Source organism: Pinus tabuliformis, chromosome 1_1, assembly GCF_031772625.1.
Source record: "Pinus tabuliformis cultivar Carrire ecotype Pingquan chromosome 1_1, CPIR1, whole genome shotgun sequence".
Lineage (NCBI taxonomy): Eukaryota > Viridiplantae > Streptophyta > Pinopsida > Pinales > Pinaceae > Pinus > Pinus tabuliformis.
The window spans coordinates 121,358,335-121,646,692 of record NC_142297.1 but is presented as its reverse complement, the minus strand read 5'-3'; the positions used below and the strand labels follow the sequence as shown (position 1 = coordinate 121,646,692).

Genomic DNA, 288,358 nt, shown 5'->3' with positions numbered 1-288,358 from the left:
TCTTTAATCTGTTGGCGAGTATTTTTGTTACAATCTTATAAGAGACATTGCAGAGCGATATGGGGCGAAATCTGTCGAAGGTTTTTGGGTTAGCTTCCTTGGGGATCAAAGCTATGTGAGAGGACTTTGTGTTTTCCCCCATCTTATGATTTCTAAAGACATTCTTTATCATTCTTACAAAATCCTTCTTTATAGTGTCCCAATGTTGCCTGTAGAATGCGACTGTGAAGCCATCCGGCCCCGGAGCCTTATCTTGCTGCATGCTGAAGGTAGCCTCTCTGATTTCTTCTTCCGTGGGGTCTTGTTCCAGCTCCTTATTATGATTCTCTGTTATTTTGCTCTCTATTATACTGAGGAAAGCCTCGCTGGTATGTTGTTGGGGGTCTGCTGTGAGAAGTTCCTTAAAGTGATTAAAGGCTGCGCTTTTTATTTCTTCTTGTCCCTTCAGCTCGCTCCCTTCAACTTCGATTTTGTCTATTTGGTTGCTGGCTCTTCTAATCTTGATATTATTGTGGAAGAAAGAAGTATTTTTGTCCCCAGCCTTCAGCCATAGGCAGCGGGATCTTACTCTTTGATCCTCTTCTTCAATGCGATTTTGCCGATAAAGCTCCTTGTACAGAGTTTTTTCCTTCTCGAGATCCTCAGCTGTGTATTGGGTTTGTTCTTTTTCTTTGTGCCAGCGTTCCATCTCTACTAGCAGATCCGTTTTCTTTTTCCTGTCTGAGATTGCCTGCTCCCTCGCCCACTGCTTTATGGCTGTCCGGAGCTGTTTCAACTTTGTTTCCCAAACGAAGTAAGGCGACCCTATAACTTCTTTAGCCCAATGGGTTTGAATTAGTGTGCGGAAATCTGCATGAAGATCCCAATTTTTGTTGTATTTGAAAGGAAGGGGGCCTAGGTTTATTCCTTTGTCCAAAATGAGGGCCACAGGCTTATGGTCCGAAGCTGTACCATGGATGATATGACTCTTGATTGAGTGGAAATTTCCTGCAACACCTTCCTGAATTAGGAACCTGTCCAGCCTTTCTTTGATATTGTGAGTGCCTGATCTTTTATTGGACCATGTATATTTTCCATTTGACAGAGGAGTGTCAATCAGATTGAAGAGTTGGATAATGGATTCTAACTTATCTCTTGAGGAGTCTGCGTGGTAGCTTCCTCCATATTTTTCTTCCACATTCCTTATAAGATTCATGTCTCCCCCAAGAATTAACCTGCTGCTTTGAAGAACTGTGATGTCCTCTTCTATGGTGTTCCAACAACTGGCTTTGTCCCTGTAATGATTGGGCGCATATATGTTGTATATGTGATAAATTTCCTGTGAGCTTTTACACTTTAGGTCCGTTCTGATCCACCAAGTGCATTGATGAGAATTGTAGATTTCCCACTTGTTTTTGTTCCATAGTGTTCCTATCCCTCCTGATGCCCCATCTGAGCCTTTAGATAAACCTGTAAAATTTTTAAATCTTTGTGTTTGGTGAAGAAAGTCCTGCTCGGTGGTTTTGGTCTCCTGAATTAGAAGAATGTCTGGCTGTTCCTGGTTTAGAAGGTCCTTGATTGCTTTCAGCTTTAAGGAAGAGCCCATCCCCCTACAATTCCAAGAGACCAGATTCATTATTTACCAGCTGTGGGGTGGGATCCGGACTTCTCCTTTGTTTTTTCTCCACTTCCTTTTAGCCTGCCTAAATATGAGTCCATGGGTTGCTGGGTTCCAGTTGCCATCTCCTTTGCTGCTGTTTCGTCCCTGAGTTCTTTGTTCGTTTTCCTGCCAACTTTTCTCGGAGGGTCGGATGGCTGGTTGGCTTCTTTTGCTTTGTTTCTGGTGAGGATTCTTTCAATGGTGGGGGGGGGAGAGGCAGGAGGGTTTGAACAGGGAGAGGCTGGGCGAGGGGAATGCGGGGGGGAGGAAGGGGTTTCAGCTGCTAAGGATTCAAAGGGGTTGGAGGTTGAAGGGAAGGATGAGGGAGGAGGAGGAGGAGGGGGGGGGAGGTTTGAGGCTGGAGGGGCTGTGGTACTGGGGCCCTGGTTAGGAGGGGACTTTTTCCTTTTGACTTGTTCCCATGTTCCTTCTGCGGTTTCCTCATTATTTTCTACTTCTTTTGCTTTTAACTTGCTACATCTATTTGCAAAATGACCATACTCGTGACATACCTTGCATTTGAAGGGTAGCTGTTCATAGTCCAGCTGCTGGATGTGCATCCATTGATCCACCTTGATCTTGATGGCTTCTGGCAGTCCTTTTCCTAGGTCGACTTCAACGCAGATTCTGGCGCATGCGTGCATGTTCTCTCTTGGTTCGGATCTGTCGATGTATTTTCCAACTGCATTGCCGATGGCTTTAACGGATTCGTCCCCCCAGCAGTGGAGCGGCAGATGGGGGAGGCGTACCCAAACAGGGACTGCGTTTGGGATGTCCATTTCCGGGTCGAAGTCCGGAGTCCATCTGTTCAAATAGAGGCCTCTTGTATCCATGAAGTAGGGACCATTGCGGAAGATGAGATTCTTATCTTCTTTTGACTCGAACAGGAATGTATAGTATCCGCGGCCACAGAATCTAATGGCGATCTTTCCCTGAATCATTGAGCTCCAGTTGCGCTCCACCCATTTTTGAACAGTTCTTGGGGATGGCCAAAGCCCCGTAAACTGACCTACAAGACCTCTTTCTGCTAGAGCTATTGCCGATTTCCTTGGCAGGGATGGAGGGAGATTCACTTCAGGTATTTCGTCCAGCTTTTTTATGAACTTTGTTTGGGAAGGGCGAGGTCTGGCATCGGATGGTTCTGACAAGAGGGATGCGAAAATTTCCTCAGGGCTCTCTGAAGCAGGGGGAGGGGAAGCGGATCCTGCCATTGCAGGCCCGCTGAGAACAACAAAGAGACAAACCGTCAGGCAGCAGGGCCCCAGGAGGGTCCACGCTAAACGACAGGCTCCGGGAGGCGAAACGCAGAGGCCCGGCCAGGCAAAGCCTGGGGGCTAGGGCAGAGGCGCGCGGGAAGGTCGATCGGGAGCAGAGCCGTATCCTTTCACTCTCTTTCTATTCCTTTCGCCAAAAAAACCTCGATTTCTTATTTGCTCTTGCAAGATGATAGATATTGCATCATGGTCTTGTTCTATGTTACTCAGGTAAGGACCACTTCAATAATTTGTTCTGGTCGTTATTCTTTTTCCTTTATTATCATAGCTATTATAGCAAATCCCTCACTCAATTTCCCTGCGAACAGGGATGTCTCCATCCTGGATATATGTAACCTATTTTAATATTCATGACTATATATGCAGTCAAATAAGGCTAAATCTATGTATATGGTCACATATAGGAATGTATGTTATATAACTGAATAATAAATAAAATTTCCAGGATATAATGAAACAAACATGGAACTTCAATAGCGGTACTTAGTATTACATGTGATTCACCTACTACCCTAGTCACACCATATATATAACAAAAGTATATTATTACATTAAAAAAATGTATAGATACATGCATAACTGAAATTAATTACAACAACCTCCATTTCATAGTCATTCAAATTCTAGATTTATTGAACGACATAACTTCATAAATATGTATCTAACAACAAAAAAAAATACCATAATGCATTGAAATTTATCCGCAAACATCACTAGCATAAACTATTACAACCAAACAATAATTGAAATTTCTGACCGTAATCCCTGCTTGGAACATACCTCGAATTCGAGCACCTTCCTCCCAACCATGAACTGTCTCTGCTAGTTCCACCTAAGCTAAGATCTACTTGCCTCCCTCATCAACCATCCCCATGTTGATGCCTTCAACAGGTATTTAATACCTTTCTTTCTCGATAAGCTTTCCTTTAGCATCGTCCCTCTTTGTGGACCTTTTTTAATCTACTTGCCTAGGATTTTCCATAAAATCCTGCCTTTTTCTCCTGCGAAGCTTTTATGATTTTCTACATTTAGCATCTTTCTCCAGCTAAACAATTTAATAGATCCTTCTCTCCCATCCATTAATCTTATCTAGAATTTCATCTAGAATTCTTATCATGAATGCATGGAAAGCATCTGAATTCTAGATGTCTCATTCTCAAGTACATACATCTCATTTACTTACTAATAACTATTCATTTACATATTTATTCCAATATTTTTTCCCCCATGGATTTTCCTCCATTTTATCCAATATAGCTTAATCAAATCAAACAGTACTATAAGAGTGGAGGGATATTACATTCTCCTCCATTGGTTTTTATTTTCCCATTTCATTTCTCTGAAACCTTGTTGGATAACTTTTCTTCCATACATTTTCTTTCTCCCACATATCCTTTGTAGAGGTAAAGACTTTCCTCACACTTTATCCTGAGGTATAATTCAATTTCGAAGCCAGATTGCTTTCCATTTAAGATACAAGTGGTTTCGCTATAAGGTCTCCTTCAACTCTATAGTTCCCATCCTGTTTGATCCTATATGGTTTAGCATGTTTCTAATTCTTTCTATTTTCATAGAAGCTCCATATTTTTCTATGAAGGTGCTTCCCATATTTCTCGCTTACAATCAACATTTGTTTGCAATTTTCACTTAAAACTAGCACATTGGTATACATGTTAGATATGTTTTCCATAGTCTTCACCTTCATTCAACATACTATTCACACAGATCCAATATGGCCAACAATATTAAGATATTTCTACAATAGACCTAGTTGCAATGTTTATTAACTTAAATATTGTTTGACAGAATTATACATGACTTATCTCATTGCTGACATAATAGTAACTATTATCAAGGAATATTTATCATATATACCATTTTATGATTAAAATAGTCTTCAGATGGACTTATCTAGGCATATCCTTGACTATTTTTCTTATCAATTTGCCATCACCAGTACTGGTAGTCATATTATTTTCACCATTTTCCAATTTGTTGATCGACCCAACAACGTATGCTTCTCAATGTTTTAGAATTTCCATCGTTTGAATTTTTTTATTTCTTTTCCAAATTCCAACCTTTATGAGGTAATTTCCTTCTAATCATTGGTACTAATTGTTGAGCCCTGAACTTGCATCTCTCCTACACACTTTCCTAGACTTTTTCCCCTCACCTGGACCTCCTAAGCTATCAAAATCATTGCATATTGATTCTAAAAGAGAATTTAAAGTGGTTTTCTAACTATGTTTTGTGTTTTCTGTTTGAACTAGATTTTGCTCATTAGCTACGGAATCCAGTCACTTTCCACAGCTGATTCAACTCCGCAGCTGTTTTTGTTAAACTCTAGGTTGCAAGTGTCATTAGGAAAAACAAGCCACGTGGGCAAGTTGGAAATGACCTGGACATGGATCAGGTCCTATTGGTTCAACCGGATTCATCAAGGAAAGCCATGGTCAACAGTGGTCAAATGGTGGTCCAACATAAGAGTCTTACAGCAACAGGACTCCGTTTTCAAACACGTGAAGCATTGTGGCCGTTCCTAGATCCCTGGGGACACATCGACAGCTGTAGACTGCCCCATGAGGCGAATCCAACAGCCACCTTTGATAGATTTAATAATATTGGCAACCATCATGCTAAATCCATGGACGTTGTATTTTACGTGTCTTCTGTTGACGTAGATTCACAGAAAAACAATTATGAAGTTTTTGTTATAAATAACGTGCTTCAATACGCATAGAGTTAGTCTTTAGTTAATGCAATTTTGTTGTTCAAAGTTCACTGTGCCGTGACACTAGTCTTGTTGTTGTAACTGTGTTTTGAATTATAAAAGAAGACTTTGTTTCTACATGATTGTGTGAACATAATTTTGGATTGATAGCCTGTTGATCGAGGCTGTGCAGAGGGCCCCTACACATTGAGGTTTCATTTCCTTGATTGATGTACAGTTTTTATGTATTGTTTCCTTACTTCCATTGCACATGTTTTATAGCTATCCACCTGTGTATATATTTCATCTGTTATGGTATTAACACGTCATTCCTATTCATGATTTTACAAGATTTTTATATTGCGTTAACGTTGATCAGTGTGTGTATGTTTCAGGATAAAGTAGGCCCAGGCATTTTTCATGCAATTTTCACAACAACTAGTGACATGGAATTAGCCTTTCTGCTGACTTTGCTTTTCGTAGTATTTTAATTCCAGTTCTGTTTTGTTGAGTTCAGTTTTGTTCACTTGCTTTGTTAATTAGTTTAGAAATCAGCTTGCTCATATCATTGACGATTATCTCCAAAAGCCATAGCCTAGACTACCTGGCGAGGAATTGAACTATGAATGATGTAATTTGATTTTAGTTTTACTTTCCCACAATTAGATATCAGCTTTCTCATATCATTGATGATTATCTCTGAAAGCCATAGCTTAGACTACCTGGCGAGGAATCGAGCTATGAATGATGTAATTTGATTTTGGTTTTGCTTTCCTGCAATTAGATATAAGCTTTCTCATATCATTGGCGATTATCTCCGAAAGCCATAGCTTAGACTACCTGGAGAGGAATCTAACTATGAATGATGTAATTTGATTTTAGTTTTACTTTCCTACAATTAGATATCAGCTTGCTCATATCATTGACGATTATCTCCAAAAGCCATAGCCTAGACTACCTGGTGAGGAATTGAACTATGAATGGTGTAATTTGATTTTAGTTTTACTTTCCTACAATTAGATATCAGCTTGCTCATATCATTGACGATTATCTCCGAAAGCCATAGCTTAGACTACCTGGCGAGGAATCGAGCTATGAATGATGTAATTTGATTTTAGTTTTGCTTTCCTGCAATTAGATATCATCTTGCTCATATCATTGGCAATTATCTCCGAAAGCCATAGCTTAGACTACCTGGAGAGGAATCTAACTATGAATGATGTAATTTGACTTTAGTTTTACTTTTCTGCAATTAGATATCAGCTTGCTCATATCATTGACGATTATCTCCAAAAGCCATAGCTTAGACTACCTGGCGAGGAATCGAACTATGAATGATGTGAATTGATTTTACTTTTATTAGATTGCAATTTTTTATTTGTTTAACTTGTACAATAGCTTAATTCATTTTTCTGTATTTAGATAGCAGCAGAGATAATGGTTTCATGATCATTATTTTATTATTTAATTGTTTTAAATAGCAGCACATTTTCATTCTCATTCAATTATTACTTTTATCACTAGTATGTTCTAAGACCTTCTGAAGTGTTAAGTTCTGGAAATCATTATAGAGGACATAATTGCCTAAAATCTATATCCATACTTGCCTTCTACAGACTTAGGAATAGGATTTTCATTCACATTAGGAGATAAACAAAGATAAAAACCCCCAAAACAAAATAAAAATCGAAAACGACAAAAAGTAAGAAAGAGGTTATCTTGAACATATAGTGCGCCACACTTCATCATTTTATGACTCCTGTATTGATAATTAATGTAACAATTTAGGATACACTAAATTTACTAAACATTTTGGTGCCATTGCCGGGGAAGTGTAACTAGGTAGCCAATCTCTTAAAAAAAAACAACAATAAAAAGAAAGAAGGGAAGAACTGACAACTTCTTGAAGTATGCTCTCCTCTTGCACCTAGCGTGATCTGGAGGATCAGAAAAGAGAGTTATTAGTTCAATAATTTCTTGATTATGCTCTCTTCTTGCACCTAGTGTGATCTGGAAGCTCAGAAAGAGAATTATTAGCCCGACTTAAAAAATATAAAATATAAAATATGACATGCATAGAGCAAGAGATTCTAGGGGAATGTTTATAACAAGGGAAAAAAGTTCGATTTTTACAACTCCAGCTACTTCAAGGCATATACAAGATACACCTCCATCATCACCAACTCATACTCCCAGCCTTAGGATTCCTGGAATTCAAGGGGTAGCAGCCGAATTAGGAGATTCTCCCACACTATCTACTAAATCTGATCTAGGAGAAGAACCTTTCTTCACTTCTACAGGGGGACATATTGTAATTAAAGAATTAGAATCACCTGAAGAAGAGGAGGGAGAAACTCTTCCTCATTCACCATTAATAGAAGAACCAGAGGACTCTGAGGACTCTGAGGAAACTATCATGACAGAGGAAGTAGTAGATGGATTTGGAGGAGGGGGTAGGGGTAGAGGTAGAGGTAGAGGAAACAATAGAGGAGGTAGAGGTAACAACGGGGGAAATAGGGATGGAGATAACTCATTTCAATTCCCTATAGCCGATGAGGAAACTCATACAACAATGAAAAATATTTCACCATCTGTCCTCCCAAACTTTCATGGGTTGAGAAGTGAGGATCCCGAAACATTTCTATTTGAGTTTGAAGTCTTGTGCCGAACCTATGACTATATGGAAGACTCTCAAAAACTCAAACTGTTTCCTTCAACATTGAAAGGAGCTGCTTTGAAATGGTTCATGGGATTAGTCACTCAGTCTATTAGGACTTGGAATGATATGAAACAAACATTTTTGGATAGATACCTGGATTATTGTATGCCCACCAATCATAAGGATGAGGTATTCAAGATGATGCAAAAAGAAGATGAAAACTTGGAGGACTTACTTGAAAGATTTCAATACAACTTAAAGAGATCAAAAATGAGTAATTTAGATGAGGAAACCTTGAAAGCCCTTCTATTGAAAGCCATTAGAGGTGAATGGATAGATATTTTAAACATGATGGGGAAGGGAGATATTTCTCAACTTCCACTTCGTGACATAGCAGAACTATGTGTCCATCTCTCAAGGGGAAAATCTAAAACTGCAAAAGGGCCTAGAGATCCTTCTCCGATTAGAGCAAACAAATCTGCAACTAGTTCAGTAAGTAGGGCAGAAATTAGCAATATTCTTGATGAGTTCAAAACTAATATTCTAGGGAGCCTTAGTGAACAACAAGACACCCTTAAAATACAAAACAAGCAGAAAACAGAAGCTGATGCCTTGGCCATCTTTTGCCCAAAATGTAGAAAGAAACATGCTCTAAGGGAATGTCCCTTGGATGCAAAAGTTGTAGAAAAATGTGTGATTTGCTCAAAAAATCATGAGACCAAGGATTGTCCTTCAATTCTTGGGCTTAAAGTTCTCTTTCAAGAAGATCCAAATTCAGTAGAGTCCCTTTGCTTTGTTTCAAGAAGACCATGGTAGGGGCAACAAAATCAAGGATTTAACAATCCTATGAACTTTCAGCTCCCGCCAAATTGGAATTCTTGGCAACAACCTTGGCCCCAATCTCAAAATCCATATCAATCATGGGCACAAGGGCTGCAAAATCCTTATGGGAGATTCGCTCAATTTTATCAATATCCTCCATCTTTTCCAAATCAACAAAATCCACCAATTCCAAATCAAAACCCACAACTTTCATTACCATTTCCACAACAACCTTCTCAACAAAATCCAAATTCTCAACTCTTGCTTCCATTTCAACAAAAGACAAATAAACTACCAGCCCAGCCATTGCCAAATCCCAACAACAAAAATCCTCAAAATTCTTACATGGTAGAAGGACAACAATTTCCTACCTATATGATTGTTCCTCACAATGATGTACAACTCAGGTCTGTAGAGTTTTAGAAAAACCTTCTATAGATGTTCAAGAGCAAGATACCTTAAACACCATTTAAATTAATTTATATATTTTTATTGGTCACCTAAGATAACTAATTTTGACTCTGGTCCTTTGGTCAAAAGTAGCCGTTAGTCGTGATAGTCGTTGGAGGCTCTGCTCAAACTATTTAACATGCTAAGCTGGATCTGTCTCTTCAACTTGTCCTGACGATGAACCACACTAGCTGGTTCGAAACGCGTCGACAAATGTTTTATCTTGTGATTTACGTCGAAGAATTTCTCTTAAACTTGATATGGATCATAGAAGCCTCAATTCAACAGCAAGATACCTCTTAGGAGGATTCTCTTAAAGCCAATAAGGGTTCTGAGGAAGCATCTCTTCAAAACCCAATCATTCAAAAAGAAAAAGGAAAAGAGTCAACCCCCACAACTCCTATAGTTGAGCAACTTGCATCTTCATCCATGCATCCTTTCCCTCAAAGATTACAAATTGAGAAAGGGGTGGAAAAACAAATCTTGTTGCCTGACTATGACTTCCTAGACGAATTAAAGAATGTCTGTATCAAGATTCCCTTGCTACAAGCCATTAGAGAGATTCCTATTCTAGCAAAAACAATAAAGGAGTTGAGTCTTAAAAGACTAGGAAGGAAACCAAGAGACACAAGAAGAATCCACCTGGTAGGAAAAATTGCAGATATCATGATGGGAAATATTACCATGCAGAAATATGTGGATCCAGGTAGTCCAATTGTCAAGACAAATATAAATGGGATATAAATTCCAAATACTTTGATTGACTTAGGGGCTACTATCAACATTATGAGTAGACAGACTATGGAACAACTTAAACTTCCTAATCTTCTCTTTACACCCACCTTACTGCAACTTGCTGATAGATCAATAATCAAACTAGATGGTATATTAGAATATATTTCAGTCTCCTTATATTCTTGGGAATATCCAGTAGATTTCATGATTTTGACTCCCAAGAGTAATTTAGGAGGACATCCACTCATCTTAGGAATACCTTGGCTAGCCACAACTAATGCTTTCATTAGTTGTAGATCTGGGGATATGTACATTTCTGATGGTAGTTCGACAAAGAAATTCAATTTGTATCCTCCAGAAAAAGAAATTACAGAAGTAGGAGACAATGAATGGGTCGATGATGAGGACACTATACAACCTGTCTTTACTATTTCTGAAATTAGTGAAGATAGTCAAATTTTGAACACATTAAAAAACTTTGAAACATCTTCAGAATATGACCACACACAATTTCAGTTAGATTCTGATATTGAGTACTTATCATCAAGACAAATGTCTCTTTACTCTATGGAAGAGTTTGGTAGTTCTACCATTGAGATTTTTCCAGGTAAAACATTGAATATCAACAAAAAATTGGAAAAGTCACAACAGGAAGAGCTAACCAAAATCTTGCAAAAACATTCTACTGCATTTGCATGGGAGTATACTGATATGAAAGGTATTGACCCTAAGACTTGCATCCATCACATCTATATCGAGGAAAACAGTAGACCAATCAGACAACCTCATAGAAGGATGAATCCAAATCTTAGGGAGATAGTGAAAGAAGAGCTCCAAAAACTACTCAATGTAAATTTCATTTACCCAATTTCAGATAGCCGATGGGTTTCTCCTTTGGTTATAGTACCCAAAAAGAATGGTAAATGGAGAGTATGCGTTGATTACATGGAATTGAACAAAGCAACCTTGAAGGATCAATTTACCTTGCCCTTTATCGATCAAGTATTAGATACATTAGCAGGCAAAAAGTACTTTTCATTTCTAGATGGTTTTAGTGGTTATAATCAAATTTAGGTAGCACCTGAAGATCAAGATAAAACCACATTTACCTATCCATGGGGAACTTTTTCTTACCGAGTGCTTCCTTTTGGATTATGTAATGCACCCGCAACATTCCAAAGAGCAGTACTAGGAATTTTTTCTGATCTACTCCATGATTGTGTAGAGGTTTATATGGATGATTTTACAGTTTATGGTGACTCGTATGAAGAAGCATTAGAAAATTTGGAAAAAGTACTTATAAGATGTAAAGAAACAAAACTTTCATTAAGCCATGAAAAATTCTTTATGATGTTTACTGAAGGTATTGTTTTAGGACATCATATTTCAGGGGATGGAATTAAAGTCGATAGATCAAAATTTGAAGTCATCTCCGAGTTTCCTATTCCAAATTGTCAAAAAGATGTTAGAAATTTTCTGGGATTTACTGTATATTATAGAAGATTTATAGAAAACTTTACCAAAATAGCATCTCCCCTCTTCAAACTGGTTACAAAAGTCTATGAATTCAAATGGGATCCTGATTGCCAATCAACATTTGAAACTTTGAAAACAAGAATATCTGAAGCACCTATCTTGAGAGGACCAAATTTGAAACTTCCTTTCCATATTTCTACATATGCTTCAGATACAGCTCCAGGGGTTGTCTTGGGGCAGAAAGATTTAGTTCCTTATACCATTTACTATACCAGTAAAAATTTAACTCCTACTGAGTTGAACTATACTGTGACTGAAAAAGAGTTCTTAGTTGTTGTTCATGCAATCAATAAGTTCAGACATTATATAACAGACTATGAAACTTTTATTCATATTGATCATTCTGCAATTAGATATCTAATGAACAAACCTATTACTAATGGCAGAGTTACAAGGTGGCTCCTACTTTTGTAGGAATTCAACATTACTGTGTTAGATAGACCAGGGAAACAAAATACAGTAGTTGATTTATTGTCTAGGATTCAGAATACTAAAGAAGATTCTCTTGTAGAGGATAAGTTTCCTGATGAATATTTATTTGCAGTAACTACTAAGACCCCTTGGTATGCAGATATAGCTAACTATTTGGTTACAGGGAAACTACCTCCACATTTATTTCCTAGTGAATGAAGAAAGATTATTCAGGAGAGTTCAAAATATTCATGGATTTCTAACGAATTGTTTAAAATAGGGCCAGATCTTGTGATCATAAGATGTGTTAGGGAAGATGTAATGCCTGATATCCTCAAGGCATTTCATGATGAACCATGTGGTGGACACTTTGCTGACAAAAAGACAACCTATAAAATCCTCTCTTTAGGATATTATTGGTCGTCCCTCTTCAAAGATGCAAAACAATATTTCGAAAGGTATGATAGTTGCCAAAGAGTAGGGAAACCTACCCTTTCAAATGAAATTCCATTGTAGCCACAGGTACTCATCGAACCCTTAGAAAAACGGGCTTTAGACTTCATTGGACCTATTAACCCACCATCTAAACAAAAGAAGTATATATTGGTATGTACTGATTATGTCACTAAATGGGTAGAAGCCAAAGCATTATTTTCTGCTACTAAGCATTCAGTTATTAGTTTTATTTATGAGGATATTTTAACTCACTTTGGTGTTCCAAGAGAAATTGTGACAGATCAGGGAAGTCAATTCACATCCAACCTGGTGGAGAAGTTGATGGAAGAATACAAAATCAAGCACATAAAATCTACTCCTTACCATCCGCAAGAAAATGGTCAAGTGGAGTCTACAAAAAAAGTTATTGAAGGCATCATCACCAAGACTGTTCATCTACACGGAAGAGATTGGGCAGAAAGGCTTCCAGAAGCCTTATGGGCCTACAGAACTACATGGAGAAATAAAATAGGACATTCTCCCTATGAACTTGTTTATGGGAAAGAAGTCTTGCTCCCCATTGAGTTCCAAGTCAAAACTTTCAAGATGGCAGTTCAGTTGGGAATGGATCTATCAGAAGCCCAAAAGCATAGAATGGAGCAGTTGAATGAGCTAGATGAGATCAGACAAGAGGCAATCCTAAGAACTGATCTAGTTGAATATCAAAGAGCTAAGTGGCATCACAAATACATCAAGGAGAAAAAGTTTCAAGAAGGAGATTGGGCATTGCTATTTGATTCCAAGTTTAAAGATTTTAAAGGAAAATTTTAGACTTATTGGCTTGGGCCATATGAGATTGACAAAATCTTTAGCAATGGAGCGGTAAGAATCAAAACCATTGATGAATATCAAACTTCTCTTATTGTGAATGGTCACCGGTTAAAGATCTATCATAAGCCACTCTCAAAGGGGGAATTTTTCAAAGCCTTTCAGGATAATTTTGCAATAAGGCTGGTGAAGAAGAATCCTTTTTCTCCACCAGCCTAGTCCTTGTTCTTTCTGTTGAAATATATATATATATATATATATATATATATATATATATATATATATATATATATATATATATATATATATATATATATATATATATATATATGCCGTAAAACCAATCACTGATTTGCAGTCTTATACAGAAAATACAGGGTGAAAATCAGGAGCTCCTGACGCCTTTTCCAAAAAAAAAAATTTCTCTCATTGTATTCATAGTTTCATGACATATCACTTCACTTCATTTGACCTCATTTCACTTCACTTCATTTCATTTTCATTTCATCATCTCATTACGCCAATAAAATTCCTTTTATGACCATTTTCATTCATTCAATCATCATTTATCCATCTCCATTCAGTCATATGATCATTGTGTCAGTTTCCGCAGCTAGAAGTTAATTTTGTAGCCATCACTCTGTTTTTCAACACTGACAGTCAGATGTTAGTTAAATGATCATGAAAACCAAATGCAGGTGTGACCAAGGATATATTTTGAAGACATGAGGCACCAAAGAGCATCAATAGGGAGCGGCTGATCAAAGGTTAATGGACGAAAAGTGGCAAAAATTCCAAGGTATGAGTAAGATTTATTTCAAATAGCATTTAGAGCACATTTTATATAGTTATGAAACCACGGCTCCATTATATGTAATGGTTAACCTTTGATAGCCTCCATAACCGCTCCACGATCTTTTCACAATTCCTCCACGAACCTTGCATTAATTTTTAGACGGCCTCATGATCAGCCTCCGGACTTAACTCATGTTTGGCCGTACTTTGACACTCCACCTGTAATTATGGGGACGTGGTTGATTTGATCACGGCTCTTTTCCACCGCACAAATTCCGCAACCATTTCATAAGTATGTTAACATCTACTCCATAGCCATCCAGTTCAAAACTCTTCCGGGCTCACTTTACTCCCCTACTATTATATTGAAGTCACGTTTGCATTTCTACCCTGTTCACATAAGCCTCTGCTCTGCTCTATGAACTCACTTCCGCTACCTGTTCTCTGTTTTCCATTTACAGTCACTGGTTTTTCTCCATAAACCTTGTCCATTCGTCAATTCTCTGCTAACCTAGCCATCTCACCTCCGTTCATCCAATACCCACACAGACATGTTAAAGACAGGAGGAAGGAATGGGTCTTTTGTTGAGGGCAGAGCCGGAAGGGCCCGAGTTTATGGAAGGGTATCCGCAATTGAAAAGCATGCTAAGGAAGGCACGGTGGCTACAATTCCTTTAGAAATTCAGAGGCTACAACAAGGAAGTTACGAAGACTTTTGCGAGGTCTTTCAATGGTGTGGAAGCTGAGGTTGGAGACCTTAAATTCTCAGTCACAGAAGCATCCATAGCTGCTGCAATGGAACTCCCACAGGAGGGAGAACGTTGGTTCAAAAATAAAAGCTTTGATGAGAGAGCATGGAGGGTTATCCTACGAAATCCAGGTATGGATGCAACTATTTTCAAAAGAGGAATCCCCGTCTCTACTTTAGAAGAAAAATGGGCTAGTCTATTATTAATAATCCAGAAATTCATCACATGTGAGGGACGATTCAGCTCAATGTATATGTACCACACCCAGTTGCTGATGAATTTTCTAGAAAACCAAACTATTAATTTGCCCTACTTCTTGTTAAATAGCATGAAGAAAATTTCCATCACCATCCAAAAGAATCTGGGGGACGTAGAACCCCACTTGTATCATCACGGCCTTGTGAAAATTTTGATAGAAAAACAATTGAAGGAAAAGAAGGACACCTGGGAGTAGTTTTTGGTTAGAAATTTCTTTAAAGATCCACCTGAAACCCCTGGAAGCATCTCATCAAGGAGAAGCAGAAGAAAGAAAACAAGTGTTAGAATTCAAGACACTCCTACTAACATAGTTAAAGAAACTAGCAGGAAAGAAAAACTGTCTGAAAGTAGGAAGGAAAGAACTGAGCGTAAGAAGTCAAGAAAATCAAAAGGGAAAAGAAATATTGAGGTTGTCTATCAAACCCCAGAACCTTCCTCAGAAGAGGATCACCAAATACTGTCTGAAAGACTAGTTTATCTTCAGGAACAGTCAGCTGCAGCAAAGAAGAAAGGGAAAGAAAAACAGAGTTGGGAGAAAGAAGACACTAGCCCACAAAATTTGAGGAGCAGTTCCAGACTTAAATGGAAATTGAGGAAAATACAAATTAAAGGGCCCCACTTTATTGATTTAGGAGGGGAAACACCAGAGCATCCTCCAACAATTTCTCTTGACCGTAGCCCACACCATACTCCTATTTCTCAGCTAGATTTTGACATGAGTCCCTCTCGGCCAGATTTTGAGATGAGTCCTTCTCAACAAGATTTTGGGGTCAGCCGAAGAAAGACTACACCTGAGATAGACCCGAAGCAGCAAGAAATGTATGATTATATAGAATCCTTGGAGAAAATAGCCATATATCTAGGCACTTCATCTACCCAGTCTCACACAACATAAGAAGCTTTAATCCAATCACTGAAGCAGGAAGTTTTTGAACTGGAGGTCTTAAATAGACACATTAAAAATGAAAATGAAACATTGAAGGAACAAAGCAGATTGGATAAGATCATTCACGACAACACAATGTTGCATCTGGGGCTGTGGCAGAAGAAGAATAGGAAATTGAAGAAAAAGAGCAGGAGGTTGAGTAGAGCTCTTATCAACCTCAAATTCAGGTGCTTAATGAGGAAGCCTAGGATGTTAGCAGTACCAAGGAAGAAGAAAAGAAGGTTGGATGTATTAGCAGAGGTCTCAGAACACATGAACTGAAAGGAGGATGAACAAAGCTTTGGTTGCGAGGGACATGCAACACCTTCACAGTGGGGGTATGTTGAGCCTTGAACTTGCATCTCTCCTACACACTTTCCTAGACTTTTTCCCCTCGCTTGGACCTCCTAAGCTATCAAAATCATTGCATATTGATTCTAAACGAGCATTTAAAGTGGTTTTCTAACTATGTTTTTTGTTTGCTGTTTGAACTAGATTTTTCTCATTAGCTGCGGAATCCAGTCACTTTCTGCAACTGATTCAACTTTCCACAACTGTTTTTGTTAAACTCTAGGTTGTAGGTGTCATCAGGCAAAACAAGCCACGTGGGCAAGTTGGAAATGACTTGGACATGGATCAGGTCCTATTGGTTCAGTCGGATTCATCAAGGAAAGCCGTGGTCAATGGTGGTCAAACGGTGGTCCGACGTAAGAGTCTTATAGCAACAGGACTCCGTTTTCAAACACGTGAAGGATTGTGGCCGTTCCTATATCTCTAGGGACACATCGACAACTGTAGACTGCCCCATGAGGTGAATCCAACAACCACCTTTGATACATTTAATAATCTTGGAAACCATAATGCTAAATCCATGGACGTTGTCTTTTACATGTCTTCTGTTGACGTAGTTTCACAGAAAAACAGTTATGAAGTTTTTGTTATAAATAACGTGTTTCTATACGCATAGAGTTAGTCTTTGGTTAATGTAATTTTGCTATTCAAAGTTCACTGTGTCGTGACACTAGTCTTGTTGTTGTAACTGTGTTTTGAATTATAAAATAAGACTCTGTTTCTACATGATTACGTGAACATAATTTTGGATTGATAGCCTGTTGACCAAGGCTGTGCAGAGGGCCCCTGCACGTTGAGGTTTCGTTTCCTTGATTGCTGTACAGTTTTTATGTATTGTTTCCTTACTTCCATTGCACATGTTTTATAGCTATCGGCCTGTGTATATATTTCATCTGTTATCGTATTAACACGTCATTCCTGTTCATGATTTTACAAGCTTTGTATATTGCGTTAACGTTGATCAGTGTGTATGTTTCAGGATAAAGTAGGCCCGGGCATTTTTCATGCAATTTTCGCAACAACTAGTGACATGGAATTAGCCTTTCTTCTGACTTTGCTTTTCTTAGTATTTTAATTCCAGATTTGTTTTGTTGATTTCATTTTTTCTCACTTGCTTTGTTAGTTAGTTTAGAAATCAGCTTGCTCATATCATTGACGATTATCTCTGAAAGCCATAGCTTAGACTACCTGGCGAGGAATCGAACTATGAATGATGTAATTTGATTTTAGTTTTACTTTCCTGCAATTAGATATCAGCTTGCTCATATCATTGACGATTATCTTTGAAAGCCATAGCTTAGACTACCTGGAAAGGAATTGAACTATGAATGATGTAATTTGATTTTAGTTTTACTTTCTTGCAATTAGATATCAACTTGCTCATATCATTGACGATTATCTCCGAAAGCCATAGCTTAGACTACCTGGCGAGGAATCGAACTATGAATGATGTAATTTGATTTTAGTTTTACTTTCCTGCAATTAGATATCAGCTTGCTCATATCATTGATGATTATCTCCGAAAGCCATAGCTTAGACTATCTGGCGAGGAATTGAACTATGAATGATGTGAATTGATTTTACTTTTATAAGATTGAAATTTTTGATTTGTTTAAGTGCAGTAGCTTAATTCATTTTTCTGTATTTAGACAGCAGCAGAGATAATGGTTTCATGATCAGTAGTTCATTATTTAATTGTTTTAAATAGCAGTACATTTTCATTCTCAGTCAAGTATTACTTTTATCACTAGTATGTTCTAAGACCTTCTGAAGTGTTAAGTTCTGAAAATCATTATAGAGGACATAATTGCCTAATGTAGAAACAGAGTCTTCTTTTATAATTCAAAACACAGTTACAGCAACAAGACTAGTGTCACGACACAATGAACTTTGAACAACAAAATTACATTAACCAAAGACTACCTCTATGCGTATAGAAACACATTATTTATAACAAAAATTTCATAACTGTTTTTTTGTGAAACTACGTCAGCAGAAGACACATAAAAGACAACGTCCATGGATTTAGCATGATGGTTGTCGAGATTATTAAATCTATCAAAGGTGGCTGTTGGATTCGCCTCATGGGGAAGTCTACAGCTGTCGATGTGTCCCGAGGGATATAGGAATGACCACAATCCTTCACGTGTTTGAAAACGGAGCCCTGTTGTTGTAAGACTCTTACGTCGGACCACCGTTTGACCACTGTTGACCATGGCTTTCCTTGATGAATCTGACTGAACCAATAGGACCTGATCCATGTCCAGATCATTTCCAACTTGCCCACGTGGCTTGTTTTGCCTGATGACACCTACAACCTAGAGTTTAACAAAAATAGCTACAGAAAGTTGAATCAGCTGTGGAAAGTGACTGGATTCCACAACTAATGAGAAAAATCTAGTTCAAACAATAAACACAAAACATAGTTAGAAACCCACTTTAAATGCTCTTTTAGAATCAATATGCAATGATTTTGATAGCTTAGGAGGTCCAGGTGAGGGGAAAAGGTCTAGGAAAGTGTGTAGGAGAGATGCAAGTTCAAGGCTCAACACTAATTCCATGTTTTCTTAGCTTTTATTTGAAGCTAAATGTAATTAGTAGTTGTTATCTTGGTACTCTTATATCAACTACCTACCGATGTCTTTCCCATTTAACTGCAAAACATCTTACTCATGATTCTTAATTTCCTATGGATTTTGTCCAAGGTGATTCAATCTTGTCCACTCTTATCATGTTGCTATATGTTATCTCGTGTAGACTTTATCATTAGTTACCCTCTCCCCTTTTATTATTATAAGGTGCTTAGATGTTGGAACTTTAAACTACAAGAAATCTTTCAGACTTTCTCCTTCGAGGAGGATACCGAATTCAACCATCGACTTCCTTGTAGCAAATTTCATTTTCTCTCTATCATTTTATCAGGTATTTAACCATTTCATTCTAACCATGTTTGGTTTCTTGTTATGGATATGAATGATACCCAAGAAAAATGACTTCGTTTTTCCATACTTGTTGTATGTTAATAGTTTTGAATCCTTATTTTATTTCATTCTCTCTTTGCAATTGTATCTTATGGAGATTCTGCACGCTCCTTTCTTACTAGTGGTAAAACTTGTCTTAGGAAATATGTTCATAACATTCTTGGAATTCTCAACCTCTAATTCATATTTGTATCTTCTTGATTTATTTCATTGTAGGGACTTATAAGAAATTCTATGGGTTTCCTTACTCATTCAAAATTAATTGTACATAATTAATAATTCCTATTTCCACTTGTTATCCTATCTTAAGATATTTTGTAAAGAATACTATATGTTTGTATCTTTCATTTTCCCAATTAATGTTGATTCATACATTTGATGAGTTATTATGCTTTCTAGTGCATCCCCTCTTCCATTTTTCTTGTAGAAGTATGTCTGGCACATTTTTTTTCCTCTTAAAGTTCAGACTTCCCACTACCTTGTTTACTGATTTAAGTGACTCTTCCCACTTTCATTATCATGTATCTTACACCCCTATTCAAAGTTGGTCATCTTAGCACTGCCCGAGATTGTGAGTGTTAACAAATTAAACATGGCGCATACATCTTTGGTCATTATAGACCATAATCCAACAATTTATGGTACATATTTACATAATTTGCAAACAAACCCACACAACTTCCTTAACTAAAATTCCCAACCTTTGTGCCCATATCCAATAGTCTTATTCATATGTTGAATAGATCACACATCCTCAGTTTAATTTGAAGAATACTAGTATCACATTTGGGTTTTATAAAATAAAAAACAAGAAACTGTTGTCCAACATTCCCAAACTGCCTGTATATTTTGGTACATGTGGGAATCATTTTTTATTTTTTATTTTGGTTCAAGTTCAGAATATATCTCTTTTTTTATGATAATCAAATTCTTGTAATTTTGAATTTTTCTGCGAACCTCCTAGAAATTCACTAACAAGTTTCCATGCAGCTTTTAAGCTAATCCTATCTTATTTTCTATAGTAAGTTTAGAATATTAATCATTCTTTCCTTCTAATATTGACACCTACCAATCAATTGGAAATTAAAAGATCAATACTATGTGCAAATATTTGGTTGCCATAGTGAAGGTAACCATGTTAGCTCAAGGACCTCGTAGGGAATTCTACACAAATGAGAAAACAATGTGGAAGTTGACATCATCTAAGTTGACATATCCTTTTTATCATAATTAATGAAACCCTACACCATTAGCTTCATTCTTGCAATAAACTTTAAAGCATTATATGTAGAAGGGTCTGTAATCTTGTAGTTTCATATCCCTATTTATACTGATTTAGCTGTGTTGTAAAAAAATTGACATTATTTATGATATTTTTCTTTTCCTCGAGACACACAATATGTTTACTTTATAATCAATAATCAGATTCCGCAATGGTTATATAAACAATCATTATCTGAGAGACGTAGGGGACTCCTCCACCTACATACCCAAGGGGATATGGGACCCAATCAGAAAAAAATGTCTAATTCTATCACAATAATAGTCGTCCTTATTTCAATTTGAGTAATCAAAACCCCAATTTGCAAAATTAGTAATAAACTTTTTGGGAAGTTATAGCAAGCAGTTTCTCCACCTTACTCTATTTGTTATATCATAGTTAAACGACATGTTTTTGTTTCCCTTTTCCTTCTCCCTCATATATAGAAATATGCTACAAGAGGATTTGTTCATTATGGAAGACCTCGATCATTTTCGTTCTCTAGTTGGATTGACCACAGGCTTCAATATTGCATTTACAACCTTGTTATATTCACTATACCATTAGGATTATAAAACTTAGTATTAAATTTAGCATTTAAATGGCATACATGATGTCAATATGACTTTAGAGTTATATAGCCATTAGTAATGCTCTCAGAAAACCCATCTGGAAGACCTCCTTCCATACACTTGAATTTCAAACCTTACTTTGATTTACAGTTAAGCATGAAATCGTTTTTTTTGTAGTAATAAGTCTATATAGTTGTTAACTTTATAAATTCTACATGTCTTGTTTTCAAGGACATGCATCCATACTTCTTTTTTTTCCATTACTCATTAGGTCCGAGTGTTGAACCTAGGGCTCTGATACCATTTGTAACCTACTTGAATATTTTCACACTATTTTTGTTTTCTAGCTATATAAAAAGGAATATTGAATTTTTCCCCTTTTCCCTTGACTCTAACCTCAATTTAGTTACATCCCCTAAGATTAAGGATTTGAATGCTTAAATATAATTTTCATAATGATCATGAAGTTGTATTTGCCCCCCTAAGTTCCTCTAATGTACATAAACCACTAGCATATATTTTGGGTGTCACGTTTATCCATTTAAAAACCTCCCTTCATATTATATCATGATCTTTCAGGCTTATACCCCTTTTTCCTAATTCCAACACACTTACGATGAAGTGAAGAATTTTTTCGGTAACCATGATCCTATTCACCCTCTTCCCTATTCTATTGATTCTTAGATTCATTTATACGTGCTGGAACTATTGTACAAGGGTATATTTATACTTCTCCCTTGATTGATTTCACATCATAGTTTAGCAACCATATTCCCTTCGTGAGCTTAAAGCACTAACACGACGTCAACAACATAGATGAGGTATTCCCATAACTCCAACCTCCTGGGTTTTGTTTTATGCCTGGAGGTAATGGGGCAATAAAATCTCATGTCCTCTTAAGTTTATAATAGATAATATGCTCTATCTGCTAATACCTTACCCTAAGTCTAAATCGATCTATCGAAAAATAGTTTGGAATACCCATAGTAATGTAGTCTTGAGTTTATCAAAGTATTGATGTAGTAGATTCAACTAGACATTTGGGGGTCTATTTATCTGTACAGGTACCGTCTTAATGTAAATACATATATGATATTGCCTTAATTTCTTACTATCCTTCATAAATGTTTCTAGGCCCGTTTTTCCCATACTGAGGTATAGTATTCAACTTTGTGCATATTGTTTTGGTGAGGCATGTCACCCATAGTTTTTTTTGTTTTTGAAAACGTTCACTCCACCATTGCCACCTACACCTCCATCACATGGGTGCATGTGACTAATTGGGTAATGTGAAACAATGGAGATGCTAGCTAAGAATATCAACGGTGGAGGTTATTTTACCTCAACCCTAATTCTCTTTCGCTGTGGTAGTTGGCATTATGCCGAAATTATTTCTGCCCTCCACGCCTGGTGGCTTCACCATGTCGTTTCAACAGGATTTTGTAGTGTGTGGCCTCTCCAGTCTACCGAGATTCATTGCAAGGATTTGGCTTGGTGTTCCTCACATTCAGATTTACCTCATGCGTCTAGGTAACCCCTCTTGGTTTGCTATAGGTGTATCCTAGTTTTTCCCAAGTCTTCATTATTTTCCTTGAAGGGTTTACACTATCTTGCTAACCCTTCCTGCATTCTAGTGTATTCCTATCCATAGGTGAGGTGTATTATGACTCTTATAAAGTTATTCGGATTTGAGTTTGCTACAAATTACGCCCTTTCCAGGTAACAGGTTACCTCCCTGTTTATCGATTTCATCTGATACAACGGCTCTATCTTTCACTTATCCAACAAGAAGAATATTGTTTAGGTAAAGGGGTGAGTTGTAATTGTATATTCTCCGTATTTGCATACAACAAAGGAGGGAAACAAGGATTTCACTGCAAATCCTAACTTATACAAAGACTTTGGCGTAAGATCGTTCTATTTCATCCACAGGTACAGTGATATCTTCCATGCCCTTAATACGCCTATCTTACAAGGTGAAATGATTTTTTTTCTTACTTTCCCTATGATTGACTTCGCATCTTAGATATATATTTCTTTTTGTGTTATGACAGAGTATGAGGGCGTGGTCTCCTGGATTCTCATTATCTTGAAGAGGTAAGATGGATTCCCTTCCGGGTTACTGGATTTTTTTTAATTTCTTGTTAAATGATTTGGACGGTCAGCTACGTCTAACTCGTCCCCTGTCTCCTAAAATTTTGCAAGTAAATATTGCTTCTTCTATCCTACCTTAGATTAGCACACCTCCTTCGGTTCTTTGCATTCTGTTGTGAGTTCGTTGATGTTACCGGACCACAACCATTCACTATGTTCCTCTAGTTTTCCATTGGGAATTGGTTACTGTGGAAGGCACTCATACCCTTCCTGACTTAATGTCATTACTTCCATAACTATACTTGTCATTAGAGACTTCCAAATATAATTGTGTGTTGGAAAAATCAATGCTCTATTTATCCTTTTCTTTCTCTGGTTATATAAAATATTATTGAGTCTTTGCTTCGGCGGAAAATTCCCCTCAGTGGAGCGCTCCGCTCCAAGGCCAGCGAAAAAGTATCTCTACTCCTAGTTTCGGGAAGTTGTTAATATTCCTTCATTACCATTACCATTTTCCCATTAGGCACCATAGTCCAATGATAAGTTTTTCTTTCTTTTCGTTAATTTCTGAATATGTAAGTCAACAATTTCAATGTTGTTGCCATCAAATTATTTTACTCATTCGCCTCTAAATTCCTTGTATTTCTTTAAAGAAAGAAAATCGCAGAATTTATACTCCTAGCAATTGTTTCGAGAAATGGGAATGCAGGAAAGAAGACGAGGAAATAATATGCCATGAGGAATATATATTTCCTTCCAACCCAACTCATTTTAAAATATGTTTTCCTCATTCTTTAGGTTTGTTGATATTCTAACTTATGTTATGTATGAATCGGCAAGTAAAGGAAACGTCCTGGAATTTCCTTTTGTTATATCTTGACAACGTCCCCTTTTATTTCGTAACTCGAATTCCTTGGTGATAGGTTGGTCTTCGTCATGATTTTACAAATTGATTGGTACCTACTCTGAATCGAGATGTTTCTTTACCATGCTATTTGACAATTTATCTTCAATTTTTATTTATCAATAGTTGTTACCTTTCGAGTTTCTAACTTCACGTATCATAAGTTTTTAATGTTGATTTTTGATTGCCAAATGGATCACATTATATATGATGTAACCTAACTATGGCATACCATTCAGATTTTTTTACTTGAAATACTATTAAGAATTATGAGCTGACCTAAATCCCTTGGATTCCCTTATGGGTTAACATAACAGGTTATTGAGTTGTTTATGGTATATATCGAGTATTACGGGCCTTATTTTTCATTTCTAGTTAATCAAAATGTCGCATGTTCTAAATTGGTACATCGCATTCATATATCACTCAAAGTTTCAATGTATGACACTGAGAAAGGTATAAATATGGTATGGTATTCAATTGGTTTCATGGATTACTGTAGGTATCCAATTTATAAAGGTATTTATTCCTTTCCCATATTTAATATGACATGAATCAACTATGTTTCTCGGTAAGTTTTTGTGCATGTGTAAGAAAGCATTTGGTTTATTGTCTAAATAAAATTTGTTTATTTTGGATCCATGTTATATTCCTATTAGGTCTTAGTTTTCAACTAATTGAAAACAACTAGGTTCCTTATACCAGCGAAAATAGGAAAGAAAACTCATTTCTAGAACTTGGTTTTTTTTGTTTAATATCTTCTTAATAAATTTCATCGAGCGTCAGGTCATGGCCTAAGTAATTAATTAATTATGTTTTCCCTGCTAGTTTACTCATTTGTGTTAAAATTTGGGTATCAGAGGACAAGTGCTTCCCTAAGGCTTTAATCTTTGCCCTAGGGAAAAGTGTCCAAATTTATTTTTTATTTTTCTCCTAAAGTGACTTTATAAGTGGTAAAGTCAATTTAATTTAAAAGTGACTTTATAAGTGGTAAAGTTACATTCTAATTCAAAACTGACTTTATAAGTGGTAAAGTTACATTCTAATTTAAAGGTGACTTTATTAAAGTGAATGAAGAACTAGAAAGTGAAAAAGTGACCATGGAAATAAAAGGCTAAGTGGGTCTTTATTTAAGTGGGTGAGTTAAAAATAGAAAATGAGAATTAAATGCAAATTTATTCTCATCCCTAGATCTAAATGAATCTTAGCCATTGGATCTTAGCGTAACCCAAAAGGTCATTTACAAAATAAAAGGAGAAGAGAAAATAAAAAGATCAATTCATTCTTTCATGAGCATTTGAGAGAAAGAGAAGAGAGAGCAAGGAGAAAACTTTTGAGCAGTGAGGAAATGAAGGAAAGCAGCAAGAATACATTTCAGCAAATCTGGGTAGTAGCATTTATTGGCACACATCCTAAGGAAAAACCATACAGCAGGAGAAAGGCACTGAAATCGAGGAAGAGGGACAACAAGTTCTAGGCACATTTTTCAAGGCTAGTTGTACAACATTTAATATTGTTTTATTGCTGTAAAATTTTATGTTTTGGCTGTTTGTTGATTGGCATGATTTTCGAGGTGGAGTTCAAGCACAGAAATTGAGATAAGTTGTAATTTGTGGTTGCTGGAATTTTTACTGTGTATTTCAATTTCTTTGTAAAAGAATTTTCAGAAATAAAGAAGAGCTCTCAAACAGGTTTTCCCCAAGAGCTGTAGGGGGTTTTTCCAGGGTCACATTGACCAAAAATCACTGTGTTATTTTTTTTGTGTGGCTATCATGATTTTGTTGTGTTTTATTTCTGCAATTTCAGCGGCTGTGAAATCTCTAAATTTGTGTTTTTAGAAAAATATTATCATTTCCAAATTTTAGAATTTTTATCATGCTTGGATTTTAAATGAAATGCATGGAGTGATAAGGGAAATTGATAACCGGAGTGGGGTTGAAATTTCTTCATGGTATTGGAGCTTGGTTGGCTGAAAAGTGCAGTTTGGGACAGTAAAGTGAAAATTACAGCGAGCTGATTTTTACACAGAAAACCGAAACCTTTACCACAGATTTGAAAATTTCAGTTTGATAGGACAGTGAAACATGTCTTTGGGTTTGAGAGTTGAAGACAGGTTGGATGGGCAAAACAACTATAGTTCATGGAAGGAGAGAATCCAGAGCATCTTTGAGGAAGCGGAAGTCTGGGGCATTATGGTAAATACCACACAGAACCCAGTAGCAGTACCTGCTGACCCTGTACAGTTGGCAGAATTTAACAAAAAGAATGCTAAGGAAAAAATATTGATTCTGGAAGGAATCGAAAACCATGGCATTCCTCATGTGAGAGAAAAGACTTACGCACATGAGATGTGGACAACCTTGACTAGTTTTTACCAAAGGTCAAATGAAAATAGAAAAATGGTCCTAAAGGAGAAACTGAAGGCCATTAAAATGGCTAAGACTGATAGTGCTATAACTTAACTCACAAAGATCACTTCAGTGAGAGATGAGTTGGCAACTGTAGGTGAGATCATTTCACCCACTGAGTTGGTGAAAATTGCTTTGAATAGTCTTCTAAAGACTTGGGAGAATTTTGTGGATGTCATTGTTGCACGGGAAAACCTTCCCGATTGGGAGAGGTTGTGGGATGATTGCATTCAGAATGAGATCAGAAAGAACCATCTTGGGGTAGCCAAATAGGTCGAGGAGGATGACAATGTGGCATTGTTAGCAAGAGGCAAGAAGGGCAAAGCAAAGAAGCAAGCTTTGAATAGTGGAGGAAAAAGCAAAGGTAAAGGCAAGCAGAAGAACAAGGAGAAGGACTATTCCAAAGTCAAATGTTGGAATTGTCAAAAGTTGGGACACTATGCTGTTGTGTGTCTGGAGAAGGAGAACAAGAAAGGGAAAGACAAACCCATGGCAGCTTCTACAGAGATAGAGAGCTTCTAAGAGAGATTTGATCAGGAGTTTGGGTTCATAGCTTGTGAGGCCACTAGTGCAGGATCACCTACCATACAGGTTAAGAGGGAGTGTGCCTTTCCCACTACTAGCAAAGCATCTTCTAGCATTTGGTATGTTGATAGTGGCGCTTCCTGCCACATGACAGGAGTTAGAGAGTACTTCTCAGAGCTTTTAGAGGGTGATACTAAAATGGAGGTAGTACTTGGTGATGACTGCATTGTTATAGCAGTCGGTGTGGGGACATTGAAATTTGATAGGGAACCCAAACCTCCCTTCAAAGTGTCAGATGTTCTATATGTGCCTGGAATGAAGAAGAACCAGATATCTGTCTCAGCACTTGAGGATAGAGGGTATGATGTGTTGTTCAGGAGAGGGAAGGTGTTTATATATCCTAGGGGAACTCCAACTTCTTCAGCTAGAGAGATTGGTATGTGCCATGCCAAGGTGTACAAGTTCTCGTTCCATCCCCTGATGGCATTGAGTAGCAGCACCCAAGACAATACCGACAACAGATCTAGCAGTTCAGAGTTGTGTGAGATTTGGCACCACAAGATGGGGCATATGTATCATGGGGCCTTGAGTACATTGCAAGAGATCACCACTAGTGTGCTAGATTTCAGTTCTGATCACCTTGATGTATGCATAGGATGTGCTATGGGGGAGTTTTCCAGATCCCCTTTTCCCAGCAATGACAGCAGAGCGATCGAGATCCTTGACTTGATTCATACCGATGTGAGTGGTCGGATGTCTCATGTATCCTTGAGTGGCTATGAGTACTATGTTTTATTCATTTATGACGACTCCAAGAAGACCTGGATTTATTTCTTGAATACCAAGAGTGAGGTCTTCAAGCGGTTTCAAGAGTTCAAAGCTCTTGTGGAGACCTAGACAGGTAGGAAGATCAAGGTCCTCAAGTCGAACAATGGAGGGGAGTATACCATTGGCGATCTTGTTGATTTTTGTGTTGAGGCAGGTATTAGGAGGGAGTTCATGATTCCATATTACCCCAGCAGAATGGGGTTGCAGAGAGGAAGAACAAATCCATTGCAAAGGCTACCAAAGCCATGCTTCATGATCAGGGGTTACCTTCATTTTTGTCGGGAGAGGCCTGCAACACCGATGTTTACTTGCAGAATAGGAGTCCATATCGTGCCTTGGGGGATATGACTCCGGAGGAGGCGTTTTTCGGGAAGAAGCCTGATGTTGGGCACTTTCGTATCTTTGGGTGCCTTACATATTCCTATGTCCCCAAGGACAACAGGACCAAGCTAGAGTCAACTGCAGATAAGGGCATCTTTTTGGGTTATAGCGAGACCTCAAAAGCTTATCGAATTTATATTCTTGCACCGAGGAAAGTGGTTGTCAGGCGAGATGTGAAGTTCGAGGAGGAGAGAGCTTTCAGGAGGTCACGGGAGTTAGAGTATCCAAAGTCACCAGATCCTCAGGAGCAGTTGAGTCAGTCACAGGAATCCAGTGGTCAGGGATCAGGAGGTACATTGATTATAGTGTCAAGTCCATCAGTGAGAAGTGGCTCTTAGAGTCAGGTGGGTGGTTCTTCGGGCAGCATTAAGGGTAGTCCACAGAGCAGTTCACAGGTTATTCCACTAATGGACAGTTCGCACGGTACTTCAGCATCTAGAGGCACAGATTCAGGCATGAGGTCAGTTGGAAATTCTTAAGGAGTTTAGGCTTCTGATGAGGATGAGGATTCTTTCACTCCGGTCAGAGAAATATGCCGAAGGAAGAGGAAGCCTAAGTGGCTTCAAGATACCTTGCGCGAGGCCACATCAGTTTCTCAGCCAAAGAGATAGGTTAGAGAGAGTAAACCACCTAAGTGGTTTTGTAGTTACATGGCATTGGTAACAAGCATTGTTGACTCTGAGCCTTCTAGTTATGCGGAGGCATCCAGCCAGTAGGTCTGGAGAGAGGCCATGATGGAGGAGTATTCTTCTATTATGAAGAACGATGTTTGGAAGGTAGTACTGATGCGTGAAGGTAAATCAATTGTTAATTCTAGATGGCCCTAAAAGATAAAGCATGTTGCAGATGGTAGCATCGAGAAGTTCAAGGCTTGATCTGTGGCGATAGGGTTGTCACAGGTAGAGAGTTGACTATGAGGAGACCTTCGCTCCGTAGCTTAGTATACATCTATTCACTCCATTATATCGATTGCAGCAGGGATGGGTTGGAAGATCCACCAGATGGATGCGAAGACCGCATTTCTCAATGGCTTCATTTAGGAGGAGGTTTATATTGAGTAGCCGCGGGGCTTTGAGGTGCATGGGAAGGAGTCCGATGTATGAATATTGAAAATGGCACTCTATGGCCTGAAGCAAGCTCCTAGAGCTCGGTACTCAAGGATTGATACATACTTGCAGTAGTTGGGTTTCATAGAGTGAGGTTGATCTGAAACTATACTTCATTGTGGTGGGTGAGGAGCCTCTCATTCTGGTGTTGTATGTTGATGACTTGATCATCACTGCTGTAGAGAGACTCATTGAGGGCTGCAAGAGAGATATTGCTTTAGAGTTTGAGATGAAGGATATCAGCTTGATGCATTATTTTCTAGGATTAGAGGTGTGGCAAGAGGAGGGGCATTTCTTCCTGGGAAAAGGGAAGTACATTGTGGATATTCTTAGTAGATTTCACATGGAGGCATGCAAACCCATGTCTACACCTATGATCACTAACTGGAAGAAGCTTCACGCTTCTGATTCCGAGTTGGTGGATCCTACTCTATATATACAGTTGATTGGTTGTTTGATGTATTTGATCAACACTCGACCATATATATGTTTTGAAGTTAACACTATGAGTCAGTTCATGTGTGAGCCAAGGAGAGTGCATTGGGTGGCTGCAAAACACATTCTTCGTTACTTGTAGGAGACAATGGATTTTGGTTTGGATTATAGACAGGGTGATGGAGTGAGACTAGCAGGGTACACGGACCCAGATTGGGCAAGTTGTGCTTCAGATAGGAAGAGTACTTTCGGGTATTGTTTCAGGTTGGGTTTGGCAGTTGTGTCATCGATTAGCCGGAAACAACAATTAGTTGCATTGAGTTTAGCTGAGGCAAAGTATATGGCTGTTAGTTTGGCTAGTTGTGAGGCCATATGGCTTTGCAAGATGTTGTTTGGTCTATTTGGTCAGGCATTGAGACCTTTAGTAATTTACTATGATAATCAGAGTTGCATAAAACTCACGGAGAATCCAGTTTTTCATGACAGGTCAAAGCATATTGAGATCAAGTATCACTTCATTAGAGACTATGTCCAAAAGGGAGCTGTCAAGCTTAAGTACATTTCCACAAATGAGCAGGTAGCGGAAATTTTCACCAAAGCCTTACCACGGGGCAAGCATGTATACTTCAGAGACAAGATGGGAGTGGTGAGGAACACTTTCCTCGGTAAGAGGGAGTATTAAAATTTGGGTACCAGAGGACAAGTGGTTCCCTAAGGCTTTGATCTTTGGCATAGGGAAAAGTGTCCAAATTTATTTTTTATTTTTCTCTTAAAGTGACTTTATAAGTGGTATAGTCAATTTAATTTAAAATTTACTTTATAAGTGGTAAAGTTACATTCTAATTTAAAAGTGACTTTATAAGTGGTAAAGTTACATTCTAATTTAAAGGTGACTTTATTAAAGTGAATGAATAATTAGAAAGTGAGAAAGTGACTATTAAAAGGTGAAAAAGTGACTATGGAAATAAAAGGCGAAGTGGGTCTTTATTTAAGTGGGTGAGTTAAAAGTGAGAATTAAATGCACATTTATTCTCATCCCTAGATCTAAATGAATCTCAACCATTAAATCTTAGGGTAAACCAAAAGGCAATTTACAGAGTAAAAGGAGAAGAGAAGAGGAAAAGATGAATTCATTCTTTCATGAGCATTTGAGAGAAAGAGAAGAGAGAGAGAGAAAGAGAAGAGAGAGCAAGGAGAAAATTTTTGAGTAGTGAGAAATTGAAGGAGAACAGCAAGAAGACATTTCAGCAAATCTGGGCAGTAGCATTTATTGGCACGCATCCCAAGGAAAAACTGTACAACAAGAGAAAGGCACATAAATCGAGGAAGAGGGACAACAAGTTCTGGGCACATTTTTCGAAGTTGGTTGTACAACATTTAATGTTGTTTTATTGCTGTAAAAATTTATGTTTTGGCTGTTTGCTGATTGGCACGATTTTCGAGGTGGAGTTCAAGCACAGAAATCGAGATAAGTTGTAATTTGTGGTTGCTGGAATTTTTATTGTGTATTTCAGTTTCTCTATAAAAACATTTTCAGAAATAAAGAAGAGCTCTCAAACTGGTTTTCCCCAAGAGTTGTAGGGGGTTTTTCCAGGGTCACATTGACCAAAAATCACTGTGTTATTTTCTGTGTGTGGCTGTCATAATTTTGTTGTGTTTTATTTCTGCAATTTCAGCAGTTGTGAAATCTCTAAATTTGTGTTTTCAGAAAAATATTATCATTTCCAGATTTTAGAATTTTTATCATGCTTGGATTTAAAACTAAATGCATGGAGTGATAAGGAAAATTGATAACCAGAGCCAGGGTTGAAATTTCTTCAATTTGCACAGTTTCAACCCCAAGAGTTGATTGATCATATAAGAATCGATATTAAAGTTTTCAGACATATTCTATGTCCCAACCCCTATAATATTTTAACAGATACAATTCATAATCACACAATATGGCTATCATGTTGTTTTTGTTTTTGTTTTTCTTTTGAAACCACACTTCTCTGTACGTGAATTCCAGTCCAGTTTAACACTTAACTCACAATTCAAATTGCATGCACCAAGTGTTGAAAGAGACAAAAAGCCTCCATACAATTTGACCCCCAACTGCCGAGAAGGATGATCACGCTAGGATGATGTGTAGACACAGTCAAGCTTTCTAAATGGGTGAATATGTTACACCAAGAAGAGGAAGGAAAATGTACAAACCAAATAAATTAGGCATTTCACCAGTTATGTACTATCTCAAGGGATATGAATATGGAAGTAAGAAGTGAATCTCTTTATTCTCTTGGAAGAATGGGTCCCTTATCTAAAATTGTGTTACTTAAAACTTTGAGTAAGAAAATTTTTGGGCAAGAAACAAATAGTGTATCAAATACCTTTTCTAATGGAACTCCTGAAGGTGATAAAGACCTAGCATCCCACGGCAGAGGATTAGATCTTCTTACCCTTAGCGTTGCTATAGATTTTCTTTCATGGATTTGAAAACGAATTATCAGAGGTTCACATACCTATCATTTCCATTTTGATAAGGCTCAGGGTATTCTGTAAGAAATTTGCTAATAATGCACTAGAATTATTGATGGATATGTTAAATGATGAATCTACAAAGATTCGCATACATACCTTGCATGATTTTCTACACATAGCTCATGTTAAACATTCAATAATGTAGGAAAAATATATGAACGTGTTTCTTGGTATGTTCGACGACATCAATTATATGTTCTGTAGTAAGGAAACTTTTTGGTTGAATAAATCTACCCAACATATCTATGTTTAGAATGAAAATTGAAACCCTTATGACTAATTTGGACAAGCATCCCCAGGATGAGCAAGATATTATCTGTGTTATGTATTGAATGGGAAAAACCCATGGCACATATGTCTTGTGCTCTGCAAATAAATTTGTACAGTAGATAATAGTGTATTCAAATGAGGATTTAGATTTGGATCAACCTCAAGTTGTAGCTTTATTGATCATGATGTTGGCAGCATAATTCTTAAATGCTATGTTACCAGAAACGGTACGGGAGCATTCGTTTCCGAAGAAAAACGCAAAGAAAACGGAACGGTACGGAAAACGCCGTTTTGTACGGTCGTTTTCGTTTTTCAATACATGAAACCAGTTTCTCCAGAAACGAATGGTTTTTTGACACGGTTTTCAGAGAAACGTTTGTTCTGGTTCATTTGTAACGCTGGTCTCGTTCCAATTGGACGTTGAGCAGAATAAAAAAAAGGCAAAGGTTGGTTTTCCCAGAAACGTTGCTCTGGTTTGTTTTGTTTGTAATGTTGGTTTCATTGTAATGTTGAGTCCAATTTAAAAAAATGAAAGTTGGTTTTGTGGATAGTTTTTAGAGGTGGTTTCATGCTCTGCTGTATTTAGCGTAAAATTTCTTTAACAACATTGTTTATTTAGGGATTTTGTTTGTTAAAATTATATTATTAGGATGTGTTGCTTTAATGTTTTAATTATTTTTTCTTAATTTTTGTGTTGGTTTTATTTAAAAGTGTATTTAGTGTAGAGTTTCTTATATAATTTTATAGTATTTAATATTTAAAATTTGTCTTTTTATACAATACTATAAATTTAAATGCACACTTTACATTATATATTATTTTCATTATTATGAAGATTAATTACTATTATAATTATAAAGATTAATCACTATTTTAATGGATTAACGATAAAGTTTTGAAAGTTTGATGGTATTTTTTTTTGGGTTTTGTATAGTTGTAGCATTTCTGGTTTTCAACCCTTCCACTTTTTCTATACAAAATGTCAGTGGAGGGAGCAACACTTCTTCCTATAGAAAAATAGTTGAAGGTAGTAGTAGTTCTAAACAACCCTCTACTTTTCGCTCAATTCCCTAATCCCAATGGAGCTCAATTCAATCTTCACTATCCTATTACCCAACTAGGGAAACTACATCCTAGTAGTTGCTTACCAAATACTACAATATAGCCCAAATTTGAGGTCCGCTCAAATAATATGTTAGAATATACACATGATATGCCAGATCATGTACTCATCTAGAAATTTTTAGGGATATGGCCTTCAAAAAAATCCCACTCTCACTAGGTCCAAATCAAGTGGAAATGGAAAGGTCAAATCAAGCTTGAATTCAATGCCAAAGGTTTCTTCACTATTAAAGGATCAAACATGGGTATTTGCAAATGACCTATGTAAGCAACACAAGCTTTGTTTCTCACTATGAATATTCGAGAATGGTCTATGTGAGCACATTATTGGAGAATGTAGATGATGTATGCTTTGTTTTATGTTTTTCACATTTTTCTCGTTTTTTCTCTCTCCTCATTTCTTGAATGTGAAACCTCCAAACTTCGTTTCTCGTCTCGTTGTTGTTTCTCATTTCATTTCTCGTTTCTCGTTTCTGGTAACATAGCTTAAATGTAGGAATCCACTTTAAAATCCCAAAAGAGGTGGTCTCATATGTGTAATATTTCCAAGGAAATTTCATTAGTGCTATGGGATTAACTGTAACTATAAAAATGCAGAGTCTGGACAAGAAAGTTAGAACACACAAGAGTTCAGTAAATTTGTCCAGAGGAAATTTGAGAAGAAGAAATTTATGACACAACTATAATGTTAGTATATGCCAAGGCTTCTGTGTCCCTAACTATTTGACTGCTATCAGTGTAAGATAAGTCTTCTGTGGAGATTGATCAAATTTGTGTTTATGGCCTACCAGCTTCAGCCATTACAGTTGGTACTGAATCTATTAGTTTTAGCAGCTCTAATCTTTAGAGTAGTTTATTTGGGGTTCTTTACTGGAAATGCTTATTCCATATATGATCCAGATATCAAGGGGTGGATTGAGTCAAATACAACATGGCTTATCTTTTAATTCCCACAATTTTGAGAGAGATATGAACAGGATTTAACTTTCCAGATGCCATTGCTTGTAGCTTTTCAGCTGTCCAAAAACTTGTTGTTATATATGAAGATCATAGCCTTTATGTGCGGGATGTACTGAGAAAAATAGAGAAGGAAACTCACTGCGCAAGTTCTGAAGTTCTCAGTTGTGTAGAGAAAATTCATCTCCACTCCGAGAATCTGAAGAAATGCAGCACCTTTGTTGTGCATTTGAATAGTCAGCCTTTTTGACTTGTAGATTCAACTACCAAGCTTCCAAAACTAATTTTGAGGATGGTTACAAGCGTCCTGGAATAATAGGATGTTGAAACCTTATCTTATTGTAAATATTTAATGTTTTTGTTATGAATTTAGTTGAAGATTACATTAGCTAAAATGTTTCCTAGTTTTAAGCAAAGCAGGTCTACATTCGCTGCTACAAACCCATAATCATTTCTATTTTGGGAAATTCGGTTCTACAAGGTGGAAAATTATTTTTTTAATGTATATATTATGTAATTATCAAGGAGAAAGGAATGGGCGAGTCTAAGAGAGAGAGTTGGGTGTATGTTGTGATGGATTATTTTCCATACTCAGTGATTAATGAAGAAGGGCTAGAGTTGTTTCTTTCAAGGATTCTTGTGTCAGCAAGTTTTGGTGATGTGATTTGTCCTGTGTTTATGTGTCCTTTTTCTCTCTAGTTATTCATTAATCTTATATCCTCATTATTAGAATGAATTTTATGTGAATACATAATTCATCCAACATAGGTGCTCTGTTTTCCCCTTTCAAGTAATATAAATGTTTTTCATCTAAATCTAAGTGTAAAATTCATCCCTGATAGATGATTCATGCTTATTGGACTATAATTATTTATTCCACCACGATATACTACAAAATATTTCAAATATCCAAAGCACTGGATATCTTGCCCATGGTGAAGAATTTCTCACCATTCCATTTTGATCAATGAGATTTACTAAAATCAATGACTCCATGCCCAATGGATGTCTCTATCACTCTGCCATCAAACCTTTAAAACCCATTCTTTTGATCTCTATATCTAGCCTAATAAACATATTAGTTGAGAAACCTAAGTGAGAGAGCCCTCTCCAAGGCTAGAAGGGCTAAATTTGGGCCTAAATGTGGTTTGGGATTACCTTTGGAATTTCTCTCCTCGACCTAGGGAAATTTACAGACTGCTAACAACCATCATACAAAATCGTTCAATTCTAGTTTTTTCAGTAGGTATATCATCTACCATGCAGCCTTGCTTTTGAAGTAATGAAATTATTTTATTTTTTCTTTTTTTATTTTTTATTTTTATTTTTTATTATTATTATTTTTTTTCCGAAATCTGGGCTGAACTAGTCATTTACTCTCATTAATGAAACCCTTTGAAATTTCACATTATTATTTGGTGGATTTTGTTTTCTTAAAATTAGTAAAAAAAAATATTTTGAAATTATTCAATTTTTAGCCTAAACCCATTTATACGGAATTTTTTTTTCCAAAATATCAAGTTGTTATACTACGTCATCTTTAGATACTAATCTTTATTATGAAAAGTTTATTATATATTATAATGATGATGATGATGACGATGATGATGATGAATAACGTCCACTAATACCAATGTGGTCTATCAAACACTAAGAAAATAATACTTTAAATGCAATTGTTTAAAATCTTATTTTTATGATAAAAAAGAAGGGAAATAAGCGCTCCAAGATCACTATTGTGAGGCTGACTTAACAAGTCAAGAAGATTGGAAGTGTGACAAATGTTTTGGAAATGAGAACGAATCTGAGTAAGAGACAGGCAATCTAAGAGAAAATGTTTTTCATCTTCCACCCTCATAGTATTGTAAAGGTGGCAGATTCTTTCATTCCACAGTGTTTTGGAAATAGGCCATCATCTGGTTTCACTTCGAAGCTCATGAGAATTAGTTATTATCCTAGCAATGTTCACTTTTTTTTAATTCTATTCAAGACAAAGAGATCATTCTGGTTAGCAAGGGTGGGGTTGATCACCTCCTTATAATACCTTAGCTTCCTTTTTCCCTCCAACTCCTTATCATCCCACAATTTATCCTTAAATTTGGAGGTAATAGTATTTTTGACACTATCCTTATTTCCCAGGATGATCTCCTCCTTTATCCCCAAGTGGTCGAGCCAAGACTAGGCATCCTTATGCCATCCATGCTTGAGGCGGTGGTGGGGGTTTTGACTAGAGTTAGAAGAAATTTTTGAAAGCCTCTCGGATTCCATGTTGTAAAGCTTCTTCTTATACATGAAATACCTAAATATAGCCATGATTTCAATTGGGGAAAGGCCAACTTCGATCAAGAGTATAGGATAGGAATATTTCCCTTGATCTTGACATTGTAAGCTATAAATTTCTTTTCAATCATCTTGATCTTTACGCCGTAAGGTGTTCCCTCTGAGAGGAACTCCCCTCCATGCCGTGCTGTCTCGTTATGGGCCCTTAGATCGATTGTTAGACGATGGAATAAACTCCAGCCATTAGATCGTCTTCCATCCTTAAGACAGTTGTCACTCAATGATAGGCCTTCTCCCACCACATCGCCAAGGGCCTCTTCACCTACGCCGATCTGCAAAAGCTGCCCAACGGAACAAACCTGGAAGCCATTGCCGCCCACTGCAGCCTCGTCGTCACAGGTAATTCTCACGGACGTGGCCGCCAAGATGTCATAACGCCCTTCATGCTGCAAGATGCAGCGCTCAGTCTTAGAGATGGCGGTTACAGCATCCTTGCCTTGGCCATGCGCATCAAGTCCCCTGAGCTTCTGCGCCTGCAAAACCTCACCATCTTTACTCTCAGCGACGATTCTGTTTTCTCAAGCGAAGGCCAAGAATTTTCAAACAATGTGAGGTACCATGTGGTTCCCAACATGAGGCTGCCTTTGGCAGATCTGGTGCAGCTTCCAGCGGGCACAAGACTGAAGACTCTCATCCACGGCCAATCGCTGGTTGTGAGCGACAACAAACCCTTATCTGTCAATTATGTGCGTATAAAGATTGCGGATGTTTTTAGCAACAGATGGATAGTCGTGCATGAGATTCTTCGGCCGCTCATAAGCTCTGTGGATCCGATGGAGTGGGCTTCCAGCGACAGCAGTGAGATTCTTCGGTCCCTCTTGATGAGCTCAGAGGATCAGATGGGGTTTTACAGAAACAGCAGCACTGGTGATCATCATGAGTAGTAGTAGGTCAATAAGGAGCTAAAGATTCTTTCATTTTAGTTGCTGTCTGTGTATTTGTGATGTATTTTGCCTTTGCAAATTGAGTACAGTGGTATCCATGAGAAATCATGTCTAGGAAGCAAGCAATTAAATGTCTATGAATGCAGCATGTTATGTTCCTCTATCAAGAAGCCACATTTTGCTTGAACTGTAATGGAACAATGGAAATTTATATAATGGTTCTGATTCCTTTAATTCTTTTCTTTCATGGTTTCTTAATTTTCTATATGTCAAGTATGACTTCGCGCTTTCATTTCTTTTCTCTGTCATGAGAATCTCCTTAAGCCATGGATTTTCTTTATCGATGGGAAACAACCATAGAGCTGAGATGGTTCAAAGAGAAACTAAAATGGAATGCCAGTAAACGAGTAGAATTCACAGAAGAGGCCAGATCGCCATAGATACTGCATTGCCAGTAATAATAATAAACATGCCATTTCATCCAGATCCTTCAAAGAAATGTGAGGGTGCAATCTTCTGATCGAAACTAGCAAAGTCTGCTGAGCGTTGTTAAGAGCACACGTAATGAAATTCAAGATTGCAGAATATTAAGGAAATTTGATTACTAAAATGTTTTGGAATCTGCAAATCAAATTAAATTGCCTGAAAGTTATATCGTAATTCAATCACCTGAAATTTATCATAATTACAAGGATGCTGAACACCATTTAGCACTGATATTTGCCATGCATGAAGAAGTCTGCAATTTTTTGTGTCGAAGAATAGCATTCAAGTCTAATGGGTTCAGAGAAGTAAATCTAGGATTATGGCACGAATGCTTATGCAACTGCATGAGTGAACTCTCTGAATTCTGGCATGGGGTTTTTATCTTACTCATCCTTTGCATCCAATGACCAAGGAGGGGAGGGGAGGGGCGAAAGTTGTTTCTTTATTGATCCATTCTATACCCACCTTTGAGTTTCCAAAAATGTTTGGAACCAATATGACCAATGTTATAAGGGATGCCTTCATAGATAAAGGCATTTCGCCCCCTCCAAAGGCCCCAGAATAGCAAAAATTGAAGGTATTTGTCCTCCTTCCCCAAATCGAACCAGTATCTGAAACATGCCTCTATAGATGAGTAACACCAGCTTGCATTGATCTGGAGTCTCTGTAAAACATATATCGAGGTAGCAACATAAAAATGAGACCGAATGGATAAATTCATAACATACACATTCGATTTATGGCATACGTTGCACCTCCCAGGGCCCTGAAACCCTCGCGTGCATAAGCTGCTGTTCCAGGTGAGGACCTAGTTCCTCCATACAAACCATCCACAAAGCATAATCTTGTTTGGAATATTAAAAGTTCAAACCCTACAAAACCAACGCTTATCTTGCTGCTCACCAAGAGAGGAAGAAATGAAATCGTATATAACTTTAAGAATGATATGTTCCAGGAGTAAATCACCATAATGATCATCATCACGATTCAATGAAATACATACCTGCTAATGTCAATTGGTAGATATGTCGGAGAAGTCATCATTTATACCAAAGTCTGTCGTGCCCATCCAAATGCGATATAGTTGTAGAGAATCCCACCCCTTCTGTATACGTAAAATATGAATAATACCTTTATCATGAAGTTGTTTTATGATCTCATCTAGAGATTATATTCTCCCGGATCTCTACCAATCTTAGTCATCCTACTGAACCAATGAACTAGTGAATGTTTCCTATTATCCATCATCTAGTCGTCATAAATCCTCTCCAAATATGTGATCCATATTTAAAGCATTTAGCTCCCTATTTGATAAAATTATTGCATTTTTATAAAAAGGGGAATTTCCATGGGAAGGATCTTTATGAAGTGTCCGTCTCACAACTTTCTTTGTTTACTTATTTATTTATTATTTATATATTTTCATAATTTTTTTATTGTAAATTATATTCAAATTTCATAAAAGTAAAAATGATTAATTTAAATATATTATCTTTACGCCGTAAGGCGTTTCCCTCTGAAATCCATCCCCATTTTTGCCTACGTGTCCTCCTTTGACGCCGTACGATTAGATGTTAGACGATTACAAACACTGGAACCGTCGATCAAAACAGTCACCGAGGCGATCCAGGTAATGAAGAGCGCGGGGTGCCAATCGCCATTCCAGAGGTAGGGTTTCTCCAATGGTGTTCTCCAGGCGGGCGTCAGGACTTGCCTCCCCTGGATCCCTCCACGCCGCTCTGGATCCCTCTGAATCATCCATGCAATATCCCTCTGAATCATCCATGCGTTGTATTGCAGAGGTTGGCAACAAACCCTTGCGTAGTGCCTTTGTTTGGAAAACCAGTAGGCTGCCATTAGACAAAGAAAATCAGAGGTATGAGTCCAAGGATCGAATCCATGGTGGAAATTTATTCAAAACCCTAAGACTTGGGATTCCCAGTGCATTCAAATTTGATCCTTTTTAAATTTTAGTCAGCTTAGTGTGAGTTTTGTTGATGATATTTTATGAATTCAGGGTATGCGACTGGAACTCTGCACCAACGACCGTGTTGGGCTTCTGTCGGAGGTGACTCGCATATTTAGAGAAAATGGGATGTCAGTTACAAAAGCAGAGGTGTCAACGTGGGGTGATAAGGTAGCTGATGTGTTCTATGTGACTGATACAGCTGGAAACCCTGTTGATGCCAAGACAGTAGAAGTTGTTCGCCAAGAAATTGGACTAACAATCTTGCAAGTAAAAGACGACTGTATGCATACAAAATCTCCTCCAAGGGAACCTGCCATCCGATTCTCCCTTGGTGATCTCTTCAAATCAAAGTCAGAGCGTTTTCTCTACAGTCTTGGATTGATAAAATCCTATTCTTAGATGTTGTATTTTGGGCCTCTTGCAATGGAATTAAGTAATTGCCTTTGAAGGTTGTATGTATGGGCGATGGTTCTCTAAAAACCATCCTCGTTCATCTGTTTTACACTGTGACAATTACCTTGCTAAAGACAGAAATTGGGTACAGCAATGCCAGGATCTAGAAAGCACAATACCACTGGGATTTTCAAAATATGATTTGTTGATCATCGAACAGAAGACCAGCAATGGAGAACTATTCACCACACTGGCCGAACATGGCCTTGTCATTTGATGACCCAGGAATTGCGAAATTGACCTCATCATAGAGAAGTGTGCAAAATTGGTAGATCTGAAAGAAGACAACACTAATTACAGTGGTGGTAGGAGAAAGGAACTAAATCCACCTAATATAGAATTGCTTATACAAGTTTTACAAATTACAAGCTGATAAATAGTCTTTGTTCTACAAAATGACAACTCTCCAAATTACACAGGTAAAGACCATTGATGAATCACAGTGTTAACATAGATTCTAGTGCTTGACATAGATTCTTAGCACTTCTTGGCCTTGTAGGAAGTAAAATACTCCTTTTAGCCACTGGAGGTTTCCTTTGAAAAGTAGAAGTCACGATCCCAAGTCTATCTGCAAGAATTGGGCAGACTGAAGGAGAAGGCGTTGGATTCTGGACTTCTTGCTGAACATCTGAATTTGAAAGGTGTGTGATTTGGTAGGAGATTGGTACAGCACGAGGTGACAATTTGGGGAAATTGCTAGTATTTTTTGCTTTCCTTCATCGAATAGGAACTGCACCCCACCTTTCTGTTTAGAGATTCCTGGTCAGTGGTATGTTTTCGCTGGATTAGCTAATACAGTGCTTCCCCCTTCTTTCTTAAATCATTTGAATCCACTGGCACTTCTGATCACTTGCACTTCTTATACCGTTGTATTGTTGATTTAAAATATGTAAATAATTGTATAGCAAATTCAATGGAGTTGGCCTCTGGATGATCATAGTTCATTGTTTGTGATCGACTTGACTGGGGGTTGGCCTCTGTATAGCTCTGTATCCTCTGTTTCTTTATCAGCCCATAATAATAAAAGTTTATTACAAATGTGTGTGGTGCTTGTTTGTGCTATTGTTCTTTGTATTATGTTTGGCACTTTTTATGAAGTAACCGCGATGATGATACTTCAGGTATTTCGTGGCAATGTTGATTTGCTCTGTCTGATTTATAAGATTTCTGTTGTTATTTCACGGGAGGTTGCTATGCGCTGTATCATCTCCAAGTGCAGCCGAGGATAGTTAACAACAAATCGTGAACTCCTATGGAAAATGAGCTTTCAAAGGATCTAAAGAAAGTGAATTCTCAAGGAATTTATGTCTTATTTTTAAAACTAGGGTTTTAAGTATATCACAATGTCCTTTAAATGTCCTCAAGTCAATGGTAATGGTGGTTAGAGAGCTGTGGACTTACAGGAACGAAGAATAATGAATTTCAAGAAAATGTTGTGTTCAAAGATATCTTTACAGTGTTGAAGTACAAGTAAGCATTGCCTGACATAAAATGGATAACTAAATAATTTTAATGACAAGACAATCGGTATGATTTATACATGGCTTAAAATTAAAAGTAACTCATCTAAAATAGGAAAACAATCAACGTTAATCATCTTAAATGCATTTGGATCTTCATCTCAGATACTTTGATTTGCAAAGCTTGGGGACCTATCTTAGATACTTTGACTTGCAAAGCTTGGGGACCTATCTTAGATACTTCGACAACGACAACGCCAAGCCTCTTGTGACTGTTGACAACTGTTTGGAGAGGGGGTATTCTGTGGTGACTGTTCAGTGTAAAGACAGACCTAAGCTTCTCTTTGATATTGTTTGCAGCTTGACAGATATGGAGTATGTTGTATCTCGGATGACAGGTTCCCTGTAAAACCACCGACACTTCCCCAACAGTTGTCTCCATTCTGTTTAAAGTTTTCCATGAAATATAATTGCATTGCCAGTTCTTGCTTCTGTGGTGATGAACACAAAGTCCTCCGTGCGCTTGCCTAGCTTTCTAAGCATCACCTTCCTTACAGTTCCAACAATTATCTATTAAAAAAAATTGTATGTTAGCAAGCATGTTGGTAATATGATTTACATACATAATATATGTTAGTAAGTAAAGGAAAAATGCAGTTTATTTTGGAGTGGGAAAAATATACATATTTGAAAGAAAAAAGGATTGACATGAATTTAGTAACCTTACATTCTTCAAGGGGACACACAACAGTGAGATTTAATGCCTACACAAACACTCCATCATACAATTAAACTAACCACTACACCAAATTGATCCACTTAACAAGCAAAACCATCAGGTGCTGTTACTACCGAAGAAAAGAAAGATGTCATTACATCAACCTAGAGAATTTCACCCAAAGCCTGCTGCCAGGTTAGCAAAGGTTTAAATCCATATCGTTCCTCATGAGGCAAAAACAGGGTTACAACACAACTAAAGAAGAATAAAATGAACAATACAAGTTGGCAGAAAATGTAAGCAGATAAGTATAGATAAGTATAATAACACAGGACTATGAACAGAGGAAAAACAAGGGTATTAGAAAGAAAGGACTGGTATAAACTTGTTAGCCGAAACAAATAAGGAATTGCAAATAAATATCAAAAATTAATATATTAGTATAGAGGGTTAGCTCAATTGGTCAAGTTCCTGTAACTAAAGTATCTCTCTAATGGAAAGTCATGAGTCAATTTTCCTCAGGGTTAGGCCCTCCGGGTTAGGCTTTGCTATAAACTCAGAGCGAGATGCGATCTCTTCAGATAGATCTGCCCTGATATTTCCTCTGCAAGAAAAATAAATGAGTATATATGTATCATTGCAAGTGAGCTTGCCAAGCTCACTTGCAGATTGACAAATTTTTAGGCCGATATTCTGTCTTATGGAGGAAAAAATTCACGGTATCTATGGGAAAACCAGCGAAGTAGTATAACAAGATAAGTAGAAAACATATGTTGATTAAGCCAGAAAGAAAACAATGAGCAGAGTTAGGACTATGACCAGAGGGAAGAAACAAATATTAGAATGAAAGAATGTTGAGCAAGCCTGTATCATAAACAAATTAAAAATGGTAGACACACTCACATACAATATTGAGCAAGCTTGTACCTTAAACAAATTAAAAATGGTAGACACACTCACATACAACCACCCGCATGAAAGGATCAATCCCTGTAATTCAGGTATGACAGTGACCTTGCATCAGGACTATCCAAATCCTTCTAGCAAAATTATGTAAAGGTCTTACCTAACCGTGTTGTGCTCAGGTAATGTCATTTACCTTTGTTAGTTCCTGATTTTACCTAAACAAGTTGTGCTCAGGTAATGTCCTTTACCTTGGTTAGAAGGTTCGTTCCTGATTTTACATGAGCGAGGTCAACCCTATAAGTTTATGTGTGTGTCCTGCAATACTGTAAACTAAAAGACACTGGAGCCAAAGAGAACCTTACATCTTCTACATGAGCATGATTTTGGTAGGTATCCAATGCAGCAATCTTACTTAAAAGTCTTTGTCTCAAATTGCCCATATACATCTGTGAGCCCTTCAAAATCCTAGCATTGCTTCCTAAAACCACATTGGCAACCTCATCACATTGTCCTGACTGACTGTCCAATTGCAATCTCCTTGCAGTCTCATTTGTGGGTTTCCAAAGCTTGATTCCATGCAGAACAATATCTGGTCCCAGGATTGGTATCAGGCTCTGCAATGAAAATTTCCCCAAAAACCAAAGCATCTTCAGCCACCCATCATCTCAGAAACTAAAAATACAGGAGAGGAGAAGAAAGCAACGTTACTTACTTTCACAATGACAGGATGTTTTGCGAGATTGTAGCATTCCAGAAGCCATAAAAAGCAGTTTAGCTCCGAGGGGCCCCTTAGTCCTTTCTTGGAGATCTCATTATGCAGTGTCGTATGGTGTATACCCCATTTAATATATAGTTTAGTAAAGTTATAATCGATATTTGTATTTACTGTTACATAGCCCTGTTGGCTGAAAACAGAAATGGCTGTGGGCAATGGTGATGAACTGCCATCTGTTGGAGATGGGTACTCCTGTTTTTCATGTTGATATAGAAATGGGTTGTTATCCATTGACAAAACCAACCAAAGTGCCATCAGTACCACCACCACCATTACTAACAACCCAACAGACATTGCACTGGCTATGCAGCTTCTCCTTCTTCCCTTCATTCTTCCTCCTCCCTTGATGTCTGTTCCCTCCCTCCTGCATTTGGATGCTGTGACTGCAGTTCTCTTCCACCACCACTCCATTCTGAATAAAATAGAATAATTCAACCAAATAAAAAACTACCCATTAGCGTAAACAAAATGTCCACCTGCAAAGTTCATGCATAATCCTCCTCCTAACTTTTTTGTCAGACCTTTCCTTCCTGTGCTTTAGTTGTCGAGGACCCACATATTTCTGAAAGTATTTTATTTGCTAAATGAGGGAACCTGCCATCCGATTCTCCCTTGGTGATCTCTTCAAATCAAAGTCAGAGTGTTTTCTCTACAGTCTTGGATTGATAAAATCCTATTCTTAGATGTTGTATTTTGGGCCTATTGCAATGGAATTAAGTAATTGCCTTTGAAGGTTGTATGTATGGACGATGGTTCTCTAAAAACCATCCTCGTTCATCTATTTTACACTGTGACAATTACCTTGCTAAAGACAGAAATTGGGTACAGCAATGCCAGGATCTAGAAAGCACAATACCACTGGGATTTGCCAAATATGATTTGTTGATCATCGAACAGAAGACTAGCAATGGAGAACTATTCACCATGGCCGAACATGGCCCTATCATTTGATGACCCAGGAATTGCGAAATTGACCTCATCATAGAGAAGTGTGCAAAATTGGTAGATCTGAAAGAAGACAACACTAATTATAGTGGTGGTAGGAGAAAGGAACTAAATCCACCTAATCTAGAATTGCTTATACAAGTTGTACAAATTACAAGCTGATAAATAGTCTTTGTTCTACAAAATGACAACTCTTCAAACTACACAGGTAAAGACCATTGATGAATCACAGTGTTAACATAGATTCTAGTGCTTGACATAGATTCTTAGCACTTCTTGGCCTTGTAGGAAGTAAAATACTCCTTTTAGCCACTGGAGGTTTCCTTTGAAAAGTAGAAGTCACGATCCCAAGTCTATCTGCAAGAATTGGGCAAACTGAAGGAGAAGGCGTTGGATTCTAGACTTCTTGTTGAACATCTGAATTTGAAAGGTGTGTGATTTGGTAGGAGATTGGTACTGACAATTTGGGGCAATTGCTGGTATTTTTTGCTTTCCTTCATCGAATAGGAACTGCACCCCACCTTTCTGTTTAGAGATTCCTGGTCAGTGGTATGTTTTCGCTGGATCAACTAATACAGTGCTTCCCCCTCCTTTCTTAAATCATTTGAATCCACTGGCACTTCTGATCACTTGCACTTCTTATACCGTTGTATTGATGATGTAAAATATGTAAATAATTGTATAGCAAATTCAATGGAGTTGGCCTCTGGATGATCATAGTTCATTGTTTGTGATCGACTTGACTGGGGGTTGGCCTCTGTATAGCTCTGTATCCTCTGTTTCTTTATCAGCCCATAATAATAAAAGTTTATTACAAATGTGTGTGGTGCTTGTGTGTGGTATTGTGGATTCACATTGATTTTGTCAACATTAAATGCACCCTTATATTCAATTTTAGTGGTCAATAGTTCTGCCTGCTTCTTACAAGACCAAAGTAACTGACTAGTTTCATATTCCTAATGCAGTACTTCATACTGTGCTAATATGTATCTTTCATAAACAATCCTTTTTGTGGCCTCTAAGCAGCTCTCTTTCATATCCTACATGGATTTGTAGACCACACTAACATCAAATAATATATCAAATCTGCTATGAATCAAGTAAATGAGGCTCCAGTAGTCTTCTTGTAGAGAGTACCATTAATTTTCAAAGGCACACTCACTCAAGTTCTCTCTTGATTGATATGGTGCCAAAAATGGTTTATATTGTTCCATCCTAAACATGTATAATGAATGGCGATTTATATTTAGGTAAATAAATATATTGTTATCCATTTGCAAAACTTGGCTTCCATAAGGAAAAATACAACACACTCAGGTTTGTAATTCTAAATATCTCTATTTATTGTTTTTTCAAACCCAAAATTAGGTTGACACTACTTCAATTTATGATTAAGTCACCAACATGTAAGTATTATCGCTTGCACATTTATGATTAAGTCACCAACATGTAAGTATCATCATTTGCAAAATATAAACACTACAATCAAATTCATGATGCTTAAAACCAAAACTAATAATCAATCAATCTTCTTATACCACACTATGGAGGCTTGCTTCAAAGTGTAAAAGGATTTCTTTAGTAGGATGTATGTTATAACTCTTATACAGAATGAATAATGTGTGAAAGAATAAGTAGATAAGAGTTCATATTTGCAATAGGTGCAAATATTTCAATGTAGTCAATATGAATATGATCTTGTTGAGAGAAGATTTTTGTCACAAGTAAATTTATGTTTCTCAATAACGCTTGTAGATGGTAAATTTAGTCTTGTAGACCATTAGACATTTCATCACATTCTTTCTTTATGCAGATGGTAAATTTAGTCTTGTAGACCATTAGACATTTCATAACATTCTTTCTTTATGCCTGGGGAACTACGTCAACTTTTATTTTTCATCAAAGGAATTGCACTCTTTAGTCATATCATTCTCCCATTTAGATTAAACTTGTGCATCTGAATGTCTATTGAGATCAATTCCTTTAGGATACATGCAATGAAAGCAACAATAACACACTATTTCTATCAAGTCTTTCTTGAGTCATTTATCGTACCTACATTAACATCGACAACTTCAATTGTCTTAGTCAACCATTGGAGAAGACAAATGTCCCTTATAGATGGAATTTTTGTATTAGATTCACCATGAGAATTCATAGTCAAATGATTAGATAAGCCATTGCTTGTAGTCAATTATATTGGAAAAGATCCACTCGAAGTGAAATCCGTTACACTAGTTGATTGCCTAGTGGAAAAGCTAGTCAATGCATTAGTTAAGGTTGTATAATAATATGTTGATATAGAATTTGTCCTAATCTCAAATGCATCATTGCTTAATAATCCATATGGGGACTTTAGTTTGGCAATCCTTGGAAGTCTACTTGTTAAAAGATAACATCCCACCTGCAAATAACTTTTCATTTTATTAGAATGAACAATTTGTATGCATTTACCAATTTGTAGCAATTTGTAACCTTCATGGCCAACCTTCAAGCAACAAAATTTGTTACAATTAGATGATTTATCAAATAAAGAACAGAGCTTCATACATGTATGATTTTTCTTTTTGCAATCATTACTCCCATCATGACCTGCCAAGTTTCGACATTCCTCCAATTCATTTCCTTGGTGTGATTCAAGAGAGCAATATGTGCACTTTTCATCGCAACAATGGTTACCCATACAAGAGTGATCAGGGGAATGGACCTTCTCTAGAACACACGGCCAAAAACATACAGAACATTTACAAACACATACAGAGAGTCCCTGTTTCAGTTCTGCAAGTGATAAAATTGCCTCCAGTTGCAACTTTTGTACATCAACATTCCCAGAAAATTTTGCAGTGTTGCAGTGAAGCCACTTTTCAACACGATCGCACCGTCTATCAGACAATGCCACTAAGAAATCGAGAAATTTAGAGTGCCAAAAATCACCATTTTTGCCTCTCCTTTCCAAGACACATTCTAGTTTCGATCTAAGACGATACAAAATTTTGCCATTTGACATAGATTCATCCAGAGCTCCAAGCCAGTGTCATGCAAATCTAGAAGGAGATCCCCAATTACCATTGGAGCGTCACTTACCTCTTCCTCTGAGTCAAATTGGCAGCCTTCAAACACTGAATCATGATTAGATAAGCCATTGCTTGTAGTCAATCATGCATGGATTCATTTGACTATGAATTGCCTATGGATAATACAAATGTATTGCTTGCATTCCAAATTGTGGTCAAGGAGATTTACACTAATGTGAGCAAGAAAGTGCTGAATTCAGATTCCTAGAAGTCTCAATTGTCTCTCAACAGAGTTAATATTATGGATGTATATGGAGATGGGGATGGAGTGGAACCACCCAAGACAAAGAATTCTTGCTGCTGAGGATTCAGAGAAAAAGCTCCTTTGTTTCTGGGCCTTCTTCAAACAATTGTCTGTGTCCTTAATTGGAAGAACAAATATGCAGCATAAGCTATCAGCATGATGATGCTGCTGACTCTAGACAGTTGTAATGTTGATACAACTGCTTCACTATATGCCATAGATTGTTGAAGGGCCAAGGGTGCATGAGACACAGTGAAGCCATCATGAGAAGACTGGAGTCGATTCCAGAAATAACCTACGTCATATAGCAATACAACACCCATGGTTAGGCCCTAATGAATGAATATCATGAGCAGGTCGGACTTGTTTTGGTGGCCTAGGTTGTTAAAGAAAAACTAAAAATATATCACATGCCTTGTCAAACCGTTGTTCTTTTTTCATGTTGGCAATTCCTCCACAAAAGAGAGATGTGCCAAGCACAAAAAGTAAGTTGGAAAGCACAGAGCCTAGTAGAGAATACTTGACCACATTGGTCTTGCCATGGTAAAGAGCGAACACTACAATGAGCATCGCTGTTGCATTTCCACATGTGGCGTTGAGCAGCCCGCCAACTATAGGAGAATTAATTAACAATATATTTGCATCAGTTACTTTGAAATGTCAAACACTTCCTCATATATATCAATTAGCTCATATCTTGTATCCACAAATATGAGTACATAGTCCATATACATATAAGAATCTCACTTGTTGGTCCAGTGTAGAATGCAATTTGTCTGCAACAATTTACAACAAAACATCAGATTGTAGAACCAACAAACATAATATTTTATGAAGTCACTGCACTGCAGTGACCATTCCAAGTGTATAAACAATTGCAGTACAAGGTATAGATTACACATAACCTATGTACATATACCATGCAATTTTTCACTTACTCGGTGACAAAGCCTATACGTTCAGCAAGAGGTGCAAGGCCAAGCAAACTTATGATGAACACCCAAACCTGCAAACAAAAGAATGTGGAAAATGATGCCAGAAAAACTTACAGAAAATGTCAGAAATGATAAACTTTCAAGTAGCATGAACCCTCCATCCTTTCTATTGATAAACTTACAGAAATGATGCTACTTTCAATAAAGAGCTTGAAAGACAACTTGTTATTGTTAGATTGCTTACAAAAGATGGGTTGGAGCTTCCATTTCTGGTTTCTCTGTTTCTTCGACTCTAAGAGGATGAGTTCATTTCCATCACGTATTCCTCCAACATGGCTATCTGCAGCTTTCGCATCCATATTCAAATTAATGTTGTTCACAGGGCTCAGACATTGATACCTATTTCCAACATCTACACTTAAGGTCCACAGAACAGACTGCTCTGCCTTGTCATGATTATAATCTGCCAAGTATATCTGTTCAACAGCATTCAACAAAAACTATGGATTAGGGGACCACCATTGTAAACAACTCTGTTGCAGCCCATAATGCCCAAGACCCTGGCATTCCGAAACCCTGAGTTAAGGTGGTTTATAGCATTGCAGTGAATAAGACTTCTCTACATATCCAGAGGAGAGGCTATATTAAACAATGAAACTAAAAGGAAAAGGGAAATAGAAAGTTTTACCTGGTCCCATTCTTTATCCCCGTGTTTCAGAGCATGTCTGGCATTCCGAAACCCTGAGTTAAGGTGGTTTATAGCATTTCAGTGAATAAGACTTCTCTACATATCCAGAGGAGAGGCTATATTAAACAATGAAACTAAATGGAAAAGGGAAATAGAAATTTTTACCTGGTCCCATTCTTTATCCCCGTGTTTCAAAGCATGTCTGGTGGCCTTGTATATCGATATGGATACCTAGTTGTTGTTCACGTGAATTCATTTGTTTAACTTCACCTTCAACTAGGCAATCTTTAAGGTATCTAAACAAGTTCAATGGATATTTATGACTACTTTTATTCTATTTCATAGCCACTTTAACCCCCGAATAGGGTTTTCGGCATGGCTTCCTCAATTCAAACTCATTATCATCGACCCTTGCTTTCAAAAAAGCCCATTCACATTTCAATATTCTTCCACACACTATGCCTTACGGCGTTTCCTTTGCAACATTAGATGCAAATGCTAGTTATCCATGTCTCTCTAGATATACTACAACCCCAAAATTCACATCCATATAAAATAATATGGGTGAAGAGAGTCTCAAAGAGGATCCTTTTTTTACTCCGAATACAAATATCAATCGACTTAAAACTGTTTTCATGCTCATACTAAGCTTTCTAGCCTCCAATAATTATTTTCTCAATTTTATAACTCCAATTGAGTTGACCATGAATGTCAATACCTAAATATTTGTTAGAAGAAATCAGCTCCAAGTAATTGATATCATAGGAAAAATTACCATGGTTGATTTTTTTAGATTTAATTATCATAACTTTAGTCTTCTTGGTGTTAACCATCATAGCCATATTGGAGCAGTAATCATGAAGAGTCTTAAGTTTCTTATTGAGGTCATTATGGATTCTAGTAAGAAGAACAATATTGTCGGCATAAAGGAGAAGAGTGATTAATATACCAACAAGCTCAAGGCCATTGCAACCCACAGTTTCCAAACACTCATTTAACTTATCGATATAAATGTCAAAAAAAGGTAAAGAGTAGGGAACGCCCTTTCCTAACCCCAATATTACATTTAATTATTAATATATGTTAGGTTTATACATTATATTAGTAATAAATATCAATATATTATTAAGGTGTTATGTTATTAACATTTTTTTCCTTTATGACGACCCACAATCATATTTTATATATTATTATATATCAAACTTATTAATAAGTTAGTATTAATATTAAAGCTTAATAATTTTAATATTAATTTTAAAGTTAATATTAAGAAATTTAATAATTTTAATTTTAATATTAAAGTTAAGGTTAATTTTAATAAGTTTAATAATAAGGCTAGTATTATTCTTAAAGTTTAATAAAGCTAGTTTAATATCAAAGTTTAATACTTTTCCTATTAGGATTAATATTAATAAATTTAATGAATTTAATATTAATATTAAGGTTAAGATTAATATTAATAAGTTAATGTTAATATTAATGTTTAATCATTATTATTAAATTTTAATAAGTTTATTAATAATATAAATAATTTTTAATTGTTTAACATTATTGCTGTTTAATATTAATAATCAAACATATTCCACCACATTAGTGAAACAATGTCACTCCCTATGGTTAATGTTTATGAAGATATTGTAAGTTGTGGAATAATCTATTTAATTTGAAATGTAAATATTTAAAAAAAAATAGAAAAATTGCAACTCTACATATTGCTATCATTTTTATTTTACATATATATTTTAAATGGTAATATTGTAGGTAGAAATACATGTATGAGATATTTCATTAATGGTCAAGAATTAAAACTTAGCTATGATTTACATTATATAGTATATTAATGTTTTATAATCTCTAAAGAATGGAGTGTCATCCACCTTGCAATAAGTTAGTTGAAAAAGACAAGTCTTCACATGGAGAATAACTCATGGGTGAAGAACAATGAACCCATTGTAAGTAGTATTGATTCGTCTCTTAAAGACACTTTTGTCCCTTAAAAGACACTTTTGACATAATGAAATAGAACACTAAATCTATAATTTGGCATTGAAATTTGAAGTATATAGATTAAAGACTCATAAACAATTCAAAAAATAAGATCCCTTAGAATAAATTTGTTATTACACATTTACAAATAATAAAAATTGAAATTAAAGTCCTTATATTATAGATACAACAATGAGTATTATACAAAGGCATCGATTCATGAATCTTGTGTTCAAATCGAAATTACTATTTCTATTTACTATATATATCTGAGTATATAATAATACTAATAATAATAGTGATAATGAAGATTTATAATAAATTAAGAATTATAATACTAGGATTTATAACATTAATCTTAAGGTTTATTATTAATCCTATAATTTATAATATTAATCTTAGGATCTATATTATTAATTCTAGAGTGATAATCCCTATGGTTTATAATATTAATCATGGGGTCTTATAATATTAATTCTAGAGTTTAATTTTAATCATAGAGTTCATAATATTAATCTTAGGAATTACAATTTTAATTCTAAGATTTATAATCCCTATGTTTTATAATATTAACACTAGGGTTTATAAACTTAGAGTTTATAATATTAATCATAGGGTTTATAATATTATTATGGGGGTTTATAACTCCAATCTTATGGTTTATAATCAAAAGTTTTATAATATTAATCTTGGTGTTTATAATATTAATATTAGGGTTTATAATTAATGTTAGGATTTAAGATATTAATCGTAGGGTTTATAAGTCTAGGGTTTGTAATATTAATATTAAGGTTTATAATATTAGTCTTATGGTTTGTAATATTAATGTTGAGGTTTATAATATTATTTTTAGGGTTTATAATATTAATCTTAACGTTTAATGTATTAATATTAGGGTTTATAATATTAATCTTAGGGTTTATAACATTGGTTTTTATAATGTTGGGGATTATAAAAATTTGGTTTAATATTAAGGTTTGATATTATGATGTTGAAATGGTTAAAAAGCCTACCCAATGTCGCATTGTTACATTACATTGGAATTTATTCAACATCGCATTATGGCACTACAAAATTAGAGATTAATATTATTTTTATGCAACCAGCTCACAAAAATAGAAGAAAATATATATCAACGACTTCAAAATCATCCTCTTCAAGGGTCAACCTCCTTTACATTACACAAACGAATAATTCTTGGATGATTCAAATGACAAAAACTCCTTTCTATATATAGGAGTCTAAGGGGTCACAATATAATTAAAGCTGACATAAGAATAATAATATAAGGGCACAACAATAACAATAGTGGGCTTCTATGGGGCTCAATAATTACAATATGGGGACCATAGGGGAACAACAATAATAATAAGGGCTACAATGACAATAGTAATGACCTAACATGCCCCTCTCCCTCAAAAAAGTGTTATCCTCAACACTTGAGTAGTTCTGGATGCTTTTGTATAAAATTCTCATCCTCCCTTATGGAATCTTCAGCGGGTAAGTTCTTCCACTTAATGAGATACTCTGAAATTGATCGATTTCGTAGTTGTCGAGTTCTTGTTTTTGTGACTGCTTTAGGTTCCAATATGATTTTTCCTTCCTCGTTAAGTTCTGGCAATATTGTTTGAACTAGGAGCTTGTCACCTATAACCTTCTTTAAGCATGAAACATGGAAAATTGGGTGCACTCAGGAAACTGCAAGAAGCTCCAATTTATATGCCATAGTACCAATCTTTTGCAACACCTTGTACAAACCACAATACTTTAGTGATAATTTATTATTCTTCTTAGCTTGTTTGAGGGACATTTGTTTATATGGTTGTATCCGTAGAATACCCAGTCACCTACGTCAAAACTCATTTCGTTGTGATGTTGAAATTCCTGTTGTTTCATTCTATTCTGCACCAAAGTTGGTTATCCTTTAAGAGTTGGAGAACATGTTTTTGATGCTCGATGTGATCTTCCACTGCTTGAACCTTATAATTTTCTCTTAAATATGATGTGATGGATGGTGGATGATATCCATAAAGTGTCATAAATGGGGTCATTTTTGTTGTAGTATGGAAGGAAGTGTTATACCACCATTCACCTAGAGGCAACCATTTGACCCATTGTGTTTGTTTATTAGATACAAAGCAATGAAGATATCCTTCCAAACATTTTTTTACTATCTTAGTTTTCCCATCAGATTGAGGATGATAAGATGAGCTATGAGCTAACTGAGTACCCAAACAATAAAATAATTATGTCCAAAACTTTCCAGTGAAAATGGGATCTCTGTCGCTTACAATAATCTTTGGGTTTCCATGTAGATTTTGAATTGTTTCCATAGATGCAATAGCAACTGTACTAGATTTAAATGGATGATATAATGCACAAAAGTGTGCATACTTGGTAAGTGAGTCAAATACCACCATGATGACACTCTTTCCTTCGGGCATGGGTAAACCTATGATAAAATCCATTGAAACCTCCTCCCAACATTGAGTTGGAATGGATAAAGGTTGTAATAGACCTGGGGTATTAATTGTTTCAACTTTATTTTGTTGGCAAACCAAACATTCCGCCACAAACTTTTGAATATAAGATTTAAGGCCATCCCAAAAAAATTCCTTCTTAACCCTATGGTAAGTTTTTAAAAATCCTGAGTTTCCTCCTAATCGAGAGGTGTGCAAGTCCATAAGAATATTTTGTTTGAGTTGGGAATTCTTACAGATGTATAAGCAATATTTGTACCATAATGAATCATTTTTCCATCTAAATGTATCATATGTACTGGGATCTTGTTGTAACTTTTGAATGAGTGCCCACACTTCTTCTTCATTCTTACATTCATCCCTTGCTTCATTTTTCCAATCTTGTTGGATAGTAGAAATGGCGCAAAGAAATGCTTCCACGTCCTCATCCTTTCTTGAGAGAGCATCTGCAACAACATTTTGCTTCCCTTTTTTGTATATGATTTCAAATTCATAACCCAAAATCTTTATGACCCAATTTTGTTTCTCTTCTGAATATAATCTTGGTTCTAAGAAGTATTTAAGACTATCATGATCCATTTTTACCTTGAAGTGTCTTCCCATTAGGTAGGGTCACCATTTCTTAAGTGCATGTAGTGTTGCCAACACTTGCTTCTCATAATGACTTTGTGTAAATACTTCCCTTTGATTGGATGAATTTCGAAAACAATGGGTGTTTCTTCTTACATAAAAATAGCACCAATTGTAGAAATTCTGACTGTAGATTAACCTGATAATGCATTATAACTAAATGAAAATACTTTAATCTATTTCTACAATCAAACTTGCGGAAGCTTAATAGATTTGAGCAAGATCAAGCAGAACACATATAACCAGAAGAAGAATCAATGCACATGAAACATAGAAGAATACTCAGGGGAAAGCCTCAGCTAAAAACCCCACTATCTGTATTATCATACAAGGTGGAAATATCTCAGAATTACACAAATCTTTAGCTCTCACAGCTGGACAACTCTTGGTACAATCCTCCTGGATGCTCATAGGAAAACAAGGCTTCTCACAAACCTTCTCCTCAACCCTCCAAGCCTCCTATTTCCTTGTGTTGTTTCTCGTGGGTGATCCTCCTGTTACCAAGTGTAACACTAATCACTCACACTAATCTCACACCCTGTAAAACTGTGCAATCCTCAAGGAACCTTCCCTTAACTACATGGATGAGTTTACTTTATAGGAAAATTCATGCAACTGATAGTACACTGTCCCTGTCTTTAATCTCAATTGGGTCTTTCTCAGAATAGACATGGATGAGTTACTGATGAGAGAATCTTAAGTTATCTGGAGTACACTAGTTGGATGCATGCATGCATTAACTGAGTGAACTCACAATTAGTTCCTCAAATAGTTTGGAACTAATATAACTGGACTTAACTCAGTAAACTGAGCTAACTAATTACAACTCAAATACAACTTAATATTATCTCCTTAATTAAGGGATAATCTCCTTAATTTAAGGGATAAGTGTTGCATGACTTCACAAAGACTTCTAACTTGAATTTCTCCAACTAATTAATCCATAATGAATTAATTAATTATTTTTCAAGCAGCTGGTGAGACTAAATTTGAATTTTAATTTAAGGACAAATTAAAATTAGAATATTATGGATTCTATTTTTATCATTTCTTGTTGCCATTTTCAACACTCCCTCTCAACAAGAAAGGAATTCAACTTGATCCCAATCCTGAACCTTTGGAATTTTATGCATGCAACACTTCTCTCTAGTGTTGTTGCTCTAGCAACTCCAGAAATAAAAAAAAAAATACAAACAAATCCAACCTGAATCAGTGTGATGCATCTGTCATCAAAGTCTATAATTGTTATTGTCTCTATCAACTGAAAACTCTGCGCTTCTGCTGACTCTACCTTTCTGCACTGTTGTGAGTCCTTCTCTGCACTCTTTAGTATCTGACTTCTCTAGCCTCTATCACTTTGATCTCTGACTGCATCAATCCCACAGATTCCTCCCGCTACTATCTACTTTGGGCTCCCGAAGCAAGGTACGATCCATGAGATAAAACCTCTCAACGGACCCTGCCAAATTTCATCCTTCTTGAGACTATCACTTCACATCGCCCCACCTCACATCTGGAGGTATAGTTGCATGTGATCCCTCTGTTGAATTGGCTTGAAATTTCCCCTTACTGGAGATCTCTGCATGAGTGGATGCCTCCACTCGGTCTCCTCTCAGCATCTCCAACTATGGCTCCTCCACAATTATCTGAGACTTCTTCTAGGGCTACATGTTGAGAGGTAATTTACTCTCCCTCTCAACCACCAAGTCTTTAAAATTTACCTTGCTCCTCAAGGCTTTGCATGCATCTTAAACCTTAAGAGCATACAAGTTCTTGACTCGTGAACTGATCTGTTTCACCTATCTCGTGGTGATGTGTCTAAGGAAAACCTTTCCCATACTAAAGACAACATCGTAGCCTTTGTCCTCCAACATCGCAATCAATACCAACTTATTTTTCAGTCCAGGCACCTACTTCACAGCTGTCAAGGTGATAAGAGCTCCATGCTCACTTTGAAAAGTAATTGTGCCCACTCCTGAAACACTATACCTTTCATCGTCACCCAAGTCTATGCGAATCTTGAGGTATTTCTCCTCCAAGGTACTGAATAAACTTTTATCGTTGGTCATGTGGAATGAGGCTCCACTGTCAAGAAACCAGCCACAACCCATCATCGATGACACCATGCATGCAATGAGGGTGAAGTTCATTTCGAACTGAGAGGCCAATGCCTCACCTTCAGATCCTTCCGAGGATCCCTTCTTGGACTTCTTCGATGGGAAATTAGTCGCATAATGACCCATTTCGTGACAATTAAAGCATCTCACTTTAGAATTGTCCACCTTCTTCCCTCCATGAGAAGAATTCGATTGGGAATGGGACGCCTTCCCCTTCCCTTTCCTTTCCTTACTTGCTAAGGCCGGATTTTCTTCATCATCATTCTTTGATGAGGAACCATCTCGTGTGCTCCTCTTGATCTCCTCCTGCATGAGATCTGACCACAATCATTCCCAATTCGAAATTTTCTCGCTTCCATTCATAGAGTCTTGGGAGCTATTCCAGCTCTTTGGAAGGCCGAGGAGAGCGAGGCTCACCATATCATCATCGACAGTAGTTATTCCCACACTACCAAGCTGATCTCTGTAAGTGGTGAGCTTATTCAGATATGTGGAAATAGTATCACCCTTCTCCATCTTGATTTTCTGAAGCTTATCCTTCAGCACCAATTTCCTCTGGTTGCTACTATTCTGGTAGAGGTCCTTCAGTGTTTTCCACATTGAAAACGGAGTATCCTTCCTGTGGAGACTCGAGACAATATGGTCTCGAACTCCCTTAAGGATGATTCCTCTCGCCCTCACCACACACTTCTTCCACTCATCCAAATCTTATGCATTAGTTGAAGCTGGCTTTGGGATTTCTCGATCAATGAAATACTTCAAGCCATTGTCTTCTAATATAGCTTCCATTCTATCTTTCCATGCTATGTAATTCGAGCTGCCATCCAAGTCATACTCAAGTCTCAAGCCATAGAACACCATTGACCAACTTGAAGTATGAGATGAATTCGATTTGTACCTGCAACCCCGAACTTCAAACTTCGAATTCTCTTCTCAGTATATTGTTCGTAGCTCTGATAACCTGGCTCTGATACCATGTAGAAATTCTTATTGCTAACCTGATAATGCAACATAACTAAAGAAAAATACTTTAGTCTACCTCTACAATCAAACTTGTGGAAGCTTAATAGATTTGAGCAAGATCAAGTGGAACACATATAACCAGAATAAGAATCAATGCACATGAAACATATAAGAATAATTAGGGGAAGGCCTCAGCTAAAAACCCCACTATCTGTATTATCATACAAGGTGGAAATATCTCAGAATTATACAAAGCTTTTTCTCTCATAGCCAGGCAACTCTCAATACAATCCTCCTAGATGCTCACACACAAATAGGGCTTCTCACAAACCTTCTCTGTAGCCCTCCAAGCCTCCTATTTCCTTGCACTATTTCTCCTGGGTGATCCTCCTATTACCAAGTGTAACACTAATCACTCACACTGATCTCACACCCTGTAAAACTATGCAATCCTCAAGGAAACCTTCCCTTGACTGCATGGATGAGTTTTATTTATAGGAAAACTCATGCAACTGATAGTACACTATCCCTGTCTTTAATCTCAACTGGGATTTTCTCAGAATAGACATGCATGAGTTACTGAGGAGAGAATATTCAGCTATCTGGAGTACACTAGTTGGATGCATGCATGCATTAACTGACTGAACTCACAATTAGTTCCTCAAACAATTTGGAACTAATATAACTAGACTTAACTTAGTAAACTGAGCTAACTAATTACAACTCAAACACAACTCAATCTTATCTCCTTAATTAAGGGATAATCTCCTTAATTTAAGGGATAATTGTTGCATGACTTCACAAAGACTTCTAAATTGAATTTCTAAGCCTAATTAATCCATAATGAATTAATTAATTATTTTTCAAGCAGCTTGTAAGACTAAATTCGAATTTTAATTCACAATTTTAATTCAAGGACAAATTAAATTTGGAATATTCTGGATTCTATTTTTATCATTTCTTGTTGCTATTTTCAACACCAATTCCATTTCGTGAGGCATAAAATTCCACAATAAAGGTTTTTGTGAAGTCCGTCGTAGCTAAGAACGGTGCTTGACACATTGCCTCTTTAATATGTTCAAAGGCCTTCGTTGCTTCTGGAGTACATGAAAATTCATATTTCTTCAATAATTTTATTAGAGGTGTTTCTATTCTCCCATAATTCATAACAAACTTGTGATAATACCCTGCCAGCTCTAGAAATCCTCGCAGATGCTTTATGGATGTGGGGATTTTCCATTCCTTAATGGCTTTAATTTTTCTAGGGTCTATCTTAACACCTTCATGAGATACAATATGACCAAGATATTCCACCTCTTGTACTTCAAAGAAACATTTATAGCTTTTTGCCTATAATTGTTTCTCCTCGGATAGCTTGAGCACCATTTCAACATGTTGAACATGATCCTTCCAAGACTTTTTGTAGATTAGAATATCATCAAAAAATACTAACACAAATTTTCTAAGGAAGGGTTTGAAAATGGAATTCATCAAACCTTGAAATGTAGAAGGTGCATTGGTAAGGCCAAAAGGCATGACCAAGAAATCATAATGACCCTCATGAGTTTTAAATGTTGTTTTCAGAATGTCTTCAGTCTTCATTCTGATTTGATGATATCCTAAATGAAGATCCAACTTGGTGAAGTAAATTGATCCATGCAATTCATCAATGACAGGAATGGGAAATTTATCTTTAATAGTGAGCTTGTTGAGCTCCTTATAATTCAGAGACATGCGCGATGATCCATCCTTCTTGTGCACCAATACTATTGGACGAGAGAAAAAACATTGACTAGGTTGAATTATGCCAGCCTCTAGCATTTCTACAACCATACATTCAATTTCACTCTTTTGGGCATATGGATATCTGTAAGGCCTGATGTTTGGAGGAAGAATTCCTGGAATCAAATGAATAGAATGATCATGATCACGAATAGGTGGGAGGCCTTCGAGACTCTCAAATACCTTGGAATGATTGTCCAAGACTTTTTGGAGATATGGAGAAATAGATGATTTCGATGTGGGAACCTTTAGTGAACATAAGTTTGCAATTATGCCTCATTTTTGTTTATTTAGAACCTTTGTCATGCTGTTAGAGTTGATTATCTTTCCCGGTTTCCCTGTGATACCCCTTGATTCAACTTCCTTTCCTTTCGAAAAATAATTCAAGAAAAGTTCTTGAAAATTAAAAGTTATCGTACCCAAAGATTGTAGCCATTGGACTCCTAGTACAACATCATCACCACTCATTGGAATGGAAAGCATTGGTATATTCAATACATATTCTCCCATGGATATCTTGATATTAAGGCACTTTCTGGAGAAATTTATGGTTCCTCCATTTGCAAACATCACTTGACACTCTGGTGCTGGATATATGAAGCAATTCAATTCCTTGGCTATCTTACAATGAATAAAATTATGGGTACTACCTGAATAAATCAACACTATTACCTTTTTCTTCTTTATATGTCCTTCGATCTTGAGAGTTTGAGGAGTGGTAATTTCAAAAAATGCATTACAAGATATGGTCAGATTCATTTCTTCTTTATCTAGGGTTTGTTCCTGGTGTATATCCTGTTCTTTTGATGTTTCTTGTTCTTTTTCTTCCTCCTCTTCATAATATATGTAAAATAATTTATTCTCAGTAGACTTATGACCTTTAGTGTATTTTCTATCACAACTGTAAAAAAGCCCTTTTGCTCTTTTTTCTTCCAATTGTTGTGGTGTCAACCTTGTAGGTTGTGGAAGGCTAGGGGCAAACAAACTTCCATATTTATAGTTGTGAGTGGTAGGCTTCCTTGTTGCCATAATTTTGCTTTCACTTTTTCTTTCCAACCTGAGTGCCTTCTGAAATGAATCAGGCTCCCAAAGGCGAACCTTATGTTGGATGTTATCATTTAAAATCCATATGAACACATCAGTCCTATGCTCCTCTGGAATATATTTTACCCTTATATTCAATTTTGAGAAGTCCTTAATGTGCTCCATCATTGAATCCTTTTGTTTGAGATTTATCAATTGGCTAAAAAATGTGTTGCTTTTTGTATCCTCATAATGTGCTATCACTTCTTCCGTAAAAATTTCCCAAGTGTGAATTTGTTTACGAGAGCAAAGCCATCGATACCATACGAATTGATTTGGTCTCAAATATAAAGTTGCAATGCGTACCTTTTGTGTGTTTTTCACATTATGGGGATCAAAATATCGCTCCATCTGTAGTATTCATGTTACAGGATCCTTGCCATCAAACTTCCTCGTATCGATCTTTGGAACATGGTGGGTCTTCAATCCAATGTTAGAGTCTATGAAATCATGATCAACATTTTGTTTGTTTTCATCATGAGTTTCCTTTACTACCCTTTCATCACTAGTAAGCATTTCTTGTACCAACTTTCTCAAATCTTCAAATCTTCCATGTTTCCTTTAAGTTTTGCTTCTCTACCATCCATGTTAGCTTCCACACCATTCATCTTAGATTCCATTCCATTCATCTTAGCTTCCATGTCATCCATATTAGCTTCCATGCCATTCATTTTATCTTTCATTCCTTTCTTTAAACCATCCATCTTAGTTTCTGTTACTTTTTCTAAGAGTGTAAATTGTTGCACTTGGTCTCGTAATTTTGATATATCATGATGCATTTCTTCCTCTTCTTAATGAGTCATGGTAGATATTTCAGGTTTCTTACTAGGTGTTTCCATTTTATTTCTTCAGGGCACCAATTAATGATAATTATGCCTCATTATCCCCTTTGAATCACTTCAAACTATTTTTTCAAACCAAACTTATGCAATTAAAAAAAAAAAAAAAACTATACACCTTTTTTCGCTTTATAGGAGCTCAATATTGAATCTATTGTATCTCTGTAATTTTAGATCTCCAAGGTTGGACATTGCATCTCGTGGTATCCCTCTTAGTCCTCTTTCTAACCCCACCATTCTAATAAATATTGGATTCTTCAAGAATGAGTTATGCCAAATCTCCCATGATGACCTGATTATAGATTGATTTAGTAGAGCATATTTGTATGACCTGCCATGTGTAACTGTTTCAACCTTCAGACCTAAAAAGATACAAAGAAAACTAAAGTTCATTCTCTTTCTATCAATTCTTATGAAATTTCAATGCGATGCTTAGAGAGAAAGTTGTGATGATTTTCCCAAGGTCACCTATTTGGGATGTAATTCGGGAGCTTGAACAAACCCTAAGTTCCATGGATCATATCTCAGAAAATATAGCGAGAAAATACACGAAATTTGGACCCACAGTTCATCACGATTTCAGCTCAAATGTGTTTTAATTTCAACTTCTGAAAAGGCGTAGAGAAAATGTTATAGTGAAAATTACACGATGTCTTGTTTGGAGAAATGAAACCCTAGCATCCCAAGCTCTAATACCAAATGTTATGCAACTAGCTCACAAAATAGACGAAAAGATAGATCAACGACTTCAAAATCAGCCTCTTCGAGGGAAAACCTCCTTTACATTACACAAATGAATTCTTGGATCATTCAAATGAGATAACCTCATTTCTATATATAGGAGTCTAGGGGGTCACAATATAATCAAAGCCAACATAACAATAATAATATAAGGGCACAACAATAACAATAGTGAGCTTCTATGGGGCACAATAATAACAATATGGGGACAATAGGGGCACAACAATAACAACGAGGGCTACAATGAAAATAGTAATGGGGGAATCACTAGTATTATAGGGACCTAACATTTATGGTTTAATATTTAGTTTATACTATTTAGTTTATAATATTAGGATTTGATATGAAGTTTTATAATATTAAAATAATAGGGTTTATTAATGTTAGTCTTTATAATCATAAGGTTTATAATATTAATCATGTTTTTATTATTGTGGCTTATAATATTAATCTTAGGTTTTAAAATATTAATCCTAGGCTTTATAATCCTAGGCTTTATAACATTGATCTTAGGGTTTATAACCGTAGGTTTAATATCAATCCTAGCATTTATAAAATTAATCATAGGGTTTATAATCCTAGGGTTTTATAATACTAATCCTAGCATTTCTAATATCAGTCCTAGGGTTTATAATCCCTAGGTTTCATAATATTAATGCTTGGATTTATAATATTAAACTTAAGGTTTATATTAATAACCTTACGATTTATAATCCTAGTGTTTATAATACTAATCCTATGGTTTATAATATTAATATTAGGGTTTATAATAATAATCCTAAGGTTTATAATCCTAGGGTCTATAATTTTAATCTTAGGGTTTATATGATTAATCTTATGGTTTATAATATTGTTTTTATGGTTTATAATCCTAATACTCAACCCCCATGGTGGGTGCTCACCGTTGACAAATTTCAGCATGCATTCATGGCCAAAAGTGATCAGCAGCCACCTAGACAAAATAGGATCCCTCCAGCACACTTGGATGAACATTGAAATAATGCCCACATTGGTGCAATCTTGGCCATTGTACATTACTATTAATCCACCCTATGAAATCAAAATGGTTGATCATGATAGTTTTCAATGTTTTTGTGCAAAGAAAGACAATGGTGGTGTCAATGAAATTCAATTCCTACCCTTTAGGTTATTCCTATACATCGCCGCCTCAATTAGAAGTCAGTCATTTGAGTGAATGTTGTGTGTAAGTTCAATGTAGAATGAATATGGCTCTAGTGTTACTTCTCTCATCACACTTGGCCACTAGCGCACCCTTGAGGATTATATGGTCTCCTCGGAGATGGAGTTTTGCAATTGCAATTGGGTGGACTAATAGCCCTCCCAAACCTCCATTGTTAGCAGGTTGTTTTTTGCACTTGCAATGGCCTCCTAGGCTCACAATATTTATCTTGTCCTCCCAAAACCTTTTATGTTTCCTCATCTTCGTGCAAGATGTAGTTTTAGAGAACTATGTGTTTGTTTGGTTCATCAATTTCCCTACTTTTAAGTCTATGGAGAAATTATATATGAGGTGATGGAATGGGAGCAGGCTGATAGAGATCCATAGGAACAATTGAGATGAGTTTAGCAACTTGGAGATCTTAAGTAAATTTGTGATTTTTAATTTCCACTCTCTGGCTCATCAAAGCACATGTTATGTAGCATGACACAATTGGTCACAATTCACCTCATCCAACTCTCTCATGGGGTTAGGATGGTGTTGGTTGGAACCACTTGACAGATCCTCTTTGCACACAATCTGGAAGACCTGCTCACATTACAGATAGTGGCAACGAAGTCCCAATTCATGGCTTAATGGGGTTTGGATATGGGAGTAAGGACATTGATCGACACCCATTTCAAGGCATCAACAAGAAGCACTAATAACCACTCTCATGTTTTTGGCATCGACCTCAACTGATCGGGATATCACTGTGGTCTTAGAGCTCCATGAAGTGGTCCATGGCAGTGCTTCAGGCTTCCAACTCGAAAAACAACAACATATGGATGGTTAGAGCCCCAGGTCAGCAACAACCTTGGATAGGTCATCACTGGTCAACACTTTTTTATTTTATAATATTTCTTGTCTCATAAATGCCTCATTCTAGCAACGGAATGGTTTTAAAAATTGTATCTTAGTTCAAGTGGCTCTGAGGAGAAGAGTCATTCTTTTTGTACTGAATTGCATAGTAGATCATGTAAAGGTCATCCTTTTTTATTAGATAAATCAGTCAAGAAGAACATCAGTAATCTAAAAAAGCTCACTTTGTATTATTGGGTCAATTTCCCATTTGGGAAGACAATAATACAAAATAGAACCATATGTATTTTTTGGATCCAGTAATATAAATATGAAAATCACACAGAAAACAAAACATAGGGTTCAACATATTAAACTTAGGGCTTGACATATTAATTGTATGGTTTATAATAATAATCCTAGGGTTTATAATCCCTAGGCTTTATAATATTAATGTTAGGGTTTATAGTATTAATCTGAGGGTTTATATATAATCCTAGGTTTTATAATATTAACAAAAGGATTTATAATATTTATCCTTGTTGATACCTAATCATCAGGATTGGGTAAATAACTGAAATTGATGTAAATAAATAATGGAGAATATGAATAGTCACCAGGAGATGAAATGAACAGCCTCTCCCTCATGCATATAATAAACACCAACCTAAATGAAATCAATGAATTGAATTTTGTGGAGTTACTACCTGACCTGACATGGTATCAGAGCCAACTCCATTTTTGGCATCTCCTTCCAGTCTTGTAACTCCCTTCTACCATTTTCTTCCTTCTGCTAATTTCTTGCAGTCTGCCCACTGCCCCGTGAGGAGTCAGTTCACTGCCCTCTCCACAGTCGCTGCTGCAAATCTTTGACATTATCTGCAGATGGATGGTATCTTATGCGGGAACATTTATGAAACCTTATGTGAGGTCTCTCAGTCGTTGAAGAAAACATAAGGTAACTGCCTCTGAGCACTACTTTTTTTTACGTTTGTAATCGTTACACCAACCGGGAAGGAGAAGAATTTGTCAGCTTGAACAACCAACGCTCAATCCAGTAGCAGAACGATTATGGATATGCAAACCTGGGTTGCGCGCTATAGCATGGACAGCGTAACCCTTGTGGAGTAATTGGTTGACAAGCCAGGAGGCCACGAAACCTGTCCCTCCCTTCACGCAAAAAGTAGATGCTCGATGGGCTTTACCATCGATGGTTTTAGCGGCCATTTTGAGGTGTAATGGGTGGCCCCTTTTTCTTCCAATACTAATTTTGCGATGAAGTTTTTCTGAACCTTTACAATCAAAATCGAAGTGCCTCCACGAGGAACTATCTGGTGGCTATGTGACATGGTTGAATGTTTTTGAAATAAAAAAATTGTATGTGCACTGCTATCCAAGTCTGCAGTTTGTTGAATGTTGCCAATATATTGAAAGTTGTCTTGTTGTTGTACATTGAATGCTACCTATCCAAGTGTTGTACATTGTATTTGTATGTGTGCTACTATCCAAGTCTGAAGTTTGTTGAACGCTGCCAGTATATTGAACAATGTCTTGGTATCACCATATGCTTCCCCGCTTGTGTATGTATTGAAGTTTTCTTTTTGGCATATAAAAATCGTTAAATGCCATGTGTTGAATAAATTTTTTTAAAACAAGGACGTGGGTCAAAGCACTGTGACATGAAGTGTTGAATGCACTGTATAGATTTGTGTATTTATAGTCTTGGGTATTGACATTTCATAAAGAAAATCATCCTACTCAAGATTCTTTAAGAGGAATAGGTGGTCGAAGAGGAAGAGGAAGATATTTCAAAGGCAGGGGGGGCAGACACTCTCAAGGAGGAAAGGCAGATTTGCACTGCATACGCTGCAAAAGAAATGGATCACATGATGCCTCTACATGCAAGCTACCATGGGACAAAATTGAGCAACAAAGAAACCAACAAAAAGGTAAAATTGATGATACAGACAAAGGTAAAGCACCTGAATCTGTTCACTATGTTGTGGCACAATGTAATATTAGAGTAAATGAAGATTTATTTAATGCTTCACTTGCCTCTTGGAAAAGTGATTGGGTTCTTGATTCAGGAGCAACTTGCCACATGACCCATAGAAAAGATTTTTTTGAAGAATTTACTGACAATATTGATGGAGCAGTATACTTTGTAGACCAATCAAAAATCAAGCCATCAGGGCTTGGCACAATCAGGCTTAAATTCCCTGGTCTTCCATACTTTCTTCTGCATCATGTTCTATATCTCCCACAGCTGAAGAGAAACTTGTTATCCTTGCTCCACATCTGCCAGCAAGGTCACTCCATTCATATGTTTGATGGCAAGCTTGAGGTGAGAAAAGCATCTGACCACTCACTTGTCATGAGGGGAATAGAAGAAGAAAGGCTTCTCAAGCTGTAATGTACCTCTACTCGTGCACAAAATTTCTCATACAATTCTCACTATGAAGAAGGTACACTTCCATCAAGTTTAGTATGGCATGCTAGATTTGGACATTTGAACTATGACAACCTCCACTTGTTGAAGAAAAATGGTGTTGCTGGTTTTCCTACAATTCCTAGGAAATTTAAGCAATGTGATGCTTGCATTCCAAGAAAGCATAGCAAACAGTCTTTTCATGATTCACATTCAAGAGAACATAGAAAACTTGAACTCATTCATTCAGATTTATGTGGTCCAATGCCTGTTCCTTTTGCAAATGGAAATAAATATATGATGACATTTATTGATGACTACACCAGAATGTGTTGGGTTTATTTATTAAAGAACAAATCTGATGTTTTTCAAACATTCAAGAACTTTCATAAATGGATTGAAAATGATGCACAATATCATATTGGGTCTATTTGCACTGATAATGGAAAAGAATACACATCAAATGAATTTGAAAACTATCTTCGCCAACATGGGATCAAACATCAAACAATTGTGCCTTATAATCCCGAACAGAATGGTGTAGCTGAAAGAATGAATAGGACAATCTTAAATATGGTATGATCCATGCTCTTCTTCAAAAATGTAAAGATAATGTTTTGGGCTAATTTTGTTTTATGTGCTGCATATATAAAGAATAGATGTCCATCTAATGCTATTAGAAACAAGACTCCATATGAAATGTGGTATGGACATGTTCCTTCGGTAAAGCATCTCAGGGTCTTTGGTTCCACCTGTTATGCCTTGATACCAAAGGTACATAGAAACAAACTTGGTGCTAGAAGTCGTAAGTGTATCTTATTAGGGTATTCAAACACCTCCAAAGCATACCGTCTCTATGATCAAGTCAATAAAAAATTTGTTGTATCTAGAGATGTAACTTTTCTTGAATCATCCAAAACTAACAATGTTTTTGAGCGGCAACATGATCGCTTGGATAGATTCGCAAACGCAAAATCATTTCAAGAATTTGATAATCAAATTCCACATCTTGAAGGGGGGATTCCTATACTAGATCAACATGTGATATCTTCTTCTGAGGAACACTCTCCCTTGCATGAAACTCCAACAACGGATGATGATTTAAGTGATGTGATTGATATAATTGGGAGACTCAACCTTGATTTAGTCTCAACTCAATCAACGGAGTAGCCTGTACCATCTGAGAAAGGTCCCCCAAAGTGGCTGACAAAGACACTTGAAAGTGTTCATCCTGATGAGGTTGGAAAGACAGGAACTAGAAATTCAAACCAACAAAATGGAGGTGATGTAGATGACTCTAATTCACCTATTGATATGGATGTTTCTTATGATTGTGAATTGAACTTTTCTACAGATTTTGAACCAACTTCCTTCAAAGAAGCTGCTTCTTATGATGAATGGAAAGAAGCGATGCAAAAGGAGTATGATGCCATCATAAAGAATGGCACTTGGAAGCTGGTTGATCCTCCATTAGGAACCAAACCAATTGGCTGCATGTGGGCCTACAAGAACAAGTATAAAGCTGATGGCTCACTTGACAAGCATAAGGTCAGGCTTGTGGCAAAAGGTTTTGCACAGAAGGAAGGGGTCGATTATGAGGAGACTTTTTCCCCCACAGCAAAATGGGCTACTATCCAGACACTCTTTGCCTTAGCAGCTTAGAATGGTTGGAAAGTCCATCAAATGGATGTAAAAACTGCTTTCTTGAATGGAGATCTAAAAGAAAATGTTTTTATGTCCCAGCCTGAAGGATTTGCAGTGAAAGGACATGAACATAAAGTATGCAAACTTGTGAAATCCTTGTATGGCATCAAACAAGCACCGCGAGCCTGGTATGAAAAACTAACTGGGCATCTTCTGAAACTCAATTTCAAACATTATGATCTTGATGATGCAAATTTATTTGTCAAGAAAGTTGGAAAAATAGTTGTATATCTTGTGGTATATGTAGATGATCTTTTAATGATAGGGAACAATGAAAGCTACATTGCATCCATAAAGAAGGAATTGGTGAAAAGTTTTGAAATGACTGATTTGGGCTATGTTCATTACTATCTTGGTATTGAAGTAACTCAACATTCGAAATCCATATTTCTTTCTCAAAAGAAGTACATTGGAGATCTGTTGAACAGGTTTGGCATGACAGAATGCAATCCTCTTACTACTCCAATGGAATAAAACTTAAAGCTCACATCTATTGAAGGAAAAGAATTTGAGGATGCAACAAAGTATAGACAGCTTGTAGGAAGTCTCAACTACCTAACTACTACCAGACTAGACATTTCATTTGTTGTTGGAATCCTCTCCAGGTTAATGAAAAAGCCTTGTGAGGGACATTGGTCTGCTGCAAAAAGAGTTCTAAGGTACTTAAAGGGAACTCAAGACTTTGGAATCAAGTATACACAGGTGGATGACCTCAGCTTGATTGGATACTCTAATTCAGACTTCGATGGAGACAAAGAAACTGGAGTATCTACTTCAGGATATGCTATGAGTCTTGGATCAGGAGCTTTCTCCTGGAGATCACGCAAACAATCAGTTCCAACAGATTCCACAACAGAAGTAGAATACGGGGTAGCAGCTGAGGCAACAAAAGAAATTGTGTGGCTCAGGAAAATTCTTGAAGATTTGCAGGTAAAACAAGTACAATCAACTCCACTCATGATTAACAATACCTCTGCAATAAAGTTGGCCAAGAACCCAAAGTTCCATGATCACACGAAGCACATCAATACTAAATATCATCTGATTCGACATCATGTTGAGGCCAAAACAATCCATCTCTCACATTGTTCCACGAACGAGAAAATTGCAGACATCTTCACCAAAGCGCTTAGAAGAGAAAAGCTTGAAAGATTCAAAACGATGCTTGGACTCATGAACATCCCTTCAGATTAAGGGGGGGAATGTTGACACCTAATCATCAGGATTGGGTGAATAACTGAAATTGATGTAAATAAATAATGGAGAATATGAATAGTCACTAGGAGATGAAATGAACAGCCTCTCCCTCTTGTATATAATAAACACCAACCTAAATGAAATCAATGAATTGAATTTTGTGGAGTTACTACCTGGCCTGACAATCCTAAATTCTGTAATGCTAGAGCTTATAATATTTATCCTAGGGTTTGTATTCCCTAGGATTTATAATATTAATATTAGGGTTTATAATATTAAACTTAGGATTTATAATATTAATCTCATGGTTTATAATATTAATATTAGGATTTGACATTAATCTTAGAATTTATATTATTAATCCTAGGATTTGTAATATTAATCCTAAGATTTGTAATATTAATCCTAGGGTTTATAATATTAATGTTGTAATATTAATCCTAGGGTTTAGTATTATGTTTTTTAATATTAATGTTGGAGTTTATAATATTAATCTTAGGGTTTATAATATTGGGTTTTATAATGTTACGGTTTATAATATTTCGTTTAATATTTGGGTTTAATGGTGTATCTTTCGAATGGTACAAAAACCTATCAAACATTGCATTGTGATAAATATTTCCACAATGCAACAATTAATCTAATAATCTTTTTCACAATGTTACATTACATCGCCATGTTACATTAAATTAATTCTTATGGTTTATAATATTAATCCTAGGTTTTATTAATATTAGGGTTTATAATATTAATCTAAGATTTTATAATCCTAAGGCTTAATATTTTAAAATTAGGATTTGATATATTAATATTAGGGTTTATATTATTAATCTTAGTGTTTATAATACTAATCCTAGGGTTTATAAGATTAAACTAAGGGTTTAATATTAATCTTAGGATTTATAATATTAATCATAGGGTTTATAATATTAATCTTATGGTTTATAAAATTAATCTTAGTGTTTATAATATTCGGTTTATAATGTTAGGGTTTATAATATTTGGTTTAATAATGTGGCATTTGAATGGTACATAAATCTATCCAACATCGCATTGTCATAAACATTGTCTCAATGTGACAATCAATCTCACAATCATTGTCGCAATGTTACATTGCATTACAATTTATTTAACGTCACATTGGTTTTATAATTATAAGGTTTATAATATCAGTCTTAAGGTTTATTATCCTAGTGTTTAACATATTAAACTTAGGTTTTAATATATTAAATTTAAGGCTTTATAAATTAATATTAGTCTTTATAATACTAATGGTAAAGTTTATAAAAATAATCTTAGGGTTTAATATTAATCTTAAAGTTTGTAATACTAATCTTAGAATCTAATATTAATCCGAAGGTTTATATTATTAATTTTAAGGTTCAATATTAATCTTAGAGTTTATAATATTAATCCTAGGGTTTAAATATTAATCATATAATTTATAAAAATAATCTTAGGGTTTAATATTAATCTTAAGGTTTGTAATATTAATCTTAGAATCTAATATTAATCCTAAAGTTTATATTATTATTTTAAAAGTTTAATATTAATCTTAGAGTTTATAATCTTAATCCTAGGGTTTATAATATTAATCATTTAATTTATGATTGTAAGGTTTAAAAATAATCCTATATATGATAATTATAATATAATAATATTAATTTTTATAAATATTATATTGTAATTATAACTTAATCATATTAAATTTTTAGGGTTTATATTATTATTATATTAAGATTATACACCCTAATATATAAAATATATTATGGTTTATAATATTAATAATAAAATTTAATACATTAAATTTTAAAATTAATATAATAATATTTTATAAATTAGTATTATAATAATAATAATTATTATAATTATTATTATCTCATATTAATATTAATATTAAATATTTATCATATATGTTTATTAATTTATATCAAACATATTTATGAATGTGATTGGGCTAGTTAATATAAATAATATAAATACAAAATACTTAGATAAAAACATTTTCGTACACTGTCAACGTATTACAATATAATTGAAGAACTGATCGGTCCAGTCAATAGCATCTTTCCAACATCATAATATGGGTTGTCCAAATTCCAATGCCACACATTATTAGTCCACCGATGAAGCACAAATAGCCTCCACAAGTCCTAGATTTTATGAAATATTAAAAATGAGCTAACAACTTGCGCTTCTCATGTAATTTGGAATCGATCGGGCCAGGCTAAATGGGCTTTCTTCTTCTTCTTTTATTATTATTAGTAATAATATCAATTTTGGTTATAATGTTTTGTTTAAATTATTATTTTTAATATAGAAATGGATTCAATATTTTAAATTTGAAAGTATATATATTTTTTTAATTTCTTTTTCTAATAATTTTTTGAGCAAAATTAATCACAATTTATTTTACAAAAATAAAAAAAAATTACTTCCTTATCATAGCATTCTAAAACCCAGTATGAACGTAATATGTGATTGCACTAATATGTTCATTCTATAACTTAGTATGAGTGCGATGTGTCATTTCGTCCATGCTCAATGTGGAGTTGACACATGTCCCCTTTAAAATAAAAATAAAATATAATCTACTTAAAAAACAATGTCGTGTATAAGAAAAATAAAACAAATATACATATTTTGATTTTTTATTTAAAACATTATAAAATATCAATAATCTCACTCTCGTTATCATTAGTAAATTAGTTATAGGAGCCTTAAATAAAATATTTGTCTATTTGATTAATATAATTTTAAATACACTTTAAAGAGATAAAGTGATTTTAAATCTAAATAAATAAAATCTTATATTGTCCCTGTAAATATTGTAATGTAAAACATAAATAAATTTTTAAATCCATATGTATGTGTTTTTATCATACTAAAATATTTTAATTCCTAAAAGAAAGAATTAATTAAAATTAAAATAATTAAGTTACTTTCTCATAAGAGAGAGATGTGTAACTCATTTGATTCTTAATTAAAAAATTGTACATGGAATTCAAAAAATATTAATAATAATAAAAAAATCATTAGCTTCATAAATATAATATTTCACTGTGCAAGATTTAATAATATTGACATATATTTAAAAATATATTAATAACATACAAATGTTTTAATATGGACAACGTGGTTTATAAATAAAATATTTTTACAATATATTAAATAAAATATTTCAATGTCAATTATGCATATATGGATATATTATGATGATGATGGTTAACGTCCACTGAGACCAAACTTTGGTGTATCGTACCTAAATAAACGAATTATTTTTTAGTTTGATTTAAGATTTTATTGCTATGCTCAAAAAGCTTGGAGAGAAGCCTCCGAAGCTCACTATAATTTTGACATCGTAAAAGGCTAGGAAGGTCAGTATTGCAACAAAGATTATGAAACTAAGATCTAATGTGGTTGTACGCGGGGCACTCTAGGAAGAAGTGATTTTCATCCTCGATGTTCATATTCTCACAGAGATGGCAGATCCTTTCCATCCATGGACTTTTAGGAACTACCCAACTACCGTTTCACTATGGAGCTCATGAGAGTTTGTTCTAATCTTGGCTATATTAATTTTCTTCTTTGAGATAGTTAAAACAAAGAGATATTTTTGATCTTCTAAGGTGGGGTTGATGACCTCCTTATAATATCTTAATTTTCTTTTAGTTGCTAAATCTTTCTCACACCACATTTTTTCTTTGAACTTAGAAGTAAGAATATTTTTAATGTTATTAATGTTTTGCAATGCAACATTCTCGTCGATCTCCCAATGTTTTAACCAGGCCCTGGTGTCTTTATACCAACCTCATTTGAGCCTTAAGTGGTTTTGGCTAGAATTTAAAGCTAGCTTAGGAATTCTGTGGTCTCCTATGTTATTGAGTTTGTGCTTGTACAATAGAAGCCTAATCATAGCTAGGCTCTCGATAGGGGAAAGACCCACTTCTATAAGGAGAATAGGATAGGGTGTATTACTTTCAATTTTGAGGTTATACGTTATAAAACGCTTTTGGATTTGCTCAATCTTTCTCCAGGATTATTTAAAGGTGTTGCAACCCAAAACCTCACATCCATATAAGATAACAGGAGTGATTAAAGTTTCAAAGAGGAACTTCTTTCTATCCCACATTACGAGGTTTTATGTTTTACAACTATTTTCAAGACCAAAATAAGCTTTCCACCCCCTATTAATCTTTTTCTCAATGCTATAGTTCCAGTTGAGCTTGTGATGAATATCAATTCCTAGGTACTTGTAAGAAGACACTTCCTCGAAGTTACTATTGTCATATATAAAATTAGTGTAAGTGTCCTTCTTGGATTTGATAATCATAACTTTTTTTTTGTCAGTGTTAACAATCATACCCATGGTAGAGCAGAAAGCCTTAAGAAGTCTAAGTTGCTTATCAAGATCAGATGGGCACCTTGCGAGAAGACCAATGTCATTAGCATAGAGAAGAAGGATGATGACTATCCCAGCTAAGATCATGCCAACACAGCCTTCTTCTTCTAAACAACCTTCTAGCTTGTTGATGTAAATGCCAAATAGGGTAGGGGAGCGGGGTCAACCCTGTTTAACTCTGATATTACACTTAATATCTTTCAACCACCCCTTACTGCTCTTTAACTTGGCAATTACATTCTCATATAAACTTATAGCAAAAACTCTCAACTCGAAAGGAACTTTTAGCTCTTCTAATCTATTCCATAGGTTCTTTCTAGGAACCGTATCAAAAGCCTTTCTAAAGTCCATAAAGCAACAAAAGGGATTGGATTTATCATTGTGGCATTCCTCCACAATGATCCTAAGCGTAACGAGGTGGTCCATTGTTGAGTTATGCCTTCTAAAACCCGCTATAAAGAAACTAAGAAAATAAATTATTATGGTTAAAATATTTTAAAATGTTCAGAGTAGTCTCTGTATTTTGTGCTTTGGCTCGTTTTCAATTTATTTTTAGTCTATTTTTCTAAAATCTAACAAATATTTGTTGAATTGCAAATTTTAAGTTCTTTAGTATACACAATCTAAGTGCCCAAAGGGACTTTCAAAGCATTGTATCCATTTAAACACTAAAAAACACAAATTAACTAATAGAACATTACACATGAAATCTTATCAAACACCTAGAGGGATTAAATCTATTCAAGTGCATACATTTTTCCAAGTTTTATACAATTAACACAGTTTTCATATCAAGATATTTGATCCCTCTAAGCACTTGATAGATATGTGGTTATGATGAATCTATATGGGTATTATTAAATATAACCTATTTTACACATATATCTACCATCTACTATTAATATGAGTGAATAATGAATCTCAAATGTATGCTTAAGATGATTTTATATTGAAGTCAACTCCTTACATTATTATTAATATGATTAAATATGACATGTTTTGCACATATATGGACCGTTAATGGAAATAAATAATGAATTTCAAAAGCTTGTTATTTTAGATTGTCATTTGATTACATTCATCAATTATTAAGGGACATCGAAGGAAAAAGAAAAAAATGAAAGACCATGTAGTTTTTCTTTTCTTTTTTAAGGTGGGTTGGAGTGCGACTGAGGGGACTTGAATTTCACTTCCATGGTAATAAACCCATGAGATGTAGATAAATTGGTTTATGTGGGGTTTATTCTCCATCAAGATAGTTGTTCAAATATCATATGGAGGTGTTGAGGGTTGGAGCCACTTATGGGATAAAAATTGTCTCATAAGTGTCCATGCCCAATATTATAATTATGAAGAATATTACATCCATTTATATGACAGGGTAGCCTCAATATAGCTATGAAGAGTGTTACATCCATTTGTACAACAAGGTAGCATAATTAAAGACAAGTACACATATGCATGTTTCAAGTGCTATTGGAGGCAATCATAAATAGCTAACACATATGTGAGAACGATAGGTGGAAAACATGGTTTCCACGAAAATAGAATTAACCATAAAAAACAACTAAATGAATAAAATTTGAGCCTAAGAAAAACTATACCCTTATCATGATGATGGAAATATTGTGATGTTATAAAAAAAACTTCATATACTTGAAACACAAACAACTTTGTATAATTTCATTTCAACTTGAGTACCTAGTAGTATTTGTTATTTTCTTTTTTTGTTGCATATAAAAACATGTCATTCTAATATAGCAATGTTGTTTTCTATTTCCCTTATTATTATTTTGAATTGCAATGTACAGCCTAACTCACCAATACTTGAGGAAGGGCCCATTCGTCTCTGCCTCAATTAATATTGGATTCCAAAGAGCAACAATTGTGCCAATGCACAATCTATGAAGTACTAATCTAGTGAAAACATATGCAGCCAAAAAATGACACATTGGAACCAATGTTGATTTTACAATAATTTCCTTGCCTCCAATCTTCAAGACATCACTATTTATAAAAGGGCAAAGCATGTTAGCATCCTATCCTAACCTCGCAACTTTAGGTTACTTAGGAGCTAGTCAATTAATGTAAGCCAACCATATTCTTTGAATAAGGTCCATTAGATAGTAATAAATAGTTATTTAATGTAAAAATGGATGTCTTTATTAAGTAAAGTCAAGTAAGAAATTGGTACTAATTAATAATGAGATCATAGATAATTATGGTTCTTCTATTGAGAATCTATTTAAAGAGTTGAGAAGTTATTGAACATTTTTGTTGAATATTATTGTTTTTAAAACTTTGCTTAGTAAAAAATTAGCCCACATTAAAACACAAATGAACATTGTTTTTTTCTTCTTATAATAATTAATATGTAAAAAATATATTTTAATATATCATCGGTTTATCTCATGTTTTACATTTATAATTTTTATTCATCTGATTTATATTTCAAATCTAAAAATTAAAAAACATTATTAATTAAATACTTAGATCACTTCCTCTCTTTTAAAAAAATTCAAACAATTATATATTTTACAAAAAATATTTTTCGGCGAAGATCACATGAGACATCATTTGTCGACGCGTTACCAACCAGTGTGGTTCATCGTCAGGACAAGTTTGTCCTGACGATGAACCACACTGGTTGGTTCGAAACACGTCGACAAATGATGTCTCATATGATATATTTTATTAATTTCAAAATAAAAACAAAAATTACAAACCCATTACATATTCTATCCTATCAAGCTTTCGTATAACTATCCATGCTTCGGTATATTATAAAAGAAAAAACAAAGAAAGAAGAAAGATAATAACTATACGCAACCAATATCTATTAAAAAAAAAATAAGCCAGAACAGCACAATGGTCAATATTGTAAAACTGGCCTGGCCTATCATAATCACATGCAACGTATTTCACTTGTCATCCTCGCCAAAGGTAACTGAACAGAGAAATTTTCAAATGTTGAGGCCCATGGATGGGCTAAGGGGGTGGCTTCCTTGCCTGGCTACAAGGTGGGTGCAATTTAAAAAAAAATATTACACGTTCAATTTTATGCCATTCTAAGCATAACATCGGTGAATGCTTGCGTTTATTCGCTAATTACGGATGCGATTTATTATAAATTCTTTGTTGTCGGCCTAGATTAATAAGATGACTTTATATTTTTACGATTTTTTATGTTTTTTTTAATATTATAATATGATGTTGAGATATTTTTTGCCATCTAGTTGAGCGGCTTGATTTTTTGAGTATACGTTTATTCAACTTCATGATTTAGAATGATTAGATGGAGGGTACAAAGAATACTAAACCTAAAATAAATAAAAAGATAGAAATGGAAATTATTCAATTTGATGAATAAAAGATAGGAACAGAAATTATTCAACCGGATGAGATAAGGGTACAAAGGATACTAATCTTAAATAGAAGATAGGAATAGATTTATTTTTAAAAGAAAAAAACAACTTTCTATTAAGATAAAAAGATGTTACATAAACATGTATGTTAGATATATGCTAGCATATATCTTAAAATATATCTTAAAAATACATATCAACCCTCCATATGTGCTAATATATATCTTAAAGTATATATAAACCCAAAGGGAGAATCTCAACATTGTAAAATAGCTATAACAACATCCCATACAACAGGGAGCTATCCACTAATCCAGTAGACCACGCATGCAGGCTTGCAAAAAGAGGACAAAAAAAAGACCCAAAGAAAAAAGAGAATCCGTCAAAAACCCAAAAGAAACAGACATGAACACATCTATATAGCAAACTAGGCATGTGTGCCTACATAATAGAACCCTTAGTAAAGAGTATATGTCAAATGCCCGAGACTAAACATCGAACCATAACAAAGGAGGTAAACCCTGGCTAATAAGCATAAATCATAGGATCACCAACAAAGTCGTCAAGCTCAGACCTCTGAATCTATTAAGGACCAAATATGTCACGAAACCCCAACCACTACAACCCCGATGTCGAGGGAACCACTTGTAAAAGAAAATGAGTAGGGAGTAGAAATCATTGCAAGGCCCATGGTAGCATGGCGTCCATTCGCCTCCACTGTCATTTATAACGCTTAACCAGACGGACAATCTTCAACACCATTTTCTTCTACGTCTTTGGGCACGTAAACAACTACCACATAGGACCCCTCAGTCTCTAGCAGCACCACCATGACCAAAACAGTTACTCAAACACCCTCGGTAGACGTCGTGATGGATATCTCCACCCCATGGCGCCATTTCGAAATGATAGGTCCATGAGGAGGGTTTCAGCAAGCAACGGAGGAGGGTCAAGGGTTTAGCGAGGAGCAGAGGACGATCATGGGTTTAGCAAGGAGTGGAGTAGGGTTTCCATGAGGAGCAGAGGAGGGTCAGTGAAGGAGCGTTAGGGGTTTTACCAGTAGTGATTTAACTATTAATATTTAACAATTAGGAAAAGATTATTGGAAACAAAAAATTAAGAATATTGGTGATAATTACAAAATTAATAATTATAATTTATTAACTTATTATAAATAATTAACTCATTAATAATTATTAATTATTAAATAATTTAAATAACGGTCGATTCTCAAAATTTTGGGAGAAAGAGAAAGGTTATCGTTGAAATAAAAAACAATAAAATATATTAATACGAATATATATATATATATATATATATAAATTAAAAAGATGAATAACAATGATATAATAAGAATACTTAGATATTTCATTGAGATGATTTAGATACCAAAGGGATGATGGAAAAATATTTATATTAAATTTTATAGTAATAAAATAATATAAATTAGAAATATTAAAATAATAACAAAATAATATAAATTAGAAGAATTAAAATATTGTATTAAAGTGGTATAAAATAGTATTAAAAATGACTATATTAACTTAGTATAAATATAGAATTAGAGAATTGTTAATCTTATAAAAAATTATTTAATTAAAATTAAAGGATAATTAAAATTAAAAATAGATAAAAATTGGTATAAAATAAAAAAAATTATTAATATTATAAAAGAAAGAGGTTAGAAAATATTGATTGTATGGGAATATGTCGAGACATAAAATATGAAAAGAAAAATAGAAAGGATAAACAAAAATAAGAGTTAAAAAAAGGAAAATGAGGGGAGGAGAGAACAAGAAAGGAAAGGAGACTAAAGAAGAGACAATTTTAAGTGAGAATGTGATTTCTGGTTATTTAAAATGTATTTTTTAATATATAAATAAATTCAACACCTTTACCAACTTAAATTCAAAATTACAATATCTACATTATAAAACTCAAATTTACAGTTCTAATACACTCCTACCAAATATCTAACAAAATTGATAAGAAAAAATCTTTAAAAATGGGTAAAAAAATATTTTTAATCAAATTTCAAATAAAAACATATAAATTGTTGTGTCCTTATAACATCCAACACTTGCAATGTTTTATTGTGCATTACAATTTGTGCATTACAATTTATTTTTTATCACGATTGTTATTTTTACTAAAATTCAGTGATACTAAATTTATCATAGCCATAAAGATAGCAAGCTCTTAGAGGAATACTTTGAAAATTCTCTTAGACAGTTGGATTGTATAAACTATATAATTATAACAAATTTACAATTATAACAAACCTTTGCTAACTATAAAATTAATAGAAAAAATACATTTGAAAAAAAACTAAAATGTGAAATAATAAAAATAATTAAAATATTATAAGTATGAGAATTTACTTTTTTTTCCAATTATATATAAATAAAATTGAAAATAAAATATTTTATTTATAAACCACATGTTTCAAATAAATTTTTATTTATTTATAATTAATGTTAAAATAATTTTCAAAATAGTATTTCTCAATACAATACATTCCACACCCGAGTATATTGCAAATCAATAATTTATTATCTCTAGTTGATCATGTTGATTGAGACATCTTATTGGTTTGGAAAATTTGGATGGAGATTAGGATGTCACCAACGGTCTAGATTTAACTGTCCAACTTGATCGACAGTGTACAAGCTCTCGCGGTGTTTGGGAAAATTGGATGGTGGAGGGAGATTAGGATGTCACAAAACAGCCTGGATTTTAAAATACAGTTCATTATGCAGGTTACTTATAGTTCTGTTTCACAAATATTTCTTTTAAAATGAAATAAAAAATATTATCTAAAAATAAATAAATGATGTTAGGGGATATCATTTATTTATTTCAAAATAATGTTTATATTTATTTTAAAATTAATAGTAAAATTCTTAGCCACCTTGTTATTTTCATCTCCAATAAATCTAATTCAAAATCTGAAAAATAATAGCCAGATAAAATAATTGACGATTGACTTTTTTTTTTTTTTTTCAGAAGAAAAATCAAAATATATTGATATTGAAGTATCAAGTTACAAAAGGGCGAGAAGCCATATACAAGATTTGAAGCATGGTCCCAATAACAACCCGAAGGCAAAACGAAGCATGGTCCCAATACGGCCCTGAGGCGATAAGTAGAAACATTGACGATTGACTTTACTTATGCAGTTCCTGAGATTAGAGTCCAGTAAATTCTGAAATAGTCTAAATTTCCAATCAAATTGTGATGAACAATAAAATATCAGTAAAATCATCCCATAAAAATTAAAAACTATGGATGGATCTATTCAGTGGATCGAAGGGCATGCCCAATTCCTTCATATATGTTCTGCGACCTTCTTATAGTGCAAATATTCTCAATTTTTTTATTTTTTTCCAACAAAAACAAATACTCTCATCTAACTACCCATAATTATGAATTGGGTCGTTTTTTTCCCATTTCCTATGCAATTGCGACCGAACTCTGCACCTGACTGTGACACCACAATTTAACTTCCACCCACAATTTTACGATACTTTGTGATACTGCAATCACGTTTAATAAATGTTGTTGTCTTGGCCATCAATATTGTACATTGCACAACCATAAATGAAGTTACTTTTTTTCATATTTTTTTGGGGCCACTGAGAGTTGGAGGATGCCACGAATTCCTAACTTATTCTACAACTGTGTAGATTTGTCCTCTGCAATTCAAAACCCAATAAGTTCCGAAAATCAGATTTATCCACTGGATTTGAAAACCCAATAAATGCAGAAAATTAGATTTGTCCTCTCGATTTCAAAATAAATGCAAAAATTTTAAGACATACAGTCATTCGAGTTGATGATAATTGGAGGACACTCCGATGACGGTGCGTCGGTCTCTACATCAGATGAGAATTATCTCACTGCTCTCTATTACTTCTGTGTTTTCTTCGGTGCAATATATATTATTAATATTAAAATTCTCGAGATACAGACTATTCAGAGACGAGTTTTTCGGAAGACCAGTGGGCAGGGCTCCAGGGTGAGTCTGACATGTCGCCAACCTCATGATGTGGACCGTCAATAATTGACGGTGAGTCTGACTTGTAGCCATCCTCATCATGTGGGCCGTCCAAACTGAAACGACACATCTTATGACAGTCCACCTATGAAGCAATAACGGCATCCATCAATCCAATAGGAAAAGAGCCGTGGGAATTGGAATCAACATTATTATTAAATATGATTTTGGTCTGCACAAATTTGTATTATTAATATTAATGAATCAACCTAATGAATTAACCCAGATTTATTTTAAATTTTGATTTATTAAGGGACAAGAGGGATTAAGTCTTTCAAGGTGCAAATCTCTTTTTTGAGTGCAAAGAAAAGTTTGCATTTTGTTTTGCACAAATTTGTACCATTAATGTTAATGAATCAACCTAGATTCATTTTAATTCTTGATCTATCAAAGGACGAGAGGGATCAAATCTCTCAATGTGCAAATCTCTTTTTTGAGTGCAAAATTTGAAGAAAGGTTTGCATCTCGAGAAATTTGATCCCTTTCATAACTTGATAGATTCAAGAAATTTGATCCCTTTCAGAACTTGATAGATTCTAGTTCAGATGGGTCTATGCTGGATTAATTATTAATTTTATTTTTTTAGTTTTATTTTTATTTTTATATATTAATTTTAGTTTTTTAGTTTAATTTTTATTTTTATATAATTTCAATGAGCCAAAATGTTTTAATTAATAATTCTATTTTTTATTTTTATTTAATTTGACTTGGTCAAAATGTTTAGATAACATAATATAACTGACATTACATCAACTCTTCCATACTGGGATGGAGAGTATCTCTTGGCCCCAAAATGTAATAAAAATAAATTTAAAAACAAATATTTATAAATATTTTGATTTTGAAACGAGAATTGGGTTTTTGGCATGTGGTATTGAGTAGCATAGATACATCCTAACTCCATATCTATAAGTGTCGAGAGGGATCAAATCTCTAGAGGTGCAAACCTCTTCTTTGAGTGCAAAACTTGAGGAAATGCTTACAAGTCGAGAGATTTCATCCATCTCGGAGCTTGATAGATCTGGAGTTAAAATTGATCTAGGTTCACTTCAGTGATGTGCGACAAAGGAAATCTATCGAAGATATGATTAATTTTATCAATAATATGTAAATACATATAGTGTTAATATAATCATTTTAAATATGCTAAATATGTGAAATTAATGTGGTCATTTTAATTTTAAATTTGCTTATATTGTTAATTACTTTAATGATGAAATACAAATTTTGAATGCAAAGTGACAATGTAATAATGTTGAATGATATAAAATGTGAATAATAAGAATGTAGTCAACTACAAATAGTCTTCATTGTGATTAATCTCAAACTATTTTTCTTCTACTATTCTTATTGTCACCCTTGTTACTTTTGTCATCTCTTCATATCAAATTTTTCTTCTAGTATTCTTATTGTCACCCTTGTTACTTTTGTCATCTTTTCATATCGATTCTATGAAAAGGACAATTGAAATCGTAAACCATTTAAATCTTTAGCTCAAATTTTTGTAGTAAACATCATACCTTGTCTCTCTTACTCTCCAATATTAATAGCTTGAATTACAATAACGTAAAAATCAATGTATATTGTCAATAATTTTTTGTGCTTACATTAAAATCAATACACAACGTTAATCCAATCACTTTAAAATTAATGTACCATCATACATCCAATTACGTCAAATCATAAATCGACATCTAAACTCAAATCAATGCATCTAATGCAAGAAATAAAATATGATTAGAAATCATCTACACTCAACTCAATGCATTTAGTGTAAGTAAGCAAATAGGATTAGAAACTAACATCTACACTAAAATCAATGCATCTAGTGAAAACAATCAAATAGGATTAGAAATCACCATATACACTGAAATCAATGCATTTAGTGCAAGAAATCAAATAGGATTAGAAAACATCTACATTGACATCAATGCATCTAGTGCAAGAAATCAAATATTATTAGAAATCAACGTCTACATTGAAATCAATGCATCTAGTGCAAGCAATGAAATATGATTAGAAATCACCATCTACAATTAAATCAATGCATTTAGTGCAAGCAATCAAATAGGATTAGAAAGCATCTACATTTAAATCAATTCATTTAGTGCAAGCAATCAAATATCATTATAAATCAATATCTACACTAAAATAAATGCATCTAGTGCAAGCAATCAAAAATGATTAGAAATCACTATCTACATTGAAATTAATGCATCTAATGCAATAAATATTCTTCCCTCTCTCCCCCCTCCATCTATATATATGTCTCCCTCCATCTCTCCTTCTTTATCTCTCTCTCTCAGCCCCCAAACACACATTCTCTCTCACTTCATACTTATGAAACTCTCTATCCCTCCATCCCTCTCTTCATCTCTCTCTTCTTCCCTCCCTTCACCTTCCATCTAGATATCAATCTCCCTTTGTCTCTCTATATTACCCCCAAAGAAGACACTCTCTTTCTACAATCTATCTATCTATACCTCCCTCCTCTTCTCTCTCTCTCTCTCTCTCTCTCTCTCTCTCTCTCCCTTGCTACTATCTCTCTTCCCTCTTGTTTTCCTCTCTCCATCTTCCTTATCACTCCCTCTCTCTCTCTCTTGGTCTTTCTCTCTCTATTTATTTATTCTTACCTCCCTCTCTCCCCCCCTCCAACTCCATCTCTCTTTCCCTCCCTCTCCATTCTCTCACATACTCTATCTCTTCCTTCCTCTCTCTCTCCTTCTCTCTCTCTCCTTCTATCTCTCCAACTTTGTTACTATATCCATTCCTCTCTCCTTTTGTCTCCTTCTCTCCCCCATTCTCTACATCTCTCTTTCTTTGTCTCTTTGTCTTACCCTCAAACATACACACTCTCTCTCCATCTCTCCCTTGCCACTCCCTCTCTCTCTCTCCACTTCTCACTCTATGTTTTTCTTCTTCCATCCCTCTCTTCCCCTCTAAATCTATCTCTCTATCTCTCCCTCTCTCCTCCTCTCTCTCAAGTCCTATCTCTCATTATTCCTCTCTCCCCCTTTCTCTCATTCCCCATATCTCTCTCTCTCTCTCTCTCACACACACACACTGTCCCCCTCCCTCTCTCCTTCTCTCTCTCCCCCTTTCATCTTTGTGTATCCCTCTCCCACTCTTACCCTTCTCTACCTCTCTCACTCATCTCCCCCCCTCTCTCTCTCTTCATTCCTCCTCTCCTTCAGTTTATCTCAATCTCTCACTTGTCACTACCTCTATCTATCCACCTCTATCACTCTATATATTTGTTCTTCCCTCCCATATATATCTAGAGTTAATATATATCATGATATATTAATATATATTATAATATAACAAATTTAATATTTTATTAATCAAAAGTTATCAAATTAAACAATATTAATATTGCAATATTTTAATATGAGTATTAGATTTAATAACAATATTAATATTAATATGAGGGTTAATAGTATTTTTTTTTGCGTGGTATTAATAATAATTTGGCCTAAGCTATTTAGCCCATAGGCTTCACCTAAATAAAACCTCATTTTTGAGTGTTCGTGAGTATAAAGAGGTCTATAGAGTAAATAAACAAAGAGGGTTTATTTATATTTTTATTTATTTATCATATATCTTTTATTTACCATGGTATTTGACTCATAGACTTTGTATATAATTAGATGTTGTTTTCTAATCACATTTGATATATTTTTACTTATTCACCATACCTCTTTACACCTCTTTTAGATTTATTTATTTACCATACCTCTTTATAAATATGGTATTTAGCCCATGGTAATAATAATAATTTGTCCTATGGTATTTGACCTATAGGATTCACCTAAATAAAACCTCTTTTTTGGTTTTTTTTTTTAATATAAAGAGTTTATGGAGTAAATATAAAAAGAGGTTTTATTTATTTACCATACCTCTAGTTTATTTATATTTTTATTTATTTATCCTTCTCTACCTCTCTCACTCCTCTCCCCCTCTCTCTCTCTATTCATTCCTCCTCTCCACTCAACTTCAATTTATCTCCATCTCTCCCTTGTCACTGCCCTATCTCTTCACCTCTATCATTGTATGTCTTTGTTCTTCCCGCCCATATATATCTAGAGTTAATATATATCATCCTCTCCCTTGTCACTACCCTATCTCTCCACCTCTATCACTTTATGTCTTTGTTCTTCCCTCCCATATATATCTAAAGTTAATATATATCATCCTCTCCACTCAACATCAGTTTATATCAATCTCCCTTGTCACTACCCTATCTCTCCACCTCTATCACTTTATGTCTTTGTTCTTCCCTCCCACATATATCTAGAGTTAATATATATCATCTTCTCCACTCAACTTTGGTTTATCTCAATCTCTCCATTGTCACTACACTATCTCTCCACCTCTATCAATCTATGTCTTTGTTCTTCCCTCCCATATATATCTAGAGTTAATATATATCATGATATATTAATATATATTATAATATAACAAATTTAAAATTTTATTAATCAAAAGTTATTAAATTTAATAATATTAATATTATAATATACTAATAGGAATGTGAATATTAGATTTAATAACAATATTAATATTGATATTAAGGTTAATCATATTTTTTTTGCATAATAATTTGGCCCATAGGCTTGGTATATAAATAGATGCTGATTTCTAATCCTATTTGATATATTTTAAGTTGTTTACCATACATCTTTATACCTTTTTATATTATTTATTTACCATACATCTTATATAAATATGGTATTTGGTCCATGGTATTAATAATAATTGTCCTATAATATTTGGCCTATCGGATTCACCTAAATAAAACCTCCTTTTTGAGTTTTCATAAATATAAAGAGGTATATGGAGTAAATATAAAAAGAGGTTTTACTCATTTACTATATCTCTAGTTTATTTACATTTTTATTTATTTTTTATTTAGTTACCATCATCTGAAACAAGTATAAAAAGAGGTTTTATTTATTTACCATATCTCTCTTTTGAATATTCGTAAACTTCTTTATATTTTAAATTTATATTCTATTTATACATAATAATAATTCGATTTTTAAATAGTGCTTAAATGTTAAATAATAAATGTATGTCCCAAAAATATTCCTTAGAAATAATTTTAAATTACCACTCACAAGAGATATGAAAGGAAAAAACAACAAAAACACCTTAAAAAACAACAAAAACACCTTAATCAGTTTTGTTGTTTAAACGTTTTGATGCCATGGGTTTTTTCATGCTCTCATAATTACAAATTTTGAACCAAGAAAATGATATAATATTTTTAACAAGGATCCCAATAATATTGGAGAAAAATCTCATAAGTTAGTTTTATTTAAAAATAATTTATTTATTAAAAAATAGTAATCAAATTTAAAAAAAAATATAAATTTGTTAAATACAAATTACTTAATTGGATTTGATTGGGATCAGCGAAAGAAATGTTATGATGTTTTTTTTACCTAGATTCAATTTTATTATGTAATATATATTTTATTTTTTTTTATTTTTTTATAATGGCTTTAAGTTTTGTTGTTTAAATAATTTTTAAAAATTAAAAATATATATATTACTAATACAAAATTAAAAGAAAAAATAATAATAAGTAATTTAAGTTAAATTTGTCAAGAAGTTTGGCTCTCGCCACTCTCATTTCAGTAAGTCTTCTCAATATGCCCATAGTTTAAGTAAGGTTTCTCAATATGCCTATCTTTTTCATATAACTAAACATTGTATGCTATGTGGGAAACTTGCTAGATTACTTCATGAAAATAGACACTGAAAGGTTTGTGAAAGGAATTGTCACATTCATCCGTATATGTGTTGAAGTGGATCTCAACAAAGGTCTACCAAATAAAATCTTTCTCAAGTAGAGGGGTAGGGTTTATTAGCAAACACTCGATTATGAAAACACTACCTTCCATTGCAGGAATTGTCAACAACTCGGCCATCTTTAGAATGCCTGTCATTTCTCTCAAGGGCCCTATCCCCACCAAGATAAGAAAAAGAGCCATGGGTCGCAAGATACAAAGGTTACAAAGGGATCCAAAAATACTTTGGCTCCCAAGCAAGATGACATATAGCGACAAAAGACACCTACTACCAAATCAACTCCTTCACATTTGGTTCATCTATAGGTAGATTCATCTCATCTCTTAGATGAGGAGGCCCATCCTTCGACTAAAAGTAAAAGAGACTCATCCATATTTTTTTCTTTTTCAATGAGTGGACACAAATGTGTCCAATAATCAAATCACTTGGATAGTGATAAGGAAACAACAAATCCTGTAAAACCTCCTGTAATGGAATTGTCTCAAAAAAATATTGTCATTGTATCCTCCACATATGTTCTTGACAACTCTTTGGAATTGATTGTCGTCAGAAATATAAAATGAAAATAATAGGAAAAAACTATAATCAATCCTAGGATCTAAGACTATGATAGAAATAAATGTATTTTCTTGTACTGTGTTGATTTATGATGGATAGAATGATCTAATTTTCTATTTTGAGATTATACAAATTAACTTTAACCAAAAAAAACTTGTTAATAGTTTAAAAATAGACTATATATATAGACATGATTGATAAGAAATATTCTTAATTAATATTTATCAATCTAATTAAATATTTTAGTTTTTAATATAAATGATAATTTATTAAATTAGTTAAATTTATATTTGAATATATATATATATATATATATATATATATATATATATATATATATATATATATATATATATATATATATATATATATATATATATATATATATATATATATATATATATATTCTTACTCTATATATTCTTCGCATATATTCTTCGGTGAAAGTGTTCTGAGGCTCGGTGAAAAAGTTAAACATGTACTCTATATATTCTTCGGTGAAAGTGTTATGAGGCTCGGTGAAAGAGTTAAAAACATACTGTATATATTCTTGGCATATATTCTTACTCTATATATTCTTCGGTGAAAGTGTTCTGAGGCTCAGTGAAAGAGTTAAAAACATACTCTATATATTCTTGGCATATATTCTTACTCTATATATTCTTCGCATATATTCTTTGGTGAAAGAGTTCTGAGGCTCGATGAAAAAGTTAAAAACATACTCTATATATTCTTCGGTGAAAGTGTTCTGAGGCTCAGTGAAAGAGTCTGCGGGTTGCGGTGGGCACGGGCGATCTGCAGTCAATTACCAAAGATTACCAAGGGCAGACGGGCGATCTGCAGTCAAGTTTTCTGATATCAGGTGCACACATTCCTTATCTTTTTCTTTTTCTAATACATATTTTCTTATATAATTTCAAGTATGAATATTTCACCATAGTTACCAAAGATTACCAAGGGAAGACCTAGCACAGTTACTCTACAAGGCCTTTATGAGTATATAGAGTCTTTAGAGAAACGTAGAGAAGAAAGAGAATCCAAGCTACAAAAAGAGTTAGAAGCCATGCTGGAAAATAAATTTGCATCTCTTGAAGACACGATCCAAAAACAAATAGAAAATAAAATGGAACTACTAGAGAATAAAATGGAGGCAATGGAGACTAGACTACAGGTTATAGAAAAACATAACCAAGATACTAACCAACCATCCCAGCAAGGAGATGCTGATACTTTAGAGAGTCTTAAAATGAGAGACATGATTAAAGAACTAGAAGAAAAAGTTAATAGCCGCCTCACCCTAAATAATGTGGTAGATAAGTTAGATATCAAACCAATTAAAGATGAAATGAAAAAATTAATAGAATTAGACCATGAACGTAACAAAAGGGCCTTAAACCTTATAATATTCGGTTTAAAAGAGGAAGTAGATGAGGATACTTTAGCCTTAGCCCAGACAAAACTACATAATAGATTAAAAATTGAAACATTGTGTCTCACAGAAGCAAAAAGGTTAGGGAAATTAACCGAGAATAAAGGAGGACTAATCCGCATAAAGGTGAGCTCCACTGATCATAAGCACGACATACTTAGTAAAACCTCAAGTCTAAAAGGAACAGGAATATTCATAAATGAAGATCTCATTCCAGAAGACCAAGCAGAATTAAGAAAGGAGGTTCAAAAGGTAAAAGAAGCTAGAAAGGAAGGAAAATGGGTAATAATCAGAAATAGAAAAGCCTTTATTCGAGATAGAAACCAAAAAGATAGTAATCAATAGCAATTAAACATGCTCCGGATCCTTTCTTGGAATTGTCGAGGCTTCCCATGGAACAAAGGGCCCAAGCTAAGTTGGATTTCAAATGATGTTGATATTATTTTGCTTGTTGAAACTTGGGAGAATGAAGAATCTAAGGTCCCTAACATAGATGGCTTTACGCTATGGTCTACCTAGAACAAGCGATCCTCCCATAGAGGCATTGGGGAATAGCTTGTTACATTAAGAAGAACATCTCCCCCCATGTTAGGATTTATAAAAACGACCCTCACAACCAATATAGTTGGATAGAGATCAAAGACATTAATAATAAAAAGTCCTACATAGCAATATGTTATCTTCCCCCCATTAATTCTAACTTCTATAAGAAGAAGAATCTAGATAAAACTAACCCTTACAATGGTTTAGAGAATGATATTTCTAGCCTAAGGAATGACGGTAATATCCTTTTAATAGGTGACTTTAATGCTCGAACTTCAAACAACCAAGCTATTATTCTAAGCAATCATTCCAACCCTAATCCTCTTTGGTTAGACGAAGACCCTACTCTGGCTAGCAGGTACAAAAGAAACTCTGAAGATCTCGGGGAAAATTTGTTTGGGTCGGAGCTAGTCAAGCTCTGTAGTGCTCAGGATCTCATAATTTGCAACAGTCTAAAGAAGTGGCCCAATTCTAGCAAGATGACTTGCATCCATGGACTTGGTAGCAGCGTGGTAGACTACGTTATTTCCGATCTCCCATTATACAACGAAATAATAAATTTTGACATCTTAAACGACCACGAACCTAACTCTGATCATAGGACTTTACTTATAACTCTCAATTTTGTCATGCATAGAGTTCCCATAGAAAATAATACTTATAGCCAAAAGAACTTAATATTTGATAGAAATAAAAATGATCTCTTTCTAAATGAATTAAAAACTAATTTGCTTCCTTTATCTAATATAGACAACATAGAAGATCTCTATCATAATTTTACTACAACCCTCTCATATTCTATTAACAAGTTCTCAATTGAAGTTTCAAATAATAAAGAAATAGCAAAACCAATCCATGGTATGACAAAGATTGTAAAAGTGCAAGGAGAGCAATTAAGGAAGCTGTTGATGAATCTCTTAAAATGGACCAGATAAAAATATACAAAGCCCTAACTAAAAGGAAAAAGAGGCAGTACATTCGTCAAAGACAGGAGAATCTCTTACACCTCTCCAAGGTAGCTCCAAAGAAATTTTGGAGGAAGATTCTAACTAGGAAGACTAAGGATAATAATAAAATTGCTCTTCGCGATTGGAATTCCTATCTTAAAAAGCTTTATGAATCTCCAAATGTCATGGATAATTTGGAAACCCTTCTCACAACGAAAGAAGTTTTCTCTTTAGAAGACATTAAGTTTGGGGTTAATCGCCTCGCTAATGGGAAAGCTAAGGACATTGAAGGTTACCAAGCGGAAATCTTAAAAATTGGAGGTCCTGTCCTCATCCCCCACATCCACAAGCTTTTCAATCAAGCAGTCAAGCAAGGGTTCCCTAAACCTTGGACTGAGAACCTCATTATCCCTATTTTTAAAAGTGGGGATACAAATAACCCCTCTAATTATCGAACAATTATGATCAGCCCTCTCTTAGCCAAGTTATATGGTAGTATTTTGGAAAAGAAGTTAAGGATATGGCTTGAAAGTGAAGGTAAGTGGGCTAAAGGCCAAGCAGGTTTCAGAAGGCATCACTCAACAACAGACCACCTTGTTACACTTAGGATCATTGTGGAGGAATGTCGTAATGATAAATCCAATTTATTTTGTTGCTTTGTGGACTTTAGAAAGGCTTTCGATATGGTTCCTAGATACAACCTTTGGAATAGATTAGAAGAGCTAAAGGTTCCTCTCGAGTTGAGAGCTGTCGCTATAAGGTTATATGAGAATGTAATTGCCAAGCTAAAGAGCAATGAAGGGTGGTCGAGAGATATTAAGTGTAACATCAGAGTTAAACAAGGTTGCCCCCTCTCCCCTACCCTATTTGGCATTTACATCGATAAGCTCGAAGGTTATTTAGAGGAAGCAGGATGTGATGGCACGATCTTAGCTGGGATAGTCGTCATCCTTCTTCTTTATGCTGACGATATTGTTCTTTTGGCAAGGTGCCCATCTGATCTTAATAAGCAACTCAGGCTTCTTAAGGATTTCTGCTCTACCATGGGTATGACTGTTAACACTGACAAAACAAAAGTTATGATTATCAAATCCAAGAAGGACACTTACGCTAATTTTATGTATGACAATAATAACTTGGAGGAAGTGTATTCTTACAAGTACCTAGGAATTGATATTCATCACAAGCTCAACTGGAACCATAGCATTGAGAAAAGGATTAATGGGGGGTGGAAAGCTTACTTTGGTCTTGAAAATAATTGTAAAATAGCAAACCTTGTAATGTGGGATAAAAACAAGTTCCTCTTTGAAACTTTAGTCACTCCTGTTATCTTATATGGCTGTGAGGTTTGGGGTTGCAGCATCTCCAAAGAATCATGGAGAAAGATTGAGCAAATCCAGAAGCGTTTTATAACTTATAACCTGAAAATTAAAAGTAATACACCCTATCATATTCTCCTTATAGAAGCAGGTCTTTCCCCTATTGAGAGCCTAGCTATGCTTAGGTTTCTGTTGTACAAGCACAAAATCAGTAACATAGACGATCATAGACTTCCTAAGCTACCTTTAAATTCTAGCCAAAACCACCTAAGGCTCAATCGAGGGTGGCATAAGGACACAAGGGCCTGGTTAAACTATTGGGAGATCAACGAAAATGATGCATTGCAAAACATAAATAACATTAAAGATATTGTTACTTCTAAGTTCAAAGAAAAAATGTGGTGTGAGAAAGACTTAGCAGCTAAAAGAAAATTAAGTTATTATAAGAAGTTCATCAACCCCACCCTAGAAGATCAAAAGTATCTCTCTATTTTAACTAGCTCAAAGAAGAAAATTAATATAGCAAAGATTAGAACGAATTCTCATGAGCTCCATAGTGAAATAGGTCGTTGGGAAGTTCCTAAAACGCCATGGACGGAAAGGATCTGCCATATATGTGAGAATAGGAACATCAAGGATGAAAACCACGTCCTCTTAGAGTGCCCCGCGTATAACCACATTAGATCTCAGTTTCACAATCTTTGTTACAATACTGACCTTCCTAGCCTTTTACAATGTCAAAATTATAGTGAGCACGAGAGGCTTCTCTCCAAGCTTTTTGAGCATAGGAATAAAATCTCAAATCAAAATAGATAATTTGTTTATTTAGGTCCAATAGACCATTATTTGGTCTCATCGGACGTTAACCATCATCATCATCATCATCATCATATATATATATATATATATATATATATGAGAATTTATATAAAAAAAAATATAATTTAAATATTGTAAACCAATTTTATATATTTATATGAATATATTTTATAATTAAATATATAAGCCTATGTATCTCTCATGTCCAAAGTTAACAATAAAATGACGGGTGGAGGGAGTGGAAGTATACGGGTTGTTAGGGTTTTTTAGGCGGCCATGGTCATAGTGCAAACATTTATGGGTGTGGTTTAGGCATTTTACCTTTCTTCCTTCTTTATTTTACATCCACTTTCTTTCCTAATGATCCATTTTCTATTTTTTCTTGCCCTTTGCACTCGTTTTATCGGTCTATTTTACTCTTTGTGGGATTTTTTCATGTTCTGACTCTTGTTTCTTTTTCTGGTCTATAGACAGTGATGAGCCCCAATTATTGGTATAATTTGGGCTCATTTGGCCTACTTGCTTTGCTCAAACCATTCACTTTTTATTGCTTATGCATGCATTTCTTAGTTTATTCGTGTTGTTTGTAGGAAGAAGGGTAGACATTTTATCTACGTGACTAATGCATGATGCTTTCAGGTTTTTGGCATTAAAAGGGAGAAAAAGACCACGTGAAAAGGAGACAAGGAGACAATGAGGTGGCACTGCTGGTTTTTAGGAGAGGATGTCCACAGTCTTGGGACCTTCCTCGTGATTCCCACCATAGCTCCGAGCTCCAATCCATCTCCCCACCGAGCTTAGAGGCAGCCAACTGTTCTACAGGAACAACAGTTATAACTGTTCTACAGGAGCAGCAGTTATGACTGTCCTACAGGATCAGCAGTTTAAACTTCAGTTGGACAGCCGAGCTCCTCAAATCAAGGACACCTGTTGGATGATCATTTTGCATAAATACTGAGGCCGTAGCCTTGGATAGGAGCTTTTTGAACTTTTGCATTACTCTTGTAATTTTGAAGTACGAGCTACAACTCTGTGTTTGTTCCTTTTTGTAAGCCAGTTTGGCATGACATCAGATTATGAATAAAGAAGGCAGATTTTGATCTAGTTCTGAGTTTTCTAAAGGAGCTATAGCTCTCAGGTTAGGGCCCAACCTGAGAGCAATAGATCTCCTCAGTGTTGTAATGTTGTTTGCATTTCGTTCCAGCACTTTGAGTTTTTTACTTTTCCATGCAATTCGAATTTACAGTTGTTAATTTAGTCTTTTTCATGAGCTTAGATAGGATTAGTTTATGGTGAATTTGTTTCCAGTTGCTTAGGTTAGACGAGGATAGATATAATCTATTGGAGCTCCAGAAAAGGGTTGTAAAGGCTCACTGCCATCTCTGTTAGGGATTGGGGTGAAGTCTACATCAGCCACCAAAAAGAAACGCAGTTCTTCTCACTTCATTGCAAGCTGCAACATAGACATTTACGTTGAAGATACATCCATGCACTTTTGACACAGAACCATACTTCTACATTTCACTTCCATGCACAAGTTTCATTTCTTGGTTTTCCATTGCTGATTCATAGGTTTCATGGCACAGTTATCATAGGTTAATGAATCCTCGTTTTAGTGTCTAAGTCATTTGTTTCATTTACGCTGCTCCATATCATTCCACTTTCTTCTTCTTCTTCTTGATCTCTCCTCAAGTCACTCATTCGGCCTCTGTCCAGCTCATTTACCCTCCAACTCATCCATTATTCACTTAGCTCCATCTACTTAAACTTTCGTTGATCCCATCCTTCCAACCATCAACCCACTACATGCACTCTTCCTCCCTCTGATTTTTCTGCTCCTGAGCCATCACCAGCTCCATCTCCATCTCACCTATCCTCCCACACCACTCCAACACTTCACCATCTCCCAAAACTTCCACGGCCAAACATCCTGTAGAATTGCACAGCCTTCCTGTAGAAACTCCTGAGTTTCCTGTAGGATCCCCTGCAGACTTCCTGTAGAAGTCTGCAAACTCGGTTGCTGAGCATCCGAACGTGGTAGACTTCTGGGGATCGATGCTAGAGACCCTCTGGGACCTCCCTTAGCCATCCTGACCTTGTCCATGCTTTCCTTCCACTTGAACCGCTCCTGCACAGTCAAACCCTAATCAAAAGCATCATCACAATAAATCCAACCACATAATGAGAAAATACAAAAACATGTCTTTTCAAGTGCAAGTAGCTTAGATTCATGTATTTCAACTCACTGCATGTAATAGCATCATTGGTAGAAGTTTCATTCACGTTTTTGCATTGTAAGGGTCAAGCTAGTTAAATTAGGGTTTATTAGGGTTTCTATGCTTTGTTGGCTTTCCATTTCCTTTTTGCAAAGTAGGTTAGCTTCCTTCAAGATATCTTTCGTCCATCACTCATAAAGCTTCTTCTGTGAGCCTATAGAAGTTGGCTTGAGCCCTAGCGGACTTGTGCCAGCTGACCAAGTGACAGCTGCGACAAGAGCTAGTACTTGTGCATACAGCACCATCGCTTCCAAGTTTGTACGAACTACCGGGTTGATAAAATTAGAGATAGGGAGCTCCAGGAGTTGTAGCATTATTGCTACAATACTGGAGCCCACCATCTTTTTGGCGCCGTTGCCGGGGAAGCGTCAGAGTATTAGTAATTGTTGCTTTTCTTCTACTTTCTTACTCTTACCTTCTGCTAAGTAGTTTATTTCATTTCCATTCTGCAAAAGTAGCATAGACATTTCCTGCTTTCATAGATTAGCATTTCCTGCTTTCATAGATTAGCATTTCCTGCTTTCATAGAATAGCATTTCCTTTCTGCAAGCGTAGACTAGCATTTCCATTCTTGCAATTTCAGTTGAGCAAAGTAGATTAGTTCTTTCCTGCTTTCAGTCTAATTCTGCATCTTTCATAGTTAGTTGTATATCAGTCTGTTTCAGTTTTGCAGGTACCAAAGAAAAAAGCAAAAGCAATCAAAAGAAAAAGAAGGTCTTTTCCATTTCATGCCTCGTAGGAACCGAGATAGATCAGGCAAATTCCTACCAAACACCCCCACCACATCACTGAGTCACCCTTCTCTCTTCTTTGGTGACAGTGACCCAGAAGAACCTATAGGTGAACATCCTGAGATATCCAAAGATCCTATAGTAGAAGAAGAGTTAGAGACCACTCCATTTGAAGCTATGGCTGATAATAGAAGAGAAGATGAGAGAATAGAAGGTGCCTTCCCCATCCGAGAGACCAATGGAGAGATGAAAATGAAGAACATTAGCCCCTCCGCCTTACCTCACTTCCATGGGCTGACCACTGAAGATCCAGATACCTTCCTGTTTGAGTTTGCTGTCCTTTGTAGAACCTATGACTATACTGAAGATGAGCAAAAGTTGAAACTTTTCCCTTCCACTCTTAAGGATGCAGCACTACGCTGGTTCATGGGCTTACCTGGGAATAGTATCACCACTTGGGCTCAGATGCAGCAAGCTTTCAACACCAAGTACCGGGATTACTGTAGGTCCAAGGAAACAAAGGGGGAAATCTTTCGGATGTCCATGGGAAATGATGAGTCCTTAGAGGATTATGAGGAGAGGTTCCAACTAAGCTATAAGCGGGCCAGGTGCACACTTGACCCTGAATCCCTCAAGTTAGTCCTACTCCGAGGAGTCCCTGAAGACCTCTTAGATACCCTTCACATGTTAGCTGGGGGGGACATTTACCAACTGCCTTATGAGGACATCAAGACTGTGTTTAGAAACCACTCCAGGGCAGCTCGGAAACGAGGTAGAGGAAACCACCTCTCAACTAGTGTCCCTTTCTCCAAACATGAGCTTGCAAATCAATTAGAAGATCTTAAGAGTGAGGTGAGACAGACCATTGCCATGCAGCTTGACACATTCAGGATTCAACAAAAGAAAGAAGAAGCTGAGAGAGCCTTGGCGGTCTTCTGCCCTAGGTGCACAAGGAGACACCCTAAGAACGAATGTCCATTGCATTCTGTTGAAGTGTGTTTTGTTTGTGAGGAGGACCATCCCACAAATCAGTGTCCAACCTTACCTGGGTTTAAAGCCATGTACCAAGGGACAGAAGCTCCCACTGAACCTCTCTATTACCTCAACCAAAGGAGGCCACAAGGATCTAGACCTTATCAGCAGGGGATGCAAGGGGCATCTCAAGCTTATTACAACCCCAACCAGTCGACTCCTATGCCTTCCTGGGGTCCCCCTGCTCATCCTTCATGGTCCATGCCTCCTCCATGGTCTTACCCACCTCAGTACCCCACTCAACCTACTTCTCATTCATATCACTCACATGCCCAGCCACAGCCTCAATGGAATGCACCTCAGTCGGGGTGGAGGCCCCAATACAACACTCCTCCTGCCATTTTGCCTCCACCACCAGTTCAACCTCAACCATTACCTCCTGCTCCTCCAAGGCAACCTCAAATGCCTGCTCAACCGAACCCGAACCCCAACAATAGACAGGCCCAGCAGGCATACACTGGGGAAACCTCATGCCCTACCTATGTTGTGGAGATCCAGGAGATCAATCTTCGATCTGGAAAGACTCTACCAGATCGCCAACCTCCTCCCCCAGAGGATGAGGAAGATAAATAGGAAAGTGAACCAAAGGCTATTCCACCCTTTCCTGAGAGACTAACAGCCACCACACAACCTAACCCAGAGGAAGATGAGCTTCTGGGTGAGCTCAAGCAGTTGTGTGTAAAAATACCACTTCTCCAAGCCATTAAGGATGTGCCAATATACAACAAACTGGTTAAGGAGAAGTGTTTCAAACATCCAGGCCGACGGAAGAAAGATGCTTCAACTATCAATGTCATAGGACAACTGTCTGACCTTATGCTAGGACAAGTCATCTGCCCAAAGTACCTAGATCCTGGAAGTCCTGTAGTAGATGTCCACATCAATGGCACCATTATCCCTCACACCTTGATTGATCTGGGGGCTGCCATTAATGTGATGACCAGGGATACCATGCTTAAACTCAATCTTCAGGGTTCCTTGAGGAAGACCTCGACAGTACTGCAATTAGCAGATCGCTCCACCGTGACTCCCGAAGGGATTGTGGAGGATGTCATGGTCTCCATTGACTCTTGGGAATACCCTGCAGACTTCCTGGTTCTGCAACCAAAGGCCAAGCTTACTGGATATCCTCTCATTTTGGGAAGGCCTTGGTTAGCTACTGCAGATGCTTACATAAGTTGTCGTGCAGGAAACATGACCATCAAAAATGGTCCCATGTCCAAGCAGCTAGTCCTATACCCTCCTTAGAGCATGACTTACCACTCTGGTTGGAAGAAGGAGAAGAAGACGAGGTGTACTCAGCACCTCTGTGCACCTTAGATACCACTAGAAGAGACCCCCCAACCGAGGATGACTTGATCGAGACCTTGATCCAGAATCCACCTTCCAGTGCACTACCCTTAGAGAAATTGGTGGAGGATGCCCAAGCTAGCACCCTAGTGGATCTTTGTACAACCAACCCTGTTACTCCCAGAGTCAAGAATGTGGAGTTCGGCCCTGAGAAAGCATTGAAGATCAGCTCCTCCCTATCTCCTTCCCAGGAAACGGAGTTGTGTAGTCTGTTGGCCAACCACCTAGATGCTTTTGCTTGGAGCTATAAGGAAATGAAAGGAGTCCATCCTTCGGTCTGTACCCATCATATATACATCAAAGAGGATTGTAAACCGGTTAGGCAACCTCAGAGGAGAATGAATCCAGCCCTTAAGGACATTGTCAAGGAAGAATTGCAAAAACTGTTGGATGCCGGATTCATCTACCCCATCTCAGATAGTGAATGGGTGTCCCCTCTAGTGTTGGTTCCCAAGAAAAATGGGAAATGGAGAATCTGTGTGGACTACCGAGAACTGAACAAAGCTACCAAGAAGGACCATTTCCCTCTACCTTTCATAGATCAAGTGTTGGATGGACTGGCAGGAAAGAAGTTCTTCTCTTTCCTGGATGGGTTTAGCGGGTACAACCAAATACAAATCAGCCCGGAAGACCAAGATAAGACCACCTTCACTTGTCCTTGGGGTACCTTTGCCTATCGTGTCCTTCCCTTTGGGCTATGCAATGCTCCCGCTACCTTTCAGAGAGCTGTCTTGAGCATCTTCTCGGAGCTGGTCCATGATGCAGTAGAAATCTATATGGATGACTTTACTCCTTATGGGGCCAACTTCCAGGAAGCATTGTCCAACTTGGGAAAAGTCCTAACCAAATGCACCGAGATGAACTTGTCCCTTAGTCCTGAAAAATGTGAATTCCTAATGACTGAAGGGACCGTGCTAGGCCATACCATTTCTTGCCAAGGGTTGCAGGTGGATCCTAACAAAATTGCTCTCATCAAGAGGGTTCCACCTCCTCGAAAGGTAAGGGATGTCCGGAGTTTCTTGGGCTTAGCAGGATACTACCGGAGATTCATTAAGGATTTCAGCAAGCTAGCCTCGCCATTGTTTGGTCTGTTGGCAAAAGATGTGGAGTTTAAATGGACTGACGATTGTTAGAGGGCTTTAAATGAATTGAAGGACAAGTTGGTGTCAGCCCCAATCCTGAGAGGTCCAAACTGGGCCCTACCTTTCCACATCCACACTGATGCCTCGAACAAAGCCATAGGTGCAACTTTAGGACAAGTTGAGCAAAAACTTCCATATGCCATTTACTTTGTTAGCAAAAACTTGTCCAAAGCTGAGCTGAATTACACTGTAACCGAGAAAGAATTCTTGGCTGTGGTCCATGCACTGAACAAGTTCCGACATTATATTACTGGTTACCAAACCTTTGTACATACTGACCATGCTGCTATTAGATATTTAATGAATAAACCAGATGTGAATGCTCGTATTATTAGATGGTTACTTTTATTGCAGCAGTTTGATTTGACCATTGTTGACAAACCAGGTAGAGAAAATGTAGTTGCTGACTTTTTATCTAGATTGGATTTGTCTGCAGATGAGGATGGAACAGTGGACGACCAGATGCCTGATGAACATCTGTTTGCTATTTCAGTACTCTCTCCATGGTTTGCTGATATAGCAAACTATCTTGTTTCAGCACAGTTCCCTCCACACCTATCTTCCAGAGAGAAGAGCAGGATCATCAGAAAGAGTGCCTCATTCACTTGGATCGGGGGCAATCTGTTCAAGCTTGGCCCCGATCAGATCTTAAGGCGTTGTGTAAGGGAGGAGGAAGTCTTTGATATCCTCCTCACTTGTCATGATGGGCCTTGTGGAGGACATTTTGCAGCAAAGAGAACTGCCTTCAAAATCCTGCAGGCAGGCTACTATTGGCCCACACTTCATCAAGATGTCAGAAGATATGTCAGTCAGTGTGACCAATGCCAAAGAATGGGGAAACCGACCCAAAGGGATGAGATGCCTCTCCAACCTCAAGTGACTCTTGAGCCATTTGAGAAGTGGGGCATGGACTTTGTGGGCCCAATCAACCCCTCTTCGAGGCAAAGGACTTACATCATTGTGTGTACTGACTATTTGACAAAGTGGGCAGAGACCAAAGCAATCAAAGCAGCAACAGAAGAAAAGGTGGCCGAGTTCCTAAGAGAGAACATCTTCTATAAGTTTGGCTATCCAAGAGAGCTGGTCACCGATCAAGGGAGCCAGTTCACCTCCAACCTGGTTGAAGATCTACTAGCTCATCACAAGATCAAGCATAGGACTTCCACCCCTTACCACCCTCAAGCAAATGGGCAGGTGGAAGTCACCAATAGAGCATTAGAAGGGATCTTGACTAAGGTGGTGAGCAGCAGCAGAAAGACTGGGCAGATCGCCTGGTTGAAGCCACATGGGCCTACAACACCACTTGGAAGACCACCACCGGTTTCACACCATATGAGCTGGTCTATGGGAAGAAAGCTTTGCTGTCCATTGAGTTTGAATACAATACCTTGAGGATGGCAGCTCAGCTGGACCTAGATCTCAGCCATGCACAACAAGAAAGGCTATTGCAGTTGAATGGCCTGGATGAGCACCGAATGCAGGCCCTCCTTCACTCAGAAGTGGTTCAACTTCAGAGAAAGGTGTGGCATGACCAATATCTCCATGACAAGCAATTTCAGCCGGGAGATTGGGCTTTGTTGTATGATTCCAGATACAAAGACTTCAAGGGGAAGCTGAGAACCAGATGGCTAGGACCATATGCAGTGGAGAAATGCCATGACAATGGATCTGTCCTCATTCGAACCATTGATGAGGAATCCATTCCCATGCTTGTCAATGGGCATCGGTTGAAGATCTACAGGAGACCTCTCTCAAGACAAGAGTTCATCAAGACTATGGAGAAATCTGTATTGGTCATAGAGAAGGGTTCTGCCTCTGCTTTTGGCATACCCTGAAGGACAAAAAAAAAAAAAAAAAAAATTAATAAAGATCCTTGGGTGAAAACCTCTCTGAGGCGCCCAAGGCAGGTAGTAGGGGTGAAAACCTCATTGAGGCGCCCCTATTGTCTTTCAAAAAAAAAAAAAGAAAAAAGGTTTGAAAAAGATCCTTGAGTGAAAACCTTTCTGAGGCGCTCAGGGCAGATGGCATGGGTGAAAACCTCTTTGAGGCGCCCCTGTTATCTTTCAAAAAAAAAAAAGAAAAAACAATAAGAAAAATATGGTAAAATTGCATGCAGGTTGCCGATGTTCTATGGAGGAGAGGAAGCCCTTCAACTCAGAGCCAAGGGTCCTTATCATGCTGTCAAGGAACCTCACCAGCACCTCCTCCAAAGGGTACCCATGTTTTTTCAAGGTATGCGCAATTTTATCATGGTTTGAATCTTCTACAGGAAGATGATGTCTTTCTACAGGAAGATGCAGTCTTTCTACAGGAAGGCGTGGATTTTCTACAGGAAAGTACAACCTTTCTACAGGAAGGCCGAACTTTCTACAGGAAGCTCTTTGTTCTACAGGAAACTTCATGTAGGAGTTTTGGACGGCCAGAATTCATCTTAAAAGGAGATTTAGCGACTATGGATTGGGTTGGATGCATGCAAGCCTCTGTTGGCACCCTTGCACAATGTTGTCACCTTGCTCCACCATCCTTGTCGACATGCGACCAAGTTCCCTGCACCAACAAAGAAGATCGATGAGTTCTCACGGGAAAAGCCATTTTCAAAGTTAAATAAATGCTGGGATCTCATACCACAGGCATCAAGAGCTCCGGGAACATGATTGAAAGGCCAGAACCTCCGTCGTGCAGCATGCACCCAAGGAGAAAGGACTGTTACGAGACACCTCACGGGAATCCTGTAACAGTTCAACCTGCTCGAGTGAATACCAGTCGCAGCACCGCCATCTGAAATGAAACGCGGGCGCATGCAAGCAAAACATCCACTCCAGCGTTGGCAGCCTGTAACCACGAGCCTCCGGGTCTGTGTAAGTCGCATGCAGCAGGTAGATCCACTCACCATCGTCCAAGAACTGAAAAAATCGTGTGCAGCCACGCAGGTAAGTGTCTCAACCCTTCCTTCCATCAAATCGCATGAATTTTACTTTGAAATCGTTTGCATAGCGTAAAATTGAATGGTTGAGCGGCCGTATGGCCAGTCGACTGGCCACGTCGGCTAGTTAAAGTGTAATTGGATGTGTGGGTGGCGGCCATGACAAAGAAGATGAACGGCATGCACGTGAGAACACTCTCGTCAGAAGCATGAGTTTAACAGGAAAAGGCGGCGGCAAATCTGTGGGAATGAATGCGGCAGCAAGTGAATACGCAGGCAGATGATGGATGACGTCGCCCAACGGTCCGGCGGGGACAGCTCATCCCCCGCGCCACGGATTGCGCCGATTCAAAATCTAATCGGCTAGATCATGCGCATGCATTTATCATCCAACACTTCAAACTCGGGTGGCTATTCTGATCTCCTCTGCACTTTGATACGCCGAGCTGTTGGCTACCAGAACGCTGGTCAAGCACACCTCAAGCGCGGGCCAACTACAGTCCTCCCCGAGAATTGCGCACTGCTTCTACAGGAACGCAGTTCTACAGGAGCGCAGTCTACAGGAACACAGTCATCTACAGGGAAGCGGGTGCCTCACGCAAAAAGGTGGCCAATTAAAGAGGTAACCCTGAACTTTGCATGCAACTGGTTAGTAAAAGTGGCAAGACCATCGTCCACAGTCGGGTCATAAAGATATTGGTGGAATTGTTGTTTGCTGTGCCTATGCTATCATTCTACAGGATGTCGTTATAAGTAGACTGTGTTGAATTTTGTGGATTATGTGCATGCTCTGTCTTAATAGACCAAATCTCTATTGCATTTGCCACCTTTAATTAAAACGACCGTGTTCATCATGCCGGGTGGTTTTATAAGACGGGAACCCACTGAGTCCACTAAATTAAGGGAAAACCCGACAGTGGTAGAGCTCTTCACCAGAGCACAATGGATGCCTTTTTGTGATAAGCTGCAGGGCTACGATGATGAAGTAGCCGAAGAATTCTTGCAGGCTCTGAAGCCTAAATCCCAGACACTGGCCACAGTGAACTTCAGAGGTCTGAGCCTCAAGCTCACCCCAGAACATATCAGTCGGATCACAGAACTCCCTATGGGTCTGCCATGGGACAAGGACGAAAGAAAGCTGAGCCAGCAAGCAAAGAAGGAATTCTTTCCACCTGAGGAAGAATTCTTGGAGGATAAAAACGGGGTGAGAAGAACGAGTCTATTGCCACCTTGGAATGAAGTCAGTTTGCAAATCATGAAATATATTACTTGTGAAGGCCGTTTCAGCATCGTGTATGCATATCACTTTCGGCTACTCACTGAGTTGAGGCACCGAATTGACCTTCCTGTAGAACAAAAACTGAGCATCCCGTATTACCTCCTGCAGTCTCTAATGGAGTGTGCTACAAAGCTAAGAGAGGGCATACCTGATCAGATAGCCCACCATGGGTTAATCAAGCTTCTTGTGGAGGATGCATTGCATTCATATAAGGTTCCCCTCTCATGGGAATCCTTCCGGAACTTGACAAAAGATGGGGACATTAAAATGTTGATCGAAGAAACGGGTTCCTCCAGCAGTGAGGAACACGAAGCAGTGGCCGAGGAACAGAGGGAAGAAGGCCAAGAGACCCCGACAACAGTACAGAAGAGAGAACAAAGGAAGAAGCATGAGGGAAAGGAGGACCAAGAAAAAGGTGGCACACCTATCCTGTCAGCAAGGGAAAAGAGGATGAAGAGCAGAATGGACAAAGCTGAGGTAGTCCACGTCAGCCCAAGCACCTCAACAGTACCTGCAACCAAAGCAAAAAGCAAAACTCAGGCAGGCAAGCAAGCAGAGGTGGAGACACTTGTGTCTACAGGAAAGCAAAAACAGGCTTCTACAAGAAGCCCAAAAACAAAAACACAGGCTTCTACAGGAAGCCCGAAGATCATTGAGAAGCAGGCTTCTACAGGAAGCCCAAAAGCAAAGACCAAGGCTTCTACAGGAAGCCCGAAAATTGTTGGGACAAAGGCTTCTACAGGAAGCCCGAAAATCGTTGAGAAACAGGCTTCTACAGGAAGCCCAAAAACGGAGACAAAGGCTTCTACAGGAAGCCCGAAATTGGAAAAAGGGGCTTCTACAAGAAGCCCGAAAGTCGTTGAGAAACAGCCTCCTACAGGAAGCCTGAAGACAGAGAGAGGGCCTTCTACTGGAAGCCCGGGAGTGGCTAAAGCCGGGTCTTCTACAGGAAGCCCAAAAGAGGGAAAGAAAGAATCTTCTACAGGAGGCCCGGAAGTGGGCAAAGCAGGGTCTTCTACAGGAAGCCCGAAATCTGAAAAGGAGGGTCCCTCTACAAGGAGCTCTGAGAGAGCAAAACGCAAGAAAGAGAAGGCTGGTATTCTAGAAAAGGAGGCAGCAACGGCGCTGGCCGCCCTCAGCACACCTCCAAAGCCGAAGGAAAAGAGGGAGAGGGAGACACCTCTACCATCTGAGGCCAGGAGAAGCAAGCGGATAACCACGGGCAAGCCACAGCCTCCACCCGGCAGCCAAACCACTTTAGGGGATGTCCCTACTTCACCCAGTGCAAGAACCCCCTCTAAAACATCAGCCACCCCCGAGAAGGGGAGCCCAAAAATAACTTCCTGGACACGAAAAATAGGCCAATCGCCTTCCGAAGCCCGGCTCAAGGAAATAGGGAAGGGGGCAGAAGCACCACCTTCATCACCACTAGGGGCAGCGAAGGCAGGGCCGCCAAAAATAGGAAAGGAAGCAGCGCCACCCTCGACAGAAAAGGCAGGACCACCAAAAAGAGGGAAGGAAAAGCATGCTCCGGGCTCTAGTTCTTGGCCAAAGACGAGGAGCCAGGGCAAAGTTGCTCAAGGATGAGCAAATAGTTTAGCTGGGGGGTGATGATGAGCCCCAATTTTTGGTATAATTTGGGCTCATTTGGCCTACTTGCTTTGCTCAAACCATTCACTTTTTATTGCTTATGCATGCATTTCTTAGTTTATTCGTGTTGTTTGTATGAAGAAGGGTAGACATTTTATCTACGTGACTAATGCATGATGCTTTCAGGTTTTTGGCATTAAAAGGGAGAAAAAGACCACGTGAAAAGGAGACAAGGAGACAATGAGGTGGCACTGCTGGTTTTTAGGAGAGGATGTCCACAGTCTTGGGACCTTCCTCGTGATTCCCACCATAGCTCCGAGCTCCAATCCATCTCCCCACCGAGCTTAGAGGCAGCCAACTGTTCTACAGGAACAACAGTTATAACTGTTCTACAGGAACAACAGTTATGATTGTCCTACAGGATCAGCAGTTTAAACTTCAGTTGGACAGCTGAGCTCCTCAAATCAAGGACACCTGTTGGATGATCATTTTGCATAAATACTGAGGCCGTAGCCTTGGATAGGAGCTTTTTGAACTTTTGCATTACTCTTGTAATTTTGAAGTACGAGCTACAGCTCTGTGTTTGTTCCTTTTTGTAAGCCAGTTTGGCATGACATCAGATTATGAATAAAGAAGGCAGATTTTGATCTAGTTCTGAGTTTTCTAAAGGAGCTATAGCTCTCAGGTTAGGGCCCAACCTGAGAGCAATAGATCTCCTCGGTGTTGTAATGTTGTTTGCATTTCGTTCCAGCACTTTGAGTTTTTTACTTTACCATGCAATTTGAATTTACAGTTGTTAATTTAGTCTTTTTCATGAGCTTAGATAGGATTAGTTTATGGTGAATTTGTTTCCAGTTGCTTAGGTTAGACGAGGATAGATATAATCTATTGGAGCTCCAGAAAAGGGTTGTAAAGGCTCACTGCCATCTCTGTTAGGGATTGGGGTGAAGTCTACATCAGCCACCAAAAAGAAACGCAGTTCTTCTCACTTCATTGCAAGCTGCAACATAGACATTTACGTTGAAGATCCATCCATGCACTTTTGACACAGAACCATACTTCTACATTTCACTTCCATGCACAAGTTTCATTTCTTGGTTTTCCATTGTTGATTCATAGGTTTCATGGCACAGTTATCATAGGTTAATGAATCCTCGTTTTAGTGTCTAAGTCATTTGTTTCATTTACGCTGCTCCGTATCATTCCACTTTCTTCTTCTTCTTCTTGATCTCTCCTCAAGTCACTCATTCGACCTTTGTCCAGCTCATTTACCCTCCAACTCATCCATTATTCACTTAGCTCCATCTACTTAAACTTTCGTTGATCCCATCCTTCCAACCATCAACCCACTGCATGCACTCTTCCTCCCTCTGATTTTTCTGCTCCTGAGCCATCACCAGCTCCATCTCCATCTCACCTATCCTCCCACACCACTCCAACACTTCACCATCTCCCAAAACTTCCACGGCCAATCATCCTGTAGAATTGCACAGCCTTCCTGTAGAAACCCCTGAGTTTCCTGTAGGATCCCCTGCAGACTTCCTGTAGAAGTCTGCAAACTCGGTTGCTGAGCATCCGAACGTGGTAGACTTCTGGGGATCGATGCTAGAGACCCTCTGGGACCTCCCTTAGCCATCCTGACCTTTTCCATGCTTTCCTTCCACTTGAACCGCTCTTGCACAGTCAAACCCTAATCAAAAGCATCATCACAATAAATCCAACCACATAATGAGAAAATACAAAAACATGTCTTTTCAAGTGCAAGTAGCTTAGATTTATGTATTTCAACTCACTGCATGTAATAGCATCATTGGTAGAAGTTTCATTCACGTTTTTGCATTGTAAGGGTCAAGCTAGTTAAATTAAGGTTTATTAGGGTTTCTATGCTTTGTTGGCTTTCCATTTCCTTTTTGCAAAGTAGGTTAGCTTCCTTCAAGATATCTTTCGTCCATCACTCATAAAGCTTCTTCTGTGAGCCTATAGAAGTTGGCTTGAGCCCTAGCGGACTTGTGCCAGCTGACCAAGTGACAGCTGCGACAAGAGCTAGTACTTGTGCATACAACACCGTCGCTTCCAAGTTTGTACGAACTACCGGGTTGATAAAATTAGAGATAGGGAGCTCCAGGAGTTGTATCATTATTGCTACAATACTGGAGCCCACCAGACAGTTCCATATTGTGGGGCTCTCAGCTGGAAACTCATTAATCTACCCTAATCATATGGGGGACTATTTCCTAGATATTCCCCCTCCTTTTCCAAAATCTAAAGTTTCTAGGGCGCACGGTTCCTCAGTTGTCTCTGTTCCTATCAACATCATTAATATAATTCTAGTGGGTGTGTTGCCACTTGTTTCATATCATCCACAAGTCCCCTCTTGCTTGGGTTCTATCTTTCACAATGGGCTTGGGGTTTTTCCTTTTGTTGGGGCTACAAGCACATGTTTTTTTCCTTTGGCTTCAGATCCTTTGAAGGGTTTTAATGGTTTTTAAGCTAAATCTTGGTATCTTGTCTTCCATTCATCACTAATATCTTCTTCCATTCCTCCTGGCCCTTTGGATCTAGGTGTTTTTCCATTTTTCTTAGATACCTCTGCCACTTTGTCTAAGGGTCAGGCTTATTGTGTGGGTTTTCCTTTCTCAGGGGTTTTTTCACGAGCTCAAAACCCTTCCTTTCATCCATATATCCCCTCTGATAGTAGTGTTCTAAAAGTCCTAGTTTCTCAAGCTCTGGAGGACAAATCTCATTTTCTGGGTAAGGAGGCTAGGGGCTCTAGGAGGGAGGCCTCATCTGGGTCAGAGGAGGGTCCTTCCAAAAAATAAAGTGGTCCTCTTTAGGGAAAAAGGAAGAAGAGTCACTTTTTCAAAAAAATAAACAATGTTCAGATGACCTTAGCCATGGGGTTGGATTTGACTATTTAGCAAGCATAAGATTTTAGGTGCAAGTCTCTAGTGGGAAGGATTAGTGGTTGTCAATTTGGCCTACATTTTCTTAATGAATGGATGGAATGAATGTGACCTTTGACTAAACACCTGGTCACTGTTCAGGCCCTCAAAAAGGGTTGGGTCCATTTGAATTTCCAAGATGAAGTGAATGCTAAGCTAATTCAAGTTAAGGTGATGAAGCTTGACTCCTCCCTAAGAATTTTTAAGCAGTAGACTCATCATTCCTATGTTACGCAAGAGAAGATCGAATCAATGCTGACATGGGTATGGATACTTGGTCTCCCGACCCACTTGTGGCATGAACAATTTTTCATCTTGTCTGTAATCAACTCGATTACTATGTTGAAAATAGCAACAAGAAATGCTAAAAATAGCACTGCTATAAATAGCAGTTCAGGTACTAGCGTTGGACATAACAACAAGGAATGAAAAATGGAAGTGGTAAAAATAGAATTGCTATAAATAGCATTTCGGGATAGATTCTAATTTTAGTTAGTCCCTGAACTAAAATTAAGAAGTAAAATTCGAATTTGATCTTAGCAACTGTTTGTAAAATAATTAATTAATTCATATTGAGTTAATTAGTTGTAGGAAATCAAACATGAAGTCTATGTGAAGACATGCAATAGTTTCTCCATTGATTGAGGAAGTTATCCCTTGATTAAAGGAGATCAGGATGAGTTGTACTTTGAGTTGTAATTAGTTAGCTCAGTTATCTGAGTTAAGTCCAGTTAGATTAGTTCTAATAGTTTGTAGAATTAATTGTTAGTTCAGTTAGTTAATGCATTCATGCATGTAACTGTTGCACTTCAGACAACTGAATATTCTCTCATAAATAACTCATGCATGTCAGTTCAGTCAGAGACCCAGTTGAGATCATAAGAAGGGATAGTGTACTATCAGTTGGAGGATTTTTCCTATATAGGAAACTCATCCATGCAGAAGGAATTATCTCCTTCACGTTTGTGCGGTTATTTCAGAGGTCAGAGCAGTGTGTGAGGGATTATTACACACAGGTGGCAGCTTGAGGATCGAGGAGAAACTGCGCAAGGAAATAGGAGGCTTGGAGGGCAGAGGAGAAGGTTTGTGAGAAGCCTTTGACTGTCTATGAGCAACAGTGAGGGATTGTACTGAGAGCTGGACAGCTTGTGAGCTAAAGCTTTGTGTAATCCTGAGATATTTCCACTTATATGATATTACAGAGATTAGGGTTTTATACTGAGGCTTTCCCCAGGATTATTCTTATGTGTTCATGTGTGATTGAATCTTCTTCTCTGTTATATGTGTTCTATTTGATCTTGCTCAAAATCTATTAAGCTTCTGCAAGTTTGTTTGTAGAAGTAGATCAAGTATTTTGCTTTAGTACATTGCTTAATCAGATTAATCTACGGTGAAATTTCTACATGGTATCAGAGCGAGGTAAGCTTCTACAAAGTTTTTGTAGAAGTAGATCTTCTATTTTCCTTTAGTATATTGCATAATCTGTTGATATACAGTGGGAATTTCTACATGGTATCGGAGCAAAGGTGATCAAAGCGGTGAACAATATACTAGAGGAGATTTCGAAGTTTTGAGTTTTGGGCCACGAGTTTTCAAAGCAGATATGAAACGTTTTGTGCAAAATTTTTAGAAACAAATAGTAGATCTGGATTCCTTGCGGAAAAAGACCCAAATTCAAAAAAAAAATCGGCTGAATCGGAGTTCGGATGAGGGCGATATTGCTGATTTAAAATCAGCTCTTTTTCCTGAAAATTTCATGACGGCGGGACAAATGAAACAAATTGGTGTGCTAGCCAAGAACCTGTATGCACTTGAGGTACAAGATGCATGAAAAGCCTTGAGGTGCAAGGCAAAGTTTATATACTTGGTGGTTGAGAGGGAGAGTAGATTACCTCTCAACATGCAGCACCAGAAGAAGTCTAGGATAATTGTGGAGGAACCACAATTGGTGAAGCAACTTCAAGAGGTTGTGGAGCAGCCACAATTGGAGAAGCCGAGAGGAGACCGAGTGGAGGCATCCACTCATGCAGATACCTCTAGGAGGGAAAAATTTCGATCCAAGTGGGCAAAGGGATCACATGCATCCATACCTCCAGGTGGGAGGTGGGGTGATGTGGAGTGAAAGTCCCAAGAAGGTTGGAATAGCTGTAGGATCCTTGAGGTACCCAGCCTCTTTGATTAGACCTTGCTACAGGAGCCCCGACGAGGAGTAGCAGGACTGGCTGAGTGGGTAGAGTCAAATGCAGATGGAGTGGCAGAGGGAGCTATAGTGCAAGAGTCCTAAGACAACGCAGAGCTAGCAGGCTACAACAATGCAAGAGGCACATGAGTGTTTCACCAGTGTAGGATGGCACAGAGAGGTGTGAAATGATGTGAGATGCAGGGAGTTGTTGCAGCAATGCAGAGATAAGAAAGGGAGCACTTATCAGTGGCAAAGGGAGCCTTAGCATCAGAGGATGTTTCTAGACCAACAGGGAGGTCAGTTGGGAGATCAGTTACTTACTTCTCAGTAACTGAGTTGTAGTGCATCAGTGGGTAGCACGATGCAACATGATGAGAGGAGGTGCAGTGCAGATGCAGTGCTAGGAGATTGGACCAACAACAGTAGGAATCAGTGTGATTGATGTAGTCAGTGATCAAGCTGATAGAGGCTAGAGCAGTCAGATACTGAAGAGCATAGAGGTGCAGAGTTTTTAGTCGACAAAGGCAATAGCAGTCAGAGACTTTGATGACAGAGGCATCATTTTGATTCAGGTTGGATATTTTTTGTTTCTAGAGTTGTTGGAGTAACAACACTTGGGAGAAGTGTTGCATGCAGAACATTCCAAAGGTTTAGGATCGGGTTCGAGTTGAATGCCTTTCTTGTTGAGAGGGAGTGTTGAAAATAGCAACAAGAAATGCTAAAAACAGAAGTGCTAAAAATAGCATTTCAGGATGGATTTCAATTTCAGTTAGTCCCTGAACTAAAATTGAGAAGTAAAATTTGAATTTGATCTTAGCAGCTGTTTGTAAAATAATTAATTAATTCATCTTGAGTTAACTAGTTGTAGGAAATCAAACATGAAGTCTATGTGAAGACATGCAACAGTTTCTCCATTGATTGAGGATGTTATCCCTTGATTAAAGGAGATTAGGATGAGTTGTACTTTGAGTTGTAATTAGTTAGCTTAGTTATCTGAGTTAAGTCCAGTTATATTAGTTCTAACAGTTTGTAGAATTAATTGTGAGTTCAGTTAGTTAATGCATGCATGCATGTAACTGCTGCAATTCAGATAACTGAATATTCTCTCATAAATAACTCATGCATGTCAATTCAGTCAGAGACCCAGTTGAGATCAGAGGAATGGACAGTGTACTATTAGTTGGAGGATTTTTCCTATATAGGAAACTCATCCATGCAGAAGGAATTATCTCCTTCAGGTTCGTGCAGTTATTTCAGAAGTCAGAGCAGTGTGTGAGGGATTATTATACACAGGTGGCAGCTTGGGGACCGAGGAGAAACTGCGCAAGGAAATAGGAGGCTTGAAGTGCAGAGGAGAAGGTTTGTGAGAAGCCTTTGAAAGCCTATGAGCAGGAGTAAGAGATTGTACTGAGAGCTGGATAGCTTGTGAGCTAAAGCTTTGTGTAATCCTGAGATATTTCCACTTGTATGATATTACAAAGATTGGGGTTTTAGGCTGAGGCTTTCCCCAGGATTATTCTTTTGTGTTCCTGTGTGTTTGATTTCTCTTCATCAGTTATATGTGTTCTTATTGATCTTGCTCATATTGCTTAAGCTTCCGCAAAGTTTGTTGTGGAATTATATCTTGTAGTTTTCTTTAGTATATTGCATAACCTGTTGATCTACAGTGGGAATTTCTACATCCTATTTGGAGCATGAAACATCCTAAATAACTTTTGATGACACATCAATGCCCCATATTTTATTTAGTGCAGATATAAGAGGGGGATTCCTAAAGAATTGCATCTTGGTGAAGGGATGGATCCAATCTTGTTGGATTATAAGGACATCCTATTCTGATGTCGCCATTGTCATCGACATGCTCATAGTGTGAAGGAATGTGTCCTTCCTATGAATAAGAAAGTTCAGGTGCTCAAGATGGGGATGAATTTGGATTGGTTTCATATTCATATGCGAGAAGACCAATGTCATTAGCATAGAGAAGAAGGATGATGACTATCCCAGCTAAGATCATGCCAACGCAACCTGCTTCTTCTAAACAACCTTCTAGCTTGTTGATGTAAATGCCAAATAGGGTAGGGGAGAGGGGGCAACCCTGTTTAACTCCGATATTACACTTAATATATTTCGACCACCCCTCACTGCTCTTTAACTTGGCAATTACATTCTCATATAAACTTATAGCGAAAACTCTCAAATCGAAAGGAACTTTTAACTCTTCTAATCTATTCCATAGGTTGTTTCTAGGAACCGTATCGAAAGCCTTTCTAAAGTCCACAAAGCAAAAAAAGAGATTGGATTTATCATTGTGGCATTCCTCCATAATGATCCTAAGCGTAATAAGGTGGTCCATTGTTGAGTGTTGCTTTCTAAAACCTACTATAAAGAAACTAAGAAAATAAATTATTATGGTTAAAATATTTTAAAATTTTTAGAGTAGTCTCTGTATTTTGTGCTTTGGCTTGTTTTCAATTTATTTTTAGTCTATTTTTCTAAACTCTAGCAAAGATTTGTTGAATTGAAAATTTTAAGTTCTTTAGTATACACAATCTGAGTGCCCAAAGGGACTTTCAAAGCATTGTATCCATTTAAACACTAAAAAACACAATTTAACTAATAGAACATTACACATGAAATCTTATCAAACACCTAGAGGGATTAAATCTATTCAAGTGCATACATTTTTCCAAGTTTTATACAATTAACATAGTTTTCATATCAAGATATTTGATCCCTCTGAGCACTTGATAGATATGTGGTTATGATGAATCTATATCGGTATTATTAAATATAACCCATTTTACACATATATCTACCATATACTATTAATGTGATTGAATAATGAATCTCAAACGTATGCTTAAGATGATTTTATATTGAAGTCAACTCCTTACATTATTATTAATATGATTAAATATGACATGTTTTGCACATATATGGACCGTTAATGCCAATGAATAATGAATTTCAAAAGCATGTTATTTTAGATTGTCATTTGATTACATTCATCAATTATTAAGGGACATCGAAGGAAAAAGAAAAACATGAAAGACCATGTAGTTTTTCTTTTCTTTTTTAAGGTGGGTTGGAGTGCGAGTGAGGGGACTTGAATTTCACTTCTTTGGTAGTTAAAGCTTATGGAAGTAAAGAAAGCACACGATAATATTTATTGTTTAATAAACCCATGAGATGTAGATAAATTGGTTTATGTGGGATTTAGTCTCCATCAAGACAGTTGTTCAAATCTCATATGGAGGTGTTGAGGGTTGGAGCCACATATGGGATAAAAAATGTCTCATTAGTGTCCATGCCCAATATTATAATTATGAAGAATATTACATCCATTTATATGACAGGGTAGCCTCAATATAACTATGAAGAGTGTTACATCCATTTGTACAACAAGGTAGCATAATTAAAGACAAGTACACACAAGCATGTTTCAAGTGCTATTGGAGGCAATCATAAATAGCTAACACATATGTGAGAACAATAGGTGGAAAACATGGTTTCCATGAAAATAGAATTAACCGTAAAAAACAACTAAATGAATAAAATTTGAGCCTAACACAAACTATACCCTTATCATGATGATAGAAATATTGTGATGTTATAAAAAAAACTTCATATACTTGAAACACAAACAACTTTGTATAATTTCATTTCAACTTGAGTACCTAGTATTTGTTATTTTCTTTTTTTCTTGCATATAAAAACATGTCATTCTAATATAGCAATGTTGTTTTCTATTTCCCTTATTATTATTTTGAATTGCAATGTACAGGCTAACTCACCAATACTTGAGGAAGGGCACATTCGTCTCTGCCTCAAGTAATATTGGATTCCAAAGAGCAACAATTGTACCAATGCACAATCCATGAAGTACTAATCTAGTGAAAACATATGCAGCCAAAAAATAACACATTGGAACCAACATTGATTTTACAATAATTGCCTTGCCTCCAATCTTCAGGACATCACTATTTATAAAAGGGCAGGGCATGTTAGGATCTTATCCTAACCTCACAACTTTAGGTTACTTAGGAGCTAGTCAAATAATGTAATCCAACCATATTCTTTGAATAAGGTCCATTAGATAGTAATAAATAGTTATTTAATGTAAAAATGGATGTCTTTATTAAATAAAGACAAGTAAGAAATAGGTACTAATTAATAATAAGATCATAAATAATTATGGTTTTTCTATTGAGAATCTATTTAAAGAGTTGAGAAGTTATTGAACATTTTTGTTCAATATTATTGTTTTTAAAGCTTTGCTTAGTAAAAAATTAACTCACATTAAAACACAAATGAACATTGTTTTTTTTTTCTTATATTAATTAATACGTAAAAAAATATCTTTTACATATATCATGGGTTTATCTCAGGTTTTACATTTATAATTTTTATTCATCTGATTTATATTTCAAATCTAAAAATCAAAAAACATTATTAATTAAATACTTAGCTCACTTCCTCTCTTTAAAAAAGAATTCAAACAATTATATATTTTATTAATTTCAAAATGAAAACAAAAATTACAAACCCATTACATATTCTATCCTATCAAGCTTTCGTATAACTATCCATGCTTCGGTATATTATAAAAGAAAAAACAAAGAAAGAAGAAAGATAATAACTATACGCAACCAATATCTATTAAAAAAAAAATAAGCCAGAACAGCACAATGGTCAATATTGTAAAACTGGCCTGGGCTATCATAATCACATGCAACGTATTTCACTTGTCATCCTCGCCAAAGGTAACTGAACAGAGAAATTTTCAAATGTTGAGGCCCACGGATGGGCTAAGGGGGTGGCTTCCTTGCCTGGCTACAAGGTGGGTGCAATTTAAAAAAAAATATTACACGTTCAATTTTATGCCATTCTAAGCATAACATCGGTGAATGCTTGCGTTTATTCGCTAATTATGGATGCGATTTATTATAAATTCTTTGTTGTCGGCCTAGATTAACAAGGGAGCCACTGCCGTGGCTGTAGTCCCTGCCGAGGTCTGCCACAACAACACAATACAAACGCTTTGTGCAACTTGTCTTGTAGCATGCAGAAATACAAAGACAATCAGAAGAGTTGTTCCGAGATGGCTACATCCATCCCTCTTCATCTCCCTGTGGCTCTCCGGTGATTTTGCAACCTTGAAAGGATCGTTCATGGTGCCTGTATTGAGGATTGGGCATGAAATTGAGCCAATACAATTCTCTTACAAGCTTACAGAAAAATTATTTTGACTAGCATATCGGTGTAGGATACAATCTCAAAATTGATGGAAGGTGTTGTCTTGCAACACGATCCGATGGATCATTGAATGAAGGGTTCCGAGTGAGGTTGCTATATGAATGTTTTGTCCTGCCGCCGAAGTTCTGCTATTTCTTGAAAATACACTTCATTTTGGTCACCTTGCTTGATGTCTGCACCATCCTTCTGAAAGGGTACTAAAGTTATCGTTCTTGCTTATCCAAAGGCCTGTGCAGATCCCTTGTCCCTTCTTTTTATAATAACTATCACAAGCCTAATGCAGATCTCTGTTATGGATTGTGATAATTTAAAATATGGAATATCAGATATGCAAGAACAACCAGATATGGGTGATCTATTTTACTAGCATTCGCAGGTCTGCTTCGATAAGCAATAAACCTCAAAGATTGATATTATAAATGGTCCCTTCTGTAATGCAGTTGATAGACACTAATTGTAGATTATACTGTAATCAATGAAACAAAAATTCTATGTCAGGAAATCCTAACTTCATAAGCATAAATTAATATTTCTGCACACCTTTCTCTTTTTAAATCTAATACTTAACCAAAAATTTTAAAAACAAACTCAAAAGCAGTCTTCTTATTACACAGGTGAAAGATTGACTTCCAAAGTAATTTTATATAACTAAATTTAAGACCATACAAAGCAGGATTAACACTGGACACTATTTATCCCACACTGTTATTATTCTCAACACCGATGACTGTTGATGCACGGAGCCCCCTCCAAAGTGACAAATACAACCTCCTCGTCATAGAAGTAAGTTTGTTCGAGCTTATGTTGATGATTTAATGATACTTCAAACTTATTCGGATTCGTTAGACCTTATGTTTAGTTTGTTCATGACTGGTAGTTTTTAAGATTCACTGAAGTATGGCGAAATGGTCAATATTAATAGTTTATATTTATTGACAAAGTTATGTTTTTAAATAAATTTAAAAATGGTTTGGATAATTAAATATTTTTATGTTTTGGTCAATGAAGGATGATAACAATGATGCAGCATTGTAACTAACCCAATTATTAATCATATCTATGATGCAGCGCTGTAACGAACCCAATTCCATAATCCTATCTATGCTGCAGCGCTGTAACGAACCCGATTCAGCTCTCCTTCCCTGAATTTCTCGTAATCATGGTTCATAAAGTCAAGTCTCATGAGTAGACAGGATCATTTGTTGTTGAAACCATGGAAATGGAGTTCGAGCTTAAACCCTTTTAGTTGCGAAGAGTAAGGAACCTGTACTGATTTTTTGAAGAGTCTTAAAATGGATCTTCTCAATTTGGAATCTTGGCATCATGAGGCCTTTCAAATTGCAGCTGGCCCGCTTGTCATTAATTTTATAATTGTCTTCCTGATCTCATCGTTTCTTCTTGTTGCTGACGATTGTAAAAGAGAATATGTATGCATGTTACCATGATAACTCACACTGAAGAAATTAAATGCATCACTGCTTCTTTAGGAGCACTATATTCCAGTCAATCCAAAGATTCAATTCAAGAAAATCCAAATTCAAGTTGCTACTAAAAGCTTTAATATATTTACTTATTTATTTAAATAAAATATTAAATCTTAATAAATTCAAGTCGCTGCAAAAATCTTTAATATATTTACTTATTTATTTAAATAAAATATTAAATCTTAATAATTGAAATAAAATAAAATATTAAATATTAATAATTGAAATAAAATATTAAAAAGGTAAAAGAGTAAAAAACTTTTGGGTAGCATGCCTGGCATGCATGCACCACGTGTGCACTCCACCTGGCGTTTTCTCAATACAACAACTGCTGTGTCGATCCCACAGCTTCTCTAATCCTCTACCTGGCGTTTTTTCAATACAACAACTGCTGTGTTGATCCCACAGCTTCTCTGATCGTAAAATCTCCCCATGATTCCTGAGTTTTATGTTCGGGGACTTTCCTGAGTTTGATATGTTTCTCATGGCCGGCTGTCCTACCTTTTTGTTCTCGGGGCATCGATTAGGAGTGGTGCATCGAGTTCTCTGAGGGTCTCTCCTACAGTTTAGTAATTGAAACCGGTCCAGCTAGAGGATTAGACGACTACCTCCTATAAAACCATAAATGTGACACCATTGAAAGAAAGGGAAAAAAATTAATAAAAAGTAAAAAACCATTCTAAATATATATTATATGAAAATGAAAATAATCAGTGAATATTAATTTTGAGAATAAACTTTTTTTTATATTTCTCTAATAATCCAATTATTTATATCTTTGAAAATAGACCTTATTTTTATATTTCTCTTATAATTCAATTATTTATATCTTGCTTAAAATATATACCATCTTGATGAATCACCTACTACTCTGACAAATTTTTCTTCCCATAACTACGATCAGTGTTTCAATGCCTTACCCATTTAATAGAGTGCTCTTAATCAATTTTACCCCAATAAGAGTACTTCACAAATATCATTTTTTAAAAATAACATCACTTACCATAAAATGTTTTATATAAAACAGAGTTAATAGAAAAAAACTGCACACCGCATCGTATATATCTGATTTGGACATTTCTGCGCAGAGCAGATTCAAGTCGAAGAACGGTGGCTTTGTATGGAGGCTTGTGGTACACCAGTGCTTTGTATGGAGGCTTGTGGTACACCACTGCTTCCGAACGAATTCATCCATGAGCCTGGAAAAGGTGCTCCTTCATTTCTACCTTTTCGCTGGCAGATTGGTCGACTCTCCCGACGGTTTTCTAAATATGGAATGCAATGACAAGGGTGCCCAATTTACAGAGGTCGTTGCAGACGCCACCCTTGACCAGATTCTCCTTCACAAAAGTCCTTGCTATATTCAGGAACCGTTGTTTCCTCTGAACCATTCTATTTGTGCAGACGGCCAGTCTCTTCCTTTGCTTGCAGTTCAGGTATGTGATTGAAAAACCTCCTAATTACAATCTGCATTTAATTAATGATTTGAAAGATGTTTTATTTGTTACAGTTTACTATACACAGATGTAGAAAACAGACTTTTCTACAGTATATATATTTTTTTTCAGTTACAAATTTGATAAGAATTGGGTAGAATCCCAACTATGGTCGAAATATAATCAATTTTTTGAGCACCCAACAGTTTTGTTCCATTTAAATAAACTTAAATTATAATAAAATATGAACAGAATTGTAATTCAATAAAAACTCTACTTTTCCAGTTTTGCAGAATATTTCGGCTCATTCTCTCGAATGCACCAGAACACCTTAAAGATCTTGAGAATACTAAATGAGAATACTAAATTAGGCATTTACCGTTATTTACCGTTGAGTTTTTGAGTAAGTTTTTCAAGTTCAATATCATTAATATCGCCTTCAGTAGATAAAAACAGTTAAAGAAAAAAAAAATGATGCATTTAAAGCAGAGGAAATTAAAAAATAAAATGGATGCATTTCTCGTTGAGTTTTTTATTAAGGTTTTGGTAATTTCACTTTGAAGCCACGGTGCTAAATTTATGCGTTAAATTAATAGGTTCTTCATGATCCTCTGCAGGTAGATCCCTTGCAGCTAGCGGAATAACACAAAATAACAAGTAAGGTACTTCTCCGGAGTTAGCTGCATCTGAAGTTTACCCAAATACATAAAGATAGTCTGATACATACCAGGTCTGTCAGGTCGCAAACTACAATGCCACTGCCTTCCACAATGCCATCTTGCAGACTCAAGCGACTCAATGGCATCTTGCAGACTCAAGCGACTCAAGCGTGTAGATAACAGTCCAAAGACTGTAATTGTAATCTTGCAGACTCTTCTGAGCACGTCCAAAGACTGCAATTGTAATCTTGCAGACTCTTCTGGGCAGGCGGCGACTATCTTTTACCATACCATACCAGAGTTGCATGCTAATAGCCATATGGAAGGGGCCTTGCATGCTAATAGCCATGTGGAAGGAGCCTTGATATACATGTGGAAAGGACCTCGAAAGGGCTACTCTCTCTTTGAACTTTGGATAAAATTGTATTGCCGAAGTTTTCTTGCATCGGGCCACGTGAAGCCTCTAATAAGAGGTAGAATGCTTTCAGTCTTAGAACTTTGGATAAAATAACCACAGCGTACTTTGGATAAGATGAGATTGCCTCAATATTTTTGCATCGGGCAACGTGAAGGCTGCAATAAGACCTCAATCGTTTGCCGAATCAAAAACTTTGGGTAAAATTTTGTTGAATAAAATTGGGAGCATCAAACTTAGGTTAAAATGTGAAAACACCGAAAAAAAACCAGTCAAAGTATCAAGTAATGGTAGGTCAACGATCGATCGATCGCTATTAGTCCCAGGCAGGGACTAATAAGGTGACTTTATATTTTTACGATTTTTGATTTTTTTTTTTTTAAATATTATAATAGGATGTTGAGAGATTTTGTGCCATCTAGTTGAGCGGCCTGATTTTTTGAGGAAACGTTTATTAACTTCATGATTTAGAATGGTTAGATGGAGGGGACAAAGTAGGCTAAACCTAAAATAAATAAAAGAGAAATATAAATTATTCAATTGGATGAATAAAAGATAGGAATAGAAATTATTCAACTCGATGAGATAAGGGTACAAAGAATTATAGAAATAGATTTTTTATTTTTTTTTAATAGAAAAATACAACTTTCTATTAACATAAAAAGATGTTACATAAACATGTATGTTGCATATGTGCTAACATATATCTTAAAATATATCTTAAAAGTACATATCAACCCTCCATATGTGTTAACATATATCTTAAAGTATATATAAACCCAAAGGGAGAATTTCAACATTGTAAAATAGCTATAACAACATCCCATACAATAGGGAGCTATAACAACATCCCATACAACAGGGAGCTATTCACTAATCCAGTAGATCACACATGCAGGCTTGCAAAAAGAGGACAAAAAAAGGACCCAAAGAAAAAAGAGAATCTGTCAAAAACCCAAAAGAAACAGACATGAACACATCTATATAGCAAACTAGGCATGTGTGCCATAATAGAACCCTTAGTAAAGAGTATATGTCAAATGCCCGAGACTAAACATCGAACCATAACAAACGAGGTAAACCCTGGCTAATAAACATAAATCATAGGATCACCAACAAAGTCGTCAAGTTCAGACCTCTGAATCTATTAGGGACCAACTATGTCGCGAAGCCCCAACCACTACAACCCCGATGCCAAGGGAACCACCTGTAAAAGAAAATGAGTAGGGAGTAGAAATCATTGCAGGGCCCATGGTAGCATGGCGTCCATTCGCCTCCACTGTCATTTATAACGCTTAATGAGACGGACAATCTTCAACACCATTTTATTCTACATCTTTGGGCACATCAACGGCTGCACATAGGGCCCCGCAGTCTCTAGCAGCACCACCACGACCAAACAGTTACTCAAACACCCTCTCTAGATGTCGTGATGGATATCTCCACCCCATGGCACCATTTCGAAATGATAGGTCCATGAGGAGGGTTTTGGCAAGGAGCGGAGGAGGGTCAAGGGTTTAGCGAGGAGCAGAGGACGATCATGGGTTTAGCAAGGAGTGAAGTAGGGTTTCCATGAGGAGCGGAGGAGGGTTAGTGAAGGATGGTTAGGGGTTTTACCAGTAGTGGTGAAGTGATTTAACTATTAACATTTAACTATTAGGAAAGGATTATTGTAAACAAAAAATTAAGAATGTGGGTGATAATTACAAAATTGATTAATAATTATAATTTATTAACTTATTATAAATAATTAACTCATTAATAATTATTAATTATTAAATAATTTAAATAATGGTTAATTTTCAAAATTTTGGGAGAAAGAGAAAGGTTATTGTTGAAATAAAAAACAATAAAATATATTAATACGAATATATATAAAAATTAAAAGATTGGGACTGGGAATTAATAGATGAATAACAATGATATAATAAGAATACTGACATATTTCATCGAGATGATTTAAATACCAAAGGGATGATGGAAAAATATTTATATTAAATTTTATAGGAATAAAATAATATAAATTATAAATATTAAAATAATAACAAAATAATATAAATTAGAAGAATTAAAATATTATATTAAAGTGGTATAAAATAGTATTAAAAATGATTATATTAAGTTAGTATAAATATGGAATTAGAGAACTTTTTAATCTTATAAAAAATTATTTAATTAAAATTAAAGGAGAATTAAAATTAAAAATAGACAATTAAATTGGTATAAAATAAAATAATTATTAATATTATAAAAGAAAGAGGTTAGAAAATATTGGATTGTATGAGAATATATCAAAAAATAAAATATGAAGAGAAAAATAGAAAGGATAATAAAAAATAAGAGTTAAAAAAAGGAAAATGAGGGGAGGAAAGAATAAGAAAGGAAAGGGGACTAAAGAAGAGACAATGTGATGGGTGGGCATAGGTTGCCTCAGGATAGTCTCATGGATCAGTGCGACACCTAAGCAGTCAAGGACATGATGGTGTACCACACCAAAACTATGGAAGCTTTGTCCAATAATTTGGTTGAATTATGAGATCTAAGAATTTCCTTTTCTTGGTTTTTCATACGTTGCTCAGAGGTTTCTGCTACCAGAGTAGTGGGTTGGAGGGAAGGGGTAGTATGTCGCTCATGATCTCATACGGTTGCAAAGGAGAAAGTGGTAGCTGCCGGAATTCGGGTTCCAATGGCAACCCGAATATTCCTAATATGTTTTCTAACGTCGCAAATCTACCAGCTGAGTGGTTTCCGATATATCGGGGGCCTCTTGGGTGGGAAGTGGTTTTTAAAATTTCGGAGCGATCACACTCTTTGGGATACACGTGGCCGAGGGGTGGTTTTGTTTTCCGCCCTTATCACACATTAACCAGTAGCTCTTTTGCTCGGTGCAATATGATCCTATGCCGTAGGATCAAGTCCGGCAGATCTACGACTATGATTTATCGAGCTTGTTAGTGGGGCCATAAGGTTAAAAGGCGGACTTCTAGGTGGCGCAATATTCACCTCTACCATTGGATCAAGTTGGGAGGATCGACGGTCAGGAATTTGTGCACTTACTGGTGGGTCCAAACTGTTAATTGGCGGGAGTTTCGGCTTAGTGATGTCCTCCTCTGCGGTTGGTTGGAGCTAGGAGTTCTGATGGTGGAAATTAATGGCTTTTTCCCCCTTTTCGGATTTCATGGGTTGATTTTGTGACCTTGGTACTTTTTGCCATTTAGGGTGGTGCAGTTTTGTGGGTTAGGGTCATATTTTTAACACTTAACTCGTGACCCTTGGTTTTCTAAAAGGTAGCTTTGGATTGAGATCCATGTTTCCATGTGGATGGTTGTATTCTATGTGAATATTTTTCTGATTTAATGATAACGAAGGTACGACGCTTGCTTTATCCAAAAATAAAATAAGGCTCTACCTTGAGATATTGATATTTCCACTACTTATACTAGTTGAACTATTGAAATATCCCGGGGATAACATATAAATAAATAAAGGTGCCCATAAAACCAAGCCTTTAATAGGCATCTCCATTTTTTTCTAGTTTAACTTATTTTATTAAGAAACAGGCTTACTGACTCAATTAGGCTTACTCACACCCCCTTAAGGGCCTATGGTCATTATTGAAATTAATTAGTGGAATGCAATAGAGTTACAACATATGGAAACAAATACCAACAATAAATAGTGTAAGGATGCAAGAAAAACCAAGTTCTAGTGAAGAAGAATGGAGAGAAGCAAACCCTACATCAACATTTCAAATGTCGAGACTATTGCAAGATGAGAAGGATAGCACCCAAATGAACATGGTATTTACTTAGTCCATGAGGAGGAACCCTACATTACTCCTTTTTTTGGCATTATTCTCATTGATTCTCCACCTTTCTCCTTTGATAGTATCATTCTTACACGTTTTCTTGATTGATTCCTTCACTTGGTGTCACTTAAGGGTTCTGGTGGAGAGATGCCCTATTAAAATAGACAATAATACATGTAAATTTTGGAAATAAGTTCCCTCCATGCCATGCATAGACAAAAGAGAAGTGCATTAGTATGTTATCCTCATTGAGCTTTATTCATCGACATCTTAGTTTAGCAAGTATCTAAAGTGCATGACTTACTCATTTGTATCCTTTTTCCATTTGATGTACACATCCCCTTTATTCATCCTTCATTTCCTATATTAATCTCTTTCTCATGAGATGATAGATGTAAAAAATGGAACCCCTAGGTCAAATAGAGTGCTTAAACCTTTTGAGTTGCATTAAGAACTAGTACAAGTGGAAAATTGGGACATACAAGAAAAAGGTTATTGCAATTGCATTTAAATCACATATTTCTACTAGTACTGAACACATTGACCAAGTTATTGGTGCTACTGGTAACAATCATTGAGTTGGAGATATAAGTGGACTTATCTATTTTAGGCTAATAACATCCCCTTATTATGTAGAAAGGTGTACTACTCTCAACCTAACTACATGTTTAATATCCTTTATGAAAATACTCATGTTTCAATACGTGAATTGGGTTGGATGTACTTATCTCTTAACCAAGACATGGGATAGAGTAGCATAAATTAAAGTCCCCCGTCTATTCTCTTAGGTTCAACTAAGAGATTGCATAATTTCTAGAGCTAGCCAAACATCAACTTCCTTTGTTCCATAATTCTTAGTAACTTGGTTGATGCCCATGCATATGCATTTTATTCTTTATATGACGATAAGGAGGATATTAAAAGAACAATAACTATTGGCCTTAGACTTAGCTCTAGGTCTCTTAATATTCAAAATTAAGCTTGACCAATGGCTAAATCATTAACTTGATCAAGTGATCCTATTGGTAATAATGTAGTTGGTTATGCTAGTGATTAGGTGCTCAAGTTTATGCTCAAAAATATAAGTGTCAGAATATTGTTAAACTCATCTTTAGATCAAATAGCTCGTCATTTTGAATCCAACGGTGTGAACGACACTCAAATCTGAGCTCGTATGTGGAAGTTAGAGAAAGTCAAAGATTCAAGTTGGACTTGTCTACATGGCAAGATTGAGATGATGTGGAAAAGTATTCAATGAATGAGGAGGCGCCAAGTGGCAAGCTTACATTGGCCCCCACATTTCACAAATCGCAGTCGCAGGCAGAAAGGTGTTAAGAATCGGCCCCGACACAAATAGGTTGCAATGCAATCTAATTGCAATTGCATATCGCACATGGATGAGTATTACAGAATTGGCACCCAACGAAGCCCGGTTGCGATGTGATTTATCGCATATCACAATCGGAGAAAAGGGTTGTGTTTGCGATGGTTCCAACAGTAATCGTTGAACTGCGATTTGCGATGGACTGCCCGGACGGAATATTTTATATGTTGCAGTTTATACTCCCATCGGGTCCAACATTCAACCATGTTAACAAGACCTTCAACCTACCAAAACTCGCTGATTGCGATGAGCGATAAGTTCCCAGACGCGATACATTTATGAGCCACAGTTTAAGTTCTCGTCGGGTTCGTCGGTATCGCATCAAACAATCGCCACTTTGTTTACAAGATCATCGGCCAGGTTTCTACACCGATTGCGATTTGCGATATGGGCGACAAGTTATGGCCCACGACATGGCTAAATTCTCGCTCAGTTAGTGGATTTTAGAGTGAATTTGGGGGATTATGTCAGTTTTGTAGCAATTTGTGGAACAAATAGTGGGAAAACTGGGAGAAGTCATAAATTATTCAGTTCTTATCCAAATTGGATGCAAAAAGATGCCGTATAGCAATTTTTGAGCATTTTGAACTCATTGAGACAGGTTTCAGAGGCATTTGAGCATTGTAAACACACTTTTGTTGTAATTTTGAGCATAATAGAGAGGCCCAAACATTGGAAGCTGAACCAAGGAGACGTAGCCCAGGAGGGATGAACTCCTCATCAAATCTCTGTGTTGTGTGTTGTATTTTGATATTCTTTGTTGTTATTTTTCTATTATTCAGCGTATATTTTATGTTAAATTATTTATAGCATTTACATAAGAAACTCTCATGGGAATCCTTTAATTAAGAAAACATGGTGAATCCTAAAGCACTTGATAGGAAAATAATAAACATATGGGTTTTATTCTGAATGGGGAATTAGGACAGGATTACTAATTTGCTCCATTTCAGATCAACTAGCTTGGCTTTTTATGTTGCTTCATCTAGATTTGACTCTTAGAATTGATTTATATCACGAGAGTCTTATCTAAAAACTTATAACCTCATGCCTCCAAACACCCAAACCTTTGTGAGAAAACACCATTGCCCTAGTAAAACATGACTAAGAGGTAGTGGCAACCATGGGAGCATGTTATCAAATAGTTGCAACTTCCATTTGAAAAGATTTTAATGAAAATTCAAATAACTAGATGTACAACATGAATTTCAAAAGGTAAATGGTATCTAGATGTGTTACATAAAAATATACACTAAACAAAATTGGTAAAAAACCATACCATATGCCTTGATATATGTGCCAATCTTGGTCTACTCTTTTTTTTTATATAAGATATTATGAAATAAATTATAAAAAGAAAATTAATAAAATTTATATTGTTTATTTCTCAATCAAAATTAATTTTCAAAACAATCCTTATTTATATTTTTATAATGTATATGGTCGTTTTCTTTTGTGTTTCACAAAATATAATATAATATATTATTATGTGAATAATAATTATATTGAAAATCATTACCATTATTATTTTAAAATATATATATATATATATATATATTAAAATATGTATTTTTTCCTGTGAATTATTATCTAATATCATTTAAGTAATCAAATAAAGAAATCTTGAAATATATTGTAGGATAAATTCATAATTAAAGAAATAAAAGCTTTAAATGCATTTTATGATAAAGCCATACAGTAAAGCATTGTGTTTTCCAAATCAATTATATTTAGACGAACCATAAAACTGAACATCATGACCATTAGTGTGCATTCTCCATAAGCGAAACAAACCAGAAAATCATTAGTAATTATTTGTACACATTTTTATTTCATCACTGTACGAAAAAAACATTAGAATGTAACATGATTTGCCAATAAAGAATTGTAATTATAAGAATTTAAGGAGGTTGAATCTTTTTGTACATTCAAAACCATAATTTAAACAACTAAACATTATAATCTCACCAGAAATAATATTACTACATTGCTGCCACTGATATAAACCACGTTGATATAATTATCAGAAATAAAACACAGAAGCCACTGATATAAACCACGTTGATATAATTATTTGGAAGCCACAGATATAGAAACTTTTTTGGCAGAGTTTTTAGTTAGTTTTTTTAAATCCAGAGTAGAAATCTACACAGTCGAAAAATAATTTAGGAATTCGTGGCGCCGTTAAGCTCACAGAGTCACATATTGTGGTGATCCAAAGAAAAGAAAACGTGACCTAATTTATGGTTCTGCAATGTACAGTATTTATGGCCAAGACAATTCCTTGTATTAAACGTTATCTTAGTAGCAAAATGTCTGATTTAAATTATGAAGAAAAACCAGAGATTTGAGTGTTTGGCAGACGAAACCAGAGGGAATGTTCGAGTCTGAATGTACTGTCCAACAGTTCATGGATAACTTTGGTGTTTTTTAAATCAGGTTACGAACGATGCCAAGTTTGTTTAAGTTTTATAAATTTAAAATATTTATTGGAAAATAAGGCAAATTTTCATCGAAAAATAAAATATAATATATTTAATGTTAGTTATGATGAATATATTTGGGAAATTCAGGGTGAGCTATTATTTGAGGTGATTGCAGTTATATGAAGGAAAACTTGAATAGTATAATTTGTAATCGTTATTGTTGTGTTTTAAAATATAGTTGTTTATTTATAATTTTATTTAAGATCAAGGTATTACAATTTGATTCAATTTTAATGGAGATTGAATTCAAAATTAAATCTATTAACATATTAGAAAAGTTGGGAAGAGGTTTTGGCAAATTTATAATAGATTTGGTTTTGAGAAAATGCATATTGACCACAACCATGGAGGAAGTTAATAGCAATTCTTGGGTTATTATAAATAGAGTCTTAGTGATGTGATCACAATTACATGTTCTTGGCATATAGTGTCACTTGTGCTAAGAAACACCCATCCATTGTTTTAGGCTCCTTCATCCAAACCATCCAAACCCTCTTTAGTTGTGTGTGACAAGCATTTAAAACATCTACAACACTTAGCACATAGATTATGTTACATGGACAATGTATCAATGTGCACACTTCAACATTTTGTGTACCTTGTGCATGCATAGTTCAATATGGTGTGTGCATCTTAGCATATTGTGCATACATTTGACTTCCACATACACATGTTCATTCTTCCAACTCCATTAATGCTAGGACTAAGTTTAGCATTACTTTGTAGCATTAAATGTTTGGAAGTCCATGCATGGTCCATAGCCCAAGTTTTTGTTCAAGTTTCTTCATTGTATGTGTAAATGCTAGATGCAAACACCTTACAGCTAGATGAAGGCCATTACCTTCACATCATATATAATATATATAAATGAACAAACATATAATCTTGCAAGTTAACTAAATTATCATAACCTATGCCTCCTAAGAGACTCTTTTTACAAGTAAGAAAGAAGCTCTTACCTATATTAAAGATGAACATGGTTGTCAAGTGCTTCAAAATGATGCCTCGTATGAATTGGTAGAGCTATTGGAGCCGTTCAAAACCTTGAGGAATGATAAATACATGGTAAGGAGAGCTATTGTTATTTTCAATGGCAATTCATCTCAATAAGATGCCAAGGATTCATTATGTGATTTCTAATCTCATTAGAAAAGAAGGAAAATTAGATATTATTTTCCAAATTAGAAAAAGGAAATTAATACTGAAATCTTATAGTTGGTTGTTTTTCCTATGTTCTTTTAGCAAGCCCTAATTAAATTTTTTTTGGTCAAGCCTAGGCTTACTAGATTGAAACAACACTGTAACTCTACCTTTTGCTAACCAAAAAAACAATGTATCTACCACTATATTAATAAGGTTCTACCTTGACCTATTGATATTTCCACTTGATAGTGGGTTGAACTATTGAAATGTAGTGGGGCAAAGATATAAATAAAGAAAGATGCCCTAACCAATCCTTTAATAAGCATCTCCTTTTCAACTAGTTTAACTTATTTTATTACAAACTTATTGGTTGACTTATGATTATTCATTTCCCCTCAAGGGCTTGTGGTCATCATTGAGATGAATTAGTAGGATGCAATATAGGGACAAAAAATGGAAGAAAATACAAAAACAAATAGTGTAAGTATGCAAGAGCAATGATGCTTTCAACCAAGATGAAACCATATAAGCAAGCCCTACACCACCATTCCAAAATGTGGAGACTATTGCAATATGAGAGGGACAGGACCCAAGTAAGGATGGTACTTACCTAGCCATTGATTAGGAACCCTATTTTTCTCCTTTATTGGTATCATTTCAGTGGTTCCCCAACTCCCTCCTTTGATGTTATCATTATCATTTCAAAAATGGGACATGCAAAAAGAAGGTTATTTCAATTTCATTTGAATCATATTTTTGTGCCAGTTCTAAACACATTGACCAAGTTACTAGTGTTACCATAAAACAACAATGGATTTGAAGGTGTAAGTTGAATTATGAATTTAACTATATTACTCTAATGACATCCCCTTATTATGTATAAAGGTGTATTACTCTCAACCAAGGAATTTCTTTGATATCCTTCTTGAAAATACTCATGTTGCATTAGGAGAATCATGTTGCATATAAATGAAGGTCCCCTAGTCATTCGCTTTGGGTCGATTAATGGATTTCATAATTAATGGAGCTTTCCAAGCATTGAATTACTTTGTTCCATACTTCTCACTTTTCTAATGCCCATACCTATGCATTTGCTTCTTTATATGATATGTTAAGAAGGATACTACAAGTGCTATAACTACTAGCCTTAGACTTGGCTCTTGATCTCTAAAGATTGAAAATTGAGCTCCATCAATGGATAAATCATTGGCTTAATCAATTTCTCCTATTGGTGCTAGTGAAACTGGTCGCCCTACCTTGGTTCTAAATGCTACTTCCAATGGATTTGACTCTAAGAATGGATCTATATCATGAGAGTCTTATCCAAGATCATGTAACCTCATGCCTCTAGACACTCAAAACCCTTGTGAGTGGACAAAAATGGGCAAAAAGATGATTTCTACAACCATTTCCCTAGCCAAGTATGAAGAGGAGGTAGTTGCAACCATGGGAGCATGCTATCAAATCGTTGCAATGTCCATTTGAAATCTAGATGGAAATTAAAATAACTAGATATACAAAATGAATTTCAAAAGTTAGGTGGAATCTAAATAGATTTCTTGAGAGTATGCACTAGACATAATTGGCAGAGAAGCATACCATGTGCCTTGATATATATGGCAATCCTAGTCTACTTATTCTTTTTCTTTGTATATGATATTATGGAGGAGGTTATGTTAAAGGGTAATTACATTTATTATGTTTGTTTCTCACTTAAAATTAATTTTCAAAACAATCCTTATCTATAATTACATAATGTATATACTCCTTTTATTTAAGTTTCGCAAAGTATAATGTCTATAACATATCATTTTTTTGAGCAATAAATTTTTAAAATTCATTTACAGATATTATTTTAAAATATAGAAAAGAAATTTTTAAAACAAGTTTTACACTCTTTTAATTATTATCTAATGTTACCTAACTAACCCATAGAGAAATTCCAGCTTGACAAATGTATTTTATAACAAGGTCATAAGGCAATGCATTGTGCATTCAGAATCAATTATATATATATGAAACATGAAACTTGTTGGGTTATCTAATTGTTGTTTAATAACCCTTTACTTGTCAATCTAGATTGTAAGCTTATGATTTGCAAATAACTTATGCGAAAGTAATGGAATGAAGCCTAGCTACCTTATCTTCTTTTAAATAAAAGAAACCATGCTATGGTCTAATCAAACATCAAGAAGCTAATTCAAGAAGAAAACCTCGAAGAATCTCACTTATTCACAGAACTGATACTAAGGGTGTTTAAGATTTAATGGCTCTTCATACCATGTCCATATTACCTATTTATGCAGGGATATGACTATAATTTAACCTTCTCTTCAATTCCAGTTAGTGAATGTTCAAAATACCTATGAATAAAGGAAACTAAGATGCTAATTAAAAACCTAATTTTAAAAGCCAGTTGCTAGTTCCGTATTTTAAATATCCTTATGAGGCTTAGGATGTAATCTTTCACTTAACATATTAAGTGTTCTTACTGTTATCACTCAGGTTGTCCCTTTTGACTCCTAAAGGGATACGACCGAGGTAACCACAAACCAACTTTGGACTGTAGGTCCTAGCCTACCTGCAGTCAGAGAGGGCTCTCTCTTTATGATTTAGCTTTGTTGAAAGGGATGATTTTAGGCTAGATATGGTGCACAGGGGTTTTGATTGAGTTTTGGTGGGAAAACTGACACTTTCAAGTAGAGAGGCAAAGTATAGTCTGAATCTTTCAAGCCATTGGGCGTGGAGTCGAGGAGGGGAACTGCTGGTGCGTTTCCTTAATAACAGTGAAGGAACATGGAGCGAGATAGCTGAGGTTGAAGCAATCTTAAGGTTTAAGGGATGAACTGAATGCTAAAGAAAGAGAGGCAGTTAAGAATCTCTCCAACAGATTAGCAGAGAAAATAACATGGCGCTACCTAGGGGCAGTTAAGAATCCCTGGATAATTGGCCAACACAGGTGAATTGGGGTAAACATGAGCCGGAAGGAATTCAATGTTCATAACCAATTCTTTTAGAGGAAAACATCAAGAAAGAACAGAAATTGAGCATAGAGAGTATTTAAACTAATTCTAGGCTATTCCTTTTTTCTGCTATTTAGATAATGGCAAACACATAAACAGAGATAAGAGGAACTTATTGCTTCAGGCCGCAGCGCAAGAATTCCATCTTCAACTCTTCAAAACATTCATCAACAATAGACAGTTCACTCTCCAAGCTTTAAGCAATCTTTGATTACAGAAAAATTCAGGTATACACAGCGAGTCTCTAGTGAAATTCTCAATTGACTAACCCTTAAAACTATACAGAGGGTGGTATATATAGGGCAAAAACTCTCTGCAGAGTTCCTTTATTACATCTTGACCTAATTAGGTCATAAAAAATGACTACTTAACCTAATCCTATCTAGAAATAAATGCAAAAAATATCTCGGGCCGTGCTCATGGCCGCCGTATCAAAACTGAATAAATGATGATGTCCTTGGTGGCTTGCTGTAGTGTTTTCTGCAATAAATCAGTATGGGTTTCTGCTTTCTTGCTGTCCTGGTGCTTTGAGTGCCTTGATGGTGATTTGAAGGCAAGGATGAGCTGATGCTTATTGATTTGACTTTCTGGGGGCTTCATCAATGTTCAGGTGCCTCGAGCCCCTAAAAAATCTTGACTAATACTATCTGGCGTCTTTTCTCCCACTGCTACTCTCTGACAAAATCTGGATTGCTGATCTGATGTGATGCGGGTCTAATCACCAGTAAATGGCCGCTGTTCGGCCTCTGTATCATCTGGAATTGTCTTCTGCTCCTTTTGGTATGCTCTGTGAAGAAAACAGATCATTTTTGCGCCTTTTCGGGCTTCCTGGGGCCGCATGGTGAGAAGATTCCTTAAAGATTCCCTGAAGATTCTCCATTTCGGCCTAAAAAATCCTGCGATCGCTCATCAAAAACTGCCTCAGAATTGGATTCCAGGGCTCTGAAGTGCGACTTTTCCGCCTCTGCGTCCAAAAAAGTGCTGGTGACATCAGCATGACGTCAACATTGTACGGTGGGTGACGTCAGCATGACGTCAGCAGGGCGACGTGGCGGGATGATGTTAGCATGACATCAGCAGGGCGACGTGGCGGGATGACGTCAGCATGACGTCATCACGTATGGACAATGACGTGGCAGGTACGGTGGCAGGGACACGTGGCAGTGACATGGTAGGAGGCCACACAGGCAGGTGACTCATCGGGTGACTGGAAAAGGGGTGACGTAAGTAGGGACTGTGCAGGGGGTGACGTGGTGTCTGACATCACAAGGTGGTAAGAGGTTTCTGGCGCACCGCTTATGGGCAAAGGTGGTTTCCGAGGAGGGGGCTCTGCCACACCCTAGAGCCTGACGCGTGGCGGGAGTACGGCGGCAAAACCGCCGAACTCCCGGATGCTAAAGCCCGGGCGTGTCGGGGATGGGGATGCCCGCCAGCCGTTGATCTGTGGGGCGGGCGATCCAACGGTTGGCGGCGATCGCGAGGTAACGGCGGGTTAGCGGGTGGGAATATTCGCAGGAATATTCCAAATTTGATACGCGCGGCGGATGGGTTTTAGACTTAGGTTTAGTGGGTTATGGGGTTTAATAAAGGGCGCATTAATGTATTTACAGTCGGACTTAGGGATATGAGTGAAATATGGGTTTTTGAAGGTTTTTAGGGGTTTTTGGTTTAGGGAAGAGGTTATTATTCTGACCAGATGTCAGAGTAATCCCTGGACACGGATGGGCTAAAAACAGTCCCAGATGGACTGTGATTTCCCTGACTTAGTGAATAATATGGCTATATTGCCAGGGAGGGGTATTTACATAGGGGCATTTTATATACATGATTTAAATAGGGGAAAGGGGAAAATTGTTAGGGAGTTATATAATAAAGTTAATAGTTAATATGGAGATGAAAAGAGGGCGCTAAGGTATGAGACCTTAGGCCATTTTGGGGAAAAGAAGACTCACAAACACTGAGTGAGCAATCCTTGAGTGAAGCAGATGTTCACCAAGGCACATGTCATGGAAATGATGAAACTAAGAGGCTCAAGCAGATCTTGACCTCCTAGGGATGTTAGTAAGTGACTTTGGGGTGATGAGAAGAAGGGAGAGGTTAGTGAATTCTAGCCTGAGTACCTCCAACTGAAAAACTACCTCAAACGGAAAAATGGATTGCTTATCAAAATTGGAACACAACAGTGGCACTTAGACTAGCACACTCTTATGGACACTTCTTTGGCCATCTGTAGCAAATATGGAGCATTGCAGCATGCATAGTACGACATATTTGGCATGTAAAAATGTCGATCATGAAAGATGATTAACCTGCTGCAGCAGGAGGCTAACAGTGGCTCCACTTGGGGATGGCTTTTCCTTGTGAAAAGCCAAGAACAGCAGGTCAGACTGCCTTGTATTCAATTGTTGCTGTGTTCTGCAAATTTCCCTTGGCTGGCTGCCTTATTGATCCTACCTACCTACCTACCCTAACCAGTACTTACTTTGCTGTTAGGTGAAGTGAAATAGCCAATGCAGCCACTTAAGCAATAATAACATGAGTGGGCTTTGCTGCTTGTGCTTGCTAGTGAGACCAACTGAGATTTTGCAATTTGTTATGGCTTTGTCAATCTTTGAGAAGATTAGGAAGCTACTGACCTCCTTTGCGGTGTTTAAATACTGTACAAAACTGTCCTGCAACATATATATACAATTTCTAGGCTGAATTAAAGAACTGTACAAAGGTTGAGGATCGCTACCATGCCTTGGAGTCAGGAGATCATCGACAACTCGATACTGAGCCTTGCAGCCTGTTGATGGCGAAGAGCACTGATCTCTTTCATCATTCTGCCTACCAGCGGATAGGTCATTCAGAACTTGCAGAGGTGCTTGTAATTTATTACAATCTGGCTCGAATAGGACTTGACTGATCTGTGTAGGCTGCTGGTCTTCTTCTTCTTTGAACAACTCAGATGGCTGAAAACAAAGAGGCAGGGGATCCACTTGGATCATTTGGTCATATGCTGCTGCTTCTGGGTCCTCCTCAATCTGATATTCAATGGCTCTTTGGGGCTGCAAACTAGAGGTAATACCTTTGGAACAATATCTTGATTAACCTCCTCCAGACGGTCAATAGCAACACGCGGTGACACTTGATCATATACAACATGATAGTTATCCTTGATAAATTGAAAAGATTCAAAACAGAAGGGTAAAGTTCCTTCACTGAAATCAACACACTCTGCGTTTTTTTCCTTTTCTTCATAGCTGAGATGGGTATGCTGATCATTGGGTTCAGGTTGCTGAACCTGAACACTGCTTCCTGCCAAAATAGGATCTGATTCCTCTGCAAGGTTGATTTGGTCGTTAGGCTCATAATCATCATCATACAGATCATATTTGGGCAGACCGTTGAAAGAAGAGAAGCTATTATATTCACACAGTATATCAGGAGACTGCTCTGTCATGTATGGCTGGATGAATATGTCATCTGTTTTGTGGCAGGTTTGTTCGTGAATGTCACTACTTTCCTGTTGCGAAACAGATCTATTCTGGTGCTCTGAACATTCCACTTTTATTGTGATCAGCTGCATCATTTCCTCTATCTTTTTGTAACACACTATGAAATCTTTCTTCTTGCTCTGCTTTGCGCTGTTCTTCCCTCCTTCTTAGATTTGCCTCCACGTCCACAGCTATGTCCTGCATCTGTTTCAAAGTGGATGGGCATCTTTCTCTCAAACAGAATTCCATCTCTGTGTCAAATGCTCTAGGATATTGCAATAGAGCTAGATCAAGGGGAGGTCTTATATTTAAAGGCATGGACTGATAAACTTGATTGAAACTGTCTGAAAACTGCTAAACAGATTCATCTGGATGCCTTTCTAAATGATTGTATTCTTCGATGAGCACGAAGAGATTACCTCTGATCATCCATCTATCAAGGAAAAGCTTGGCACACTGCTGAAACATAGAGATGCTCGCCTCAGGAAACACTTTAAACCAATTCCTAGCTTCGCTTTGCAAAGAAAGGGCAAATAGTCTAAGACTGACATCTTCATCTTCCACTTCAAATGTATTAAGATAATCTTCAAAAGCCTGGATATGTTTCTGGGCAGTAATACCATTCTCTCCATCAAATTTAGGGAGATATTCAGGATGATTTGTCGGCAGGAGACCAAGCACAGGAGGCAAAATGAGCGGCTTATATCATTCAGGAACTTTACGAGGCACGGGAGTATGTACAGGAACTAGAAGGCTGGGCTCTATTTTTGGTTCCTCCTTGGCTGTATGATGATCTTCAACAACATTTGAAAGTTGCTGCTCTGATGTGCAAGGAGGCTTTTCAACAACCTTTTCCAAAGGAAAAACACAAAAATCTAACATAAAATCGTTTTTAAAGTACAATATGCACAACAAAATCTGGTGCAAGAGAAAGAACATGATCTCTTGGATAATAGTCCAAGTCAAGAGCCTGATCTGCTTATATAATTCCTTCGGGTTCATTTCTCCAGCGGAGTCTTTATTATGAGGATCATGTGGAGTCGCCAGGTGGATGAATCAACCTTGAAGTGCCTGATCTCTGTCCACCGTCACAGATCAGAGCCGAACATGAAAAGCCCTGAAGAAAAGGAACACTTTCTCCAGAAAACGAGGCGAACTTGTCAAAATTTGAGGATTTACACTAATAAACACATGATTCAATCCCCAATGGAGTCGCCATTATGTTATCACTCAGGTTGTCCCTTTTGACTCCTAAAGGGATACGGCCGAGGTAACCACAAACCAACTTTGGACTGCAGGTCCTAGGCTACCTGCAGTCAGAGAGGGCTCTCTCTTTATGATTTAGCTTTGTTGAAAGGGATGATTTTAGGCTAGATATGATGCACAAGGGTTTTGATTGAGTTTTGGTGGGAAAACTAACACTTTCAGGTAGAGAGGCAGAGTATAGTCTGAATCTTTCAAGCCATTGGGCGTGGAGTCGAGGAGGGGAACTGCTGGTGCGTTTCCTTAATAATAGTGAGGGAACATGGAGCGAGATAGCTGAGGTTGAAGCAATCTTCAGGTTTAAGGGACGAACTGAATGCTAAAGAAAGAGAGGCAGTTAAGAATCTCTCCAACAGATTAGCAGAGAAAATAACAGGGCGCTACCTAGGGGCAGTTAAGAATCCCTAGATAATTGGCCAACACAGGTGAATTGGGGTAAACATGAGCTGGAAGGAATTCAATGTTCATAACCAATTCTTTTAGAGGAAAACATCAAGAAACAACAGAAATTGAGCATAGAGAGTATTTAAACTAATTCTAGGCTATTCCTTTTTTCTGCTATTTCGATAATGGCAAACACATAAACAGAGATAAGAGGCACTTATTGCTTCAGGCCGCAACGTAGGAATTCCATCTTCAACTCTTCAAAACATTCATCAACAACAGACAGTTCACTCTCCAAGATTTAAGCAATCTTTGATTACAGAAAAATTCAGGTATACACAGCGAGTCTCTAGTGAAATTCTCAATTGACCAACCCTTAAAACTGTACAGAGGGTGGTATATATAGGGCAAAAAATCTCTGCAGAGTTCCTTTATTACATCTTGACCTAATTAGGTCATAAAAATGACTACTTAACCTAATCCTATCCAGAAATAAATGCAAAAAATATCACGGGCCGTGCTCAGGGCCGCCGTATCAAAACTGAATAAATGATGCTGTCCTTGGTGGCTTGTTGTAGTGTTTTCTGCAATAAATGAGTATGGGTTTTTGCTTTCTTGTTGTCCTGGTGCTTTGAGTGCCTTGATGGTGATTTGAAGGCAAGGATGAGATGATGCTTATTGATTTGACTTTCTGGGGGTTTCATCAATGTTCAGGTGCCTCGAGCCCCTAAAAAATCTTGACTGATACTCTCTGGCGTCTTTTCTCCCACTGATACTCTCTGACAAAATCTGGACTGCTGATCTGATGTGTTGCGGGTCTAATCACCAGTAAATGGCCGCTGTTCGGCCTCTGTATCATCTGGAATTGTCTTCTTCTCCTTTTGGTATGCTCTGTGAAGAAAACAGATCATTTTTGCGCCTTTTTGGGCTTCCTGGGGCCGCATGGTGAGAAGATTCCTTAAAGATTCCCTAAAGATTCTCCATTTCGGCCTAAAAATCCTGCGATTGCTCATCAAAAACTGCCTCGGAATTGGATTCCGGGGCTCCGAAGTGTGACTTTTGCGCCTCTGCGTCCAAAAAAGTGTTGGTGACGTGAGCATGACGTCAGCATTGTACGGTGGGTGACGTCATCATGACGTCAGTAGGGTGACGTGGCGGGATGATGTCAGCATGACCTCATCATTTACGGACAATGACGTGGCAGGTACAGTGGCGGGGACACGTGGCAGTGACCTGGCAGGAGGCCACACAGGCAGGTGACTCATCGGGTGACTGGACAAGGGGTGACCTAAGCAGGGACTGTGCAGGGGGTGACGTGGGGTATGACGTCACAAGGTGGTAAGCGGTTTCTGGCGCACTGCTTATGGGCAAAGGTGGTTTCGGGGGAGGGGGCTCCGCCACACCCCAGAGCCTGACGCGTGGCGGGAGTACGACAGCAAAATCGCCGAACTCCCGGACGCTAAAGCCCAAGCGTGTCGGGGATGGGGATGCCCGCCAGCCGTTGATCTTTTGGGCGGGCGATCCAACGGTTGGCGGCGATCGCGAGGTAACGACGGGTTAGCGGGTGGGAATATTCGCAGGAATATTCCAAATTTGATACGTGCAGCGGATGGGTTTTAGACTTAGGTTTAGTGGGTTATGGGGTTTAATAAAGGGCACATTAATGTATTTACAGTTGGACTTAGGGATATGAGTGAAATATGGGTTTTTGAAGGTTTTTTAGGGGTTTTTGGTTTAGGGAAGAGGTTATTATTCTAACCGGATGTCAGAGTAATCCCTGGACACGGATGGGATAAAAACAATCCCAGATGGACTATGATTTCCCTGACTTAGTGAATAATATGGCTATATTGCCAGGGAGGGGTATTTACATAGGGGCGTTTTATATACATGATTTAAATAGGGGAAAGGGGAAAATTGTTAGGGAGTTATATAATAAAGTTAATAGTTAATATGGAGATGAAAAGAGGGCACTAAGGTATGAGACCTTAGGCCATTTTGGGGAAAATAAGACTCACAAACACTGAGTGAGAAATCCTTGAGTGATGCAGATGTTCACCAAGGCACATGTCATGGAAATGATGAAACTGAGAGGCTCAAGCAGATCTTGACCTCCTGGGGATGTTAGTAAGTGACTTTGGGGTGATGAGAAGAAGGGAGAGGTTAGTGAATTCCAGCCTGAGTACCTCCAACTGAAAAACTGCCTCAAACGGAAAAATGGATTGCTTATCAAAATTGGAACACAACAGTGGCACTTAGACTAGCACACTCTTATGGACACTTCTTTGGCCATCTGTAGCAAATATGGAGCATTGCAGCATGCATAGTACGACATGTTTGGCATGTAAAAATGTCGATCATGAAAGATGATTAACCTGCTGCAGCAGGAGGCTAACACTTACTATTAGAGATGAGGTTAGATTTTATCATTAGAGAATTATAGTTACTTTTCATAATTAAGTGAAACATACTAGCTAAAATGTGAAATAGAGGATTGTTTAGGAAAAGTGTCTAAAAAAATCCACAATTAAATCGATTGCGAGACTCTTTGGACCCAACCCCATAAAGGGCTTTAGTACAATATTTCATATTGAGTGTTTTGTACTTGTATAAAGTGATGGATTCATTTGTCAAAATATGGCTATAACAATTCCTATTTACATGAAAATATAGTAGTACAAAAAGAAATGTGAGAGAAAACATATAAAGCAATTTGAAGACTGTTAATAAATGAACAAATATATACCAAAATGAAGGAAAAATATTTTTTTTTAATTAAACTAAACGTACACCAGCAATATCAAACCAAGTGTTATAGTAAGATTATATAAATATTACAATAGAAAACCCAAATCAAGATTGCAAACTAAACTAAGTAAAGAAAATACAAATTAGCTTCATATTTCAGGTTGATGGGCCCTTCCCAACTAGGTTGCGAGCTGATGTTTGGAGGTTCCTGTGGATAAGAATTGAATAATGATATTCCGGAGTTATATTCACAGTTGTCATTTTTAGTTTACGTTGGAGTCAAAAATATGACTCGTCATAGCAAGCTATTTAATTATAGTCACATGATTAAAATTAAATAAATACCATTAATCATAACACCACTCTACATGAGTATCATCAATCCATATATATCTCAATATGACAAAGAATATCAACAAATTGCATAAGCCTCTTGCAATCTAAGTTCAACAATTATCTTCCCTCTTTTCTCCCATTTTACATTATAGTGTGGGTACATATATAGAAAAGACCCATTTCTAGACATGAACTTGATTTTCTTGATTCCTACGAACCAACATATCAAAAATACATAGTGTAATGAATCAAATCGACCTTTGTTGATCTCATATAACCATTTGAAAAGACTTATAAGACATTGGAAAATGACTAGATCTCACATCCAATTTGTTTGACATGGAATTCATATGAATAATAACTTTGTCATTATGGAGGGAGATATTATTGATATTCTTTGCACAAGAAACATTGACCACACTGTTGATTGAAGATCATGCTCACCTAAAGAAGCATGGGTGCAAACAAAGGGGCACACACAATAGTGCTATCCTAGCCTTCAAAACCCACATGATCATTTCTCATTTGAGAGGGTGCACATATGTCAGTTGAAAGCTTTTGGGATTAGAAACATGGAAATTTATTATGATATAGATACGTTCCAAGTAAAAAGGTAGGGTGATAATAGAAAAAGCACTGGTAACTAATTATATCAAAATGGGAGACCAAAATCTCCCCCACACATGTTTACTTACATGTCATAATGCAAAGATAACCCACAAAACTAATCAAGACAAAACTAAAGTAATCCCACAAATTACAATGATAGCCTAGTTGCATTAATCAAAATACCGAGACCCCTTTTTTTTCTAGTCATCCTCTCATTTTTTCTTCTATGTGATGGATGAATGGATTTGATGAGCCTCTCATGCAATTTATTTTTCTCAAAGTGTAGCTCTTTAATGTATTCCCAAAACTTCTAACTTTGTTCTTTTAATTGTTTCTTTTTCTTTTGTATATACCTATTTAATATGAGAAGCTCCATTACTTCTTATTTCAACCTCTTAATTTTCTAACTTTTACTATTCATTTTAACTACTGATTCAATTGGTTGTTTGATTATTGATTCAAATAGTGATGCACCAAGCTTGACCTATCTAGCATATCCACTAGAACATAGTTTGGAGGGTTCAATTTTTTTGTCAACCTATCTAACATCTCCACTGATAGATGATTTAGGAGGTAACTTGCTTGTTGTTTTTGGAGTTTTGGTTTTTTGTTTCTTTGCATGTTTAAAGACATTTATAATTTTTCTAGCGCACTCCTCTAAAGTTAGGATTTTTTTAGTTGCATGTTGTGAGTGGGTAGGGACTATCACCTAAGTGTTTTTTATGGTCCTTTGTATTGTGATATTCTTTTTAATTAATAGAGTTGAAGGCTTGAATGCTTGAATACCTTTTCTTGGGGTTTTAGCCTTCCCTTTTGACAATTCCCTCCAAGGATGGATGAAGGCCTTTTCCCTAAGCAAGTCAAGGTCTTCACTAGGATTGTTATTAATATCATTTCCCCCCTGTTCCACAAGGTCCTTTGCCACTACTTCATCAAGTTGTGGTTTAAACAGATTTTGACTTAAGTTCTCCCATGTATAATTTATACTACATCATTGTTCCATAATCAACATTTACTAAGCCATGATGATATAAAGTATTGTGAGGATTATTTTTATTTTGTTTTACTTGGTTAGACATCTTTTCTAGAATTTTCCATAAATAATATTCGAAAGTTAACTATGCATTATATATGAAACGTAATAAGATTATGATGTGACACTAAAAAGTAAGAGCATATGAACATTCACTAGTCAGATACTTCTAAAAGATTACTAAGGGACTTAACCACTTATCGTTGAGGTAGGCGTGATGTACCCCTTTATCCCCATCGACATTATAATATGATAGCTTAAAAAATTGATTACAGGTGTCACGCTCCAGAAGTGTGTTCTTAAGCCACTTTTCCCTCACTTTATAGAGACGAGTGGAATGAGCCAATTTATCCTTTGATACTTTCATTACTGTTGAAGGTGTTGGAAATCCTTCAACTAAGGGTTTCTCCATGGTATGAAGTCCCAAATAGACCTAACATCATTTGGATTAGGAGGCCCATCTAGAGTATTGACCCAACCACGATAACTCAAAGGTTTTCCTTGGCTAAAATGAGTAACATAAAAGATTATACACATAACCTTTGAAACAAACGAGTAAGTTGACACTATGAAATACCAATTTCAAGGTGTAAAAGTATGCTTTACGAGAGGGGAGTAAAGAGTGAGTCTCTTGGAGGAAAGTAATAGTACTTTCCTAAGAGAGGCACACAAGATCAAGGAAGGATTTGTTAATTATATAGAGAAGTAGTTCACATAGACACACAGATCAATAAAGAAAATACAACACACATTCAACAAGATGCGCACCAAAGCCAATGAAATAGTTTAATTTATGTAGTACATATGAGCTTAACATATACCACAAACATCTTAAGAATAGTCTTACAATATTCATGATACATGCATGAAAATGTGTTGGCTCAATGAGCATATGTTGATCATTAAGTGAAAGATCCAAGTACACAGTTAGAATGGGTGAGACACTAGCTCCAATAGTGTAACAATAATTCACTACTTGATCCTCCAAGGAATGCTCTCTCCTATGCCAAATGAGAGGAGCCAAGGCTAGCTCTCAAAAGTCCTAACCGCCAAAATCCCTTTGCTTGAGTTATGAGAGTTTATTTATAACAAGAGGGATGGCCTTTCATCTCCCCTTATGACTCTTGAGCTACCAAATGACCTTTAAACTTGTATATGAATATTTGACTTTTCCTAGTGACTCTTTGTCCACATGTGACTTTTGGACGTCCGCATATTTACATTTTCTCATTTATTTGAAATACATAATTACATTTCACATCATGTGGCTAAGTACATGGAAAACATAGGACTATGTGATGATTCTCTGAGAGGTCATGAGTTGGCCACTATTTCATAAGACTTATTTGTGATTTCTCTATGCCAAGTCCCTCTCCTTTATGCTATGTCTTGAATTCTTGATGATCGATATGAAATGTATTTCATATTCACCCTCCAAAGGGTCTTGGATTAATTTTGGAACCTTTTGACTCATCAATAAATTTCATTATTATGTCATGGTCCAAGATCTCTTAATGTCTCCATGATGGTTCTTCTTTGTGCTTATTCTGCAAGTGGCTCTTTGTTTATTCTCCTTGTCATATTCCTTGAGCCCCATCTTTCCATGTTGAGGTGGTACACCTGCCAATGAAGTTCACCCATGACAAGGCAATATCAGTCTAGAAATAATCTATTCTACCCTTACTTTTCTTGTGGAAGAGGTTGATTATGATAGGCTTCTGTGAGAGTTGAGAAAAAGAGGCTTGCTGGAAATTGCACAATTGAGCTCAATATTGGGTGAGGTGTGAATTAGATGCTCAATGAAACCATGCAATGCACAATATGAAGAGGCTCTTTATGTTCCAACATAGTTAGAAAATTGAAAAGAGAAGGTTGATGAACTCACTGACTTAAGGGAGAGGAAGGGAGTGATTGCATAGGTTTCACAACGACTAAGAGAAGTTCTCACTATGCACTATAACTACACAATACATAGAGGGAGGTAAGGAATAACAAGACATGGAAGAGTGATGGATTCTAGTGAGAAAAGAAGGAAATACTAGACACTAGAACTATGCAATGTGCAGTGCTTGAGGGGCAGACTCCTATTCTTGTCTAGTTGAGGGATGCAGTGGGCTAGACATGGACTGACTGTCCAATAGAATTGTGCAATGCATAGAAGGAGGCTAATTGGGAGGGAAGATTAAGCAGTTGGCTGAGGAAATAAAAAAAAATTCAAGTCACTTTACATGGGAGATGTTCATTGCACTGTGAAGGAAGGAGGAACTTTGCATTGCACAATTTTCTATTGCAAGAGGGTGAAGCAAGTCCTTGTTCAAGGCTAATTGAAATGAGTCAGTACATGCAACAAGGGTTAGTGTCCATGCCTTGAAGGTTCTCAATATACAATTATAGGAGCTAACCTTGAGAAAGACCATTGCCCAAGTCGAGGAGGTTAAGGTTTGATCAATGACGTTCATGAATAGGTAGTGCTCATAAACTAGAATTGGGTTCATTCCTTCATAACTTACACTAAATAGGAATACCAAGAAGAGCTCTAGAATGGATAAATGTGGGATTATTAGAGTAAGAGAGGAAAGAGACATATGAACAAGTCCAAAAAAAAGATCACACTCATCAATGCCATAAATAAAAGGCAAGGGAATGCATATGACTCATTATCAACAATGACATCATCAAACAACAGTAAAGAGACACTTATTTCAAAGTGCGACAATTACAACGTAGAATTGCGATAGTTATAACACACATTGTGACATATGTGTCGACTACGACTAGAAAGTGCGCTAAGCTATAAGAATCTATCTAGCGCATATTTTTTCTTTTTTTTTTTAACAAGGTCGTTTACTGATATATTATAAAACTTCAAGGAGCGAGTCCTATTACATAATATGGAAAGAACAATGAGGAGAGGATCCAAAATGGGTACACAGACCCTTGATCCATGTCAGAGGACTTGTAGGTTGATATTTGGAAAAGATAACGACTATATTGCCGTACAAACAAGCCTACTAGAAAGCAAAATTTACAAGACATAGAAAGAGTTACAGTTGCTGGTTTACTGCATCATCAAACTGAGGCTCCTTTTTCTCACCGATCTTTGTCGAGGCCTCTCCGTGCATGCTTTGAGTCATTGCTTTTATGTGAGTTATTTCTTCTTCCAGGTGGTTGCATTTTTATTTAAGGCCTTCAATCTCCGCTCTCTGTTTCTCCAGATTTTTCCTTTTTTATTTACTGTCAGCCTGAAATTCTTCCTTGAGGTCATTAAAGTGTTTTACAAAATCATGAAACAATGGGCTTTGCATAGGGTACAACTGCTGTTGGTGATAACTTGCTCCAAAGGATTCTCTACCATATCTCGCTCCAATGGATTCTCTGCCATATCGTTTCCGTTCTTAGAGATAGTTTGAAGAGCTTGGAACAAAGGAAGATACAGAGGTAGCAGAAGGGAGTGGAATAATGAGAGAGGGAAGTAGAAGTGATCTGGCAGATAGCGCGGACCTGAAAGAGTAACGCTGAGGAGAGACAACCTTTGACAGAGAGAAAAAAGAAAGGGAGGGGATAGATAAGGGAAGAGGAAGAGATCAGGGAGGAAGAGAGTGTAGGGGAAAGAGGGAGCTGTTTCAGACAACTAGAGAGATTGTTAGTGAGAAAGCAAAGAAGTGCACAAAAAACACTGCGATTACCACTGAGGATGGAGGGAGAAAGATTTCTTCCAGTGCTGGTCACAAAGCCCAGTCGAGGACTGAGGAACACCTGAGGCTTTCCGAAGAGGACGCTTCTGGGACTCGAGCCTTTACTCTTATGATCTTGAAGAACTGAAGCTCTGAACTGAAGGGTGAGTGAGGTTCCCTGATGTATATATAGAAGGTCGAGAGTCTGGGCATCTGAATCTGAGGCATGCGACTCAGAGATTTTGTTGATCATGGGGTCTTGTCTTAGATCTCTTATGTAGTCAATATAGATTTTGAAGGGAGTGGTGCCTAACCTCTGCTTGGAATTGTTACGAGAACTCTAACTGAGCATATTCCCGTACCTGATTATTTTATCACTGTAGATTTCCTTTGCAGCGTTCATGATGAAGAGGATGTCAATGTCAGAAAGGGAGGAGTCAGCAGACAGCTTATCGATTTTGGGAGGAGAGGCAGACAAGATTATGGGATGAATGGAATGATCGAAGTTCAGAGGAGTTGCTGAAGGAGGGGTCGAGTTAAGGGATTGGCTTGTCATATATGTGATCATTCTCTCGAACCTAACCAGTAATTCTGTTGACTGCCATGTTGGCAAGTGAGTCCGCCTCCGTATTGTTGTTCCTTAGAACATGTTTGAAGATGGTGTCTCCCAAATGGCTTATATTATTCATGACCCTTAGTTTGATGTTACTGAGAGACTTTTTTTTGAATTCTCCCCTTGTAGCCAATGCAGGGATCACAATTGCCGAGTCGCCCATAATGATTGGGTTCTGAACTTGCATCCGTTTCATAGTGCTTGTGCCTAAGAGAAGGCTGTAATCCTCTGTCATATTATTTGACATTTGTCCCAGGCCCCATTCATAGGTTGTGAGAATTTTTCCATACTGATCTTTTATAATTCCCCCTGCCCCTGCTTTCCCCGGGTTGTTTTTTGAATCTCCATCAAACTGGAGGGTGGTTCTCTTTTGCTCATGTATCCATTAATTTATGTCTTCCTTAGTGCCCCTGAGATTCTAGATGTTCCCCCTCTTGCCAGCTGTGGGAGGAGGTTGCTTATTTTTGTTGTAACTTAAGCAGAATTTATTGAACCAGTCTTCCTCATCTTTCTGCCAGCTGGATCGGTCCGGTTGAGAGACAGAATTGGCACTTATTATCTCAGAGACAAGGCCCATAGTTTTTGCCAGGGTGCAAGCCGGGCTTGGCTTCTGATTGTTGAAGATGCAGTTATTCCTGGTGAGCCAGCTGAGCATTGAGGGGATACATTTCCACAAGCGGGTGATGATGGCGTTGCATTTTCTAGAGTGAGGGTAACATTTCTCCCAGTTTTTGTGTAGGGTAGGGAGTTGGCCGAAGGTCTCTCTTATTCTCAATGGACTGATAATTTGATTCCAACAGTTTTATGCATAAGGGCAATCTAAAAAGAGGTGTTGACTACTTTCCTCCTCAGCACGGCAGAGACAACAGATTGAGGGACCATGTATTCCTATTTTTTTGAGATTCTCGGCCGTCATAATCTTACCTTTGAGAAGAGTCCAGTTGAAGAATTTGACCTTTGGAAGGCATTCTGTTTTCCACACCGCTGTACAAAGATTCCAGTTACCAAGAGTAGAGCTTGCATGAAGAAGTTTGTACCCATCTTTTACAGTGAAGTTTCCTCTACTAGGATCCCATATGAACTTGTCACGAGCCTCTTTGTTTGTGGGAGCTGATCCCGAAAGGGAGATCTTGAGGTCAGCCCATTGATCCCTGAGGTTATTTGGGAGAGGGATATTCTTCCAAGAAAGCCAACTATTTTGATCCCATAAGGAGATGTCATATAGAGAGTTCAAGTTTTTTTCCTCCATCCAAGTTTTCAGGGTGCTGAACCGCTGAAGAAGATTTCTTGGCTTCATTCCCATAATTCTGTCCATCCATATATTTATCTCTTTTCCATTGCTCGACGATTTTGAGATGCGATTTTTGAATTGGGGGAGGACTTTTTTGATGAATTTCCAGACTGGAGTGCAAGGTATTTCTGCAATTACTTCAAAGATGACATTTGAGTTCAGCCCATTGAGGTATTTCCTTTTCATAGCCTCCACCCACCAGGAGCCTTTTCCTATGAGTATTCTCCAAATCAGTTTAAACCCCATTTCTTTGTTCGAGAGGCTTGGAATTTTGATAGTTAAGCCCCCTTTTTTGAAAGGGAGGGTAACTTGGTCCCATCTGACTAGGCTAAATTTTTTTGAATCTTGCTTCCCTCCCTGCCAGAGGAAACTTCTTATAATTAACTCCATGTGCTTGTGGCGCTAGCATGGGCCAAATTTACAGCATATTGGTATATGGGGAGAGCGCAGAGGAGTGACTTAATGAGATTTGTTCTACCCGCCAAATTTAGCTAGGACAGCCCCCAGCTTTGGAGTAGTCCTCTCATTCTTTCTATTTGCTTAATCCAAATTTCAGACTTAACGATTTCTTTTGCTAAGGGTAGACCCAAATAAGAGAAGTGACTCCAATTTCTTTGAACTGGGATGTCCATGATCAAGGAGATTCTTTGCATGATTTGAAGAGGGACGTTCCACGTGTATATTTTACACTTTTTGCTGTTTAGCATTCCCCCTGAAGCTGCCAGGAAGGTGTCCAGAGTTTTCTTGAATCTTTTTGCCATTAAGCTTGAGGCTCCCCCTATTAAAAGGGTGTCATCCGCAAAGAGCGAGTGATTAATTTCTTTTATCCCTCTCGCTATGCTGATCCCTATGATCTCCTTTTGCTTACGAAGGTTTTCCAGATGAATGCTCAAAGTTTCAGCCATAATGATGTATAAGAAGGGAGAGAGGGGGCAGCCTTGCCTCAGTCCCCTAGTTGTTGGGTCTACCATTTATGAGGGGAGCGGTCCAAGGGTTTGAGATGCACTCCATGATGATGCTTATGAATTTGCTAGAGATCCTGAATTTCCTGAGAACATCTGCCAGGAAGTGATGGTTGACCCTGTCAAAGGCATTTGCCATGTCCAATTTTATAATCATACCTCTTTCCTTTCTGTTGATGCTACTATGAATTGCTTCTTGAATCAATATGACGTTGTCCGTTATTTGTCTTTGGGGGACAAATCCGCCTTGATTCTCTGATATAAGGTAGGGAAGAATCTTTTTTAGCCTGTTAGCCAGAATTTTGGTTACTATCTTGTAAGAAACATTGCAAAGAGAAATAGGTCTGAAACGGTCAAAGGAGAGGGGATTGAGGTCCTTGGGGATAAGCGCAAGGTGGGAGGATTTAGTGTTTTCCCCCATCTTATATTTTTTAAAGATATTTTTAACCATCCTGACATAATCTTTTTTTATTGTGTCCCAGTGATTCCTGTAGAAGGCAACGGTGAAACCATCGGGTCCCGGGGCCTTGTCCGATTGCATGTTGAAGGTAGCCAACCTTATTTCCTCCTATGAAACTTCCTGATCCAGTTCTTTGTTTTGTAGTTCAGAAATTTTGGTCTCAATTGGTCTGAGAAAATCCATGTTGTTCAAAGTCTGAGGGACTTCTGATAAGAGGGATTTGAAGTGGCTGTGCGCTGCTGCTTTAATTTCCTCTTGTTCGTTGATTTATTTCCCCTCTGCGATGATTTTATCGTTTTGATTTCCGGCACGTCTAATCTTTATATTGTTGTGAAAGAAGGAGGTGTTTTTGTCTCCAGCTTTGAGCCAAAGACACCTCAATTTCTGTCTCTGTTCTTCTTCCTCCACTCTATTTTGTCTGTAGAGTTCCCTGAACATTTCGTTTTCTTGAGATTGGTATTCCTTTGTGAGTTGGTTATCCTCTTTCTCCAGATTCCACTGTTCCATTTGCCTGTGTAGTTCTGCTCTTTTTTTATTTTCCATTGTTGCGTTCTCTTTGGCCCACTATTTTATTGCTGCTCTTAAGGATTTTAATTTTGTTTCCCAAATGTAGTGGGGCGAGCCAATGACTTCCTTCGCCCAATGGTCTTTCATGAGTTTTCAAAAATCCTCCTTAGAGTCCCAAGATTTATTGTATTTGAAGGGAAGGGGCCCAAGATTTCTTCCATTATCAAGGATCAGAACCACAGGCTTATGGTCTGAGGCTGAGGCGTGAACTATTTTTCTTTTGACTGAGGAGAATCCTGAAACAATTCTTTCATGAATTAATATTCTATCCAGTCTCTCTTCGATATTGTGCATTCCAGCTCTCTTGTTGCTCCACGTGAATTTTCCATTATAAGGGGTAATATCAATTAGGTTGTGGGTTTGTATTATTGCTTCCAGGGAGTCTCTTGAAGGATCAGTGAGGAAATTCCCACCTATTTTTTCCTCGATGTTCCTTATTAGATTTAGATCTCCACCCATAAATATGTTCCTGTCTTGAGAGGCCTGCAATTCTGAGTTTATGAATTCCCAGCAGTAGGCTTTATCCCTGTAGTGATTCGGGGCATAGATGTTAAAGATGGTGTATTCTTCTTCTGAGACTTTATTTTTAAGATCTGTTCTGACCCACCAGTTGCAAGATTTTTGGTTGATGAGGTCCCATTTGCTCTTGTTCCATAGTGTTCCTATTCCTCCTAAGGCACCTACTTCATTTGTAGCTGTACTTGTGAAATTTTTGTATCTTTTTGTGAGATTTTGAAAGTCTTGATTAGAAATTTTGGTCTCCTGGATGAGGAAGAGATCTGGCTGCTCTTGATTGATTAGATCTTGGACTGCATTTGATTTTAGGGAGGAGCCCAGCCCCTACAATTCCAAGAGACCAATATCATTACTTACTGATTTTTTTATGAGCTCCGCTCCTCTCCTTTGGCTTTCCCCACTTCCTTTCTATTTGTCCAAGAATGAGTCCATCGGCTGATGAGTTCCAGTGGCCATTTCTTTTGCTACTGTTTCATCTCTTATTTCTTTGTTTTACTTCCTACCTACTTTCCTCGGAAGATCAGAGGTGAGACTTGCTTCTTTCATTTTGTTTCTTGTGAGAATGCATTCTATAGTTGGAGGGGGGGAGGACGGGGGCAGCGAGGGAGAGGGGATGACTGCGAGTGCAGTGGCCCGGGGAGAGGGAGGGGGGGAAAGGGGTTCTTCAACTGACAGGGATTCAAAAGGGTTGGAGGATGAGGGGAAAGGTTGGGTTGAGAGAGGAGGGGGAGGAGGAGGGGCAGCTTGGGATTCCGGAGGAGGCTTGGAGCTTGGGCCTTGATGGGGGCTTGATTTCTTCTTTTTTACTTGCTCCCATGAGCCTTCAAAGGTTTTAGCATTTTCATTAAACTCATTTGTTTTTAGCTTACTACATCTATTTGCAAAATGTCCATTTTCGTGACATACCTTGCATTTGAAAGGTAGTTGCTCGTAGTCTAGCTATTGGATATGTGTCCATTGATCTACTTTGATCTTGATGGCTTCCGGCAGGCCTTTCCCTAGGTCGACTTCAACGCAGATCCTCGAACAGACGTGCATATTTTCCTTTGGTTCGCATCTATCAATGTATTTTCCAACCACGTTCCCAATGGCCTTTACAAATTCGTCTCCCCAGCAGTGGAGAGGAAGGTGAGGTAGACGGACCTAGACCAAGACTGCATTTGGGATGTCCATTTCCGGATAAAAATCAGGAGACCATCTGTTCAAGTAGAGACCTCTTGAATCCATGAAGTAGGGGCCATTTCTGAAGATGAGGTTCCGGTCCTCTTTTGATTTCAAGAGAAAAGTATATAAGCCCCTTCCATAGAATCTGATAGCTATTTTCCCTTGTATTATCGCGTTCCAGTTAAGTTCCACCCATTTTTGGACTGCTTTGGGCGAAGGCCAGAGGCCAGTAAACTGGCCAACGAGACCCCTCTCAGCTAAAGCGATCGCAACCTTCCTCGGGAGACTGGGAGGAAGAGAAACTTCAGGAATTTCATCTAGTTTCTTGACAAACTTGGATGCAGAGGGGCGGATTCTTGAGGAGGCGTTCTCAAGGATGAGAGACGCGAAGAGCTTTTCATTATCTTCAAAGTCTGGGGATGAGGAGGGATCAGTCCTAGGCATGGCGGCGGAGGAGGGATAGCACAAGGCCGACAGAGGAAGAAAGCGGAGGCGAAAAAAAAGATAAGGGGGCCCCAAGGCTGGGGCCGGGTAGGAGGCCCGAGAGGGACCGTGGAGCTGGAGAAAGAAGCCCAGGAGGGCCTGCAGGGGCAGAGATAGACCCAACAGTAGAGCTTCCAGGCGGGGGACTGGAGGAGGCGGGGAACCAGTCAGGGGTCAGTCGCGCGGGAGCTCTAGTTTGAAATCACCCTCGTTTTCGTCCTAACACCCTATCTAGCGCATATTATTATGATATATGGGACCATATAATTTGGAAGATTGTGGTAGAACTACCTCTAGTGATGTGCAAAGGTGTGACACATACATGAGTAGACATAGTTAAAAGCGACACTTGCGACGATAAGAAAAAATGAAAACGACACTTGCAAAAGAAAAAGAAAGTGAAAGTGACACATGCCAAAGCGAAGATAAGGTGAAAATGACATTTGTTAAATAAAAAATGTTAGTCACAAAATTTAAAGTGACACTGGTGAAAACAAAGGCGTACAAAAGTGACATTTGAGAAAACTCATGAGAATAGTAGTACAACTGCAACTAAAGTGAGGGGATTATCAAGTGATATTACTCACCAGCTGTCAGAATAGGTTGTGTAGTTTACTGTACTGAACATTATGCAAGCGCTACTCCTAAAAATTATGCAAGGCTTACTTTCACAAGATGCATAATGTTTATCTAGGATTGCGTAACACGAAGTGCATTTATGAATTCATCAAGGACTAAGCATGTATGAGAAAGTAACTTTGACACTTGGAATATGAGAAGAAGACTTCAGTGCTTAGAAAAACATGAACTCACCATGAAGTAACTATGATTCACATGGAATGGTAGATCTTAGGACTCTCCCTAGGCTTGAAAATTCATGTCTAGGCAAAATTTTGGAAGGTGTTGTCACAACAAAAAAAATTACCAAATTACCTACTCAAGCTACTGTTGAAAATGCAACAAGAAATTATCAATTTTATTTTTCCTTGGTCAAGTTAATAAAGTTTGAATTTCCACATCAACAGACAACTTAGATGCAGTTAACTTGTGTGACATGGCCTTTTTCACTCAATTAACTTAATAAATTGGAGGTAGAGGAGTTGGAGTTCAGTTAAGCATGTGGATTGCAAATTTGTAGCAATCAAGGGCAGTTATTTCAAGTTGTTTTTTGTTAAACTACTTCTAAATGTTGGAGGAACTAGTGAAAGGTCAATTATGCAATGAGACTTTGATCCAACTCAGTTATCATCAAGTTAATTGATCAATCAACCCAAAATATCTCGTGCATGTATATAATTCATGTTCCTCAACTGTGGTGAAGATTCCAAGGCAATGAAACATTAGTTGTAGATTATTCTTGAGTGTACAGGTGTTGCGAGCAACCAAATTATCAACCTTGGGAATTGTGTAAGCATTTTGGAGGAAATTCCTAAATAATAGGGCCCTGATATCCACAAGAATTACGCAAGGAAATAGGGCCTCAAGAAGAGGATGAAATTGATTAAGTTTGGGTTAGAGCTTCTTACCGAGTAGAGAGATAGGTTATAAACTTGAAGGTTGAGCTTAGATTGAGCTAGCAATTGTAATACATCTCTATTAATCATATTAGTGCAAGTAGGAAAATGGGTTTTTAGCAGATTTATTTCCCCTAGAAAAAGACTGTGTGCACGTGTGTTATTTCTCATTGCATGTTTGTGATTGATGTTCTGAATTATGAATTTAAATTTGTAGAGGAGTTTAGTAGGATTGTTTCCTATGATTTAGATTAAAATTTCATGAGTAGTTGCAATTATACACCATAATTTCTACATGGTATCAGAGAAGGATTCACATTAGAATAGGAATTTCAAGGTTGCTTCTTAGGAGATTCGAATTTGCAGCTTCAGTATAGCGGGATCTCTTTAGAGTTGGGAAGATTACCTTCAACGAGCTGAGATTAGAACATGCCTTGGAAGGAAAATCTAATTTCATTGCATGGAAGGATCACATGGAGGTGGTATTGGATGAAAATGGATTGCTAAAATATGTCAAGACAAACATTACAAAACCATAAACATCTGATGCAAAAAACCTAGCCCAATATAATATAGATGTAAACAAGGCAAGGAGAATAATATTGGAGGGAGTACAAAATCACATTGCCTCAAATCTACATGGGAAAGAAACTACTTTTGTAATGTGGAAAGAAATTACATAATTGTTTGAGTATAATAGCTACCACTAGAAGCTAGTGCTCAAGGATAAACTTCGAAATATCAAGATGTAGAATAATGACACTATTCTGTAGTATCTCAGTAGCTTCACACAAGTTTGTGATGAAATTGGTTGCGTTGATGATGATGTTGCAGAAGATAACTTGATAATCCTAACTCTTGTAGGACTTCCGAAAAGTTGGCATAGCTACCAATACTAGGTGAATGAGAGGGAGAAATTATCGAATCAGGAACACTTATGGTCTAATTTGGTACAAGAACAAATCAAGAGGAATATGAGAGATGGAAATTCATCTAAGGACAAGGATGAAGAAAAATTTGCATTGGCTGGAAAGGGGAATAAGGGAAAATGGAAGAAATCTCAAACCAAATTAGAATCCAGCCAAGGGGGCAACAAGAAATATTTATCCAAAATAAATTCTTCAATTTTTATGAAGTCAGGCACTATGCCATGAAGTGTCGACACAAAAATTTAAGAAAGAAGCCCTCATGAGGAATATAAGGACAAGCTCTAGATTCATAATTTGAGCTTAACTTCACCCTTATCGCATGCATGGTGAGCACAATGATAGGGAGTGTATGGTACTTAGACTCAGTTGCATCGTTTCACATTACAGGGTGTAGAGAGTTTTTCAATGACTTGGAAGAGAAATATCTCTAGATGCACATCGAGCTGGGGGTGAGGAAGGTACAACATGACCAAGATTGGTACAATCACCTTTCAGAGGGAGTCAAGATCCCCTCTTGAACTCAAGGAGTGATGTTTGTTCTAGGCCTACAGAAAAATATCATCTTTGTTGCAGTTTTGGAAGATTGTGGTTATGATGTTATATTCAGCAACGGGAAGTCATTCCCGAGACACAAAGCCACATGATAGGTGAATCAGGTCGAGGTTCATGTAAAGAACATGTATAATATAGATTTGGAATATTGTGTTGCATTAAGAAGTAAGGCAGAGAAAGTGCACAACCGCGATGTCAGTGAACTTTGACACATAAGACTTGGTCATTTTCATCATGGTGCCTTGATGATTATGCAAAAAATAACCAATGGCCCCCCTAAAGTAGCACTTGACTAACAAGATGTATGCAAGGATATACCTTGGGGAAGTATTAAAAATACACATTTTATAGTTGGGACAACAAAGCACGTGCAGTATTGGAAAAGATCCACTCTGACTTTTGTGGACCTCTCTTGATAGCCTGCACTGCTAGACACAAATATTTTGTCATTTTTATTGATGAATTCTCAAGGAAGTGTTGGATATTCTTCACACAGAATACATATGAGATATTCTCCAAGTTCATTTATTTCAAAGCACTGGTTGAGAAAGAAACCGACAAGAAGGTGAAGGCTCTGAGGAGCAATAATGGAGTGAGTATGTTTCGAAAGAAGGCATTCAAAGAGAGTTGGAAACACCCCACAAGCCATAACAGAATGGGGTTGATGAGAGAAAGAATCATAGCATTGTGGGAGCAATGATAGTTATGTTACATGAAAAAGGCCTACATATGAATTTGTGGGTTGAGGAATGCAAGAAAATAGTCTATTTGTAGAACCAAAGTACTCATCAGATTCTTGGTATGATTATACTAGAGGATTCCTTCTCGGGAGTAATTCGAATGTGTAGCACTTCAAGATTTTTGGAGCCTTTGTCTATTGCCATGTCTCTAAAGAATCAAGGAAGAATATTGAGCTGAAAAAACATTTGGGGGTATTTTAGGGTTACACAGAAACTCCTCACAGCTACCGTGTGTACTTACCTTCCATCAGAATGACAGTTGTGTTGAGGGATGTAAATTTTGATGAGGGGAAAGTGATGAAATGTTCTCTTGAGAGGGAGCTTCAAATCTGTTGAAGCCCCGAAAATCAAGTCTACAACAAGGGGGATACCCACCCGGTCCAGACCTTGAAAGCAACGCCTTTTCTGTTTGGGATCGTGGGTCCGACTAGGGATAATGGGACCAGTTTCCCAATTTTGTTTGTGATGATGAAAATTGATGTTTTCCTTTCTCAAGATTTCTAAATAGAATGCTTTTAATATAAATCTAATCTAAAGCATGCAATTTTATTCTAATGAACGGAAACATCTGATTCTAAAACTATCCCAGGATTAACTTTTCACTTATGCGATCTAAAATAGTTTCTAACAACAATTGATAATAAAGATCATTCAATTGCTACAAGAAAAGAATTCATTAAAAGTGAATTATTTTCATATAAGAAATTAGCCGAAACAATTGTGAGAAGCATATCACATAATAAGTTATTCATACACTAAGCATAAACAGAATAGTCACCACCATACAAAAGTGCCAAATGATAACTTAAACATTCAAGCTTTCATATATAAACAACTGAGCATAACATATTACTCAACATAAGCATAAATCATTCAGAGATAAAAGTACCATTGATAACAAGTCCTACTCATGAGCTTCAACAATATAGATTTATCTTCTCGTAATTCAATATGTACTAAGAGTACAAAAGTGCATTTCAGTAGCAGACACTCAACACAGATATCAATGAATCTTGTTCCTTTCATTCATCAAAACCTCCTCAGAGGGTGCAAAAGTGCATGTTTTGAAGAACTGTTTTTGATAAATTTTTGGACCCCTCTCTAAATGCATGAGAGGGGTTTAAATACTACTAGCTAAAGACTAAAAATAGTTTATTACAAAAATATAGGAGGAGGTTTAAATGACCGTCCTCATCTAAGGCAAAAATAAATCAAAATAAAACTAAAACTGTATCTGAAAATTAACTATGCATCTGTTCTCTGAGATCGCAAGCATTCAACATCGGCTTCAAGAGCATCAGTTGGCCAACCTTCGATTTTAGTTGTCCTACAAAAACAGAATCAACAAGCGCTGGCACTATGTTTTCAGCAGAATTTGTAAGGCATTTCAGAGTCATACATTGACTGTGTGGTTTAACCAAGTATTACCAGTAAGTGTCCCAATTCAACTTGGTTAACTTCTTGATTGACTCTGCCTTTTCTTCAGCTTTCTGTCTCCAACTTGTCTGCAGTTGCTGTGCTTTTGGGAGAAATCCTGGAGCGGTTTCTGATATCAGGTTTTGTCTATGCAAATTTTCATTGACATGGTCAATGACATTGCTCGCTGCTTCTTCTATTGCCTGTTCTACCTTTTTTATCTATGCATCCCACTTATTGAACAACATTTCTTTGTGGGATTCATTGATCTTGAGTAACCCTACTCTCTTGCCTTCCTCCGATTCCTGCCAGTTCAAATAATCAGAAATTTTCTTATCAATTAAATCAAAATCGATTCGCAAATCTATGACTTGACTTGTGATTTTGTCACTCATTTCACAGTGAGAGCTCCATTGGGATATTATATGGCAGAGTGCCTCTTGCTGTTGCAAGAGTTTGTCATTCAAGGCAAGGGCTTCTGAGACAAATTCTGTGACTTTGGGGTCATCTCTATGTATTTCTAACATGGCCTATAATTGATGTTCCTTTTGGGCCAAACTACTTTGATACCCCAGCTACATCTGTTTAAAGTCCTGTTGTAATTTTTCCAATTTTTCTTCCGCTTCCTGGTTAGCACTGGACTGCTGTAACTATTGTTGCAAAAATAGGATTTTTTACTCTTTATCCTTAAGAAATAGTTTTACTTCGGATGCCATATCAATAGTAGTAGAAGCATAAGCTCCTGTGATCTGGGACAACTAAGTCAAATTCTCTATAGGATCAATGGTAGGGTCTCACCAAAGGACATATAGATGCTCTGCCTCAGTGAGAGAAGGTTGTCTAATTTTCATTTCTTTCTCTGTCTTCTTACCACTGCTTTGTGTTTTGGATTGTAAAATACATCTAGAGGAGGGATTTCCTCTAGCTTCAGCATTATTTCAGATGATGGAGCTATGGGAATGTGCTCCGTTTCTGGAGCATTGACGACTATTTCAATGACCATTTTTGTCATTGTCTGTGTTGTATTCTCAGGTGTCTCCATGTTTTTCTCCTTGGTATTGATCAATTCATTAAATGTTTCCAACTCTTTCTCTAGCTCAGTTCTTACTGGCTTTTTTGGCTGGATGAGGGGAGCGGGAACCTTCACTTGTGTTGGCGACAAAACTTGTTGTTCTGGGTTCTCTTTAGATTGGGAAGTATCCCTGACTGACCCTTCACTTTTATTATGGTCACTCTCTAACCGTTTAGACCATTCTGGTGATTCTTTTCCAGAATTAGACTTGGACCTGTCTGGCCTTGAGCTTCCACTTATACTGATGCTGGGAGTGGGTTCCCTTACTGGTTCTAAGCGTAACTTGTCCAAGGGGAGGTTCGCCAATCTCCGTTCTCTGTAGAGTTTGAACTCTTGGAATTCCACTGGGCCAAATTGGATTTGGGCCATGTACAAAATGTCTTTAAGTGTGCTCTTCTACTGGAAGATTTCCTCAAAGAGATCATCTTCTTTAGTGAATACCTTTATTTTAACAACCATAGTAAAGTTTTTTATTACATCAAAGGGATCAAACTGTCTCCCTGGAAATTTAAACAGTCGTAGACTCAACATGTTGTCTACTTCTTTGAAGGCATGACCTAAATCAAATAGCAAAAAGGCCCCACAAGCCATAGGATATTGCGTCCAGTTTGCCTTTTTATTATTTTTTAATTCTTTGCTCATTCCTCCAACCCCACAGTTTTGGTAGGCTATTTCACGGGCCATTAACTTATTCGGAACATACAAGAGAAGTACATGAGGGGAAGCAATGCTTCCATATACTATGATATAAGTGAAAAACTCCTTTCTGAACCATCTTTCGACAGGGAGAATATCAACTTCAGCTTCGGGGGAAAATCTTTGGGCGTCTTTATTATACAACATTCTGTGAAGGGGTAACATAACTCCATGGAAAATTTTATAAAAATATGGGGTAAAATTAGAATCCCATAATTTTTTGTGGTAGACCTGAATGGGCAAGGGATTCTGTATAGTCCACTTCCAACCCATGAGAGGAAATCTAGAAATAGAACAGATTGCATCCATGACATAAGCAACTAAAAAGAAAGGAGGATAAATCCTCTGAGAGGGAGTTATTTTAGACCGATAATTCCAAATAGTTGAGGCTAAGTTATCAAAAAATATCTGGGCCCAATCCATAATAGTCGCGTTAGTGGCCACATCTAATAGGGGTAGCCACTCGGATGAAAACTTGTTGATATCAGGCCTTCCAAATAGCCTACATAGCATAGCAGCAGCAAAACAATATGTAGAGGAGAGGGAACCAGTACTGTACATACCATATTTGTCCTTTTTTAATGGCTCTTCCTTTGTTGATTAGCTTTTGGTGCATTCTGCCAAATCTTCGTTTTCCTTGGCGAATTCTCCACAAACTGCTTGTTGTAGCTAGCCTGTGGCTCTGGTAAATGATACATATGTCTTAAATCCTATGGGGTAAATGACCCAATAAGCTCCTGGTCCCGAGACTTGAATTGCCTATTTATTATATCAACGTTGTCTAATACCCATTTGATCATGTCTGTATAGGGAAGTATCTTAGGCCTTGCTGCTATGCGGTGTAGGAATTGTTGGGACTTAGAATTGACCTATTTTTGACCTTATCGTTTTGTCGTATTATTACCCTTTTGCAGTCATAAGTTGAAAGCTTTTATTTTATAATGACATAATGACCCCAAGGTACGAAGTAACCTCCCGCATATCTATGTTTAATTGTTTATTTCATATTCGTGAATATCTTTATACTTATCCTTGGAAACGTTGACTAAACTGTCAAGTAATTGCCTTAAGCTTGCAGGAATTATAATGTATAGTTGCCGTAACACCAGAAACAGCAACTACGCAATTGCTGTAACATCAGAAACAACAACTACGCAGTTGCTGCAACACCAGAAGCAGCAACTCCGTAGTTTCTACAGTCAGCAACAGCAATCACCTAAGGCAAGCCATTTTGTAACAGCCGCAAATAACAGATGGCAACTATTTAAAGAACCCTAACGTGGCATAATCAAGCGGAGGTCTAAAGCAAGAAGAACACAGTCAGCATGGCCTAAATCAGGAACAACATGGGGAAATGGCAAAGGAATATGAAGATCCCGAGAAGACGGTCGAAGTCAGTTACCCGCTGTGTAACAGCCAGAGCTCAAGAAAGAACGTATTATCATACTATTGTAATAGCGTTCTGAATTGCTTATTTTTGATAAGATGGGTTAACTGAATGGGATGTAATACTTTATTGTAATATATGTCTCCTCTATAAAGAGGAGACATCTACATGAAAAAGGGATTAGTCGGTGTCTATGGTCAGTCTGTAAGAAGAGATTTTGAGAACATCAGCAAGTCTGAACTCTATTGTATTTAAATCTTTTTGGCAGATGAATATAAAACTGTTTTGAGCACTTAATCCAGTCTTCGTTTTCCTGGGGAATCTTGTGAGAGGGACTGGGCCCACCTTCCTCACAAGATTCACCCATTTACTTTCTTGTCAAGTGTGTAAGTGTGCAATAGTTTCTTTCTGGTACTCTGCTTGGATTTGATAGCATTACCTCTGGTATTCTCTATTTTGCTAGTACTCTGTTTCATTAATCACTTGAGTTTGTTTCTCACCGGTGAATGAGAGTGCAGTGTGCATTAGTAATCTGATTACAGAGGCAGGTGTTGAACGTCCCCACTTGGAGGATAGGGTCCTGATCCTCTGCCAACAGAGCATCCATCATTTCGCTTTCCAGATTTGTAGTTTTAATTAATTGCTTTTATTTTAATAAGTACTGTAATGACATAGCGTAAGAATCACGTATACTACATCTTTTCAATGCTTTTAGATTTTGAGTACATACAGTACGCAGTAGCCTTTGGAATAAAAAGACTTTCCCTGGTTGACAATTAATGTGGTACTTGAATGTTTAATTCATAAACAATTCAACTAGGCAACATTTTGGCGCCATTGCCGGGGAAGGCAACTAAAGAATTCTAAAAGCATTAATGGTTTCTTTGTGAAAATAACAGGTGTATGAGAGGACGCAAGAAACCTAATTTTACAGGCAGCAAAGGAGGAAGGAAGACTTACATCGACGAAATCATCTCTAAGGCCGAAGCATCACAGAGGACGAGTTCCCGGAGACCTCAGATCCAATACTCCTCACAAACAGACCAACAGACGGAGGAAGTAATAGGACCTGAAAGGAAGCTGGAAGCACTAGAGTACACTGAGGAACCGGTAGAGGAACCTGAAGACACAGAAGATAAAGCGAGTGATTCAGGGAAAAGACCAATGGAGGATAACAGAACAGAAGGGAGAGGGGAAAACTCGCTCTCTACCCTGGAATTCCCTATTGGGGAGTTCCCGAGAGGAACAACCCCCATGAAAAATATTCCACTCTCGGCATTACCCAATTTTCATGGGTTATCCTCCGAAGACCCGGACGAATTCCTCTTTGAATTCGACATACTGTGTAGAAGCTATGATTACATAAGTCCTAATCAGAAGCTGAAGTTGTTTCCAGCAACACTAAAAGGGAACGCATTGAGGTGGTTTATGAGCTTAGGAGCTCAGGCAATCACCACCTGGGACCAGATGAAATAGGGATTTCTGGCCAAGTATCAAGACTACTGCCAGACAAGAGAAAGAAAAGAAGAATTGTTTAAAATGGTCCAGAAAGAGGACGAGAATTTGGAAGATTTCGTGGAAAGGTTACAGTATAATTTGCAGCGGTCTGATCATCCTAATATGAGTAAAGACATTTTGAAGACCATACTGCTGAAAGGGGTAAGAGATGATTGCCTGGACATGTTGAACATGCTTGGGAAAGGGGACATTTCCAAAGAACCCTTCGATGAAATTATTAAGCTCTGCATGCGGTGTTCAAGGGGAGCGGCAGGCAGATCAAAAAGCAGAGATAATGTGTATTCAAGGGTTCAGAAGTCAGCCAGTGGAGGAGCAACAAGAGCTGAGATAGGTAACTTATTAGAATAATTTAAAACTGAAATGCTAAGTTCTTTTGCTTCACAAATTAATGCTCTGAAGGTTAAGAAGAAACAGGCAGAAGCAGAAGCTGCTCTGGCAATTTTCTGTTCAAAATGCAGAGAAAAACATCCACTTAGAGAATGCCCACTGGATAGGATACCTATATGCACAATCTGTGAGAAGGATCATGAAACACATAAATGCCCCTCTCTGCCTGGAATCAAAGCAGCACTGCAGACAACTGAAGAAGAAGCTGAAGTAGTGTACCTGATGACACAGAGGAGGCAATGGCCGCAAAGACAAGGTACGAGTTCTAATACAACATTCAATCGTTGGAATAATAATTCTCCTTTTTACCCACCCATGAATCAAATGCAATACCCACCCTTCAATACAATGAACTTTCCACTTATGCAGCAACCAAATATTCCTTTTCCTGACCCTACTATATGGAATCCTTGTGCTCCCCAGCAACCATACTTTAATCAATGGAATCCAAACTGGGCAGCCAAACAGATACCTTTTCCTCAACAACAACAATCTCTTTCCTTACCATCTAATAATCCTCCGAATAATCAGGCAATGAGACCACAGCTGCCTGTACAACCTAACCCCAACCCAAATAATAATAAAGCCCTGCAAGTTATTGACATTCAAAATCAGCCTATCTCTCCCCTGCAATGTAATGATATTCACCTTCGCTCAGGGAGAATAGTTGAAACTATTATAGATGATATTACGGACTCTGACAAAGAAGAGGTTAGAAAAGAGAAACCAGCTAACCATAGTGCTGAAACAGCAGAATCAACACCTAACAATAATGACCAAATAGTAGATCCGCCATTCCCTGAAAGGCTGACTCTCGCTAAAACACCTGAACAGCCTACCTTCAATCTTTTAGGAGAGCTACAGAACTTGTATGTCAAAATCCCATTATTGCAAGCACTAAGGGATGTTCCTATATATGCTAGAACTATTAGAGACATTTGTGTAAAAAAACTTGGAAGGAAGGCTAAAGACCCCCTCACAGTTCATGTGATGGGGGAATTAACTGCCTTAATGACTGAAAAAGATTATCCTGTGAAGTATGGTGACCCTGGTCACCCTACAGTAACAGTCCAGGTCAGAAAAACCTTTATCTCTAAAGTCTTAGTAGACTTAGGAGCTGCAATAAATATCATGACACTCGAAACAGCTCAATTGCTCCAGCTAAAAAACTTTATCAGGGAAACTCCAACTATCTTAGAATTAGCTGACCGTTCTACGATCAAACCTGAAGGGGTCATTGAAGACCTTATAATCTCTGTAGAATCCTGGAATTACCCGGTCGACTTTGTGGTATTACAAACTAAAACAAAGTTGGGGGGTCATCCGTTGATTCTAGGGAGACCTTGGTTGGCTACAGCAGATGCTTTCATCAGCTGTAGATCTGGATCAATGACCATCTCCAATGGACAAGAAACTAAACATCTGACCCTCTATCCTCATGCCACTCCCATGATTAATAGTGACAATTCTGTATGGGTAGACTATGAGGATGAGGAAACCCAACCGATACTAACTATTGGACAAGCTTTGACTTTTAAAGACTCCACCGAAGATGAACTAATTAGCAGTTTTATTTCTGAACCCTCTTCGGTTAATCCAGAAACATTTAACCACTTCGCTGCAATCCTAGAACCTGAATCCCAACAGAATATGAAAGATGAAAACTTATGCCAGACAGCATTAGGCAACCCTTCCAAGAGCACAACAATTGAAATTGAACCTGGTAAAACACTGAACATAAATCCTGATTTGACTGATGATGAAAAACATAAATTAATAAAGTTACTCCAAGCAAACAAAGAGGCATTTGCATGGGACTACACAGATATGAAAGGGATCTCCCCTTAATTATGTACTCACCGTATATATATTAAGGAGGGATCCCGGCCAGTCTGTCAACCCCAGCGAAGAATGAACCCTAACCTTAGAGAAATTGTGAAGGAGGAACTCCAAAAACTTTTAAATGCAGGATTCATATATCCAATATCTGACAGTGAGTGGGTTTCTCCACTCGTAATTGTACCAAAGAAGAATAGGAAATGGCGAGCATGTGTAGACTATAGATCATTAAATAAAGCAACCCAGAAAGATCATTTCCCTTTACCTTTTATTGATCAAGTATTGGATAATTTAGCAGGTAAGAAATTATTCTCATTCTCGGATGGGTTTAGTGGATACAACCAAATTAGGATTGCACCCCAGGATCAGGACAAAACCACATTTACCAGCCCATGGGGAACCTTTGCTTATAGAGTACTTCCATTTGGGTTGTGTAATGCTCCAGCGACATTTCAGAGAGCGGTGATAGGAATCTTTTCTGATATGTTAAACGATTCATTAGAAATATTCATGGACGACTTTACTCCTTATGGAGTGACCTTCGAAGATGCTCTACAAAACCTTGAAAAAGTACTTAAGCGGTGCATAGAAGCACACCTTGCTTTAAGCACTGAAAAGTGCCACATGATGATGAATCAGGGTATTGTACTAGGTCATTTCATTTCATTTTTAGGAATTCAAGTCGACCCAGCTAAGATTCAGGTGATTCAGAACCTTCCTATCCCCAAGACACAAACTGAGGTGAGAAGTTTTTTAGGACATGCCGGATATTACAGAAGATTCATTAAGGATTTTTCTAAAATAGCTTCTCCTTTGTTTGTGTTATTAATGAAAAATGTTGAATTCAAGTGGACTGATGACTGTGAGAATGCATTCAATAAACTTAAGCATCAGTTTTCCGAAGCTCCTATTTTGAGAGGACCTGATTGGGCATTACCCTTTCATATTTCCTCTGATGCCTCAGATACGGCAATTGGAGCTGTCCTGGGTCAGGAAGAAAACAATCTCCCCTATGCTATCTATTTCATCAGCAAAAACATGACACCAGCTGAGCTAAATTATACAGTAACTGAGAAAGATTTTTTAGTAGTTATTTATGCTATTAATAAATTTCGGCATTATATTACTGGCTATACCACCTTTGTGCATACTGACCACTCGGCCATCAAGTATTTAATGAATAAATCAATTACAAATGCTCGAGTCACCAGGTGGTTATTACTATTACAGGAATTTGATATCACAATTGTAGATAGGCCAGGAAAAGAAAATGTAGTTGCTGATTTTCTTTCTCGTTTAAAAACTGATGAAAATGTTCTAGTAGATGATTCTTTTCCTGATGAGTATCTATTTGCAGTATCTGCTCACTCACCTTGGTATGCAGACATTGCCAATTATCTAGTTGCAGGAAAATTACCATCACACCTATCACACAGGGAAAGAAGGAAGATCATCCAGCAAAGTGATAGGTACAGCTGGATAAGCGGGTGTCTGTTCCACACAGGAATAGATCAAGAAATTAGGAGATGCGTAGGGGAAGACGATATTTATGATATATTGAAAGCTTGTCACAATGGTCCTTGTGGAGGACATTTTGCAGATAAAAGAACAGCTCACAAGGTACTTAGAATGGGTTATTACTAGCCATCACTTTTTAAAGATGCTAGAAAATATGTGAAGGCTTGTGAAAACTATCAAAGAATGGGCCAGCCCAACCATAGGGATGAAATGCCACTCAATCCCCAGGTAACTCTCGAACCCTTTGAGAAATGGGCATTATATTTCGTAGGTCCCATTAATCCTCCATCTAATCAAAGAGTTTATATTTTAGTATGCACAGATTACATGACTAAATGGGTAGAGGCCAAAGCACTCATTAAAGCTAATGAAGAAGCAGTACTAACATTCTTATTTGAGGAAATCTTTGTTAGATTTGGACTACCCAGATAATTAGTCACTGATGGAGGACCTCCTTTCAATTCTCATGGTTTCAAAGATACGCTCCAAAAATATCATATCAAGCATAAGATGACCACACCATACCACCTCCAAGCAAATGGGCAGGTGGAAAGCACCAACAAGGTCATAGAAGCTATCTTAACAAAAACGATAAAGGAGAATAGAAGGGACTGGTTCCAGCGCTTGCCCGAGGCTCTTTGGGCCTACAGAACCACTTGGAGAAACACAACAGGATTTTCACCCTATGAATTGGTTTTTGGAAAGAATGCTATTTTTCCTGTAGAGTTTGAAATTAAAACCTTAAGAACTGCCTTAGATGTTAAACTTGATTTAACTGATGCACAGACAGCCAGGTTGCAGCAGTTGCAGGAATTGGACGAGAAGAGACTGGATGCCGTCCATCAAACAACTATGATACAGCAACAAAGGAGCAGATGGCATGACAGAACCATTAAGCAAAAGCAGTTCCAGAAAGGTAACTGGGCTCTACTTTATGATTCATGTTTCGAGAACTTTCAAGGGAAGCTGAGAACAAGATGGCTAGGGCCGTATGAAGTGGATACTGTTTTCCCAAATGGAACGGTTAGACTGTTAACAATTGATGGAAGCAGAACACCACTGTTAGTGAATGGCTACTGACTTCGGTTATATCAGCGGCCGGTTTCCAAAGAGGACTTTAAAGCCACTTGCATGGCAATAAAACAATATTCTTTTCTAGGGGAACTTGCTGTCCCTCAAAGCACTTGAATTTCTATTATTTATGTAATTGTTAGGATTAGACATTCTTTTTTTTAGAAACTAATAAATCCTGCCAAGGATTGCGATATTACATTTCAGTATTTTGCAGGTGTTAGCATGGGGAAATAGCTGAGAACAAAAGTCTCGAAAGGAATTACTGTGTGGACTCCGATTTCCCGTTGCTGCAACACCATCCCTATTGCTGCAACACCATTTCCCGTTGCTGCAACACCATCCCTATTGCTGCAACACCATTCCCCGTTGCTGCAACACTATTCTTGTTGCTGCAACACCATTTCCCTGTTGCTGCAACACCATCTCCCGTTGCTGCAACACCATTTCCCGTTGCCACAACACTATCCCTGTTGCTGCAACACTAGTTCCATTACTCCAGCACATTTCCCGTTTTCATAAACGTTGTCTCCCAATCCCTGCTGCCCCAACGGTAATTTTCTGTTGCTACAACACCAGTCCCGGTGCCATGATATTGTTGCCCGATCACGAAATATCTTTCCCAGCAAAATTCCCTCACGAACAAATCTTGATAAAATATACCACCCCTCGTGATGATTACAGCACCTTACTATCACTTCCCGTCATTATCATTACAAATCACCCATATTCCCGTGCTTTCAGATCCGCGGTAATTATCATAATTTGACAGCAGACAAGAAAAGACGTTTTGACGCAGCGATCAAAAAGGTAAAGTACGAAGGTACGCACGTTTATGAATGAGCATTAAATAATAGATAAGCAGAGAAAGGTTGATAGTTCCATCAAATGATTGCATTCCCAATCATATCATTTACACGTAGGAAGAGGGGGGGGGATTACCAAAGCAATTCTCATAATGACAAACCACGCCAACCACCGCCACCCTTAATTCTCCCGGTTGTATGTAAAAGCTATGGCATGTTACCATTTGCGATGTATACTCTGAGTTGAAATCGGTAGCTCGGCTTTGAATTCCGAAGATTTACCGAGACAACAACCATGGGAGGAACCCTCATTACTCATGAACCAGCCACGACAGCAGTCCTAGAACTCTTTCCAGAAATTTACCAAATTTTCTTGCAAGCTGGATGGATAGAGTATTTCAGGAGACTTCCGGACTTTGACGAGCAGCAAGTCCTGGAATTCACATGCAATTTGACAGAAGGATTCTCTGTCGTCCAAGGAATTCAAGTTCCGGTCACGGAAGAAATCATAGCTGAAGTCACCGGACTCCCAGCCACTGGCACACGGTGGTTCAGCAGAAAGCACCTGATTCTGAATGCATAGCAAGACTTTCTCTGACCAGGCGAGGAAGTAGAAACCAAGGGCAGAGGTGTAGCACTGCGGTCGTTACCTCAACCATGACCAAAAGTTGCTGAATTCATCAAGCAATATCTGACGTGCGAAGGTCGTTACCAGGTAATTTACCAGCACGACTTCGTCCTGTTAAATCACTTAAGAAATGGTCAATTATTGAACATGCCATATTATTTGCTGGGTTGTCTCAAAAATATGTCACGATATGCTATGAAAGCGAAGCATCCAGTTCTCTCCCTAAAACACCATCGCTTAGTCCAATTGCTGATTAACAGAGCTCTCGCTCTAAACATCCCTCCACCCCCCATTAATCCCCATCTGGAGGAAGGAATTCCACAGCCTGAGCATGAAGGTCCTCATCAAGAAGAGGAAACTCTTCGTCAAGCTGAGGACACACCTCAACAAGACCAAGAGCTTCCTCAACAAACGGACGACATGCCTGAACAAATCCCTTTGGAAAACCCTCAGCAAACAGAGCATATTCCCGAACAACCCCAGCAAACACCCCTGCATGTTACTGAGAATGAACAAGCAGCAGCGGAATTAACCACATCTCCCAAAAGAACCAATCCTCCCGCTCCCATACTCAGTATTTCTACTGATGATTCCGACGATAATATCCCAATTACTCAGCTTAAACGAAAAATGCAGCAGGTAAAGAAAACCCCAGCAAAAAGAAGAAGAACTAGGGTTTCAACCAAAGCACCTACTACCCCGACTACTGTTCCGACCTTAAAGGCCAGCAGGAAGAGAAAAACACCTCAATTCCCTGCTTCTCTACCAAAACGAAAATCGGTAGTAGTTGAATCCCCTAATTCCTCCAGTTCACCACCCATTGCTTTAAGAACCCGCACTCCAGCCACTCCTCGAAACTCCTCTCCCTCACCCACAGAGGCTGAGATGCAGAGCGTTCATAGCTTCGTGGCATCATATCTTAAGACAGCTGATACACAAGAACTAGCTGCTGACACCCAGAGTGATAGTGACCAAGTGGCTGCAACACAAGAAACAACCACTACCCAAGGTGACACACAAGAACCACCTGTGGGGAATACTGATCAAATTGACGAAGCAGAACCTCTGCCTCCACTGGAATCTACTGTCCCACAGGATCAGCCTATTATACCCGCCCTACAAGAAGAAATTGAGTTTCTGAAATCTCAGATTCAGGGCTATCAGGAAGAGATAATAAGGGTCAGGGAAGCATATCAGAAAGAATTCGGCCTGCATGTTTTAGCAAGAGTACCGTCTGCAGCAGAGAAAAGTAAAGATAACGAATATATGTGTACAAATTGTGGTGAAATATATACTCAGGCAGGATATAAGGTAGTACAAGAACCAATGAAGGAAGCCTCCGCTGCTGAAAATGAAACAAAGGAGTCTGCTGATGCAGAAATAGAAATCCCACAATTCTCTGCTGAGATAGAAAAACCTGTTGACACACAAGAACCAACAGGATCTTCACAAGAAGTGCAGACAGACAGACCTGTTGTTACACAAGAACCAACAGGATCTTCAGAAAAAGTGCAGTCAGAAAGACCTGTTGACACACAAGAACCAACAGGATCTTCAGAAGAAGTGCAGTCAGAGAGACCTGTTGCTACACAAGAACCAACAGGATCTTCAGAAGAAGTGCAGTCAGAGAGACCTGTTGCTACACAAGAACCAACAGGCCATCCAGAGAACATGCAGGACCAAGATCAAGAACTTACTGACACACAAGAACCAGTAAGTTCACCTGAAACTGCACAAGATCAAGGACTTACTGACACACAAGAACCAGTAAGTTCACCTGAAACTGCACAAGACCAGGAGCTTACTGACACACAAGAACCAGTAAGTTCTTCATAGACTGCACAGGAACAAACAAAGGAGCTTCCTGACACTATGCAGGAAGAAAAGAAAGAGGAGAACAAGGATTCACCCCGGCCTACCCAATTTGCTATGCAAGAAGAAGCTACACAAGAACCAGGAAATGAAGAAAGAAACACTGAAAGTGTTATGGAACAAGAAGAAGATATAGAAGAAAATGAGGAAAAAGGTACAGACTCACCCCGGCATACCCAGAGCATTATGGAGGAGGAAGAAAAAGACACAGACTCATCACGGCCTACCCAGATTGTTATGGAAGAAGAAATAATTTCAGGAGAAAATGAAGAAAAACTGGACTCACCTAGCCCTATTCAAGTTGCCAAGGAGCTAGAAGAAGAAGAAAAAGATACAGACTCATCACGGCCTACCCAGATTATTATGGAGGAAGAGCAAATAGTTTCAGAAGGGAATAAAGAAGAATTGAATTCGCCCAGCAAGAAGCAAGGAGAAGTCGAAGAAAAAGAGACAGATTCACCCCGGTCCACCAAAATCACTTTGGAGAAAAATGGATTAGTCCAACAGGAGGAAGAAACTCTGGTCAGAGATGAAGAGAGAGATGCTGGATCATCCCAGCCCACTTCAACAGAGCAGATGACCCTGATTGATGCCTGTATGCAAACAGAGCTTCCCACTGTTAGTGATGCATGTATAGAAACAGAAAGTTTTCAGGAATTAAAAGGTAGATGGTGGAGAGAATATCAGCAGTCTCAAGGCAAAGCATTCGAACAACAAAAGGGGACCTGGTTTGATCATGCTTATAAGAACTGGGAAGCACTGGAACAGTGTAGGGCCCAGTATAAAGAAATCAAGGAACTGAAAGACAGAATGTCCCAGATGTTTGAGTTATGTCAAAGAATGCTTGCCATAAGGAAAGCCTCTTTTAACTATGCTACATTTTTTAGGGAAAGACTTGCATTCATACAGCTGAAGGCTATCAAAGAGGGGAGGCCTCATCAACTGGTCACAGCAGAGCAGTTTATGCAGACCTTTGCAGAGGCACCCAAAAGCGATCAAAACTTGCTATGTGAACTATACCTCCATAATGAGGCCGTGTCTGAAGAAAGGAACATGAACATGATACCCGTAGTTGGTGACATACAATTGAGAGCCTTCATATCCTTTTTGGCTAATCAACTTACCTGGCAGAATGCCTATGTCTCAGGCCACCAGAACGAACAGAATTGTCTTCTGTGGATTCGAGCTGAACCACAGAATGCTGCCACTTTCATTTCACAACACTTAAAAATGGTAAGCGATCCTGATATGAAGGATTATGTCATGAAACTGCAAACAGAGGTCCTAACAGACTGTCAGCATTATGTAAAGACCAAAGCATCCTTGGCTGTTAAAGCAAATAAACTGTTTTGGGATAACTGCCCTGCAGAAAGGCAGGAATATCACCCGTATAACCCATCAAATCTGCAGGTAGCACTTTCAAGGGTACCTCAATATGTTGAATGCATCCAGCGTTGTGCTAAAAATTGGATGGGTTATAAATTTAAATTCCCACTTTTATGGTTGTTTGGTGATCAGTATAAGGGCCAGTTTGGACTTTCTAACAGAGAAGAAGCAGCAGCATGGAAGCATATACAAATTGTTTGTGGTTTCAGAAACAAGTTTGATGTTACTCCCTACAGCTATTGTCTTAGTAATCTGCATTGTTCGTCCCAGTTCTCCGAATCAGACTCAGAGTAGCCATTGCATGGGGACATGCAATCTCTTTAGTTGGGGGGGATGTTGGGACTCAGAATTGACCTATTTTTGACCTTATCTTTTTGCCGTATTATTACCCTTTTGCAGTCATCAGTTGAAAGCTTTTATTTTATAATGACATAATGACCCCAAGGTACGAAGTAACCTCCCGCATATCTATGTTTAATATTTTATTTCATATTCGTGAATATCTTTATACTTATCCTTGGAAACGTTGACTAAACTGTCAAGTAATTGCCTTAAGATTGCAGGAATTATAATGTATAGTTTCCGTAACACCAGAAACAGCAACTATGCAGTTGTTGTAACACCAGAAACAGCAACTACGCAGTTGCTGCAACACCAGAAGCAGCAACTCCGTAGTTGCTACAGTCAGCAACAGCAATCACCTAAAGCAAGCCATTTTGTAACAGCCGCGAATAACAGATGGCAACTATTCAAAGAACCCTGACGTGGCATAATCAAGCGGAGGTCTAAAGCAAGAACAACACAGTCAGCATGGCCTAAATCAAGAACAACATGGGGAAATGGCAAAGGAATATGAAGATCCCGAGAAGACGGTCGAAGTCAGTTACCCGTTGTGTAACAGCCAGAGCTCAAGAAAGAACGTATTATCATACTGTTGTAACAGCGTTCTGAATTGCTTATTTTTGATAAGATGGGTTAACTAAATGGGCTGTAATACTTTATTGTAATAGATGTCTCCTCAAAAAGGGATTAGTCGGTGTCTATGGTCAGTCTGTAAGAAGAGATTTTGAGAACATCAGCAAGTCTGAACTCTATTGTATTTAAATCTTTTTGGCAGATGAATATAAAACGGTTTTGAGCACTTAATCCAGTCTTCGTTTTCCCGGGGAATCTTGTGAGAGGTACTGGGCCCACCTTCCTCACAAGATTCACCCATTTACTTTCTTGTCAAGTGTGTAAGTGTGCAATAGTTTCTTTCTAGTACTCTGCTTGGATTTGATAGCATTACCTCTGGTATTCTCTGTTTTGCTAGTACTCTGTTTCATTAATCACTTGAGTTTGTTTCTCACCGGTGAATGAGAGTGCAGTGTGCATTAGTAATCTGATTACAGAGGTAGGTGCTGAACGTCCCCACTTGGAGGATAGGGTCCTGATCCTCTGCCAACAGAGCGTCCATCATTTCGCTTTCCAGATTTGTAGTTTTAATTAATTGCTTTTATTTTAACAAGTACTGTAATGACATAGCGTAAGAATCACGTATACTACAGCTTTTCAATGCTTTTAGATTTTGAGTACATACAGTACGTAGTAGCCTTTGGAATAAAAAGACTTTCCCTGGTTGACAATTAATGTGGTACTTGAATGTTTAATTCATAAACAATTCAACTAGCCAACAAGAATGAGCATGCAATTTTAGTGAGTGAAGCTTTGGATGACCCGCGTGCATCTATTGTAACTGTAACTTCCATAACTCTACGGTTTTCTTCTTCCAACAGACTGTACATGCCTTCCCAAGTGGATATGTCAGCTTCTCCGATACAAGTGGTGTCTGTGAATAAGGGCGTCATCTCTGTTTTCTCAGTAACCGGAGCTTTTCCCTTGTTTCCCATTACGTTCTGCACACTACTTTGTATATTGTTCTGCTTACTGCTCCTGCAAGTTCACAAGTAAGGAATGAATAATGGTAAGTGGTAAAGTGATGGAAAGCTCTTTAATTTCGAAATCATATCAAATATATCACCCTACGTGAAACAACCTTTTAATCAGATCTAAATCTTTTCTCATAAATGACCATCAATAAACCACTAAGTTAACATTAATGCCCATAACTCGGTATTGGATTACGAGAAATATTTCATTGAATAATGAGCCCTATTGATCTGTGATAAAGCGATTTTGCGATTTTCTTTGCAATATCGCAGATCGCAATATCGCTAATCCTTTTCGTTAACAATCATTTATTCCTTTATGTGACTGCGATATATGATTTGTGAGATGGTTTATCGCATATCGCATGATTGGGATGTTGTATCTTAGGAGGTTCTTGCGACATATGAAATCCACGATATGTGATGAGTCTGTTAGGCGCGCGATCACGCATTATCGTGTTTTCTCAATTCAGAAGGTTTGTTTATATGATATCCTCCCTTACCCTTTTGCGATGCGATGTTTATTATTAAGAGAATGATTTTATTTGAGACTTATCATAATACTTAAGATTTTGGTTTAGCGGATATTTTTCCTAAGCTTATGATAGTGTGTTTTATTCGAAGGAATTATAAGTGCTAATTTTTTATTTTTTTAAAAGGGTCCCCATTTATTTAGTGTTATTACTAATACTAAATAAAAAGGGGGGTTATTGTTGGCCACAACAAAATCCCACCAAAATAGGAGCTCTTAGATCCAAAGGAGGAGCCTTAGGAAGTTTTGGAGAAACCAAAAATTGAGGAGCAGAGAGTGGAGAAATCCACTCAAGAAAAACCATCCAAAGAAGGTAGCAAAATAACTAGGGAAGCTGATAGACTCGTGAAGGATGCTAGGGAGAATGTGGGAGATCCTTAAAATTTTCATAGGCAAAGGAGGTCACCTAAGAGGTACATTGGCTACATGGATCTAATTACTGAGCTTTTAGAGTCTTAGCCATCCTCTTTCGAGGAAGAAGTAGTAAAACCTATATGGTTGATGCAATGGGGGAGGAATATGAATCCATTGTAAATAACAGTGTTTTGGAAGTGGTCCCAAGACCAACAGAAAAATCAATTGTGGGTTCGAGATGGATTTTCAAGGTTAAGCGTGCAACACACGAAAGCATAGAGAAGTATAAGGGCATATTTGTGGCCAAAGGATTCTATCAAGTTGGGGGAATTGACTATGAAGAGACCTTTGCTACTGTAGCAAGGTATTCATCCATTAAAGCATTTCTTGCTCTTGCCGCAGCTGGGGTGGAAAATCCACCAGATGGAATTAAAAATGGCATTTCTAAATGGGGTTATTGAGGAGGAGGTTTACATCAAGTAATTGGAAGGTTTTGAGAAATTTTGTAGGGAGTCTCATGTGCGTAGACTCAAGAGAGCATTGTATAGTATAAAACAACCACCTCATGCTTGGTACACTAGGGTCGAAAACTAGCTCACTGGTTTGGGCTTCACCAAAAGCGAAGCAGATAAAAACCTTCATAATATTTTGGTAGAAGGTAAATTGCTTATTATTGTCTTACATGTTGATGATTTAGTTTTAACTAGTGATGAGAAACTGACTAGAAATTGCAAGGCACACCTTACGAGGGAATTTGAAATGAAGGACATGGGTCTCATACACTACTTCCTTCGGTTGCAAGTATGGCAAGGTGATGGGGAACTATTTGTATCTAAAGGCAAGTGTTAAAATGAGATACTATAGAGATTCTGCATGGAGTGTTGGAAACATGTGAAGACACCTCTAGCGACCAACTGGAGGAAGGAGGATGCCACTTCAGGTGAAGAAGTGGATGCTACCATTTAGCGACAGCTAGTGGGTTCAATGATGTATCTTGTGAGCACACGACCATATATATGCTATACTATCAATCAATTAAGCCAAGCTATGGTTAAGAAAACCAAATTATATTAGAAGGGAGCTAAGTATGTTTTACAGTATGTTAGAAGCACTACCTAGTTTGGACTATGGTACATGCGAACAGAGCGAGTGAAGTTGTGTCGCTTCACAAAAGCAAATTTGGTGGGGAGTCCATCCAACTGAAAGACTACATCAGGTGGAATTCTCAATGTTGGATCCACAATTGTTTCTTGGTATTGTAGGAAACACATATATGTGATGCTCATCTAGGTAGAAGCATAATACATGCCTTGCAAGTCAAGCAACATGTGAGGCGATCTTGATGAGATAGATACTTGTGGGACTGTTTGGTTAGATGATGGATTCAATTGTGATCTATTGTGATAATCAAAGTTGCATTAAGCTCTATGAGATTACTATATTTCATGATTGATCCAAGCATATATATATCTGGTATCACCATTTATGGGACTATCTGTAGAGGTGAATAATGTTGCTACAATACATTCCGACATAGGAATCAGATGTTGACATTTTGACAAAAGATTTGTAAAAATGGAAGTTTGAGTTCCATAGGTGCAAGATAGGGGCGATTGATAATCTGCTTATTTTTTAGAGGGGGTGTTAAAAATGAAACAAGAAAGTCTCAATTTGATTTTTCCTTGGTCAAATTGAGAAAGAACGAATTTCAACATCAACAGAGAACTTGTGTGACATGGGTTTTTCACTCAGCTAACTCGGTAAATTTGAGTTAGAGGAGTTAGAGTTCAATTAAGTGTGTGTGAATCTTACTAATTTGTAGCAATAAAGGTCATTTATTTCAAGTTGTTTTCAGTTAAACTAGTTCTAACTATTGGAGGAACTACTAGAAGGCCATTTGTGCAGTGAGACTTTGGTCTAACATAGTGGTCATCTAGTTAAATGATCAATCAATATAAAATAGATAGTGCATGCAATGAATTCGAGTTCCCCAATTGTGGTGTATATTCCAAGGCATTGTAACATCAATTGTAGACTAGTATTGAGTGTACAGGTGTTGCATGTAGTGAGGAGATCAACCTTGCGAATTAAGCAAGAATTTTGGAGGAAATTCCTAAATAATAAGGGCCTAATTTTCTCGGGAATTACGGAAGGAAATAGGGGCTCAAGCAGAGGCAGAAATGGACTAAGTATGGGTCAGAGCTTCTTAGTGAGCATAGAGATAGGTTATTCACTTGCAGGTTAAGATTAGATTGAGCTAGCTATTGTAATACATCTCTATTCATCACAGTGATGAAATTAGGAAAAGGCGTTTTCAGCAGATTGCTTTCCCCTAGAAAAATACTATGTGCATGTGTGTTATTTCTCATTGCATGTTTGTGATTCATGTTATAAATTATGAAAAGCAGTAGAGTAGGTTGTGTCTTGTGATTTAGATTAAAATTTCAAGAGAAGCTGAAATTCTACACCATAATTTCTAAAACTACCTATCCATTAAAATATTTGGTAAACTAGAACGTAACCTGATTATCAAAACCTTGGAATTTATCTAAGAAATTATGCCTCCCTACTTCTATAAACAACTCAGGACATGCATTATATTCTAGGATAGCTTCAAGAACCTGTATGGAAATTGGCTCATGGAAATCAACCACAATTTTCGACCATCCTCCTTGTATGGAGAGGAAACCCTACTCTTTTGTTCTAGAATCATGATAAGTAAGGTCGAATGGGGAATAATTTTGAATGGTAAAAAGGGAATGACTCGGTTTTTATAGGCCCAAGCAACTATACATGAAGCTCATTTGGAATCCTTTCAGTCACTCCTATGAGTTTTGGCCATTAAATCTATAATCAATTTAATACAAGTTCATGTATAGTGATGAAGTGGTCAAGTATTGTTTAGATGACAAGGTGATAAGCAGAACCTTAATATGGACGACTTAGTGGGCCATAATACAATGATTAGCCCTGGAATATCATCATGGAGAGAGGTACAAGAATATAAGGACTTAATGGGTAATATGGATATTATTGGATACAAGTGGAATAATAATAGATGTTAGTGTAATGGAAACTAAATTAGGGCACATGACTATATGCTATCAAAATAAAGGTATGGAAGGCTTGGGCGTTAGGGAATAATCTAAGAGAGAGTAGGTGATAGAAATAGAATGTAAGGGAAGAGATAGAGTATGAAAACATAGGTTAGGGTGACAAGCATAGGGGAATTTCATAAAAAAATCCTTTTTATTTAGTAAAAAATAAATTAATATAAAAACATTCTTACCTCAAAAGTTTCTTAGAGATCAATAATTACAAATAGGCATGTTGATTCTAATATTTGTGCTAAATATTTTGGAACTAAGAAATTATTGAATGTTTGTATCATCAAACCTTTGGGCTTTTTGAAAAATGAAAAATCAATTTTAGGTTATCATGTGCCCTTTGTTTAATTCATGTACCAAAATGAACAAAACTTTTGGAAACTCACCAATGCTTTTGACTAAATCACACATGAGCCAATAAATTCAATGTTATTACTAATTCAAATTTCTTGGTACTATTATGAATAGAATGAGTGAATTTCAATCTTTATTCATACTTAAATTTTGAAAATTTAGGTAATTTTGAACTCATCCAATTGTGTAAATGTTGAAACCAGATCAAAACCAAGGACTGATAAACTAATATTGGAGACTGGTTCTGCCACAAGGACACTTCTATTACTAGAAGAAATTTTACCATGGTACCACATAGTATGAAAACAAAGAGAATGTAGCTACAATGGAAATAATGAAGCAAAGAGGCAGATAGACAAACGAAAATTGTCTCAAGCTCTATAATGAAGAAGAGATTTGATCGCTCATCAAAAGATCTTCCAAGGAAACATATAACCTCCTTTTTTTGAAATGTTCAACCTATTATGACTACCTTACATATCATTACCTTTTTATTCACACATCACTGAAAATTACAACTATTGTCAGAATAAATAACCAAATAATCTTCACTACAACCGAAATCCTAGCATAATTGCATCTATGTGAAAACATTTTTTGAAGTCAAATATAGATTGAAACCATTAGATTACCAGCCAATGATGAATGTTGTTAACCAATGTGAGACTACTCATTGTTAATGCCTATGAGTGTCAAGATGCCCTGGTACATCTTTCTAGGCATGAATGGATGAACTAAGGTCAAGTAACCCACAAAATATAATAAATAGGGAATTAAGGAATCCCCATTGTCATCGGCAAGAGAATATGACATTAATGCATGTAAGCCTTTAGGTACCATAAAAATATCGAACTTTGACCCTAGATAATGTGTCAAAGTCGACAAGGAAAAGTTTTTTAGAATGAGGGTTTTAGTGAATCCCCCATCATATAACGTGGGAATCAACATAATGATTTGAAAAAAACAAGGTAGGGCCAACGACTATACAAAAAAAAAATATTATAGACTAGCTTGATACCAATATGATTTTCAAACAAGCCTATACTTAGTTGTCCCAACAAGTTAGTTTTCATAACTAGAATAATTAATCTAATCAATTTTTTTCATATATATATATATATATATATATATATATATATATATATATATATATATATATACACACACACTAAGAAACTAACATGTAGAAATGGAAGGGGGAGAAGAAAACTCCCTACTTACTACCTCCATTTCTTACTGTTGTAAGATATACTGGAATAACTTTTCCTTGGACATATGTCTAGGATGAAATTACTATCTCCATTTCTTATTGTTGTAAGATATAGCGGAATAACTTTTCCTTGAATATATATCTACGATGCAATATCAACTAATGACCATTAATTACAAAAGAAATATGTTTGTCATTAATTGTCATAATTCTTACGAGGTCATATAATATCATATTAATAATAAGTTAAGGATTTGTCTTTAATCTAAAATTATCATGCATTTGAGATTCATTATTCAACCATATATGATTATAAATGGTGATATTCAATAATATTATTATTAGTTTAAGCCATAATTACCAAATTCGAATTTAAATATGAATTTAAATTGATTACCTAAAATTCAATACCGAAAAAATTCGGAAGTATAAATTTTACAAAACTAGATTATTTTTAAAATTTTAAAATACTTTTCTATATTTTCACTTCCTATCTTCTTGAACTAATTATTTATAAAACAATTAAAAATATTATAAATGTATCTAATTATATTATATAATTCTATTGAACTAATTATTTATAAAACAATTAAAAATATTATAGATGTATCTAATATTATATAATATTATAGAATTCTATTGAAAAGAGTATTGGGATTCAACTACGTTATGTAATTCATTCATGTATGACCATTTCCATGAGAGGTAGTTGTAACTGACTTATTTCTCATGATTTTTGAATAGTCCACTTAGCACTCATTGCATCACGTGATGCTCACAAGGGTGAAGAAGTGGGATTGCAACTAGTGAAATGAATCACGTAGCATCAATCATCACTTTCGGGCTTGCACTCGGTAACCAGGACTTCCTGAGAGGTCATCCATCCTAGATCGCCTCTGGCTCAAGCGTGGTTAATTGTGAAGTTTTCTCCACAATCAAGCCCACTTAGCTTAGTAAATGGGGTAGCAAGCTAAGTGGGCTTGATTGTGGGAAAACTCCATAGTTAAGTGCGCTTGAGCCAAAGGCAATCTGGGATGGGTGACCTCCCGGGAAGTCCTGGTTACCGACTGCAAGCCCCGAAAGTGATGATTGACGCTACGTGATTCATTTCACTAGTTTCAATCCCACTTCTTCACCCCTGTTACGAGTGGATGGGGAAAATGTTGAAGCATACCCACTATACTAAATTTGAAAAAACATATCATTATATACAATTCAATACCTAAAAAAATTGAAGGGGAAAGTGTTGGAGCATACCCACTATACTAAATTTGAAAAAACATATCATTGAATAAAATTCAATACCTATGTTGAAGCATACCCACTATACTAAATTTGAAAAAACATATCATTATATAAAATTCAATACCTAAAAAAATTGAAGGGGTAAGTGTTGGAGCATACCCACTATACTAAATTTGAAAAAACATATCATTGAATAAAATTCAATACCTAAAAAAATTGAAATTATATATCGCACAAATATTTATAAATAGTAATTTATTTATTTTTGTTATAAGAATTTATTATTTTTAGTAACTACAAATTTATTATTTTCTACTACATTTTAATATAATTTTATTGTTTTTTACAATTGCAATTTTTTTAATATACACTTTACCAGTTATTATATATTTTTAATATACAAATTTTTGCTTTCTAATCTTTTAAATAATATAGAAATTTCTGGTTTTTAGTATCTTAAATATTAATTTTATATTAACAGAGATTTTGGTATAATTTTTTTAATATGCAATTTACAATTTACTATAATATTTTTAATATAGATATTTTTTAATTTTAAATATTAAATCTTATATACACAATTTTGAGCAAAACCGATTGAAGTGGATTATTTTCCAATTTTTTTGGACCAATAAGGCCAAATTTGGTAACTATGGTTTAGGTAATAAAGTTTGACATTTTGATTAATTTTGTTAAGAATTTTATATATTAATCTCACAAAAATATTATTACTACATTGTTATTTAAAAACCAAACAATCTCCATTTTAAATTTAGTTGTTTTCCAATCTCCCAAGGATTTGGATGACCTATATTATGTTGTTGGTTAGATGTAATTGAGTGGACCAAGGTTGGAATTTCAAAATAGATTCACTTGTCATATTAGATATTTTTCACATTTTCTGAATTTATCATTATAATTTAAAAAACTATTTTTAATAATTTTACAATTTTTTAGACCATATTTAATAAAATATAACAAGAAATTTACCTATCAAATTCCATTCCTGAACAATTATCACTAGAGTTCTGCCCACGGGCACCAACTTCCATTCCTGCACTGGACCATTATCGCTGGAATTCTGCCCACCGATGAGTTAATGCTTTTTAGTACGTTGACAGTGTATGAGTTAAAAGATGCTTTCAACTGAATACTTGGTATTTATCATTATTATTAATAATGATATGTATTAAGGCACAGATATAAACTACAGTGGTATAATTACCTGGAAGGTACAGACAAAATTATATGGCTGTAGGGTCTGTCTATATATAGGCGTTAAATTTGTTTTAAATTTGATAGGATTATGTTGTACACAATAAAAAATTGGTATGCTATACTAGATTCTAATCAAAACATAAACGACACCTAATCATGTTTCAAACAATAGCATCCGTTGAAAATATGATATCAAACCATGACCATAACCTGCAGAAGCCGACGCACATTAATAAGTGTCCATGAAGAATAATAAGTGTGGCATTCGGTTTTGAAGACAGATCCACACTGTGGTAAATTAATTTACGGATTCGAGGCGTCCTTAAATCCACAAAGTCACATAGTGGTGGCCCAAAGAAAAGAAAGCGTGACCTAATTTATGGCGCTGCAATCTGCAGTGTTTATGGCCAAGAAATTAAACTCCTTGTATTAAACGTTATCTCAGTACCAAGATCTCTGATATAAATTATGTAGAAAAACCAGAGATTTGAGTATTTGGCAGAGGATACGAGAAGAAATGTACTGCTCAACAGTTCATGGATAACGTTCGCGTTTTTCTATTTAGTCAGATAGCCAACAATGCTAAGTTTGTTTAAAATTTAAAATATTTAAAAACTTTATAGATAGAGTAAAACTGGTATATAATGAATATTTAATTATAAAATAATTTTGTTCACTTGTTATTGGTAAATATAGTTGTTTGTTCATAAGTTTATTTTATATTAAGGTGATGCCCAAATAGACTTTACACTCCTAATACATAAACTAGTAATCTTAACCATATTCCAAACACATAATCTCGAATTAATTTAGCATAGATATAACCTAACGAAGGAGAAGAAGTTACTAGTATTTTTTGGGTCATTATATTAGAGGTTTAGTTATGTAATCACAACCACATGTTCTTGGCATATAGTATCACATGTGCTGAGAAACACTTTTTCATTGTTTTAGTCTACGCCATCTAAACTATCTCAACAATCTTTAGTTGCATATGATGGTGAAGGATTGGGGTTTGGAATCTTCCCCACCCCCGCATATGACACTGAAGGATTAGGCTTTGCAATCTCCCCCGTGCTCGCTCCATTCTTTATTTGCATATGACAATGAAGGATTGGGGTTTGCAATTACTGCCTCCCATCCCCTTCCCCCATGAGGCTATGGGGAAGTGCCTTTAAAGAATATAAAACACTTAGCATATATAATTATGTTACATGCACAATATATCAATGTGCACACTTCAATAACTTGTAGCTTGTGGATACGTAGGTCAACGTGGCATGTACACCTTCGCATATTGTGCATACCTTTGACATCCACATGTACATGCACTCATTTTTCATTCTTCCAAATCCAATATTGCTAGAACTAAGTCTAGCATTACTTCCTAACAGGTACAACAAACCATAGGGCATGCAAATTATCATTAACACATACATTAGAAGTGAAAAATCCACAATATGTATGCAGATAAAACTCATAAATAATTCATGATAGAAATACAATATTTACAAGAGAACTCTTGGCCTATTCATTGGCCTCACATTCCTCACTCTCACACCTACTTACACACTTCTACATAATTACATGCCTCATGGACTCACCTAGATTTATACAAGTGGATATGAACCCAAAGTAGGTTCTAGATTCTAAACAAACTCCCACAATATCTCACACGATCCATAAAATCTCTCACCTAATCCCTTATTTCTAGATAAGATCTAACTAATCCATAAATCTTTCAACTCTTTCAAAATACTCTAGGACCTTCTCCTATTTACAATAATTCTCATTCTCTCCTAAAACTATAGGAAAAATACATTAAATGATTAAATCCTAACTTTGGAAACTAACTCCCTTAGTAAACATTCAACCCTAGGTTAGATGCACCCGCATCACACTCCCCAAGTAAAAGAAAATCATGGTCTCCCAACCATATGTCTTCATAGGATAACATAAAATATCCTCCTATATCTCAAACTTTCACTTGCAGTAAATCAATTTCTTTGTTATGTTGTTGTTGTTTTAGGATTGTCTTCTTTTGTTTTCTAGGCTTCCAAACTTTGTGGTATAATTCTCCTCCTTTTCTTATATATACTCGCATAGTCAAATGTATCATGTTTTTGTATTTATGCTTTTTATTGCAATATCTTGGTTTATGCTCTTTTTCCATCAATTTCCTTAATTCTTTAATTTCAATATCCAATTTAGTTTCGAGATGAAATTTACTATTACTGGCTTGGAATATCAATTCATCATTATTAAATTGAAAATTACATTAGGTGCCACATTTTCAATGACTCGACATATCTCTTCCTTATTTATAACTTGATTAGATTCAGGTTCCATCAACACTTTCTCTAGGAATTGTAATTCTTTTTCATATTTCATTAGCATTTTGCGATCTCTTTTAGAAATAATTTCAATAGACTCATCTTCATCCTTGCATGAAACATTATTAATGTCTTGTCCATCATCTTCAACACATCTTGCATCGACACACCAATTGTTAGATTTAAAATCAAGATAATTGTTATCTTCCATTGAAGATTCAGTAATCCTTTGCAAATCTCCTAAATAGTTTGTGCCGCCTTGTATGGGACTCGAACCCAGGTTCACATCAACAGAATTCATTTCAGCATCATCATCATCTTCACCAAACATAGGTCGTTGTTGTGGTTCACAAATGCATACATTCATCTCGGTTATTTGGAGTTTTTATACTTCCCTTAACAAAACTTTCAACTTGCGCTTCTATCTCCTTATAATCAACTGCTTGATTGACCATCTAACAATCTTCTTCATTATCGATCCATGTTTATGATTTTGTAGCAACTCCATCAACACGTTGAGTCATGCATTCAATTCAATGATCTCTTTCTCGAACTCTTCATCATGTATGCCAACTGCTATGGCATCACTGTGGCTTTTCTCTGAATTACATAAATGACTATCCATAGTCATGTTCATCTTCTTCTTCTTTCGTGAACTTCACCTTGTTCACTGTAAGTTGCAATTGAGCTAACACTTTGCCAAGTTATCTCTTCTGAACTTGGCCAACAGTTCACTACTTGAACCATCTTTCTGAGCATTCCTTGTACTTTGCTTCCTTTGCTACAAATAACTGCAATATCACTTTTTCTTATAATACGTTGACCATACTTTGGGTGTTGGGCTCTACCGATCATGCACCCTTAAATTTAATGACTCAAATTTAAATGTGCTTTTGACTTGACTTATGACTTTGTGACTCGAGACTTCTAATTTGACATCAACTCTTTAATGGACCTTGGATGTCAAGTACAACCGAACATGCACCCTTTTTATACAATATATAGATGAATTCTAAAAATTTAATTGAACTTGGACGTAACTTTAAAATCATAACTTCATTACAATGTTTACAATGATTAATGATGGACTTTTACTCTAACTTTGCTTCAACACTCCTTTAAATTTTTCTCTCACCACTAATTCTCTTGCAAAAAAAAGCCTTACACATTTACAAACCCGCCAAACTTTCATTAGTTTACATCATACAAACAAAATATAATAATCTCATATGGAGATTCCACTAAGCACTTATTATTTCGTATCTACAATTCTCTCTCTTCTCCACTAATTATTTCTTTCATCACTCATTCCATCACGAATCTGCACCATTCACTTGACTGATCATATGGTTAACTCGAGATTCCATTCTCCATTTTGCTGCTTTTGACAATCTCCATTGCTCACAACACTGAAATACCTCATGTTAAACACAACAAAATATGGCGTTTCTTTCTCAACATATATCACCTTTAATCATTTATACAATGCTCTCAAACTCACGCCTTCAATTCTGTAAGCTCATGAACTCATTCAATACAAAATCACATTGCCTCAAACTTGAGAAATAAAAAGAGATACCTCAAGCATCGTGTTGATACTAGTCCATAATCTAGTGGTTGTTTTTCAGGTAAATTTGATGAACCACATAAACCTAACATGGAAATCCTCCTTCCACAAATGCTCCATGTTGTTCTCAGCTTCATGCCTTCAGAGAAATGTTGAGTGCTATTTAGAAATTATGCTCTGATCTCATTAATATTTAAATTATCACACGTCTGTGTTCGCTAATGGTATTTTTTGCTACAACACCAACAGCCTGAGCAGTTCCGCAATTTGAACTCTGGGATGCCACTGGTATAGAAAAGTTGTTGGGAAAAATGCTTGGCCACTGGGCTTAACAGTGTCCTTTGCGAGGGTTGACTCGACATCTGTTTTGAAATTTTGCAGTCCCCTCGTCTAGATGGTGAACTATCTTTGGTTTTTTTGAGCTTTGTATGGACTTTTGATGATTTTTTCAATCATGTTTTTGTCTTCTTCGGATGTCACTGTGAGGATGAAGCTGGCTGTGTGGGTAGTTATATCTGGGGTGTCGCCCTTTCGAATTCGGTTAAATGCCCAGGTTTGAGCTCACAGGATTACGTTTTTTCTTGTAGTTTGTTTTTTACATCATACTCGGTGTTAGTAAATGATCCTATGGAGTCTTTTTGCTATCTGGTGGTTTTTTTAGTTATGGTTTTCAATATTTGGATATGGTCTTTCGAATCTGTCTCTGGCTGATGCGGTCAAAATTGGCCCATATTCTATAGCTATTTATTGCTTCCATTTTCTTCCTATATCGTATATATATTGCCCATTTCTCTACCTCGAGCATCATCCTCATGCATTTTGGCTCTGAGGTTCTTCCAGGTTGTTTTCCTACATCTGTGATGGGACTTTCTTGCCTTAATTTACCTTATTCACACTAGATATGGCATCTCTGCACTAATTTTTTCTTTGTTTCCCAGCCTTGCAAATATTTCGAATTTCGACTCGGTGATATTTGGTTGTCTTGTAAGGGTTTTTATTGCCTGTGTTGTTGCGTGGGGTATTAAGATATCATGCTACTGTGCTATCTGGTCTTGGGGGTCCATTTCTGGCTCTGTAACTTCGACTTCGGTTATCCTGCATTTTCCGAGTTCTTTTTCTGGTATCTCCGCAGTTTCTTTTCCAGTTGCTATAGTAGGTGGCTTCATATCCATTTTTAGATCTTGCAACTTGTTATTTTTACCCCGTCATGCTTTTGGTTTCGTTAGATGCAGTGCTTTGGTATTCACGGATTGCCTTTGTACCTGACATTACATTACCTCTCTCTGACATATCCCTTTTTTAACTTGATCTGGGGAATGTTTCCGACGACGTTTCCTTATGTGGAGTTATTTTAGATTCGTGTATGCTCATTGGGTCTTGGTGTTTCAGTCAGCGGGGTACGTTGTGTAGGTCACCCATACAATTCCTATTTATCTTTTCAAGCTACCCTTGTTGTCATTTTCTGTCTTCTTACTATCCGCACTTGTCTGAACGCTGTGATATTTCATTAGTGCTGTCATATCTTGGAAGGTTGTTGGGAGGGGTGTTATGGATATCTTGGACTCTGAAACCTCTGCCTAGGAGGCATTTATTAGGGCTACTATGGAGGCGGAGTCTAGTCGGATGGGTGGTCTAGGGGGTGGAGGTCGAGGTGGCACACATGCTCCCGATGACTAGCATAATATCTTGGGCGATGGTTTTGCGCCAGATGGTAGGCATGTGGGCTTGGAATTGTGGGGTGGCTTGTATGCAGTGCATCAATGATGATCTGGGCATTACATTCGATCTATTATAACATCTTCTCTGCCAGCCGCACTTTTTTTCGACATAGGAAGGTTAAATGATTGAATCTCCAGTATGCTGAAACATGCTTTAGTGGGTCATTGGCATTTCTCTATGTGGAGTGACGCCGACATGAGAAAATGAGTGGAATTAAAGTGGAAGCCTATTCTGGGATATTTGCCGACGGTGGTGAGGCTACTCTGTGGCTGGTACAATTTTCATTTCCTCAGCCAGGAGGACCTACTAAAGATAAAAAAAATTCCTAGGATTGATGGGTGCAGCTTTTTGGAATTACATTCATGGTTTATTGGCTTCAATTCATTAAACAATACTCCACAAAATAACCTGATATGGGTCAAATTTCCCCGTTTTCCTATTGAATTATGGATGAAGCAGGATTTAGAAGATATTGGGAAATTTGTGTACATGGATCCCCGTTATCTTGGTGCTCCAGACAAAAGGGTTGAGTGGATTCTTATAGAGAAATAATACAGGGGCATTTTTTCGGATCATATTAGGCTACACTAGGGGGGGAAATAACCTTACACAGAGATTGGATTATTGGGGCATTCCGTTCTGATGTTCTCTCTGTCACCATACTGAACACGTCTTGGCCAACTGTATGCAGCATCTGGTGCCAGAAATAAAGGATGGGATTATATGCGGGCACCAAAAAAGACTGTCATGATGTTGTTTTTACTCGGGATATTGGCTTTCATCGTTTCTCAGTATTCATCATAACTCATATCCTTCTCGTTCTTCTATACAGTATTCTCCAAGAAAAGGAACATCTCCCATTAGCATCCCGTCATCGCCCTTTTCTTCTGGAAATTTTGTCTTATGGGATCATGCTGACCTCTCACGACCTCACGTCCTCCTTCCTTGGGTTTCTCTCCCTCCGGTCTTGATTGTCCTAAATCAATTCGGACTCATGATGTCCAAAATTTCCCAAACCTCTTTCAGTTGCATGAGGTTCCATCTCCCTCGCATCGTCCTTGAAATAGCCTTGTTCATACTCCACTAAATTCTCCTACCAACTCTGTGGGAAGCAATCTGGATTATCTACTCCAAAGGAAAACACTTGATTTAATGTCACTAACCATACATAAGCCTTCTGGTATATCCTCCCCACACATTAGCCCAACCTCAACTGGTAATATTACAGTCAGATGTAAAAACAATCGTGGGAGTCACCATTTTAAGGGTCATGCCAAACTTAACATTGCAAATTCTCCTTTGGATAGATTTCTAGTTGACGTACCAATTGCTGATATTTCATCTCCTCAAGGTGTCCCATGACTACCATCCTATCGCTTAATCTCCAGGGATTGGGAACTCCCTCAAAGTTCCTGGCTCTAAAGCATCTTTTTCAATCTATTTGCCCATCTATCATATTGCTTCAGGAAACCATGCACTCGGTTCCACATGTGGTTGCTTATTTTCGGAAGATGTTCCGAGAGTGGTATATTGCAGCCACGGATTTAGCTGGCCTATCTAGTGGTCTGGTGGTTTTATGGAACCCTTTGTGGGTTCGGGCCAAAGCTTAAGCTTGTTCGACCGAAATTCTTATTGAGGTCTACCTGCGTGGATTCTGGGAATGTTTTCATATTCTGAATGTATATGGTCCATATAGAAACAAGATTGTTTTCTGGGAAGCTCTGTTTGCATCTGACATTATGGATCTTGCCTCTCTTATTATTGCAAGGGATTTAAATTACATTGTGGGCCTCGATGAAGTATGGGGGATGTCGAGGAAGATGGACCCTATGGTGGGTTTGATAAGGGAGGCTTTTTTAGAACATAACTTCATTGATATTTTCCCATTGATGTTGGTCCCTACCTGGGATAATGGCCAAAAGAGGGATGAATACATTGCAAAAAGTCTGGATAGGTTTATTTTACATAAGCATCTGGGATATGTTCAGTCAACTATCATTAATGATTACTTATCTGATCATAAGCCTATAACATTGCAATGGCAGGCGAGTGGTCATAGACTTGGGTTGCCCTTTAAATTTAATCGTACCTGGCTTGAGGATCCAGCCTTTAATGATTTTGTTCTATCTTGTTGGACATCTTCCCATGCTTCGGGGTCCTCACCAATGGAGAATATTCTGGAGAAATTGGGTATCCTCTGGGCGAATGTGAAAACATGGAAAAAAAGGAAAGTAAAGGTCCAGCGAAAGGAATAGGAGGACATCCAACTGGAATTGGATGCTTTATTACCATGGATGTTATCACATGTTCTTCAGAATGATATCTGTGCCCGTATCCATGCCCTTGAACATAAGAAAATGGACATATTCGCGGCACAGGAAGCTACTTGGCAGCTTAAGAGCAGGGCAATCTGGATAAATGAAGGTGACCATAACATAAAATGTTTTCACCGCTATGCAAATCACAGGCGTAACATAAATTCTATCTGGGAAATTAAGAATGAGGATGGTGCTCGAATTCAGACACACATGAGGGTATAAGTGAAGCTGCGGTATCATACTTTCAAAGAGCTTATGATCGAAAGGGGGAGGTTGATGTGGATAATATTTTATGGGTTGTTGATATGTATCCTACAATGTTTGACGCTGAGGAAAATAAATGTTTCTTTAAGGTTTTCACAACAGATGAGACACTGGAGGTTTTAAAGGACTTCAAGAAAGATAAGAGTCCGGGTCCTGACAATAGAAATCTTCATGCATTTCCATGATATTTTTAAATCTAATCTTCTGAATATGGTGGAGTTGTCTTGGAGCACTGGACATATCCACCCTCGCATAAAATCGACCTACATTACTCTCATTCCTAAATGAAGGCCCACATAGACTTTTAATGACTATCATCCCATTTCTTTATGTAATCTAATTTATAATATTATTTCAAAAATTATTGTAGGGTGGATGTGCAATATCCTGTCTAAGTTTATTTCTCTTGAGAAATATGGTTTCTTACCAAATCAACAAATTCATGATGTGTTTCTATTGCTTAGGAATGTATGCATTCCATTCATACTTGGCATACAAATTTTTCTGTTATGAAGGTGGATCTGATGAAGGCTTATGATTTGGTTGACTGGGGCTATCTTCGTTTAGTTGTCCTAAAGATTGGGCTGCAACCTAGATGTGTAAAATGGATCATGGCATGTGTACTTAATATAAGTTATGTTGTTGTCATTAATGGATATCCCACCCGTTTCTTTCGAGCCGGTCGTGGACTTCGACAGGGCTGCTCACTTTCACCGTTATTGTTCATTCTGGCTATGGACGGTCTGAGTCTGCGGATAAAGAAAGTGGTGGAGGATGGTCTCTTTCAGGCTCTGGTTATTGGGATTAATATCAAAATTTCACATGGTTTTTTGTTGATGATGTGCTAGTCATGGGTATGCTTAATCGCCTCTCATGGTTAAATCTCTTTCATATATTTAAAATATTCGAATGTGCTTCAAGTTTAGTTATGCATTTGCACAAATCAATGTTATATCATGATATGGGGGATATGGATGATATTGACTACATAAAGAATCTGTTTGGTATTGAGGCAGCTCAGATGCAGGATGGATTACAGTATCTCGGTTATCATATTAAACCAAATTGCTATAGGAACATTCACTGGCACTGGCTAGTTGATAGGTTCTACAAGTGTATTTCTGGCTGGGAATTTTGATGTTTATCCATGGGTGGTCGAGTAACTCTTACTAAGGTTGTGCTTACCCAATTGGGAGTATATTGGGCTCACTTATTTCATGTTCATATGGCTATTATTAACAAAATTAATAGTATTATTGCAAACTTCATATGGGCTAGCGGAAATCGAAAGAATAAATTTCATCTTACTAAATTTACCCATATTGCATGCCCAAAAATTCGGGGGGGTTGGGGTATCATGAATCTTAATTTATTTGGAAAGCCTCTGATGAGCCCCAATTTTGGTACAATTTGGGCTCATTTTGGCCTATTCTACTTCCTCAAACCATTCATTTTTTATTTCTTATGCATGCATTTCTTAGTTTATTCATGTTGTTTGTAGGAAGAAGGGTAGGCACTCTATCTACGTGACTAATGCATTATGATTCCAGGTTTTGGCATTAAAAGGGAGCAAAAGACAACGAAAAAGGAGACAAGGAGACAATGAGGTGGCACTGCTGGTTTTGAGGAGAGGATGTCCACGGTCTTAGGGACATTCCTCGTGATTCCCACCAAGAACTCCGAGCTCCAATCCATCTCCCCTCCGAGCTTAGAAGAAGCCAGCTCTTCTACAGGAACAGCAGTCATAAACTGCTCTACAGGAACAGCAGTTATGACCGTCCTACAGGATCTGCAGTTAAACTCTAGTTGGACAGCCGAGCTCCTAAAATCAAGGACACTTGTTGGATCATCGTTTTTGTATAAGTATAGAGGCCTTAGCCTTGGATAGGTTGTTGAAACTCTCGTATTGCTATTGTAATTTTGGAGCACAGCTCAGTTTTTGTTCCTTTTTGTAAGCCAATTTGGCATGATATCAGATTATGAATAAAGAAGGCAGATTCTGATCTAGTTCTGAGTTTTCTTAAGGAGACTATAGCTCTCAGGTTAGGGCCCAACCTGAGAGCCATAGATCCCCTCTGCTGTAGTGTTGTTTCCATTTCATTTCAGCACTTTGAGCTTTTCATTTGCACATGCAATTCGAATTACAGGTTGTTAAGTTGGTCTTTTTCATGAGTTAGATAGGAGTTGCTTATGGTGAATTTGTTTCCACTTGCTTAGTGTAGCAGAGGATAGATATACTCGATTGGAGCTCCAAAAAAAAGGTTTTTAAGGCTCACTGCCGTCTCATCTGGGATTGGAGTGAAGTCCATGAATAACCACCAAAAATACGCATTTCTTTATTCCATGATTGCTGCAAACACAGTCACGTTATGTTAGATGCTTCCACATGATTCACACCTGCACCACACTCCTTTACCACAACTTCATGCACATTCTCCTTCGCATTTAGATTGTTGTTCATTGAAGTTATAAGCACAGGTAGTCTAAGTTAATGCATTTTCGGTTTGGTGATAGTTACAAGCATTCGTTCCATTTACACTGCTTTCTCTCGTTCCATTACTTCGTCCTCCATCTCGATCACGCATGCAAACACATCTTTGACCCCTGCTCCGCTCTGTCATCTCCCAAAGTCTTTCACTCCTCACGTACTTCCATTCCCTAGCCCTTTCGTTGACATAACCCTTTACCTTCCAACCTACTCCCTACACTCACTTCCCATCCTATTCTTCCACTTATAAAGCCATCAGCAGCCTTATTCCTACCTTACACATCTCCCCCTACCATTCCATTACTCCTCCATCACTTCAAACACTCACGGTAGGTCATCCTGTAGCCATTTGTAGACATCCTGTAGAAACCAGAGTATCCTGTAGGATCCCCTGCAGACATCCTGTAGGAGGCCACTCTCTCGGTTGCTGAGCATCTGAATGCGAGGAACCCCTGTGGATGGATGCTAAGGATCCCTAGGGACCTCTCCTAGCCTCCCCAACCTATCCCACGCTTTCCTTCCTTCTCCATCCCATCTGCACAACCAAACCCTAGTTAGCACAAGATCACAATCATTCCACACACTTAAAGGAAAAATACAAAAACATAACTTTCATGATGCAAGTAGTTTAGATCCATGCATCTTCACTTATTAGAGGTAATGACAGCATTGGTAGAAGTTGCATTTACATTCTTTGCATTGTAGAGGTTAGACTAGTCAAATTAGGGTTTCCTAGGTTTACATGCTTTGATTTGCTTTCAGTTCATTTTTGTCAAGTAAAGTAGCTTTCCTTTGAGATTAGCTTTCGTCCACCAATTAGCAAGCTTCTTCTGAGAGCCTATAGAAGTTGGCTTGAGCCCTAGCGGACTTGTGCCAGCTGACCAAGTGACAGCTGCGACAAGAGCTAGTACTTGTGCATATAGCACCGTCGCTTCCAAGTTTGTACGAACTACCGGGTTGATAAAATGAGAGACAGGAAGCCCCAGGAGTTGTAGCATTATTGCTACAATACTGGAGCTCACCATCTTTTTTGGCGCCGTTGCCGGGGAAGCGTCAGAGTATTAGTAATTGTTGCTTTTCTTCTACTTTCGTACTCTTACTTCTGCTCAGTAGTTTATTTCATTTCCATTCTGCAAAAGTAGCTTAGCATTTCCTGCTTTCCTAGATTAGCATTTCCTGCTTTCCTAGATTAATATTTCTTGCTTTCCTAGAGTAATTTTTCTTGCTTTCCTAGATTAGCTTTCCAATTCTGCAATTTCATTTGAGCAATATAGTTAGTTGTAGATCACTTTGTTTCAGTTTTGCAGGTACCAAAGAAAAAGAAAAAGCACTCAAAAAAGAAAAGTCCTTTCCATTTCATGCCTCGTAGGAACCGAGATAGATCAGGAAAATTCCTACCAAACACCCCCGCCACATCACTGAGTCACCCTTCTCTCTTCTTTGGTGACAGTGACCCAGAGGAACCTATAGGTGAACATCCTGAGATATACCAAGACCCTATAGAAGAAGAAGAGTTAGAAACCACTCCATCTGAAGCCATGGCTGATAATAGGAGAGAAGATGAGAGAATAGAAGGAGCTTTCCCCATCCGAGAGACCAATGGAGATATGAAGATGAAAAACATTAGCCCCTCCGCCTTGCCTCACTTCCATGGACTGACCACTGAGGATCCTGATACCTTCTTGTTTGAGTTTGCTGTCCTTTGTAGAACCTATGACTATACTGAAGATGAGCAAAAGCTGAAGCTTTTCCCTTCCACTCTTAAGGATGCAGCACTACGCTGGTTCATGGGATTGCCTGGGAATAGCATCGCTACTTGGGCTCAGATGCAGCAAGCCTTCAATACCAAGTATAGGGATTATTGTAGGTCCAAGGAAACCAAGGGAGAGATCTTTCGAATGACCATGGGGAATGATGAGTCTTTAGAGGATTATGAGGAGAGGTTCCAACTTAGCTATAAACGGGCCAGGTGCACACTTGACCCTGAATCCCTCAAGTTGGTTCTACTCCGAGGAGTCCCTGAAGATCTCATAGACACCCTTCACATGTTAGCTGGGGGGGACATTTACCAACTGCCTTATGAGGACATTAAGACTGTGTTTCGAAATCATTCCAGGGCAGCTAGAAAACGAGGTAGAGGAAATCTCCTCTCCACTGGTGTCCCTTTCTCCAAACATGAGCTTACAAACCAATTAGAAGATCTTAAGAGTGAGGTGAGACAGACCATTGCCATGCAGCTGGACACATTCAGGATCCAGCAGAAGAAAGAAGAAGCTGAGAGAGCCTTGGCTGTCTTCTGTCCTAGGTGCACCAGAAGACACCCTAAGAACGAATGTCCATTGCATTCGGTTGAAGTGTGTTTCGTTTGTGAGGAGGACCACCCAACAAATAAGTGTCCAACCTTACCTGGGTTTAAAGCCATGTACCAAGGAACCGAAGCCCCCACTGAACCTCTCTACTTCATCAACCAAAGGAGGCCTCAAGGATCTAGACCTTATCAGCAGGGGATGCAAGGGGCATCTCAAGCTTATTACAACCCCAACCAGTCAACTCCTATGCCTTCCTGGGGTCCCCCTGCTCATCCTTCATGGCCCATGCCTCCTCCATGGTCTTATCCAACTCAGTACCCCGCTCAACCTACTTCTCATCCGTATCACTCACATACCCAGCCACAGCCTCAATGGAATGATCCTCAGCCGGGGTGGAGGCCCCAATACAACACTCCTCCTGCCATTTTGCCTCCACCACCAGTTCAACCTCAGCCTTTACCTCCTGCTCCTCCAAGGCAACCTCAGATGCCTGCTCAACCGAACCCGAACCCCAACAATAGACAGGCTCAGCAGGTATATACTGGGGAGACCTCATGCCCTACCTATGCTGTGGAGATCCAGGAGATCAATCTTAGATCTGGAAAGACTCTTCCAGATCGCCAACCTCCTCCCCTAGAGGATGAGGAAAACCATCAGGAGAGTGAACCAAAGCCTATTCCACCCTTTCCTGAGAGACTAACAGCCACCACACAACCTAACCCAGAAGAAGATGAGCTTTTGGGTGAGCTCAAGCAGTTGTGTGTAAAAATCCCACTTCTCCAAGCCATCAAGGATGTGCCAATATATAACAAGTTGGTTAAGGAGAAGTGTTTCAAACACCCAGGCAGACGGAAGAAAGATGCCTCAACTATCAATGTCATAGGACAGCTGTCTGACCTTATGCTAGGACAAGTCATCTGCCCAAAGTACCTAGATCCTGGAAGTCCTGTAGTAGATGTTCACATCAATGGCACCATTATCCCCCACACCTTGATTGATCTGGGGGTGGCCATCAATGTGATGACCAGGGATACCATGCTTAAACTCAATCTTCAGGGTTCCTTGAGGAAGACCTTGACAGTACTGCAATTAGCAGATCGCTCCACCGTGACTCCCGAAGGGATTGTGGAGGATGTCTTGGTCTCTATTGATTCTTGGGAATACCCTGCAGACTTCCTGGTTCTGCAACCAAAGGCCAAGCTTACTGGATATCCTCTCATCTTGGGAAGGCCTTGGTTAGCTACTGCAGATGCTTACATAAGTTGTCGGGCAGGAAACATGACCATCAAAAATGGTCCCATGTCCAAGCAGCTAGTCCTATACCCTCCTGCCCAACCTTCTTTAGAGCATGATTTACCACTCTGGTTGGAGGAAGGAGAGGAAGACGAGGTGTACTCTGCACCTCTGTGCACCCTAGATACCACTAGAAGAAACCCTCCTACCGAGGATGATTTGATTGAGAGCGTGATCCAGAATCCACCTTCCAGTGCACTATCTTTAGAGAAGTTGGTGGAGGATGCCCAAGCTAGCACCTTATTGGACCTTTGTACAACCAGCCCCGTCACTCCCAGAGTCAAAAGTGTGGAGTTCGGCCCTGAGAGAGCATTAAAGATCAGCTCCTCCCTATCTCCTTCCTAGGAGAAGGAGTTGTGTAGCCTATTGGCCAGCCACTTAGATGCTTTTTCTTGGAGCTACAAGGAGATGAAAGGAGTCCATCCCTCGGTCTGTACCCATCATATATACATCAAAGAGGATTGTAAACCGGTTAGGCAACCTCAGAGGAGAATGAATCCTGCCCTTAAGGACATTGTCAAGGAAGAATTGCAAAAACTGTTGGATGCCGGATTCATCTACCCCATCTCAGATAGTGAATGGGTGTCCCCTCTAGTGTTGGTTCCCAAGAAGAATGGGAAGTGGAGGATCTGTGTAGATTACCGTGAGCTGAACAAAGCTACCAAGAAAGACCATTTCCCTCTACCTTTCATAGATCAAGTGTTGGATGGACTGGCAGGAAAGAAGTTCTTCTCTTTCCTTGATGGGTTTAGCGGGTACAATCAAATCCAAATCAGCCTGGAAAACCAAGATAAGACCACCTTCACTTGTCCTTGGGGTACCTTTGCCTACCGAGTCCTTCCCTTTGGGCTATGCAATGCTCCTGCTATTTTTCAGAGAGCTGTCTTGAGCATCTTCTCGGAGTTGGTCCATGATGCAGTGGAAATATACATGGATGACTTTACTCCTTATGGGGCCAACTTCCAGGAAGCATTGTCCAACTTGGGAAAGGTCCTAACCAAGTGCATCGAGATGAACTTGTCCCTTAGCCCTGAGAAATGTGAATTCCTAATGACTGAAGGGACCGTGCTAGGCCATACCATTTCTTCCCAAGGATTGCAGGTGGATCCTAACAAAATTGCTCTCATCAAGAGGGTTCCACCTCCTCAAAAAGTAAGGGATGTCCGGAGTTTCTTGGGATTAGCAGGATACTACCGGAGATTCATTAAGGACTTCAGCAAGTTAGCCTCACCATTGTTTGGTCTGTTGGCAAAATATGTGGAGTTTAAGTGGGCTGACGATTGTCAGAGGAGTTTGAATGAGTTAAAGGACAAGTTGGTGTCAGCACCAATCTTGAGAGGTCCAAACTGGGCCCTACCTTTCCACATCCACACTGATGCCTCGAACAAAGCCATAGGTGCAGCCTTAGGACAAGTTGAGCAAAAACTTCCATATTCCATTTACTTCGTTAGCAAAAACTTGTCCAAAGCAGAGCTGAATTACACTGTAACCGAGAAGGAATTCTTAGCTGTGGTCCATGCACTGAACAAGTTCTGACATTATATTACTGGTTACCAGACTTTTGTACATACTGACCATGCTGCTATTAGATATTTGATGAATAAACCAGATGTGAATGCTCGTATTATTAGATGGTTACTTTTATTGCAACAGTTTGATCTAACCATTGTTGATAAACCAGGGAGAGAAAATGTTGTTGCTGACTTCTTGTCTAGATTGGATTTGTCTGCAGATGAAGATGGGACGGTGGATGACCAGATGCCTGATGAGCATCTATGTGCTATCTCAGTACTCTCTCCATGGTTTGGTGATATAGCAAACTACCTTGTTTCAGCTCAGTTCCCTCCGCACCTCTCTTCAAAAGAGAAGAGCAAAATCATCAGAAAGAGTGCCTCATTTACATGGATCGGGGGCAATCTGTTCAAGCTTGGCCCCGATCAGATCTTAAGGCGTTGTGTAAGGGAAGAGGAAGTCTTTGACATCCTCCTCACCTGTCATGATGGGCCTTGTGGAGGACATTTTGCAGCAAAGAGAACTGCCTTCAAGATCCTGCAGGCAGGCTACTATTGGCCCACACTTCATCAAGATGTCAGAAGATATGTTAGCCAGTGTGACCAATGCCAAAGAATGGGGAAACCGACCCAAAGGGATGAGATGCCTCTCCAACCTCAAGTGACTCTTGAGCCATTTGAGAAGTGGGGCATGGAATTTGTGGGTCCAATCAATCCCTCTTCGAGGCAAAGATCCTACACCATTGTGTGCACTGACTACCTGACGAAGTGGGCAGAGACCAAAGCAATCAAAGCAGCAACAGAAGAAAAAGTTGCTGAGTTCCTAAGAGAGAACATCTTTTATAAGTTTGGCTATCCAAGAGAGCTGGTCACCGATCAAGGGAGCCAGTTCACCTCCCACCTGGTTGAAGATCTCCTAGCTCATCATAAGATCAAACATAGAACCTCCACTCCCTATCATCCTCAAGCAAATGGGCAGGTGGAAGTCACCAATAGAGCATTAGAAGGGATCTTGACTAAAGTGGTGAGCAGCAGCAGAAAGGACTAGGCAGATCGCCTGGTTGAAACCACATGGGCTTACAACACCACTTGGAAGACCACCACCGGCTTCACACCTTATGAGCTGGTCTATGGGAAGAAAGCTTTGCTGTCCATTGAGTTTGAGTATAACACTTTGAGGATGGCAGCTCAGTTGGACCTAGATCTCAGCCATGCACAACAAGAAAGGTTATTGCAGCTGAATGGACTGGATGAGCACCGCATGCAGGCCCTCCTTCACTCAGAAGTGGTTCAACTTCAGAGGAAGGTCTGGCATGACCAACATCTCCATGACAAGCAATTTCAGCCGGGAGATTGGGCTTTGTTGTATGATTCCTGATACAAAGATTTCAAGGGGAAGTTGAGAACTAGATGGCTCAGACCATATTCCGTGGAAAAGTGTCATGACAATGGATCCGTCCTCATTCGAACCATTGATGAGGAAGCCATTCCCATGCTTGTAAATGGGCATCGATTGAAGATCTACAGGAAGCCTCCCTCAAGACAAGAGTTCATCAAAACAATGGAGAAGGCAGTATTGGTCATAGAGAAGGGCCCTGCCCCTGCTTCAGGCACACCCTGAAGCATCTAAAAAAAATAAAAATAAATAAATAAGTAATAAAGATCCTTGGGTGAAAATCTCTCCGAGGCGCCCAAGGCAGGTGGTAGGGGTGAAAACCTCATTGAGGCGCCCCTGCTATCTTTCAAAAAAAAAAAAAAAAGAGAAAAAAAAGATAAAGATCCTTGAGTGAAAATCTCTCTGAGGCGCTTAAGGTAGGAGGTAGGGGTGAAAGCCTCATTGAGGCGCCCCTGCTATCTTTAAAAAAAAAAAGAGAAAAAAAAAGAAAAAGAAAAAACAAGATCAACAAGTCATTATGTGAAATTTGCATGCATATTGCAGGTGTTCTATGGAGGAGAGGAAGCCTCTCAACTCAAAGCCAGAAGTCCTTATCATGCAGCCAGGACACCTCACTAGCACCTCCTCCAAGAATGCCTCTGTTCTTCAAGGTATGTGCACTTTTATTATAAACTGAGTCTCCTACAGGAAGACACAGATTTTCTACAGGAAGGTGCGATTTTCTACAGGAAGGTGCAAATTTCTACAGGAAGAGCTGCCTGTCTACAGGAAGCTCTGTACTTCTACAGGAAACTTCCTGTAGAAGCTCAGAACGAGCCAGAATGCGTTTCATGAGCAGATCTGATGACTACGGGTTGGTGTGGACGCATGCAAGCCTCTTTTGGGCCCATGCACGACGCTGATACCTTGCTCCACCATCCTCGTCACCATGCAACTAAGATCCCTGCACCAGCAAACCAGATCAATGAGTTCTCGTGGAAAAATCAGTTGTCAGAGAAAAATGAACACCGAGAGCTCATACCATGTCCATGTCGAGCATCAGAAGCTTCGGGAGCGCGATTAGCAGGTCATCTCCATTGTCAAGTAGCATGCACCCAAGGAGGTGAGACTGTTGCAAGGCACCCCGCGGGAATCCTGTAGAAGTCAAACCTGCAGGAGTGGATACCATTCATCGCCCAGCCATCTGCAAGCACCACGTAGGCGCATGCAACTAGAGCGTCCACTACAGCGTTAGCATCCTGTAGCCACGAGCCTCCGGGACTGTGTAAGCCACATGCAGCAGGTAGATCCGTCGTCCAAAAAACTGAAAATCATGTGCAGACGCGCGCAGGTAAGTGCTCTAATCCTTCCTTCCATCAAATCGCATGAGTATTAATTTGATTTGTTTGCATGGCGTAGAAATGAATGGTTGAGCGGCCGTAAGGCCAGTTGACTGGCCACGTCAGCTAGTGAAGGGATAGTCAGATGATGGGGTGGTAGCCACGACAAAGGGAACACGCAGCACGCACGTGAAGATCAGTCCCGTCAACCGAGAAACGAGTTTAACCGAAAAGGGCGGCGGCAGATCTGTGGGAATGAATGCGGCAGCAAGTGAATGTGCAGGCGGATGATGGGTGACGTCACCCAACGGTCCGGCGGGGACAACTCACCCTCCGCGCCACGAGCTGCGCCGATTCAAAATCTAATCGGCCAGATCGTGCGCGTATATCCATCCACCTCCACTTCAAAACTTGAGTAACTCTTATGAATACCTCTGCATGTTGATACGCCAAGCTTTCGGCCGACTGAACACCAGTGAAGCGCACCTCAACCGCAGTCCAATTGCAGTCCTCCCCGAAGTTTGAACACTGCTCCTACAAGAACAATTTCTACAGGAACGCAGTCCTACAGGACGCAGTCTTCTACAGGAACGCGGGTGTTCACGAAAAAAGGTGGCCGAGTAACGAGGTAACCCCGGACTTCTCATGCAATTTCTCATTTAAGGTGGTAGGATTGTTAGTTACTGTCAGGGTAAATGAGAAAGTAGACCAATTGCTGTCTGTGTGCCCATACTGTAATTCTACAGGATTGTTGCGTGGTTAGACTGTGTTGTAAAATTTTTGTGGGTTATACGCATTGTTCTGCACTCTGTCACCGAAACTAAACTCTCTTCCACCATCACCACCTCCGGTTAAGAAAATTGTGCATCATGCCGGGTGGATTTATCAGGCGAGAACCCACAGATTCCACCAAATTAAGGAGAAATCCAACAGTGGTAGATCTCTTTACCAGGGCACAATGGATGCCTTTTTGTGATAAGCTACAGGGCTACGATGATGAAGTAGCCGAGGAATTCTTGCAGGCATTGAAGCCTAAATCCCAGACACTCGCCACAGTAAGCTTCAGAGGTCTCAGCCTCCAACTCACCCCAGACCATATAAGTCGAATCACAGAACTGCCCATGGGTCTGCCGTGGGATAAAGAAGAGCGGAAGCAGAGTCAACAAGCAAAGAAGGAATTCTTCCCACCTGAAGAATCATTCACAGAGGACAAAGATGGGGTGAAAAGGACAAGCCTGTTGCCACCATGGAACGAAGTCAGTTTGCAGATTATGAAATATATCACCTGTGAGGGTCGTTACAGCATCGTATATGCGTATCACTTCAGGCTGCTCAATGAACTAAGACATCAGATTGACCTCCCTGCAGCACAGAGGCTGAGCATTCCTTACTTTTTACTGCAGTCCTTGATGGAGTGCTCTACAAAGCTCAAGGACAGAATCCCTGATCAGATAGCCCATCATGGGTTAATAAAATTTCTTGTGGAGGATGCTCTCCACTCATATAAAGTCCCCATCGCATGGGAATCATTTAGGAACTTAACAAGAGAAGGGGACATAAAAATGTTGCTTGAAGAAACGGGATCCTCTAGCGGTGAAGAAGAACCCGTAGCCAAGAGTAAGAAAGGGAAAATCCAAAAGGTCCCGACTCCAACACAGAAGAAAGAACGAAAGGAGAAGGAGGAGGGAAAGGATGACAGAGCAAAAGAGGGCACCCCCATCCTGTCAGCAAGGGAAAAGAGGTTGAAAAGCAGGGCGGTCAAAACTGAGGTGGTCCCTGCCAGCCCAAGCACCTCGTCAGTTCCTGCAGTCAAAGCCAAAGGCAAAATCCATGCAGCCAAGCAAGAAAAGGTGGTGAGAGTTGCATCTGCGGGAACACAAAAATTGGCTTCTACAGGAAGCCCGAAAACACAAACACAGGCTTCTACAGGAAGCCCGAAAACACAAACACAGGCTTCTACAGGAAGCCCGAAAACGAAGACAAAGGCTTCTACAGGAAGCCCGAAGATCAGTAAGGAGCAGGCTTCTACAGGAAGCCCAAGAGCAACGACCAAGGCTTCTACAGGAAGCCTGAAAATCGTTGGAGAACAGGCTTCTATAGGAGGCCCAAAAACGGAGACAAAGGCTTCTACAGGAAGCCCGAAAGTGCAACCATAGGCTTCTACAGGAAGCCCAAAGACTGAGACAGGGGCTTCTACAAGAAGCCTGAGATTGGAAAGAGGGGCTTCTACAAGAGGCCCGATGGTCATTGAGAAACAGCCTCCTATAGAGAGTCCGAAGACAAAGAAAGAATCTTCTACAGGAGGCCCGGAAGCGGGCAAAGCAGGGTCTTCCACAGGAAGCCCGAAATCTAAAAAGGAGGGGCCCTCTACAAGGAGCTCCGAGAGAGAAAAACGCAAGAAAGAGAAGGCTAGCATTCTCGAAAAGGAGGCAACAACGATGGCTGCCCTCAGCACACCTCCAAAACCGAAAGAGAAAAGGGAGAGGGAGACCCCTCTACCACCTGAAGCCAGGAGAAGCAAGAGGATGACCACGGGCAAGCCACAGCCTCCACCCAGCAGCCAAACCACTTCAGGGGATGTCCCTACTTCACCCAGTGCAAGGACCCCCTCTAAAACATCAGCCACCCCCGAAAAGGGGAGCCCAAAAATAACTTCCTGGACATGAAAGATAGGCTAGTCGCCTTCCGAAGCCCGACTCAAGGAAATAGAAAAGGGGAAGGAAGCATCACCCTCGTCACCACCAGGGGCAGAGAAGGCAGGGCCATCAAAAGCAGAAAAGAAAGATCATGTTCCAGTCCCGAGTCCTCGGCCAAGGACAAGGAGCAGGAGCAAGGTTTCTCAAGGATGAGCAAATGGTTTAGCCGGGGGGTGATGATGAGCCCCAATTTTGGTACAATTTGGGCTCATTTTGGCCTATTCTACTTGCTCAAACCATTCATTTTTTATTGCTTATGCATGCATTTCTTAGTTTATTCATGTTGTTTGTAGGAAGAAGGGTAGGCACTCTATCTACGTGACTAATGCATTATGATTCCAGGTTTTGGCATTAAAAGGGAGCAAAAGACAACGAAAAAGGAGACAAGGAGACAATGAGGTGGCACTGCTGGTTTTGAGGAGAGGATGTCCACGGTCTTAGGGACATTCCTCGTGATTCCCACCAAGAACTCTGAGCTCCAATCCATCTCCCCTCCGAGCTTAGAAGCAGCCAGCTCTTCTACAGGAACAACAGTCATAAACTGCTCTACAGGAACAGCAGTTATGACCGTCCTACAGGATCTGCAGTTAAACTCTAGTTGGACAGCCGAGCTCCTAAAATCAAGGACACTTGTTGGATCATCGTTTTTGTATATGTATAGAGGCCTTAGCCTTGGATAGGTTGTTGAAACTCTCGTATTGCTATTGTAATTTTGGAGCACAACTCAGTTTTTGTTCCTTTTTGTAAGCCAATTTGGCATGATATCAGATTATGAATAAAGAAGGCAGATTCTGATCTAGTTCTGAGTTTTCTTAAGGAGACTATAGCTCTCAGGTTAGGGCCCAACCTGAGAGCCATAGATCCCCTCTGCTGTAGTGTTGTTTCCATTTCATTTCAGCACTTTGAGCTTTTCATTTGCACATGTAATTCGAATTACAGGTTGTTAAGTTGGTCTTTTTCATGAGTTAGATAGGAGTTGCTTATGGTGAATTTGTTTCCACTTGCTTAGTGTAGCAGAGGATAGATATACTCGATTGGAGCTCCAACAAAAAGGTTGTTAAGGCTCACTGCCGTCTCATCTGGGATTGGAGTGAAGTCCATGACTAACCACCAAAAATACGCATTTCTTTATTCCATGATTGCTGCAAACACAGTCACGTTATGTTAGATGCTTCCACATGATTCACACCTGCACCACACTCCTTTACCACAGCTTCATGCACATTCTCCTTCGCGTTTAGATTGCTGTTCATTGAAGTTATAAGCACAGGTAGTCTAAGTTAATGCATTTTCAGTTTGGTGATAGTCACAAGCATTCGTTCCATTTACACTGCTTTCTCTCGTTCCATTACTTCGTCCTCCATCTCGATCACACATGCAAACACATCTTTGACCCCTGCTCCGCTCTGTCATCTCCCAAAGTCTTTCACTCCTCACGTACTTCCATTCCCTAGCCCTTTCGTTGACATAGCCCTTTACCTTCCAACCTACTCCCTACACTCACTTCCCATCCTATTCTTCCACTTCTAAAGCCATCACCAGCCTTATTCCTACCTTACACATCTCCCCCTACCATTCCATTACTCCTCCATCACTTCAACCACTCACGGTAGGTCATCCTGTAGCCATTTGTAGACATCCTGTAGAAACCAGAGTATCCTGTAGGATCCCCTGCAGACATCCTGTAGGAGGCCACTCTCTCGGTTGCTGAGCATCTGAATGCGAGAAACCCCTGTGGATGGATGCTAAGGATCCCTAGGGACCTCTCCTAGCCTCCCCAACCTATCCCACGCTTTCCTTCCTTCTCCATCCCATCTGGACAACCAAACCCTAGTTAGCACAAGATCATAATCATTCCACACACTTAAAGGAAAAATACAAAAACATAACTTTCATGATGCAAGTAGTTTAGATCCATGCATCTTCACTTATTAGAGGTAATGACAGCATTGGTAGAAGTTGCATTTACATTCTTTGCATTGTAGAGGTTAGACTAGTCAAATTAGGGTTTCCTAGGTTTACATGCTTTGATTTGCTTTCAGTTCATTTTTGTCAAGTAAAGTAGCTTTCCTTTGAGATTAGCTTTCATCCATCAATTAGCAAGCTTCTTCTGAGAGCCTATAGAAGTTGGCTTGAGCCCTAGCGGACTTGTGCCAGCTGACCAAGTGACAGCTGCGACAAGAGCTAGTACTTGTGCATATAGCACCGTCGCTTCCAAGTTTGTACGAACTACCGGGTTGATAAAATGAGAGACAGGAAGCCCCAAGAGTTGTAGCATTATTGCTACAATACTGGAGCTCACCAGGCTCTGCTGGTTAAATCCCTATGGAAGGCAATATTTGGGTTTGGAGTATGTTGTAGAGTGATCTGGTAAAACTGTATGAAGGATAGAAATATTCTATTTTGGTACCGCAAAAACAACATTGGTGCTACAGGACGATCAACCATATGGCACAATTTTCTTAAAGTTTAAAAATTCTTCCGAAAACAATTAGTGTGGAATATGGGTTCTGGGCATTCCATTATTATTGGAGTGGATCAGTTACAAGGAGCGGGTGGGGATTGTTTCATCTCTGATTCACTACATGCTTTTCTATATAGAAATGGTTATATTTTATGGAATCAACTCATTTGTTCATGGCAGGATCGTTTTCCTATATGGAAATCTCCACATCATATGGGGATGTCTGGTCAAATGGTGGATGAATGGATGCAATTATTTACTGGATTAAAAACATTGGGGATTTGTTGGGAGGTGCATTATGACAGAATTATGTGGTCGGGTAAATTGCAATAAGGTAATATTTTGGTAGCGGACATATATGATAAGATGTGCGAGGTTGATGGAGCATATTTGGCGGGCCCTATTTTATATGATCTGTGGAAATGTCACATTCCATGTAAAATCATTTGTTTTTCATGGTTAGTCTTCCATAATAAGAACCTTACATGGGAGAATCTGAAAAAGCGACAATGGCATGGACCTAGTATGTGCGTGATTTGCAAGCAGGAGGAGGAAAACAATGTTCACCTATTTCTCAAGTGCCAATATGTATCTCAGGTATGGGGTAAGCTAGCTGTATTTTTTTATTTTCCTTATATACAGTTTCATAATGTTGCAGACTGTATGAGATGGTGGAACAAGCAAAAGCCAGCTTGGAGGATCATTCCACTCCTTGTTTTCTGGTCCATATGGAAGTGGAGGAACAAACATATATTTGAGGACTGGAATGATGACTTTGGTCTAATATATGAAAATATCATTTCATTAATTGCACTTTATCCTGTTAAATATAATGTACAAAATAAAATGAAGATTACAAAGATTAGTCGCCCTCAGATGGTATATCCAATTGCTTTTTTCGACCGGCCAACACAAAACTATGTTTATGCGTTATGGAACTAGCTCAAAAAAGATAGATTAGCTCCTTAGAATTAAACCTTTTCAAGGGGGAAACCTCCTTTACATTACACAAATGAACAATTCTTGGATGATACATATGACAATACCTCCTTTCTATATATAGGAGTCTAAGGGGTCATAATATAACCAGAGTCGACATAACAATAATAATATGTAAGGGCACAATAATAACAATAGTGGGCTTCTATGGGGTACAATGACAACAATATGGGGACTACATGAGCACAACAATATAATAAGGGGGTTGTACTAATAACAATAAGGGGTTACACTAGTAGTATAGGGACCTAACATGCCCCTCTCCTTCAAAAAGTTTTGTCCTCAATGCTTCAAGTAGTTCTTGATGCTTCTATATAAAATTATTGTGCTCCCATGTGGAATCTTCAGCGGGTAAGTTCTTCCACTTGATGAGATACTTTGAAATTGATCGATTTTGTAGCTCTTGGGTTCTTGTTTCTATGACTTCTCCAAGTTCCAATATGATTTTTCCTTCCTCATAAAGTTATGGCAATATTGTTTGAACTGGGATCTTCTACAACTTTTGAATGAGTGACCACACTTCCTTGTCCTTCCATTCATCCCTTGCTTTGTTTACCCAATCTGGTTAGATAATAGAAATAACACAAAACAATGATTCCACATCCTCATCCTTTCTTGAGAGTGCATCTGAAAAAACATTTTTCTTCCCTTTTTGTATATGATTTCAAAGTCATAACCCAACATATTTGTGACCCATTTTTTCTATTCTTCTAAAGATAATCTTTGTTCTAAAAAGTATTTAAGACTATCATGATCCATTTTTACCTTGAAGTGTCTTCCCATTAGGTAAAGTCGTCATTTCTTAAGTGCGTGTAGTATTGCCAACATTTCCTGCTCATAAATAGGTTGCTTGAGTTGTAGCTGTAAAAATAATCAATCACCTACATCAAAACTTCTTTCACTGTGTTGTTGATATGCATATTGTTTCAATCGATTCTGCACCAAAGTGGTGTTATCCTTTAAGAGTTGGACAACTTGTTGTTGATGCTCGTTGTGATATTTCACTGCTTGAGTCTTTTTCTTCTTGATATGTCCTTCTATCGTGAGAGTTCAAGGAGTGGTAATTTATTCCAATGCCTTACAAGATATGGTCAGATTCATTTTTTGATGCTCGATGTGATCTTTCACTTCTTGAACATTTTCTTCTTTATATGTCCTTCTATCTTGATAGTTTGAGGAGTGGTAATTCTGGCTAATGCATTACAAGATATGGTAAGATTCATTTCTTCTTTCTCGATGTGATCTTTCACTTCTTGAACCTTTTTGTTCTTGATATGTCCTTCTGTCTTGAGAGTTTGGGGAGTGGTAATTCTTGCCAATGCTTTACAAGATATGGTCAGATTCGTTTCTTCTTTCTCTAGGGTTGTTTCCTCATGTATATCATCTTCTTTTGATGTTTCTTGATCCTTTTCTTGATCCTCTCTACAATCAATGTAAAATAATTTCTTCTCAGCACACTTATGACCTTTAATGTATTTTTTATCAGAATTGTAACAAAGCCCTTTTGCTCTTTTTTCTTCCAATTGTTGTGGTGTCAACCTTGTAAGTTGTGGAATGCTAGGAGAAACAACACTTCCATCTTTATAGTTGTGAGGGGTAGACTTCCATGTTGCCATAATTTTGCTTTCCACTTTTCTTGCCAACCTAAATGCCTTCTCTAATGAATCAAGTTCCCAAAGATGAACCTCATCTTGAATGTTATCCTTTAAAGTCCCTATGGAGACATCAATCCTCTGCTTCTCTGGAATATCATTTTCCCTTATATTTAATTTTTGAAAGTCTTGAATAGGGTCTGCCATTGAACACTTTTGTTTGAGATTTATCAATTGGCTAAAGAAGGTGTTTCTCTTTGTATCCTCATAATGTGCTATCATTTCCTTGTTGGGTTGTGTTATATTCTTTCCACAACTAGCCCACGGGGGGGGGGGGGGGGTGGTCATAGGGGGTTTGAGGGGTACAAGTAACCCCACTCTATGGGGTCCGGGGTAGTGCCCCATAAAATTTTGGTTTTGGAACCTATGTTAGGTTGGGCGGACCCACCTATGGTTTTGTGCATGATTTTCGCACATGTTTTTCGACGCGATGGTTTTTCGGTCGATGGTTTTGGATGCGATGGTTTTTGGTCCATGGTATTGGATGCTTCAGCATGTATAAATATGTATTCTAACATTGAAAGGAACATAATGAAAAATCAAGCTGGTAGTCCCGGTTTTGGGATCCAGGGGAAAATATTTGTGTATATGTGTTTTATGTATTATGCTCTCGCATTGTTTATTTTCTGTGTTTTAGAATTTGTATGCAGGTAATTTCTGTACGGTGTTAAAACCTACATTTAGTATCGGAGTTGTTTTGGCTTCAAGGGGACACCTTTGTTGTTGAGGGTTTTTGCTCAGGCCTGTGGTAGACCTCGTTCAGTGGGAGATCTGTGGGATCGAATTTGGTGGTGAAAGAAGATAGCGAGCAGTGAAAATATATAGATCGAGAAATTTAATGGTCAGAGTTTTGAGTTGTGGAAACTCAATATGGAGGATCTATTGGTTGATAAAGATCAATGGATCATGGTAGATCTAGGTACTAAACCAACGGGAGTGTCTGATGAATAATGGAAGAAGTTGGATCGAAAGGCAAAGAGCACAATACGATTGTGTGTCTCAGATTCAGTATTGCTGAATGTATCAGGGGAAGCTACGACAAAGGCTTTGTGGGACAAGTTAGGGACTTTGTACCAATCTAAGTCTCTGGTGAATAAACTGTTTCTACAGAAAAAGTTGTATAACATGAGGATGAAAGATGGAGACTCAGTGACAGAGCATTTGAATGCATTTAATATTGTGGTAAGTCAGTTAGCATCTATTGATATTAAAATTTTAGATGAAGATAAGTGCGTCAGTTTGTTGTGTTCTCTACCAGATTCGTGAGATAGTCTGGTTATTGCAATAGGTAGAAATGCAACTGCCTTGCAGTTTGATGAAATAGTCTCATCCTTGTTGAAGGAGGATATGAGACGGAAAAATATGGAGAGCCAGAATGGTGATACCTTTTCTGTATGAGGACGGTCCTAGAACATAAACAAAAATAAGTCATTGAGTGGGAGATCTAAATCTAGAGGGAGATCTAAATCTCCAGGAAAACCTGTAAAGGTGGTGTGTTGGAAATGCAGAAAGGAAGGGCACTACAAAAGGGACTGTAAATCTAAAACTCGTGATAAAGGAAAGGGATCTGATGATGCTCCTTCTACAGAGGTGAAAACCACCTCAGATGAAGGTGGGGCTGTGTACCTGCCTTCTTCAGGTACACATGTAGATCATGAGGCATGGTTGATTGACTGAGGTGCATCATTTCACTTCACTCCCCATAGAGAGTGGTTCTACGAGTATGAGAATTACGATGGTGGTGATGTCTTCTTAGGGGATGATAGGAAGGCTAGAATCGTTGGTCATGGAAAAGTAAAATTGAAGTTGCAAGGTGGAAGGCTTATAACATTTCCGGGTGTTTTGCATATTCTTGAATTGGCCAGAAATCTGATTTCTATAAGCAAGTTGGATGATGAAGATGTAAAAAATAGTGTTCGAGAAGGATAACTACAAGATGGTTTAGGGAGCACTGGTATTGATGTGGGTAGTTTGTATTGGAACTCTTTACAAGTTTCAAGGTAGCATGGTTGTTGATAGGTGCAACAGTTTTGTGGTTCCTGAAAGTGGAGTAGAAAATCTAGTGGTCTCTAGAGAGAAGACCATGTTGTGGCATCAAAGGCTTGGACATATTGGAGAGAAGGGCCTTCGAATACTTCATGGTAAAGGTATGGTAGAAGGTATGAGTAATAGCTCTTTGGATTTTGATTTTTGTGAAAATTGTGTATATGGGAAGCAGAATCGGGTGAATTTCCCCTCTGGTGGTAAGAGGGTGAAACATATATTAGGGCTTGTGCATAGTGATGTGTTTGGACCTATCAAGGTTCCATCACTGGGTAAGTCTGTGTACTATGTATCATTTATAGATGACTTCTCAAGGAATACATGGATATATTTCCTTAAGAAGAAATCTGAAGTATTTGATAGGTTTAAATAATTCAAGGCTCTGGTGGAAAACAAGATAGAGAAGAACATAAAGGTGTTGAGGAAAGATAACGGTGGAGAGTTTTGCAATAAGGAATTTGAATAATTCTGTAAGAAGTGTGGTTTAGCATGGCAGAATACTACTCCATATACACCTCAGCAAAATGGAGTTATAGAAAGAATGACAAAGATGTTGATGGAAAGGGAAAGAAGCATGCTCAGTGGTGTTGGGTTAGGACAGGAATTCTGGGCAGAGGCGGTGGAGATAGCATGTTACCTGGTCAACAGATCAACTTCATCAGTGTTGGAGGATAAAACTCCACAAGAGGTATGGACTGGTAAGAAACCGTCCCTTTCACATCTGAGGGTATTTGGATGTGATGCATATGTACATGTTCTAAAGGAGAAATGAACAAAGTTGGATAGTAAATCTGAAAAGTGCATCTTTATTGGGTATAAGGATGGTTTAAAGAGTTATAAGATTTGTAACCCAGTGACAAGGAAGGTTGTGTACAACCGAGATGTGGTGTTCAGAGAGGTGAAATATTTTATTAAACATGAAGTCCAACCAAAGGAACCTTAGAAGATAGAGTTTGAGCTATAGGAGGAAGAATCAGACTCTACAGTAGAGGAGAAATTAGAAGATGAAGTGCCACAAACTATGAGTGTGAGAGTATCAGTTCGAGAAAGAAGGCAGCCAGAAAGGTATAGTCCATTTGCTTTCTATTCAACTTTTGCTTTATCTATTACTGATGATGATCCCAAAACTGTGAAGGAAGCAGTAGATTGAGAGGATGGAAAACTCTGGAAAGAGGCCATGGTTGATGAAATGGCATCTTTGCACAAAAATGAGGCTTGGGATCTGGTGGAGTTGCCGGCTGGAAGGAAACCCATTGGTAGCAAATGGGTGTTCAAGAAGAAGACAAATGCATAAGGAAAGGTGGAGAAATACAAAGCTCAGTTGGTAGAAAAAGTTTATTCCCAGGTGTCGGTAATTGATTTTGGTGATATTTTTTCTCATGTTGCAAGGGTAACTTCTATTAGATTACTTTTATATGTTGTTGTTGCTTTTGATTTTGAGATAGAACAGATGGATGTGAAGACAAAATTTCTTCATGGGGATTTGGAAGAGGAAATCTACATGAAGCAACCTGAAGGCTTTGCGGTGAAGGGTAAGAAAGAACTGGTATGCAAGTTAAAGAAGTCTTTGTATGGGTTAAAATAGTCACCAAGGATGTGGTATCAGAAATTTGATACATTTATATGGGGACTTGGCTTCACCAGAAGCAAAGCAGATTACTGTGTGTATTTTAAATTAATTGGTGACTGTGTTATTTATTTGGTTTTGTATGTGGATGATATGTTGCTGGTTGGAAATGACAAATAAATTATCCAGGATTTGAAGACCCAATTATGCTCCAAATTCGACAAGAAAGATCTTGGTGCTACAAACTATATTTTGGGCATGGAAATTGAAAGAGCTCGGGCAAAGAGGAAGCTTTGGTTAAACCAGAGGAAGTATGTCGAGACAATATTGTAGAGATTTAATATGTAGGATAGTAAACGGTGAAGGTTCCTATTCCTGTAGGTGTAAAGTTATCTGCTGAATGGTGTCCCAACACACAAGAAGAGGAAGAGGACATGTCCTGTCTTCCATATGCAAGTGCAGTCGGTAGCCTAATGTATGCAATGATTTGGACTAGACCAAACATTGCACATGCAGTGGGAGTATTGAGCAGGTTTATGTCAAAACTAGGAAAGGAGCATTGAACAATAGTGAACCGGGTTTTCAGGTATTTGTGTGGCACTAGTGATTATGGTTTGTGCTACCAAGGAAGCCCAGGATTGGACAGAGTGTTGGATATTCGTGGCTTTGTTGATGCAGACTGGGTTGGAGATCTAGATCAGAGAAGATCTATAAGTGGGTATGTGTTTAACCTATTTGGAGGTACATTCAGTTGGATGAGTAAGAAACAATATGTAGTGGCACTATCAACTACAGAGGCAGAATACATGGCAGCCACTCATGTAAGCAAGGAAGTAGTTTGGTTGCAGAGATTGTGTTCAAGTATGGGGTTAATACAGGGAGCTATAAGGATAGATTGTGATAGAAAAAGTGCAATTTTCTTGGCAAAGAACCCTGCATATCATTCAAAGACAAAGCACATTGATGTTCAATATCACTTTGTGAGGGATATGATAGAAGACAAAAAGGTGTTTTTGGTAAAGGTGGGAACTTTGAGGAATATGCAGATGCATTGAAAAAATCTGTGAGCTCTTAGAAGTTCTCTTGGTGTAGAGAAACAATGGGCGTTGCAGGGCTGGATAAATGACTAAGCTCTCTTGTGGCCCCCTATGGAAAGAAAACAACAAGTGGGAGAATGTTGGGTTGTGTTATATTCTTTCCACGACTAGCCCACATCCTTAACCGGGGGGGTAGAGGGGGGGCAGAGCGCCCCCTTCGTTGTGCCGATTACGTAGTGAGGGGGAGTTACAAGGGTTTGAGGGGTATAGGTAACCCCACTTTGTGGGGTTTGGGGCAGCGCCCCGGAAAATTTTGGTTTTGGAACCTACGTGAGGTTGGGCGCACCTACCTATCGTTTTTTGCATGATTTTCACACATGTTTTTCGATGCAATAGTTTTTTGGTCCATGGTTTTGGACGCAATGGTTTTCGGTCCATGGTATTGGATGCTTCGACATGTATAAATATGTATTATAACATTGAAAGGAACATAATAAAAAATCAAGCTGGTAGTCCCGGTTTTGGGATCCAGGGGAAAATCTCTATGTATATGTGTTTTATGTATTATACTCTCGCATTGTTTATTTTCTCTGTTTTAGAATTTGTAAGCATGTAATTTCTGTGCGGGGTTAAAACCTACATTCCTCAGCGGAAATTGACCACGTAACAAGTGGTTTGCGAGAACAAAGCCTTTTATACCATAAAATTTGATTCAGTTCTAAATATGAAGGTGCAATACGTACCCTTTGTAACAGTTTCACCTCATGTAGATCAAAATATTGCTCCATCTGTAGTATCCAATTTACGAGATCATTGCCATCAAACTTCCTTGTATTGCCTTTTCTTGATTTTAGGAGCTCGATATTGAAATGATTTTAACTTTGCAATTTCTAATATCCAAGTTCTGAAATTGCATCCCACAATAGCCCTCTGAGTCCTTGTTTTAACCCCACAAGTCTAATCAAGATTGGATTCTGAAAGGAAGAGTTATGTCAACTCTCCCACGATGACCTGATTATAGACTAGTTCAGTAGAGCGCACTTGTATGAAGTGCCACGTGTCACTTTTTCAACCTTAGGACCTGAAACCGATACACAGAAAACTACAGACCTTCCTCTTTATGAAACTACTTACGATATTTAAATTTGATGCTCAGAGAGAAAGTTATGATGATGTTCCCAAGGTCGTCTATTTAGGATGTAATTCGAGAGCCTGCAGAAACCCTAAATGTCTTGGATTGTATCTCCGAAAATATAGCAAACCAAGATCTAAAATTCGGGCCCGAGCTTCACCTAAATTTCGGATCAAATGGGTTTTAATTTTAGAGTCTGAAGCTTTGCAGAAAAACACGTATAGATAAAATTCCACAATGACCTGTTTGAGATGGAATTCTAGAGTTTTCAAAAACCCTACCTTCCTCAGATCATATATCCGAAAATATAGCTAGAGAAGATCTGAAATTTGGACTCGAGGTTCGAAACGATATCAGGTCAAATGAGTTTTTGTTTTACCTTCTGAAACTTTGTAGAGAAAAAGTCATAGCGAAAATTCCACGGTGACCTGTTTGGAGGAGCGAAACCCTAGAATCCAAAGCTTTGATACCAAATGTTATGGAACTTGCTCACAAAAAGATAGAAAAGATAGATCAACGCCTTAGAATTCAGCCTCTTGGAGCGGGAAATCTCTTTTAAATTACACAAATGAACAATTCTTGGATGATACAAATGACAAGACCTCCTTTCTATATATAGGAGTCTAAGGGGTCATAATATAATCAGAGCCGACATAACAATAGTAATGTAAGGGCACAATAATAACAACAGTGGGCTTCTATGGGGTACAATAATAACAATATGGGGACTACATGGGCACAACAATATAATAAGGGGGTTGTACTAATAACAATAAGAGGTTACACTAGTAGTATAGGGGCTTAACATTGTGGATGTGGCATATGGCTTGTTATGTCTATTGGTTTGCAGTACCGTGCACACTGGAATGCTAGTATAGGAACCAACAACAAGGCCGAGGCAATGGCACGATGGGGCATCTTATGGCATATAAACTTTTTCAATATTACAAAGGTTCATATATATGGCGATTCTAAGATTTTTGTGGATCATGTCAAAGGCAAAGTGAATATAAATCAGCCCACCCTCCTTGGTTGGTTAAGGAGAATTGATTGCCTTTGGACACAGATTGGGTGCCCCCAATAAATCACACAGGAAGAGAACACAATCAGATCATGGATGCGCTCTCAAAGAAGGGGTTGCTTGGAAAAAAGGTTGAAGTTCAGATGACCATTCTTATGGAGGAGCATAATTCACACTGTGGATTTCACGTTTCCAGGATAGTATTTGCAAATAGTATTGTTTTTTGACTTTTTGGTATAAGTGTTTTTTTTCTCTTCTATGTTAAAAGAAATAGTTCACGTGTAGATATGGTTTTGGAACACTGTGCATATGGTTGATTAACTCACTAGAAAGTCTCTTTTTGATGAAATAGCTGGGACTAGCTATCATATTGAACATATTTCTTATGCAGTACATCACTTGAGTATGGATGTTTATGTATTGTAATGGGTCAGTTATAATGAGATTGGTTGTTTCTAGCAACTTGGATAATCCACATTGAGGATTATTATTTTCTAGAAGTTTCTTTTATGTATATGATCTATCAAATTTTTTTAATATATAGTCTTTTTCATACTGGCAAAAAAACAAAACCAACAACCAAACAAACAAACACAAAAACAAAAACAAAAAGAAACATTAATATTAACATTAACATTGATAGCAAAAAGAACACTAAAACCTATATCAAAGAAGGCAAATTTTAAAAATCTTTCCATATAGATTTTGACTAATTGTGCCATCATTCAGCGTTTTGAAAAGAACACTTCTAGAATTGCAGATATCATTTTAATTTTATAATTCCCAAACCGAAACAAGCATGAACAGATTAAAAACAAAAAGTCGGTTACACAAATCGAGAGAATAAAAAATAAAAACCTTGAACTATTTGCATCTGCCTATAAATAATGTTGAGTACTTTTAGTGTTGCCTTTGAACCTTTGGTTTCTGCGGTGATCCATGCTCCTAAAAAAACGTTTATGAAAAACCTCTTCCTTTTGAAACGAGGCTTTGACTCTTCCATTTGGAACCGAGCCATTTCTCAGTGCCACGCGAGGGTTGTTCACGACAGTTGCTGTTGTTTAATCTCACCACGAATTGTTCAGTAAAGACCTGCGCAACAATACTCTTCAAACGACGATCCCTTTGAATGACAGATTCGTAATTCAAGCTACACACGGGTGTACGTGAGCATCACATAGATCTCACAACAATGCCACAATAAAATATTAAAACTTTATGGATCAATCGTCCAGAGCTTCTAAGAATTTGTATGAAATAAATTCAATAAACCGACGTACCATACCAGTCAGCAAATATGGTTTGAAACAGAATTATCTTATGCCACCATGCTTCCACTGCGCTATTCACATACTGCTCAACGTACCAGTGATACAACAGGTGCTGGGTTGTGGAACAACTCCATTGCTATACTCACAAGCTAAACGAACGCTGAACACAAACTGGACAATGCTTTCACAACTCACTCTTCGTTCCACGCTTCTTCCAAGCACAACAAATAAAAAATGAACTACCACTCCACCAATTTCTCTGATACATGTCCAGGCAAAGCCACCAATTTTTTTTCAACGAACATCTCTTTTTCATGCCAATTACCTTCAACTCCTTGGTCAGGTGTTTTATCAAAGAGTCTTCATAAGGCACTGCTACGTTGAGGTATTCTGCATCAAAAAACTGCTGCGTTGAGGTATTCCGCATCAAAAAACTAACTAGAATACATTGGAAACGACCAAACAATTGACCGTATTTTACGTCTGCAAGGCTTGTTCAAATCGACAATATGTTATTCACAGGGTTGGGGGTTCAATTGACCTCTTTGTTGTCAGCAACTACGAACTCAAGAGGCACCTTAAAAGAAAGCAATGTAACTATGTTCAACAAAACAACACTGAGATCTGAGTTTTGTGCTCTACAAGTTATTGAAGATTTTGCAGATAAAACCCAGACGTCTCCAGTTTCGAATAGCTTCCAGTTGATTAGAATAAAATTTTATTAAGTATTGACAATTCATTGAAAAAAACTATTTCATAGAAAAAGCCATTTAAATGTACATAAAATTCTCCACCAAATCCTGCACCAAGACAACAATCCCTTTCTGCATAAGTATTTCATAGGAAATCACTGATAAGAAAATCGACTACATGGAAAAAGTCATAGTTTTGTACTTACAACATGTTACTGCACTATGGTTGGGCCACTGGCAGATGGTATCAATAACAAAAAACAGATTGCAATCTTCACTTAATATGTATCTCACAACTTGATAGCTCTGATACCAAAAATTTGATGCAACAACTAACCATAGGGCCTGCAAATTATCATTAATACACAGTAGAACTGAAAAATACACCATATGTAGATAAAACTCCAAAATAATTCATGAAAGAAATACAATATTTATAGGAGAACATTTCGCCTATTCATTGGTCTCTCATTCCTCACTCTCACACTTACTTACACACTTCTACATACTTACATGTCTTTTTGGCTCATCTAGATTTATACAAGTGGATTTGAAACTAAAGTAGGTTTTAGATCTTAAACAAACTCCCACACTATCTCTCATAATTCATAAAATCCATCACCTAATTTTTTATCTCTAGTTAATATCTAACTAATCCATAAATCTCTCAACCCTTCCAAAATACTCTCAAACTGACTCAGACAGAGCTTGCAACACCCAGAATCTTTAAATGTCTGTTTTTCATTTCCCCAGCGTTTGTTTACCTTTCATTCCAGGCTGTCAAATTCAGTGTTTTATCAACTCTGCAAACGCTGTAATTCAACTTTGCCAAATCGAATTCTTCATCCTTGTAATTCAATGAATTTGCCAACTCGTTGGCTGGTGCTTCTTTTCTGCAATTCCGATGTTAATTCAGTGTATACAAAAACGAATTATTGAAACTGATTACCTTCATTGCCGCTCTCTGGTTTTTCTCTGATGAAATCAATTTTAAACCCTTCACAAATTATGATCGATGCTTCGAATTGCCAGGTAAGCTTCTGGCAATCGTTGTGAGTATTGTATCTCAATTATACCCTGTAGTTCTTCCTCTCCGATACAGCTCCAAACGTCATAGCGCTGGTCGACCAATTGAAAACGATTTGATTCTTCACGTTAACAAAACTCCAACTTTAGTCTTGGCTGGATATTCGGAATTGATGGCCCTCTACAAACTGCCCGAAGGCTACAAACTGCCCGAAGGCGTCCAAGCAGAAAACTTCTCACTCTTTACTCACACTCACTCACCCCCTCTAAGGCTTTGAGGCTTGATAATTTATACCATTCATTAAATCAATTTAGACTCAAATCTCCTTAAATAACTCAACACCCCTAAAATCTAGATTTATCCTTAAAGTTTTGCAACTAAACCTTCTCTTATTTACAATGCGTCCAAGCAGAAAACTTCTCACTCTTTACTCACACTCACTCACCCCCTCTAAGGCTTTGAGGCTTGATAATTTATACCATTCATTAAATCAATTTAGACTCAAATCTCCTTAAATAACTCAACACCCCTAAAATCTAGATTTATCCTTAAAGTTTTGCAACTAAACCTTCTCTTATTTACAATAATTTTCATTCTCTTCTAAAAAGTATAGAAAAAATACATTAAATAATTAAATAGTAACTATGGAAACTAAATACTTTAATAAACATTCAACCCTAGCTTTGATACACTTGCATCACTAACATTAAATGTTTGGAACTCCATGCAAGCTTCATACCCTAAGTTTTTGTTCAAGTTTTTTCACTATATGTGTGAATGCTAGATGCAAATACCTTGTAGCTACATGGAGGCCACCACCTTCACAAGATATATAATTTGTATAAATGAGAAAATATACAGTGTTGTGAGTTAACGGAATAATCATAGTCTACTCATCCTAAGTGACTAAAATTGGAACTAAGAAATAAGTTCATACCTCTATTGAAGATTAATATGATTGTCAAGTGCTTCAAAATGATTCTTTCTATGAATTGGTAGAGCTACGAGAATCATTAAAAAACTTGAATGTCAAATACATGGTAATTAAAGCGATTTTTAATGGTAATTAATTTCAATAAGATACCAAGAATGCATTATGTGACTACTAATTGTAATAAAAAAATGAAAATAGATAACACCTTTCAAATAATAAAAATGAAAATGAAATATGGCAATCTTATAGTTGATTGTTTTTCCTATATTCTTTCAACATGCCCCATCAAAGAATTCTTTTCGACACTAGGCTCATGGATACTATAATGATAGACGAAAATAAACTTTTTCTAACCAACTAAATTGAGTATACCCCACTATATTAAAAATGTTATACCTTGAGCCATTGATATTTCCACTATTGAGAGAGGGGCGAATTATTGTAGTATAGTGGGGAAAACAAATAATAAAGAAATGTGGCCAAATCAAGCTTTTGATAAGAATTTCTTTTTTGGCTAGTTTAATTTATTTTGTTGAGTTGAGGCTTATGTGATCCATATCAAGTTTATAAGAAAATTCTTCAGCATACATCACATGATCTTACATTTGTTGAAGTGTTTCGAGCCAACCAGTGTGGTTAATTGTCAGGACAAGTTGAAGAATTAGATCTAGGCTGCAAGTTAAATAGTTAGAGCAGGACCTTCAACGACTACATTTGACCAGGCAATGGCTAAGTTGACCCACTAACGACTAATTTTGACTAGGAAACAACTAGTAGGATAGGACCAAGGGAAAGGATAACACCTTAATTAAAAATTAAAATAGGTTAAAGTTAAATTCAAATTCGGTTAAATTAACCATTTACAAAAGATTCTTGGGTGAAGATCACATGAAACATCATTTGTCGACGCGTTTCGAACCAACCAGTGTGGTTCATCGTCAGGACAAGTTGAAGAAACAGATCTAGCTTAGCAAGTTAAATAGATAGAGCAGAGCCTCCACCGGCTAAAGAGACCAACAACTACTTTTGACTAGGTACCTGGGTCAAAACCCTTTTTAATAATTAAAGGGAAAAAAAAAATTGTTCCCCTAGGGTAAGATTTTTTCCCTTTAATTATTAAAAAGGTTTTTGACCCAGGTACCTAGTCAAAAGTAGCTATTGGTCTCTTTAGCCAGTGGAGGCTCTGCTCTGTCTATTTAACTTGCTAAGCTGGATCTGTTTCTTCAACTTGTCCTAAGGATGAACCACACTAGTTGGTTCGAAATGCGTCGACAAATGATGTTTCATGTGATCTTTGCCAAAGAATCTTTTGTAAACTTGATATGGATCACAGAAGCCTAAACTCTACTATTAAATTAACCGTTTCAAATTTGTTTTCATTTTAGAGTTCAAAATAAATTTAAGTTTAATATAGAAAGAATTTATAATTTTATTTTATTTAATAGTTTATTCAATTTATTAATTTGTTAAAAAAATAAAAAAAATAAAATAAATAAATAAATAAATTAAAATTAAAATTAAATAAAGAAAAAATCTTACGGTCAGAATTGTTATTTTTAAAGTTAGTTATATATATATATATATATATATATAAAAGTGGAACGAACACAGATTAAATTTTACTCGTAGAATTGTTATTTTAGCGCTTAATATAATAAGAACATACATATTAGTTCTATATAATTGTTAAAAATAAAAATAAAAAAAAAAAACTATTTGAAAATATATAAACACACACTGAAAGGGGAACAAAGAACTATGGTAAAAAAGGTAAGGTTAAAGGAAACAAGGCGAACCTAAAAACAAGCAATAAAAAACGGGAGGGGCGGGAGGGAAGAACACGACTAGGAAGCAAGGGCTGGGACCCAGTAGCTATTGATCTTCTAGCCGTCCTCTCTATTAAGATTGCTCGGCCTTTTTTCAATTTCAAGGGCTTCCCTAAATTTTTGGTGATGGAATTGTGAAACCCTAGCAATGACACTGGCCTCCTCAATACAAACATGATGATTGGTTTTCTCTGCATGCTCTGCAAGTGCGGAAGACTTGGATCTCCTATGTTTAAGGTCAATTGCGTGCTCACTATTCCTCTAATTAATAGAGCGCCCAGTTTCACCAATATAGGGGGTCCCACAGGAGAAAGGAATAATATAGACCCCCTTCATGTCCTTGGGGTCGATAGGATCCTTAACTGATTGGAGGGAATTACGAATGGTGTTAAGGGGTCTAAAGGTCGAGGGAACATTATGTTTCCTAAGAATCCTCGCTATCTTATCAATGGTCCTTTGCACAAAAGGTAGGTGAACACCAGGGATACGTTCTTTAGTATCTATTCGTTGACTAAAATAGATCCTAAAGAACATATCCCTGGTGTCCACCTACCTATTGTGCAAGGGACCATTGATAAGATAGCAAGGATTCTTAGGAAACATAATGTTCCCTCAACCTTTAGATCCCTTAACACCTTTCGTAATTCCCTCCGATTAGTTAAGGATCCTATTGACCCCAAGGACATGAAGGGGGTCTATATTATTCCTTGCTCCTGTGGGACCCCCTATATTGGTGAAACTTGGCGCTCTATTAATCAGAGGATTAGTGAGCACGCAGCTGACCTTAAACATAGGAGATCCAAGTCTTCCGCACTTGCAGAGCATGCGGAGAAAACCAATCATCATGTTTGTATTGAGGAGGCCAGTGTCATTGCTAGGGTTTCGCAATTCCATCAACAAAAATTTAGGGAAGGCCTTGAAATTGAAAAAAGGTCGAGCAATCTTAATAGAGAGGACGGCTGGAAGATCAGTTGTTGTTGGGTCTCAGCCCTTGCTTCCTAGTCGTGTTCTTCCCTCCCCCCCCTCCCATTTTTTATTGCTTGTTTTAGGTTCCCCTTGTTTCCTTTAAACTTAATTTTTTACCATAGTTCTTTGCTCCCCTTTGAGTGTCTATTTATATATTTTCAAATAGTTTTTTTTAACAATTATATAGAATTAATATGTATGTTCTTATTATATTAAGCGCTAAAATAACAATTCTAAGAGTAGAATTTAATCTTCATTCGTTCCTCATATATATATATATAACTTTAAAATTAACAATTATGATAATAAGATTTTATATTTATTTTATTTTAATTTTAATTTTATTATTTGATTTTGTTTTTTATTTTATTTATTTATTTTAACAAATTAATAAATTGAATAAACTATTAAATAAAATAAAATTATAAATTCATTCTATATTAAACTTAAATTTATTTTAAACTGTAAAATGAAAACAAATTTGAAATGGTTAATTTAACTGAATCTGAATTTAACTTTAACCTATTTTAATTTTTAGTTAAGGTGTTCTCCTTTTCCTTGGTCCTATCCTACTAGTCGTTTCCTAGTCAAAATTAGTCGTTAGTGGGTCAACTTAGCCATTGCATGGTCAAATGTAGTCGTTGAAGGTCCTGCTCTAACTATTTAACTTGCAGCCTATATCTGATTCTTCAACTTGTCGTGACAATGAACCACACTGGTTGGTTCGAAACGCATCAACTTGATCATGTGATGTACGCCGAAGAATTTTCTCATTAACTTATTTTATTAAGAGATAAGCTTATTGACTCACATAGTCTCATTCACACTATGATTCCAAACTGTGGAGACTATTACAAGATGAGGTGGATAGGACCCAAATGAATATGATACTTACCTAGTCAATGAGTTGGAACCCCACCTTTATCCTTTTTGGTATCATTCTAATTCGGTCCCCACCTTTCTCCTTTGATGGTATCATTCTCACTAGTTTTCTCGATTGATTCCATGGCTCAATTTCACATAAGAGTTATGGCGGAGATTTCCCCCAACAAAATAGACAATGATGCACGATTCGTAAATTGTTGTTGATATTCCACTGGATAGTTTGTCACAATAGATTTGATAAAATTATAATTAAAGATCTAAAAATATGTAATCTTAGGGTTCACTTCTCTTTATATATTTGGATCTATAGATTACTATTTATTGCTTATACATGAAAATTAAATTTATGCATAAAATAGAGAAGAATGAAATAAAAACTCACAAAACCATATTCGACACAATACATATCCTATGAAACACTTTCAGGAGAAAGCCTAGTTGGAAGGTGAGGTCTCTTTACTCTCTTTCTCTAAATAGAAAATATCTACGCATATAAAGGAGTAAGGCCTATGGATCATGGGCTAATACAATGTACAAATCATCTTTGTGTTCTCTCTCCTTATATTTCTTAGCTAATCTACTTGTCTATGGAACAAATGCACTAAAAAATAATGGAACCCATTTTCCTCATAGTGGTCGGGTCATAACACAACTCAATAGGCTACTAGTGGTTAGGTTTAACTCCCTCAACTCTTAACCATATTTACAATATTGAAACTTCTAGAGTATTATTCATCTTGATCGCATCACTATCCCCCTTTACATGAATAATGGGGGTTGACATGGCACCCTCTCGAATCATGGTGGCCAAGAAAGGAAGGTCAACTTCCAATTGGTATACATTTTTCATATAGAGTCTAATTGAGGTGATTATTGCATCGTTGGAAAGGTATATGTGTTCAGAATAGGAAAAAATAGTGTTATGCTAATTTGGAAAAGTTTTATCCCTAAAAAATAATTTGATGCCTCAAAATTCTCACAGAAGGTTTTAGACCCCAATCTGCCAAAGTAGGTTATGCTGGTCAAAATGGACTTGTGAGATGATTCCTCCACTTTTTCCACTCTAAATGCATTCAGACAGATGAAAAGAAGTATAATGATATAATATGGATCACACTTCCCATTTTGGGATGATTTTGGTCCCAAAAAGGTTATACTTAATGAGGTGAGGAAATTTTTCCTCAACCTTCTCTTCGGTGTACCATCTAGCCTTTCCTGGAAGCTTTCCTTTCAACCCAATTTGTCAAAGGTCATGCTTCCCTTGTGTTGTATTTCTAGGACTCTTCTGAAAAACTATATTCTTTGTCTATCTTTATTGAGCACTTGGTGCCAAATCCCATGTAAAAGGTAGGACCTATTTCTCTTCTTAATTTAGCATGGAAGGCACACAGATTTTCATATTATCTACACTTACAAACAAGTAAATGTACGTGCATGGGGGTAGATTGGGTCTATAGGTGTTCTGTCCCACCATTTCTAGTATCTCAAAGCAACCATACCATAGAGCCTTCATTTTCATACCAGGACCTTGTAGCCTCTCCTTATTCAACTATAACCATACTATGTTTCCCACCTTCAAATACTTCTCTATTTTGTGTTGATTATGGCTAACCCTATAATTTTCTCGTGACTTCTAAGATGTCTCTTGTACATGTATATTTATTTTCCTAATCTTCTCAACAATTTTTTCAACCCTCAATGTGTCCCTTGTAAAATACTCCCTTACTCCTCCTTGCTATCCATACACAATATCCAAAAGTGAAGGTGGAAAACATCCAAAACAAGTTTCAAATGGGGACTTACTAGTAGAAGTGCAGATGTCTTTGTTATAAGAGTGTTGTATATATACCAGATTCCCATCCCATGTCTTTGGATGTTTTTGATTGTAATCCCTCAAAAGTTTCACCAAATTCACATTGACTACTTCTATCTACCCATGTGTTTGTGGATGGAATGTTGTGGACTTCTTCAATTTGTGTCCATCTTCTCCCACAATGTAGTCCAAAATGAACTAATAAATCATGTGTTCTTATTTGAAATGATGCTCCTTGCCGTCCAAAAGTGCACTTAGACCTATCCAAAGAACAAGTTTGTCGGTTCTTTCCCACTGATAGTCTTTTTATATTGAATCAAAACGCACATATTTCTAAACTTGCCAACTACCATGAACATGTCGTCATGCCCCTTCCTATTTATTTTTAAACCTCTCAATTTTTTTCCCATGGATATATGGGTATAGTTAAGGGATGCTATAGACCATTTTTACTATTACTAGGCTTGCTGGTACAATAAAGCATGCATCATCTTATGAACCTAGCTACTTGTTCATGCATCTTAGGACAATACACATATCTATGCAAGTTGGTCATTGTCTTACCTACATCAAATCTCCTTGCAACCTTGGAGGTGTGAGCCTCTATGGTATCAGATTGAATCACTGGCATTTAGGAACACATAAATTATCCAACTTGAAAATGGTATTCAACTGTCTTGTTACTATCGGAGACATGAATTTGGCTCTGCAACTATTGAAACACCTCCTTGAAGTCACCATCCTTTGAATATGCCTCTTTATATGTATCATGGGTGAATGGAATCCATCTGCATCAGATTTCGCAAATATGTGATATGTGATGTGGGTGGCCTTGAAAACATGTCAACCAACTTGTTTCTACTTCCCTTCTTATACTTAATCACTAAATGAAAATACTTTAGATATCCCATCCACTTGGAATGCCTATTCATTTGTAGCATAATATGTGTTTGAAGGTAGTATATTGTTTGGTGATCTACGTGGATTGTTGTCTCCTTTCCCATGATATTGTGCTTCCACTTCTTTACAACTTGCACTGGGGAATAGAGTTCCTTTTCATATTTAAGGTAATAATTTCCCTATGAATTACTTCATAATGGTAGCACACAAACCTTCCTCACTGCCTCAAGACTTCTCCCATAACATACCAACTCACATTTGTCTCCACTTTGAAATGTTGTTGCAAGTTTTGTAATTCCAAAACTAGTGCTTGATTGATTTTCTTCTTTAGCTCCTCAAAGGACCTCTGTTGACCCTTTCCCCACTAGAAATTCTTACCACTTGTTTTAATGGTGTGAATTGGTGTTTCTACCACTAAAAATAAGGCAATGAATTTAGTTTAGTGTTGTGCTACTACTGGTGTTCAGATATGAATCATGCAGTTCACCCAATTCCACATTAATTTTCAACCTAGTGCTCGATTTCTTATTTCAAGGCTATCATACAAGGTATATGCAGGCCACAGTTTCCCTACCCAACATTGAACATTTAATCATAAAATAACAATGTATAACAACACGTTATAATTGCAACAAAAAATAAGAGTAACAAAAAGTTAAGACTCACAAAAACACACCGAAATCATTACACAACAAAGGGATAACACAACATAAAATAAACCTATGCACACATCTAATCCAACAACGCCTGGTTAGGAGAGTGGTCCCAACTCCCTGATCAAGGCTATGGCGAGATCAAGATCTATAAAATGCTCAAAGGATAAATAATTGTATTAATCAAAATATCATTACAGTGGTCTACTGTTACAGCTCAAAAATATCATATATCTCCTAGTGGTGGCTTTCCCAGCCCCGTAATCACTACTTATACATTTCATTAATCAATTGACAATGCCTAAGATTATGGAAACTATTTGCCTGCAAATACATAGCAGTTTATTGAGATACAACATAATTCAAAGATATCACCTGTGTTTTTTGATAGGTTGATCCATTGTTGTAGCTGATATCTAAAGATAACGCTTCTAGTTCAGTAGTCATCATATGTTGAATCATGCCTTTGATCATCATTGCTCCAAATCTGCATGAAAACTTCAGTTAGAAAGTCACTTTAGGCAATAATCCCCTATGACTACTCTGCATTGATTAACAATTCACAAAGACATGACAATAGGTGTACCTTCATTGTTTAGCATGAAAATCAACCAACAAGGGCATGAAATGAGTTTAGGAAAGGGATCAAAAGGTGGGTAAAAATGGGTGAAATTATAAACCAATATCTCCCCCCAACTAGCCTTTCTACATTTCCTCATGCAGCTTGTCACCTGCAAAAATCTATGTTAGATCCACTGTGGTTAGCATGGAACTATGAAAGGTCATACTTTGCAGCCATTGATGTTCCAAGAACCTTGTATCCATCTGTACGAAGGACTTCCTTCCACCAATCTTTGTGTACAATGTAATCTGGTGTGTACTCTTCACTTGGAAACCAAACAATGTTAAAAAAAAATCTCAGACCCATCCACCAGGTCTCATAGGTTTGAATACATGTGATATATCATGGTACTCTATCCAAATCCTGAACAAAATTAGGGGCCCAAAAGGTTTGCATATTCTTACTGCATTTGAAGATAACATGCATTGTTTCTGGCAGCTGGCCCAGGCCTCCTCCTGACAAGTAAATTTTTTCTTTGTACACATGTCAGCACACCACTTCTACATTGACAGCATCTGACCCCTTCATCCTTCTATTCCCAAGAAGGTATGATATTTGTTAAAAATATTCACAACCTAAGAATGCTTTACCCGAACTACAAGTGGCATGTTCTCTTGGTTCTCTTCAAATGTGTCGAAGGATTTCTTCCACTTAACTTGGTTAAGCATGAATGAGGTGAAGGATCTCAACTAAATACCCCCCACATATGGCTCTGGATTGAACGATTGATCGGTCCCCAAAAAATAATCATGCATGTAGAGTTTGCACATCAAGTGCTAGTTCAAAATATTGTGACCTTTTAGGATACGCAGAAATTGTATTGGATATTCGATCTCGTGACTTATCTTCTGATGCATGCTCTCCAAATAGAAGAACATGTACTATTCATGGAGCAACAGAGCATAATTATGAGTAGGAGGTCGACACACCATTAGATGTTGTGCTAGAGAAAACATTTCATCCTTGTCAGCCTTCAGTAGCTGCACCTGTTCTTCTAGTTCCTCAATCCTTTTCTTTTACTTTTCTTGTTGCTGCTTAGAGTTATCCATCTGGATCATGTAATCAATCACTACCCTCACAACGTGTTCTTGAATCCATCTCACTACTTCCTAGTGAGCTTCCAAAGAGATAGAGCCCCATTGAAGACGAGATGTGATAGACTTCCATTTCTGAATTTCAATGGTAAACAATAATTTTCTCGACTCAAACAGATGAAATAATTGTTGGGTCTGTACTATTATTGAAGTGGTTTCAACTCCAGGATTTTTGGTAGCCCGACCAACATTATTCTTGTGCTTTTTCACCCATCTTTGTAACCATAACACTTGCTTCCTTAACTTAATAATCTCTAATTTTAATTGCATATTTTCTTTGAATTGCTACCAGTACATTCCTTGGATGGGGTCCCTTGTTTTTGCGCATTGTTCAATAAATTCTTTCTTGATAACAACCCCTCCACTAGTCTCACGATTAGTGCTGGATTCAGCGGGTTGATGTCAGGAAAATCTTCCACTGGTTCTTACTTCACCCTTATTTCCTCTCTCTGATCCTCAACTAGGGGGGTGGCCCCAACATCTTCCTCCGCATGTCTTAAATCCTCTACATTTTCCCTAAACGACTCCGGAGCCATTGCAGGACCTTGTGGAGTAGCATTTTTGACACCTTTTTCCGGTGGTTTCTCTGGCTACTCTATTGTCTGGTTGTCCTCCTTGCTCGAAAATTATTTCTGGCCCTTGTGGGTCGATACCAACAACAATGTTTTCTCCCAATGGCTTTGTGTGAACAACACTAGCCACAGTCTCTTCAATTATTTTCTCAAAATTTGGTTTTGGCCCTTGCAGGTGTAGGGTCATTAATATGCCATGATTATTCTCACTTGTGAAGGTTTATTCCACCCATTTCCACCATTCTTCATCATGACATTTATTATAATTTATCATTTAAATCCATTTTATAAATAATTTATGCTCTCATGGATGAATGTTATTTATTCTCTTTTATTTTTAATAAATTGATTATTATGCATTAATTTATCAATGATAGTTCTAATAAGTTGGTTGTAACATCATTCGCCATTCTTAGCCTCCAAAGTAACTTCCAGATTGAAGATTTGATTTCTAAATCAGCCAACTCAGAAATTCGTTGGTTTAAGGAGTGACAATTTTGCGGTTAAGATTATGAGAAAATGAAGACGAATTTGGAAAATCCGGAACATGGGTTTTGTCCAGAACGGGCCCAATTATCTTCAAAAGAACAGATTGCCCAAATTCGGCTTGTACAGGGAGAAACGCAGGGTTCTTTGAACACGATTTTCTGGGATTTGCTGTTGCGGCCGCCCTCCAAATCTTAGCTGCAAACCCAAATCCGCCTTGTTCTTGTTGATCAATTGGTTAGAATCCATCCAATTTTGTAAATCAAATCATGTTGTACTTATCTATGCTCTGATCTTCTCTATTTAAATGAAACCCAAGATCAGAGACGGGGGCAGATTGGAGAGAGACGTGAGGACGGAAGAATGATAGAGAAATGACGGACAACGGTGGTGGATTATTCATGCTGTAGCTTTTGCTGTTGTAATGATTCCAATTGGCTGATTAATAAATGAATTGGGAATTGTTGTTCATTCTTCTCATTCTGAAGTGACCCCGCAGCATCCGCTGGCGGCTAAGGGCCCAGCCTATGGCGGAATACGCTGCTGCTACTGTATAGTATATTCTTGTGTTTTATGCGTGGTTTGCTCATCAGCGTGATTCGGTAATCTGATTTGGTTTATTATTTTACAACGCAGCTCTGTTACGTTTGATATGCTAAGTGATATCGTTTCTGAGATAGGAATATCATATTGACTTTGCAGCGCATTGCTGTTTCTTTAATTGCTGGCATAAAATGGTTTTTACCGGATACCATTGTGATTTAATTATGGAGTGCCTGTGTTGTAACATTCGACCATTGGTATTATTTTCATCTTAGAAATCATATTTCCTTGCGATTGTGAATCTATGAACGTTGTTGTTCCATTACAAAATACAGTCGTATTCTTTATAACTAAGACTGATAATTGGGTTACCATATCAGATTACTATTAAGGCGTGCCGTGTGTGTTTATATTTGACTTTCCAGCATTGTTTCATATTCCATCATTATTCAATGCTGTTCTATTTCCTTGTGCTGTTCGATTTATTCTTAGGGTAAAGATTGCTATTGATTTGGCTTGGTTGTTGTTCATTTCCATTAGTTAAAGTTTGCTGTTCAGATTCCTTTAATTCCAGTTGCTATTCCATTTACGGCCGTTCCATTTTAGACTTGCTATTTCATTTTCTGAATTGCCATTCCATTCTGCTTTCTTGCTGTTCCATTTCCTTTTTCTTGCATTTATTGCTTTGGTGTGAGAGGAGGATCAAGGCTGTCGTGAGACACAGCAGACGCTATTATGCTCCCAGATCCATGATCCATACTCTAATTCCTTTTCCTTCATCAATTTCTAGAGGACTGAGTCATTGCTACCATATCCTCGATTGATGGTTGTTTGAATGAATGATTTAGTTTAGAACATTTCAGTTTCTTGATTTAGATTTTGATTCAGCTTTCATTTACTTTTGGGTTTTAAGCACCATATTGCAAAACATTACTCTTAAGTAAATAGCCGCCTCAGACAGAGTACACTCTTGAAATAAAATGTCGTCCCTGGGTTGATAATTAATGTGAGGTAATTAGGAGTTCACAAGACACCTTTTTATCGCTCCACATTTTGGCGCCGTTGCCGGGGAGAGTGTAGCCATTTCTAAAGAGTAGTGTGAATCTGATGAGTGCCTGCTAGGGAAGAGTTGGATCTTAAAAACGGAAGGTAAGAACCTACGTACGGAGCATGTAAACGCCCTGCTCCACCGTCCGCTTTCCAAGAGGACACTTAAAGAACCTAGAGTAGAAATAGATGTTTGATTTTTTTTATTTTTTTTTGTGAATGATTAGGAAAAAGATAGAAATTTTAAAAAAAAATCACATGATCTCACGCAAGTGGTGATGTAAGCACCACCCATTTCACTAACCGATTGACAGGAACATTTGAAGAAGGAGCCTCGAAGAAACACATGAAGAACATCTTATACTATGGTAAGAAATGGCTCACATTTCTACTTTTGAATTTCCTATCAAAGATCTAAGAGGAGTGACACAAATGCACATAATTCCCCCATCTTTACCAAATTTTCATGGTTTAGCAAATGAAGATCCACATACATTTTTGTTTGAGTTTGAAATACTTTGTAGAGGATATGATTATTGTACTAATGATCAAAGATTGAAAGTGTTTCCTCTTACTCTAAAAGGAGCAGCTCTCCGATGGTTCATGAGCCTAGGTGGGAATTGCATCCAATCATGGGAGGACATGAAGAACATATTCTTGAAAAAGTACCAAGACTATTGCAAAGCCAATGAAGATATTTTCGATATGATACAAGGGGAAGATGAAAGTTTGGAGGATTATGTAGATCGATTTCATTATAACCTTCAAAAATCAAAATATAAGCATTTGGAAAAAGAGATCTTAAAAACACGCCTTCTTAAAGGAATCAAAGATGAATGTTTAGAAACCCTAAATCTGATAGGAAAAGGTGATGTTTTTCAGTTATCATATGATGATGTTTGTGAGTTGTGCATAAGGTATTCAAGAGGAATCTCCAAGGCTGGTAAGAATTTTAGAGATGTTTGTTTTTCCTTTTCCAAATCTGCTACAAGAATAGGAGACATAAGAGCTGAAATCAATGCTTTATTTGAAAATTTTAAATTTGATTTTATTAGCTCTCTAAAAGAAAAATTGGATGTTTTGCAGGTTCATAAAAATCAAGAATTGGATGAAGTGTTTTGTTCTCATGACCGAAAGGAGCATCTCATAGATACTCACTCTTCCTTATCTATGATGGAAGTGCCATATCAAAGAGATAAGAAAGCAGCAACAAGGCCTACAGGTATGGTTCAAAACACTTTTTCTTCATTGTCATACTTGCATAATCCATTATGGAATGCTAATGTGTTAGGGCAGCCATGTCAATTTCAATATAACCACCTATCTTGTTTACAAGTTGGGCATGGTTCATCTTATGATGGCATGACTACTCTCCCTCATCTTGTAGCACAAGCACATTCTCCATATTCTCCACCAGCTCTTTCACAACACCTTGCTTGCCCATTCACACAACCCAATCAGCCACATCATCAAAATGCTCCTGCTCAACTAATTTCACACCCCCACCATAATAAACCAGTACAACATGCTTACAATGTTGAGCTGGAAAATTTACCCACCCTTCCCACCCATTCTATCTCACATGTGTCATTAGAGAAAACCTACAATGAGATTCAGAATGTTTCAAATGCAAAAATTGTAGAAGCTAGGGTTTCTTGTAGGATGCATCAACAAGTTATTTTAAAAGACCAAGGACTTCATGATCTGATGGATATGAGAAATCAACAAAGTAACGCATACATTGAAGATTGGTTTCACTCCATCATTTATTTGCAACATCACTCCATGCTTCAACAATTTTTGATATCATTTTTTCAAGGGAAGCCACCTTCTCATACCCTAATATCCATTAACATGCATTTTTCAAATTTGGGTATGTGCATACGTGAAGCCGTATTTCGAAAATGGCTTCACTGGAAGTATTCATACACGTAGTCATATTCATTTTTCAAATCAAAATACGTTAGTGTAGAAAATAAAATAAAACAAAATAAAGACATAAATAAGTGCATTTCGCTCTTTTGTAAAACTAGGGTTTTTGTTGCAACATGCTAGGCAAATTAACACCGGTGATAATTTTTTTATAATTTGTGTATGTAGATGATTTACAATGGAAATAATAAGTTCTACAAACACTCATTTTCATTTTTTATCACCAATTTGAAAAAATGCTTGAATATCATTTTTTTTTGGCTTGCGGGCTTGATGAACTTTATGGAAAAACAGTCGGGACAGTCAAGTTTTGAGGGACCAAAAATGAATATTTTTAAAAGCTGTTTCTATCCTAGGTAGCCCTTGATGTCTACTTTCTAACCCAATTTGAATTACCCAATTTGGATTTGAAACGAAAAAGTTAGAAACAAAACATTGACCGGTTATCTAGCGGGCAGCTCAGGAACAGAGTTGGGACAGTCAATTTTTGGAGGCCTAAATGACCATATTTTTAAAACCTATTTATACCCTAGGTAGCCCTTGATGTCTACTTTCCAATCCAATTTGAATCACTCAATTTGGATTTGAAACAAAAAAGTTAGAGTCACAACATTGACCGGATGTCTAGCGGGCAGCTCAGGAACAGAGTTGGGACAGTCAGTTTTTGGAGGCCTAAATGAATGAATTTTTAAAACCTGTTTCTATGGTAGATTCCCCTATGAATCTAGTTTAAAATTCAATTGGAATCACTCATTTTCGATATCGTATGGGGAAGTTATGATCAAAATATTGACTGTCTATCGTAAATCAACACTCTTAAAACTCTGTTTTTCCGGCTGTTCCTTACACATTTTGACCTATCAATTCTTCTTGTATTCAAAACCTGTTTCTATTGGAGATAAATAAATGAATCTACTTTCATTTCCAATTTGAATCATTCGAATCCGACATCAAACGAAAAAGTTATGCTTGAAATATCAACTGTTGGTCTAAGCCGGGTAATCGAAAATGACTCTATTATGCAGGTTGTTCTAAACAAATTTGACATATCATATCATTGAGTTTTTAAAACCTGTTTCTATTGGAGATACACCTTTGAATTAGCTCTCATTTGGCTTTGGAATCACTCAATTTCGACGAAAAACAAAGAAGTTGTGATTAAAACACTGCTGGTTAGTATGGTCGACCACTGCTCTCCCGCAGGTAACAAATAAATTTTACTTTGTTATTTTCTCTATGGATTTGTTATACAAAATAACTACTTGCTGTTTTTTGCATAATTCTTGGATTAGGGGAGCCCGATCACCTCTCTTTCTCCATGATTGAATGTTTTATTGCAGGTCTTGGGAAAATAAAGAAGGTCAATTTATGGACGAGTGATTTTTCAAAGAAATTTTTATAAAACAAAGGAATTTTATCCAAATCATTACCCAACGGATTCATAATAGAACAAATGAAGAATTGATTTCAATTGCAAGATTCATGTCTTTTCACTGCTGCCAAAACATTTCTCAAATAGATCATTTTTTTGACATAACATCATAGCTGTTGCAACTCAATTTATTTATTTACATACTGCTTTTTGTTGTTTCTTTTCTAATTTATCTTATATTTTGTGTTTCAGGTGTTGCTTCATTCAAAGTGCAACTCATCCTCAACATCACTGCAGTGAACAGCTAATTCACTCTTTGCGTGTTTGCATTTTATGGTTGTGTATTTTGCTGTTCCTTTTCTGAAGGGACAGCATTTGTGTGCATTTTTGTCGTTCCTGCTGTTCCTTTTTCAAAGGAACATCATTTTCGTTTTTTATTTTCTAAAGGAATAACACTTTTTTTGATCAGCCATTCATTTTGTTGTTCCTTTTTCACAGTTCATTTTGCTGTTCCTTTTCGAAATGGAACAACTGCTGTTCCTTTTGGAAATGGAACAGCACTTTTTGCACTTTCACATTTTGCTGTTCCTTTTCGAAATGGAACAACACTTTTTGCACTTTTACATTTTGCTGTTCCTTTTCGAAATGGAACAGCACTCCTGCACTTTCACGTTGGGTGTGTTTTTGCTGTTCCTTTTTCAAAAGGAACAGCGTTTGGTGTGTTTTTGCTGTTCCTTTTTCAAAAGGAACAGCAGTTTGAGTTTTTGCTGTTCCTTTTTCAAAAGGAACAGCAGTGCGTGTTCTTGCTGTTCCTTTTTCAAAAGGAATAGCAGTTTGAGTTTTTGTTGTTCCTTTTTCAAAAGGAACAGCAGTTTGAGTTTTTTTCTGTTCCTTTTTCAAAAGGAACAGCAGTTTGAGTTTTTGCTGTTCCTTTTTCAAAAGGAACAGCAGTTTGAGTTTTTGCTGTTCCTTTTTCAAAAGGAATAACAGTTTGAGTTTTTGCTGTTCCTTTTTCAAAAGGAACAGCAGTTTGAGTTTTTTGCTGTTCCTTTTTCAAAAGGAACAGCAGTTTGAGTTTTTGCTGTTCGAGTTTTTGCTTGCATGGATTCTTCTCTTTCAAAAGGAACGACATTTGCATTTTCACGTTTTCTGTGTGTATTTTTGTTTTTTTGGTGTGCATTTTCTTTGATGTTCCCTACACGGAACACCACTTTTTGAGTGTTTTTGCTGTTCATTCAAAAGAGCAACACTTTGGGAATATTTTTGAGGGCAACCCTTTCCTTTCTCTTGTGGGATTATTCATAGTTCAGCTCAACCACATTCTCCTGATTCTCTTTCACGGCATGAAGTACACTACTTTTATGTGGACAGGAATTATGGATTCTTTTGAAGCAAAGTTAATATTATTCACGTTATGATCTTTAAAAGGACAGCTCCTTGATGATAGATTCTTTTTAAAAAGGGACACAATTATTTATATATTCCTTTACTGCATTGTTCTCTGTTGTACATGATACTGATTGATCATCTTAATACCATGCTGGTTCCACCCTTCCTGGTTATAATCTTCTCTGTCTGTAATAAATGAGATTATGGGTATATTTTTTATATATTGACATGTTCAACTTCTTCCGCCATCCCTGCTCTTAAGGAGTACTGAGCCTCCCTCTTTTTATCATAAAAATGTGAAATAACAACAAAATTTTGTTCGCAGATGGAGGATAGGGGGTCTCATTACGAGCCAGCCTACCATGTTCATAAGGCTGTAACAAAGTGACATTCCCATTATGGCCACCACACCAGGGTTATGATCCATTGGATAGCCAAATTATCCTTGGAACAGGAGGTCTCATCACGAGCCGGCCTGATCACTTTTGCTACCTTCTAGTGAATGGCAGTGTGGTTGTCTGGTTACCACGCCAACACATTGATCTCTTCTGTAGAACAACACTAAAACTCTCCATTTATAAATTGAGGATCCTGGCTCATATGGGTTAAAAAGCAACCCTGCCGAGGCTATGGACGCCTGCTGGCAGCAGCGGCTCTGCTTATGGTATTGAAGTTATATCTTTTCGTCAATTATTATTATAATACCCTTTTCTTATTTTCTTTTTATCAGAGAAGTTATTTCCTTAACTTTTTCCCTGTTTGAACCTTTATGCATGGGAAATTGTTTTATGATCACTCACATCATTTTCAGCTAGAATACCGTCAGCAAAGCATCTTTTTAGCACATTGTTGTCCTTTTTCATTTTGTATAACCTATCATCAATCCAAAGCGTCCTATCTCTTATTCATAACTATCTTTACACACTTTGCTCTCAACATAACCATAATTTTCACCGTCCTATCATTGATAAGTGTACTCTGCTTTACTTACTGATATATTGTTCACTCCATTGCCTTGCCGTCCGCACCACCCCTTTCATATGCTTTATGGTTATGGGACCCATTTTCCAATTGGAGGGGGAATGTATGCATTATGGGGTTGCATGCGATATGATTACTACACTTTGCCATACCTTGTTGATTTGACAACATAGTAGTATTGCATGTATACATAAGTTTTTCTAATTGCAATTTTGCATGCATTTTCTCTGTTGCTATTCAAAGCTAACACTATGGATTCAAGAACATTGTATGCAAAATAGTGCTTTGTTTACAGGAGAACAACAAGTATGGGCAGCATTCTATTCGTAGCATGACCACACTATTGCACTTCACAGTAGAGGCTCGTGAACGTGAACAATTCTTCAGACATGATGTGCTTCCCTGGATTCCACCTTTTGCATCACTTTCAGCACCAACTCTGCCTACATCAGCTTCAATAACTGCCAATATTTATATGTCATTCCACATTTTTGGAGGTAAAACTTGAGGTAAAATTGCATAGTTTTCTAATTTATTATAAATTTAGGAGAATCTAATGCAAATCCATTTTGAGCATTATTTGTCATCCTTCATTCCACATCTTTACCACTTCCCCTTTTTCAGTAGCATGTCATTTTCGACTGTGGGGGAGTGTTCCTTTCATTCATTTCTTTCTTATGACCACGGCATTCATATTCTTTATCATCCATTGCTATTTTTATTTATTCTCAACACCTCCCTTATTCCATGTTGTTTTACACCAAGCATAGAATTCAACAGCTGGTAGCAACCACCTCTATTTGTTTTCTCGCATCGCATGAGGACATGCTAATTTTTTAGAGAGGGGGAGGAATTGCTATGCATGATGGATGTTTTCTATTTTCTTTCTCCTTTAAGGCATACAATTTCATTTTTACACAGTGCGGAAATTGATTTCCCATATTTTCAAAAACTATGAACTCAATTCTTGTGATCTCTAGGAAACACAGACATACTATTAAAATATACAAACCTAGATCATTTCAAGTTAAATTGGTTCATACAATTTCGGAAATCATGTACTCTCACCTACAGCCATTTTATTTATATCTCATGATCCATGCATCAAAACGATCTGATTTTTGGATCATAGAGACATTCATGTATTGTAAATTTACTTGCAACATTTCAACAAAATCTGGTTTGTAGTTTTGAGAAAATGCTTGATGAAGTTTGTTGTTACTTATATCATATTTTGCTGCAACTTCATACATACAGTTGAATGTCAATGTAAAAATTGTTATGCCTTCATCAAGATTGCTAAAATTGAATATTTATTAATTAAGGAAGCATTCAGTTATTCTCCAATTTTTATTGCTTGGTTAACACATGGTTTTTGTCTTTGGGTTGCATGAGGACATGCAATACATTCAGTTTTCGTTGCATGAGGACATGCAACATATTGAGTGTGGGGGTGTGTAGGGTCGTTAATATGCCATGATTATTCTCACTTGTGAAGGTTTATTCCACCCATTTCCACCATTTTTCATCATGACATTTATTATAATTTATCATTTAAATCCATTTTATAAATAATTTATGCTCTCATGGATGAATGTTATTTATTCTCTTTTATTTTTAATAAATTGATTATTATGCATTAATTTATCAATGATAGTTCTAATAAGTTGGTTGTAACATCATTCGCCATTCTTAGCCTCCAAAGTAACTTCCAGATTGAAGATTTGATTTCTAAATCAGCCAACTCAGAAATTCGTTGGTTTAAGGAGTGACAGTTTTGCGGTTAAGATTCTGAGCAAATGAAGACGAATTTGGAAAATCTGGAACATGGGTTTTGTCCATAACGGGCCCAATTATCTTCTGAAAGAACAGATTGCCCAAATTCGGCTTGTACAGGGAGAAACGCAGGGTTCTTTGAACACGATTTTCTGGGATTTGCTGTTGCGGCCGCCCTCCAAATCTTAGCTGCAAACCCAAATCCGCCTTGTTCTTGTTGATCAATTGGTTAGAATCCATCCAATTTTGTAAATCAAATCATGTTGTACTTATCTATGCTCTGATCTTCTCTATTTAAATGAAACCCAAGATCAGAGACGGGGGCAGATTGGAGAGAGACGTGAGGATGAAAGAATGATAGAGAAATGACGGACAATGGTGGTGGATTATTCATGCTGTAGCTTTTGCTGTTGTAATGATTCCAATTGGCTGATTAATAAATGAATTTGGAATTGCTGTTCATTCTTCTCATTCTGAAGTGACCCCGCAGCATCCGCTGGCGGCTAAGGGCCCAGCCTATAGCGGAATACGTTGCTGCTACTGTATAGTATATTCTTGTGTTTTATGTGTGGTTTGCTCATCAGTGTGATTAGGTAATCTGATTTGGTTTATTATTTTACAACGCAGCTCTGTTACGTTTGATATGCTAAGTGATATCGTTTCTGAGATAGGAATATCATATTGACTTTGCAGCGCATTGCTGTTTCTTTAATTGCTGGCATAAAATGGTTTTTACCGGATACCATTGTGATTTAATTATGGAGTGCCTGTGTTGTAACATTCGACCATTGGTATTATTTTCATCTTAGAAATCATATTTCCTTGCGATTGTGAATCTATGAACGTTGCTGTTCCATTACAAAATACAGTCGTATTCTTTATAACTAAGACTGATAATTGGGTTACCATATCATATTACTATTAAGGCGTGCCGTGTGTGTTTATATTTGACTTTCCAGCATTGTTTCATATTCCATCATTATTCAATGCTGTTCTATTTCCTTGTGCTGTTCGATTTATTCTTAGAGTAAAGATTGCTATTGATTTGGCTTGGTTGTTGTTTGCTTCCATTAAATTAGAGTTTGCCGTTCAGTTCTTTTAATTCCAGTTGCTATTCCATTTACGGCCGTTCCATTTTAGACTTGCTATTTCATTTTCTGAATTGCCATTCCATTCTGCTTTCTTGCTGTTCCATTTCCTTTTTTCTTGCATTTATTACTTTGGTGTGAGAGGAGGATCAAGGCTGTCGTGAGACACAGCAGACGCTATTATGCTCCCAGATCCAGGATCCATACTCTAATTCCTTTTCCTTCATCAATTTCTAGAGGACTGAGTCATTGCTACCATATCCTCGATTGGTGGTTGTTTGAATGAATGATTTAGTTTAGAACATTTCAGTTTCTTGCTTTAGATTTTGATTCAGCTTTCATTTACTTTTGGGTTTTAAGCACCATATTGCAAAACATTACTCTTAAGTAAATAGCCGCCTCAGACAGAGTACACTCTTGAAATAAAAAGTCGTCCCTGGGTTGATAATTAATGTGAGGTAATTAGGAGTTCACAAGACACCTTTTTATCGCTCCACAGTAGGTCAATACCAATAGCAACAGTTTCTTCCAATGCCTCCCTGGGAATGACACCAACCATATTTTCTTCAACTCGCCCCTCTGTCGACACTGGTTCTTGTGTAATAGTTTCAACTACTAGTCCTTTGATTTGTCCAATTTTTCCACCAATCAACACTAGTTCTTGTGTGGCAATGTCGACAATGGTGCCTCTATTTGTCCCTATGAATTTCAATATCAGGGGAGAGATATTTTCTTTCACTGAGCATCTAGGGGTGAAAAATTTCCTTACCCCTCTTGGAAGGGAGGCAAAAAATGGATAATGATGGATGTCCTCCTCGATTTCCATCCTTTCTCCATCTTCTATTTTAATTCCTTCTTCTCTTGGCTTTTCTACACTTTCCTTCTCCTTTTCCTATGCCACCTGCTTTTCCATTCCGATCGCTTGCTCAATAGTCGACACTGGTTCTTCTGCAACAGTGTCGATCACGACTTCCACTTCTTCCATTAGTTTATCCATCACTTTGGTAGGTGATGTTGTTTCTTGTGTAACAACACCACCTACAATTTCTTCTACTGCCGACAATTCTTCCATCAGCTCAGTGGTCGACGCTAGTTCTTGTGTAACAACGTCAATTGCACTTCCTTCCACTTCCATTGCTCCTATTTCCAGGTCAACATTTGACATAGGTTCCTGTGTAGCAGCATCAACTCCACCTCCTTCTGCATCAATCTATTCCTTCTAGGTCAATAGTCGATGTTGATTCTTGTGTAACAACATCATCCACGACCCCTTTCTCAATTGGTGATTATGCTATAGCCTGCTTCATCACCAATGCTTCCACTTGTTCGGAAGCTGACATTGGTTCTTATGTAACAAGGTCATCTGTGGCTTCTTCTTCTACCACTAATCCCTCTTCCTCTCTTGCTGGCATCATGGCCACAAGTTCCTCTTCTACCAATTCAGTGAATTGTGGCAAAGCCATGGAAGTTTGTGACATGGCATGCACCACCAACAAATTTAGGAGCCCATGGTTTGTGAGGATTTCCAATGGTTTCCATGGCCGACGAGTAGACTGTGCCATTAATTGAAGATTATTCTATAATAAATGTGGCATATCCATAGAATGCACACAATGGAATCAAAGGCATGAAAGAAGTTTAAAATGGTATTTGAATATGGTAGCAAGATGCCTTTAACAAGTGATGTATCGCACCACAAAATATGAGGCCTCAGTCCATGGATGTGGCAAGTACTTCCGATTGTATCCCCTTCCCTTTTGAACCACAGTCTCCCCTACCTGCAAGAATAATTCCAGAAATTCTGGTAGAGGTGATTTCCGGGTGAACAATTTCTGCCCACCTTGCGGTAACCTGCTAATAGTCGAAATAAATTCCTCTGTGACAGTAATGTCCAGCCCAAGAAATATGGAATAATTCCCATCCAATTTCAATGTAAATTCGATGGTAACAGCTTCCTAAATCCCTACAAACCTCTCAAAATAGGTATTCCACCGCACATTTTGGAAAACCTTCCATACATCTGGTTGGTGTTGGACCTACACTGTGTCTTCAGGTTCATGCCTAATAGCTTGCCCACCCATTCTGCAAATTTCTCTGTAGCAGTAAAATCATTGAGGAGAGCGTTAGATAGTAAAGTTACGATGACAGGGATTCTAGTTGCAAGGGATGCAGTGAAAGGGAAATCTGGAAAAATATTATGGAAAAAGAATCCATGATGGGTTATGGTAAATAATGTAAATTATTACAATGCATTGGAAAGGACCATAATTCAATACAATCATACATAGTTCAAGTTCCAATGTGTATGGATAATTGCGCAAGGTATGGTGGAGATCGAAATGTTAATGTGGAGTGTATGAGTTGGTGTGAGGTTCAACAAAAATGATGATGAATCATTATTGTTGTTAAATACGAGACGTTTAACATCAATATAGTACCTCCCCCGAACTAAGGGATGATCATCCACGTTCATGTCTAGTCATGTCATAGGTGAAATGCCAATAAAATCCACGAAGTCAGTTGGTGATGTACCTTGCAACTTATCTTGATAGAGTAACAACATTAGAGTAACAACACCAGAGGAGTAACAAAAACAAAAATAATGATAGAGTATTAACAACATTTTATTCTATCTATCTATATATATATATATATATATATATATATATATATATATATATATGTATGTATGTATGTATGTATGTATGTATGTATGTATGTATGTATGTATGTATGTATGTATGTATACACACACACACACACACACACACATATATAAACAAGGGGTGTAGAGGAAGAATTATCTACACTAAAAATTTCAAAACCAGAATTATCAGAAAGATGTTTAATAAAGGAGTCCTTGGAAAATGGACAGTGATACAATCTGAGGTGATTTCCATTTACAATCAGGGGAGTATGTGGCTCATCGATTGTTACAAGTCTAACAATCCCATTATCAAACATTGTGTCAACTTCATATGGTCCCATCCATCTAGAGAAAATTTTTCCTTAAAAATATTTGAATCGAGAGTCATAGAGCAATGCCCAACATCCTCTTTCAAGCACCTTTTTCTTGATAAATTTATCATGCCATTTAGTTTGCTGCTACTGAAGTGCAACAATGTTCTGGACAACTACCAAATGAATTTTATCCAACTAATTTAACTGTTCTAGTCAGTGTTTCTAGGCTTCTGAAAGATCCAAACCTACCTTAAGGGATGTCCTGAGCGTATTAATTTTGAATTTGACTGGAAACAAAGGGATTGCATGATTCATATTTGAAAACCAACATTTTGGTGTTATTTCCAGGGAGGTTATGGAAGGTGTGAAAGAAATACCAGTATTTACCATACGACCACTCTCTCGTCTTAAGGAGGGAAGTTTTTCACGTTGCTCCAAGTCTTGAGCATTAGATTTTTTGTTTATTTCATAGGAACCATTCTCTCATCTTGGAAAGGGAACTTTTTTTATCCTGTTTCATGTCTTGAGCTTAGAATTTTGTGGTTGGTTTACTTTCCTTCTTTTACTTTCTTTGTAGGGGCCACTCTCTCGTCCTAGACGAGGGTATTTTTCACCATGCTCTAGGTCCTGAGCTTCCAATTTACTTGAGTGTTTTCTTTTATTTTCTGATTGCATGAACATAGATACAAATAAAAGGGGCAGAGGAAGACCCCCAAAAAGAGGAAGGAAAGATCTAAGCAGAAATACCCATATCCAATAAATCATTTCAAGAGTTGAATCAGGAGCATTGTCACGAGCTGTTTTTAGGGTAAGATCTCATATGAGGTTTGGAGGGAATTCAGTTTCACAAGCATAACCTCCCCCAATAACAGAAGAACAATTCAAGGAAGAAGAAGTAGTAAGAAGAGGATCGGGAGAACTGAACACTGTGAGTTCAGAAGAAGAAAAGGAATACTTGAGGGAATTCACTACACAATTTTATCGAGGGAATGTTGCTAAACAAATTCAACCACGCATTCTAGAATGACCAGAACCTACTGAGATTTCAAGTGAATATTGGAAGATATTCACGGCTCCAACAACTTCTTCATTTGAGTTCCAAAATGGTGATATCAAGGGTGATGCGCCTATGATGCCTATTCCTCTAACAACATTACCTAACTTTCATGGTATTTCTTCTGAAGATATGAACACATTCCTGTTTGAATTCAACGTTATCTGTTGGTGGTATGACTATATTGCTGATGCACATAAATTGAAGATATTCCCTGCCACTTTAAAGGGAACAACTTTGAGATGGTTCATGGCTTTAGGAGGGAAATCTATTAATACATGAGATGATATGAAGATGATTTTCCTCGAAAAGTATCAAGACTACTGCAAACCCTAAGATGTTAAGGAATACATTTTTAATATTATGTAGAAGGAGGATGAGAACATGGAGGACTTTGTGGAATGTTTCCAATACAGTTTGTAAAGATGAGGCCATAGTGGTCTGGATAAGGACATATTGAAAATAATTTTTCTCCAGGCACTAAGAGAGGAATCTTTGGAACTTTTGAGTGTGGTAGGAGAGGGAGACATATGAAAGAAACATTTTGACACCATTTGTGAATTGTGCACTAAGTGTTCACATGGAGCTATAAGATAGATGAAGGGGATCTGAACCCCCAAGACATCCAGTGGTGGAGTTATGAAAGCAGAAATTGGAAACTTGCTAAACAACTTGAGGGTTGATGCCTTGAGCACACTTTCCTCACATCTAGACGTTTTATAGGTGAAATAGAAGTAGATGGAAGTAGAGAAGGCCATGTCTATTTTCTGCCCTCAATGCATAAATAAGCACCCACTAAAGGAATGTTGACTGAATACTGTCAAGACCTATGTGATATGTGAACATAGCCATTCCACTAACACCATTCCATATCTTCTTGGGCTGAAGGCAGTTTTTTAGGGAGTAGATTAATAAGTAGATCAGTTGTACTTCCTGGGATCAAGGAAATGATGGAGACCATGGCCACAGAACATGAATCTAGGTATGCCTCAAGACCATTCTCATTATTTTAATAATTTGAATTTTGGGCCTTAGTTTGTGCCTTTTTCACCTTCATGGCCACAATCTTGTCAATATCCAAAGCCCTGGAAACCATGGTTCCCTCAGCCTAGTCCAACTCCTTCATGGTCCCAGAATTTGCATGGATCTCCTCCTCCTCCTTAAGTACAATTCTCCTAGCCTATGCCATAATAGCAGTTACAACTGCCCTCTAATGCCTCCACTAGTAATCCTCCTCTTCATCCACAATTACATGTTCAATCCAACCCAAATCCAAACAATAGGGGGGTTGAATAGTTTGAGAGACTCAACCTTCTTTCATACAGTATTGCCACCATGGAATGCAATGAATAAAATATATGGTTCGATCGGGTTGTAAATACTCAAACTTCACCAATAATTGTTGAACATACTAATGATGAAATTTCAAAACCAAAACCTAAGAATTATGCTGGAACAAATGGGGATGAGTCAACACAATTTCCTATGGAACAACAACCCCCTTCTCAAACAATTGTTACTAGAGGATGTCAGACTGGTCCACCTTACCCTGAGAGACTATCCTTGAGAAAACAAAGTCCTCGTCCTAAATTTGAATTTTTAGTAGAAGTGCAAAATTTGTTTGTAAAACTTCCCTTACTTCAGGCTATGAAGGATGTACCACTGTATACCAAAACAATCAAATAATATTGCTCTAAGAAACTTGGAATAAAACCAAAGGATCCACTCATTATTCATGTTATGGGAAAATTATCAGATATAATGTTGGGGAAGTCTATATCTGTTAAGTACGGAGATCCAGGGAACCCCATTATTAGAGTACACATTAATAGGGTTCATATCCCAAATGTGCTGGTAGACTTTGGGGCAACAATTAATGTTATAACTTCTGCAACTGTCTTTACCTTGGGTTTGTGAAATCTTAAACCAACTCCCACCGTCCTAGAATTGGTAGATCTATCTACTATAAGATCAGTAGGGAAGTTGGAAGATATAAGTATTTTAGTAGACTCATGGAAGTACCCTATTGATCTTTTAGTATTACATACCCAATCCCCAGCCGGTGGGAATCCTTTGATTTGAGGAATACCTTGGCTTGCAACCGCAGATGCTTACATCGAGTGTCAGTGGGGAAATATGGCAATATCCAATGGGGAAGTTACAAAGAATCTTATCCTTTATCCCCTTGAAGAACCAAGTTCATTAGTTAAACCATAATTTACGTTAACAAAAAAATTTCTACCGAGAATCTGTTATGAGTTGTAATGTTCATGAAGCTATTGAACCAGAGACTCAAGTTGAAAATGTTCCTATAATTGTACCTCGTAACAGTATTCCTGTAGAAATTGAACCAGGGAATACATTGAATGTTAATCCTCACATTTCACCTTCCCAGTCTGAACGGTTACTAAAAGTCCTTCCAAAACAGAAAGAAGCATTCACTTGGGAATATACAGACATGAAATGGATCCCTACTAATTTATGTACTCATCACATATACATTAAAGAATAATTCCAATCTATTAGGAAACCACACAGAAGAATGAATCCTACTTTAAAGAACATTGTCAAAGATGAATTACAGAAACTATTGGATTTGGAATTCATTTACCGAATCTTGGACATTCAATGGGTATCCCCACTAGTCATTGTTCTGAAAAAGAATGAGAAGTGGCAGATTTTTTTTTATTACAATGAACTAAATAAAGCAACTCAGAAGGATCATTTTCCCTTACCTTTTATTGACCATGTCCTTGATACATTAGCCGGAATAAGTTTTTCTTCCTTCTGGATGGATTTAGTAGGTACAACCAGATCCAAATAGCTCTTGAGGATCAAGATAAAACTACCTTCACATGCCCCTAGGGAACCTTTGCATATTGAGTCCTCCCATTCGGTCTCTGTAATGCACCTGATACCTTTCAACGGGCAATATTGGGGATTTTTTCTGATCTAGTCAATGATAGTGTTGAAATCTACATAGATGAATTCACCCCATATGGGGATTCTTTTGAATAAGGTCCAGAAAACTTAGAGAAATTACTTTAAATATGTAATCAAACACATGTTTCTCTTAGTACAATAAAATTGCATATGATGATGAAGGAAGGAATAGTGCTAAGAAATCTGCTTTCAGTTACAGAAATTCGGGTTGATCCTGCCAAGGTAGAGCTAATATTAAATTTTCGTACACCTAAGACATTGACACAAGTATGCAGTTTCATTGGTTATGCTACATATTATAGATGTTTTATAGAAATTTCTCTAAGATATAATTTCCACTTTTTTTGTTACCTAAGGATGTAGAGTTTGTGTGGACAGATGAATGTGAAACAACCTTTGTGAAAATCAAAGAACTAGTTTGAAAAGCTTTGATATTACGTGGTCCTGACTGGAAGCTCCCATTTCATATCTCTATAGATGCTTCTAACACAACAGTAGGGGCATTCTTGGGACAACATGAGGACAAGAAACCATACACAATTTACTATGTTAGCAAGAATATGACTCCCGTTGAACTAAACTATACAATAACTAAAAAAGAGTTTTTGGTTGTTATTTATGCTATTAATAAGTTTGGCATTACATTACATAGTATCCCACTTTCGTGCACATTGATCATACAACCATCAGGTATCTGATGAGTAAACCGATAACTCTTGCTCGTATTACAAGATGGTTATTATTAATTCAAGAATTTGATATTACCATTATAGATAAGACAGGGAAAGATAATGTAGTTGTAGATTCCCTATCTAGGATGGATACTAATGATGAAGGTGCACCTGTAGAGGATAGTTTTCTAGATGAACAGGTTTTTTCAATTTCTACTAACACTCCGTGGTACAAAAATATTTCTATCTATATTGCTATAGGAAAAGTACCTCAACGCTTACCATACAAAGAGAATCGAAGGATTACCCATCATAGAGCCTGCTATTTGTGGATAGAGGGATACCTCTTTTATATAGGACTTGATCAACAAGTTCAGTGCTACATAGGTGAAGATGACATCTATGATGTCCTAAAAGCTACTCATGATGGCCCTTATGGAGGGAATTTTGTAGATAAGAGGACAGGTCATAAGGTGTTATAGATGGGGTACTAATGGTCATCTATTTTTCGTGATGAAAAGAAATATGTCTCAAATATTCTATCTTGCAGTGAAGGAAGAAGGATGGTTGGAATGGCCTAGGTGTTTCCTTTGAGCTTGGAGTCCAATCTAGGGGGTCAACCTAGTCCTAAACTCAGTCAAGCTTACTTTACAAGTCAAAACAAGGATAAAAGAAGCTGCTATAGGAAGCTTCTACAAGGTCCCTGTACTTATATAGGAAGGCATGTAATGCTACAAGAAGGTTATCGAGAGGGTTTGGAAGGTAAGACTGATGTGATCAAGGGATGGCAATGTGGATGGAGGTTGTGGTAGATGGATGAAAGGTGGCCAACACCCCTAGCCAATCTCAACACTTCAGGAAGGCCTATTTTCGACTAAGAGGGTTTCTCACGATGACCTAAGAGACAGGGTTCAAGAATAACATTTGAGAGTCATCAAAAAGGGTGTGGAGAATTCCTAGATGTAGATGGTGAAAATGCCTCTTGCCTGCATATCCAATAGTATTGCAACATCACATGCACATTCTCTCTTATCATTCACAAAATATCACAACCAATGGTGGAAAAGATGAGTTGAATTTAGAAATTGTCCAACTTATGACAAAAACTCTAATCTATGTAATTAATCAACTTCTAAGCTACATCAAATAGATGCAAAACAAGATAATTAATATAGACCTTTTTCCAAAAAATCATAAAAAAAAAATCATAAACCTAGTATTTTTGGGTTGTGATTTTATATTCCTCTATTCATGCTCCCATGAGAGAGATTAGATAGAGGTAGCAGTCACAGGGTTTTTGACGAATTATATTCTAATAAATTGTAGCAAACTAACAAACATTCTAAGCTAAAAAGCAATATCGATACACAAGAGGGACATAAGCTACTGGGGTTGGGCCCAAACCTAAGAGACTCAACCCTCCAAAACTAACTCAGTGATGGACCAATAAGAAAATTCTCATTATCACTGTAGAAATGTCAAATACATTACATAACAAGTCAATAATAGTAGTAATAAGTGCTTGAGTTCAATAGATTCTTAGCTAAAAATAATGTTCAAATCCTAATGAGCACTTGGGCATGTTTATTTATATAAAATGGTAGCTACCAATAGCTCCCTACAAAATAGAGATGTTTGTGTCCCAAAACTCAACAAGGGTGGATCTAGGTCTCCTTAAACTACAGTTTCTTTGCTGCCAATGACCTTGTCCTTCTTGGCTACTAATGACCTCGAGACGATGAGAGATAAAGTGGTGATCATGGTTGATTGAAGGAGTTAAGGAGGTGGACAACCTCCGAGAATATCTCCTTGTTGTCTACTCTAAGCTCCTGCATTGAAATTATCTCAAAATTGTTCCATTTCCTACATTTAAACCATATTAGGCCACATGACATAGCAAAACATCTTTCACCCCTCTTACTAACTATAATATAACCAAAATTGTAAATAAATGTGAGAAATAGATAATTTTAAAGTTGAAGGATTGCATTATGACCCTTATGATGTACCTATTGATGACCCTCACTAATTAACTTCTAGAGACCCAATTGAGTTTTTCGACCATATGCCAAAACGTTTTGATCAAGAATGTCGCTATAATATGAAACTTAGATGAGTTATGCAAGAAATGAGGAAAAAAACTCATGAAAAGGCTTCATCACGCACACAATACTGGATAAATTCAACTAGAAGTCCTTAGTCACTCCCATAGGCCTATCTTCCAATGAATTGAGACTTTCATTCACTCCCACAAGCTTGGCTCCATCCAACTGGGGAAAAGGATAAAGAAAAGCAATGGAACTTCAATCCAGGACCCCTTCTAGCTAATGGATGTTATGAAACCAGCTCAAGAAAAGATAGAAAAGATAGATCAATGCCTTAGAATTCAGCCTCTTCGAGGTGGCAACCTCCTTTACATTACATAAATGAAAAATTCTTGGATGATACAAATGACAAAACCTCCTTTCTATATATAGGAGTGTAAGGAGTCACAATATAATCCAGCCGACCTAACAATAATAATATAAAGCCACAAAAATAACAATAGAGTGATTCTATGGGGCACAGAAATAACAACATGGGGGTAATAGGGGCACAACAATATAAATAAGGGGTATAACTACAATAGTAATGGGGTAATCACTAGTATTATAGGGACCCAACATGCCCCTCTCCTTCAAAAAAGTGTTGTCCTCAACGCTTTAGTAGTTCTGGATACTTCTGCATAAAATTCTCATCCTCCCATGTGGAATCTTCAGCGGATAAGTTCTTCCACTTGATAAGATACTCTGAAATTGACCGATTTCGTAGCTGTCGAGTTCTTGTTTCTGTGACTGCTTCCGGTTCCAATATAATTTTTCCTTTCTCATCAAGTTCTGGCAATATTGTTTGCACTGGGAGCTTGTCGCCTATAACCTTCTTTAAACATGAAACATGGAAAACTGGGTGCAATCGAGAAGCTGCAGGAATCTCCAATTTGTATGCCATAGTACCAATCTTTTGCAACACCTTGTACGGACCATAATACTTTGGTGATAATTTATTATCCTTCTTAGCTTGCTTTAGGGACATTTTCTTATATGTTTGTAGCCGTAGGAATACCCAATCACCTACATCAAAACTTCTTTCACTGCGATGTTGATCTGCCTGTTGTTTCATTCTATTTTGTGCCAACACGAGGTTATCCTTTAAGAGTTGGAGGACTTGTTGTTGATGTTCGATGTGATGTTCCACTGCCTGAACCTTAGAATTTTCTCTTAAATATGATGTGATGGATGGTGGTTGATACCCATAAAGTGCCATAAATGGTTGCTTTGTATTTGATAAACAGACACAATGGGTCAAATGGTTGCCTCTCGCTGAATGGTGGTATAACACTTCCTTCCAAACATTTGTTTACTATCTCAGTTTTCCCATCAGATTGAGGATGATAAGATGAGCTATGAGCTAACTGAGTACCAAGACAAGAAAATAATTCTGTCCAAAAATTTCCAGTGAAAATGGGATCTCTGTCACTTACAATAATCTTTGGGTTTCCATGTAGCTTTTAAATTGTTTCCATAAATGCAGTAGAAACTGTACTGGCTTTAAATGGATGTGATAATGCACAAAAATGTGCATACTTGGTAAGTCTGTCAACTACCACCATGATGACACTCTTTCCCTCAGACTTGGGTAAACCTGTGATAAAATCCATTGAAACCTCCTCCCAATGTTGGCTTGGAATGGATAAAGGTTGTAATAGACCCGGTGTCTTAATTGTTTCAACTTTATTTTGTTGGCAAACCAAACATTCCGCCACAAACTTTTGAATATCTGATTTAAGGCCATCCCAAAAAAATTCCTTCTTAACCTTGTGGTAAGTTTTTAAAAATCCCGAGTGCCCTCCTAAGGGAGAAGTGTGCAATTCCATAAGAATCTTTTGTTTTAGCTGGGAATTCTTACAGAGGTATAAGCGATCTTTGTACCATAATGAATCATTTTGCCAGCTAAATGTATCAGACGTACTCAAATCTTGTTGTAGCTTTCGAATAAGTGCCCACACTTCTTCATCATTCTTCCATTCCTCCCTTGCTTCGTTTATCCAATCTGGTTGGATAATAGAAATGGCGCACAACAATGCTTCCACATCCTCATCCTTTCTTGAGAGTGCATCTGCCACCACATTTTGCTTCCCTTTTTTGTAGATGATTTCAAAGTCATAACCCAACATCTTTGTGACCCACTTTTGTTGCTCTTCAGAGGATAATATTTGTTCTAAAAAGTATTTAAGGCTATCATGATCCGTTTTTACCTTGAAGTGTCTTTCCATTAGGTAGGGTCACCATTTCTTAAGTGCATGGAGTATTGCCAACATTTCCTTCTCATAAATAGCTTTGCTTAAAAACTTTCCCTTGATTGGACAACTTTCAAAAGCAATGGGTCTTTCATCTTGCATTAGAACAACACCAATTCCATTTCCTGAAGCATCACATTCCACAATAAAGGTTTTTGTGAAGTCCGGTGTAGCTAAGACCGGTGCTTGGCACATTGCCTCTTTAAGATGTTCAAAGGCCTTTGTTGCTTCCGGAGTCCATGAAAATGCATCTTTCTTCAATAATGTTGTTAGAGGTGCTGCTATTCTCCCATAATTCTTAACAAACTTGCGATAATACCCTGTCAACCCAAGAAATCCTCGCAGATGCTTTATGGATGTGGGGATTTTCCATTCCTTAATGGCTTTAATTTTGCTAGGGTCTACCTTAACTCCTTCATGAGATACAATATGACCCAAATATTCCACCTCCTGGACTCCAAAGAAACATTTGGATCTTTTTGCATATAATTGTTTCTCCTCCAATAGTTGTAGCACCCTGTCAACATGTTCAACATGATCCTTCCAAGACTTGCTGTAGATTAGTATATCATCAAAAAATACTAACACAAATTTTCTAAGGAATGGTTTGAAAATTGAATTCATCAAACCTTGAAATGTTGAAGGTGCATTGGTAAGGCCAAAAGGCATGACCAAAAATTCATAATGACCCTCATGAGTTCTAAATGCCATTTTCGGAATGTCTTCAATCTTCATTCTGATTTGATGATATCCTGAACGAAGATCCAACTTGGTGAAGTAAATTGATCCATGCAATTCATCCAGTAATTCATCAATGACAGGAATGGGGAACTTATCTTTAATAGTGAGCTTGTTGAGCTCCCTATAATCTGGACACATGCGCCATGATCCATCCTTCTTGTGCACCAATACTACTGGAGCAGAGAAAGAACTTTGACTTGGTTGAATTATACCAGCCTCTAGCATTTCTGCAACCATACGTTCAATTTCACTTTTTTGGACATAGGGATATCTGTACGGCCTGATGTTTGGAGGAACACTTCCTGGAATCAGATGAATAGCATGATCATGATCACGCATAGGTGGGAGACCTTTGGGAGTCTCAAATACCTTGGAATGATTGTCCAAGACTTTTTGGAGATCTGGAGAAATAGATGATTTCGATGTGGAAACATCTAGCGAACATAATTGTGCAATTACACCTCTTTGCTTCTTTTTTAGAAGCTTTGTCATACCATTAGAGCTGATTATCTTTCCTGGTTTCCCTGCAATACCCCTTAATTCAACTTCCTTTCCTTCCATAGAAAATTTGATGAAAAGTTCTTGAAAATTAAAAGCTATTGTACCCAAGGATTGTAGCCATTGGACTCCTAGTACAACATCAGCACCTCCCATTGGAATGGAAAGCATTGGGCTAGTCAATACATATTCTCCCATGGATAGCTTGATATTATGGCACTTTCCAGAGCAATTTATTGTTCCTCCATTTGCAATCATCACTTGACACTCTGGTGCTGGATATAGGAAGCAATTCAATTCTTTTGCTACCCTACAATGAATAAAATTGTGGGTGCTTCCTGAATCAATCAACACTATTACCTTTTTCTTCTTGATTTGTCCTTCTATCTTGATGGTTTGAGGAGTGGTAATTCCCGCCAATGCATTACAAGATATGGTCAGATTTATTTGTTCTTCATCTAGGCTTTGTTCCTGGAGTATATCTTCTTCTTTTGACCTTTCTTGCTCCTTTTCTTCTTCCTCTTCACAATCTATGTAGAATAATTTCTTCTCAGCACACTTATGACCTTTAGTGTATTTTCTATCACAACTGTAACAAAGCCCTTTTGCTCTTTTTTCTTCCAATTTTTGTGGTGTCAACCTTATAGGTTGTGGAAGACTAGGGGCAACAACACTTCCGTCTTTATAGTTGTGAGTGGTATGCTTCCTGGTTGCCATAATTTTGCTTTCCATTTTTCTTGCTAACCTGAATGCCTTCTCTAATGAATCAGGTTCCCAAAGGCGAACATCATGTTGGATATTATCCTTTAAAGACCCTATGAACACATCAATCCTATGCTCCTCTGGAATATCTTTTACCCTTATGTTCAATTTTTGGAACTCCTCAATGTGCTCCATTATTGAACCCTTTTGTTTGAGACTTATCAATTGGCTAAAAAAAGTGTTGCTTTTTGTATCTTCATAATGTGCTATCAATTCTTCCGTAAAAATTTCCCAAGTGATAAATTTTTTATAAGAGCAAAGCCATTGATACCATACAAACTGATTTGGTTCCAAATATACAGTTGCCATACGTACCTTTTGTGTGTTTGGCAGATTATTGAGATCGAAGAACTGCTCCATCTGTAATATCCATGTGGCGCGATCCTTGCCATCAAACTTCCTCATATCGATTTTTGGAATATGGTGGGTCTTCGAGCCAACATTAGCGTCTATGGAATCATGATTAACATTACTTTTGTTCACATCATGAGTTTCCTTTACAACCTTTTCACCATTAGTAAGTATTTCTTGTTGAAAATTTGTCAAATCTGTCTTCAAATCTGCCATGTCGGTCTTCAAATCTGTCCTCAAATCTATCTTCAAATCATCCATCTTAGCTTCCACGCCATTTATCTTAGATTCCACGCCATTTATATTAGATTCCACGCCACTTATCTTAGCTTCTGTTAGCTTTTGTGAGCGTGACATTTGTTGCACTTGTTCTTGTCATTTTGATATATCATGTAGCATTTCTTCCTCTTCTTCATGAGTCATGCTAGATATTTTAGGTTCCTTACTAGGTGTTTTCATTTTCTTTCGTCAGGTCATCAGTTACCGATAATAATGCTTTATTATTCCCTTTGAATTCCGTTAAACCAAGCTTACACAAAAAATTTTAAAAAAACTACACACCTTTTTTCACTTTATAGAAGCCTGATATTGAATCTGATGTATCTCTGTAATTTCGGATCATCCAGTTCTGAAATTGCAACCAATAGTAGCATTCTGCATCCTCTTTCCAATTCCATAAGTTTGATCCAAATTGGATTCTCCAAGGAAGTGTTATGTGAAGTCTCCCACAGTGACTTGCTTTTAGGTTAGTTCAGTAGATAAAACTTGTACGACGTGCCACGAGTCACTGTTTCAACCTTTGAATATAAAACATGTATACAAGAAACTACAATCCGTCCTCTTTCTGTACCTTCTTACAAAATTTCAATCGGATCCCCAGAGAGAAAGTTATGATGATTTTCCCCAGGTCACCGGTTTTGAATGTAATTCAGGAGTCTGCAAAAAGACCAACGTCCTCAGATCATATCTCCGTAAATATCACGCAAAACGATCTAAAATTTAGACCCAAGGTTCAGTACGATTTCTTCTCAAATGGGTTTTTTTTGCGACTTCTGAAACATCACAGAAAAAAAGTTATACTGAAAATTCCACGATGACCTGTTTGGAGCAGCAAAACCCTTGAATCCAAAGTTCTGATACCAAATGTTATGAAACCAGCTCAAGAAAAGATAGAAAAGATAGATCAACGCCTTAGAATTCAGCCTCTTCGAGGGGGAAACCTCCTTTACATTACATAAATGAACAATTCTTGGATGAAACAAATGACAAAACCTCCTTTCTATATAGGAGTCTAAGGAGTCACAATATAATCCAGCCGACCTAACAATAATAATATAAAGCCACAAAAATAACAATAGAGGGATTCTACGGGGCACAGAAATAACAACATGGGGGTAATAGGGGCACAACAATATAAATAAGGGGTATAACTACAATTGTAATGGGGTAATCACTAGTATTATAGGGACCCAACAATGGATCACCTTCTTCAGCTCTTGAACACACCTCCAAGCCTCTGTGACAGGTCTTTAACTAATGACATAGGCCAAAGACTCATACAATAAGTCAGTGACAAGCAGTCTCTAGTTTTCCAAACTCCTCATCAATACCAGCACCTACAACTCCTCAAGAAACACAAAAACTTGTCTCAACACCTCCAGTACCTGTAGAAACATCTCTAAATCCTGTAGCAGCATCTTCAACACATGCAATAACAACGTCAAGTCATCCAACTACCTCCAACATTGGTAGAAGCGCCTTTAACATATGTAGAAACATCTCTAATGATTCCAAGACATATAGAAGCATATGCAACACCTATAGTAGCACTCCAACCTCCTAAAACAAAAAAATCTCCAACATATGTGGTAAGTCAATCATCAACCTATGACAAGCCATCATATCATACATTGCAGACACGTCTACTCAACCTCCCATCCCATCACTAGGTCTTTTCATAAAGATTTTTACACCAACGCCAACTAACAAGACCATCAAGTTGAGCACTGCAACAAGCAAACACTCATCACACATCATGCGGTAGACATAGGCATATGATGAACAACACCAAGACCATGTTGACATTAGTTCAACACTACAATGCCAACAGATCTAAGCCCTAGAATGGTAAATCCAAAGCCTCCTCATTTACCCTATAACTATAGCGCCTACCATAAAGTCTAGGTTAGCTTTTCAAGATTATCAGTATTCCCTTATGTTGCTGATTTGCGTCTAGAGGTACATAATCTATCCATGTTCTTTACGTTTGATTGAAGGTTTGTGGCAAAGAAAGGACAAGATAGCTAGGAGAGATTCACAAAGTCAAGGCCTACAAGAGTTGTAATCTTTTCTTGCCATTATTAATAGAAAAGCTCATTGTTTCTCCTATAAATTATGTCTTGTTTACGCATATGTAGAACATGAATCCTTGAATTCTTGTTTAAGGTCATTTCTATATGTTATTTTGCATATTTTTTTTATCTTACTTGTTTTGGATGACTTGCAAGTTTTAGTTTTACAAATTGGAGCTGGAGCTAATAATTTGGGAGAAGAAGGAAGCTTGCATTGGATTCCAAGTAGGTTTTCCTTGCATATTTCAAGCGTCTCTAAGGAAAAAAAATATAGTTTCATCTTGGTTGTTTCTATACTAAGCCATTAGGTCTAGGAAGATTACTTGTATCTACAGAAGCAATTTATCCACAAAACATTGACAAATGAATACTTAGAAGTAGGCTTGTGATACAACTGAAAAATATGCCCATTAACAAGAAAATATAACTGAGACTCATCTATGGTGTTGAAAATGCAAAAAAAAAATCCTACTTTAATTTTGTCCTTGAATTAAATTAGGATATAACTGTAATTCCACATCAAATGAAAACTTGTATTAGTTAACTAAGTTAAATTGACTTAAATGGCTCAGTTAATTCAATTTGAGGGTCTAACTTGAGTCATGTAGAGTGTCTCCTACTTTATAGGAGCCCTAGTTGAGTTTATTTTGAGTTGTAATTAATTAATTCAGTTTTACTGAGTTAAATTCAGTTAAACTAGTTCCAACTAATGGAGGAATTAGTAGAAGGTCAGATAGTGGGGTTCTTCTTCATGTGTTCAACCAGTTAAATGATGATTCACTCATAAATAACTCGTGCATGTCATATCTGACAGTTACCCAGTTGAGATTGGAGTTCACGAACAATGTACTATCAATTGTATAATAATCCAAAATGTGCAGGTAGTGCATGCAGTCAGAGGAAGGCCTATGATGGATTGCGCAATTCCAATTGAGGAATTTCTGTAATTAATAGGGCTAATTCCCAAGGAAACAATGCAAGGAAATAGGGACTTGGGAAATTAGAAATTTGGTTAAGTATTGGCATAGGCTTGTCTAGGAAGTAGTGAGACAAATAGGGATAATGCAGAGCCTGCTTGAGCTTGAGCAAAGCATTGTAATCTTCTCATATTTTCTAACTAATGAAATACACAGATAGCAGGGGTTTTTAGCTATTGATTTCCCTAGGAAATCATTGTGTAATTTGTTTATTGAATTATTTCTCTTGTATGCTTCGTGATTTCTTGATCATTTAATTGTTTCCGCTGATGAGTGGATTAGATTCAAGTCTATTGTTTTAGTAAATTACAATTAGCAGTTTGAATCTACAAGGAATTTTTAAATATGGTTGTCAATATCACATTCCCATAGTAAAAAAATTCTTCTACCTCATAAGTACCTAGCCACCCGGTGCACAAATTTCCCTTAAAATATTTGAATCTAGAGTCATACAACATATCTCAATCACCCTTTTGAAACACCTTCTTAATAAATATATCATTCCACTTGGCATGTTATTGTTCAATGATATACATTATTTTCATAGTAACCAAGCATATCTCATCTAGTTCACTTAGTTGTTCCAATTGATGTTTATGAGCCATAGTTAAATCTAAATCCACTTCCAAATACATTTTGAGTTCTTAATTTCTAAATCAATGGGAAATGTATTACTCTTACCAAATACCAACTTATAAGGAGAGAATCATGTAGTATTCCTCCAAGTAGTTCTACAAACCCATAATACCCCAGGAAGTCTATCAACTTAGTATCTTTGATGGCTTAACACAATTTTTGTGGGAATACCTTCAAGTACCTTATTTATACTTTCCACTTTCCCATTCGTTTGTGGATGGTAAGGTGAAGAGCCTTGGTGATGAATTCTATAAGTTTTGACAAGGTAATGTATACTCAGTGATGAATTCTATACTTTTTGATAAGGTCTTATATGAACTGAGAAGTAAAATATGCTCCTCTATTTCTATCTATTTCCTTTGGAACTCCATACCAAGCAAACATTTTTTCAAGTAAAAAGTCTATAACCACATGTTCACTTTCCCAAGTAAGTGCTATATCCTCCACCCACTTGGTGGCATATTCTATGCACACCAAAACATAGGTATTCTACTAAGATGGGGGATTGATTGGTCTCACAATATCTAAATCCCATCTCTCAAATGGTTCCATCATTAATTGAGGTTGTAATGGAATTTCATCTAATTGAGTAGGCTGACCCATCCTCTGTCAACTATCACATCGTTACACATATATGTAGCACCTTATGACATGTTCTCATATATGCAAAATTCCCTCCATAAGTTGCATTATGATAAGCCTTGAGGATATGATAAATCTCATCCTTCCTTACACACCTTCTAATCTAGTAATCAAAACCAGTGTGGAAGTGATAACCATCCAAACAAAAATATTGAACACTTTTTTGAATGCTTTTTTCTCTTTTCCTTGGGAGAAAGGTGATGGGGAATCTTTCCTGCAGCAATGTAATTAGGAATGTCTACATACCAAGGTGATTAAGTGGATATTGCAAAAAGGTACTCATCTAGGAAATAGTATTCAACAGGTAGATCATCAATAACATTAGTGAATATTGAAAGAAAATATGCAACAACATTATCCCTCCCAAGTTTATCTATAATGGTGATATCAAATTTTTGGAGTAACAACAACCTCCTAGTAACCTTGGCATTAGTGACTATATTATTCATTAAAAAGTGACTAGAATATTCATTAAAAATCAGATAGTAGAGTGCTTAGTATGCACAAAAGCTTGTTAACCAGTAATATAATGCCTAAATTTATTAATAAGATGAGTAATAACAATATAATATTTTTCTGTCATCATTTAATTTACCCCAGCCAAGGTCAAGTTCTTATTGATGTAGTAGATAATGTATGATTAGTTTTCGTTGTGTTTTAGAAGCACAACTCCAATGGTTTTATTAGAAACATAAATAGAGATGTGAAATTAGAGACTCCTATTGGGTCCTTGTAAAATAGGAGATGTCGTTACAAACCTTTTGAGTTTTGCAAAAGAAATGTTACACTTGTCAGTCCATATAAAAACATTATCCTTTGTTAACACAACAAAAAATGGGAATGTAAGACTGTAAAAATTTGTTATAAATTTTCTATAATAACATGCCTATCCAAAAAATATATGTACCTTTTCCTGTGACTTATGGGTGGAAATTTTCAAAATTACCTCAAATTTTGTTGAATCGATCTATATTCATGCAACAAAGAGATAGTGACCTAAAAAAATACCTTCAGTCATCATCATATGACACTTCTTAGTACTGAGTAGACGATGGGCTTGTATTTGCAAAGGTTCATCAAACTCATGCCCATAAGGTGTAAAATCATCCATATAGATTTTCATGCAGCCATTAACTATATCAGATTTAATTCCCAACACTACCCATTGAAAAGTTGTAGGTTCATTACAAAGCCCAAGAGGTAGAACCCTATAGGAAAATGTACCCCAAGGGAAAGTGAAAGTATTTTTGTCCCGGTCCTCAAGATAAACATGAATTTGATTATAGCCACTAAGTCCATCTAGAAAAGAGAAACATTTTACTAGAGTAAGTATATAGGACCCGATCAACAAAGGGTAATGGAAAATGGTCCTTTTGAGTGAATCTTTTCAACTCCATATAATGTACAGAAATTCTCCACTTTCCATATTTTTCGGGACAATAACAAGTGGGGATTAGCATTGACTATCATAAATCAGAAAGATTGAATTTTCATCTAAGAGCTTTTAAATTTCCTCCTTGAAAACATTTTTCAATGTTGGTTTCATTCTATGTTGAGGTTTTTGGATAGGTTGAGACCCTTCCTTTAAGTAAATATGATGTGTACACAAAGTAGGGTGGATACCCTCCATGTCCTTATAATCCCATGCAAAGGATTCTTTATTCTTCCTCAGTAACTACACTACTCTCTTTTTCTATTTAGGAGATAAATTAGGATTATTGTTTAAGGTCTTCCTAGGATATATCTCCATTAGTGCACCCTTAAGGTTGGGGGTCATAGGAATTTCTTCTGTAACATGATCATCAAGAGTCTCTTACTCACTGGATTTGTTTATCATAGAATTTAGCAATCACGATGTTGTCAATGTAACAATAGAAGGGTCATTAATAAAGATGTTAGTGGTGTCATCCTCAATCTGATTTTTAAAATGCAAGGATTTTCCTATAGTGTCCAATGGATTTGTATCAAATTCTTCTAGTTGAAACTCAGACCATAATGGGATCTAATATTCCAAAATTGGTTTTGTTGGAGGGTAAAACATAAGATCCTTAGTATTATTACAATTATAGATGGTCTTACACCCATATATGCATCCAATAAAGGCATGTACAGTGGCTAGCCATGACCTGCCTAGAATCATAGGATATCCCCGCAAGCGTGTCTTAGGATGTAACACTATAAAATTTATTGGGTATTGCCAAGAGTGTACTAAAATAATCACATCCTCCAATATTCCTTTTGGTCTAATCCTAGACCTATCTTCTAATTCTAAAACAATGGGAGTTGGTTTGAAGTTAGTATGTTGAAGTAGTTTAGAATTTCCCTGGTTATTATCTTAATTGGTTCTCCTAAATCAATTATCGTATTTGGAAGATTTGTTTCTTCAATATGAACAACTAATATAGGGTTTCCAGGATATTCATATTTAGCAAGTGTATTATCCCCTAATGTCAACTACGATAACTTTCCAATTACATAAACAACAGGGGGTCATGAGGTTTCCTACCTAAATTTTTGACACATAATTTCTTTTTTTTTTTAGCATAAATGGGAACATATTGGATTTCTTGAAGTAAAGGAATCCAAACATATATGCTTTTAAACTCCTCTAAGAAATTGGACTTAATTTGAGGAGTATTCTTAACTTATTTTAATCTTTTAGGATAAGGGAGAAGAAAATAATTATCATTCCTACAATTTGTTACAAGTTTCACATCCCGGGTAGCATCAACTGTTACAATGACATTAGGTGTATTTTTGGGTTTTACAATGGTGTTAACAATATCACTAAATGTTACAACTTCATCGGTATTGTCACCTATTTCTCTTGGACATTTGGCATTTTATGGATGGCTAGTGGTTGCAACTTTGTTGGAATTGATGTCAAACAATCATGTTGGGAGTGGTGTTGGACAATTTGGCATTAGCTGACTCTTGGCAAGAGTGTTAGCATTGATGTCAACCAAACTAGCATGTATGTTTATGGGAGAATATGCTTGAATTGATATGCTTGATGTGTCAAGATCAGTGGGAGTCCTATGGTTGATGCACTCTTTGATAGAAAGTCAAAATAATAGAAGGCTTATTGGAGAAGCCATAAAATGATGACTATGGTGGTTGGAAGTCCAGGATTGTAGGCACAAGAAGAAGAATGAAGGTGCAAAGAATGTTAGATATTTTGCAACCATTTTTCAAGTATAAAATGGGCTCAAGGCCTACATTTAACCTTCTCCATTGGAAAGTGCTCTGAAAGAGATTTCCAAGAGTATGTGGAAGTCTAAAAATGTCCTTTTGGATTAGGAGTTATCCCAATCAAATCATGGTGACTTAAGTCCATGATAACATAGTTAAAATGTGATTGGAGGAGTCTTGGCACATAACCAAAGTTGGAAGCAATGCTAAATTAAGTGTAGATGACAGCAGAGCCTCTATGCGAACAAGGAAGTCCTCAGAACCTTGGAAGGCTCAAAGCCTCAAAATATTATAGGTCATAATATCAAAGGTCAGAATATTTGAGGGTCAAAGTCTCAGGAATCAATTCTTGGACCGTTGGATATCAGAATGATTGAGTAGGCTGAACATTGGAACCCAATATTTGAATGCTTAGAACATCAAAACCTGATATTCGAAGGGATAAATATCAGAGCAGGTGAGAATATTGGAATATTGGAGCCTAGAAATTTTAGAACCTTAGAACCTCCTAAGTTCTTATAAATTGAATTCTTTTAAAATTACTGAGGTTTTGAGGAACATAGTTTACAAAGGAATTTTCTTGTGAAACCATGGATGCAGGGACCCTTTCTCTCTCCTCCAATAGGACACATGCTAGTAGTTAATTGACCTTGAGGAGCTGATGGTCAGAGACCATGTCAGCATGACGTGGAAGTACATAGGACACATGGCAGACAAAATTTAGAATTTTGGGTGGCCTAGTAGGGAAAATCTAGGTGACACATGTCACCACTAAGGAGACACCACATGGAGATGATGACATTAGCATGACATCATCTCGGAGGTTAGAATATCAAAGGTTGGAGATCATGTAACTCCCGTGTAATTGTTTTATGGGAAAGTCTTGATACGATATGTGGAGCTCCAATGGTGAGTGGTGTTTGGTCGTAAGGACCCAAAGGAATAAAGGCATAGAGAAGAGCCTAACACCTAAGTGTTATGTGATGGCACATGGGAAGTATTTCAAAGGCCACAGTTTTGTAACTCCTCTGTAATTGTAATTTGGAGAGAAGTGACGATACCAAGGGCTTCTGATGTGTTGGTGTTTAGTCGTGAAATCTCGAAGATCCAAGGGTGAGAGAAAATACATAGGGAGATAGGCCATTGGAAGGAACCTTAAGGCCTTAGCACCTAAGTGCTATGTCACGAGTCACAAAACCCAATCATATGGGAAAAACAAGAAGGGGACAAGCAAAAAGGAGCTAAAGGAAACTCATAATATCATGATTTCTTAACATCTCCCTTAATAAAGTTACGATGAAACGGGTTTTGATGTGTTAGTGCTTGGTTGAGGAAACTAAAAGAACCAAGGGAATATAGTGAGGCTTAGCACCTAAGTGCTACGGAACATATTGGAGTTTGGAGATTTCAAAAATCTTCTTTAAATGAATTTTGGATAAAATTAAGATATGTGGAGCTTCCGATGTTGTTGGCACTTGGTAATGGAGCCCATAAATAAAAGGGCATAGATCAATAACACGAGGAGAAAGGCCCTTGGTAGTATGCTAAAGAAAGTAGCACCTAAGTTCCATATTGGTGGCCACCGGTAGTGGTCCTATGGTGGAGATGTGATAGGGAGCTAAGCAGAAGGGGATAAATTCCAATCATAATATTGTAATATAGTAACATATTCTTAATAGAGCTACAAGATGTTTGAGCTTCAAAATGGCACTATGGTGTAAAATATTTGATATGCACAAAAGAGTATTGAAGGTTGGATGGGTTAGAAATTGAAGAGTAAATGAGCACAAAGGTTTTGGTCACTGGAATAAATAACAATTGTCAAATATCGTTGGGTGAAGGCGATGAGGACCATGATTCGTAGGGAAGAGTGTTGGGCCTATCTTGAATCAAATGAAGCACAAAGAATCCATGTTGAAGTACATGTCAAGCTATGTGAAGCATGAATACACATGGAGGGCCTTAGGGATAGGATATTTTTGACAAAAAGGACAAGTTCCTATTGGAGTGTGCAGTTTTATTGAGAATTGATTCTTAGTATGGAGAAATTATCAGGAGCCCATTCCTAGTGTTTAATTTAGGAGAAATGACAGAATTGAAGCAAGGAATCTCAAACAACATAATGCAAAACCATGTTGAATACTACACTCTCAGGCAGTGTAGATAGCAACAAAGGCAACATTGACTAGTGTGTAGTAGAGGAGAAAAACTAACGATTCCAATTGAGAAATGTGGGGGAAAGTAGAGTTATATTGCATGAGATGATTGAAGATCTATGTGTGCATGTTTGTGCATTTCTGTCTGTGAGGCCAAGTGATATTTTTGTGTAGAGAAGAGGTCAAGAGTTCCTTTACAGAGGAAATATACCCTGAGAGAGAGAGCCAACGTCCTTGTGTGAGGCCAAGTGAGCCTATTCTAGAGAGAAGAGGCCGAGAGTGCCTACGCATAGGAAAGAGACCCCGCAAGAGAGCCAGTGCTATTGTGTGAGGCCAAGAGAGCCTGTGGAACGGAAGAGGTCCAAGAGTATAATATATGTTATGGAGAGTGAGACACGTGGAAAAATATGATTATGCGTGCATTGCTAAGAAGATGCGAGGTGTGCCTAAGAAAAAAGAAGGTCATGAGAAGATATCCCAGTTGAGTATGTTGTTGCAGAGTGTGCAGAGTGAAGAGAGTGTTGCATGTTAGTAAATTTTGTTGAGAAGAACAACAATTTTCTGCAGAGTGAGTAGAGAACAAAGTTGATATCAAGCATAGTGGTTACCATGTATAGTGAACATTGAGTTATTTTTTGATTGTGGGTTGGAGCCTGCATACAGGAAGTTGGCACTTCCATCTCTAGTAGATTTTTGAAGAAGGCATGGAGGTTGGTGCCTCCTGCAAGTTTATGCTTGCATAAATCCAAGGACCTACAAGTTGGTTCTTGCAACAAGTCTGCGAAATTGGTGCTTCTGGTAAGTTGATCAGGTTTCTACAAAAGGATGGATTTGCTGCTTCCTATGGGTGGTGGCTCACAAAAAAATTGACGTAATGGTCCTCTTGTTTTAAATAAATAACAACAAAAATCTTTGGTGGATTTTTTCCTGAAAGGGTTTCCACATAAAACCTCCTTGTCTAATGTGTTTGCTGCGCATGATGTGTATGCTTGTATGGGTTGATATGGTTTTTCTTATCATTTGTTAATGGTTTCTATCATATGGATGGTTTCCAATTTTGAATTAAAAATAAAATTCCGTAAAAGTTGAAATTAGCCTTAATACTAATTCACATCCCCTCTCAGTATTAACATTGTTTCCAACAATTTCATTACCAATTGTAACATCAGTTGTTACTACTTGCTACTTTTCTAAAGATCCTTGAAATAAGTTTTCTTCCCTCAATGAATTTTCTTCCTCTCTTTCTATGATAATAGAAGAAGTAGTGGTGTTTATGATTCTTCCTAATCGTAATTGAATTTCATTGCATTCCACAACTGAGATATAATAGGTAGGAAGAAATGGTGTTTCAACTTGCTATATTTCCTTATTATCAGGATTAAGGTTAGGTTTTAGAGGTATTTGGGGACATAATGAAGGTCTTCTGATAGTAACATTAGAGGGAATATGTAATTATTATTGTTTCTTTGGGATTTGAACAAGAAATTGTCTAGGAAGGTCAGTCCCTTGCCATGGCTAGGGCCATGAAAGAGAAGGTCATTGAGGCTAGGGCGCAAGGTATTGAACCAAAGGTGGATTAGGATATTTCCATGGAGCTACAAGGTATTGCATTTATTGGGATATTTTTTGTGGACCATACATACCAAACCAAAAATTAAAAGAAAAGAGAAGAGTTCATGTAGCATACCTGATGGCCTACCCTACCAAGGATTTTAATTTCCAATGAAATATGTTTCTTCAATATCCTCCCATGATTCCTTATAGATTGCTTTTAGTCCAAATAAAAAGGGGAGATATTATGTGGAGTGATCCTTCTCACATATATTGCATCTATTAAGTGGGCATTCCCTCAGAGGATGTTTCTTCCTACACCAAGAGAAGAATATGGCTAAAGCTTGTTCTACTTCAATTTATTTATGATTTTCTTGCAATACATTGAGTGAAGAAGACAATGAGCTCATAATATCAGTTTTGAAGTTCTACAAAAAATTCTAATGTCTACTTGTGTTGCCCCACTATTGGCTAACTTGAAAACCCTAGTAGAAGCATCATGTGTCATAGGCCTGCCTCCTGTTGTTCCCATGGAACTCCTTTGACAAATTAAAATAATTCCATCATACAGTTCCTTGGAGATATCTCCCTTCCCTAAAATATTTAGCATATCAAGGTATCCATCCCACATTCCTTTGATCAAAATTGTTTTAATTGTTTCCTTGTCCAGATCACTATGTTCAGATCTCTGCAAATTATAATTAAGGTGCTCAACATTCTCTTTAAAGTTCTCATCGAGTGTCTAAGTGGTTCTAAATAGCTCATCCTTTTCATCTCTAGAATGACAATAATCCTGATATTTTTATAAAAAACTATTCTTCATTCCACCCCATGAGGTAATATATGCCCCATCGAGCCCCATAAATCATCTGAGTGTAACCCCTTTGGCTAGGAATAATTTTTGTTTTATTTTATCGGTGGTATAGTCATAAATACTACAAAGAACATCAAATTCAAAATAAATGTATCCATATCTTCTATAATTATACCTTGAAAAGTAGGAAGTGCAGACAAAGGGATGTTCTTCATTAGAGCCTATCCTTAGAGGTTTCTAATAGGGAAATCAAAAGTAGTAGCTGAGCTTCTTGCCATTTGGTTTTTCCTAAAATATTGAGAGTGTTTTGTAGCTATTATAGGTCACCCTCCTAGTCGAGGATATTTATCCCTCCTTGGTGATGGGGATTACTTAGGTTTTTTAATTTGTTTAGGTTTCTCAAGTTGTATAGGTTATCTAGCTGGTCCTAATGACTTTACAACACCCTATGCAACTGAATTCTCAACATGTTGTTTCACCATACTTCCTAAATCAAAGGTGTATTGATCAAGTGGTCATTCTTGAGGACTTGATTCTAGGTCTTTCCCATTTGTATCTCCTTGTCCTTATATTAAATCTTGATATCTGTTTCCCATTAATACAGATAGAATATAAATTATAGGGCTTGTATTTTAGATTGAAGGTTCATAAAAAATTTCTTCCTTAACATGTGCAGCCAACACAGAAGACTCAGAATATGCTGACCTTTATTCAGAAATTTTACCTGATCCTTTATTCTTAGGTGTTACTCCTAGAGCATATAATTCTACTTCATATTTTGAGATTTTCTATTTTATAAATGTTACCCTTCCCAAATATTGGTTCTTATTCTTTCTTTCTTATCCTCTCTTACCTGCATGGTTAGTTTCCTAGGGGGCACCATATTTTTATTCTTCACTATTCGTGCAATGAAATCCTATGTTCCCTAACTCCTTGCGAGGTTGAACCCACTTCGATATGTTGAAGTGATGTGTCAGTTCTTACCTCTCATATTTTTTCCTAAAAACCTTAAAGTCAATAACACATCTACCATACTTTCAATCAATGTGTCTAAACTTGTCACACATATCCAACTCTAATAGCCTTCTTAGCAATGACACCAAAATGTTGTGAAAATTAGTTCGCCTTTTATTTCAAAATAGCATATCCAACTCTCACATTAATTGTCAATCTGGGTATGATTTTTGTTTCAAGGCTATCACACAAAGTAGGAAAAAATGGAAACTAGTACTAATAAAACCTCCAAACCAATCATTGTAATGTCACTTTTAACAATCCAAAGACACTTGTTGTTACACTCCAACTATCATTCATGCTTTTGAAAAGGCAAGACACATGTTGCAAAATAAAATTTGTTCTGACACATGGTCATTCAAAGAAACAACACTCTTGGAAACCATCAACACCCAAGCAATTGTTGAAATTTCCATTCAATTTAGTAAATAAACCAAGAAGTTGTAATACAAATCAAATAAGCATCACACTAATGAAGGGACAAGTTCAAGACCTATGTTGTTACACAATGATATATATTAGAATTCCATAACTATCTGATTGTAATAGTAACAATAATTCACACATAAATCATAACTGAGAGGAAATATACACACTCCTGCAATACCTCTCTAATCAGTGATCCTTGCTAAGAAGGAGGGTCCTTCCTTGCTAGCAGGGGATGGGAAATTACACAACACATTGGCTACTTAGAAGAAAGGTATGAAGCCACAAATGATATATATTTGTAATAATAAAAAGTCAAAGTATGAGATTAGAATGTTGGTACTACCTCCATTGTTTTCTTCGATGCTCGTGCTTCACGAGGAGAGATTACATCCTTATATAATTCCAAAATAAACTCCTATTTTCAAGATACAATATCATCACAAAAATCTCTTGATTCTAATGTGATGAAAATCAATAATACACAATAATTTTCTTTAGAAAATAACCATAATTGAAACTGAGCGGTAACAACTTGTCTAATTTTACAACTTGTCTAATTTTACAACGATTCATCAATTGAAATTCTTAACTATTTCAACTAATCCATATACACTATCCATACATTTCTCCTTCGATGGTAGAGCTAGCTCTATCCATATGTATGTCCAAATTAATATTCATTACTAAACAAAGGAGAACAATATGTCCAAAATAAGTTCAGCATGTATAAAAAATTTCGGCAAAGCCTTTGGTCCATTCTTTGGCAAGGAAAAACTAAGAGATATAATCATGTAATAACACCTCAACAAGCCACACACCCCGTAACAACCCTTTGTCAATGTATTAATAATTTTTCCTTAAGTTATCTTTTGTGGTAAATTAAATATAAAACTAGACAATAAGGATGACATACAAAAAGGAAGCATACTTTATTTAATGATGACTATCTAAGAAATAAGGTATGGCTTTGAGAGTCAAAATGATAAGAAAATGTAAGGATCATAGGTGTACAAAGGTTTCGATTCTATGTCCCAAAAATAACTATTCTTGAGCATGATTTTTTTCAATTCCTTGTAATCCATGACCATTAACCATGTCCCATCCTTCTTTGGCACAATGATGATGGGTGACCCACATGGTGATGTACTCGATTGAATGACACCTTGTTCCAGTAACTGTTGCAAATATTTCTTCATCTCACTTGCTTCTATAACATATTTCCTATACATCCAATGTTTGTTGCCGGGGATTTCAAAAATAGATGAATATAAAGATCCATTTCCTTCTTTAGTGATACTATAGACTCCTAGAACACATCCCTATATGCTTGTAGAAACTCTTCTAGTTGTTATTTTTGTTTCTTAGTACACCCCTCTAGGGATTCCTTTCCTATTAATTACTCTTATAAAAACTAATGTTTTCTTAAAAATAGTAAAACACACCTCTTTCTAGAATTGAATAGTTTCTTGGCTTGGTTGGCAGTTACCAGTGAAATATTTGGCTTGACTTTGTGCACGCTTATGGTGAATATTATTCCATCCTTGAAAACCTAGTAGTGGATGGCTCTCTACATGAATATTGAATATTTTCACACATATATATGTTGGAATTCCAAATATCGCCCCACATACATTAAGGGGAACTACATATAGTTCTACTTCATCAACAAAATCAACACTAACAATTGTTAGTTTTCTAGTGTTCTATGCTTACCACAATCACTTATTCTAATTCTTTTTCAATTAGAAATCATTTTTAAAATAAATTTAATCTTCCAATGACAACAAGAAATTGTATATAAAATAGTAAATCTAATGCACAATAAAATACAATAAAGAGAAATAACAAGAGACACAAGATTGGTCAAAGACCAGGTAAAAAACCCAAAAGGGGGAAAATTCCTTCAAAATTTTTCTTCTATTATATTTTCATCAAATGTTCAAAAAATAGATACAATGTTCCAATTCATCAAAAATGAGTCAAATTCAAACCTTTGACTATCCCAAATAGTCAATCAACTAATACTCAATGAAAGATGAGCAGAATAGATTAATCTAGTCAACAATTCAAATCTGCAAATGCTGTCAAAAATAGTAGTAGTCAAAGATCCATTAACCAATCCAAAAGTAAAAAATCAATGTTGATCCAAAAGGTTCAGTCATCTTGCCAATAAATGTGGCCTTCCTTGTTGGTCAAACTTCTTCCAAAATAATTCTCAAAACCTCGGTTAATAGAGAGATAAAAATTATGACCAAACTTCAAATTTTATGCTATAAAATTCAGTCAAAGTCTGTAGTCAATAGAGGTCAAATAAATTAGAAACGTTTTATGTAAAGCTTATTCAACTTAGCCTCCAAGAATAGGTCAAAAATCATGTCAACCAAAGACTTTTCTTCCCTTGGTCAACACTGGTCAGACATCCCTTAAACAAAAAGTCAATGTATAAGAACATAAAGGCTTCCTTCTCTTTGCACGTGTGAATAATAGCCCCAAAATTTCAAAATAATTCAAACCAATCAGGAGAGGAGAGATGCTTGTGATGGTGCTGCAAAGTGATGTGACATAAGGTGTATTTATATGAGCCTTAGGAGGTCAAATTAGCATGCTCAGGCAAACTTGTACTTTTGTGTACAACCTCCATAGACTCACTAACTTCTCCTTTTAGTCAAGTTGTGGCCATGCTCTGCAGAATGCATGCACTTCCCAACGTCTCTAAATTTCCTCAATATTGAGTCCCTCTTATTGATGGGGCCTCTAAGGGATACATCTTCGACTAAGACACCATATTATCCAATAATCTCTTCAAAAACGGTCTAGCTTTCTACTCTTCCCACAGTATCTTAGAGAATAAAATCACTTCGTTCTACATGTCAACATATGTCATGGACTCCCTCTACTATTCCCTTGATTTCCAAACCGTGTGATGAAAATGGACTATCACGGATCTCACTCCAATGCAGATTTACCATGATATACTTTGGGAGACCAATTATTTTGGTCATTTCTATCAAATTTTCCACAGTGTTATCATTCCAATTTATGAATTTTTTTTTATAACTAAGCCCTTAGACCATAGAAGTAACTTTGGTTTGCTTCTTCTGAATCTATGATTCACTAGGTAGTTATCAATATGGGCATACTAGGATTTCGAGGCTTGCCTCAATCAATAAATTTCCTTATTCAACTACACACATGAGTCTTCCTATCATGTACTTCAAATCCCTATGGTTTCTCAACATATACTTATTCTTGTAGCATTTCATGAAGAAATGTAGTCTTCACATTCATTTGGTGAAGTGTCCATCCCTGGCTAGTAGCAAGGGAAATAATATATTTGATAGTTGTATAGTGGGAAAAAAGTGAAAATATGTCATCATAATCTTCTCCCTCTTTCTGAGAGAAACCTCTAGCCATGAACATCACCTTATATTTCTCAATACTTCCATTAGATCCATGGTTTATCTAGTACATACACTTAAAAGTCAAAATAGACTCTCATTTGGGTATTCTTATCAGAATTTTTATGCAGACACTTTGTGGCCTCGTGTCCTAGCTCATGATAATGAAAACATTTAATCTTCGACAATAGCTTATGCTACCTACCTGACCAGAATATCCTTTGGATTATGATTACTTCTCTTTACCTTTCTTTGCCTTTCCATGCGAGGCACAATTATCCTCATCATCATGCTTGGATGAGGTTCCATATCTGGTGTTCTGCCTTATCTCTTCTTGCACCAAATCAGACAATAATCGGTCCCAATTTAGTAGCTTCTCCCTCCCATTTACTGAATCCTAGTAATTCTACTAGGTCTTGGGAAGGCCTAAATGCATTAGGCTTACCATCTCATCTTCAACAACTATAATTCTAACACTCCCAAGTTCATCCCAACATTGGGTGAACCTGCTCATATACTGTGGTATTGTGTCGCCCTTCTACATCTTGATCTTTTGAAGATTTTCCTTAAGTTCTAGCTTCATGTAGTCACTATTGTTCTGAAACAAGTCTATCAAGGTTTGCCACATTTCATCTGTGGTATCCTTCCTGTGGAGATTCGAGATAATATGATCTCAAACTCCTTCTAGTATGATCTCCCTCGCCTTTTCCACACATTTATTCCACTCTGCTAGATCTTGATCATCGGTTGTTGGAGGCTTAGGAATATCATTGTCTATGAATTCCTCCAGCCTGTTATCTTCCAACACTACCTCAATCATATCCTTCAAAGAAATGTAATTCGAGCTACCCTCAAGGGCATATTTGAGTCTCAATCCATAGAACGACATCTTGTTGGCTCTGAAGAATGATCCTGCAAATTCGATTTACCTAGCAAAGACAAACTTGAATTCTTCTCTTCTAATGTGATTCCTTCTCTGATACCATGTAAAAATTCCTTGTAGATTCAAACTGCTTATGTAATTTGATAAAAAAAGGACTTGAATATACTCTACTGATCAACAGAAACAGTTAATGGATTGAGAAATCATAACACAAACATGAGATAATATTTAATCACATATTCTATGATATTTATCTAAGGGGAAAGATTGTTGTTCAAAACCCCTTCCCCTTTATATGTTGCATTAGATCAGAAAAGTAGAGAAGAAACAAAATGTTTTTTCCACATGAAAAATCTTTGCACAACTATAATCTATCTCTCTGCCCCGCACACAGACTCTGACCAATACTTAGCCAATTCTGTTGCCTACCAAACTCTTATTTCCTTGTGTTATTTATCAAGGAATTTTCCTGCTATTAATTAGGGAAATCCCCATTTTGAATTGCGTAATCCCTATTGGTGCGTCTCTCACTGCATGCACCACCTGTACAACTCAAAAAGTTATAAAACTAATAGTACACTTCCCTTGAACTCCAATCTAAACTAGGTAAATTGAATTTCATGCATGCATGAGTTAGTTACGGATGATTTATCTATTACCTAGTTGAACATATGAATTTTCACCCCACTGCTAGACCTTCTACTAGTTTCTCCAATAGTTGGAACTAGTTTAACTCACATTCACTGAGTTTAATTGAATTAAATTATTACAACTCAAATTAAACTCAATGTAGGCTCCTAAAATTTAGGAACCACACTACATGAATCAAATCACGCCCTCAAATTGAATTAAGACAGCAAAATAAGTGAAATTAACTTAGTTAACTCATTTTCGGTGTCTTGTGATGTGGAATTATAATTTTCTTCTAATTTAATTCAAGGGAAAATTAAATCGGTATTTTCTTGTTGCCATTTTCAACAGGCAGAGAAATATACAAAACCCTAATTTTTTTGAAGAACCCCTAATTATAACTCAACATTTTTACCTACTCCATTTTAATATTTTTTGACAGTAATTTATTTTCTATATGTTATGGTAATATGTCAAAGGGTTTTTGTGGCTGAGGAAGTGCAAAAAATATGAGTCAACATAAGGAAAATGATTCTTAAAAGGAGCAAGTTGTTACAAGGGAAGTCGTACAATTTTAGAATAGTTTACATGTTCATGCACCAATTTTGCTACCAAGAGGGAAGATGAGTTGTAGTTCCAGATATCAAGCCTACAAAGGAGTGAACAGTTCCAGATCCTACAATGCAACTATGACTCGTCCTTGTTCCACAAGAATAGTAGGAGATATGCACAACAGTTCCACAATATACTTTTACCAATGTTATGTGCCAAATAGATATCTGAATAGCTAAAATGATAGGATTTTGATTATTTTTTGTTAATTAAACTTTCAGATATTGTAAATATTATACAATTATTACTACTAGACTTTGTGGATATTACCTTTATTGTATTTTTCCTATATATTACATGACAACTGAGGAAAAATGTTGGTTTTTGATGAAAATATAGCTATTGTCTATGCGTTGAAGGATTTATTAATCTATCATTCTCCAAGATCAATAGATTTTTATGAGTGACACACGGATTCATGTGATGGTATCTCTTAGTTTATAATTTCTACATGTTTCAATGTTTCCCTCTTTGTAATATCGTTTGAATGTAATGTATTCTAAATGAGAATAAATGTTACAAAATTCATCCTTGTTTTTGATGCTCTGGCTCTTAGATTCAAATATTTGTACTCTTATAGTCTAAAGCTACTTTAGGATTCATTTCATATGCCCTAATGTAGTGGTTTGTTTTTCTATTTTCCTCTTTCATCTACAATGATTATTTTAAATGTCTTGGATGTGCCATCTACCTTGCATTTGCCAATATTGATCATATAACCAATATCTTGGTAAGTTCTCATAAACCCTACCTTTTTAACTCCATTTCCTAATGGAATATATCTGTCATGCCCAACCAAACCCTACCTCAACACAACTCAACTGAATATCTCTCCCTTGCATGAATATATGGTCATTTACTAAATTTAGAGATTAGTTTGTCAGAGAGAGCCCTCTTTGGATTTAAGGTGCTAGCCTTCAATCTATAAGTTTTCCTTGTAAAGGTTATCTTAGAGAGTTTTTTTTTCAGCCAAGAGAAACTTTCTAAGTGATAACACGCATATTAAGAATAATTTCCTACATAGTATCCAACTGTATCGGATTGTAAATCCATATAGCTCCTACACCAAGGCAAGTGGCACACTAGGGACCAAGTTCAACAAACGTTTCCCCGTCTCATGGTGGAACTCAACGCAATGGGGACCATTGCTTCTTAATGGGGGAGGAATAATCCAAATGGATTTCCGTTTCCACTTGCCTATTCCACTTGGACCCCCAAAACTGTTTCCTATCACTTTCCTATTTTTCAACATAATTTCCTATTTCGGAAATTTTCTGTTTTTTGTAGTTTTTTCGGTTCGAAACTTTTGGAGCCGCTTTGAGGCCATAAATAATTTTTTTTTGGGTAAATGAGAAAAAATGAGACAAACATGATGCTCTCATTTGAAACTTGTTTTCCTCAGGCCTAACTTTCTAAGGTGCTATCGTGTGTGCCAAACAAAGATCACATAACAAAGTTACAACCCCAAGAAGTTGGCATTCCAACTAACCCCATCGAGGTCCATAAGGTTTTGGTGCTTCATATCCTATGGTTAGGTTTTTAGATGTTTAAGGTTTTTTATTCTTTATTCATGATAAAAATTCCTCAAACCCTAATTGTAACATCGTTGAAAAGGAACGTAGTCATCACATCTCTTCTCAAAGATAAACTATTATTTCCCAACCTAGTTTGCTTTCATTCTACATGTAAACCATTTTTAACATTTGCTATATATTAATTGAAGGAAATTTTCATTGTACCTCTGTTTTTTTTGTTTATATCTATATTTTATTTCATTCTTTCATAAATCTATATCAATGTTTCAAGGAGGACACTGTAAGAACTATGACTAGTAGCCTTAGACTTAGCTCTTGATCCCTAAATTTTAAAACTTGAGCTCAATCAGTAGCTAAATCATTGTGTTAATCACCTACTTCTATTAGTACTAGTTAAATTTTTCATGCTACCTTAGATTTTTATGTTGCTTCATTTAGATATGTCTCTTAGAATGGATCTATATCATGAGAGTCTTATTGAACATCCTATAACGTTGGGCCTCTAGACACCTAAAACCTTGGTTAGTAGAACACAAATGGAAAAACAATGATTTCCGAAGACCATTTCCTTAGCCAAGCACGACTAGGAGGTAATGACAACCATGGTGGCATGTTATCAACAAAATTAATGTCCATTTGAAAATATTGATGGAAATTCAAATAGATAGATCTACGCATTATATACCTTTTTCAGCGCTTCGCGTACTTCGTTAAATGCTTCTAGGTGCGTAACCTTCTACACACTCATTTTTTTCACCCTTTATCGTCCCAACTCGAGGGACCGTTCATGCAATTTCCCCCCCAACACATGCTTATTGGTCATGTTCCGCAACGCGAAGTCCATGTTCATCCACGCAGGTTATTTACCATATACCTATATCCACTTGGATAGATGCTGATCTGAAAATTCTTGAGTGATCTCAGTTAAAGAATTATTAAATGAAGGTATTACAGACTCATGTGCTGGTGTGTGTCTATGTTATTTTAGGCAACGGATCGATCAAATTGAAAAATATATAAACATTGGAAGAATGGAAAACAGTAAGAGGAACACAGTACGCAAATGCAAGAACAAAACAAATTTAATAAGAAGTTCACCCTATTCTCCAGGGCTACATCTCCGATCCATCTTTTCTGTGGTGGCCTTCTTTTATTGTGTCTTCAAAGCAGAGTTTTTTTTTTTTTTTTTTTACAGTGAGGAGCTCAATTAGAGTCTCCTGAAACAGATGATGCTTGGTAGGGTGGTTCTTGGATTCCCCAAGCCACTAGAGTACACAGACTCTTTTCCTTACCAGATCTTGACCTCTCTGATCTTTAATGGGAGAAGCCCAATGTGGTGCTCAATTCCCGACAGATCCTCTCAGGGATTTCTTGAACCTCTCAAGCTTTCTGTTTGCTCGATGCTGCCTTAGGTCAGCTCGGCTCTCTATTTTCTACTTTTTGCTTCACTGTCCCTTCTTTCCTCTCACTCTCTCTGTCTTCGTTATCTTCTTCTCTATTCTTCGTCATCTTGTTCTGTTCTCTCTTTGTTCATGACTTAAACCCAATCCATCCTTGACTGTTTGATTCCTCTTCCACCCCTTCAGTTCACCTGTTGCTGTTCGTTTAGAGTTCCCTAATGTGGAGTACTGAAGAAGGTATGATTTTGTTGATCATTTTGTCATATTTTCTTTAGAACTCGTAACATCTTTGTATCATGAACTATGTAGATAATGGGAATCATGAAAAAATCTATAGGATTTATATGCAACACGAAAGTGCTAATAATTTCCATTTCTTATGCAGTAAAAGGGAAAAGCTAAAGATTGCCATTCCAAAGAAAAAGACAGGGCCAAGTTAACCGCTATCCCTTTGGTGGGGAACCATATGCAAACAAGGCTATCTAAATTAAAACATCTCAGCCAAGGAAAGGAAAAGGAGATATCGACTCGGTGCAAGAAAACAACTGGATAACTGAGGATTAACAATTTGGTGAATCCATCAGGATCCTTTGATCCTGAGGGATCACTACTTTAACTATTTTCACATCCTTGATATCTCCGCTTTAGCTGTTTAAATAGGGGCGACACTGTTAGCCTGAGGGGGGATCCGCTGTTAATTTTTATGTAACTTTGCTCTGTATTTGAAACTTCGATCATCGACTCTTATTGAGAGGTTATCTGTTGTAACTTTGTTTAATGCTTTAATATAAATTTGGTTGTTGCTCTGTCTGTGATCCTGGAATAGTCTCAAGTGGTGTGTCCCTGGAGGCTAAGGGCCCGGCCCTGGTGGAACACTTGCTCCTGTACCATTACCTTTAGTTCGTGTGTGGTTTTCATTTTCAGCTTTGTTTGGTAATCTAATGTGTTTTGTTATTTTACACCACAACTCTGTTATATTGGGTTTATGTTAGACTGAGTGATATCATTCTCTATGACAGGGACGTCGTATTGTTCATTCTAACTCTGTAACACATTGTTGTTCCTTTAATTGCTGATATAACATTGTTGGTCTTTACAGAATGTTGTTGCTGTTCAATTACAGAGTAACTGTGCTGTAACATTTATCAGTTGGTATTACTGTATTCATCTAAAAGATTACATTTAATTGTGATTGTTGATTCAATTGACATTGTTGTTCCATTACGAATTACAGTCGTACTATTTATAACTAAGATTGATATTTGTATTACCAAGATCAGATTACTGTTTTTCTCGATACTAAGGTGTGCCATGTGTTAAGTTTATTGTGCATCTACATTTGGTTCTAAAGTGTTGTTCCATATTTCACTAATCAGTTGCCCTTTTATTCCCGTGTGTTGTCCGATTTATTCTTAAAGTAAAGATTGCCATCTGTAGGATATGATTGCTGCACTTATTCCCGTAGATTAAGGTGTTGCTGCTTATAAGAATTAGTTGTTGTTACATTTTCTAGCTGTTGTTCCATTTCTCAGTTGCTATTCCATTTCTTATTTGTTGTTCCATTTCCTGTTATTTGCGTTATTATTGCTTTGGTGTGCAGAACGATCTGAAACTGTAGTGGCCATTGACATTTGTTGTCTGGTCCCTAGATTGATGATCTGTTCCCTGATCCCCTTTAGTTACATCAGTTTACAGAGGGATGAGTTACTGTTACTGGACCCTTGACTGATAAATTGCTTAGTTTTCTGAACGCATGATTTAGTCTTTAAAGTGCTTTGTTGTAAGTAGATCATGTTTTAAGCATCTGTTTACTCTTGTATTTTGAGCACTATACTACTAGCATTACTCTGGCAAATGACAGCCTCAAACTGAGTACACTCTTTGAAATAACAAATCGTTCCTAGATTGACAAGTTAATGTGAGGTAATTAGAGGTGAAAAAGACCCTTTCTACGGTTCGACACCTACCTCTACGTCATCTCCATCATCCATACGGAAGTAGCCACTTGTCCTCTCACGAACTGCGCTTGGTCTTCCTCGATGGTTCGGTAATCTAGTTGCACTGTGGAATGACTCATCCGCTAACTCAGCGATCAAATCAGACTTCAAAATTTTATGTCGCGGCTTAATTCCCCTGTCAAATCCAGTTTCTCCATCGGACGCGATCTCTGTCGTTAGATCTGGAGCCCCCAGATCCGACGTTAGTCGCTCATTTCGTGCAGTTGACTTGCTCGACCGTTAATGTGCGATGAATGGAATCACGCATCGAGCACTGAATGGAGAATAGATTCACTCGGTTTCAGCCAAATCTTCTTACCGCCCAAGGGTGCCCCCAATATACTGCCAGTTTTGGAGCGCGGGTCCCGCCTTTCGCCTTAGTGCTTTCCCCATGGTTTCCCATCTTCCCATGTGACCAAGTGCTCAGGGCCTTTCCTTCTTGAGGGGTTTTTCCCAGTAATGCGCGATTAGCACTAAGTGCTAAGCGCTAATCACGAATCAGAAATGGCCTTCGTTTCCCGATCTGGGCTTCCCAAGTGCCAGTTTTACCTCCTACGCAGACTCCATGGGCCTTGGTCAGCGCGCTTTGACCGAGGTCCTCATTGTTCCTTGTTGGCTGCAACCTGCCACTATCCAGAGGCCTTCCTAATCACTCTATGTTCATAAATTCAGAGTTTGTCCTGTCTTGATACAATCACGGCACTTTGATAATCTTCATGCATCCAATTCGAATGACGACCTTCCCATTGAAAAAAAAATTGGACCACTAAAAGTTGGTTTTCAAGCATCGACTAAGTGAGGGTACAATTGTCTCACTTGTTTAATCTCTATCCACTTTGCACTGCTCGGTTTTGAACCCTTGAGCCCTACTCTGAGGTACTCAAAATCTCCTCTATGCATCATCCTCACCTTCCTATCCAAAACTGTGTCTTCCTGCAATTCGTTAAGATATTCAGGTAGCAGGTCAGCAATAGAAGGCAATTGACTCTGCTCTTCGGGATCCTTAATTAGAGAGGGTTCAAACAATCTCAAGCGATCTGCATTTACGATTGAGTAGATGCGCATGTAAGCTGGTAGATCAAGGCGAAAAGCATTTTCACCAATCTTCTGAAGTATCTTGAAGGGTCCATACCTGATAGGCTTTAGCTTTTTACCTTCACCTTGCATCTGGTCCTTGCTGATACATAGCCAGACTTGGTCACCAACTTGGAAACTATGCTCCATCCGATGCTTGTGATGCCTTGCCCTGTATTTGGCTTGGCTCTTTTCCAGGGGTTCCTGGATTGCCTGGTGGATCTTTTGGATCTGTTCAATGAACCTAGTTGCCTTGTCCACATCACTATGTCCATCAACCATGGCATTTACCAAAGACAAAATCCAAAGGAGACCTTGGTGTGAAAGAAAAACAGATCTCAAAAGGAGATCTCTGTGTAGAAGAATTTTTTTCTCTGTTGTAAGCATGTTGCACATAACACAAATGTTCATCCCAAAGCTTAGGATGTTTGCTACAATGTACTCTGAGAAACTGGATCATTGTCCTATTGACTTCTTCTGTCTGGCCATCAGTTTCTGGATGAAAAGTTGTGCTTTTCTTCAGTTTGGTGTCCATCATTTCCCACATACTTGACCAAAACTTACCCACAAATTGGGTGTCCCAATTAGATACAATGGAAGTGAGTAATCCAAAATGAATCCATACATGTTCAAAAAATAGTTTTGCAGCTTGCTTTGTTTAGCTATAATATTTTATTACAAGGTGTCAAAATACACATTTTGCTGAACCTATCCACAACAACATATCTAATCATGACCTTTCCTAGATTTAGGCAATCCTCCAACAAAATCCATGGAAACACTTTCCCAAGGGTGAGAAGGAACTGGTAATGGAGTGTACAAGCCTAGTTTTCTGTTGTTGGGCTTGCTTTTAGCACACACAGTACATCCTCTTACATATCTAGAAACTGTCTCATTCATTTTTTGCCAGTAACAAAATCTTTGCACCTGTGCAACTGTTTTACTTACCCCAAAGTAACCTGATATAAAAGAAGTGTGTGCTTCCCTAATTATCTTTACTCTCTCATTTTGTGGAATGCATAACTTCCCACAATGGTATAAGAGTCGATCGTTTATATGATAATCCAATTCTTCTACTTGTTTGCCTTGACTTAAAGTTGTGTATACATCTTTAAAGTCTATATCTTGAGCATATTGTTCAATGTAGATTTCATGTAGTACAGAATTATGCTTAAGTATAGTAGACGCATTTATAATAGGTCTAGATAACATGTCTGCAACTTTATTGTGTATGCCATTTTATATCTGATGACTAAATGAAACTATTGTAGAAAACCCATCCATCTATAGTGTCTTGATTGCTGCAACTTAGTTTGGGAATGTAGATATTCAAGTGGTTGATGATCAGTATGTATTACTGTCTCTTTGCCCATTAAGTAATGTTTCCACTTTTTCACACTCTGAACTAATGCATACAATTCTTTAACTAATGCATACAATTCTTTATCATATGTAGGATAGTTAACTACTGCAGGATTAAAAGTCTCATAATGATAACATATGGGTGTACCTTGTTGTGTCAACACTGCTCCCATGGCATAATCACTAGCATCTTTTTGTATCTTAAAAAATTCTTTGAAGATCGGGCAGTGTTAGTACAGGTGTTGTACTAATATTTTCTTTCAAAGTGTTGAAGGCTTTCTACTATTTGCCTCCCCACTGAAACAACTTGTTCAATCCTATTAAAGCATGTAAGGGAGCTACAATTAAGGAAAATTTAGAAATGAACTTCCTCCAATATTGTGTTGCTCCTAAGAAGATTCTAACTTTTGTAGCAGATTTGGTTTTGGACCAGTTTACAATGACTGCCACCTTAGAGGGATCTATCTTCAATTCACCACCCCCTATTATATGACCCAAATAATTCATATATGTTTTTCCAAATTCACATTTTGAGAGTTTAACATGAAGTTTTTCTCTTTTCAAAACATCTAGTGTCTACTTAACATGCTTTAATTGTTATTCCCACGTTTTGCTAAAAATCAGAATGTCATCCAGATACAAAATAACAAAATCATGAAGAAAAGGTCTAGGTATATCATTCATTAATCTCATGAAAGTAGTAGGAGCATTAGTTAAGCCAAAAGGCATAACCAAACACTCATACAATCCCTTCTTTGTTTTGAAAGTAGTCTTCCATGCATCTTGTTCTACAACTCTGACCTGATGGTGTCCATTGTGCAAGTCTAGCTTGGAGAAATAAACAACTTATTTCAATTGATCTAAAAGATCATCTATGTGAGGAAGGGGATAATGATTTTTTATTGTTATCTTATTCAATGCTCGGTAATCAATGCACATTCTCCACAAGCCATCTTTCTTTCTCACCAAAATAATTGGTGACCCACATGGTGATGTGCTAGCTCTGATGAACCCTTTCTCAATCAACTCCTATACCTGCTTCTTGATTTCAACATTCTCTAAAGCGGACAACCTGCACATTCCAATGTTAGGCAATGGAGCATCTTGCTGCAAAATAATATCATGTACTATTTCCTTTTGGGTGGCAGACCTTTAGGTTCTTGAAACAAGATATCATACTCTGAAATAACCTTTTCTAAATCAGCTTGTTGTTTAGCATTACAACCCTCAAATACATTGGTTTTATCAGGTTTCTTTTCCTTTACAACCATCGGTAAGAATTTTTGCATGACTTTATCATTTTTTTCATCTGCCCTAAGTTTATGAGAGTATAATTATTCTTGAGCTTATGATCTCTTACAAAGTATTCAATTCCATCTTTAACAAGTAGATACTTGTTCTCATCTCTATAGAAAATAGCTTTCCTATCATACAAGTAAGGACTTCCTAAAAAAATTCCACATATGTCCAAAAGAATTATGTCTAACTCAACCTCATCTACAAATGCTGACTCAAAAGAAAACTTGAGTTTTCACCCTCTAGTCACTTGTAGTTGTGCTTTATCATTTAACCATCTTAATGGGTATGGTTTCTTGTGAGATGTAGTTGCTAATCCCAACTTCTTTACAATTGCTTCAGAAATTAAATTTACTTGTGAGACACTATCAAACAAAGTATCAATCTTTTGATGTTTGGAAATAACTCAAATATGGAAGAGCTCATGTCTTTTTCTCTCATTTTCTTCATCAGTAGTAGATTGTGTAGAATTACTAGTAGATGCTTCAGAATTCTTACCTCTTATACATGTGGTTGTAATGGTTGTTTCATCTCGCGAGTCTGACCCCAAATATTTCTGAATAGCTACAGAAGTCTTCTTCTTCTTGCCCTCGAACTTCTTAGGTCTCAACTCTGGATGTAGAATCCAACAATGCTCATCATCATGCCCATCCTCTAATTACAGTGAGTGCATGAAGCCTTGCTTTTCTGTGCAGTCTTAGCCTTCCTTGCTTTCCACTTCTGCTTTCTTTTCTCCTTGTTCTTGCTTGTAGTGGTTTGGGATGATCCCCCAACTTCTGGACTTCGATTCTTTCCTGTAGCTTCTAGATGAGTAGCTTGTACAAATACCTCATCTATACTAGTGGGATTAAACATGAGGATAATATGCCTCATGTAGCTATGTAGACCACCAATGTACTTCAATAAAGTCTCAGGTGAGTCTAATGCGATTCCTAGAATTAATGCTCTCTTTCTAAATTCTTGATTGTACCCTTGCACACTTTTCCCTTTCAACTATCGAAGAGTTTGCCAACTCATCATGGCTTTGCTGCATGTAGGCCAATGGATAGAACTGTTTTTTTATTGCAGAAACAAATTCACTCTAGACAGAGATGGTCTTACCATGTCTTTTTATGTTAGCTTGGATTCTGCCTTCCCACCAAACCAAGGCAATGCCTCTAAGGCGTAGGATTTCCAACTGAATCTTGCTCTTGTCTGAGTCGATATTCTTCACTCTGCAATAAACATCAATTTGTCTAATCCAATTGTCTAGCTTTTCTGCATTCAACTCCCTATCATATATAGGTAGGTCAAATTTAACATCTAGTTTGATCAAAGATTCTTTATTTTTAGGGCTATCAGGAGGTGTGAGAAAGCTTTCCTCTTTCCCTTTGCCTTTTGAGTGGTCATGGGAATGTGACTCATCTTCTCCTTTGTCTTGCTTAGAGCCTGATGAATCTTCATCCTTATGTTTTCCAAAGTCCCTACACATTTCTTATACCATGGACTTTATGGCTAGGAAACTATCTATGAATTGAGGGTCTGGCCCCATAGAACCTTCCTCTAACATTGTCTTCCAAGGACAGACTCTCCCAATTTCAGGATTAGTTTCGACCAACTCTCCTTCTCCTAATTTTAGCTTTGATATAGTTAGCATTCAACAACTAAACCAACACAAGCTTGTCTAACCTTAATAGCCTAAAGATTTGATACCACTTGATCTAAAAGTCACCCTTGAGTGATCTCAGTTAAGGAATTATTAAATGAAGGTATTACAGACTCATGTGCTGGTGTGTGTCTATGTTATTTTAGGCAACGGATCGATCAGATTGCAAAATACACAGACATTGGAAGAATGGAAAATAGTAAGAGGAACACAGTAAGCAAATGCAAGAACATAACAGATTTAATAAGAAGTTCATCCTATTCTCCAGGGCTACATCTTCGGTCCAGCTTTTCTGTGGTGGCCTTATTTTATTATGTCTTCAAACCAAAGTTTTTTTTTTTTTTTTTTTACAATGAGGAGCTCAATTAGAGTCTCCTGAAACAGATGATGCTTGGTAGGGTGGTTCTTGGATTCCCCAAGCCACTAGAGTACACAGACTCTTTTCCTTACCAAATCTTTACCTCTCTAGTCTTTAATGGGAGAAGCCCAATGTGGTGCTCAATTCCCGATAGATCCTCTCAAGGATTTCTTGAACCTCTCAAGCTTTTTGTCTGCTCGATGCTTCCTTAGGTCAGCTTGGCTCTTTGTTTTCTACTTTTTTCTTTACTATCCCTTCATTGCTCTCACTCTCTCTATCTTCATTATCTTCTTCTCTCGTCTTCATCGTCTTGTTCTGCTCTCTATCTGTTCATGGCTTAAAGCCAATTTGTCCTTGACTATTCAATTCCTCTTCCACCCCTTCGGTTTGCCTGCTGTTGTTCGTTTGGAGTTCCCTGCCTCTGCGTCATCGCCATCGTCCATAGGGAAGTGGCCACTTGTCCTCTCACAAACTGCGCCAGCTCTTCCTTGACAGTTCATTAATCCAGTTTTACTATGGAATGACTCATCCACCAACTCAGCGGTCAAATCAGACTTCAAACTTTTATGTCGCAGCTTAATTCCCCTATTAAATCTGGTTTCTCCATCTGGTGCAATCTCCGCCGTTAGATCTGGAGCCCCCAGATCTGACGTTACTCGCCCATTTCGCGTGGTTGACTTGCTCGACCGTTAGCGTGCGATGAGCAGCGGTTTTCTCTCTCATCTGCCAGACATGCGTCGAGCACTAAATGGAATCGTTTAGTTTTAGCCAAATTTGCTTACCGCCCAAGGGTGCCCCTGATATACCGACAGTTTTGGAGCACGGGTCTCGCCTTTCACCTTAGTGCTTTCCCCCTGTTTCCCAGCTTCCCATGTGACCGAGCACTCAGGGCCTTTCCTTCTCGAGGGGTTTACCCAGCGTTGCACGATTAGTGCTCAGAAATGGCCTCTGTTTCCCTATCTGGGCTTCCCAAGTGCTAGTTTTGCCTCCTGCGCAGACTCCATGGGCCTCGGTTAGCACGCATTGACCGAGGTCCTCATTGTTCCTTGCTGGCTACAATCTGCCACTATCCAGAGGTCTTCCTGATTGCTCTGTGTTCATAAATTTGAAGTTTGTCCTATCTTGATACAGTCATGGCACTTTGAAAATCTTCATGGATCCAATTCGAATCAAATACGCACGCGGACCATCCCGTACATTGTATTTATCTATTAGTCGCATCTAACACTTCCCAAAATGCATGCACATCATTCTCCTACATTCACGCCAGTCCTCAAAGATTCCTTGGCGCGTACCCCACCACCTCGCAGGTGCGGCATGCAGTACCCACTTCAAAGCCACGAAACATTGGTGTTCTGGCACCTCCATTACTTCCGTCGATACGCAGTGCAATGATATTGTCACCATGTTACAGTTGAGTGTGGTTACCCCATGTAACTGGCTCTGCCTTAGCTCTATTTATTCATCTAAATCTGACATACAAGAGCTTTCGTGCTCCCATGAGATTCGTCCATCCGTGGTGGTATTTACCCAATCTTGCTCTCACGCAGTTATCTTATAGATGCAGTATAAGTCATTGTCGCTTTCATAGTCACGTGCTAGCTCAGTGTAGCACGATCCCTCAGCAGGGTCCAAAGGTATCACTATGCACAGAGAGTTCTTCTCAAAAATCATCTTATGCTTTTTTAGGTTAATCACCCTATTCATGTCAGTGGCCCAATTGGTTCCTAAGAATGCGGGGTAGGGATTGTTGTCATCAACAATCTCTATCACCTCAAAGTCGGTTAGCTTGCTCGCTCCATCAATATCCCCTATGATTCCTTACAATCGCCCCAGGGGTATTATCTTTTGTTGGTTCGCCAACAAAAGGAACTGTCAGGACCGGAATCTACATAGAGATGTCTGATGTCATATCATTGGAATCCAACTAAGAAGGAAATTGAAGGTTGGTTGGATAGGTGAATCCATGAGTTCACAGTGTAGGAGAACAAGAATTCATGACTAAAAAAATAAGAGTGGTTAGACTACTACCTGTACAGAGAGACCCAGGAAATTCTCTTCACATCCTTCCCTACTGAGCTTTACGAGTGGATTGCGAAGCTAGTAGATAGCCAAGGAAGGTGCAGGCTCGACAGTCATATTGTGTGGACCCCAGAGTCAGTGCACAGATTGGAAGCATTAGAGGATAATATCGTGCATGCTATTGATCACAAGCTTGATCGGATTATAGGAGGATTCATTACTGAGTTTGCAGTAGACACTACGGTAAGCTACAACGAGGCTGAGCAATGCTTTCTCAAAGGACCATGAGGTAAGTACGTTAAGTCTCTGAACACTTGGATTAAAATACTACTGTGTGAAAAGCGGATTATGTGAATACATTGATGTTCAGGGTTACAGGAAGTGGGAGAATTTACATAAACGAAGGTAGTGTAGAACTAGAAACTAGCCCCTTGACTTCACCTCCACGAAGGGATGAGGAAGAGCTTGCGAAGGTCTCATCAAGAAGTGTGATCGATTTGCTAAGGCAGAGGATCCCATGCATACCACCCCCACCCACACCACCACCAGCTTCGCTGCCTTCACCCCCATCTTCACCCGTACCACCTCCTCCACCCCCGTGTTTTAATATGGCAAGCTCGATAAAGTTGCATGTGTTAAAATGAGTGGGAAATGAAGATCTAGACTACTTTTGGTTCATGGTAAAAGTTGCATGGGAAACGCATGGAGTGACGAATGATAATATCAAGAAAGCAACGCTAGTTAGTACTCTGCAGGATCACGTTCTAACCTGGTACATTAAGAACTCTAGTGATCACTCGAATATAGGAATCGTGGCTATCCAAGCTGCGCTAACTAGGGAGTTTAGCAGACCAAAGTCAGAAGCACAGTTAATAATTGGGTTCAAATAAATTACAATGCTACCAGGCCAGACTCCTTGGGAGTTGGATCAAAGGCTAAAGTGCATGATTCGCGAAGCTAATATGACCTTGACATATGGACCATCACCGAGAATGGTTTGTAGCATCACTATCACCACATTTGAGGAACGCACTATCGCAGCAAAGGTTACCAACTCATGTCGAAGCCCTAGAGACCGTGATGAGGCTACATGAGACCCCCATACAGGATACTAACTTTGGAATTTAGTAGATCCACGTGCAATTGAAGAACCTATGCCTTGAGATGCAGAGTCTGAAATAGGAAAGGACAGTTCGACCAGAAGTGCACGAAGAAGTGTGGTGCATAAAATGTAAGGCTCAAGGACATGACAAGGACCACTGCCTGGTATTCGCGAATTATCTCGTAGGAGGAGGACCGATGCTGGTAAGGCTAGAAGCACAAGCAGGACTGAGCACGGCACCTGCTTTGTGGTGCACGATTTGTCAAATAGGAGGAAAGCATGTTACGGACAATTGTCATCTATTGCGAAAGTACACGCAGAATTCGCAACAATCGTTCCGTAATTTCTGTATACCAGTGGGACATGATGAGCACACCTATAGAAGTTATGAACTAATGATGGATAGAACTACTACTACAGGGTTCAGGCTGAAACACAGTCCTTAGACTAGGGCGCAGGGATGGCGTGGGCCAGATTCCAGGGGCACGGATGAGACCGAGGTGGAGGAGGACCTAGGAAAGGTCGCGGACAGCTGATATTCTACAAATGTGGAGGGCCAGGACATTATTCCAGTGATAATACGAATCCAATGCATCCATCCAACGCATTCATCATGTCTGTATTGTACCTTGTTTGATCATGAGATGGAGGATTGTCTCACGCTGATAGCTAGGTTGCGCGATAAGGGAGCACTCCAACCTCCCCCGACTCAGAACCTGCAAATGATGAGGTCTGAGCCGCGCGAGGAAGATCCAAATGTAAACATTGTGCTCCAAAGTGGGATTATGACAAGAGAGGATAAAGGAAAACAACTTGAAGATAGTACTTGGGTTCGCAAGGCTCTGATGAAAGAACCAGAGTTTGATTTGGAGTGCACTAAGGAAACCTTCATGGAAGCTAGGAAGAGCTTCGCTGATGCCTCCACTTCAGGAAGCAAAGATAGATCGGAGTCGGAAATGGACCCATCTATGCTTATGACATTCCTAGAAACATGTATGAAGTTACTACGCGACAGTAAGGTGGTAAAGGGACTATAAGAACTCATTAATAGATGCGCTGGGGTCACTCCAGGAGAACCGTGCTTGGTCCGGAAGATTGGAAAACGCAAGACAAGAACAAGAAGAGAAATGAGGCTAACTATGCAGATTGGTGAATATGAGATGGACCAAGTAATTTTGGATCTAGGATTGGACGCAAACATTCTGCCAAAGTAGACATGGGAGCACATGGGGAGACCTACGCTGCAGTGGTCTCCTATTTAGCTACGCATGGTGAACCAACAAAAGATAATACCCCTAGGGCGATTGCAGGGAATCACAGTGGATATTGAAGGAGCGAGTGCACTAGCCAACTTTGAGGTGATAGAGATTGTCGATGACAACAATCCCTACCCCACGCTCTTAGGAATCGATTGGGCCACTGACATGAATGTGGTGATTAACCTGAAAAAGCGCAAGATGATTTTTGAGAAGAAGTCTCTGCGTGTAGTGATACCTTTGGACCCTGCTGAGGGATCGTGCTACACTAAGCTAGTGCGTGACTGTGAAAGTGATCATGACTTAGACTGCATCTACAAGATAACTGTGTGAGAGAAATACTAGGTAAATCCCACCATAGATGGATGAATCTTATGGGAGCACGAAAGCTCTTGTACGTTGGATTCAGATGAAGAAATAGAGTGATGGTAGAACTGGTTACATGAGGTAACTGCGTTGAATTGTAACATGATGACAAGATCGATGCATTGTGTTTCAATGGAAATGGGAGATTTACCTACTTATGACGGATTAGGTGAGATAGATGCTTTCTTGGATAGATTTGAGAGAGAGGTGTCAGAGAAACAATGTTTCGAAGCCTTGAATTGTGTACTACATGCTACACTCACGAGATGGTGGGGTATGCACAAAGGAAACTTTGATGACTGATGCACATGTAGAAGGATGATGCGCACATGGTTTGGAAAGCCTCGAGTATGATTCATAGATAAATATGATGGGTAGGATGATCCGTGCATGCATCTGGCTAAGTGGACGCAAGCCTATGGGGAAAAGCCACAACCAGAGTGGGTGCACTTGTTCTATCACACTCTTGACGTTATACCGATGAACTGGTATATATAAATTGAGCTTCGCCATGGGACGAATGAATGGGATGTTCTACGCGAAGGCTTTGTGATGAATTTTAACTTTGAGGATGGATGGGAGAGTATTAATGAAGTGCTACAAGAAGTAAAGGCAACCATCTTTAGAATGCCACAGTAGCTGGTAGCATTGACTCAGCCTGACTAGGTTGCCCAGTTAATTTGTGCATTGGAGTGTTATAATGTAACTATTGAGGAAGAGGATGAAGATCCTAGGAACCTTGATATTCGAGAGACATAAGGCCAACACGAGGTTCAAGGAATAAAAATCAAGAACCCTGACATAACCGCACCAATAAAGACTAAGCAGGTAAACATTGGTACAGAGGCGGAGCCTAAATTTTCAAATATTGGGGACTATTGGGATGCCACGACGGTA

The 288,358-nt window shown here is 37.5% G+C and overlaps 1 protein-coding gene across 1 annotated transcript; it reads left to right on the top strand.

The window, feature by feature from the left end:
- The first annotated feature begins 40,674 nt into the window (after positions 1–40,674).
- On the top strand, positions 40,675–42,945 carry LOC149211941 (ACT domain-containing protein ACR4-like). The gene is made up of 2 exons (XM_089388520.1): positions 40,675–40,973; positions 42,702–42,945. Exons 1-2 carry the CDS (start codon positions 40,675–40,677, stop codon positions 42,943–42,945), a joined length of 543 nt encoding a protein of 180 aa, XP_089244646.1.
- Positions 42,946–288,358: the final 245,413 nt, after the last annotated feature.

Bases quoted from the DNA above. Each gene is read 5' to 3' on its own strand.
- LOC149211941 (XM_089388520.1), top strand. From the start codon at position 40,675: ATGCGACTGGAACTCTGCACCAACGACCGTGTTGGGCTTCTGTCGGAG. The intron at 40,974-42,701 runs GTCAGAGCGTTT...TCTTCATCTCAG, and splicing joins GGTGATCTCTTCAAATCAAA to ATACTTTGATTTGCAAAGCT.